This window comes from Erythrolamprus reginae, chromosome 4, assembly GCF_031021105.1.
Source record: "Erythrolamprus reginae isolate rEryReg1 chromosome 4, rEryReg1.hap1, whole genome shotgun sequence".
NCBI lineage: Eukaryota > Metazoa > Chordata > Lepidosauria > Squamata > Dipsadidae > Erythrolamprus > Erythrolamprus reginae.
In genome coordinates, this window is record NC_091953.1 from 60,197,725 (window position 1) to 60,486,082 (window position 288,358).

Below are 288,358 nucleotides of genomic sequence, written 5' to 3' on the forward strand. Positions count from 1 at the left end.
AGATGCAGAGGCAGAGAGAGATAGAGGCAGCGATAGAGATAGAGATAATGATAATACAACAGTAAAAACAACGATTCTGGTGCTAAAGTCCTTTACAATTAACCTCCGAAGAGCTTCTGAAACAAAATGACATGGATGATCATCTTTATGGCATGTTGTTCCAGATAAGGCCTCTGACCTAACTAATAACAATTGCACTAACCTAACAATGGCACCAACTGAGCAAGTGGTAGGACCCCTGAGTTTTTCAAAGCTGATGGATTGGAACTGACCCCTCCCACAGAGCCCAAATCTAATTTCCTATTCCCTCTCTGACTGTCCTTGTTCAGAGTCAGGAATCCATGTTCATGTAAGCCAAATCTTACCTCACTTCTTTACGATATGCTCAAAATCTTCTCAGGTAGCTTTACAAGATTACCTATGCCATGTCTTCGTATTCTGTCCACTCAGTCTCTACTTACAGCAAAGATGATCAATGTTATCCATTAAATGTCTGCTAAACCCACAGTAATGGCAGTAATGGCAAATAATCCAATTTCTTCATCCTTATCTCCAGGGAATATATGAGATTTGACCAGTGTACAACAGAATTACTTTCCAGATCTCTGAGAAAATTCTCAAGATTGAGGCCAAATCCAATATTTGGCCAGCTTTGTGAGTCAGCTCCAAGATGACCTAGATTAGGATCGGAGTTGTCATGAGGACCATGATTTCTCAAGCTACACCAGCTCAGATAGCAGATGTTTAAATCCCTCAGGATGATCAACTTGTATCTATATTAGCCTTACAATGAGACTGCGCAGCTTAGGAGGGGATGCTACTATGGAAGGATGGATATAATAGCCACATCCCCAGTTTGTTCTCATATCTAGTGCTATAGAATGTAACCTTCAGCCAACCATCAGAAGTATATTGGGCTTTTGAATTAGCGAGTCAGCAGCTAAAAAATGCCAGATTTGTCTGCAATAATCTAATCTTATTCACAAAAACATGAGATGCAGACCTAACATGCATCATTAAAGCCTGGCTGGATGATAAATGAGAATTATCCCTCAGTGAGATTTGTCTGAGTAAGTTTTGAGCATTGCATTGGTAGTAATAGTAATAATAATAATAATAATAATAATAATAATTATTATTATTATTATTATTTAACGATCCAAAGTGCAGACTCTGTAAAGAAACAGATGAAACAATCGATCACATACTCAGCTGCTGCAAAAAGATCGCAAAGACTGACTACAAGCATAGACATGATGCTGTGGCACAGATGATCCATTGGAACTTGTGCCGGAACTACCATTTACCAGTAGCAAAGAACTGGTGGGATCATAAGCCCGAAAAAGTGGTCGAAAATGAGCAAGCAAAACTACTGTGGGACTGCCGACTTCAGACTGACCGAATTCTGAAGCATAACACACCAGACATTATGATCATGGAGAAAAAGAAAGTATGGATCATCGACATCGCAATCCCAGGAGACAGCAGAATTGAGGAGAAGCAGCTAGAGAAATTAGTGAAATACGAATATCTAAAAATTGAGCTGCAACGACTCTGGCATAAGCCAGTGAAAGTGGTCCCAGTGGTACTTGGCACGCTGGGCGCAGTACCAAAGGATCTCAGCGGACATTTGAAAACCATCGGAATTGACAAAATCTCCATCTGTCAATTGCAAAAGGCCGTTTTACTGGGATCAGCAAACATAATTCGCCGCTACATCATGCAGTCCTAGGTGCTTGGGAAGTGCCCGACTGGTGATGAAATACAAAATCCAGCATAGTGATCTTGTTTGCTGTGTTGTACTGACATAATAATAATAATAATAATAATAATAATAATAATTTATTAGACTTGTATGCCACCCCTCTCCGAAGACTCGGAGCGGCTAACACAAATCTAATATTAAAAATAGTTATAAAACCCATTATAAAACCGTCATACCATCCAATTAAACCAAACATAAAATGAAACAGCTAAGGGTCAATTATGTCCCCCAAGCCTGGCGGCATAGGTGGGTTTTCAGTAGTTTGCGAATAACCCCAAGTCACAGAAAGTAGAGTAATAATTGTGCATCAAGAAGATATGACAGTTATGAGAAGTGCTATTCTCAAGGTGGAAGAAGCTATTTCCATCATATTCAGGGCATCACATATCAATGACTCAGGTTTTCTAAGAAATAAATATATTTTATGGAGTGTTCAAATGTTAAATGAGAGGAAAAATTGGAAATTACCACTCCACGCATTAAATCTCTCCTCTACTATCTATATATGTCTGAACTGGGCCAAGGTTCTCAACTGAGAATGAACTTTAATTCCTAAGTGCCTTATCCACCAATCATAAAATGCTATTCAGATTCTAAGACAACGACCATCATTTTTTATTAATATGGCGTTTTGTCGATATAAAAATTAAGGGAAAGCTTTTCTGAGAGACTGAAATTAAATTTATCCTGAAAAACTGGCATTCCGAAAGGAAAATGCTGACATGGTGAGAAAGAGATGAGTTTTATTGCATGTTAAATCAATTATACCATGATTCTAAAAAAGTTGAATACCAAACACTTTTTGTCAGATTAAAAAACAACTTTATTTTAAAGTCTGTGTTTTATCCTTTTATTTTACCTTTTTTCTTACAATTTTTGCCATTCCCAGACAATGACTCAAACTGATTAATAATAGTCTGAGAAACTCTTGGTCTCTGCAGTTTGAAAGAAGAGAGCAAACTTGTGAGGTCATGAATAAAACATTTCCAAAGCTAAACTGCTTATTTAAATATGGCAAATGCTTCAAATGAAAGTAAGCATGTTTCTGCTCACTGATTTCAATGAGAGTTAAGGACAGACACTAAAGTGAGAAATGTAATAAAGTAGTTAGATCGAGGAATGCTTAAAAGATTCCAATATGGATGGTTTGTCTGAGATGTATGACTGTTTTTTATATTAAGGGTTTTAAATTGTTTTTAATCATTAGATTTGTACTGTTTTGTTGTTGTGAGCTGCTCCGAGTCTTTGAGAGGGGTGGCATATAAATCTAATAAATAATAATAATAATAAATACGGTAATCCTCAAACAGCCACAAAACTGACTCGGTAACATGGACAGTCATTTTTGGGTGTGTGTGTGTGTCAAAACTATGTCTCTAGCTTGTTCTGAAGATAAATCGGGGTGAAAAATTGTTGCAGAAATTGCTCATCATAAAGTGAGATATCTTTCTCTTCTCCAGGGTTTTCTGTATGAGCAATGATAATGATAATGATAATAATAATAGTAATAATAATAGTAGTAGTAACGATGATAATAATGATAATGATAATAATGATAATAATGATAATAATGATAATAATGATAATAATGATAATAATTAATAATAATAATTATTATTATTAATAATAATAATAAACAATCCAGTCTAAACATCCGTGTGAGCAACCAAAATAATGCTAATATGCTGCCTGATACCTAGGAACTGTGGATAGTTTACAAATTAGACATTATAAATTACAAGTTAAAACATTAAAAATAAAGAAAAATAGAAAAAGTCAAAAATAAAGAGTAAAGATGGCCAAAATGACAAAGCGTGAATGGAACCAAGAAAAGTAATTCATACAATCTAAAGGAGCTTCAGTTACTTTCACCAAAGGCCTGGTATAAGAAGCAAGTCTCCAAGGCCCTTCAAAACATATATTGAATATATGTGGGGTGGGTCACTTGTATCTTGGGGGGACCTCATACCAAGCAGCATGCCAAGTATGTCACAGAGAAGGTGTACTTCTAGTGCCCCGATATATGGCATTGGTTAATCAAAGCTCCTAGAAGCCTGTGCCAACCTTGACACAGATACTAGGGGAGGCAAGCAATCCCTCAAGCAACCAACTCCAATGCAATGCAAGACTTTATAATGACCAGCAGCTTCAATTTCACCTGGAAGCCAACTGCCAACCACGTCTCACAGGACTGGGAAAGGCAGAGCATAACCCACCACTTGAGGATGCAAGGGGCAGCTCAACTATTTGGTAGAATGTAGCAAATGTCCAAAACGGAATTGAGGTACTGTGAAGTCCAGAAAAATTATTCATGGATATAATGATAATGATGATGATAAATGATAATGATGATGATGATGATAATGATGATGATAATGATGATGATGATGATAATAATAATAATAATAATAATAATTTATTAGATTTGTATGTCACCCCTCTCTGCAGACTCAGGGCGGCTCACAACAATAATGTATTCCCATAGAAAAATACTTGTGGATTTTTCTGTCTCAGCTGTCAAAATCATTTTTTCACATCTTGAAAAAAAATACAAGAAACTTTAAGAAATGGACATTTGAGCTTCCCCCCCCCCCATCAAATGGAAATTTAAACATTCTTTGGATAGCAAGATTTCCATTTTTCTGGGAGTTTCCAAACTTACAATGAATAAGAGATTGATCTTCTTTGTTCTTCTGGGGTTCTTGAAAGTGCCAGAACAATTAGCAGAAATTGGTTTTTCCAGTGAAATAAATTCTTCCCAGAGATATTGAACTTCCTTCGTTGGATGTGTTCCAGCAGAGGCTAGTCACTATACATGACACCCTAGTGAGCACTGCAATCAAAACACCAACCCAGCATTCACAAAGTTCATTGAAATAATGAATAATGATGCTTACATACTTCTCAAACAGTTTATTTGTCATTGATACTAACTGTAATATTGAATGTACAGAAGAGTTATGGTACAAAGAAAGCAAATTTCCAGTAGAAGTAATGCAACAGTCCAGCTGCTTTGCATGCTACTCACAATAAATTCTTCTGGACACATTGACCTTGTTATGTGGAAGGGCCTATGCAACTAGAGACTTAGTTGAGTGGGTAAAAATAGCCTGTTCTCTCCCATGGAAGGAAACCATGGGGAAGTTTGGGGAGAATCCCTTCTAAAAGTGACCCATATAACCAGATCAGGAAAAGGTGTGGCAATTCTTGTACACCGTATAAACTGACCATAAATACACCCAGGAAAAGTTGAATTCATGTGGTCTAACATAGTTCTCAAAAGCAGCCCAATTTGCTATTTATATTGTTCACTCATCAAATTTACTATGTTACATCTGAAACATTTCACTTTTATAACTTGGGTCTGCTACTTTTGAAATACCACAAATAACCCACAGTTGCTTGCACATTCTCCTATAACAAAAAAGCAAAGACATTTCAATGTGCCACATAAAACCATGCTTTAACTGTTTACAAAGTAACTAAAACAGTTCATCTCAAAACCTAAAGTAATTAAGCTGGAAGAAAGTTCTCTACAGTATTTAAGAAAAGTGAATTCAGAAAAGGTGTTGTAAAAGAGAAAAATGTCAAATACTTACAAGCATTACCAATATGTTCTATGAAGCTTTTAAAACTTATTTACATACATAAATACAATTAAGTCTCGTGACCACCTTTTTATTGTAAAACAAAATAATTAGTGGATAGTATTGTCCAAGGGGAAATCAACAAAAAGTTGATAGAATGGCAAAATGTTAGAAACAAAGGTTAGATTCTTTTTAAAGCAATTGTAACAAAATTTTCTGGAGACAGTAATGAATACTTTATAGTTATGTGTCATCTGTTGGAAATCAGTTTGGCCTTTTAATAGAAATCTTAATATGCAGAAATAAATAAGAACCATTTGCTCCACTGAATTGTGATGTAGGAAAAATGTTATTTCAACAGCAGTATCAGAGATTTTTTAACCCCAAATATATAGTCATTTGAACTAAGTCTTAGATAAGTATATTTATAATCTGTTATGGAACTTGATAGCCCAGCAGGTTATTATTATTATTTAATCAGTTAGCTCTGCTAAAATCAAATTCATCTCAATAAAGCAATCACTATTTGCTATTAAGCCAGGTACTTCATTGTTTTACAAGATGGTAATATTGTTGAATTTGATGGGGAAAAATTGTCAGACAGAAAAATAAAGCAAATTGCTGTAAAAGGAATAGCTGTTTTTCAGGATCAAAAGGAACTCTGATGCATAACTGATTTGTATAGAACAGTGATGGCGAACCTTTTTTGCCTCGGGCGCCGAAAGAGCGTGTGCGCGTGCTATCACGCATGCGCGAGTGCCCACACCCATAATTCAATGCCTGGGGAAGGCGAAAACAGCTTCCCCCTCTCACTGGAGACCTCTGGAGGCTGGAAAGGGCCTGTTTCCCAACTTCTGGTGGACCCAGTAGGCTCATGTTTTGCCCTCTCCCGGCTCCGAAGGCTTCCCTGGAGTTGGGGGTAGGGTGTAAAAATGCCCTCCCTCATCCCCATGGAGGCCCTCTGAAAGCCAAAAACACCCTCCCACTCTGTGTGAGCCAAAAATCAGCTGGCCGGCACACACATGCACGTTGGAGCTGAGCTGGGGCAACAGCTCGAGTGCCACCAGATATGTCTTTGAGTGCCAACTGTGACATCCGTGCCATAGGTTCGCCATCACTGGTATAGAATATAGAACAGCTGATGCACTCCAAATGTTTTTTACTTTGATGCCCAGCATTTCTGATCAGTATTGAAATCAAGCACATCTTCAAAACACCTCCCTGAAAAAGGCAGTGTTAGAATATGCCTTTCATAGGGCTCCAGATGAGTTTTACTCTAATATATAATCAGCTTTACCAAGTTTGATTCTATGTTTTAGGAAAACAAAGCACTTCAAGTATGGGACCAGTAAGTCTTAAATTAAGTCTATCCAACTATGTTTCATTAAAACAGGAATTTTCCTCTGAGGTGGCCACTTTGACAGATTAAATGTAATCTGCTTTCTTTTAGATATTGCATTTAATCTCCCCAAATGCCAGGTTAGGGATAGGTGCCATATGACATTAGGGAAGATTATTTACCAAAGAGTGCTTCCAAAAAATGCAGTTTATAAGAACCACTGCTCCAAAAGTGGAAACATCATAGAGGTTGCACACTATTTAAAGGCAGATAAAAACACTGGATCATAAACACATCACCTTGCAATTGTTCCTTCTGAATGAGATCCAACAGAAACTCAACAAATTTATTGTCATGTAATGTCTGTATATTTGCAAAGCTCTATCTTTGGGAGTAACTTTGTTTTAGCATTTCTAATTACACAGCAATATTTTGCAGGATAAAATCAAATGTGTTCAACTTCTCATAACATTAAAGTCCAGTGAAGTGTTTCTCCCCCGCCCCCACAATTTCTGAAAATATTTATGAAACTATTACAGTTATTCAAAGAGGATGGGGGTGAAATACAACACATCTGGATGATACCAAGTTTTAAAAAATGTAGACTCTCTGTGCCTCAGGGTGAAGTTCATGCTTGAAATCTTGAATATACACTTTAAAAAAATTCATTGGCATTTATTTGTGGCTAATTGCCTTTCAAATTCTAATACTGACAATGTCATGAGAACAACAGTTTGGAAAAGCAAATCTGGCTTGTTTGAGGTGAGAGGAAGACAATGAATTGGGACATCTTAAATATTAGGTGAAGAGCCCACCAGGGATAATAAAGGATTAATATAATAAAGTAAGAAAAAAGTAATTGTTAGTACTCTACACTTTAATCTAGGGAGTGCTATATGAGTTTACTTCCAGGAAGATATTGAAAGGTATGAAAAGATAATAGTTGAAACATTAGATGTAGTGCTCTCAACTTAAGACCTCCCTACATTACTGCACTGTTTCCTGAATGTTTACGATATACTGTACAAAAAAAGGATTGAACGCATGTAAGAAGAAACCAGCACACCTGCAAAAACTGAGTCATAGCTCACTGGTGAAGCACATACTTTGCATACAGAAGGCTCTTGGTTTAAATCACTGACATTGCCAACTGAAAGGAGGTTTAGTCCCTATTGTGAAAAGCGTCTGATCGTAGAATAGAAAATTGTTATTGATGGCACATCAGGCATCAGCAACAAGCTGTCTATAAGTAGCATGGTATTTTCTAGACCAGTGATGGTGAACCTTTTTTTGCTTGGGTGCCAAAACGGTGTCTGCTTGCATGATAGCAGGTGCATGCCCACACCCATAATGCAATGCCTTCCCCATGCACATGTGCGCACAATTCCACCCCCAGCATTACGTCCCCTGCACATGCAGACCTCACTGAAGCCTCTGGACGTCTGGTAGGCCTGTTGGACTGTTTTTTGCCCTCCGCAGGCTTCAGCAAAGCCTCCGGAGTCTGTTGATGGTAAAAAACAGGCCCAATGAGCCTACCGGAAGTTTGGAAATGAACTTCCAGTAGGCCCATTGGACCATTTTTCACACTTCCCAGGCTTCAGGAAAGCCTCCGGCTTCCCCAGGCTTCAGGAGGCTTTCCTGAAGCCTGGGGAAGGCACAAAATGACCTCCCCCTGCCCCCTGGAAGGCTTAAAATCAGCTAGCCAGTTGGCGCTGACAGAGCTTAATGCTTCTTGTGCCATCAGACATGGCTCTGCGTGCCACTAGTGGCACGCATGCCATAGGTTCGCCATTATGGTTCTAGACCCTCACAAAGTAATTTTTGTTCACGTTAAAGCAATATTTAAAATTGTTGAAAACTTCATGAGAACCCCGTGAAATTATAGCAACATCATGGGAGAGTGCTAAATTTTTTGGCAATGATGCTCAATGCCAGAAATATTGGCTGATTCTGAAGTAGATAATACTGGGCTATGTGAACAACTAGCCTGGTATAAGGCAACTTCCCCGATTCTTGTAAGTTTAGTGCATTCTGAATACATGCAAAGTGCTTACACATGGCCTTTTGCAACTATTCATCTGAACCTGGCTGACATCTATAACACTGCATATGCCAACCAAGCACTTAAAGCTTATTGGCTTCTCCAGAATCATACCCAACTCAAGTTCAGTGCTTTTTATTGTTACATTCTCAGAACACAGAGTGCTAAAATGGATTTAATCCAGTCTGTTTCTGGAAGAAGCTAGTGAATTGTGTTTATTGGGGCTTATTCTCAAGTAAGTATGGAGGGTACTTATTTCTGCATAAATTGGAAGAGAAGTGTGCTATTCATTATTCATGGATGTGCCTAGATACGAATTCTTCTGATAGAAATTGAGAGCATTGGGTGATATTAAGGAGTACAACTGCATTCGAATCCCACATAACCTGCTTAATTTAAAGTGACATCTTGAATGTTTGAGATGTATTAGAAAACAATGGCATTTTAAACAACTACCAAGTTGAGTTACATACTTTATAAAATCCAAATAGAACCAAACAAAAAAGGATACCAAGTTACAGGTGGGATACACAAACATAAAAACAGATGTGAGGCCCACATTCCATAAGAACCAGTTGTCCTTAAAGATTTGTTTCTGGACCATAAGAATCCTAGGAAGGCTGCAAGTCTGAATATTGAAAAGATGTCAAGGTGGGGCTGCTTAGGACTTAGAATAGAATAACAGAGTTGGAAGGGACTTTGGAGGTCTTCTAGGCAAGAAACCCTATACCATTTCAGACAAATGGTTATCCAATCTCTTCTTAAAACCATTATTACTTTATGTATATGCTATGCCTCTATCTACTTATAGAAAGTGGAAGAGTGGGGAGCTTTTCCTAGAGAGAGAAAAAGTATCTTCATTTTTCTTTATATGTTATGAACAGACATTTGTGTGTCCATAAATTATACTTTAGTTCCCATGTGGTGGTGAATTCACCTCTCTGGAGTAGTAGACGAGGTTTCTTGATCTTATTTTACCCATTTGGATTGCTCCCCCTTCCCCCAATGCACTTTAAATATATTCGATTTTTATTAATTTTCCTCTGAAAATCAGAATATCAGAATATTTTGAATATATGAATTTTAGTGGGGACTTTGGGAGTTACTTGGGTGACCTAAAAGAGGTTCAGTAGTCTCAACGTTGCCCACATCTCTCTTTTATAAGGGTGCAAAGTAGCTGAGGATGAATGAGTGAATAAATGCCTGGAATGAAGAATCCCACACAGAAGTTATATTGGTTTGAACTTCAATTATGTAAGATTGCTGGAAAATCCTTTGGATTGTGTGTCATTTGGGGGAGGGACTTGGGTCTTCAAAAAAGTGATTAGGATTCAGCCTTAAATGAATTTTTGAATCACCTAATAGGGCAAGGGAGAAAACTAAGATGTATTGTATTTGGATCATAATGTGGAACTTAGCAGTAATTTAGAATGCTAATATTTAGCTGTGTTGTTTGATTTTCCTCCCCCCCCACTTATGTTGTCTTTAAGAAAGTTGATGGAATATAAATATCATACTGTATTAGAAATTCCAAAATATATACTCTTAGACAAATCTTTGCTTCCAGTGCCCAAATCAGCATCCAAATGCGGCAAATACAACCTAAACTTCTTTCTTATTCAAAGACATTATATTATCACAATATTTTCAAAGAAACCTGGCTTCTCAATTGGACAAAAGTGACTTTGTTTAAATTATTGAATGAGAATGAAATGGAGCTAAATGTAAACAATATTTCTAAATAATTAAAAGTCACATTATCCATAATTATTCCAGCCATTTTATATGTAATAATTTTAAACTTTGGTTGCTACAAAATGTATGTGCTTATTTTCAAAGCATTATTTAAATAAAAGCATCACACACAAAAGATCAATGCAGAGCATAAATATTGAGCAACTCATCATGTACTTTTTCAGTAGTTGAGAAGGACTGCAGTCTGTCACTCCTTTATATTAAAAAAATTAAATTACTTTTCTAGAAAAGAGGCTTTTGTAGATGCACTTAGCTGACAAAGTACAAGAAAAGTAAGCACATTATATAAAAAAAGGATTAAATCTTTCTGCAGATTTTAAGGTGCCAATAAAGAAAGATGATACACAAAGAAGGATGAGTTGCAGCTGAAAAACATAATAAAAATAAAAACAATTCCTGTATTCTTTGGGATATATAACTTGATTAAAAAATTATTTCCAGGATATAAAAACTCTTATTCACAGCATTGCTAAATTAGAAGCATTCACAGTTTCTCTCTGAGAATCGTTGTATACTTCCTTTTAACTTACAGGTCAAACTGATTAAATTATTTAAGATTGTATAAGACTAAATGCCTCAGCACCAGATGTCAAACAAAATACTTTAAATTTCAAAGTCTGAAACTCTGGACACGTATTGAGTATCTATCCTTCTCCATATTTATAGCCAACATGAGTGAACAAAACTGCAATTTTAAAATGTTATTATTTTCTGAAGTTCAGACTTGGAAAAGGTCTATGGGAATGTAATCACTTCACTGAGCAAAATCAATCAGAGAACATCATAGCAATATTTCCAGAAATACTGACTTCAGAACTGATTGTTATTCTGTGTGAAAGATAAACATGGCAGTGCTCTCATTTGTCATATAAAAGCATGGATATTACCAGAATAGACACCTGTATTAATAATTCAATATGGTCGCCACACTGCTTCTTCTAATCTTGCTGTGGTTCCCATATTGGTGGGGGAGTTGCTATGACTGCCTTCAGTGTCCACAACGTCATTTTGGTTTGGAAGGTTGGGATTGAGCAAAGTGGATCCGGTGGAAGCATTAGTGCAAGGAGGCAGAATACGAGGGGGAGACCGATCACCACCAGACATCATGGAGAATTGGTAAGATCCGGCTGATGTTCCATAGTAGAGATGATAGGAAGGAGAGCTGGTCTGAAATGGGCTGCCTTGAGCCTGAGAAGAACCTGGGTAGGGAGGTGGTAGGTAGGTGTGGTATCTGGTGGCGGTGGTCATGGCAGACATGCCAATTCCTATTCCTGAGCTGACTGGGGTTGGAGTATAGGTGAATGCTCCAGGATAGTGCATACGAGGGTCAGAAATGGAAGGAATGGCAGAAAATGGACGATCAATTCCCACCCTTGGATCACTGAATGCTGTTAGGTCAGAAGCACCTGGTTTAGGAGAAAGGATATAAACACAAAACAGATATAAACTGTAAGAAAAATACATGAATTTATTTCATTGAAGATAAATCACTCAGATACACAGGTGGCCCATATGACTTGCAGTCTGATTACCTGCAGTTTTACATATATGTAACTGATAAATGTAGACAAGGCCTCATTATCAGCAATAACATGTTTGTGTATCTGCAGTTTTTGTCCTGTGGTTCTGTTACGAGGATGCTATTTGGAATGGTTTTGGAAATTTTAAGAATGCACAAAAGGGCAAAATATACTTTTCTGCCTGCCTAAAAGTAATTTACTTGAGAGCTCATATTCATAGTTATATGAATAACATATGATAACAGAAAATTAGATTTGACAAATACAAAATAGTGAAACAAAATATTGCCTATTAACAATGAAGCTTTGGTAATGCACTTGAATACTTTTGAAATATATGCCTTAAATAAAAATAAATTAGCCATATCTCTAGGTCCACAGTGTGTTTTAGTATACACAGTATAGAAAATTAAGTATATATGTCTAGTTATTATTGGAGACATGAATAACATTTTACCAATCTTGTAATAGTTGTACTATGAAAATGTTCTGTTTCTAAAATTAATGTTAAAGTCTTTTATGTAACCACTAAAGTCATAAACTTCACATTAGTTCTCTATTCAATAATCCTGCTTAAGATCTAATTAGTGAGAAAGCTGTGACTTTGTTCCTAGAAATATGCTTTAGCTTTGTCCTACTATTCACAAGTCCTGTTTCAAACAGCTGTTAGTTTGCTACAATCATCAATTGGGTTCAATAATAAACATTTTGATTTGATATAAAATCAAATATACAGTGATCCCTCGATTATCGCGAGGGTTCCGTTCCAAGACCCCTCGCGATAATCGATTTTTCGCAATGTAGGGTTGCGGAAGTAAAAACACCATCTGCGCATGCGTGCCCTTTTTCCATGGCCGCGCATGCGCAGATGGTGGAGTTTGCGTGGGCGGCGGGGAAACCCGGATCTTCGTCTGCTCGCTGCTGCTGCGGCCGCCCAGCAGCTGATCTGCTCGGCGGCAGCAGCGAGGAGCCGAATCGGGCTTTCCCCTTTGCGTGGGCGGCAGGGAAACCCGGATCTTCGTCTGCTCGCTGCTGCTGCGGACGCCCAGCAGCTGATCTGCTCGGCGGCAGCAGCGAGGAGCCGAATCGGGCTTTCCCCTTTGCGTGGGCGGCGGGGAAACCCGGATCTTTGTCTGCTCGCTGCTGCTGCGGCCGCCCAGCAGCTGATCTGCTCGGCGGCAGCAGTGAGGAGCTGAATCGGGCTTTCCTCTTTGCGTGGGCGGTGGGGAAACCCGGATCTTTGTCTGCTCGCTGCTGCTGTGGCCGCCCAGCAGCTGATCTGCTCGGCGGCAGCAGTGAGGAGCCGAATCGGGCTTTCCCCTTTGTGTGGGCGGCGGGGAAACCTGGATCTTCGTCTGCTCGCTGCTGCTGCAGCAGCAGCGAGCAGACGAAGATCGGGGTTTCCCCGCCGCCCACGCAAAGGGGAAACCCCGGCTCCTCGCTGATGCCCCCGCTCGCCCACCCGCCCGCCGCCTGCCAGCAAGAGGGGGAGAGATAGAGAAAGAGAGAGAAGGAAAGAAAGAGATGAGAGAGGGAAGAAGAGAGTGTGAGAGAGGAAGAAGCAAGATAGAGAAAGAGAGAGAGAAAGAAAGATGAGAAAGGAAGAGAGTGACGTCATCGGGTGGAAAAATCGCAATATAGCGTTTCGCGAAGAACGAGATCGCGAAAATCGAGGGATCACTGTATTCCATTAGCAGCAAAATAAAAGACCAAGGATGACATGTGATTCTCTTTATAAAATTTTATTTATTTATTTGCCTACAGTTATTCAGATAGAATAACCCCTGGAGATCCTGCTTGGAGAACCTCCATTTATCATGTAAAATGTGGTAAACCCAGAACTCAAAGAGCTAGGGTGGCGCAGCAGGTAGAGTACTGTACTGCAGGCCACTGAAGCTGACTGTAGATCTGAAAGTCAGCGGTTCAAATCTCATCACCGGCTCAAGGTTGACTCAGCCTTCCATCCTTCCGAGGTGGGTAAAATGAGGACCCGGATTGTGGGGGAAATATGCTGGCTCTGTTAAAAAGTGCTATTGCTAACATATTGTAAGCTGCCCTGAGTCTAAGGAGAAGGGCGGCATAAAAATTGAATGAATGAATGAATGAATGAATGAAAGAATAAATAAATAAACAAACTCAGAGTTGGATTTTGAGCTTTAAGTGAAAATAAAGAATGATAAATAGATTATGGAGTGGTAGCAGCAAGAGACAGAACACTGTGATAGACATATATTCAGTGGTAAAATCCTCTAAAGTCTACTACCGGTTCTGTGAATCTGCTACTTGAGGTGTGCCTGCGCAGCACTAAAAAAGGAACATTTGAAGCCTTCCAAGTCTGCAAAAGTAAGTAGAACGTGTGTGTGTGCATGTGCGTGTGCGCGCGAAATCTGCTGTGCCCCATGATTTAGATTAGATAGAAAGCAGGAAATCCTTCTAGCTAATATAAATTGCGCATCACAGCTGATCGTCGGCCAGCTGATTGTTGGAAATACCAGTTCGCCCGAATAGGTAGCATTTTTTACTAGCGGTTTGGAAGAACCAGTCTGAAGCGGTAGCATTTAATTCCTGTATATATTTAGTAAGAAAGTAGCAACCACGAAAAAGTTTTCAATGTTAAGATTTGCAGGTCACGTTTGCTTTGTCGAAACAAAGAAGTGTTTTATTCTGAACAGATGACTATGATGTTTGGGCAGTTATTTAGGAAACTGCTGACTGTTAATGTCCTTCAGTATTCCAAGCAAAGATAGTGTTATTGGGGAGGTGTAGATTGAAATATTTCACCACGGCCCCTGTCACAAAACCACCAACAAGAATTTCTTATTTTTGCTTTTAAGATAATGATAAAAAAGGAAAAAAGAAGCAAAACAAAAATATATACATTGTAGAAAAACTGTTTTAAATTGAAAAAAAATAAAAATTGAAAGACAAAAGTATATTATTTTAGCAGTCTATAGTTATCTAAAGTAATTATTCGAACACATATATTTTCTAATATAATAATCTAATATAACACGTTTTTAACCTTCTCTATTTTCTAAAAATTAATTCCTTATTTCATTATATTCATGTATATGAAGTCTATCTCTGTAAACAATCTACTCAGAGATGGCAAACGCAATCGGGTCTCAATCCAGTGAAAGGGGCCACGCAGTTATCTTTTCAATGCTGCAGTATCAGCCTTTTGGCCCACTAAAAACCTAGCTTCCTGGAACTGCCATTTCTTGATTTCTTTTCATTTAGTATATTTCCATCCTGATGCATTTTGTAAATTGGGCAGTTAATGGGAAGTGTGGTAATATTTCATTAGTAGGAGATGAATCAAGCTTCTCTGACAGTTGGTCACACTGAAAGACAAACAAAGCTGAACTTTTCCACCCACCCACCTTTCACACCAGTAATTCTAATCATGAAATTTAGGAGAAGAGAAGCCAAGCTAGTCCCAAACAAGCACACATTTCTGTTCATTTTGCAGGGATCAACACTGCCAAACTATTTACTAAGTCTGCACTACTATTAATCTTCTTATTGTTCCTATTGCCCATCTCCTCCTACTTACGACTGCATGATTGTAACGTTGTTCTTTGTATCTTTACAATTTATGTTGACTGTTTCCTAATGTGATTTGATTGTTTATACCCTAGGACAGTGATGGCGAACCTTTTTTGGTTCATGTGCCAAAAGGGAGTGTGTGCATGTGCTAGCCTGTGTGCACATGCCCACACCCATTCCCTCCCCCATGCATGGACATCCTTTACTGCCCCTGTGCATGCGCACAATCCCCCCTATGCCCGCATATGTGTACAGGCCTCACTGAAGCCTGGAACGGTGAAAAAACAGCCAAGCGGGTAAACCCAAAGTTTGGAAAAACGGACTTCCAGTTTGCCCACTGTGCTGTTTTTCACACTCCGGAGACTTCAGGGAAGCTTCCTGAAGCCCTGGAGTACAAAAAACAGTACAACAGGCAAACCAGAAGTCCATTTTCTGAACTTCTGGTTTGCCTGTTGGGCTGTTTTTAGCACTACAGGGCTCCAGGAAGCTTCCCTGAAGTCTCTGGAGTGTGAAAAACAACACAACAGGGAAACCAGAAGTCCATTTTGTACTCAGTAGTGCAAAAAACAGCATAAGGGGCAAATGGAAGTCCATTTTTCTGAACTTCCAGTTTACCCATTGAATATTTTTTTTGCACTCTGGGGCTTCAGGGAAGCTTCACTGAAGACTCCAGAGGGCAAAATGACCTTCCCCAAGGGTCAAAACCAGCTTGCTAGTATGTGAATGCATGCTGGAGCTGACATGTGCCCTCCAATATGGCTCTGCTTGCCATCACAGCCCTATGACTATTATTATTATTATTATTATTATTATTATTATTATTATTATTATTATTATTATTATTATTATTATCTATTAGATTTGTATGCCGCCCCTCTCCGTAGACTCGGGGCGGCTAACAACAGTGATAAAGAACAATATGTATTGACAAATCTAATAGTTTAAAATCTAAAATAGCAATTGTACATTTAAAAAAATCTAAAAAAGAAGGAACCCCAATATAAAAAACATACATACAGTCATATCATGCACTAAAACTACATAGGCAGGGGGAGATGTCTCAGTTCCCCCATGCTTGACGACAGAGGTGGATTTTGAGGAGTTTACGAAAGGCAAGGAGGGTAGGGGCAGTTCTAATCTCTGGAGGGAGCTGATTCCATAGGGTCGGAGCTGCCACAGAGAAGGCTCTTCTCCTGGGTCCCGCCAGACGACATTGTTTAGTCGACGGGACCCGGAGAAGGCCAACTCTGTGGGACCTGACCAGTCGCTGGAATTCGTGCGGCAGAAGGCGTTGCCTAAGTGTTGTATCGTATAATTCCTGATGAATGTATCTTTTCTTTTATGTACACTGAGAGAATATGCACCAAAGACAAATTTCTTGTGTGTCAAATCACAGTTGGTCAATTAAGAATTCTATTCTACTCTCTCTATATGCGTATGTGAGAAAGATAAAGAGAAGGGTGGAAAGGGGTCTCTCTCTCTCTCTCTCTCACAAACACACACACACACACACACACACACAAACACACAGAGAGTGGGGGAAATAATTTGTGAACCTCGTTCCTTTGCTCCTTTCATCTGGACTAGATAAATACTGGCTGCTTGGTCAACAGAAAATCACCAAGTTTATAAATTTAGGAACTAAAAGCATTTCGAATAGCTTGTTCCCCATTTGAAATAATGAACTTCAGCTCCCTTCCTCTGCTGATTGAGGAACTCTCACTTCCCCTCCAAGGCCTCCCCCCTCCCACAGACGAAAGATAATGGCCTCTTAAAAGAGAGCTAGGAGACAGGCTCCAGTTAACAGAGACTTTGGCTCCCTTTCCTTGCCAGCTATTACAAGGCATTAAAATAACAATAAAGCAACCTTTCCTCATGGCAAGCCCTCCTCAGACGCAGTGTGGAGTCTGCCTAAAAGGAATGTGTGCCTACAGAAGGGAAAGAGTCAGGAAGGTGGGAGAAAGAGAACAAAAACAGTCTGGCCCGCCACTGGATTAAAAGGGTGCTGCAAATATAGTGTCAGATTCTGAAAGCTTGTCAGCCGGCTAAACAGACCTCTTTGATATCCTTCAACAAGTTTCTCAGAAGGTTTCCGTGACAGCCTATAGTCGTAATTTTGGATGTGCCATATATAATCACCATCTGCCTTTCTGCTAAACAATGCTACTGAACACCTGGAAATGCCTCCCTCGCAGATCAGATTTCAAGTGTAAATGCCAGTTGCAAAGAGGACTGCCACTTCTTCCCTGGGAAGGTTCTCTGTGCTCCTTGCAGTAGCCGCGAGAGGCAGAAATTCAACTGGGGAGGCTGTAATCCAGCAGGGAAATATAGTAATAGACATGTCATGTGCTGAACATCTGATTGCCGCACATATCTATAAATGGAACGTGATGTTAGGAATGCCATTGTTTCGCATCCAGATGCACCTCCCAACAATTGCAACTGTGGCTCTGGGTTGCCTTGTGGAGGGGAAAGGGGAGATGACAATGCTTGAGCCCAGAGGAGAGAAAATGGGGAAGGCAGAATTTATTTTATTTTATTTTATTTTATTTTATTTTATTTTTTTCATTTCATTTCATTTCATTTCATTTCATTTTATTTTTTTATTTTATTTTATTTTATTCTATTCTATTCTATTTTATTTATTATTTTATTTTATTTTATATATTATTTTATTTTATTCTATTCTATTCTATTCTATTTATTATTTTATTTTATTTTATTTTATTTATTATTTTATTTTATTTTATTTTATTTTATTTTGTTTTGTTTTGTTTTGTTTTGTTTTGTTTTGTTTTGTTCTGTTCCGTTCTATTCTATTCTATTTTATTTATTTAATTTATCTATTTTGACAAACAATTATAGGGTGGTAATTTGTACAAAAAAAACATTAGATAAGTAATGATAAAAAATAACAAAAGAAGACAATAGGACAGGGACGGTAGGCACAGTGGTGTGCTTATGCATGCCCCTTACAGACCTCTTAGAAAGGGGGAGAGGTCAATTGTAGATAATCTAAGGTTAAAGATTTTTGGGATTAGGAGTAGAAACCACATTTCAGGCGTTTTAATTCATAAGACGCCCCGAGTTTTCGGAGAGGGGCGGCATACAAATCCAAATAATAAATAAATAAATAAAGAGCAGGGGGAAATGGTAGGCATTTTTAGGGACTGATAAGTGGGTTGAAAGATTACATTGGAGTTCACTGGTATGGATGAAATCTATAAAATAAACCAAGCCTTCAAATTTAGGTAGCAGAGGGCAGGGTGAGGAATGTGAAAACAGCCAGCCTCCAAGCCGTACAGAATTGCTGCATTGGAAATCACAAAATGGAACTTTTGCAATTTGAGCTGAGCAATATCTAAGCTGAAAGAGAATTGGCTGTGGGGTAGACAGGGTCGTGGGAAAATAGTGCCCATGACTGGGATAAATCACTAGGGGAATTTCCCATCATGCTGATGAAATGATGGGGGAAAAAGTCACTGGCAAGCTTATCTATTCTTATTTCGTGCAACAACAATAATTAGCAACTCTTATCCAGGTGTGATTTATTCAAGTTGAAGCCAGTAAAAGTGCTCCAAGTTAGCATCTAATTTTTGGATTTGGGGGAAAACAGATACAGTTTTAGGTCATATTTTCAAAATATTAAAAATTCGAAAGGATTCACAAACATTTAAACGCCATTGTATATTCCACTTTTTATTAATTCAAGGCAGCATTCTTTCCCCACAAGAACCCTTTGTGAGGTAAATTGGACTAAGAGAAAGTTGGGTGAGGTAAATTGGGGTAAGAGAAAGTGATTGGCCCAAAGTTACCCAATCAACTTCTGTTCTTGAGAGATGACTATAATCCCTACCACTAGCCCCAGTGGTGCCAGTACAATATCTTAAACTTGCTGGTTCTTAGTGTTTTAAAAATGGGCCTAAAGAATAGTATTATTCTGCTAATATCACATCTCTAACTGGCTACACTAATGTCTTGGGTCTGAATTCTTTTCTACACTTTAACTTGTTATATATTTATCCCAATCAAAGCACAACATTTTTTTTGTTCTGGAAACTGTCAGAAGAATTGTAATGAAGGGGACAGGAAACCCAACAAATTACAACCAAATTTCTTGAATTATATTATAGATTGACACCGTAATTTATGCAAAAAGCTGCAGCATTTTACTTGTTCAAGAGACAAGATTCTCCAAGCCACTTACTTGTTAGCCGGCTTGAAAGCTCTGCAGAAAGGGAGGTCATCCCACTAGCCCTTCCGGGTGAAATCGGTGTGGCTGGATGAACAGAAGAAGTTGCAATTGATCCCAGGTATTGGTAAGATGGATCATAAGGCCAGGGAGGAGATGGTTGAATTTGCCTTGTATCTGAAATGGGGAAAATAGATGTGAAGAATAGTGAAATACACTTCTTAATCTACCATTAACATTAGAGCATCAATTCATGGTGAATCATCCAGATATGATTTATTGCAGAGTTTTGCAATGATGGTTGTAAATGTATGCCTGCTGGTTGTTGTTTTACATACAGGATACAACAAGGCAGTTCTTTTATAAATACTTTAAATTCCATGAGTAATAGATCACAAAACACCAAAATCATATTGACTGAATGGAACACAATAGCATTTGTTCTCTTAAGGCCTCAGGATGATGTCTCCCTCTCTGAACCTGCCCAATGGTTTATATCAGCAGTAAAGGCCCCTTCAAGGAGAGATGCCCATGGGGGTAAGGGGTAGAAAAAGATTGGGGTAACAAAAAGACATAGACTGCAATGTTGGGGTGCAAACATGACACATGCATCACAGTATACAATTACAAAAAAGTGCAGCTTGCTTGATGACACCACAAAGCACATCTTATTATTTGGGAATCTTCAAGGATGGCCACAGAGAAGTATACTTCTCAAGTACCCTGTGGTTGGAAGGTTGTGATCCACAGGAAAGTTTCTCCTCCTCAACAGTTCCCAGACTCTAGAATGCTTTATCTAGGGACACATGTTTGGCTCCAACTTGCCCAATGTTTAGGCAAATGACAAAAATGTAACCCCTTTTGCCTAGCTTTGAATTAATTATGATAATTACAATGCATTTGAATTTCTTTGGTTTTTCTGCCCTTTACTTTTTGCATTTTATTTTACTTTTGTAAGCCAGCTTGAGTGTTTATATATATACACACACATATATGATTTCATAGATTTTCACGGGTACAGGTATGATGGTCTTGGTATATTCGGGTTTCTTCCCGTGTAGGATTTGGAAATTTCTGGTGACGTTTCGACGAGGTCCCACTCGTCATCTTCAGGCTGGTGTTTCTGTCCTTGTTCTAAGGTGAACACTGCGAGACCTGAGCTGCCTTCCTTCTATAAATACTGGTGGCTGGGTGTGGTTTGATCAAGTAGCCTGCAAGCTCCAACTACTCAGGATATCACGCCTAATCAACAACCATTAACTAATCAGCATACTTCAGTTACATCAACGACCCCAGATGTTACCCCACTGACTCACCAGGAAGTTTCTACACAGCAGGTAATTGCTGAGCCATCAAACCACACCCAGCCACCAGTATTTATAGAAGGAAGGCAGCTCAGGTCTTGCAGTGTTCGCCTTAGAACAAGGACAGAAACACCAGCCTGAAGATGACGAGTGGGACCTTGTCGAAACGTTGCCAGAAATTTCCAAATCCTACACGGGAAGAAACCCGAATATACCAAGACCGTCACACACATATATATGTACACATTTGTAATAAACAGACAAATAAAGATCAGCAGTTTTATTTTAAAACTCTATTTGCAGACATACTGATGGTTTTGAGGAAGGAAGGAAGGAAAGATTACAAGGATCTTACAAAGAAAGATTATGAGGATCTTACAAGGATCTTTACAAAGAAAAAAGCTCTGAGTTATTTTCATGCCTCTTCTGTGGATGTTAACTAAAGATAAAAACTGTGGCTGACGGAAAAACAGTTTGACAATTTATCTAATCAGCTAAAAGAGATTTTCAGAGAAAAGTTGTACAAGATGGGCAAAATTTCCTGTCTCATGTCAAATGAGATTAAATGCTCTATACTTCTGATTCTACAATTCTTTCCCCATTTTGGTATATGTAAGATCACCATTTTCTTGTTTAGGATGGAACGGTGAATCTCCATTTACCCAACTGTTAAATCTAAACTTTAAAAGTTTTCCATCAGAATATACCAGCATGTGGAAAATTCTACAGTCTTTGGCTGTGTTCACACTATGTATTGAAATAAAAAATCAGGCAAGCACATCTGTGTTTAGTATATTAAAAAAAAGTTAGCCAAATGGAGCATTATTAGTTTAAATATTTACAGTAAGTACTTTAAAGCAGTAAATGAATAAAGGTAATACAAAGAGCCAACAATTTCCAATTTCTGAGACCAAAACAGAGTGAAGCCTGGTTCAAATCACCACCATTTTTAGCCATATTAAAAAAATAGGTCTTTACCCATATTGTGTGACATGCAGTCACCAATGACCTGCACTTTACTTGTTATTTAGAAAAGTATTCCATCCTATAAATCCAGAAAGCTGGGAACTATATTTGCAAATCACATAAGTGGAAACAGAACCTATTTGGACAGATATCAAACACTGGACTGTCTCTAGAAGTCTGGCTTGCAGAACATAAAAATTGCAATGACAGCTGAGACACTACTTTGTGCTTCCATTTGTTAGCACTTCTCTACCACTTGAAGTGATGAGACAATGACCGCCTTTTGAGAAAATCAAATCAAAGGGCCCTGACTTGGCTTTGTATTTAGCCTGTTGCATGCAATTGTAACTCCACAAAAACATATCAGTATGCAAAGACATCAAGATTTAACTAAACAAGTTCTTTTTATCTAAAGTCCTTTGTGAGGAGGTGGAGTTCATAATTACTAAAAATATCAAGCGAAGATCAGAATATGAGAAATTAGAACAACTGTGAATGGCACCATATGAAAATAAGATGCTATGCCAGTTTTGTCTTTATGAACACTACTAAACATCACCAGCTGCTAAAGACTTGGTTGACGATCTCAAATCAATATATGAAGTTTTAGGGAAACTTCTGAATTGCTTTCACATGTGACCACCTATACGGTTCTTCCATTGCACTTTACCATTAATCTGCAATGATACATACATAATTTTATACATTTATATAATTAGTTTTAAAACATTCATTTTATATACTATACAACATACTTTGACAGTTTAACACAGAGAATTCTATTAGAATATTTGAACGGTGCAAACTCAGTAGATAAGTGTTAATATGCGTATTACATCAGAAAGTGCAGATCAGATTCTTCGGTAATAGAATTGAAAAAGGTTGAATTCTTTAAGCACTCCTCAAATTCATCTTCTTACCATGAAAGTCCTGATAATTTTCAATTTTCTTTTTCCTCTTAGATTGCCTGCTGCTTTATTTTACTCTTCTCATTAATCTAGGTCAATGATGGCGAACTTATGGCATGGGTGCCATATCTGCTGGCACCCGATCCTTGGCCTAGCTCAGCTCCAACGTGCATGTGTGTGCCAGCCAGCTGATTTTTGGCTTGCATAGGGGCTCTGGGAGGGCATTTTTGTCTTCCAGGAAGCCTCCGGGGGGATGGAGGAGGGCATTTTTACCCTGCCCCTGCTCCGGGGAAGCCTTTGAAACCTGGAGAGGGCAAACACAAGCCTACTGGACCCACCAGAAGTTGGGAAACAGGCCATTTCTGACCTCCAGAGGCCTCTGGGGTGTGGGGAAAGCAGTTTTCACCCTCTCGAGACATTGAATTATGGGTGTGGGCACTTTCACATGCACGATAGCCCACACACATGCTTTTTCAGCACCCAAGTGAAAAGAGGTTCACTATCACTGATCTAGGTTATTTTTCTCCAAAGTTTTTTATTTGCTCCTACTTATTTGGTTTCCCTTGATTTTTTTTTCAAACCATGCCTCTTATCTTTCCAGAAATAAAGCAATTCAGCCAATCTTTGCCACGTTTTTTTCTGATTATGCAATTATGCCAACAACTGCTGAGCAGCTTCATAGCAACAGAAGAAAAGATATCAGTCTTCTTCAACCTGGAAATATTCAGAGGTGTTGGGACTGGTGTGCCTGTGTGCGTATGTCTCTCTCTCTCTCTCTCTTTGTGTGTGTGTGTGCAGGGAGAGAGAGAGAGGGAGGGAGGGAGAGGGGGGAGGGAGGAGCTTCAGAGACAAAGTTATTAACTCTAATTCCAAGATCAGAGATTTTCCTATTCTGCTGACTTCAATAAATGTAGGGCATGTTTCTCCCACAACATTGGTGTTCTTCCCAAAGCTTCATCCAGCACAGCTATAATAATAGGGAATTTAGAAGTTTTAGTCATAATACATGTGAAAGCTACTAGGTTAAGGAAGCCGCTTTACTGAATTATGCAGTTACAATCTGAAATAAATGTTTATATAGGTTCTGATAGCAAAATGAGGTTTCAGTATTTTTTAGACAGAGCTTAAAGGAGCAAAATGAAAAAGATCGTCTTGATTATTCTATTATCACTTTAGATCATTTGCAGCCTATATATAAAATGCTTTTCACTATAACAAGTACTATTCATTTCTGCATTTTATAGTGTGAGAAAGTATATGTAAACAATTATTGGAACAAAACACTTTGGGGTGGGAACCAAACTACAGTAATTCACAAGGTGCTTAGTTAGACTCCTGTATTCATGTTTCATGTGTCCAGTTTCCTGTCAAGCTAGCTATTACATACAAAGCACTATATCATCATTCATGCCCCATCATGATTTACAGCCACAGAAATTTTGTGTTTGCTTTCTTAAACAATAACAACCCGATAACCATAATTAAACAGGGTGTACATTGCATAATATTTAATACTTTCATACAATAAGCTTTGATAATATATTCATGTCTATAAGAGAAAACGTATGTATTGAAGATGGGTGAGATAAGTGCATATAAAAAAAGAAGCTGCACTATTTGTTGCTTCTTAGAAATATAGGGACTTTTTTTTTTAAAAAAATCAGTATTTGCAGCAGAATGGACCTTATCATTGGTGGGAGTGTATCTTCCGAGAAAAATACTTTTTGATATACTGCCCATTGGGTGGCAACAGAGAGCTTCTTGCACACTCTTTTAAGCACCCGGTAATGCTCAATTTGATTCCTCAGAGTTAGTATACTGTAATTATGTTCTGGGGCAATTCTGTACTGCCATAAATTATGTTGATTTATTCTACAATTTGATACCTATTAAATCTTGGGACTGAAGTGGCTTGAGACAGGCTTAAACAACAGCTCTTTATTGTAACAGTGAGTAAGATCCAGCAGAGAGCTTGGCAGACAGCTTCCCCTTTTATAGGGAGCTGTCAGATGGCTCGGCCAATCAACAGTCTGTTTTCCCACTTGAGGAGCAGACCTTGGCGTGAACTATGCAGTCTCAATACTTAACAATATTTTAGTTTCAAGAATACATAATGTGCCAAACAAGACTCATTTGTAGATATCTCTATAACACCTGAGTCCACCATTCTAAGGACACAGAATGCTTAGGGCAGTGATGGCGAATCTTTTTTCCCTTGGGTGCCAAAATAGCATGCGTGTGCACTTTCGCGCATGCGCAAGTGCCCATACCCATAATTCAATGCTTGGGGAGGGCGAACAAAGCTTCCCCCGCCCCCACTCAGAGGCCCTATGGAGGCTAGAAATGGCCTGTTTCCTAACTTCTGGTGGGCCCAGGCTATGTTTTGCCCTCTCCTCCCCAGGCTCCAAAGGCTTCCCTGGAGCCAGGGGAGGGTAAAAATGCCCTCCACCATCCTGTCGGAGGCTCTCTGGAAGCCAAAAACATCTCCCAGAGGCTCTGTGCAAACCAAAAATCAGCTGGCTGACACACACATGTACGTTGGAGCTGAGCTAGGGCAATGGCTCACGTGCCAGCAGATATGGCTCCACGTGCCACCTGTGGCACCTGTGGCATAGGTTCGCCATCACTGGCTTAGGGTATAGGTGGCCGAGAATAGATCTAGATTTTGTAATAATGCATTGTAGCAAATCACAACAAAAATTATCTAACTCCCAATTAATATAAGTTAAAGCAGTGTTTCTCAACCTTGGCAACTTGAAGATATCTGGACTTCAACTCCCAGAATTCCCCAGCCAGCATTTGCTGTCTGGGGAATTCTGGGAGTTGAAGTCCAAATATCTTCAAATTGCCAAGGTTGGGAAACACTGAGTTAAAGTATCTGTAGAATCTGAGATATCTGTAGAAAATGAGTATATGATATTTGTTGTGGTCCGCCAGTGGCCTGCGGATCTGCAGAATCTGGAAAAAACAATCCTGTATATTTTTTATACATCGATAATATTGTGAATCTGGCAGCAGAGTCGGACAGTGAGAGGCTGGGGAGGAACATGGGTCACCCCTGGAGTCTGGAGAAGGCTCGGTGCCAGAGGCAGAGATCCAGCCGGGGCCACCTGGGAGGTCTACGCTGACTCCACAACCTCCAGAGGCTGACATGAGTGAGGCAGAGAAACAGGGGGAGCCTGTTCCCAATGCACGCATGCGCAGAGCTGCCCGAAGGCAAGAACAGTAATGGAAAAAAAGCTAAGACTTGGAGGTGATTGGCCCCTCACACAGGCTATAAAAGTGGAGCAAATGGATGTGCTCATTTCAGGAAGCAACTTTGTTCAATCTGTGTCTCAGCATTTTGGTTCTGACTGCGTACTTTTGTTTGGCTCCTTGCCAATTAGGTCTTTGGCAGTGTGTCAAGAGATAAAGATTGGTGATATCAGCCTTCTTCCGAAAGACTTCTGTTGGACTCATTGACATTGTTTGGGACTCATTGACGTTGTTTGGGAATTATTATGGCTGGAAATGAACATAATTCACAACTGTTAAAATACAAAAAAGGTTTTGGGATTCCATTTGTGCTTTACTATTTATCAGGAAGCCTTGTTCAGAACAGTATGACCCGGAACAGCTGTAATTCAATCCATAGCACACAGAGCAAGGAAAGTATACTGCTCAAAAAAATAAAGGGAACATTCAAATAACACATTCTAGATCTGAATGAATGAAATATTCTCATTGAATACTTCATTCTGTACAAAGTTGAATGTGCATAATAGCATGTGAAATTGATTGTCAATCAGTGTTGCTTCCTAAGTGGACAGTTTGACTTCACAGAAGTTTGATTGACCTTTTAATTACAAAATTTAAGTTTTCATCCAACTTCATCATAACACTCTGTTTGAACATTTATTCCTAAATAAAGTAATGTATTTTAGAAGGAAATGTATTACAAGGAAACTAAGAAATATGCATGAGCTTATACTACTATTCCTGTTAGCAATTGTAGTTGGTTCTGATCATTTTTGGAAGATCTGGTGATGTTTTCGCCTTTAACAGGGGTAGGTGAGGGGGCACAAGTCTAGCTTGAAAAATACCGGTAGATGAAATTTGGAGATGTTATTTTTATATTCCAACCTACAGCCTTTATAACCGGAAGCTACCACCCTTGCAAAGAGAAGCAGTCAGTGAACTCTCAGAATGGCAGCTTGCCATCTTTTGGAACCACAAGGCTACCTTGGAAGATGGTCATAATTGCACAAGCCAATCCAGAGTTCACCAGAGGCCAGATATTGCCATTCTTTTCAACTTGGCGGCATTTAAAGAGGCTGGATATTACAGTGGTAGAATGTGTTGCTGGAATCATTTTTGAGCAGGATGTGAATCACTAGTAAAATTATATGTCAGTAACTGCCAAAATACAAATACCTTTTTGTTATAATAGAGAAACCCACATGCCTGCAAAGCGTAGTAACTAACTTTATTTTTCTTTCTTAATTTTTTTGAATGCCTTTTTGTTTTTATATTAAAAAATATGAATTTACAACTAAAGGCATTATGGGAAGAGACAATACAATACAATAGCCACAAATTAATTTCTCAGATATCCATTACTAACCACCCATTGCAAATCTAGTTTTGTCATTTTAAAACAATTATGATATGACAAATACAATCCATCAAAGAACACAATTTCTTATAATTTTAAAATAAACATTGCAAATAATGTATGAATTAGAAAACTATTTGAAAGATAAATAAGCACAGATTGAATTATGTGGTGGTGATCTATTAAGAATTAAGTTGATAGAGACAAATTCTGAATAAAAGATTCTACATTCATGTTTTTTTCTGGAACTTTTGCTGCTTATTTTTGAGCCAAGGCTAATATTCTTAATTAATATTAGTAAACAAAAAGGAAAAAAAGTATCAACGTGTTATGTGAAAGGCTATTCACTATTTTTTTCCAATTTCTTAATAACCTTCATCCAAATGAATAACTAAATGTTTGGTATACATTACTATTGGAGAGATAATACATACCAATCTGATTATTTGTTTGATATTTGGATATTTATTTGTTTTGTCAAGTACGTATTGATGATATATAAAGATATAACAATGTTTATATACATGATACTAGTAAGACAGAGACATAGGACAGGGGACGGAAGGCACACTGGTGCACTTATGCACGCCCCTTAGTGACCTCTTAGGAATCGGAAGAGGTCAACAATGAATATAGTCTAAGAGGAAAGTTTTGGGGGTTAGGTGATGATACTACAGTCTGGTAGTGAGATCCATGCATCAACTACTCCGTTACTAAAGTTGTATTTCCTGCAGTCGAGTTGGAGGTCTTCTAGTCCAACTCTCTGCTCATGCTCAATAATTTTCATTCTTAACAAGTTGTTGAAATAGATATATAAAAAATCTATAACACAAGGCATTTCAAGCTTGAAGAATGTATTCCGAAAAAATTAGGAAGAGTCTGCAAATAAAGCCAAGAGTTCTGGCTGCATTTAATATGAAAGATTTATAAAATATACTTTATAAAATATAAAATAATATTAACAATATTATTTGTTTCAATACCTTTACATTACTTGAAAAAAGAATAAAGCATGCATGGCAAAAAACACATCCTTACCACCACCCATTTTGTATGTATGTCATAAAAACAGGGTGCATTATATTGTGTGTTTGCCAGTTTGATCTTGCAGGGACAGCACTGTGGGTATCTTATTTTTCCATTAAACAAAACTTGTTTAATGCTTAAATTTCTTTATTATAGTGCACCATTTTCAATTTGTTTGGTTTAATTTTTTATCCTGTCTTTAATATTCAATCAACTTAGGCTTCCCTCTGTTTCCTCAATATCTAAAATCCATTGCTAGATAGGTTTATACAGTACCATGCTTTTGCAAGTATTTGTGGATATGGCATGATAACAAATAACAAATCAGTTATTTTAATTCTACCTCTGTTTTCTAAATATAGGGCTAGATCAACTGTGTGCTTCAAATAATACATTTTAATTAGCCTATCCATCCAGAAAATATCCTTTGAATGTATGCTTTTAAAAGGTCTTCCATCAACCCCAGTTGGCTTATTTGTCTTTCTTTTCTTCATATTTTCCTTCTATACAAACAGCAAAGCATGGCTGAATCCTTGCCTAATGCTGCTTTTTAATGACAGTATCATTTCCTGGTAGCTGGATTACTCAGGACATTTAAAAAGGAGGAGTTTACCAAAAGACAACTTCATCACTATGAACAGCAGGGATATAACATAAATATTGACTTATCTTTGAGAACACCAACATGAGAAACTAGAAAATTGCAGAGGAAATTGTAGAGTTCTGTCACCAGCTGTTTCATTATGAAATTACTTTTACTCAAAGCAGCCGATAAGGGAAAAAAGTGCTTGTATTTTATTCTTTTATTTTTATTTTTTTTAAATACTTTTTTTAAATGAAAAATGCAACAAAGTTCAAAGAAAAAAACATAATGCATAATTTTAGCAATAGTTTCAGATGGATTTGAGATAAGATTTTGCAAATAATTATAAAAAACCTTCCCCTGGGATAACTGAAAATTGAATGAAAATCACCTGGTGTTTTCAGACTTGTCAATTCAGTGATTCCTAATACCTGAAAACAGTTAACTATTTCCAAAAGTGGTTAAAAAAGGAATTATGTAAACTGAGTGTCCTTTTGAAAGTACAGACTATAGTTTGAACAAAATGGCTTTTGCATAGCTGTCTTCAGTTCATCATTTCTTCCTTGGAAGACCTGTTGTTTCCCATATTTCTGTAGATATTCAATCAGGTTCTCTAGCCTTCTGATTTTGTAAAGGTCTAACTTCAATCTTCCAATTCTTCTTGTCAATAGGGAATATCTTCCAAGGAATCTTGGATGTTAACATTCTCACTGGATTGAATTTCAATATTCGTCTACTATGTTTATTTGATCTTCCTTACAGTAGTTGTATCTATTCATCTCTTATAGACTGATTTATGGTCAGAATACCCTGAATCTGGAGAGTTTTTCAAAAACTTCCTTTGTTGCTCAAAATCTGTTACCCTCTTTAATATTTTTACAGATATTATTGTGAATAGTGCACCTTGCCTCTTCTAACAAGTTCTTTTAAAATTCCTTATTCATTTCCTTTGTGAGATCTTTCTCTTTTCACTTTGGCTTCTCTTCTTTTGAACTTTTGCACTCTCCTTTCATCTTGACATTTTACAATTTTTTAAAATTTCATTTCACAATCCCTCTGGTTCCCTGCCATTGAGGTCCAGGACTTCAAAGATATTCCTGATATTTCCCTTTGCAAATGCTGGAGAAATGCTCAAAATCGTATCATGGAAAGTGTTGCCTTTCTCTCTCTCTCTCTTTCCTTTATACTGAATCAGAGTTGTGTTTAACCTTGGGTGGGGGCTTGGGTGGGTGTGGCCCAGGTAGGCATGGCCAGCTTGACATCACTTCTGTTAGGGGCGCCTGTGGTGGCCAGCAAAAGTGGACTTCCAATCTCTGTTTTCAGCTGGGACAGCCTCCTGCAACTCTTTGCCAGTTGAAATGGAGCTCAGGAGAGCCGCATGGAGATTGGGAGCCCATTTTTGCTGGCAGAGGCACTGTGGACCGGTCCAGGGCATCCTCACAGGCCAGATCTAAGCACCCCATGGGCAAGATGTATCCTGTGGGCCTTGAGTTTGACGGCCCCTATCCTAAGTAAACCAGACAGGAAACATGATTAGATGACTAAACCTATTTTATTGTAAGGCTACAGAAGCAGAATCTTCAAGTCTGAAGGCACATATGTCCTGCTGCTCTTTTAACTGCTTGATCCACTAGAGTGGGTCCTTTCTAAGTTTCTTGCTCCAATCGTAGCCATTGGGACAAAGGTGGGTTCCAGTTTTCTTCGCTGCATGTTCGTTCAGATGTGAAACACATGTGTACATTGTGCATGCATGCACAGTGCTAAAAACACAGCATGCAAAGAAGCAAAAAACAAGGTGGCGCAGCCTATGGTGCCACCGAGACAGCCAGTTTGAGCATGGCAGGCCTGGGTTGCTGTCAGTTCCAGCACCCAAGCTGCCAAGTTACTACTAGTTCTATAGAACTGGTCCAAACTGGGAGGAACCTACTTCTGCATTGGGAGCTCCTACCTCTTTTGTATAATTGTTTCCCAGGCAGCATCTTTTCCCCCATTCCCCAGGTTTATTCCCACAATCCATTACATGGATTACCAAGACAATACAAAAAAAAGGAAGAAATATAGAATATTAGATATAAGTTTTCGTAGATTTTAGATATTAGATTATATTAGATATAATTATAATTATGTCTAAATATAAAATTATATTAGATATAATTTTCTACTTTTAAAAATTAATGTGATGTAATAACAAGTCTTTATACAGTATTGTTAGGACCTCTGCAAGAATAATTGTTTTCATTCTATCTTCTTTGTAGCATCCAACCTCTGCTGGTTGTGAATAGAAAGCATGCCACTGGTGCTTTTGTCTCCAATTCCTAAAAGCTGGCAAGTAATTGGCTGATACTTAAATAACATCTTATTGTATCTTGTTTATAAAGAGCTAAATATGCAATATGTAACATACAATTATAGCATGTTACGTAAAACACACAATAACAATATGCAATCTGGGATCTGCAGACAGAAGAAAAACCTAAAATTTATACAAAATAGGAAGAATCAAAGATGTAAAATAATGGCACCCTATATGTTAACTGCAAGGAATCCTGCCGTTGCTGATTCTAAACCCAGAAATTAAGTTAACTTAATTTAAGTTAATACTGTTGCTGCAAAAGTGGTGTTAAAAGTTGTCACTTAGCAATAAGCAGCCTGCTGCATTTTGTACCAATTGCAGTTTACAAATCATATTTAAAAGCCACACCACCTTAAGTCAGTGGAGAATAGATCTTAAATAATCTTAGTCTTAAAGTTGCCAAGGTTGCAAAACACTGGTCTAAAGCAACAAGGACATGAAGGACCATTGCTTCAAATAAAATGCATTTGATGCACCAAACAAAGCTGGACAAAGGCTGCTCTAACCATGACTTCCAGCTGATGGGAGCTGAAGAACATCTCATATTGTAGATCCTATCCTTGGTGGGACTTCCCTCCCTTCTAGGGAGCTGCGAGAGAGAGAGAGACAGATCAATTTTGGACAAACAGCCCTTTTAACTGCATTTTCTCCTATAACTAAAAAGTACACAGTTATAATGCACCTAAGGTTTCAATATCATTGTCAAAGTTACTTAGGTTCTTTAAAAAGACACAAGTGCCTTTAAGCAAGGCCCTAATGCCCTAATGTTTGCTTTTAATTTAGAGCTTTTGTGGTTTTACTGAGGCATTAAAACCATTTAAGAAGTTGTGGAGAAGCCTGGGCCTTTGAAATGACTTTCACAGGAAGCTGAGATTAGTCCATTTTAAATTATATCTCAGATTGCAGGACTCAGGATCTAAACAACAAGCAAACTGTAAGTGGTATGTTGCTATTTTTGTCATAATACTGAGAAATCGCCGAGTCTCCGGAGATGGGCGGCATACAAATCTAACAAATTAAATTAAATTAAATTAAACTCTACAGTATTTTGAAATATCTAATGCAAACATTTTAATTGTAGAACTTATATAGTTTTATTCAACTATTTCCTCTGTATGAGGAGAAAAATTTGAAAACCTGATTCTATTGCATTCCAAAAATTCAAAGCCAGTTTTAGACTAAAATATCACAATATTAAAATCATAAACTATGAAATAAGGCCTGTTTGATAGTTCCTAACAAAGAAGTATCATTACCTAAAATGTTGACAAATAATGACAAATAGGAATAGTATATTATTTCAAAATAATTATCTTTCGACATGGAATGAAATTTAAAAAGACCTATTGCTAAGATGTGAGAAACAACAATTGTCATTGTTGGTTGGAATTTCTGTAGTAAAAATGAATGTTCTGTCTAGAATGATGTCAGACAATGCTATTTTGGCAGTTGATGCATCCTTTAAACAATGGCAAAAAGACATCTAAGTGTCAGGCCGATGCCAGAATGCTTGGAGGTTTTGGCCTGCCACATTATGCTATGTTTTTTTGGAATGTTTCTTGCTGTGGCAACTTGAGCGGTGTGTGGCTGCATGCATGACACATTACTTTTTGGTTCTCAAGGTCAGCATATGACCAGAAGCTGCTGGGAGTTGCAGGATACGCTGGCAGAAGATGTATGGTTCATGTGATGGGCTTGTGGGAGGAGATGCAAGGAAATGAACTCTTACTCGGATGGAGATACCCTCGTAACTTTAGATTCGGGTTTCTCCAGTTGTGCTAACACAGCCCTGTTAATAAATTGGAACTTTGAAGAAGGTGATGCCTTGGACTCTGATTTATTTCTCGGATGTTATTTCGAATGCTGACACTAAGTTTGTATGGTAAGGGGAAAAGCCATGAGTTAAATATAACGAATTATAAAATGTGTTTACAAAAGGAAAGAAGAGGATTGAGTCAGTCATTTTGTCTCAGTTCACAATATCAGGCTCAGGTGATACGTTGGCCAGTTGATCCATTGGATCAGCACATGGTTGATCTGAAGGGGGAAAAAGTGGATCCTGAATTTGAGGAAAATGCTAGGGAGAAAAAAATGGTATTTCAGTATATACTGTGTTCTGTCTGGGTCACTCCAGAAGCCAATACCAACCCAAAAAGAGAAGCCAGACACACTGGTAAAAGGCAAAGGCCGTTTTATAAAATTCAAGAAAAACACAGGTAACAGAAAATGTCCTTACAAACAGGAAAATGCTGTATCTTCAGATATATCCACGAAGGCAAAAGTCCATGCAGCAATACAGAATTCTTGCTGCCAAGCCGAGGCAGTAGATAGCAGACCTACACCTCCCACGGGTCTTCCAAAGCTGCTGGGCCACAAGCCAGGAACAGAGACGCCGAGAAACAAGACAGGATAACACAACTCCACACTGATAACACTTCACATGGCTTCAAGGGCTTGCCTGCCTTTTAAACCCTGCTAAGGAGGACCACACCCAAACCCAGCTGTTCCTAATTCAGTGCTGATAATACTTCTTTAATTGCTCCTTTCTTTGATCTGACCATCTCTGTCGCATGTCAATGACGGCTTGAGCTTCATCACCTAATGACTTCAAACTACTGGCTGGGGAGAGCCCCCCCCCCCCCCGGGGCTCTCATGCTGTTCTCCTTCATCCCATTCCTGACTTTCCTCTCCCCCGTCCGACTGTTCAGCCCCCTCATCTTCGCTGTCATCCTCCTCCGGGCATGGAGCCAGCAGAGACAAAGCCGGTCCCTGAGCAGCCTCAGGCTGAACCACAACATACTGCATCAAAAGTAGATTTACAGATAGGAATCAGTGCATGTACGCTAGCTGCAGGAAAAAAAATGTGAAGAGAATCTGCTGTAGAAGCCTAAAAAAAGTAAAAGATAAAATAAAATAAAACATGAACCCCCCCCCCTTGATTTCTATGATCTCCTAGCAGTGGATCAAAAGATAGAAGGTTCTGGACCTAAGATAATAGAATAGAACTTCCAAATCTGCTATTTGTTTTGGGTTGAAAACAAAACACATTTTTCATTTTGTGCATAACTCTACTATATAATTTTCTTGGCAGCAGCGTAGAAGTAGTTTACTCCTGATTTCTTTCTAATGTTATTTCAACTTTTCTATTTAGTCTACTGCTTTGGGCATCCCCACCAATCTTCTATTCAGGTATTAACTAGATCTTTCTGCAGTCACACAAAATCACTCACGTTTTGCCTCCTGCCTAGTCTAATCTAGTCAGCACTTGGATTTTCTGCAGATTTTTTTGGCTTCTGTCTTTTATTATCAGTAGTTTGAGAATACGTACAGCAAATGAGCAGAATACTGGAAGAGATTCATCAACAGCAAATAAAGTAGCATACATAACTTTTTGGAGAGCTTGCTTATTTACTATTTACAATATAAATTAAGAGAGACCTCCAAGAGCCCATCCAGACTTCATGATGTAAGGGGTTTAGGCTTACCTAAGATCTGTGCAAATAATCCATAACTGACATATACTTAGTTTTGCTATTGCAGAGATTTTTATATTATATTTGATAATAGCAAATCCAGAAATAGTTATCACTTTATAAAGAATACTAGAGTTCTTGCATTTAAATATTTTTATTTATTCGACTTCGACGTCTATGCTGCCCAATCCCGCCCAATTTTAAACTTTTAACCACATAACAACTGCTTTTTTCCTATTTCCATGTTAAAAATACAAGCTAACTAAAAATCGGTTAGTGTCCCATCAGATTAAATCTAAATGAGTGTGTTTCTCCCTCCTTCCTTTCAAACTGCTGACGTACCTCAATCTGTGAATCTTAGGTAATACTTGCTGAGGTACTTGAAGGCAGACTTAGACAATTACCATATTTTATAAGCATTTAAAAGATTTGGGCCTTGAAGCAAAATACTGTTTACTGAAGAATGAATATGCCCTTATGCTTAATACAACCAACTATGTTTGAACACAAATGTTCTGGATACAAGCCACCAGTGGACTCTGGGAAGGGTTTATAGGTATGAGATAGCATCAAACTCCTATCTTTATTTCATTACTTAAAGCTCTTTATTATGCTTTAAAACAAAAACAAAAATGCAAGTTTCAACAGAGAAATATTATTACAAATTTTAAAATATTTACCTATTACAGTATTTAGTCCCTATCATTACATGTGTGTTCCTGGCCATTCTAACAAGATATATTCTATTAAATGTAAATTTAATGTCAGTGTCAGAGTTGTGCCATTTTTTTAATTGCCAAGAATCTAGATTGCTATTTTTGGTTTGGTTGCTGAAATGCAGCTTTTATAATTATTGGAATAGTAAAATTCATGAAATTGCTAAATGGATTTATAAAGCATTATTTCTGAAGGATCCCCCACTCCCAGACAATGCCACTGATGCTTATAGTTTTGTTTTTTTAAGTACTGTATATATGGAAAAACTTAAAATGATCAATGGAAAGGCCTACCTGGCCAGATGCTAGGCAACTATATTATCCATGGATCAAAGAATGGAAGCAGCAACAAGCAAATAAATAAATCTATAGGTATATCTTAAGCTAACCTTTCTCATAATTCAATGAATAATCCACAAATGAGTGGGTCTATTCATAAACCTAATTTTAAAACCATTCTTATAAAACAATTATTCATGTTGACCTCAAACCTTATTATATTAAAGATAAGTGATATGTAAACCCTTCACCATGTTAGTTTAGGGATTGGGGGTGGAGTTTTTCATTTTCCAACAGAAAGTTGGTTTCAAGTCATTTGCAGACAGTTACCAAATACTGTAGTTATTATTTGTTTGTTTGTTTATTTATTTATTTATTCCAATACATAATACACATTGAAGAGAATAGATATGTATTAATATAACTAAAGAAACGAATAGAAGAAAAGATATAAAAGTATAGGTGAACAAATTTGAAAGGAAGAAAAGATAAATGAGATAAGGAGAGACAATTGGACAGTGGACGGAAGGCACACTGGTGCACTTATGCACGCCCCTTACTGACCTCTAAGGAACCTGGAGAGGTCAATCATGGATAGTCTAAGGGAAAAATGTTGGGGGTTAGGGGTTGACACTACTGAGTCAGGTAATGAGTTCCATGCTTCGACAACTCGGTTGCTGAAGTCATATTTTTTACAGTCAAGTTTGGAGCGGTTAATATTAAGTTTAACAAAGGCCACAGCCTTTGTTAAACGTAAACCTCATTCTCAGATATACATGTTCTAAACACTATATTTTAACTAATCCCAACAGTCACCTCTCAACAGTGTCTATTCTTCAAATAAGAGAATGCTGCAGAGTAAGCATTTCCTTCATTTTCTTCTTTATAAGCTTTCCTTTCCCCCCCTTTAATATGTGACAGGTTTGACTTCTTTTTTGGTTTTGTTCTGGAAATGTAGCTAACAAAGCCCTCATTGTTTCAGACAGGTGTGAAACTGAAACTGATTCACAGCCAACAAGCTGGTATCAGAGCCAGCTTTTTAGTTAAAAACATGCACCAGCTATCTAGAAATACCAACGCAGCCAGTCATAGATCCAACAACTTAACACACACATATACACACTGCCACCACCGCCACCAGCACCAATCAAATGATGAGGTGCCAGCCAATCATTGACATCTTCAACAGATTTGTACAGACTGTAAAGATTAGACTCTGGCTGTTTGGGTTAATGGTAGCATCCCCCCCCCTTCTGAAGATGAGTGACTAGGTAAAAAAAACTAGTTGAGACACATTTTTATTGGTCCTATCTTGTCTCATTTAATCTTTTATGAGTCTCTTTCATAAACAGGTATGGCAGAAAGGGTTTAAGGTCTGTTAAAATAACATTCATTCAGGTCTATATTCAAATTTTGGGCTTAGGCCCAACAAGAACTAATTAAACAAAGAAATGAAAAAAAAAATCACTTTATTAAGCTAAAGAGTCAATTTGATGCAGACTAGAAACTGGGAGACTTTGAGTTCTAATCACCCTTAGGCATGAAGCCAGCTAGTGACTTTGGATGATTCACCCTAGGAAGGAGACAATAGCAAAGCTCCTTCAAAAATATTGCCAAGAAAATTGCAGGGCAGTTGCCAGGAGTCAGTACTAACTCAAAAGCACATATACATAAAAAGCTATACAATAAGTAACGGCACATAAAATAACAACAACACTTAGATCACTTCGAAAGGCCAATTCTACATTCTAAACATTGTCTAGCTCAAGTCTAAGTAAGGTAATTGATCACCCTCTGATTCAAAAACATAAACTTGAAAAACAACTCTTGGGGAAATAAGTGATTGGCCTTCCATACCTCTGGGACCACCTGCTGCTGCACGAGTCCCAGCAACCGATTAGGCCCCACATAGTTGGCATTCTCCGGGTCCCGTCGACGAAACAATGCCATCTGGCATGACCCAGGGAAGAGCCTTCTCTGTGGCGGCCCTGGTCCTCTGGAATCAGCTCCTCCCCGGAAATTAGGACTGCCCCCACCCTTCTTGCCTTTCGCAAACTTTTGAAAACTCATCTATGTTGCCAGGCATGGAGGAATTGATATATATATCCTTAGCTGCCTTTGATTTTATGGATGGTGTGTTTAGGCTGTATGACTGTTTTTAATAGGGGTTTTTAAAAGACTGTTTTAACATTGGATTTGTATATGATGTTTTATTGTTGTGAGCCGCTCCGAGTCCTCGGAGAGGGGCGGCATACAAATCTAATAAATTATTATTATTATTATATGTTGCCATTCCCTTTGCTGAAATATGAATGAAACCAATAAAGGAGAATATTTGTAGCTCAGGGTTGAAACGAGGGCTCCTGGGTGCTCTTGGAGCTTGGCTGTTTTCTTGCAAATGTTTCATTACCCATTTCATTACTTGGTTGTTTTCTTGCAGGTGTTTCATTGCAGACATTTCATTACCCAACCTAGGTAACCTTATCAGCACTGATGATGTTACCAAGTTTGGGTAATAAAACATCTGCAAGAAAATGACCAAGCTCAGAGACCAGCAAGGCTTCTAGCATGAATGAAAGTCCCAAATGTGCTTTCTTGTGAAACCATCCAGGAATGTTATGACTCTAAACTAATCCATCCACCACATCAGACATTAACTGAGTGGTCTAATTTGAATTAAATATGTAGATAAGGAGCAGAAAGTGGGGGTGGAGTCTGCCTGGTGGCTGATTAGTAGATACAGGAAAAACACATTATTCTGGATCGTGTGGAGGGTCATAGGACACAGTACAGACTAACAGTACAGACTAACTCCAATGGAAGTGGAAGTGGCTATGGAAGTGGCTCCAATAAATTGAAAACAAAGAAGCTCAAACAGTCTGGTTTGGTACAGCAACCAAGCAGGACCTGTACAGACTCGAGTGGATGGTCAAAACTGCAGAAAGAATAATTGCAACCAGCTCACCTTCCACTAACGACCTCACACCCTAGAGGGGTCTACAGATATCCTTTTTCCTTCAGGATGGTGCAAGAGGGTGCAAGACAATTGGACACAGGGACAGCTTTTACCATCACTCTGCTGAACACCTAATTCTTTCAGTTGACAGAATATAATGAATACTAAGTTCTGCTTAACGTGTGTGTGTATAGAGCGTGGTTGTGGTATTATTTATTCTTTTATTACCTTTCATTTCCCACTTCTACTGGTTGCACATTTTTAGTATTATAATTGTAATAGTAAAAGTCAAGGTCATTATTGCTTATTTTCTCCTTTATTTTGCATTGGAGACAAATTCCTTCGGTATCTAACCACACTTATCTAACCACACTTTCTTGGGTGTCTAACCACAAATAAAGTATTCATTCTTTTCTATGATAAAGTATTCTATGCAACAACAGAATACCTACCGGAAGTCTTTTATTGTTATATATTCTTATATCTGTATTGTGAAGCATTAATTCTTTACAGCTAAGTTCTTTCTTAAAGATAATACCACAAAGATAAAATATATTTTCATTACGTTGCTCAGGAAATATTGTGGGAAATATGTGTACGTGATGCTTTATATACATACGGTTGAGTCCAACAAAATATGACCAGATTCAAAAGAGCACATGGACATTCATTCTCATATGAATCTTCACCCCAATTTTTGGTAACATACTTTCTTATTACTTTCAAGCAATAGGTTGCAGGGAAGGTAGCTCTTCAGAAGATAATATCTTGAAAAGGAAAATTAAATTAAGCATATCATGCACAGGGACTAGTAGTCTAAGCACTGAGATTCAATTTTCCTTCTTTCTTTTCAAGATATAAGTTTTCCAAGTTGCCTTTTTATTTAGTAAGCCTAACTTCAGAACAGAAGGGGGGGGGGGGGGAAAGCAACGAGATAAGGACTTTGTACAAACATGGAAAGAATTAAACATGCACATACACCTCCCAAAGGTTTATTTTCTTTTCTTTAACTCAAAGTTTGAGAGCCTAGTGTCCATAAACTCTGAAAAATTAATCTTTTCTGATAATTCTAGTTCTTATCAAGAGCTTAGAGAAATCATGAAAGTATATCACTGTAGTTTGTAGGTTGTTCTAGGCAAGATGGTTTTCTGAAAAGGTAGTAGTGTCAGGTCTGGTAAATTGTGGCTTCAAGAGTTTCAGTTAATATTCATATACACTCACTTTTCTTCCAAAGTCTTTCAGTTTCAATTTTCAAATCCTGATATCTTGTTACTTATTGCATTTGTTGCTGTTATTAGTTCTTCAACTTAACAGGTAATTTGTTGTCACTTTCTCTAGTGCAGTGACTTTCAACCTTTTTTGAGCCGCGGCACATTTTTTACATTTACGAAACCCTGGGGCACATTGAGCAGGGGGGGGGGCACTAAAAAAAAGTTTGGACAAAAAAATTCTCTCTCTCTTCCTCCCTTTCGCATTATTTCTCTCTCCCTCCCTCTTTCTCTCCCTCTTTCTTTCTCTCTCTCTCCATCCCTCTTTCTTTCTCTTCCTTCCTTCCTCTTTTTTGCTCTCTCTCTCCCTTCCTACCTCCCTCTATGTCTTTCTCTCTCTCTCCTTCCTTCCCTGTTTCTCTCTCTCTCTTGCTTTCTCTATCTCTCTCTTGTTCTCTTTCTCTCTTGCTTTCTCTCTCTCTCTCTCTTTCTTTCTCTCTTCCTTTTTTTCTCTCTCTGAGCTTCGCGGCACACCTGACCATGTCTCGCGGCACACTGGTTGAAAAACACTGCTCTAGTGAAAGAGGTGATTCATGTGTTTCCCAATAGCAGAACAACATGCCCACTGCTGTGTGGTTTGATGACATGAGATTCAAGAATGCAAGTAGCAAGAAAGTGTCATATAAATATGGAGGCATGTAAACAGGTTACAATATCTGAAAAGTGAAAGGAGATATATAGAGAAGTGTGAAGGTGGGTGTACCCATGAGTATATGTGCTTGGTCTGTCTATGTTTTCTCTATCTCTCTATCATCTCTCTAATCTTCTAGAGTTTACAAGCCAAAACAAATATATTCAAACTATTCAGTATATCTAAATATATTAAACCTAATGATAAAAATCGAACAGATATATTTCGACACCAGAACAATGTGAAGCATTCCAAAGGGTTAGCATGCAAACAAATTAACCGGACTACTAATGTGGGCAACCCACTACCCATACCCCATTATCTTCCTCGGAGACCTCAACCTACCACATATTAACTGGACCATAAATGAATGTACCATGGAATCCATCCATTCTAGTATATATAACACTGTCACCTGTCTGAGACTCGACCAACTAGTAACTAACAATACTACACTAGATAACTGTCTGGATCTCATCTTCTGCAACAGCAAAAGTGCAATATATGGCTTACAAATAAAAGAACCATTTTCCAACAGTGACCACAGCATGATAAACTTCAGTCTCAACCTAAGCCACACTAAGATCCACCCAAATAATGTGACACCCAAATTCAATTTCAAAAAAGCGAACTATGAACTAATTGAAGCCCATCTCTCAACATTAAACTGGCAAACTCTATTCTCTGACTGCAACACTAATGATGACCTCTACAACACATTCTTGCTCGAAATGAAAATAATTATCAGACTTCACATACCTCTAACATCTACCACAAACAAGAAAAATATCTCTCTGGTGGAAAAACAAAAAAGGACAAGTAGCCAACTTCAAAAGCCGATATAAAAGCATATGCAATCAAATAAAAGCAGAAAGTCTCAACTACCACACCAAATCTAATTTGAGCCTTCTACAACTTTGTCAACAACAAACTCAAGGACTCTAGACCTATCCCACCTCTCAAAGGACCCAACAACAAAGAATACCACAATGACTCATCCAAAGCTAACCTCCACAACTGATTCTTTGGTTCTGTCTTTATTAACAGTAATGGCTCATCCTCCAATTTAATCAATCGCACCTCAAACTCTCTCAACAACCTAACCCAAATAGATTTCACTGAAGACCATGTTGAAAAAGCATTACGTGACCTTAAACTTCTTATGAGTCGGACCAGACGGTCTATGTGCATACTTCCTAAAAAAGCTCTCTTCTGCTATAGCTGAACCACTAAGCATAATTTTCGAAAAATCCTTCAGAACCAGCACACTTCCCAAGCTATGGTCGAAAGCAATAGCCATCCTGATCTTCAAAAACGGAGACCCCTGTCTTGTTGATACATGATCTAAGTATTGCCCACAAGGTCATATGCTGCAACGTCCTGCCTGTCAACGACTACTTCAGCTTCAACCACAACAACAGAAGAGCACACAACAGATTCAAACTTAATATTAACTGCTCCAAACTTGACTGTAAAAAATACGACTTTAGTAATCGAGTTGTTGAAGCATGGAACTCATTACCAGACTCCGTAGTGTCATCTCCTAACCCACAACATTTTACCCTTAGACTATCCACGGTTGACCTCTCCAGATTCCGAAGAGATCAGTAAGGGGCGTGCATAAGTAAACTAGTGTGCCTTCCATCCCCTGTCCTATTGTTTCTCTTATATCTCCTATATATTTTCTTCTATTCCTATATCCTTTCTCTATTCTTTCATTGATATATTTTATTCCTATATCTTCTCTTCTATTCTTTCTCTGGTATATTTTGCTATGAGTATATCCTCTATAACCTTCATTGCATATTGGAATGAATGAATGAATGAATGAATGAATGAATGAATGAATGAATGAATGAATAAATGAATAAATGAATAAATAGCATGAATAAATAAGCCCTTTTGAAGACACTGAGGCAATATGAAGCACCCATTTCCTCCAGAAGGTCATCTTCTACTTGTCTGCACCTGCTCAGCTGCTTTGTTGGCAGCCCTAGAAATATTGACTCTGCAAGCACTTGCATAGGCAACATAACTAGGCAAAGACTTTGAAGCAGCTGCACTGAGCTCTGCATGAGCTGCAGCTGCCTTAGCCCTTCAAGGAGAACATTATGATTACACCAACACGCTTTGTGAAGTGGAGTGGTCCTTTGAATGCTTTCAATATCTCTAGTACACACACAAACACATTCTCCTTTCTTCCATTATAGGAACTCAACTATATGGTTTCATTGCAATTCCATTAGAACTTTGTTTTAATGTAGTCAGCTGTTTTAAAAGTATTTTCAAGTTTTAAAAATATATATTTTACAACAGATCTTATGACTAATTTGCAATTTAAGTCACAGAATCAGCTTTGTTTTTGAGGCCTGAAGAGCACTGTCAGTCCCAGTCTGTCTCTAACGGTTTTGGAGACAGGCATCAATTATACATCAGCAGATGGTAAACTACCAGTTGACTTGTTGACTTGCTTATTCCTAATGCAGACAGAGATCCACTTGAACAAAAAATATGTGTCACCAAAATCACTCTGGTTTTGGCTTTCGATCCACCTATTTTGAACTTCATTCAACTTTAATGTCAACATGCTCCATTTGGGAATAAACACCATTCCCAATGACAGCTGGAAGGGCTTCACAATACTCATAGCACACTGTATATCATTGTTTTTAAAAAAAATCTTTTATATAGAAAAATCTTTCCAACTGCTTTCATGTACAAGAGATTGTATCGGATTGATTTATCTTTTCTCCATATTTGATTTTTTGTGTCTGTCTCTGCTCCAATTTGTCTTTATCTTCCATTCAGAACGTATACAAAAGCCTCTCTGTCATCAGTACATAGACATATACATGATATAATGATGCCAAAATGCCAAAATGTTCATCATGACATCAAGGTGCAAACACCATTATTTGTATTTTGCAAATATGTACCAGGAAGGGGAACGGTTTCTCTGATACATTTTGTCACTTGCCTCTTCCTCTTTTCTCTATGCAAATACTTATAAGTCTGCATGGGCTGCTACAAACCCTGGATCATGTTTTTTTAAGCAACAGAGATTAGAGAGTAAGAGTTCATACAATACAAAACTACATGTATATGTTAGATGAAGCATATCTACAACTAATTCCTCCCTTCTTTCCTTTTTTCCTTCTTTCTTTCCACCCTCCCTTCCTCCCTGTCAAAGAAACAATATTACTAACAATATCAGTATCTCTAATATTATATCAGGACCACAACAGGTAAGATTCCCTTTCCTTTATAACTCATTAGCCCTGCAGAATCATTTCCAGCAGAATCTCCTATACAGTTTTAGTTAACCAGTAAATCACCAGAAATATTTCTATATGGAGCCAAGATTTGTGCAACCTCTGTGGTGGTGGAGTAAAATCAAGCATATTTTCTGCACAATATGATGTCTAAAACTTTTTGGGATGCACTGAATTCTTTCCAACAACATTAAAAACAGCTACATTTCATATGTGTTTTAAATATTTTATTTTCATTTATTTGTTCAATATATATAGCCTCCTATGTAACACACATGGTGTGTATTGAAATGTGATATGATATCTTTAAATCCCAAAATATATAAATCCTATCCTCTTTTCAAGCTCATGTCATCTAATCATTTCAGTTTTGTTTGGCATTAAAAACTGCAGATTCCATTTGGGAACCAGGGGTATCCCTAAATGTTCCTAACCTGTTTTCTAGATATATACCTGTTCCTTCATTTATATCTTCAACTGTTCTGAAATAGTTATATAAATCTCAAATAAGATGAAATTAGAAATTGAAAAATACTTTTACTAAACCAAAATACCTACTTAGATAAAAGGATGTCACACAAACTACCTACTCGGATAAAAAAATAGCACATGTTATTTCATTTACAAATAATAATTGACTGAATATTCTGTAATTATTTTTCAGTCATCAGTCTTTAATTGGTGAATCAGCATTCATTTAAACATTATTTATCAATCTAGCTAAAAACTAGGAAACAGAGTTTTAATTGCTCTCTAGGCATGAAAGCCTGCTGGGTACTCTCTAAATCCACAATGTCAGACTCAAATGTCAAGTTGGTTGGTCTATTCCTGTTGCAATCAATGAATCAACCTTGATAAAAAAAATCCAAACACTGCAACAGTGGGAAATATGGTAGGGGGAAAATGAAAAATGGGGCTAAATATTTTTTTTTGCTATAGCATGTCTATATTTAACATGCAATCTTGTACGTATCTACCCAAGATGTAAGCGAAATTGAGTCAATGAGAGTTATTTTTGGATAAGTAATGTAAGATTTCTCTGCCCACATTTCTGGAAAAAAATGAAATCCATGTGCCTGAATTCATCTTCCTTTTCTTTATAACTTATACTCTCCAAATAGTATAATTCTCATAGTATTAGTCGGGAACAATAGGAGCTATAATGGAATAGAATACTGTAAAGACTGTGTTTATTCAATATATTGGCTTCAATTCCAACAGATTCTTTGGAAACATCATCTTAAGTGAAACAATGAGCAAATTTGACTTTTTCCATGTTTTCCGTGAACAGCACTTCCAATGGTTTACAAAATGTTCTGGCGATCACTATGAAATGCAGCTACTGGTTGCTTTTAGAAACTAAACAAATTTAAAGTACTACAGAGGCCACAAAGCTCATAAACTGATTTTTTGGGGGGAGGGATTATATCCCATATAACTAAAGATATGCACGCCATTGAATTTGTATTAAGCTAGTGTTTGCTTTTAAGGTAAGGCATTTTTATTTAGTTATTTTTGTTATATTTACAATGGGAGGTAATAGGAGCTCTGTTATCAAACAATGAAGTGTTCTGCCAAGAAGGGGATTATAGTGATTTAAAAAAAACCTATAGAGAGAAACTGGATTTGTCAGTAAAAATGATGAGAGATTTTATATATCAGAATTTTGCAACCTACACTTTTAATCTTCCTAACAACTGACTTATTCATAGCCAGTGATGCTTCAAAAGCCAGTGAAAAAGATTAATAATGTTGGCATAAGATCTCAGTTCTGATATATCCAAACTCTCTTGAGTATGTCTGCAGTCATGTACAGTATAAGAAATACAACATTTTAGGTTATCTTTATACTGCAAGTAACCTCACATGCTTTTTCTAGCTTGGACTGAAGCATCTCTGCACTGAATAATATATTCTATTTATTTCTCCCTCTTTCTCCAAGATTTTTCTACTCTACCATGTCTACCATGATACAGTGACTTTTTTTTAACCTTATATCAGTCATGTGCTGTGGGTTAATAAGTGGGCCAAAGTGACCCTATGGGCTTCCTGCAGGAGTGTAGATTTTTGCAATGTGTTCCAAGGGCGTTGATTAGATCATATTTCTAATCAAGCCTGAAGTCTTCTGATAAATAGGAAAAAATTATAGCCACCTTTGTCTTCACTGGAGTGGGAGTTGAAATGAGTGAACAAAACAAAACAGGTGATTCCCTTCAGAGTAAACTGTGGCAAACTTTGGGTTTGAAAAGAGCAGAGGAAAACTTTCATTTTTTTTCACAGCTGCAACCTAGCAATTTCCTCAAGAAATAAACTATGTCCAATTGAGCAAGTTAGCAAGCAAGCAAAGGAGTAGTGAATAAAATTAACCTTCTTTGTTACATCTGGTATATTGTATGTGTAGATTTTAATCTGGAATGGTTATTTTAGATAACACATTGGTTAAGAAAATAAATTACATGCATTTAAGTTTTTTAAAGAAACAATCTTACTAGGAGGTCTTAGACAAGCCTCCCTCTAACTAAACTCCCATTCTAATATTGTATTTTACACTCACTAATTCTATTCCATAATGCTGTTGTAAGGATTACTAAGAAAACACATATATCAAATGCTTTAAGTACTTAATTCAGCATTATGCTGATCATGTCATATTTGGCTAGCTCTGTGGAGCTGGTTGTTTCCTTTCACAAGCCTTCAGGATGATTTGGGGATAAAAAGTATTTAAAATAATCTTATTTTGCTTAATGTATGGTAAACATCTCATTCTCTCAGTGGTGGGGCTATTTTTATTTGACCAGTTTTACTAACCTTGAAATGTCCTGCTAGGTGGCAAATAAGCACTAATTTCAGACATTCTGATTACAAGATCTGTTGTAGTCTAAATACAATACACGAGTCTTTTAAGATTATTTCCATGTACAAGGAAATATGCACACATTTACTCTTATATGCAATAAATGATTCCACATCCATAGAAAGTAAGCAAATCTGTCCTCTAAAATTGTCTTCCACCTTATAAAGGCATCATGTGGTTTATTTACGTTGTGTGCTTTATTAATATACACAAATTCATCCATTGTTATTCTTTCTTGGGTGGTTTCCTTTATCACATTATGACAGAAAACAATTAGCTAAATTGCTTTTATTGTTTTCCCTGTTTAGGTTGTAAGCTGCATAGAGTTGTTTGGAGTTTGACAGCCACTAAATTGAATGAATGAATGAATGAATGAATGAATGAATGAACGAACAAATGTGTGTTTAGGCAAAACGCATAGATCATACAATAAGAAAATAACTGATTGAGCAGGGACACCATTAGATCCAAAATCCAGGGTTGAGCCCAATTGTTTCCCACTGAAAGTTTGGACAATCCAAATGATAAACCAATGTCAGATAACAGGAGCAGCAAACACAAGGTAACCATCAAATTATAAACTGATGTGAAAAGAATGACATCTAATAAAACTGAGAAATATATCCTTTTTCTCTTATTTCTAAAGATATTTTTATTGTCAAGGAATACTCTCCTGGTCCCATATAGTGTTAGGGGATGGTTTAATGGTTTTTACTTTACATAATAATTAGTGTGTATTTGTGTGTGTGTACGTGAAAGAGAGAGCGATGGAGAGAGAGAGAGAAGTATTCAAAATAAGGTCATAAAGTTCTGAAGCTATATTGGTGTGCTAGGTAAGGAAATTGGATATAAAAGAAATTTTATTTTACCTAGTATTACTAAGATACTAAGATACTTTTAAAAGATACCACACTCATATTTGACCTGTAAAATGACAACTCAGTGATGGGAAAAAATCTTTTTACCCTGATGCCAATAAAGTATTAGAATTCTCTGTAGCTCAGAGAGGTCAAATTCGATTTCATTGAGGGCTGCATGAAGGTTGTGTCTGACCTTGGAGGGCTGGTGTGTGTGTGGCTGAGGTGAGTGTGGTCATAGTGGGTGTGGCTGGGGATGGGCATGGCCCAGGTGTGTGTTTGGCATGGACTCAAGATGCACTTCCCCCCTTCTCTTTCCACAGCACTTTACTATAACAATTTTCCTATCTCTTCTACCAGATATTACTGGGAAACATTTATTGCTTATTCTTCATACTCCACTAAATTTTTTATTTCTAAATTTATACCCTATTTTTTAATAGTAAATTGCTCTTCCAGGAAGAAAAGCTATTTATACTCTTGTATTTTTATTATTAATAATAATAAATAATATAGCATAAATAACATGAGAATACAAGATCTAAGAGCAGAAGTAAATTTCCAGGATGGTAAAGAGAAATGGCTGTCAATTATAGATTGTTGATTGTAGATTAAATGGACCTAGAGCATGTAAAATCTGGCATTAAACTACAGTATCAACATAGGAAGTTGCTTGTTTTCTATGCTGATCAGGCACTTACTTGAGGCCACATAATTTTAATCCAGTCAAATCCGGTCCTCCTGCAGTACTCTGCCGGCCAAAATAGGCTGCGCGAAAGCCCCGCTCAGCCCATTTTTGGCTGGCAGAAGCACCCTGGGCTGGTCCTTTTATATTTCTAGTCCAGCCCCACGGGCCAGATTTAAGCACCCTGTGGACCAGATTCAGCCTGTGGGCCCTCAGTTTGATACCCTTGCTCCAGCTGATACAGTGTAATTGCCTAAGAAGAAAACAGAGTTCCCAGTGAAATACATCCTTCAGATTATATCAGAAGATTTAAGAACAAAAGTGCACGAGCAAGGAGTTTTTTTTCTAATTCAATTTTCCTGAATATGTTTCTTCAGATAAAATGTTCTAAACAGCAACAAGAGACATGGTGTCTTATCCCTCCCCCCCCCTTAGTTCAGGTTTAATAGCTTGTAAATATGTACAAAAATTGTTCTTTATCTTGAAAGCGATGGTTACTATTTGATAGTTAAAAGGTCTGCACAATGTTTGTAATGACAGAAAACAGCTGGAAGGAAACCTTTTTGAGGATTTTATTCTTTACTAACAAATAATAAACAACTTCTGCAATATTATGAATGGAAGTCACTGGACAAAATCCAATGTTTCATGAATGGTGGTCTGTTCAGATCACAGTGTTTTCTCCCTTTCTTTTGCCCATCTACAATTTCTCTTCCCATGAGTTAGAAGTTTTAATATCCCAGACCAAAGTTTGAAGACATTTAGAGGACTGGAAAAGATTTTCCCTGTCTTGTTCCAATGAGGGAAATGGAAAGATTTTGGTGGTTTCCAAGAAGCATGATTTTCCACAAGTATCAGGAGCATGAAGCATAGCTATGAAAATGCCACTTTGATCCTTACTGTGCTCTATTTTCTAAAAGCAACAAATGGAAGTTGAAGGAAGAATTGCAAGGATGCAATCCATTTTTAGGATGTCATACACATTTAGGAGAACAATGTGTATTCAAATTTATTTTAACATGGTTCTATGATTTTATTTCTTTTGTTTTATTTTCATATTTATTACTTTTGTTTACTGTCATAATCAGTGAATCCTCCTGGTAGTTAGCATCATAAAAACATAAAGGATGTTACCAACATGAACATAAAAGTAATAAAGATGTTAGAATATTTTAACCAATCACCCCCAAAACACAGATATCAACAATGTACTGTTTCATAATTTTTCTCTGGAGAGTTCAGTTTTAGCAAGCTGTTAGTTTGTATTATCACAGAAAAGCACTGATTCTGGCTCCAAATTCCCCTAGCCTTTTATAAATGGATATCTCTTCTCCCACAAACAACTTATTGGATGTATCAATTCTATTTGGAGGTGATAGTCTGATTCCTGAAGTTACCTATAAGCCAAATTATGGAAAGCTTTATAGATGAGAATCAACATGATGGACACTTTTAATCATTAATAAATATACAGCTACAGTTGCATATTTATTTACAGTTGCAACTGCAATTGCAGTTTTGAGTGGTCCTTACCGACAGCTTCAAATACACTGCGTTAATCCTCGGAGAGGTGCAGCATACAAATCCAATAAGTAAATAAATAAATAATAGTCTAAATATGGTATTATTTGGGTATGAATAAGTATTGCCAGAAACCAGTGAATCAGCTAAGGCAACTGGTGCATCAGCTAATTAGGGTACCACGGCTTCCTATTGCCTATCCAGCAGTAGTTTTAAGGCTAGGGCAACAGTCCCCATCTTTCTGGCTCCACGGACCAGCAACTGCAGTGGTGGAGGGGGAAAGGTATGGTTTCCCACCCACATTTGCCACTTGCGCAAATGGAGCTTCATGTACTCACCCACTGCTTTACATGGCCTGGTTCCCAATAGGCCGCAGACCAGCCCTGGCCTGTGGAATGGGGATTGGGGACCCCTGGACTAGGGAAATGCACAAGAGGTAAACATGTTCCTTCAGGAGAGGTCCAATGCTGCACAAATTTAAAACCATTATTGACTAATTGTTATTCTGAACATCTAGAAGCGTTGTCTTGTCAACTTATTTTGTTCCATGTAGTTCACAAATCACCCTCCAGGCTTCAAGATCTCCATTACCTCTGGCTCAATCAGAGATAATCTTCAGTAGAGGAAAGATACAGGGATACATGTAGCGAATGGGTGACCTTATACAGTAGTTTCATACAAATATTAAAAAATACAGTATGAAAAAAATGAAATGAATGTTAATGTTACAAATGTGTCTTCCTTCATCGACTAGACTGTCCTGATCAGGAAGAAGCAAGACCATTGCAAAAAATAACATAAAAACCAATTCCCAACTCTTGCAAATAGCACAAAACAGTGTTTCTCAGCCTTAGCAACTTTAAGACGTGTGGACTTTAACTCCCATAATTCCCCAGCCAGTCAAGTACATCTTAAGGTTGTCAAGGTTGAGAAACACTGATCTAGAAGTTAACATAGTTGACATAGGGTAGCAATGCGACAATAGCTGTCTAGTATAGCCAAAGTCAAGTCCAGGGAAGGCATCTTGAGAAAGGAATGCTCATTCTTTCTTCAACATGATCAGAATCACTTTGCCCATTAAAGATTTCCTGAATACAGGCATATTGCCCCAGACAACTGAAGGAGCTGAGGTGTGGTATCAAGGTATCAAATTTCAGGAAACTATCCACAGGCTGAAAAAAGTTTCAGGTAATGTTACAATACATAGAAAGTAAAGGATCCAGGAAATGTGAAAAACTTAATTTGTAAAATTTTCAGAGAAGTCCCCATGGCCTGATGGTCAGCCTTTCCAATTGCTCCCAACAGAAAGCAGACCATGCTGAACAATGTTGCTGTACAATAATTGGATGATGCAATAAGGATGGAGAAGTACTAAAATGCCCTTATTACATTGAGTTGAATCAGATTCTCTTGTCTATCTCCACTGGCAATCCACATATCACTTCTATTGCTTCATCTCTGTGGGGTCCTTAGTAAATCAAGGAATTTCCCAAGATCTTCTGACAAAAGCTGCTTCAGAGCAACATGCCAAATATCTGGGTGGTTTTGTAATTCTAGAGGTCAACAGGCACTTAGTGAGTAAAGTCTACCAGATTGCTAGGAAAATTCTCAAACACCATCTGGAAGGCATCCAGATTCATAAGACATCTAAGGAAGTACTATTTTAATACACAATTTTAACATGAATTGTAATCTTCAGTAAGATCCTTTGGATAAAAGTAAAGCTATAAATACCTTTAAGTAAGTAAATCCACTAATAGCAGTGGCTCATAACCACCCATAAGACATAAGAGAAAGATGAAACCCTAGCAACAAACATAGTTTAAAAAGGGGTGGGGGAGAGTGGTTACTCATGAGAGGAATTAACATAAAATTTATTTTTGGAAAAAGCTAATATTTTAATTAATTGAAATGAAAAATTACATGCCAATGTAATTTTATTGGCAACAGTATCAATGTGGTTTGCCATTACCTTCTTCTGCGTTACTTATGAACATACTAGTCTAGCTTTCCCTGTGGAATTTCCTGTTGGTCTCTCCTCTTGGACTAAACACAAAGTACTAATTAAGTCCAACTGTCCTTAGCTTTCAGAGGTCAGTCAACATTGGTTATACTCTGTCACCACAATATTTTACATTAAAAAGATTAGTTATGAGAAGTCTGGATTAAATGTCACTATACCCTTAAAACACTGGCATTAACACTTTCTACAAGAGCCAAACAGATTTCAAAATATCTATCAGACTATGGTAACAATACTTTTAAAAAAATATTGTATATTATGCTGGCATGGTCCTTCAGTTCATGGGAACTATGATAAAGATGGATGTTTTCAACAAAAATATGATAGTAGAGACCTTGAAAACCTCTCCTAAACAAATCTTTTTGTTTTAGTTAAATGTGTGATTACCCAGCTAGCAATTTAACTTGATTTTAGTTCTCTGTACTTTTTGAGCAGACAAGAAGGGAGGATGCAAATCCTGACAAATCACTGCAGCTATAGCCATTTAACATTTACCAGTATAACCATTTACCGTAATGACTGCAGATCAGTTTTTGGTGGAGGGTTTTTGCAGATATGTGACATTCAAAAGCAATTAGGAAAGATGTCAAAAAATCCTATCAGTATTCTATGCTGTCCAATACAGCAAAAATGTCCCAATGCTGATTTTTATCTAATGATCAGAGGTAGGTTCCTAGTCCCCACAAAGGAGGCCTTTTTGCTTTTCAGTGTGTTCTTTCCCATATTTAAGTTCAATATTAGAAACATTTTGAATTTTTTTTCTTTTTTCCCCTTCTTGGCTCTGGGTATGTTTTTCCTATCGCAGTAAATAAGGTAGAATGTGTATAATTTTAGAAGAGCTGTGTGTGCGTGAGTGTACACTTCATATAGTAAATAATTTATATTTTTGTATGCCTCTGTGTATGTATGTATACTTATGGCATATGTACATAGAAATAAATAGTATATTTTGGATGTTCAGTAATAGTAAGGAAAATTGTATCTTTTTGAGGCAAGGGGAGGCCAGGCACCCTAACCCTAAGCCAAAACCTTGACGTGAGTGACATTAAGTTGGCCATCTTTAAGCCAGTCATATGACCTTTAAGCCATCCCTGGTCACATGATTGTCAAGCCACTCCTGCCTGGTCACATGGCCAGCAAGCCTGACACACAAAATAAGCCAAGGTCACAGTGTGGTAGTAAAATTTTTTGCAGCCCTTCACTGGTTCAATACATATATTTCCCCCCAATGGAAATCTAGGGAGATTGTTGCCTCCATTATTTGTACATGGGAAGATAAAAATCTACACCCTGATGTAAAATAATGTCCCATTGAATTGTAAGAGGGACCATGAGAGAGTGGGATCACATAAGAATTCAGTAAAATATATGTAAAACAATAGGTGAATATCTTGTTTATCTGTTATTGACTATTATTAACTCAATGCAATCTATGATATGAACACTCACCTTCTTATTTAGAAATCTGATCATCTTGTTTTTATAAAAATAATCTTCAAAACATTGAATTAATTAAAAATAACACTGTTGAGCTATTGTATTAAAAGTAAAAACATTAATTTCATTTTATGTAGAAATGGTTGAAACAAATATTAGATTACTCCTGATCTTTCTGAAGTGAAACAGTCTTCTAAAGAGAATTTGGAGCTGGTGATTGGAATTTGAATTTGGAAAATGAAAGACATGATAAAGTTTTCCCTACTTAATGCTCTTTAAGACTGAAAGGACTTTTCTCTAGCAAAAGTAATAGTCTGTTTTTTTCCACCCTTACTTATTACTTTGTGTATGATTTACAATACTGTAAGACTGCAATAAAATGGGATATTCTCCAGGGAGGACGGAGAATCTCATAATAATACACAAATTTAGAAATGGAAGTGGTGGGGGGATAGCTCTTAATAACATTTTGGTCCCAGGGATGACAAATATAAAGTAATCATTTTGTGAAGCAGATATTGTAGGAGGAAGGAGCAGTAGCAGCAGCAAACTTGCTTTGCCTTTTAAACATCCTGGACATTCCCTTGTGTCCATCCCACTGATAGTTCTTTATTTCTGATTTAACTTACTGTGTTGGTAAATGTTACTGCCTTGTTAAAATAAGATCCAACCTAAATCAGCTTCTACACAATACTTTTTCTTTTACAGATGTATGGAACTAAAGATATCTTTGGTCAGCTCTACACTATTAATATGTTGAAGCTGTACCCTATGATTACACATACATGTATCATATAAAACCAGGGGTGGGCTGCTGCCCAGACAGGAGGGAACGCAGTGGAGTAGCGAAAATGGAGCTCCACCCCAGAGCACCCAATTTGCCCTGAAAGAAATTGAAAGAAAATGCAGGCATTCTGCTTAAGCCATGCCCACAGTGTGGTAGTAACAAGTTTTGGTAGCCCTTCACTGTATAAAACCAACAAAAATGATAATCATCTTGAAAGGCCATCCCATATAACCAATTGCATAAAATGACTCCAACAGGCAATAGGCAACAGGATGGGAATGGAGTGGGAAGAAAATTCAGATGCTTACCCTGAATCTGACTTTGAGGCTGAGGATTAAAAGCAGTTGCGTGGTTCAAGGAAGCTCTTGGGTTAGGTGCTGAAGCTGGATGATGTGGGCTAACCCTTATAGCTGTGCGACGCAACTGTTCCAGTTCACTCAGGCGTTCTGAAAAGGACAAACTTCCAGTCTTTGTCTGCTCATCTAGTTTCTGACGATGTCCTATTGAGGAAACAATGTGGGTGGAGAGGGAAAAGGAAAAATTGTCTTATTGACATATACCACCTGAGGCTGTATATAATTATCCATTACAGCACTCAGAAAACCAATGATTGTTCCATATTATATTGATATCAAACAGTCTAACTAAAATCCTACATTTCAATGGAAGTAAAACTAATTTAAGCTGGATTGGAGTAGAAACCTTGATTTTACAGAGAAATGCCTATGTAACTACTAGTTCACATTACACATTATAATATAGTCTAACAATGACTACACATGGATATCGTACTTATCAGGTGATAACAGGCATTTAGCGATTTAAAATTTAATAAATTGTCACCTGAAATATGAGATTTTCATCTTCTATCCTCTCTATTAATTTATTTAGTCTTTGCTAAACATTAAAGAAATAAAGTAATATACTTTATGAAATACTTGTCGGTCATTATTTTTTACTCCATACATTCTGTTTTAAATTTATTTATCACAGTTTATTTATCTTCATCAGGGTAGCTTGGGAAGACTACTACTGTACTTCCAAGAGATTAGTCGCAGACAGTTTTTTTGTGAAGCTCAAGAAAACATCATAGACCTTGCTGATTCTTATGTGAAATAAATTCATTGTATTTTATTATTTTTCCCATTAGAGTTTTAACTAAAATTTAAGACTTCAAACAATCATCTGTAAAAGTTAAGCATATTCCGCAAGTCTGAGTTGCAAAAATCTAAACCTTCATTAGGGCTATACAATTTTTTTACCCAATAGAGCTGTTCTTTCACCCCCCACCCCGCCCCCCACAGGTTTTCAGGGATAAGAAGTTAGCAAAATTGGAAAAAAAATGTGGATTAAAAGCAATGTCTAATAACTGAAATTAAATTTTACAACTTGTGCTAAAGTTCTAAATTTGAGCAATGTATCTCTTCTTTGTTCTACCAGACTCTTCGGCACAGCCTGCCAAAAATAGCATTATAATGAGCTATCAATTATCTCTGGAATGAAAGGAAAGCAGGACATATCTAGAACTGGAAATGAATTTAATATTGCAGCCATTCATTTATACAACTGCCCTACTGCTCTTGTAAAAGAAATCATCAGCCCAGAGACAATCTTTTCTTCTGTTAATTTTCACATGGAAATCATCTTCATTATATACAGCATATCCAGAAAAACAAATTGGAATTTGAACTTCATATAATTGTCTGAATATAAATGTCTTTTTAAACGTACAAGCAGTGTATATAGACTCATAGTTAAAAATAAGAAATAAATTATCTTAGTTAAAAATAAAATAATAAAATAATACAAGGATTATTACCAGTGCTAACTTTTGATAGGCATTCATAATCTGATATTGTTTGGTTTCTATTTCCTAGCCTCCTCTCCCAGTAATGGGCAGCCAAACTTTTTACTACCACACTGTGGGTGTGTCTTATTTTGTGGATGTGGCTTGATGGTCATGTGTTTATGTTGTGAGCTGCCTCAAGTCATTGGAGAGGGGCGGCATACAAATCAAATAAATAAACAAACAAACAAACAAACAAACAAACAAATAAATTTCCACTGATGGAACTGTGTTCCACCCTGTCCTGCCTGCTGCCCACCCCTGCCCTCTCCCCTTCTTTCTGTCTGAGTCATCCATACAACATATGGAGCATACCCAGCATAGAATACATAATAGTTAAGGTAATTTTAAGGTATGAAGCACTTCTAAGTAATGGACTTCTTGACAGCATTTTTCATAAGGGTTCTAGGTCTATAAGTGTAGATGTAGAAATGTGATATATATGTGTTGATAATTTAATGCAAAAATTTGAATAATTCCGTATAATACAAATATGTTGTGATATTTAATAGAAACATATTAATTTGGGAGTTGATGGACCTCTCACAAAAGTGGTGCAGCACCTTGTTGCCTAGAGTAGACTATCCTTTCAGTGCTTACTGAAAGGGTAAAATATTTTAAGGGTAAAATATTGCAAGGGTAAAATATTTTCTTTTAAACAGCAGTCTAGATATAGAAACAATACTATTAAAAAAACTCAAACATATAAAGCAGTGAAGTATCATTTGAACTTAGTTCCTAGTGGCCACATGGACCACTGATGGCAAACTTTTTTTCACTCATGGGCCAAAAGCATGTGCATGCTATTGCATGCCCACACATACCCACACCCATAATTCAATGGCCCCCATGTGCCCTGACCCCTGTACATGCGTATGCAACCCTCCAATGCTGCCCTGATCCTCGTGCATGACACACACACACCGCTGCCCCGTTTCCTGATTTCTGGTGGGCCCAGTAGCCATTTTCTATGCTCTCTCCAGGCTCCAGAGGGTTTCTTGAAGCCTGTGAAAGGTGAAAATGCCCTCTGGAGGCCAAAAACACCCTCCCAGAGCCTCTTTGTGAGCCAAAAACTCAGCTGACTGGTGTGCACCTTCACGCTGGAGCTAAGCTAGGGCAATTGCTCACGTGCCAGCAGATATGGCTCCACATACCACCTGTGGCATGCGTGCCATAAATTTGCTATTATGGACATAGACAATGGCATCTCCCCCACTTTTTTTGCATCTTTTTTTTTGCAGCTAGTTTGCCATAGCCTGATTCCACCTGATTTGGTAGTAAAAATAATGTGAATGCAATTTAAGTCAATTGTGATAATGAAATATTCTGCAATATAGATACATTACAGAACTTTGTCTTTTAATATAACAACCTGAAATCAAATATTGCATTCTAAAGAAGGCTTATTAGACCGCCTATAAAACACATCTATCCTAATCTACTCCCCTCCAAATTAGGTATTCTGAAAAATAAAAACGCTTATTCAGTTTATGAAATCCAAGAAGAATGCCTCATCTAATGTAGTGTTTAAGGTAGTTGAGTGCCACTTTTTCTCAAATTAGCCTACTTTGAGGGTTGCTGTTGTAGGGATTAAATGGAGGGAGATGCCATGTAAGCTACACAGATCTTGGAGAAAAGATGGGCTGTAACATTAAAAAACAAATAGCCATGAATAAGAACTGTTTCAGTAAAATAGTAGTAGTAGATCCTTGGAACAAACTTCCAGCAGACGTGGTTGGTAAATCCACAGTAACTGAATTTAAACATGCCTGGGATAACCATATATCCATTGTAAGATAAAATACAGGAAATAGTATAAGGGCAGACTAGATGGACCATGAGGTCTTTTTCTGCCGTCAGTCTTCTATGTTTCTATGTTTCTATGTTTCTAAAATAAAAGTTGTACATTCACTTAGGTCAAAGTTGTGTTAGTAGGCCTTGGAAACGTCTAAAAACATGTATTTACTTGACAGTTAAACTAATTTCCAAAATATCTCTCTCGCCATATACGTAAAATATTTTACCTAGAGCAAATTTTAAAAGCTAATAAAATTTAAGTACATGTTGTATCACCTTATTCTACTCATTAACTATACAGCTACAAAAATAAAATGAGAGTATAAAAAACAATCTGTTAACAACACTAAAATTCTGTCTGAAGAACATTGTTTCCTTTTCAGCTTCTACCTATCCCGTTCCCAGTGTTCAGAGTGTGGTCACCCTCTCTTTTTGGAGAGCTCCCAAACTCAGTACTACACACATTTAAAAAAAAAAGGGGGGGGGAGCAGACCTGTCTAATTGCATTTTCCTCCTTCTCTTAGAAACCATCCAGTGAAATAAAATTCTAAGCAGACCTACAAGCTTTGCTCGCTATCCAAACTCTAATAATCCATTCTGGACTTCTCCCTGCAGACTATTAGCCAAAATGCTACATATTTTATATCAGCGAAGTACTATATCATCCATAACATCACCGGTTTATTGCCAGTAATAATTTCCACACCACCATTTTCTTTCCCCAAACTTTGAAAAGCTATTTGTTTTATCAACACTAACTTGAACTTCAGAGAACAAGGAGCCAAATTCTTTTCACTAAAGCAGCTGCAGTTTTGTAGCACAAAGAAACCTTACATTTCCCCTCACTCAAAACAACACCCCAGTCACCCACCATTTTGTATGTATTGAGTGGGTGCTCTAGAGCTATCAGATTTTACAGGAACTCAAGCTCAGGAGTTATGAGGAAAGGTGCAGCAAGAGCCACAGCATTGTAAAACAAACACAAAAATACAAAACAGGAGGTGAAGACTTCCTTTACTGCAGTGTCAATACAAAGCAGCTCTTGAAGGTCTTGGAGCAGAAGCTGCTCTCAAACTAGGAAAGAATCCCCACGTAGAAATGCCCATAACAGCAGTCATAACAGTAGGGCTAATATCAACAAGAAAACACAAACCCTTCTGTAATCTGTGTGCACAGGTAAACACATGAAATAAATTCCAGCGTGCAGAATTTTATGGAGGCAGGCCAACTTCCCTGATGTGAAATCCTTCAGTAGATTGCTGACAAACAGCTATTCCTCATCATTTATTTATTTCTTTGATATATTCCCTGCCTTTTTACATTAGGGCCACTGATGTCAATCACTGTGGCAAATGTATGTCCACAGCTTCCCCTAGTAACGTAACAGAAGAACTTTATTTCCAACCTGCCTTTGAGGAGTTAAAACCAGTTACTAACCAAACTGTGTTAAATCAATAGGCACTCTAGTAATGAAAAGATCCTCTATTCCGTTGCTCATGCATGCCCTGAGTCATCAAAACTTTGCTTAACAAATGGGATGGTGGGAAGAAAAGTAGGTATTTCTTTTGCTTGGATGTTTACCCTTACAACATGAACCAAAATAACCTTGTGATAAAACTAGTGACCTTTCATTTCTTTGAAATAAATGTATTTACATTTAAAGTCTAGAGTGGGTTGTTTAAGAAAAAGAATTTTCAGTCTTTTCACTGTTCAAACACTTAATTAGACAAGCAAGACTTCAATTTTATTCATTTCCCCCTGTCTTTAATGGTTCTGTTTATTCTTAAGCAATGTTATACCTCTCCCTGCCTTTTTTCTTTATAGCTGCAAGGAGATATAGTAAGCTACTATATAGAGTTTTTATAGCAGAGTCAGAGGAGTTTCCAAACAGCATACAGGCAGGTTATTCTTCCCCTTATTTTTTTTGGCATCATATGAACAGCGCGGAGGGAGTCAACTAGTATTAATTTTCAACAGTGAAGTGGTAGGGTCAACCCAAGCTGTCAGTAGCAAGATCGAAAAGACAGGGTCAAAGAGCAACAAGAAATAGTCCAGAATGCCATGCATGGGATGAACCATATATTTTCGGTTTTGTCAATACCAAAATATTATTCCTTACTAACTTATCTTAGAAAACCTGGTAAAACTATTTATCTTACGTTCAAAATTGAATATGCAGATGATGATTCATAAAACCTTGTGCAGCTGGCCAACCAAACTAAATTAAAATGACCTTCATCTATAGCTTTACCACCATTTCCATTGAGTTCCCAATCTCACCAATTATGTGCTATGTTTGTTGTTCAAAATGGCAGTTTTGGTAATTTACATTTTACTAACCTCTGCAAAGTTTAAGCTTATACATGTCCCAAATGTATTACATTTTCCCATAAAAATGTATTAATAGACTAGACTAAACTAGACCAGACCAGACCAGAACAGAACAGAACAGAACAGAACAACAGAGATGGAAGGGACTTTATAGCTCCAACATAGCTGAACTATTTGCTGTAGATCCGGAGGTTATTTGGGCTGCTGATTAATCAATGTGGTTTGGACAAGACCTTGAAAAGTGTGCCCTTCCCCTATGAACTGAGCAGATATTTCCTTTATTCACATAAGATGTCTTGCTGAGTTGAAGCTGAGGAGGTAATTTCACCTGAGGAGGTCATCTACAGCACAAAAAAGAATGTGGACATTCTGTTTATATTTTTCCTGTGAAATTTTCATCCTGATTGAAAGACAGGATTTATTGGGGTTTCTTTTATATTGAACTTTGGTTAGGATGAGAGTAATGTCTTGGTTCTAAACTTTCTTAGGATATTAAGTGAAATAATAATTGTGGCAGTGTCAATTTGTTGAATTGTGACCTTTGCTCAGCCACCTGAAATCTGACACAGCATCATGAGTGGAACTTCTTTTCAGGATACAAGGAGTAGGATAACCTGAGCAAATGATGAATGAGTTGCAAACACTCATTCAAGATTAACTGAAGGCACAGTCAGCACATCATGCTATAAAGTTAATAAAGTTGTGCACATGATCTTAGTTTATATAGTAACAGAGACACACAAATCATGCAACTATTAGCCTCTTTTCCTACTTATCTGTAAAAAAGAAGCAACGCGGGATACGTAAGGCCTGCATCATTAACAGAATAAAAGAATGGAATAATAGAGTTGGAAGGGATCTTGGAGGTCTTCTAATCCAATCCCCTGCTCAGGCAGGAAACCCTGTACCAGTGATGGTGAACCTATGGCACACTTGCCACAGTTGGTGCGCAGAGCGCATGTGAGGCCTTGCCCCATGCCAGCTCCAGCATGCATGTGTGCACAGGCCAGCTGATTTTCAGCATTGGGGAAGACCATTTCACCTTCTGGAGGCTTCAGGGAAGCTCCTTGAAGCCCCAGAGTGCAAAAACAGCCCAACAGGCAAACTGGAAGTTCGGAAAAACAGACTTCTGGTTTATTGGTTGGGCTGTTTTATGATTGTTCATTGAAAGAAGTATGCTGTACACTGCAAAAATAGGCTAATTGATAAAAACTCACAGGAAACAACCAAAAAGGAAATAAAGGTCTTAAACCCTACAAACTATTCATTTTATAGATGTTTTAGCTATGTTATCAAATGTGGTTGTACTAAAGTAAAGCCAAGAAAATGGGGTGGATGGATGGATGGATGGATGGATGGAAGAAAGGAAGGAAACCCAAGCATAGTTCTTGACATTCTGTATTCCTTATTATAATTTACTAAATTCCACTGCCTAAAGGTGGGCTTGAACTGGATTTTTGCCATGATTTAGATGTACTGCTATGCTGCACAGATCCAACTTAAATGTATAAAGTTTGAAAACATCTTAAGTACAGCATTCAGGGACAATTTAATTAGGTTTGCTGCAATTTCTCTCTGAAAAACACATCAGATCAACGATAGATGAGCAATTTGGGCCTAGAAAGATTCCTTTTTTTGTCTAGGTTATGTCTTGATCATACTAAATATGGCTTATTGGAAAATGCAAGCACTTTTCCCCTCTAGCGCTCAATTTCTATAGACATGTAATTCTTTCTTATGCCTCTCACAAGGGCTAAAAACAGTAAGAATCTGACGGAAGAAAACTTACAAGATTATGAAAATATATATCTCTTGCTAGCTGAACAGGCTTACATCTTTCTAATCTTCCCTAACCGCTGAAACCCTTACTCACTTACTACTACAATGTTTCTTTGTCTCCAGTTCTTAGCATCCTCACCTATAAAGTTTGGTTTTTTGATTCACTGGCTGCCAGCCAAAGAATTCTAGAAACAAAAGATACTTTTTGTTGTTATTGTTCTAAAGTGCTACAGTAACCTACTCAAAATGGGAGGTGCAGTCTCAGGAAAGGACTTAGAGTATTAGAGGCTAATACACACTATGATATGCATGTGACATTGCAGAAAAAAATGTTTAAAACCAGCTTTCTGAATTTAACTCATACTTTTATTTTAAAAATACATCCATACACACAAATCTAAATAATAAATAAATAATAAATAAATTTATTTTACACTTACATCCATGCCAGACATTATTTTTCATTTTTCTCCTTCATTTCAGCAACATTTTAGTTCACTGACATTGCAAAGAGTCCAGGGAAAGGAAAATATCTGTGCAACTTTCTGTATTTGTCAGTTGGAGTTTCTAGTAACTTTATTTAGTATTTTCAATTAGTATCACCTTGAAAAACATATCAGGGACTTGTGATGAGGAAGAAGGTATTCAAATGAGGAAACATAACTAAAACTTGTTTTAATAATGCAAAGCTTGAATGAAGAAAAGAAAAGCATGGGTCAGTGGTTAAAAATGGGCCATTTTTAAAATTCCACTTTCCTATATATAAGAAAAAAAAATTTCACTCTCCTTTTTGTTATGCTTGTTCTGTTATTTTCATTATCAAAGAAAGTTTTGAAAGAATATAAGTGATGAGAACAAGTTGAAATAAGGGCTTTAGCTTTTAAAGAACGAGGGAAGATGTCCTCGAGAAGAGGACAATATTAATCTAGACATGAAAATATTGTGAATTTTAGTAAATTTTGTCCCCAGCATAGAGTATCTATAAATTAAAACAAACAACATTCTCCCCAATGTATGATGAGCTTGAGATCCCAATGCCAGTTGTTTTTATCTCTGAAACATCTATAAAATTAACATTCAGTTCAGAATCTGTATATACTGTATATCAGAGGTACACACACACACTATAGAACTGGTAGCAAATTTCTGGTGACATTACAGAGCCAGTTCTATCGGTTTCAGTCAGTGGATGCTGCCATTTTGGGTGTGGGAATTTTTTGCAATTTTTTTTCATCTGTGCATTTGCAGAAGCTGAGCTTCCAGCACTGCACATGCACTGCCATCTTGTTTTTGGTTTAATTTTTTTCTGAGTTTTTGGCACTATGCATGCGGCCACGCAGTGTGGAAGGAAGAGAATTGGCGGTGAGATAAATTAGAACCCACCCCTGATATATACATATATGCTACATGTCAGGTTTCTTCCTCATAACAGTTGTTGTACTGAAGTCCAGAATAGTGGATTATGATCAAGAGGTTTAGAATTGTGCTGATTAATACAATCAGTGATACAAAATATATTTTAGTAATTGAGAAGTGCTGTAATTGGAATTAGTGGGAGAAATAGCTAAATAAATCTTGTACATCTGCTAGATTTATTGATTTAGAATGTAATTTTCTTCATAATTTAATCATAGAAAACTATCATAAAATCATAGAATTTTGAGAGAAAAATAGCTCCATAACTTTACTACCATGGAAAATAACATCATTCTGACAATTTCTCCAACTCATTCATCCTGTTTGAATGAATGCAAGTTTTATATGTTTTCAAAATACACTTTCATTGAGGAAAAAGAGTGCCCTGGGAGAGCTTCTAATAATTTTACATAAAAATTATTTTTACATAAAAATATTTTTTATTACCTAAATTAAATTTTGAAACACACTTCAATTTGGCGAGTAAGGAGACAAATACATCTATTTTATAAAGACTTACTATTTTTAAGGTTGTTTATATAAGTTGACATATTTCTCATATATATTCTCAAAATATATTGGGGTTAAATTGCCAGTACAATTGGGCCCAGCAAAGGTATCACTCTATTGTGATACAGACATTATTTTCTCCTAGAACTAATACAGATGTAGAAAATTTCCTATTTTATATCATCAGTATAATTTCATTATTATGTTTATTATTTCTAAGATACTTTTAAAGACACAGCTCGGTTTTGAAATTGTGCACTAACTTAAAGTCACGAATTTCGTTCCTGAGATTTATTATATTTTAAGACAATTCTTTTAAATGATACTAGATGAACTATAACAAAAGAAGACTGTGGGCATTACCAGATAGGTAAGTTCATGTTTCTTTACTTAATGCTATCTAGTTAGATATATACTTTTTCTGAAATGGAAAAAAAAAGGTCTCCTGTTAACATTTTGCCCTTTATCCAAAACATTCAAAACAATGTTCAAAGACTATCAATATACTCGTACTGTCTCAATAACAACTGAATGCAGGAACACTATGCTGTAGATAGAAGGAAGGTGCTCCCAATATGAGCTGCATATATAATCAAAGAAAGGAAAGCTGGAAACCAAGAAGTACACACAGTTTATGTAGATCAGCTTACAGATTCTCAAGATATTCCTTCATATGTAAACTTCTATATTTGTATAGAACGTAGGGATAGGATTGGAGAAAATTTATTGATGCTGAAAGTTTTAAAAATATGATGACCCATAACCTAGTAATAGTGTATACTGCAAACCCAAATGCATATATGCATAGAAACTCATGCTGTGTATGAAAATACATGTGTATGAAAATACATCTAGTTGATTTAAAACTATTAATATAAACAATAAGAGATAATACAGTATGAATCATATCTCTATTTAATTCAGTGAAATCACATGCATTTATTTTAGTGAGTAAAACTTTCAATTTCTGTATAGATTTGATCGATGCTTCTTTTATAGACTTTTCTTTTTCTACTGCAACAAAACTGTGAGATAATTTGGCATAAGGATCAATGGTTGAAAATCACCAGTAAGCAGAATGGTCAAGCAAGGAGCTACACATGGCCTCCTCAGTCCAAGTGCAATATTTTAACTACTACACCCACTGGCTCTTCTGTTCTTAACTGTAATGTTGTCATTTCTATGAGCAATCACTTCTTTACTGTCCTCATTTTGACTTCTCTTAAGCTGTAGTTGCGACCTCTGCCAAATGTGAGGGAGGAGTAAGCAAAGAAAACCACAAACCTCAACTTACAAGAAGATATTTTGATTCAAATATGAACATTCTACACCGAGGTTAATTATTGTCTTGGGTAATAACAAGGGAACATTGCACAGGCTCAGCAATGTATTGACTGGGGGTGGGGTGGGAAGAAGGGGTGTGCGAACACTGTGCTTATGTATTTTCTGGATGCATCCCTTGAGATATTATTTATTATTTACTCATTCTTAATTTGGCAGGCATGACTGAGAAAATCTATACCTCAGCGGAATAAATTCCATCTGTCTCCTTGAAGTGCTGCCTGCCCTCAACAATTACTGTTTTCTTAACTTGCAGGGGAGACAATAAACTGCATATAAAAGCAACTGCATGTTGTCTGGCTCCCTCACCTCTTCCTTCAGTTCTGTTCTATTTGCCTTAAGGGGAGGACTTTAAGGGGGCGGACAAACAGGGCTATTTTGTTTCTAAAATTAAATTTCCTATGCAAAGCTGAAAGCAAAGTGAACAGGAAATGCTGAATAATGTGCATGGTTTATTTTGTCCTACAACTTCAATTTTTTGGACACAGTACAGAGTTTATAGTGAAAAGTTTATCAGATCCCCCCCCCCTATATTCCCATCCCAATATACACTTCCCTTACATTCTTCTCCATAACAGTGACATATTTAGAACCTTGTGACAAGAATGCAACAACCTGCCCTTCCCCCCAGTTGTTGATGACTGCTCTTGGAGACCTATACAAAGTTAGTAAAAACTGCAATATATCAAAGAAGATTATGAACAGTATCCCTAATACTTGTTTTAATAACTTAAATCAACATTAGTTTTTCTCTAGATAGTGTTCCCTCGATTTTTGCGGGTTCGAACTTCGCGAATCGTCTATACTACGGTTTTTCAAAAATATTAATTAAAAAATAATTCGCTGTTTCCCCCCCTATACCATGGTTTTTCCCGCCCAATGACATCATAGGCCAAACTTTCGTCTGCCTTTAAAAAACATTTTTTAAATAAACTTTAATAAATAAACATGGTGAGTAATAATCTAAATGGTTGCTAAGGGAATGGGAAATTGTAATTTAGGGGTTTAAAGTGTTAAGGGAAGGCTTGGGATACTGTTCATAGCCAAAAATAGTGTATTTACTTCCACATCTCTACTTTGCAGAAATTCGACTTTTGCGGGCGGTCTCGGAACGCATCCCTCTCGAAAATCAAGGGAACACTGTATATGACTTTTGGGTATATCTCTCCAAGTGCAGTATTAAAAACATAGCTGCAATTCTTAGCATATAAATGGCTGGTTTTCCAGTCCCTATACACACAAGTGAGTAACAAGAATTTAACTCGCTATGTAGATTAATAATGCAATAGTCCTATTGTCTTCTTTTGTTACTTTTTATCATTACTTATCTAATGTTTTATTTGTACAAATTATCACCCTATAATTGTTTGACAAAATAAATAAAAATAAATAAATAAAATTAAATTAGCAACATACATATCTCTACTCAGAAATATGATCCATTAAATTCATAGATACTTTCTACCAGTTGATTGTATATAGCAATATGTATAGTATTTACTGATTTAAACACATCACTGAACAGAACATAATATTGTACTGTACAGAATTCTGTGAACAAAATCCTCATCCTGTTTCCTCTTCACACAACTCATGATGAGGCTGAGAACTAACTGCATGCCCTGACTTTACTTCCCTCACTCATCAGTACTCTGCCCATAATATGTATGCAGCATGTGTGTATTTAGTATGGAGATTTCTCAAATTATTTAAACTTTTATTATTTTTAGAGCTCTAATCTTTATTTCTGAACTAGACATTCCATGCTCCATTGGCTCATTGTTTCAGAGCAATTTATTTACGATCAAGGGTAGGCAAAAACACGCACACACACAAAACAACCAGTGGGAGCAGGAGTGTTTTCTGATTACCTTCTGATTTCCTCATTGAGTTTGATTGTGAAACATTTGGAATTTTTCCTTCCCTTCCCTTCTGGCAGGTAAATGGCTATTGCTGGGTGTGAGAGGGAGTGAGGGATGGCAAGAATAGCTGGGAAACTATCACAGAACATTGAAAGTGAAGACTGGGTGGCTGCAGCAGTGCATCAGCAGTTAGTAGCACTAAAACAGCCACAATTTCCCGAAATTTAATTCCCTTGGGAATCATGGGTCTTGGATTTTGGACACATTCTGTAAGTTATCCCATTTGAAGTACAGTGATCCCCCGAGTTTCGCGATCTCGATCTTTGCGAAACGCTATATCGTGATTTTTTCACCCGATGACGTCACTCCCTTCCTTTCTCATCTTTCTTTCTCTCTCTCTTTCTCTATCTTGCTTCTTCCTCTCTCACACTCTCTTCCTTCCTCTCTCATCTCTTTCTTTCCTTCTCTCTCTTTCTCTATCTCTCCCCCTCTTGCTCTCGAGCGGCAGGCGGCACCCAGGGAAGGTTCCTTCGGCCGCCCACCAGCTGATCTGCTCGGCAGCGCAGTAGCAGCGAGGAGCCGAAGATGGGGTTTCCCCTTTGCGTGGGCAACGGGGAAACCCCATCTTCGGCTCCTCGCTGCTATTGCGCTGCCGAGCAGATCAGCTGCTGGGCGGCCGAAGGAACCTTCCCTGGGTCTTCAACTCCCAGAGCGGTGGACAAGCGGCGGGCGAACAAGAAAAGCGGCGGCCGGACAAGCGGACAAGCGGCGGACAAGCAGTGGGCGGAAAAGCGGCGGCCGGACAAGTGGCGGCCGGACAAGCGGACAAGCGGCGGACAAGCGGAAAAGCGGCGGACAAGCGGCGGGCGGAAAAGCAGCGGCCGGACAAGCGGACAAGCGGCGGACAAGCTGAAAAGCGGTGGACAAGCGGGCAGGCAGGCGGCTCCTCAGCTGCTGGGTCTTCCCAGGTGCGGAAGTAAAAACACCATCTGCGCATGCGCGGCCATGGAAAAAGGGGCGCGCATGCGCAGATGGTGTTTTTACTTCCGCACCACTACATCCCGAAAAATCGATTATCACAAGGGGTCTTGGAACGGAACCCTCGCGATAATCGGGGGATCACTGTACTTTGGTTAAAAAACTGTTGCCCTATGATGCACTGTTTTTCCCAGTTACAGATCATGACAACCTGAGTTTTAATAGTATAGTGATACTTTGTCTTACGAACTCCTCTTCATATGAACTTTTTGTGATACGAACCCGGTGTTTAAGATTTTTTTGCCTCTTCTTCTGAACTATTTTCAGCTTACGAACCTGAGCCGCTGCCACTGGGATGCCCCGAAGCGCTGGGATTTCCCTGGGAATACCCGCCTCCGAACTTCTATTGCCAGCCAAAGCGCCCCATTCTTGCATTGCTGGGATTTCCCTGAGGCTCCCTTCGCTGGGATTCCCTTCATTTTTGCCAGCGCTGCTTTGAATCCCAGCTACAAACTCCCCCCTTCCAAACTGCATGGGGAAAATGAGCACAGTGGGGGGGGACAAAAACATGAGGCAAAGGCCTATGGAGCTCAAGAGAGGAGAAAGGTGTGGGGGAGATAAGCAGAGTGGGGGGACAAACGGGAGGCAGAGACTCACAGAGCTCAATACAGGCTCTTTTTGCCTTGCTTCGTTGGGACGGCCACCTCTTGCCACCTCTTGCTGTCCCTCCCCCCACTCCATTCGCTTCAGCTTCGTTTGCCCGCCAATTTTTTTTTAAAGCCTTAATGTTTTGGATTTTCCTAATGGGCTTGCACACATATTGGCTTTTCCATTGATTCCTATGGGAAACATTGTTTCATCTTACGAACTTTTCACTTTACAAACCTCGTCCCGGAACCAATTAAGTTTGTAAGACGAGGTATTACTGTATATAAATAGATTGCATGGACAGCCAAAATAACTAGAGAACCCCCTTGATGTTGATATTCTCTTTCACATATTGAGAGGCAAAAAACTGCTAATGGGCAAAAAATAGAGAGACAGGATCAAGAGGTTCATTTCTATCTTCCCTTCACTGTATGAAGCTTGAATAATTGAAGAAAGCACCAGTGTTTTCTGAATACTTACTTCTTGGTTCTCGAGGCCCATCCACTGTTATCTTGATAGCTCTGTGGTATGTGGCTACTTGTGGAGGATTCGTGAAGACCGTGATAGTCAATGTGAAGCTTTTCCCTGGAACAGGAAAGGAAAGTTTCTGTCATTCCTTAATAAGGAATTTCACAAAATATTCTTGATTCAGAATAACTGGCTTGAAATTGAAATGGCTTCTTCCTAACATCATTAGAATTGACTAATGATGTTTTTTAAAATCGTGAGATAACTCTTTCAGATTGGAACAGCATTGCAACAACTAATTTTACCCATCTTTAATTTTAATGCCTTTAAATAAAGGGCTTTCCTGTCTTTCCATCCTGGAATCCTGTATATTTGTCTTTCTTCTTACAACTCACACAAAATATACTATACCTATAAGCCACCTTTTGAGGTCTTCTTGCATGTTTGAAGTCCCAACATGAAATATGGAAGATAACAGGCGAGAGGCAATTGATTTATTCATTGTTTAATTTAATCATTATCAAAAGTTAAGGTAGACTGCTACCTGAGCACTTATTGCAGGTTTGGAGTGATATCTTGAAATTTTAAAATGGTCATAATGATTTTCTCCTAATGCAAATGTATTACATTGCTAGGTAAACAAATTTGACCAGGAAGTAAATTTTTAAGGCTCAAATCTTGCCCTGCAGTTTTGTGTATTATCTCATGATACTTCTATGCCTGCTATTTTATTTGAAAATTAACATCACCATTATCCTTCAGGTCCATAGTTTATCTTAAACAAGACAATCTTTTTCTGCATCATGCCCTAGCAATTAAATATGTCTATGTTTGCATTTTGTTATTCATTGAAAGTGAATCCTAAGTAGTCTGAAAATATCATAACCATTCCAATGCTAGAGATTGAGAAAAGGCTGTTTTTTAAAAATAAGATATATTTTAATTCCCAATAGGCTCAACATTAATTAATATTAATTTGCTAAAAAAATGTCTAGCACCCTTGGCCCCTCCAGAAATTTCACATATTTTCTTATACAATGGTACCTCTACTTAAGAACTCCTCTACTTAAGAACTTTTCTAGATAAGAACCGGGTGTTCAAGATTTTTTTGCCACTTCTTCAGAGCCATTTTCTACTTAAGAACCCAAGCCCAGAATAAATTTCCCAGGAAATTTGGGAGCAGCGTGAAGGCCCGGCCAGTTCCCTGCCATTCCCCCTTTAATCCTGGCCACCGCAGGCTTTTCTGGGCTGCCAGAGGAGCCTTTCGGTGGCGCTTAAGGAGGGTTTGACAGTCCAGAGCGAACGAAGCATTTTCCTTTCTCTGGGCACTTGGACAGGGAATAAACCTCTGCCAGTGCCCAGAGAAAAGAAATGCTCCCTTCAGTCTGGGCAGGTGAGGAGTCACCACAGTGAAGGAAAGGCACCGGCTAAAAAGCGAGCGAGTGAGAGGAGAGGGGAGCCCTTCAGCATGGGAAGGAAGAGGCAGCAGGTAGCAGCAGCAGCAGCCAGTGTATGGGAGGCACATGCTCCTCCTTGCTGCCTCAGAGCCCCTCTTTTTTTTTTTAAGCCTTAAAGTTTTGGATTTTTTTTTATTCCCCTCACCTCACTTTCTTTCTTCGGCAGCGACTGTCCTCCTCCTCTTCTTCTTCCTTCTCCTCCTCCCACCCAAATTCTGAGCTTTTATTTCTTTCCTAATGGGTTTGCACCCATTATTTGCTTTTACATTGATTCCTATGGGAAAAATAGCTTCTACTTACGAAGGTTTCTGCTTAAGAACCTGGTCACGGAACGAATTAAGTTCTTAAGTAGAGGTACTACTGTACTATATAATGAAATGCACTAATGCAATTTATCAGTTTGGGTCTATAATTCAATCCTTATTTGCATGAGTATTATTTATCAGTAACTGAAACTTCAAAAAGTATGCAACACCCCCCAAACCATGTCTTAAAGCATTTATGCAAATACAAAAATTCTCCCCATTCCCTGGCAACCGAAAAGCAGTTTCTCAGTTCCTACTATTCTGCTTTCTCTATAATTTCCTTCAGTTAAACAGGTCATTGCTTGCAAAAATAAAGGAGAGAATGTAAGTTAAACAACAAAACTGTAAATATCATAGAAAATAGATTTCAAGTAATATGGATAATACATATTAGTGGTAATAGCTTAAGATAGCAAAAACAGAGGTGCATAGTTTTCTGTATGCATGATCACCAAGGACTACTTATTAATTACATGGTGGATAAATCACAAGACCAGAAAACTTTACATTTACATGTCAGTTTGATTTTTAAAGACTTTTCTTTATGTCAGAGTCTAAGACCATTTCATTTTTAACTTTGTCTAATTACATATTATGTTTTAATAGAGTTCTACTCAAGATAGGTTATACAACATTGAGCCAATGAATTTCTACCCCACATCGGGGTAGGGGACCTATTTAATAGCTGCTGAAGATCCTTACTGTATTTTGGGAATTCTGCTTCAACTTAAAAAGGTTAAATTGCTAAATGTGGCAAATGCTACAAACTAGACACCTTTTGTTAGTAGAAAAGTATGTTACATAAAAACAGAATTTCTTTTAAAATCCATATAAAATTACCAGAACTTTCAAGTTTAATAGACCACTATATATGCATATAAACAGACCAGACTAGCTTCTGGCTACCAAATTAACTGTGTAGTATGAACATCTATGCCCTCTATCATTTAATTACACTTCCTGATTTCCAGTGTCTATTACCTGGGAGAACTATCTCATTCTGCCTAAAGGCAGGGCTGGTGATGCCAACAGAGAAACTTTTGTGAATTCCTTTAAAAATTCATACAAGCTTATGCAGTGTTCTGAGAGTCTGTAAAAAATATAAGGGCATTGACTTAGATTCTTGTCTAAAGAACCACAGAAATGACCTTGGAGAAAGAATGCAACTGAGGCAGTTAGCAAAACATAAATTAAACCCAGGAAATGAGGAAGATGTTAGAAACTGAAAATGATTGTGCTTTGACGCTCTTTGATCTAAGAAGAAAAAGGCAATACTGTCAGTCTTTTAATATTCTATAACCCAAATCAATGGTGTTGTGCACCAGTTGTGCCCTTGCTTGGATAGTGAGTCCCCGTGCCCTACTCATCTCTTGTTTGGATTATGGCAATGCTACCCTTGAAGAGTATTTGCAAGCTACACACAGTCCTGGGAGTCCCTAGGACTGCACATACAATAACTTTACTGTGTGAGCTGCATTGATTACCAGTTTGCTTCCACATCCAATTCAAGGGGTTGGTTGTTACATTTAAAGCTCTACATGGCATTGAAGCAGGGTATCTGAGGAGTTCTCTCTCTCCAATGGGCCTATCCCAGTGGTGGGTTGCTCCTGGGTCAGCCCAGTCCAGTGAACCAGTAGCAGCAGTGGCAGGAAGCGCTGCCCACCCACCTGGAATAAATGCACATGTACGAACTGGTAGTGATGGGATTTAGAACCCACTACTGGACTAGCCCGCCCCTCTCATGCTACTGGAAGGGGCCTGATATGGATCCCATCTGCTAAGGAATTCAGGAGTGAAATTGGGTGGCTTGCAGGCAGTGCCATTCTAGTTGTCAGCTCATCTCTTACACTAGTCACATGTAGGAATGTATGTACTGTATTTTAGGAGAACGTATTTACCCCAGGAATGAAATGCTGCCTGTGGGTCATCAGAGAGCCAGTTGCAATGGCAGCACAAGGCTCTTCCCACCCACTGAGATGCTTCCATTTGAGTTTTTTACCCTCAGTGCATGCTCAGAATGCTTTGCACACGTGCACAGGGTAAAATAACCCAAATGGCAGCATCTGGATGGGTGGGCAGAGTATCGCGCTCCCTTCGCGGCAGGCTCTCCAACAAGCCACAGGCACGAGCAAACCAGGAACATTTCACCGCTTTTACCCCAATTACTTCATGTGCAACATGAGAATAAAGCCACTGGCTTCACAGTACAGCTGGATAATTGTACACTTGGGGGGGGCGCGAATCCAGTTGTTCTAATATTTTGTTTCCAAATAAAAATGGATGGTCCAGGAAATAACATCTCTATTTTATGCCTTAACCTCTAGATAAGTGGAATACATTTATAAAAGTGTACTCCAATTTATTTCTGAAAATTCTTACATCATTATTTAAGAGAGGGACATTTTGGTCTAGAGCAGTGGTTCTCAACCTTTCTAATGCCACGACCCCTTAATTCAGTTCCTCATGTTGTGGTGACCCCCAACCATAAGCCTAGCACCAATTCTCCCAACAGAGCTTTAAGCTGATTGGCAGGAAGGTCAGAGGGACACCCCCATTGCAAACGCCCAATTGGTCAGATTGTAAGAATATGTCCCAAGGCGCCAGAATAGAAGCTTTAGCTCCTAACACCAGGGGAAATTTGTCTTTTCCCATGGTCCTAGGCGACCCCTGTGAAACAGTCGTTCGACTCCCAAAGGGGTCCTGACCCCCAGATTGAGAACCAGTGGTCTAGAGGTTAAGGCACCAAGCCAGAAACTGGGAGATGACGAGGTTCTAGATCTGCCTTAGGCATGAAAGCCAATTGGGTGATCTTGGGGTTTTTCACTCTCTGTCAGCCCTACTCATTTCACAGAGTTGCGGTTGTAGGGAAAATAGGAGGAAGAAGGAGTATTAGGTATGTTATTTATAAAAAAAACAATAAAGTCAGAATATAAATTAAAAATGAAAATAAATATATGCTAACACATTGATTATACAGCTTTATTTCTGAACATATTTTAATCTAAAGATATTTATTTACTGATATATTTTAACTCAATATACATAGAATTAACTTTGTTTTAGGCTAACAAACGTTTTTTTTAAATAAAAAAGTTGCACTTACAAAAATGCCAATTTCCGTAATTTTTCTTTTATAGAACTACAAAATCAAGAAACGTATTTATTCACAAAATTGAAAGTTTATAAAGAGTTCCAAAGAAAAGTGTTTAGCACTAAGCTAAGAGTTGCTTTTTAAAAGCATGCTTAGAAAGAAAGATTCAACTATGCTTCTTTGATAGAAAGATAAACACACCTGGGCTTTGTTATAGCTGTCAAGGGCTCTCTCTCTCTTTTTTCCCAAAGATTAATTAACCCAGGAACAAAAAAGGAAAAATCCAAGATTTTAACTAGCCCTTATAGAATACAGTATCAGAACACAAGAATCTGCATTACATCATCAGTCTACTTAGGCCAACTTTATTTATTCAATCTCTATAGTCACCCACCTCAACCAAGAGGCTCTGGATCGCTTATAATTCTAAAATTAAAAAAAAATAAAATAAAAATAAAACAATTTAAATTAATAAAATCAATTTAGTTTAAGTTAAACCAAATAAATTACCAAAAAAATTGCAGGTGTCAAAGTGTATCCATTTATCCTTGGCAAAACTAAGACTGAAATTAGGGCATCCTACAGATAAATCATGTAGTGTCACTGACCTAAACATTCTTTCCTTTTGTTACTACAAAAAATCATAAGTTGGGCCCTTCTTCTACTCTCTTTATAAACAACACTACTGAAATGCATCAGGTTTGTTTTGTACTTCTGTATCATTTTCTTTGACAGCCATTTGTGACAAGTATTCTTTTTTAAATAAAACATGAAAATGCTGGGAAGAATGGAGGGAAAAAAATTGGAGATTTAGTTTTTATATTGTCTAGATAAATATTTCTAACCCCAAACAGGCAGTCCTTGAATAACAACCACAACTGAGCCTAAATTTTCTGTTGTTAAGTGAGATAGTTGTTGAATTTCCTCATTTTGTCCTGTTTTAAGCCCTTTCTTGTCACAGTTTAGGTGCATTACTGCAGTTGTTAAGACAGTAACCTGGTTGTTAAGTGACTCTAGATTTCCCATTGGCTTTGCTTGTCAGAAAGTCACAAAAGGTGATCACGTGACCCCGGGACTCTGCAACCATTATAAATATGAGTCAGTTGCCAGTATCTGATTTTTGATCTCATGACCATGGGGATGGTGCACCGATCAAAAGTGTGAAAAAACATCATGTTACCCTTTTCAGTGCTATTGCAACTTTGAAATGTCACAAAGCGAACTGTTGTAAGTCAAGGACTATCTGTATTAGGAAAACTAAGGAAGCATCCAAGAATAAAATAATGTTTAAAAAGCTTTAAGTCAGGAGACTGGATGATATAACTCTGGCAGATTACTAATTAGTTCCTTTGCTGAGAGTAACTTTCATGTATAGTTTCATTTCCACACTGACGCCATTTCACTTCTCAATATCACCCTGTTAGCGGGATGACTCTAGCCTTCTTGAGCTAGAGCTTTTTTCCAGCCACAATTGTTTATATTATCTGGCTGGTTGCTCTATAAATGCTGCTGTTGCCAACCCCATAACAGAGTTTCCTGGAAAATGCAACATGTCCTGAAAATAAGGCCATGATTTTTGGAGTGGGCGTAATACATGTCCTCCCCCGAAAATAAGCCCTAATGAAGGGGTGGGCATGGCCAGCACTCGAGGCAGTCCTTCCCTTCCCCAGTCAGGTAATGGCAGCGGGGGCCCTTAATCAGGACCCGCAGATTAGCTGATTGGGAGCTGCCTCTCTGTTCTATCTCTTCCCAGTGTTCTTGATGCTCACCTGCCTCTCATCCATCCATCCATCCATCCATCCATCCATCCATACATACATACATACATACATACATACATACATACATACATACATACATTCCCCTTGCCTGAAAGCTCCCACCCCACCTGCAAGAGAGCAGCTGCCTGATACCTCTTGGTACATAGTGCCCACCCAGTGGACAACTCCCCCTCTAGCCGGCCAGAGTGCCACTCACCAATTGAGCAGTAAGAAGCCGGTTGGGCCAGCTGCCTGCTGCCAAGTCTTCTGGGAGCAGCCACTCTGGGAGTGCGCTTGCCACTTTATGGTTTCAACTCCCTTTGTCCTTTGCTGCCTCTCTGCCCTGGCTGCCAGAAGACAAGGCAACAGCTCTTCTCTGCTTCCAGCTGGGGTTTACGTCTTGCGACCCAACCCAACCCATCCCCTACCCCACTTCCCACCCCAAAATTTTGCTCCATCATGAGATGCGCATCTTACTGGAGACTGGCAGCTCCATCACATCTCTCAGCCGGTCTGTGCAGGGAAATATCTTGTACAGTTAAGAAAAACTTTTCGTGAGTGCGAGAAGTTGTTAATTGCTCACACTCGTGTGAAGTTTTTCTTTACCGTGCAAGATGTTTCCCTGCACAGACTGGCTGAGAGATATGACAGAGCTGCCAGACTCCAGTAGGATGCTCATCTCATGGTCTACCACACCCTGCCCCATCCCCTGCGCCCCCTAATAAGACCACAGCCATATTTTGGGGGTCAAAAGAAACTAAGATCCTTCTTATTTTCAAGTAAACATGGTAGGAAAATGAGGATAGCATCTATTGGAGAGCTGCTCAGTTCATTTAAGCAAACTCTTCACTTTGAAGTATTGTTTTACTATTTCTAGAATTGCCCAGTTCTTTATATTAGATCAGAATTTTTTCCCTCCAAACTATGAGGTGTACCTCCCTTGCAAAAATGCAGACTGAATCCAAGAGAGATGTGATGACAACCAGTTAGCTAACCCGTATTTTATATCAACCGTGGGTAAAAATGGCTAGCCACAATTAAAATGGATATGTCAACTAAAGAACAATAATTTTATAGGTATATACAGTAGATGTAATGCCTAATTAATAATCACCAAAGTACTTTAGGGTGACACTGGCCAGATCTCTAACCTTCCAGCAACACTTGTTACTTGAAAACAACAGCTGTAAAATTGAAACGCTGCAACAATTTATTGAACAGACTGGCTGGAACATCCTGGGATGCTGATGCTAACACCCTAGGAACAAAAACCTTGGTTTTGGTTGATTCTGCAGTTGAATATTGTGCCAATGTGTGGTTTAACAATGCCCACATTCTAATGATTGATGTCCAACATCACCAGACAATGTGTATCGTCTCTGGCATTGGTTATCAGTATTTACCAATGTCATACCACCCCACATTAGAAGACAGCACACTCTCATTAGGCTAAGGTCAAGGATGCTAAACAACAACACCTTTCCTAATCACCAGGACAATGCACAGTCAATCAAAAGATTGAAATCCCATAGGCCAGCTATTCACTTAACATCTATCTTGTTTAACCCTGAGAATGCCTGGAGATAGGAATGATCCAAGGGGCCTTCTTGTGGCCTGGCCATTAATAAGCCCTTGAACAAACCAACTGGTTTTGGACTTGCCTCGTACTGTCTGGTCGAAATGGAGTAGAATTGGGTGTGAAATTGGAAGAATATTGGAAGAACCGTTGTACCTACCTGAACGGTCTTCTCGATGCCCTGGAAGGAGAGTCCAGCATGGGTTTAGCTCAAGTCTTATTGGTAGGACTGAGTTTCAAATTAACATAAATAAATAATAATTAGGTACCGCCCCCTTGCTGCCCCAAGTACCCAGTTTTAAAAAACGAAAAGATGTAAAGGTAATGAACTTTATTAACAACCATAATAACATAAGAAACAGTATCATCAAACCAAAACTCCCATGGTTCTTCGGGAGGGTATGGACTCTCCTTCCAGGGCATCGAGAAGACCGTTCAGGTAGGTACAACGGTTCTTCTCCCATGCCTCCTGGAAGGAGAGTCCAGCATGGGATATACCCAAGGTCCAAGGTTCAGGGAGGGAGATTGTGAACCATGGGTGGTACCTCCCCGCACACCTTCTGGAGTACTCGTCTGCCAAAAGCAGCTTCAGCTGAAGCGAAGGTGTCCAATTTGTAATGGCGAATAAAAGTTGTGGGTGAACTCCAGGCCGCGGCTCTGCAGATATCTTCAAGGGGAGCTTGTGACGCCCAAGCTGCCGAAGAAGCCGCACTCCTTGTCGAATGAGCCTGTATACCACTCGGTGGAGTCCTTGCGCTCGCCTTGTATGCCTCAACTATACATAGTCTCACCCACTGGCTGATAGTATTAGAAGATACCTTGAGGCCCAGTTTGCTAGCACTAAACGAAACAAACAAAGCCTCAGTCTTGCGTGAACTGCCGGTACGCCTGATGTAAAGCTTCAGTGCTCTGCGTACGTCTATCTTGTGCCATTTAAGTTCTAAAGGGTGAGTACCATGAGCACAAAAATCCGGTAACACCAGCTCTAGAGCCCTGTGAAAGTGAGTGTTAATCTTTGGAAGAAAGGTGGGGTCCAGACGTAAACAAACTCTGTCTGGATAAAATTGACACAAGTCTGATCTGACCGACAGGGCGGACAGTTCGGAAACCCGCCTTGCCGAGGTGACTGCCACCAAAAAAGCCGTCTTAAAGGAAAGGTAACGCAATGGAACAGTTCTCAACGGTTCAAACGGTGGTCCCGTGAGGGCCTGAAGGACCAAGGTCAAGTCCCATGTGGGAAAACGACGAACAGGAGGGGGATGCGTGTTGGTAGCCCCTCTGAGAAAATCCTTAATCCAAGGGTGACTAGTTAAAGGTCCCCCATCGTCCCGCTTTATAATGGTGGCAAGCGCTGCGACCTGACGTTTTAGCGTGTTTGGCGCCAAACCTTTCTCCAAACCCCTCTGCAAGAATTCCAGGACAGGGATGACTGAGGAATCCTGTGGTCGAAGGTTCCTGTCATTGCAGAAGGAATGAAAGGCTGCCCATGTTGCCTGATAAATTCGGACTGTGGAAGGGCGTCGAGCCGCTTGAATAGTCGCGATAACATTCTCGGGAAGGAGACAGCTCCTCAACCTGTCCCCTTCAAATGCCATGCGGTTAAGTGAAACCATTGAGGTTCCGGGTGGTACACGAACCCCTGGCTGAGGCATATCCGGTCGTCCGGTATCCTCCACGGTGGAGAAATGGACAGTTCTCTGAGGTCCGCAAACCACGGTCTCCGAGGCCAATGAGGCGCTAGCAAGATCACCTCCGCCTCCTCCGACAGGATCTTCCTTACCACTGATGGAATGAGTGGAATCGGGGGGAAGGCGTACAGTAGGACCTTTGGCCACTGAAGATGTAGTGCATTGACTCCTTCGGCTCCCGGAGTTGGAAAACGGGAGTAGACCCTCCGGAGTTGGGTATTCTGGGGGGTAGCGAAGAGATCCACCACCGGTTCCCCGAACCGACGCGAGACTTCCTGAAACAGGTCCGGATCGAGCCGCCACTCCGCCGGGTCCAGTTCCTGGCGACTGAGCCAATCCGCCTGCTTGTTGTCCTCCCCCGCGATGTGCTCTGCATGGAGGGAGGAAAGATGAGTCTCCGCCCAGTTGAAGAGAAGGACCGTCTCTTCCATCAACCTGAGAGAGCGCATTCCACCCTGGTGATTTAAATGCGCCCTGGTCGCTACGTTGTCCGTGCGTACAAGGACGTGGTGACCTTCCAGTAAGGTGGCGAAGGCCAGCAAGGCCAAGCGGACAGCTCTCAACTCCAAGAAATTGATGTTTATTGGACATAGCTCCTGGGGGCTCCAGAAGCCCTGAGCCACCTGAGACTGGATGTGAGCCCCCCACCCCAACAGACTGGCGTCTGTGGTGAGGATCGTGTGATGGCATGGTCCGAAGGAAGTGCCCTGCCGCAGTGCTGCAGATCTCCACCAGCGGAGAGAGAGTTGCAACTCGCGTCCCACGACGGTTAGACGGTGTGTATGGCTCAGTCTGCGACGCTGAAACGGGAGCAAGGTCCACTGGAGCAGTCGATAATGGTAACGGGCCCAAGGGACAATGTCCACACAGGATACCAGGGTCCCGAGTACCTTTGACAGGAAAGACAACGGCACCGTTCGGCTCTGCTGAAGGCCGCCTATGAGAGAACAGATGCGGTACTGTCTCTCCGGAGATAGATACACTCTTTGAGAGACCGTATCTATCACCGCACCCAGATGAATGAGTCTGGTGACAGGAGCCAAATGGCTTTTTGGCATGTTGATGGTAAAACCATGACGCTGTAGACAAGACATCGTGGTTCGTAAGTCCTTGTGCGCCCTCTGGCGGGTTGGAGACAGAAGTAAGATGTCGTCCAGATATGCGAGAATCCGTATAGGTCGGGACCGCAGATCGGCCAGTAGTGCATCCAGTACCTTCGTAAAGGTACGGGGGGCCGATGATAGGCCAAAAGGCATGGCCCTGTACTGGTAATGGACGTTGTGTAGACAGAATCGAAGAAATTGTCGATGGTACGGGTGTATGGGAATGTGCAGGTAGGCCTCCTTTAGATCCACTGAAGTAAGCAGGTCCCCTGCCCGAACAGAGGCCAGGATGGAGCGGAGGGAGGCCATCTTGAACCGTCGGTACAGAATATACTGGTTGAGACGTTTGAGGTTCAAGATGAGCCTGCAACCCCCGGAGGCCTTGGGTACAAGGAACACCCTTGAATAGAATCCCGTACTCTTGGAATTGTCCTGAACAGGTTCGATCGCCTGGATTTGTAAAAGGTGGAGAATTTCCTGATCTAACAGAGACCTCCTTTCGAAGTCTCTGGGGACCGGACAGGCAGTAAAATGGTTTGGAGGATCGTGTAGAAACTCGATCTTTAGCCCCTGCGAGATAGTGGCTAAGACCCAAGGGTCTGAGGTGGTAGCTCGCCATCTGTCGCTGAACTTTTGTAGCCTGCCCCCCAAAGGAATGTCGTCCAGGCAGTCACTTGGCACGTCTGGCGTTCCGTTGTTGGTATCCCCGGTATGGGCGTCTCGTCTGGGAGAAACCTCTGCCTCGTTCCTGGGAATACTGTCGGTCATTCCTGTAGGATGTGGAAAAGGCCCCCTGCGAGTAAGGTCTGGTCTGCTGTGAAGGGGCGGACCACGAGTCCCACCGAAAGGACTGCCTACGGGAGTACGGGCCAGCCCTGCGGTCCTGGCGGCGGAAAGATCTTGGGAGGACCTTTCTTTTATCCTTATCCTCTACCAGGACAGGATCTAGGGCCTCCCCGAACAATTTTGTACCCTCAAAGGGAGCCGAAGACAGAGTCCACTTGGACTTGGCATCCGCTTGCCAGTTCCTGAGCCAAAGCAGGCGCCTTGACGCAATGGTGGAAGCCATAGCCCTGGAGGCAAATTTCGCGGCATGCAGGGTGGCATCTGTGGAAAATTCCGCAGTCGCGAGGAGCTTATTCAAGTCCTGCCGCAGTCGAGTCTCTTCAGGAGCCAGTCTCGCCTGAACTTCCTGAATCCACATAATGGACGCCCGACTGAAGAAGGAGGCCGTGGAAGCTGCTCGAAGAGCCCAAGCGGCCATCTGGTGGGTCTTTTTGAGAAGAATTTCCGCTCTCCTTTCATCCGGTTTCAAATTGTCCGCCGTCTCTGAAGGCACAACCGTGCGGGAAACCAAAGTGGCCACCGGCTTGTCCACGGGGGGAAACTGGAGCAGCGTCTCCATGCTGTCATCAAAAGTATAAAACCGGCGTTCCAGGTTAGAAGGCCCTTGCGCCGCCGCCGGATGTTGCCACGGGCGCTTGACATTTTCAAGGAAAATTTCCAATGCAGGAACCTTGTCCGATTCCTTAGCGGGTTCCTTGCATAGAGCAGCCGAGGTGCGTGGCCCGTCTGAAGACTCCACTAATGGCGTTGCTCCTGGTACATCTAAGGCTTGCTTTGCCTTGCGCAATAAAACCCTATACAAGGAGGGTTTAAAAAGTCCCGCCACTGCTGGCGGCTCTGGAACAGTGAATTCATCATCTGACAGGCCGTCACCGTGGTCACTGTCCTCCTCAAAATCAGTGTGGTCAATGGACACAGAACCCAACCCAGTCGGGGGCGGTGGTGCTGACCAAATGTCTCTGGGCTGGATAGGCTGAGAGGGAAAGACATTGGCTCGTTGTGTTGCCGCAGCTATGCCCTGCGTAAATGCATTGGCCACAATGTCCTGTATGGCAGGGGCAAAGGCCTGCCAAGCATCTGCATTGTCTCTAAGCCCCGCTGCCGTGGGGGTGAAGGTAGATGAAGGCACATAACACGGTGTCTGTAACTCCCCCTGAGGCAGTGCCTGGCTATGAGAGGATGAAGGCCTCTCAGGCCTTGCTGCAGTTGATGGCAATGGAGGAAGGACCTGCCTGTCAGGGGACCAGTCCCTCTCAGTTGCGGTGCCCTGGAGACCCATGGAAATAGCTGGAGGAAGAGGCTGGAAAGGGCCTATGGACAGTCCACCTACGATGGGGGGGGACAAGGCCGCCTCCAAACGCTGCTCCAGGGCCTTGATCTTCCTCTCAGCCTCACGAAGAGAGGAGCTTGATTGGGAGGACTTACTCCTAGGCTTGCTGGCCTTATCCTTCCCTTTGACAGGTGTCTGAACTGGCTGGGCCTGCTCCTCCCCACTGGCAAGTTGGTCAGCCATATCTTATTTCGATATGGGGCAGCGTACTCACGATTAATCACAAAACACAAGGCAGCTCAAGACTGTTGACAGTATTACCAAGCACTCACTCGCATGTAAAGACATGCAGGCAGGCTGGACAGCTAAACGGGCTTTGATTGGCTGTTAGCCACCCACGTGACCTTGTCAACTGTCTCTGGGCAGATTTAGAGCCCTGACAACTTGGCCAGCTGCCCAGTTCGCGCCAATTCAACGGCAAAAAAATTTTTTTGCTGCCTGGCATGAAGCCAAAACATACAAAGATGGCGGTTTATGAGGGCTCACAGAACTTTTAGCCTCATAGGGCACCTCGCCAATCTAAAAAGGCGGGAAACAGCAGTTTAAACAGTAATCGAGCCCTTGCGGCTCGCCAAGCCCTCAATCAGCTGTTCGGCGGCTGTAATGGCCGCCGCGACCTCATTCCCGGCCGGGAACCTTCGTTTCGCCGCGATCTGCCTCGTTGCGGCTTGAGAAGCCTCCCTCCGGCTTGAACAGCTGTTCGGCGGCTGCAATGGCCGCCGCGGCTTCAAACTCCGGCGTCTGAGGCTTCCGCCGCCCCCGACAATGGGGAGGGACGGACCCCCCCCATCTGGGGTGAATGGGCTGATTGGACCTTCAGGTCACAATGCTATATAATAAAAAAGCCCAGTTGCTCCTCGGTGGGCAGTACCCGCGAAGAGAAGAGGCCCCAAAAGGAGAAAAGGTGGGGGTGGTGCCCGCGGAGGGCAGAGACCCCATCAGAAGAAGTTGAACCTATATAAAGACAAAGGGAAAAAATTACAAGGTTCAAGAAAAAACAATTTAATTAAATTACATTAATCATACTCAACCTAAAGGGAGAGAAAAAAACTCATGTCCTTAACCTCGACTGAGTTTTTTAAAACTGAGTACTTGGGGCAGCAAGGGGGCGGTACCTAATTATTATTTATTTATGTTAATTTGAAACTCAGTCCTACCAATAAGACTTGAGCTAAACCCATGCTGGACTCTCCTTCCAGGAGGCATGGGAGAAGAAGTGCCGCTACTCTCTATCAGTGTGGATGGAAAGATTCTCCTTGTTGCGATTGTAGGGCTGATATACAAACAATTAAATATATTGTGTAAGGTTGCCCTCTATGTACATTCTCTGGTTCCCTAAAAGATCTGCACGAAGCAACGCCGAAGTGATCGCCTGAAGAGCTGAATCGTATAGACAGCTAGAGGGCCACTGCCATACCACTTTAGAAGTTGTATATATTTATATAGAACATGTATATATATTTACTTCTCTTCTGTCACGTTCTCATGAAAGTGTAAATAATAAATAATAAGCAAAATAGTACAATAGGAAATACTAGACCTGATATGCTGAAAAATTAATATACAGCAGTACCTTTACTTAAGAATGCCTCTACTTCAGAACTTTTCTAGATAAGAACCGGGTGTTCAAGATTTTTTGGCCTCTTCTTAAGAACCATTTTTTACTTAAAAACCCCAGCGGGAAAAAAATTCCCAGGAAATTTGAGAGTGGTATGAAGGCCCAGCCAGTTTCCTGCCATTCCCCCTTTAATCCCGGCCATCTCAGGCTTTTCTGGGCTGCCAGAGGAGCCTTTCGGTGGCGCTTAAGGAGACTTTGGCAGTCCAGAGCAAATGAAGCATTTTTCTTTCTCTGCGCATTTGGAGTGGGAATAAATCTCTGCCAGTGCCCAGAGAAAAGAAACGCTCCCTTCACTCTGGTCAGCGATTGTCCTCGTCTTCTTCTTCTTCCTCCTCCTCCCACCCAAATTTTGAGCTTTTGTTTCTTTCCTAATGGGTTTGCACACATTATTTGCTTTTACATTGATTCCTATGGGAAAAATTGCTTCTACTTACAAACCTTTCTACTTAAGAACCTGGTCATGGAACGAATTAAATTCTTAAGTAGAGGTACCACTGTACTGTAAATTGCATATCAATATAGAAGTGCACTTGCTCAATACTTTCGATACTGAGTTCTTTTTACAGAAATGAAAGTCCTTAGCCCACATACACTTTCAGTTACTTAATGCCTACGACAGAGAAGCTCAGATGCTGGAGAAAGACCTAGAATCTAAGACTGAGCTTGCACAGTAAATTCAGAGTTTTTTAAGTCCAAATGGCTGGGCAGAGAAAATGGCAAAAATTCTCCCATCCTTAATTCTGGTCTCTCAGTTAGAAAATATTATTAATCAGAAGCAGCTATTGTACTTATCAGAGAATTGAATGTGACGACAAAAACATATCCGAAGCCACAGCTAGCACTCTCTGATAGTTAAACGGACTCCAAGAGGACCGATAACAGATGCGTCATCTGTCCTGTTTAATTCTTTCTAACCTCCATCTTATTTTCTCATAGTGCCGTGGAGTATTAACCTTTCAAAATTTACATCATTAAAGGAAATTTAAATCATTAAAACCAGACATTGGTAACTAAGCTGACCACGATTTATTCACAAAGCCCACAAGAATCCTTTAAATCACAGAACTAATACCAACATAATGAACATGGTTGTAAACATTTTATTATTTCCTAAAACTATTTGTACCTGGATGACACACTGTTTAACTGAAAATGGAATTTTTGTATGTTATAAAATAAAATAAAAATTATAATGTTATAAAATAGAATAATATATATATATATTTGTTGTAAGCTGCTCTGAGTCTAAGGAGAACGGCAGCATAAAAATTGAATAAATAAATAAATAAATAGATACATACATACATACATACATGCATATTTATGTGTGTGTGTGTGTCACATGTTTTTGCTGAATTTGACATATATATATATATATGACACACACACACATATATATGAATGTGACACATATATATGTGTGTCACATGTTTTTGCTGAATTTGAAAATTAAGGGAGATTAGGAGAGATCTATTTCGGCCTTGTTCTGGCCTCATCAGGTAGCCATGCCCTCAGTGGGATTTGAACTTGTAGCCTTTGCCTTGTAAGGCAGAGAATTAACCTCTAGGCTACAGGATCTCATATTTTCAGCTTTGTACCTTTGTATACACACACATACAAAATAATCTTTTAAATCTGACAAAGTCTAGGAAACCTGAAAAGGCGTTCATGTTATCTTTCACCTGGCATAGGTTTTTATGGTTCTATGTCCTTCATGATCATTAGGCTGAAAATAAATGTGTACATTTATATAATAACTTTTTCTGTGTGTATGTGCCTGTGCATGTTTAAAACTGTACCCTGTTAAAACATGAGCATTGGTGAATGCGAATTGTGCCCCACAAAACAGTGGAATAGAGAAAGACTGTTAACTGCAGTATATCAACTAGCAAGCTGTATGAAACCAATTTTAAATACTGTAATAGCCTCTTTGGCGAAAAGCCTCATGCTTTTAGAACTTAGCTGGTTCTTTTAAATAAGATTGGCTCTTAGTGGTATGAAGGAAACAGTCCTCAACTAAGTGAAGCTGCTTCTGTAATATAATAATAATATTTTTAAAAAAATAAGGATGAGTGGACGCACTAATTACACTAGAGAAATAATGCAATTCAGCTGGGTAATGTGTATGTAAAGAGCAGTATAGGAATGCAAAAGGATTATGCAGCGTTATTGCCATATAATGTCTATTGTGAAAATGTTACTGAAAGGTGGAAGGTACAGACATGATTCCTGATGCTTCTTTTATTTGCCTACATAGTATTCCCCAATCTGACACCATCCAGCGGGGTCTAGATCAACTTGGCACAGCTGACTTGCTGACTCGTCACAACTAATTCAAAGCAGAATAACTCAAGAGGAGGGACAAGTGAATTGAAGTATGGCTTGCCTGGTTCAGATTTGAACCTTCTTAAGTTAAAAGTCCTAAAGAATGGGATGACTTGCAATTCTATTTGTCCCTGTCTTGAGCTATCTTGAATTGAATTGTCCCTTTGAGAGTTGTCCCATGACAAGGTGGCCATGGTGAGTTATCCCATGGTGAGTTGGCTGTGTCAAGATAGCCACGAGTTGTCCCATTCTGCTCTACATGTTGGAAAAAGCTTTTTCTGAGAATTATTATAGGTCATTTTCACAGGGATTTTTGTTTTCTTTGATGCAGTAAACGTTTTTTCCTCTCTGATCAGCAGGCTGGTGGGAAACTGTGGGAGTTGAAGTCCATCCATTTTAAAGTTGCCATGGTTGAGAAACTGCTGTAGATTGGGTTGATGGACTAGTTTGAGGATGTTTATTTTCTTCCTTATTTACAAATTCCTGACCAACAAAAAGTAGTTGCTGGATTTTAATCTCTGAGTAGTCAAAGTGTACTTTCAGAGGCATTCATAAGTTCCTGTTGCTTTTTATTTATTTATTCATTTGTCCAATACACAAATACATAGAAAGAAAAATAGACATGTGGTAATATATATGAGGGTAAAAATGAACTTAGAGGAGAGGATATATGAAAGGAAGAGAATATATATGATAGGTGAAAGAAAGGAAAGACAATTGGACAAGGGACGAAAGGCACACCAGTGCACTTATGTATGTCCCTCAGTGGCCTCTTAGGAACCTGGAGAGTTTTGTTGGAATGACAAAGCAGCGTCACACCAGGAGCTGTATTCCTCACTAGAGGGATTCTTTTAAAACTCTGCCTGTAAGGTCACACAAGAAAGCCAAAAGATCTTGGCTGAGTGTATAGGGCTGCAGTCTGAAAAGTCCAGGCAACTTATCTTTGGAAGAAGGTTCTGAATGAACCGTTCTTCAGACAGCCTGTCCATACCTAGCCTCTGTATATCTGTCTATTCCCCTCTGTAGTCTCTGTTAGCCTCTCAACTTTTTGATTCTTGTTGATCCTATACTGGAAATAAGCTTATAGGAAAGATGGAGTCGCAGTTTAGTCTTTCTCAAATTTGGACAGGAGGTTTGTATTTCAATGTAAGAAATACTATATGATTTCATAAACAATTTATGCCAATGCATGTGCTCTTTTTAGTAATGCAATAACCTATTTGAACCATGCAATTGTCTCCACTCCGCCTGGGTGCATTTTGGCATGGTGGTGGAATTATACCGAACTCCACAAATTATTTTAATTATTTTTTTTTTTTTAATTTTTTATTACAAATATATACACATTTACATACAATATATGTTTTATATTAATACAAGGCTAAATCAACACGTAACAAATACACGAACAAACAAACATGACAAACAAACAAACAAAAATATTCTTTAAAAAAAAGATCTAATTGCTTATTTAAGTACATTAATAACAATAACTATTCACTTAGCATATTTTATAATATTTGTACTTGTATTCCCTTCAGGAGGTAAGTTTTGAATGATTTTTGATTTTAAATTATTTTCTGGTGAAGCATGTTGTGTCCTCAGCGTATACCATTTTCTCTTGTAGGTTGTCACTGTTTTTTAAATCATTTAATTCTTTCTTATCCGCCTTCTTTTATTCATATTCAATTTCTTTAATGTCATACAGATCTTTTTTTTTTAAAAAGGTTTTTTGTATATATGTCTTTTGTATATATTTTTTTTCTATGTAATGAAAAGGATATAAAGTATTGTTAATTTGATTTTTTCTTTTGAATTTTATTTCTTTTCTTAAACCAGTTATAAAGATGTATCCAGGTTTTATCGTGTTCGGAATCCTCTTTGTTTTTTAATTTAATTGTTAGTGCGTCAAATTCAGCACAATCTAATATTTTTTTAATTATCAAATCGTCTTCAGGTGGTTCGGGTTGCTTCCAATTTTGAGCTATCGTTATTCTAATTGCTGTTAATATATGAATTAATAAGTAGTGTTTGTTTTTTTCAATTTTTTGATCTATAATTCCCAGGAGAAAGGCTTCAGGTTTTTTATTTATCTTCATTTGTAAGATCTCTTCTATCCAATTCTGCATTTTGTTCCAGAATTTTTTTATTTTTGAGCAGGTCCACCAAATGTGGTAATATGTCCCCATTTTTTTGCACCTCCAACATTTTGGGCTTGTTCCTTTATACATTTTGGCTAATGTTGCCGGTGGAAGGTGCCACCTATAATACATTTTGTATATGTTTTCCTTATAAGCTGTAGATTTTGTTAATTTATAGTTCTTGGTCCAAATTGATTCCCACTTATCTAAATTTATGCTATAACCAAAATTTTTGCCCCAACTATGTATACTATTTTTAACGATATGTTCCTCCATTTTATAGTGTAGCATATATTTATATATTTTGGAAATCATTTTTTTTTCTTGGCCTAAAATTATCTTATCTAATTCTATCTCTTTTATTTGTATTTCCTTCCTTTTCCCTTCTTGATATTTTGATTTAATTACGTTATACGCCCACCAGTCGATTTTGATTCCAATTTCTTCTAATTGTTCCCTAGTTTTTAATTCCCCATTTTTTTCTAATGTTTGATAATAATTTAACATTTTGTTTAGTTCTCTTGAGTTTGGATATATCGTCGCCTCTAAGCTTGAGTACCATTTGGGAGTTTGGTGATAGTACATTTTTTTGATTTTTTTCCAAGTTGTGTATAACGAGTTTCTTATTATATGTTGTTTGAAGTAACTATGTGTTTGTTCTTTATTTTCCCACAGGATAGCATGCCACCCTATTCTCATATCGTGTCCTTCCAGTATTAGAAGTCTCTTATTTTCCAATTTAAACCAATCTTTCAACCAATCCATAATTGCTGCAGTATAATATAGTTCGAAATCTGGTAGTGCAAATCCTCCTTGTTTGATATTATCTTGTAGATATTGTATTCTAATTCTAGGTTTTTTTCCGGCCCAGACGAATTTTGTAATCATTCTATTTAGTTTTTGAAAAAAGTCTTTTCTTAATATAATTGGAATCGTCCTAAATAGATATAGAATCTTGGGTAAGATAGACATTTTTATTGTTGAGATTCTACCTATGAGCGAAATAGGCAATTTGTTCCATTTTTCTAATTTCTTTTTTATTTCTTTCATCAAAACCGTGTAATTATCTTCCTTTATTGTGATCGCTTTTGCTGTTAATTTTATTCCCAAATACTTAACTGTTTTTACTATTTGTAAGCCTAATCTGTCTTCTAATATTTTCTTCCCTGTATTTGTTAAATTTTTTGTCAGTATTTTGGTTTTTTGTTTATTAATTTTAAGTCCTGCTACTTTTCCGAATTCAGTAATCTCCTTTAATAAAACTTCCCCTGATTCAATTGGATCTTCTATATTGAATACTAGATCATCGGCAAATGCCTGAATTTTGTATTCTTGTCCTTTCAAATTTAATCCTTTAACATTTTTATTTAACCTTATCTGATTTAATAAGGTTTCTATGGCCAAAATAAATATTAATGGGGAAAGGGGGCATCCTTGCCGTACTCCCTTTTCTATTTTTATATTTTGCGTTAATTGGTCGTTTATTATAACTTTTGCCGATTGTGTAGAGTATATCGTCTTGATTGCTTTTATAAATTTTTCTTTAAATTTCATTTTGGTCAGTTGTTTAATGAAGAAGTTCCAATTCAAATTATCGAATGCTTTTTCCGCATCTAAAAATATTAGTGCCAAATTCTTTCCTGGGTTTACCTCATAGTATTCTAAAATATTTATAATGTTTCTCAAATTATTTTTTATATTTCTGTTTGGTAAAAAGCCGTTCTGGTCCGGATGTATGATTTCATTAATTATCCCTTTAAACCTTTCTGCTAATATTGTTGTAAAGATTTTGTAATCTGAGTTTAGTAATGCAATTGGTCTGTATTGTTTTATTAAATATCTTTGTTCCAAATCTTTTGGTATTAGTGTTATTAAACCTTCCTTCCAGGATTCAGGCATTGCTCCTTTGTCTAACACCTCATTCAACATCTGTAGTAATAATTTTTTGACTGGTTCATATATTTCTTTATAATATTCGGCTGGTATTCCATCTACTCCTGGGGTTTTGTTATTGTTTTGTTTTTTAATTGCTAGCTCTAATTCTGTCATAGTTATAGTTTTATCCATTCTATCAATGTTAGTCTCCGATATTTGGGGTAATTCAATCTCCCACAGGATAGCATGCCACCCTATTCTCATATCGTGTCCTTCCAGTATTTTAATTATTTAACATGCATTGTTTTATGTTGAAATCATACATACTTAGCCTCTTTCATATCAAACTCCTCAAGGCATTTTTTTTCATCTCCTATGAATGACACAGTGAATAAAATATTTTTGATTTCTTGAATAAACATTGATGGCATTATCACGAATTAAACAAAATAGTTTCACTGGTTGTTAGTTTACCAGAATTAGGTTGTTACATTGTGTTCTTAGCTATGTTTTTTAATCTGCAATTGACTAAGAAGCACAAATAAGTTAAATGAAGTGATGCATACATCATGCAGAAATGGTTCAGACACCTCTGCAGTCAAAACACTAATTATTTTATCAGAATGGTTCTATTTTAACTTCAGAAGGACAGCAGACTCTAGCAGAACCTTACTTTTCCCAGCAGATCAGCTTTACAAAATGACTTCATCGAAAAAAGCACACAAAGCATAGATCAAAAGTAGGACTTAAAGAAGCCGACTTCTTAAGCAAACTATATTTTGATTCAGCAAGGTAACTTCAGCTGTTAAAAATTGCTAAGTCGTGCAGTTTTCATGACAATACAAAATAAAAAAAGAGTTGAAAAAGCAGTATGCCAGTTCATTCTTGTAAATCATAGGTAACACAAATCTGCAAGCACAGGTAGATTTACTGTAACTGAGCAATAACTCAGCATTTGGTATGAAATTTGTAGATGGGGCAAAGAGAGCAACCAAAAAACTTTATGATAAGAGCAAAAAAGTTAATTGTCAATGTTTATTTATTGGATGCATTAAGAGCACTCTAAGCCAGTGATGGTGAACCTATGGCACAGGTGTCACAGGTGTCACACGAAGCCATATCTGAGGGCACACCAGGTGTTACCCTATGTCAGCTGCAGTGTGCATGTGTGCACTAGTCAGCTGATTTTTGGCCTTCTTTTCAGCCATTTCCGCTCTCTCCAGGCTTCAGGAAAGCCTCCTGAATCCTGGGGATGGCAAAAAACAGTCTAATGGGCCTACCGGAAGTCCAAAGGCTTCAGTGAGGCCTGTTTGCATGTGTGGGGGGAACCAGGTGGGGGTGGTGCGCATGCAAGGGGCAGTGAGGGGGTTGAGTGTTTATGTGCTGGGGAGAGCATTGCATTATGGGTGTGGGCACACATGCAAACTCTGTCGCGCACACCCGTTTGGCACCCGAGCCATTTATTTTATTTTTGGGGGTAAGTATTGGCTCAAGCATCCTTCCCCCATCACTATTCAATATTCCAATGGATGCATCATGTGCAGGCCACGCCCACCACGGCTCCGCAAAGGCCAAAAAAATCATGTGACATCATGTGATACAATCAAGTTTGACATCTATAATCTATGCAAGAACTAACTAGGTGACACCCTGTTTCTTTCAGCATAGCTGTTTATTGGTGTCTTATAAATTCTGGCTTTGTATACAGTTGTTCCTAATTCTTGATCTTGTTGGTACTGTGTAGTAATTACGGCATATCTCAGTGCACTGGTATAATACTGCTGCTCCATGAACTGCACTGGCTACCAACATGCTTGTGGATGCAATTTAAAGTGCTAGTTGTTGCCTATACACCACTTCAAGTTACAGGACCTAAGTTATTTGCAACACTACCTCTCTCTGATTACTTCACCCATGCAGTAAGCTCTGATCAGTGGGCACGCTCCAATCTTTCATTCATTCTAAGATTTTATTTTTACTTTGAATTAGAATTCCTGCCTTTTCTCTCCAAAACAAATCAAAAATTTTGGATGGCAAGCATAGTTCCCTCTAAGCTGAGCAATGAGCAATCGCTCACTTAAAAATCATCATCAACTCAGAGTTTTCCAAACCTGCCCAGAAGCCAAGAGGGAAAGAGTGAGAGGGAAGGAGAGAGAGAGGAAGAGAGGAAGAGAGAGAAACAGATAGAAAAAAGAGAGGAAGGAAAAGAGAAAGAAAAAGAATGGGAGTAAGGAAGAGAGAAAGAAAATCAAAATCTAGTTTGAAACTAGCTCAACTATTTAAGTGGCATTTTGATATTGATAGAGTTGCCCTATTATGAGCTCACTGTTATAGACACACAGTACAGTATTTTATTTTAAAATTCTCTGAGGCAAAACAGGGTTGTTTGTTTGTTTGTTTGTTTGTTTGTTTGTTTATTATTTCTGTGCCGCCCAGTCCCGAAGGGACTGCCGCTCAGACACTATACTTTTCCGCCCACCCCCCAAAAAAATTAGAGGGAACACTGATGGCAAGTATATAATCTAAGAATCTAATTTTGCCTCAGAGAGGGACAACAAATGGATACATACAGGTGTGTGTGTGGCAATGAACAACTAATGGTACTTCTGCAGCTTCTATTTTCCCTAGCAGGAGAAGCACAGCATATATTCCTTATTAAGGAATACATAGTAACTCACTACTCTTTCAACCAAAATCTGAATTGTTGTGAACAAATATGGAGAAAATCAATAGATGGAATGTCTAAATGAACAGGCATACTGACTGTGTTGCAATGGCATAATTTTATTGTTTAACTCAACACCATAACACATCTTCAAATTTGGAACTATAGATGCATAACACAAATATCCAAAGTTTGACCTATTTTACTGTGAGAAGCATTATCTACTACAGATGCAGACTACTGCTTACAAATGTACAACTGTATCATCCAAATTTCCTGGAATGTTTGACAAACTGAAGATTAAAACTCTGAAATACAGGAGGAAAATTTCATGTACAGAGGGTGATTTCATGTAAACTCATGAAACTTTCTAAAAGCCTTCACACTTTTAATACATTTAGGGCTTGAAAGATTAATATTAGCTATTTTAATTGATTCTGGAAATAGATTGAACTGGCATAATATGGTTGTGAGAGCACATTATACATAAATCATAGGATTTAATTTTTTCAATGACTCAAATATACATTGCTGTGCTATCAAACAATGACAATGTATACTGTATGTAAAGTTTTAAAATCATGTACCAAGAAAATTACTCAATTCTGGAAATGGTCCAATACCTTTTGGCTCTAAACAGATAATAGATATTTAAATTGTGAAATACAGCCAAATACTGAGCACAGTCATGCTTCTGGTGATACACCATTCTAGAATAAAATTCAGCATGTTTTATTCAAACATATTTATGTAATATACAGGATGTGGATTTTTAAAATTTTTATAACATATTTTGAGTATAATCATCCATTTTAATATAGAAGTAAAACATGTTCCTAAAATTCATATTTCTCATCATATTCATTTTACTCACTATTCTTGTGCAACCTATTATATAAGAGGACAGAATGTGTATCTGATTTCCTATGTAACTAAAGAAAAACACTGGGTTCAATATATTTCACTTTCCATAAGGTGACTGAAAATATATTAAAGATACTACACTAAAATCATTTCCACACATGCAAATTCCTTCTTATTGAAAGAAACCATAAATGTATAATATGAGATGTAACAATTGAAGAATATCTATGTTCCGTATTAATCTCAAGCAATTGACCCTTTCTTCCAGATTTATAGTGGGGATATGAACATTTTATTCTCCTTCCCTTAACATGTACTCACAAGCTTCAAAAGCTAAAATCCACAATATTAATTATCTAAAGCCAGGCATAACATTATGCTACAAGGAAACAAAGAGAGAGTTTTCTATCCCAAATAGGCATTTCATTCACATTCTACAACTTTCCTTCATACTGGCATTACTAATCATAATAACCAGGATGTAATATACAGGTAATTAGATAACACAGAGATTATTCTTCATTTTAATTTCACTTATAGGTGCTTGTAATAATTTTAAAGGCGTGATTAATGGGGATGTGAATATATATGTGTGTGTGTGTGTGTGTGTGTGTTTGTGCAAACACGCTAAGTTGTTAACAGTAAATGTGAAACAGACTGTACAACGCAGCAATAAGTAAACTTCACCCCAAGTTACCTTCAGGTAAGATAGGTGGCCTAAAAATTACAAAATTAATTAATTAATAAAAAGTATTGATAGTCAAGGTGACTATTTTGACAAATAAATAATTGGAGGTTATACATACAGTAAATGTAAATAGCACAGTGATTCAGATTAGTAAACAAAGGATGTTTTGTAAGGGTCACAATTTTAGAGAGGGCATACTATGACCTATGAAATGAAATGAAGGGGTTTTCAATTGTTATTAACAATTAATGTTGTGATGTCTACAATGTTCAGGATGGTACAATGCTTGTTTTAAGATGTTTTTGTCTGTTAGTCTCCCAGAGTCCTTCGGGAGTTGGGCGGCATATAAATGAATGAATGAATGAATGAATGAATGAATGAATGAATGAATGAATGAATACTTCCTGTAATTGTTGGTATCTCCTTAAAGAAACCATGCCATTTTCTAGTTTCACAGGATAGTTGGGTGCTCCCAGAAAAATACAGGTTTAAATTAAGGAATTAGCAACCGTGTACAATGATTCCTTTTCATGTGAACCAGCAAAGGGTCTAATTTCTTTAAATATGTACTAAAAGGTGAAGGAGGGGTACCTCTGCCTCCTCCACAGAACATTCTCCCCTTTGGATCTGAATTGCAACATATTCCTACATAAATAGTAAATAACAAAAACAAAAACCTAGAACAGTGATGGCGAACCTAAGGCACGAGTGCCACAAGTGGCACACGGAGCCATATCTGCTGGCACATGAGTCATTGCCCTAGCTCAGCTCCAATGTGCATGTGTGTGCTGGCCAGCTGATTTTTGGCTCACACAAAGGCTCTGGAGGGCATTTTTGGCTTCCAGAGAGCCTCTGGGGGGGATGGGGGAAGGCATTTTTATCCTCCCTGGCTCCAGGGAAGCCTTTGGAGCCTGGGGAGGGCAAAGCATGACCTTACTGGAAGGCCAGAACTTGGGAAACAGGCTGTTTCCAGCCTCCAGATGGCCTCTGGGGGGTGGGGGAAGCTATTTTTGCCCTTCCCAGGCAGTGAATTATGGGTGTGGGCCCTCGCGCATATGCAATAGCGCAGCTTCACTCTCTATCATCACCCAAGGAAAAAAGGGTTCACCATCATTGACTTAGAACAAGGAGATAATTACTGAAAAGTTACTAAAGATGAGAAAATATATGAAAAGTTGAAATGCTAAAACAAGAGATGGTTGGTATGTTTCTGCAAGAATACTCAATGCTTATGGGGGGGAGCGAGAGTGAAAACAGCTGTATTTTAACTTTGTTTCAGCTCACTATGTTGTATTTCTTGAAAAACAAAAGCAAGCTAGATGTGGGTGGACTGGGGTATTCAAGTAATGTATGAGATAAAACAAGATGAGACAGAGTAAAGCATGAATGGATACGGAATGAAAGCAAATTGAATGCAAAACTGAGTGACCAGCACTAAAGACATATTGTGAGTCAAAACATTGACATAAAATGTTGAACTAAGCTTGAATTACAAAACAAATTGTTCAAGGGAGAGTGTGGCTGAGATGAAGGAGAACACAGTGATATTTTGGATGAAGTTGATAAAAAGATTGAGATGAGAAGTGTAAAAAAGCTATATATGGATATGATCAAAACAAGCATGGAAAAGTATGGAAAAGTATGGAAAAGGGCAGTGAATGGTTTTGGTTTAAACTATATGTGTCTAAATTTCTTTTTCTTACTCTTGAAAATAGTATCAGTGGGAGAAAAAAACAATACTGTTAAAACTGCAGGCTTATTCGCAGGTATTTAGCACTCTACTCCATTCACCTAAATTTATTTATTTCTAGATGAGCTATAAAAGATATTTTTAGTTTTCAAAGCTAATCCAACAGAGGTATTTAAACTTTCAAGAATATACATTATTCTGTATGTATACTGCTCAAAAAAATAAAGGGAACACTCAAATAACACATCCTAGATCTGAATGAATGAAATATTCTCATTGAATACTTTGTTCTGTACAAAGTTGAATGTGCACAACAGCATGTGAAATTGAGTGTCAATCAGTGCTGCTTCCTAAGTGGCAGTTTGATTTCACAGACGTTTGATGGACTTGGAGTTAATATTGTATTGTTTAAGTGTTCCCTTTATTTTTTTGAGCAGTGCATATACCTTTGAAAAGGAAATAACATATATTTAAGCTTTCATGAAATTGCTAATGAGACACTTATTAATGAACAGCAAACGTGCAGGGCTGTCATATCACGGGGACACCATATGAAGGGAGGATGCCAGTAGCAAAGTAACCCCCCCCCCCCAATGTTTATAATGGTTGGTGGTTCAATGGGGTGGTTCAATGCACTTTGGCACAGCTAAAATAATTCAAAAAAAAGAAATTATACACGAGGACAGCTTTTATGCCAGCAGTACCCCTAGGTATGCAATTGCTTGCTTTCATTCCCTTGTGTGTAGAAAACAGTTTAAAGCAAATTGAGTAACTCCATTCCATGTTGATATGTAAAAAAGGGAATATTCACAATGTCTAAGAAAAATTCAGGTGAAAGATCTGCTGCATGAAAATTATCACCTTTAAAACTGACTGAAAACAACAACAACAACAGAGAATATCTGATATAAAAATACTACCACAGCAATAAACTAATCATTTTCTATTACAAATCAAGCATAATTGTTTTGGTCACATTTTGGATCATGTACTTAATATGGTTTATTCATATTACCACTTTTTAAGTACTAGCTTTATTTTTAAAGAAGCATCATACGTTTCTACCAGGAGTTAATTTTCAAGTTTTGTGACCTTTGTTGCAGCTACCTGGTCTTGACACTTTAAGCCAATGCAATAAAAGAATACCAGAAACCATGCAGTCTAATGCAAACAACCACACCTTTGGGAAATAGTTCAGAACTGTATGAATAAACAAAAGCATATATTACTCACTCAGTCAAAATTGGTAACGACCATGGAAATTAAACTTTCAAACTGAACAGTAATAATGAACTGTTCCCCAAGATTATCCTTTCTTTATACTTCTGTTGACAAGTACAGTCAATCTTTATTTGAATGCATGCTTTTGTACTTAAGCAATCAGTATAAGAGTTACTGCAATGAATTAGAAAAATATTTTTTTTTATTTTCATCTGAGCAAATCCTATTGGTTGGCATTCTGAAGGTAGCAACTGTACAGACTATGATTTCTAGTTTAACATGCAGAATCAACTATCAAAGCACAGGCCTACTTTTATTAGCGTCTCAAACACTTTACCAGGTCTACATTTAAATCTTCAAAACGTTTTCTAAATACTCTGAATCATAATGAGAATTCCATTTACTGAGAAAGTGCAGCCTTTTATATAACAACTAAATATGTTTAATGACTGATACTTTTATACATTACAGCATCACTCGTGTTTTCAGTAAGTGGATACAATTTTGTCTGCTTTACCTTATTATTATTTGTTAGCCTCACCAAGCTACAGTACCAATTGCAGACATTTCTTTCCAGCAATTATCTCATGAAAGAAGCCAGATTTAAAAGCCCTCTGCTTCTGCATATCAAGGTAAAAAGCAATGAATGCATTTCAGAAAAGAAATATTGGAGGAAAGTGTATCAAAAATGAAACCACTTGGAAAAGTCAGCTATAGAAAATTCAGAGGGCTAATCCCAATGTGATAAAATGAGTTACATAGCAAGAAGCATGAATAGCCTAGCTATCTAGTCTCATAACTTATATTTGTACCTATATTTTTCCTTTTTTTCTTTTGGTCATATATGCAGTTCTGATTTCTCTAGTCTGAGATAAAAATGATGCACTCAACAACAAAATACAGCGGTGCCTCTACCTACAAAGGCCTCTACTTACGAACTTTTCTAGATAAGAATTGGGTATTCAAGATTTTTTGGCCTCTTCTCAAGAGCCATTTTCCACTTACAAATCCGAGCCTCCTAAACTGTAACCGGAAAAGGCAGGAAGAAGCCTCTGTGGGGCCTCTCTAGGAATCTCCTGGGAGGAAACAGGGTCGGAAAAGGTGGGGAGAAGCCTCTGTGGGGCCTCTCTAGGAATCTCCTGAGAGGAAACAGGGCCTTCACCCTCCCTGTGGTTTCCCCAATCGCACACATTATTTGCTTTTACATGGATACCTATGGGAAAAATTGCTTCTTCTTACTAACGTTTCTACCTAAAGAACCTGGTCATGGAACAAATTAAGTTCATAAGTAGAGGTACCACTGTATTTTTCAATTAAGACAGAAAAGTACAGGTAGTCCTCAACAGTTCATTTGGTGACTTATAACCATATTTCACAGTTACAACCATTTGAACATCCCCATGATGATATGAACAAAATTCAGATGCTTGGTAACTTGTTCATATTTGAGATGAATGCAGAGTCCTAGGGTTATGTGATCACCTTTTGCAGCCTTCTGATAAGCAAAATCAATGGGGAAGCCAGATTCACATAACCATGTAACTAATTTAGCAACTGCAATGATTCATTTAAGAACTATGACAAGAAAGGTCATAAAATGGGGCAAAACTCATTTAACAAATGTCTCACTTAACAACATAAATTTGGGGCTCAATTATGGTCATATGCTGAGGACTACCTGTATCTAAAAATTGACTATAAAACTTGGTAACTATACAAATATATCCATGCAGTTTCTTGGCAACATTTTCAGAATTGGTTTGTCACTGCTTTCTTCCTAGTTTGTGTTTAATGTGGCTGGCCCAAATCCCACACACTGATTACTGTATCAAACTGGGTTTCTACCCATCACTGTACATATTGAACATAAAATATTTCTTATTTCAATATTAGTGACTTGATTTTGTCACTGATTTTAGGAGAAAATTGTTCTTAGTATAGGATCAACCAATCAATCAAAATTGATTTTATATTACTAACTATACATTGGGTGGGTTGTATACTTGCTTCTCTGCCACATGGAACCAAAGTGACCTAGTTTATATATAACATTATGTGGTAATGTCTGCATTTGCAATCCAATATAAGAATTGTTATTATAGTTTAGTTGTATGTGTAAACTGGTCCAAGAGAATGTGTAGTGGTTATAAAAAGAAATTCTACTGAATGTTAGAAAAATAGCTTCGTAACAATAAAAAGGTTCAATATTGGAACCAATTACCTCAAGTGGTAGACGTCATTGAATGTGTTCAAGTAGAACCTAGACCAGTGATGGCGAACCTATGACATGGGTGCCACAGGTGGCATGCGGAGCCATATCTGCTGGCACGTGAGCCATTGCCCTAGCTCAGCTTTAATGTGCATGTGTGTGCTGGCCAGCTGATTTTTGCCTCATGCAGAGGCTGTGGGAGGGCATTTTTGGCTTCCAGGGAGCCTCCGAGGAGATGGGGGAGGACATTTTTAACCCTCCCCCGGCTCCAGGGAAGCCTTTGGAACCTGGGGAGGGTGAAACACGAGCCTACTGGACCCACCAGTAGTTGGGAAACAGGCTGTTTCCAGCCTCCAGAGGGCCCCTGGGGGGGCAGGGGAAGCTGTTTTTGCCCTCCCTAGGCATTGAATTATGAGTGTGGGCACTCTCACTTGCACGATAGCATGCGCACATGCTCTTTTTGCACTCAAGGGAAAAAAATGTTCGCCATCACTGACCTAGACAAACATCTGTCACACATACTTTGGATTTGCATGCTGAGAAGTGGAGTTGTCTTAATGCCTAATTGATTCATGTATTGTAACACATTCATACTGTCCCAATTCAATCATGGACATAATTTATAATAATAAAAATATTGTACATAAGAAAAAAAAGCATTAAAAATAAAATTACCACAAGAAAAGGTAGATTATGTTTAAAATGAATCAAATCAATGCCAACTAAGCTATTAATTCCAAATATAAAATAAACAAGAATAACTTAAAAACTACTTTGTAAACTACTCAAATATCACCGTTTTCAAAGCAAATGCAGCCCAATGATTTATCAAAGGTGAACCCTACATTGTTAATTTCATTTCTTTTGTACATATATATACAGACACAAAATAATATAAATAAATGTAACTAATATAAAATACAAGGGTAATAACTGGAAGCTGTCCAATTGGCGAGATTGACTGAAAGAAGTTAATGATTACTAAAATGAGCCCCATTTATTCATTTCCCCCCTAAGTCTGAATCCAGCCTCAAGATTGTGCATTAATCTTGTATGTGTATTTGGACACAGGATCCATAGAATCAATAATAACATATCTAAATCAACATATGTAAGATAAGTTGCCAATCTGCCATTATATATATTTTCATCCTCATATCTTTGGAATGACTCAGATGTATCTATAATAATAAAACAAATTTATTCATTTATTTGTAATTTGGGCAGTTTAAAATCTGAAAAAGATAAAAATATACAAAACCAAAAAGACAAAAAAAGAGAAAAAAAGATCCAATTACTGAGCCCCAATTAAATAATGGGGAAGAAGGTGGTAAATTGAGAAGGGGGGGAGGTTGAATCTGTTATTAAAGTATCAACCACCCATGTGAATCCCCCATCAGAGGCATAAGCCAATGGTCAGAGCCAGGTCTTTAAGCTCTTGCAGAAGGTCAAGCAGGTTGAAGAAGCCAACCTCCCTCCAGAGGAGCAAGATGTTCCAAAGAGCAGGAGTGATATTTTTAGGTATCACCATATTTTAACTGCCAACCTATTATTATGTATTCTGGCTAGTCACCTTTGCCACATAGATACATATTTCAAAATGTGGAAATGATGAATATGCTACATTAATCTGCAATTAGTGTCATGCTGAAATCGTCAAAATTATACTGCAGAGAAATGAGATAATAAAATCAAGTCACTTGTCACTGCAACAAAGGGCTCTGTGAATAGAAGGTCTGGACACTTTTTAAAGCTAATATTTGATTTTAAAATTATAAAAAACTTCTTACCTCTTCCACTTCTACCAACAAATCTTAGATCGTTGAATCTTGCTACTCGATTCTTCATGGCAGCGGTAGCATTTCTGAGTTCTGCAGAGTAGTTTTCATCATTTCCAGCCATAACTGTGACCAAAGTCCCATCAGGGACATCTCCTAAAGCAACCACCTAAAAAAGTAAATGAAAAAAATACTATGTTTTTAAAAAATAATTTGAGTGTATAAACTGATAAAAAATGAAAATGAATTGGAACCACTTTGTACAAACTAAAAATATAGAGATGCAGGAGAATTCAACTAAGCAAAATCAATTTTAGGGCCAAGCAAAATGTGATTTAAACTATGGCTAACACTTCATGAATATTCACAGATACAATGAGTTACGGTAATTTTTATACCAGTTTGATAAATCAGTCAAATAGCTCATTTCATACTTATTAAGTCGTAATTGGTGGGTCTGCACTTCAGACAAAGTCAAAAACAAACAAATCACATAAATGCTTAGTATAGGGTGGGAATCCAGCCACAGATTTCAATGGCACTCTAGACTAAAACTTAATCCATTCTATTTCAAAAATAAATACAGTATGCTAACTTAGCAAAATAGAAAAAGTACAGTAATCCCAAACTGTTATGATTCTGCAATGATAAAAGGGATCTCACACATACACTAATTTCAATGAGACCAACAAGTTGTGTGCAAATGCTGCACATAAATGGTTGGAAAATGTACAAAACCGGCAAGAAAGAAACTATTCAAATTACTCAAGCTGCATCCTGAAAGGACTTGGAGCTACAACCAATATATTATCATTATTGTTTTATGATTCAGTAGATAGTACTGCATACTGGATATACCTCAATAAAGAAGCATCCTTAGAGTACAGTCTCCATTTATATAAATTAATTTAAACAAATTGTTTAAAATAAATAAAAATATATCATTACTATGTAATTACTGAGTTGGGATGACATCTGAAGTACATATAGAATAAAATCCCTGATTTTCAATTCACTTTTTAAAACCAAGTTGAAACCCAAATTCATATAAATGAAAGTGGCTTTGAACATTGACAGATGCAAAGAAGATAACACTACTGTATCTTTTTCCTTTTGTTTCCTGACTAATCAAAGGAACTTACAAATGTTTCCAGGCTAGATCATAAATTAAAATCCGAACTACCACTTCACCACATTCAGACACTCACTTTTCCCCCCATACACTTTTTAATCTCTATATTTGGATCTCTTGAAACAACTGTGCAAATCATTCTGACCCATTTCCAAATTAAATAAAGGCTAGATGCTTACACAATACTATCATTTAATGTTTTGTTTGCTTTTGCCTAAGCATGATATACAGTTGCAACCATCATGGTTTATTGTTGTGAATGAGTCATACTCTAAGACATATCCACCTATCCATGGTTTAAAAATCCTAATTTGACTTTATGAGAATGTTTAGACAGTTGAAAATACATTACCCTGTTCTATAAGGCAATAAGAATAACAACTTTAAAGATTTTTACTATTAACAATATAGTACATGTATCACATTGAAATTGCAGTGAGTTGTCATAAGGAGATTGTCAAACTTGCTTACATAAGATGCTTACTTATGTAATGTGTTAATGAAAAAGGTTTTATCAAATTGTAGCTCTGGTGGCTTCACTCTATATTTCCTCTTGATATGATAGGGAAAGTTTGCACTTTCATTTATGTTTGATTATAAATAGTCTTATGCCTAACTTGCTATAACAATAGTCATCTTATTATTAAACTTACATAACCACTTCCTTTGTAATATATCCTATATGGTATCCAGCCATATGCCCTCCCATGCAGAACTTTAATTTTCACTTTTGTATTTTTTAAATTTCAGAATGTTCTATTATTCCATTGTTACTTTTGAGAGTTTAATTTTACCACAGTTGTACATGGGTATTAAGTGCTAATGGTTTAGTTTATTCACTTTTTTCCATTTCTTTTTTTTTTTGCTGCACTGAATTGCAGTGAACTGAAACTCGTTCAAAATCAATGCAATTTTGTACAACATAAATCAGAACGAAGCCATTGGAAATCACAAAACACCAAGACCTGCAAATAGAAGTGGCAAAGAAATCAAAGATAGCCCCAGTATTAATAGGTATCTTGGGTGCAATCCAAAAACACTTATAGCACTACTTGAACACCATTAGTATTGACAAAATTACTATTAGTCAATGGAATAGCTTGCATCCTGGGACAATACCTTAAATATTATTGAGCACCAACACCTGCCTATTCTTGGGAAACAGTTAATAGGTGGACAAAAATGTCAAATGCAGTCTAAACATCTGGTTGATTATGGGACCAACCATAATTTATTAAATGTAGATGACTCCTACTGATTCAGAGTAGTTTTAGAAATATTTTCTCAATGGAAAGCCACAATCTACTTTTTCACACTTGCCTGCAACTACTCTTTTTGTCTTCCTTTTAAACATATTGGGGATAATAAAATATTCATGAAAAAGTAGACAAATGTTTTAAGTGGAAAATAATGGCAGATAAATTCCAAGACAAATTCAAAATTGTTTAATTGAAATGAGGGAAGCTGTTCAGTAATCAGAATGACCATCCTGATTGGGAGAAATGAGAAGTACTATTTAGGATTGAAGGCTATCTATGGATTTTATAATCCTTTTGTCAGCTGTATCTGAATGTTGTATGTAAACTCAGTCATTCTAAGGTTAAATGTACAGAAGGGGGGTAAATCATGCTATCTACAACTTAATTCATTATCTTTGTTCCATGCTCATATAGTACATTTTAAATATTCAAAATCTTCTTAGTGATCCAAGTATGCAAGAAAATCTGTAAATTGCACAGAGTGGCTGGGAGTCAGACAGCAAATATATTTAATAAATTCATCCTCCTCCTCATTTTGGCCATTGTCTATCCACTGCAGGATAAAAGCCTCTTCTACATGTTACAAACTTGTATGATCCTGTGCTTTTTTTTGCCAATTGGGCCTGCAGTATTAATAAATTATCATTGCTATTATTAGATTTGGAGCTTTTCTGGCTGAAGTTTTTAGACATTTCTAGCATAAATAATTCAAAACAATATGACATTGGGTTTTGCAGCAGTATTCCTCAAGTTACAATGTTTTATTATTTTCAGTGGTGAAAAACAGTTAAACTAAGAAAATTCAGCACAATATTTACAATAAATGGAAAATATTCTAGAAAATATTAATTCTGTGCATGTTTCCTAGTATGTGTGTTGTAGCTCTAAAAAAATCTCAAACGCATTTTTCTGCCCTAAAAGTACTGAGCATATTTGTTAAACTCACCATGTTTATTACATGGTGAAAAATTTCTAGTAAGACCTTAGCAAAAACAAGAAAAGATCTGTAGGCCCAGGAGAATGTGACTGGTAATAAAAGCCTGTAAAAGAGTCAAAGAACACAAACATTTACATTATAAAATAGACTAAACAGATAAGCTAGAACTTCCTGACTGGAGATAGTTAGCATTTGAATTGCTGAGTGTATAAAAATGTTTTTTTTATGCAAACTGGATGGATCAGATGTTTAAAGCAACTGTACTATTAAAGCCTACAAATTGGAATACTGTACAGTATTAAGTTCTCCTTTTAAGAGATTTGAGGCAAAGTAATTTTGTGAGATACTTCATTGTTATCAAATCAAGTAAATAATAAAATTGCCAGAAAACATTTATCATTAATTCTAATTAAAAGCAGAACTAATTGAATATTTGATTTTGAAAGAAAACTTCTACAAATAATAGTTAATTTATTATAGATTGTAAAATGTTTTACAAAATACTGGCAAAAAGCAAACTCCTACTTTTGAAATAATAATTTCACACCATTAATTTCTTCCCTACATTATTCAAATATTTCTGATAAATCCCCATGGACTCAATTTTGGTAAAGGATTTGGTTAGGAGTCTATGAAGGAGTTACTATTAGGAATATTGACAGGTGAAAAATGATTTGATGCTGAATCTTACAGAGCAGCTGGTTGGAGTACAAAAATCCTGAAGAAATGGAATTGAACATTTGCTGGTTTCTTACCTTAGCTACTGCTTTAAAAAAAACCCAAAAACAGGCAGGCGTTCCAGCCAAAATATAGTGATTATTTAGGAGCCGTGCTCAAATTTGAAGATAAAAGAGGAAGCATATTCTGGCGGCTGTAGGGAAGTGAAAAAAAATTGAAGCATAGCCAAAGGTGGTGGTGGGGTGGGGAAGGGAGAGATCCTTGCCTTTTAAGAGCCTCTTGGAAATATTTTTTGAAACATCTGACAACTACTCCGCGGCCTTCTAATTAAGTCGCTCTTTCACGGCGCTACATTTAATCGCTGCTAAGATTACACTGGTGGTATTTTTTTTTTTTTAAAGAAAGAGGAAATAAGCAGTTTTCTGAGACAGTGACTTGCATTCCTTAATGAAGAAACATCCAGGCGTTTCGGTCCAAGATCAGCTGGACTTCCTATACGGTCTAGGCGCAGGACAACAATTGATAGTGATCATAAGATCATTGAAACAGATGCCCATGTGCCGCCTCTATGTTGGTTGAGGCAGGCAGGATTCCCTTGAGTACCATTTGTTGGGGGTCAGGGGAAAGAGTGGGTCTTGCCTTCTCTTTCTGCTCAAGATCCCCATGGACAATTGGTGGGCCACTGTGTGACACAGAATACTGGAATCGATGGGCTTTGGCCTGATTCAGCATGGCTCTTCTTATGTTCTTAAAATGATTCAGTTTTGGCTAGCACCATTCCAATATGGGTTACCAGAGGTAAAATATTCATTTTAACCAACGACATTGTATACTTTCCTTTTATTTTTAGCATTCTTAATGTTCAGTTCCTTCAAATACTATCCCAATACCTATTTTCTTTCCAAGTTTTATTGTTCATATAATACTTCAAGATTTAGATGCTTCTTTCTTCATGATTACTATTTGTTGGGGGTCAAGGGAAAGGGAGGGTCTTGCCTTCTCTTTCTGCTCAAGATCCCCATGGGCAATTGGTGGGCCACTGTGTGACACAAAATGCTGGACTCCATGGGCTTTGGCCTGATTCAGCATGGCTCTTCTTATGTTCTTATAAGTGGGACTCCCAGGGAAAAGGCCAGTCAGCAATTAGCGACGCGGTTGAATCGGTCCTAGCAAGATTGGGCGTGGGAGGGGGGACAGTTTGCACGTGTTGCAATTGTTCGGATCCCGTTCTTAATCCTATACGCTAGCCCGCGATCCTCAAACGGTTCAAGGCATAAGCTGCACGAGCCACCGTCGCGGGAAAGGGGAGGAAGAAAGCAGAAATCATTAACCCACCCAAGACATTGCACAAGAAAAAAAGCACAGGTGGGCTGCTAAGGTGGGACGGTGAGGTGTGGCTCTGAGTGCTAGCGGAGTCCAGCGCAATTCTGCTCCTACACCTGGGCAGGGAGAGAAATCGCGCGCGATCCGGGCGCGATTTTTCTCCCTCCCCAGGTGCAGGAGCAAAATTCGCTGGACTCCGTTAGCACTCAGAGCCACGGGGGCGAGCACTCCTCACCGTCCCACCTATCCAAGTGCATTTAGCAAACCAGACCGGAGTCTTCCTGTGCTAAGAGAAAAGGGTGGAGAAAGGCTCGCGCGAGTGAAGGTAATGTTCCAACTGATTAAAAAAAAAACCTAGCAACAGGTGCGAGCCCATGAAAGGATTGGCGGGAGGTTTTCTAAAGTCAAAGTAGATACCGGATTTGGGCACGTTTCTCATTGTTAGGCTCGCCACTTCCGCTTTTCAAGGAGGAGGCCGAAAAATCATAACACCACCCCCAGCCGCCCCCAGCAACCCGTCCAAAAATGATTTCCGATGGGCTACAAAGTCGTTATTTTGGAAGAAAGCTACGACGCTTTTCTGATATGTATGTATATATATATATATTTCCTTTTAAGAAGTCCCTCTGCCAGATTTGTCCAGGCATGTTGGAGCCTTAACTCATCTGATAAGGTTCTGTTTAACGCTTTGATGGGACATTGATTAGACACGTGTATTAGTAGCCGCTGGCGAGGAGATCGGCTGGAGTTTATGTGAGATCCACGTAGACTTGCAGGTCCAAGCTATGGGTAAACTCTTTTTGAATTGTTAACTCGGGAGGGTCTTCCCCTTTTCGTTCTTGCTTGCACCCAGAAGCTCGTTTATCAATATGGACCAGCTCTCCTCTCCTGACACGATCATTTGTTTCTGAATCCAAGAATGTGCCTGTTGGGTCGCCTCAATTTAAAATTTAGATAACGTCCCACTCGTTGAATCAAAAAAGGGAACAAAGCAAGGTCCCTGCACCGCGGAATTACTAATTGCTTTTAGGGAAGTGCGGCTTCCGCTGCAAGAAGTCTTGGTTTTTAGTTTTAACCAAATTGCAAATACTAGACACCCTACAGCTTTGGGACACAATTCTCAGATATTTTTACAGATGGACAAATTGGAAGGGGAGGCGTTAATTGTTTTGTTCGTTACAAATTCAAGATGCAGAAAAACATGCTCTAGACATGTCCCTTTGGTGGAATTGGATCCTAACATCAATTAAAAGGCTATTAGTTCAAGCACTAATTTTTTTTATTAATGTCATTATGTATATTTTGCTTTCTCTAAGCTGATGTAGCTAAAGCCGTAGGCTGAGTTGTTAAGGAAGTGCCACAATGAAGACAGAGTACAGTACTTTTAAAGTGAACTCTTCTCTTTTACTCGGATTTTTTGAACATGGAGACCTACGGTTTGATATATGAAATAAAAGGAGTTAATACCCCCTGCTTTACCTGTTAACATGTTTAGGAAACTCATTTCATTTAGCTTTTGAAAATTGCTTTGTAAGGAACTTCTAAATTTCCAATTAAGACTCAGAAATTTGAATGCAATAGTCTTTAAAATGATCACAGGAAATCTGATCTGCTTTTAGATCCCACAAGTCTGTCTGAAATTGAGATACACAAAGGGCATGTAGCATGTTACTACTCCATTTGCAGGTATGTCATAGATATTAAGATGAAAGAGCTTAAATATGACAATTAGTTATACATCCCAGTTCTGCTGCTTAACAGAGTTGGAGATACTAGTAATAATTCATTTTGATGTCACTGTCAGCTGGAGAAACGTAGGGAAACTTTTGACTTGGCATGAAATCTTTTGATCTAATCCACCTTCCCTTGAAATATTTTCCAAGATAATTACCTATGTCATAATCTGCTTTCCAAGAACCTCTTGACATTAAATCTTTTGATCTTTCTTGTTGGGCTGGTGCCTGATAGTTGCCCCTGAAGGTAGTGATATAGCAAGAAACCGCACTGCACCTAGAGATTGCTCTTAATATTGTCTGCTTTGGATACAATAGTTATAGTCTCAACATCAAGCTGTTTGGGTTGAATGCATCAAGGTTAGGTAAAACTGGCCACTGGCCAATTGCCATGGTCTCTCCAAGGCCTGCTGACTATTGGAATGCTTGTCATTAATACAAAACTAAATGGTCTTTCCTAGCATCCCTCCTGGCACTTAGGTACTTAGGCAAAAGTGCATCTTCAGAAGTCTACACAGATGGTGTTGACTATGAAGAGCTAAAGTTCAGAGTATATGCTGCCATCTTATATAGTTAAAAAGAAAAATAAGTTTTACAATATACTGGATCAGTCGAGTATAAATTAAAATAAAATCTAGATTTGATGCAGACTATAATGGAACTATATGACATTGCAATACAAAGCCTGTGCATGGAAGTGACCATATTGTGTTGGCAGCATACTCCCAATATAGTTTGAACTTCATATTAAGGTACCTTAAAAACTGGGGATTCTCCTGAAAAAATGCACAAGTTTGTGCTGTAAAATTGCAAAGTTTGTTCCCCATTGGAGGAAGCAGAATTTATTTCACCAAATATTCTTGGAACTGTTTTTCAGGGTGGGAATGCTTGCGCGTTTTGTTAGTAAACCTCATCCATTTCTAAAGCACTTTTCTACATACACGAAAGGGAACGGATTCCTTGGGAACGAGACCCACTGAAAGAAACCAGAAGAGTGGACTCATTCTTCTTGCTACCCTTTCTTGCCCTCTGAAAACCTAGCCCAAATCACAAACGTTTGGCATAGAGTGCGAATGACGAGAAGTCAGTGGCGGCCACTCCGAACAGCAACTTGCACTTTTAAGCTTGCAAAACTAATGACAGCTGTGGGAGTAAGTGCCGTTGTTATCAGTAGATCTGACTTGTGGTTAAGCACTCCTGAATGGCAGGGCTGCAACCCTAAAGTTACGGAGGATACCTCTGGAATCCTCCCTCGGAATTACATCTTCCCGGGTGAATTGGGAGATTGGCTGTCCGTTGCAAAAAGTGACAGAAAAATCGTCTCTCTCTCCCTCCCCCCCGTTACACTCTTTAATATGATCCCGCAATTATCCTTGTGACAATCTTTCTCCCCTCTTCCCAATTCCTTGTCCCCCCCCCCAAATTTCCTACCTTGAAAGCGATGGGCAGGGTCTTGTTGCACCTCCAATGGGTCGGCAGGACGGAGCAGAGGAAGTTGGGGCTGTCGGTGCGGACCAGCTCTCCCGGGTGATCGGCCAAGACATCCACCATGCTGCGGTCTGCGTTTCTCAGCTTCCCCACCAGGGCGCTGCCGCCGTTCTCTTGGTCGACCAGCGGCAGCGCGTCGCTCATCTTGCCCGGGCTCAGAGTGGTGGAGGGCGGCGTGAAGCGGCGGCTGGTGCTGGCATCTACGGGGATACGCATCACAACAAGCCTTTTGAGTGAAAAGGGTCCTCAAGAGGGCTTCGGGTAAAAGCGAGGCGAGCGCAACTCTTCAGCCGGCGGTTCGCGGGAGACCAACATTAAAAAAAAAAAAGGGGGGGGGGGGGAGAGGCTTAGGGTCCCGGTGCAAAGGAAGCGAGGCCACTCCAGGAGCGAATTTGGACCAGCTGGACAGAGCAGGGCAACGCCGGGGCTCCTGGTCCTGCCAGAATTATTAACCCAAGCATTCCAGTTTTTAGGCTGCTCTTCTCTGGAAATCTATGCGCGCTCTTAAAAAATAAAATAAAATAAAAACGGCCTTATAGATTTGGACAAGTTTCTCTGCTCTTCTCCACCCTCCCCCTCGGGAATTTTACCAGTGTTATTAAAATCAAAGGTTCCTTCCGAAAGCCCCCACACTCGAGAAACAGTTTGAAGCTGAGGGAATGTTGGAAGCAACCACCCCCACCACGCAGAAAAAAAATGAGGGAAGGACCTAAACTTTTCAGTAGTTAATTTCCTATTATTATTTTCTTAATTCATAGGCTTCCCCGCCCGCTGCTCCTTATTAAAGGCTGTCTAAGAATTCAGATCAAAACGCATCGGTCTCTGGTCGCAAACGTGGATGGGGGAAAAGAAAAGCGGTTTCCAAAGAAACTGAGGGAGACAGGCTGCAAGAGGACGCGAGCTGAAGTTTTCAAAGGTCAACCGGCATTATATAGTGTACTTCATCAAATATTTACAGCTGATTCTATAGAGAATTTAAACACGACGGAACTCCATTAATGTTCTCCAGCAGCCTCCTTCTCCTCCGCTCCCCCCCACCCTAGCCAGAGCAGCCTTGAACCCGAGTGTGAGGGAGTGAGTAGTTCGCCCCGCGTTGCTCTTAAGCCTTTCTGTCCCGCTTTCGCAACGCTTTGACTGAACGGCTTAGAGAGGCTGCTTGGATTCAAAAGAGTCTTGTACAAGTCCTGAGATGTCAGTGTGCCAACAATCTGAAACGCACCCGGAGGGGAGGGAGAAAGAGAGAGAGGGGAAAAAACACAACCCTTTTTTGTTGGGTTGTGGGTTCTTTCTGTGGTTAAATGTTCGCAGCGATTTTAAGAAGACACGAGTCTTGAAGTCACCCAACACTCTGTTGTGGCCGCCGCGTGAGTCACTGCCAACTGGGGAGGAAAAAAAATAATATCTGAAGTAATATCCCTCCAATTCGCCCACAGGGGCCGGCTTCTCAAGCTATGGTTTAACCGCAAGCAGGTGGAGCTCTGCTTTCGGGACCGCCGCTGGGTTCCCCCCTCATGGTCTCCAGTCCGCCCTTCGCGCGCTCTCCTTTAAACTTTCACCAATGGAGCGTCGTCGTTAAAACTCTGAGGCTTTGAGCGGCCGCAGGTCTCGTTGTTTTCCCTCAGACCGGGGGAGGGGGGCTAAGCGGCGCGCGCGGGGGCCAGTCAAAACAAGGCGCCGTTCCACTGTAAAAAAAAAAAAAAGCAAAACAAGTCCCGTCTCCCCCTCAGAAGTAACGAATAGGCCAAACACTTGGAGCTTGCTCCCGGCGAGAATCCGCGTTCCCACAGCGGAAAAAAGTGTCCGCTTGTTCACCAGATTCCAACGGCAAGCTGCTCCCCGTACAGGCCGGTCTCTCCAGCTGTGTGTGACCTTCTGCGAGGCGCTGTTTGTTTGCTCATGCTGATCTGAAGAAAGCCTGGCTCGCTCGCCCGCCCCCCCCGCCCCCTCCTTTCTCTCCCTCGCGCCTTCTGGCCCTATGAATGGAGATGACTGGAAATGAATTTGCTGTTACAGTAAGGGAGTCCGGAGGAATGTCATTCCCTCAGCTCTTTTGCATAGGGAAGGACGCCACCCAATCAGAGCGCTTTCCGGTACTAATCAGGGCGCGGCTCCAAGCCGCGGGGCTCCTGGAATTGGCTTGTGCGCCGCCGCGAAAGCTACTGTAAAAAATCCCCCAAACAGGGCCTGCGTCTCAATGGGACGCCGCGGTCAGATGGGGGCTTAGACCAAAACGTGTGTGGTGGTGGCGGCGGCTGGCCTTGTGTCAGGGCTGTGGTGAAAGGCAGGCGGGCGGGCGGGCGGGCGGGCGGCAGGGGTGGGATGGAGAAGGGCGCACGCATTCCTCCCCCCCCCCCAGCAACGGTCCTCGAGGGATCAATAAAAGGTCGCGAAAGTAGCACTTATGAGGAGCTCAAGTCATTTGAAGAAACGCGCGTCGCCCAAGGCAGATCCCCCTCAAGAATCAACGGCCGTGCAGAATCTCCTCAGAGGCTCTCTGAGGGGAGCTGCAATTGCCAGAGCTAAGAGAAGAAGGAAGTGCGCCCTGGCTGCGATCAAATGGACAGTTCTTGTATTTATGCCATAGATACGTGTGAAGAAAACTTGCAAGCCCTTCACTCTGCGCATGAGAGCTTCAGGTGGCAAAAAGAGTGAAAAGAAAGGAGAAAGGCCGCTTCCCAAGCCATTTTATTTTGGCTTCATTATCTATATGAAACCCAAGGAAATTAATGTGTGACACTGAGCAGCATGATGTTTGTGGATGTGTGACACTGAGCAGCATGATGTCTGCTGCATTTCTCCCTGCTACGCATCTTCTATAAGTAATAGCAAGCCTTTTAAAAGGGGGAAACTGCACATACTTCCTTTGTACCAGGAGAGCTTAAAAAATGTACCTTCATTTCTACTCATTCCAGGATCTATTGAAAATATAAATTCCTATTTTGCATCTTTTTTTAAAACCAAAGCCTCACGTATCTGGAGATTACAGGCTTATCCTCAAATTTTCCTGACTATGATATAAATATGACCTGTTACTTTTTTAAAAAATGTCATGTCTTGGTGACATGTATCTCATCTTCAGCACACAGCTTGAAACATCTTAAAATTGCACATAGATGGCCACTTTTAAAGTTAACGTTTTCCCCTCTTCCCATGACATATTTTTGACACAGATATAATATAGCATATTTCATCAACAATCTTAACTGCTGATGAAGTCATACTGAGATCTACAGAGTAGCCAGTTTAGACTGCTTTAGTACTTTAATGCAACAGTCTGACAGTCCCATTTGTTCAAATGCTAGGTCACTCCATTCTGTGTTCCTTTGGAGGCATACAAGGTATCTTGCAAAATTTGATGAGAGTCTATAGTCACTGAGACATGTTGTGGCTCAGTTATAAATATAATGTTATTTTCTTAGTTCTTCAGAAAGTCAGGCCTCATTCTGAAAACATTTGGCCCAGGACAGAAAGTGATGTGCTTTCCAGTCCTTTTCCCTTTTCAGAAAATTGAGAACCAAAGTACACAAAAAGAGCTCTTGAGTTGAGCTTAGTTTTAGGAAAAGAAATATCTGGTTTTCCTAGGATATTCTCTCTCCTGTACCTTAAAGCAGGGGTCCCCAACCTTGGCAACTTCCTCAGCTTTGGCTGAGGAATTCTTGGAGTTGAAGTCCACAAGTCTTAAAGTTGCCAGGATGCCTTAAAGTACAGAAGCCCACTACACATTCTAGTTTCCAACTGTGAGTGAAAGATGCAGGACAACAATGTATACAGCACCCTGTGAGGCTGAAAAATGCAAGAAATTTACAAAAATAGCTCAGAATATGAACCCAGGTTTCCCAATAAGCAGGACTATATTCACTCCTTCAAAATTTGTCTTATTTTTCATGTAGCCCAGCAGTTGCACCTTGTTTGATCCTATAGTTTTACAAGTTTACAGTTATTTAAGGCTTTTGTTTCTCTGACAGTTTTTGAAATAAGTAATAATAATTAGAGTGGGGATTTCCAGAGTGGGGAAGAATGACAGTGATAATGCAATAATCATCTTTTTGGTTTGAGTGTCCTAGTTTTTTAGAGGCAGATTGTTTTATTTCTATACTGTAATATGCTAGGGGACACTTTAAAACATTATAGAATCCTTAGATTTCCATTTGTCTATGTCCTGATATCATACATCAGGGAGAATTTATAGCCAATTGAACACAGGATCAAAATTATATTTTTTACCATTCTTTTTAAAAGCACATACAGGAAGAGCTATATTCTACTAATATTCTGATTTCTTCACTGATCAAATTCACTATCATCCCTCAATTTAACCTCCATTTCACAAGAATATGGTTCTCACAACAAATTAAAGGGAAAAGCCTTCAACAATAAAAGTGTACATGGTATCATTTACCTGTTACTCTCCCGTGTCATGGACACATGAGAGACTCTTAACATGTGAATTCAAAATGTATGCTGTCTTGGATGAATCTACTTTAGTTGATGTTGGTCACATGATCTAGATTAATGGGATTCAAGAAGCTGTCTATTTTGATGTCATGTAAAATGATTCTTCAAAACCTGGTATGCAGGAGCTAAATATGGCATGTATATACTATTGTTTATTTAACATTTGATCTCAGTGTATTATATGAAAATGGGCCAGGTTGTTGCGAGAATGACTATACAAAACTCACAGGCACACAATTCTCTAAATGAAGAGTAAGAAAACACAGATTTTCCAAATAGCACTTATACACCACTTTACAGTATTTTACATCCCTTTCTAAGCAGTTTACAGAACCGTCATTTTGCCCCCAACAATTGGGTCCTCATTTTACCCACCTCAGAAGGATGGAAATCTGAGTCAACTTTGAGTCTGGTGAGAGTTGAACTACCAGGTTGCAGTACTGCACTCTAACCACTGTGCCACTGAGGCTTAATAATTGCACAAATGATGTGTGGCTGTTATATGCAGAAAATATCATTAAATCAATTCTGGAATCCTAAATTAGAAAGATCTGGAATTACAGCATGTTAACTGTCTAAAGTATTGTTAGAATTATTAATATTGTAAAGATATGCAATATCATTCTACTCTTTTTGTTTATAGGACTAATGAAGAGAAGTAGCACTATAAGGCCTCTGTATCTAGTTGTTCAAAACAAATAGCAATAGCACTTAGATACCACTTCACAGGGCTTTTCAGTCCTCTCTAAGCAGTTTACAGTGTAATATATTGCCTGCAACAATCTGGGTCCTCATTTTACTGACCTCAGAAGGATGGAAGGCTGAATAAACCTTGAGCTGGTGAGAATTGAACTAATTGAGCAGAATTAGCCAGAAGTAGTGCATTCTAACCACTGCACCACCACTGTGTCTCAACTAAAAGTACACATAGCTACTAATCTCTTGTAAATACTGGAAATTTGGTTGACGGCATTTTCCCATTAAAATAGGGGATACTAAGGAAAAATTACAGAAGCAGACAATATAACACTTTTCCCCCCCAAAAGGCAAGGATTATAGTCTATAGCCCTCACCAATCAATATTATGCTTTAGAATCTGCTGTTGTATAAATGGGCACGCTTACTGTGGATAAACATGTGAAAGGCATTGGGTTGGTAAAGGCAGCACAATTACTTTTGTTCCTCTTTTTTTGTAGAAAATCCTGTTAGATGTGGCAAAGTATCTAAATGATTCATGGTGTATCCATGGTAAGCAATCACTAACCAGTAATGTGACCCTCAGTGGGGGCAGCATTTACCTAAAACAGAAACTATTTCATTTCATAAATGAATGAAGTCATCCAATGAATAATAGCATAATAATCATTTTTACAGACATTAACAAGGAAAGGGAACAAGAGGAAAGTTCTGCAAAATTTGATGGAGTGGGGGGGGGGGAAGGCAGGCATGTTCTGTTGAAACCGATTTCTTGCCACTTTATATTACATCAATCTACAAAGTACTGCAACATTTATTATTATCAATTATTAATTTAAATTTATTGGCTGCTCAACTCTATTGGCTGATGCCTATTACAGCTTATACTATAACGTACTGTATACTTTAGTCCGATCCTGTGGTTCTATTTATGCTGCGATAAACTAACTTTGTTTGGAAACCACCACTAATTTGGATACTCAAAATGTCATCTCTCCTTTCTCATTTGACTACCTTTCCAAAGCAAGTGCACCAGATCCAGGGAAGAGTGAGTCTTCAAAATTAAGTAAAAACTGATTGAAGGCTATTTCAGCCCATTGCAAAAGTTATACAATTTATATTAATACAACCCTACTCTTTTATACTGACATTTCATATTCTGTTTATATCATACAAGATAATGACATACTGGCAATGAGAAATTATAAGAGTTTTTCCTCTTCATTTCTTTTGCACAGGTTCACCTGGTGCACCAATTGCGATCCTATTTGGATCAGGAGGCTCTTCTCACTCATGCCCTTATTACCTCATGGTTAGACTATTGCAATGCACTCTACATGGGGCAACCCCATTTCCTCCCACTTATGACTGTATGACTGTAACTTGTTGCTTGTATCCTTACAATTTTTATTAATATTGTTTCTTCATTGCTTATTTGACCCCTATGACAATCCTTAAGTGTTGCACCCCATGATTCTTGACAAGTCTATCTTTTTCTTTTATGTACACTGAGAGCATATGCACTGTTGTGGTTCAGCCTGAGCCAGATCAAAGACCAGCTGCGTCTCTGCTGGCTCCATGCCCGGAGGAGGCTGAGAGCGGAGAGGAGAGTTGTTTGCAGTCGGACAGTGCAGACGGCAGTCACGAAAGTGACGCTGATGCAAGACCTAGGAGCCCTGGGGAAGGGCTATCTCCAGCAAGTAGCTTTGATTCCCTGGTGTCCCTGGACGCACAAGCTATCATTAGTATGCGGCAGAGACGCATAGCTCAAAGGAGAAATCAACTGCGTAGATATTATCAGCATTGAATGAGGAACACCAGGGGGTTGGGTGTGGTCCTCATTAGCAGGGAAGGGTTTATAAGGCATGAGAACCATTCTGGCAGCGTGGAGTGTTATCAAAGGGGAGTTGGTGTTATTTGCATTTTCTCTCAGCATTTTTGTTCCTGGCTCGTGGCCCAGCAGCCTTGAAGACTGGTGGGAGGTGTGTGTCTGTTAGCTCAACAGCCTTGTCTGGCATTAAGGATCCTGTTTTTCTGTATGAACAATTGCCTTCGTGTATCTATTTGGATTTCCAGTGTTTTCCTGATCTGTAAAGACATTTTCTGTTGGCTGTGCTTGGATTCAACTGGTGTGTCTGGCTTATCTTTTTGGGTTGGTCATAGCTTCCGGAGTGACCCAGACAGAACATGCATCAAAGACAAATTCCTTGTGTGTTCAATCACACTTGGCCAATAAAGAATTCTATTCTATTCTTTAAAAAAAAAGTGTTCAGAGACTACAACTGGTTCAGAATACAGCCACATGAGCTTTTGTGGGTGCACCTAGATGTGTACACCCACGTCACACCAACGCTTCATGAGCTGCTCTGGTTCCCAATCAGTCTCTGGACGCAAAGCCCTACATGGCTTCGAGCCAGAGTATGCTCGGGACCGCCTTTTACTGCATAGTTCCCAGTGACTGATAAGGGCCCACAGTATTGGCCTTCTCCGGGTCCCATCAGGTAAATAGTGTCAGTTGGAGAGGCCATTGGGGAGGGCCTTCTTTGTGGTGGCTCTGGCTCTCTGGAACCAGCAACCTCCAGAGATCTGTACTGCCCCCAGACCTGGCTTTTCCGGCAAGCCTGGGGTGGTTGATCAGATGATGCATCATCTAGATCCGGCCATAAAGAATACGCATGATTTTTTATGGGTTTTTAATTATCTTTTTAAATTGTTCCTTTTAAAGATATTTTAATTCAAATATGTTTGTTCTTTTTGACTGTGAGCCGCCCAGAGTCCTTAGGGAGTTGGGCGGCATACAAATAGAACTAATAAATAAATAAATTTCATGGAAGGCAAAACTAAAGCCCTTTGGGATGGGTAGGTGGGCAATAGATAACCGGAGAAAGGAAAGCTTGCAAACCCTCCTTTCTTTAAATCCCTGGGGGGGGGGGCCACGGAGGAAAGGCGTGCATGGAAGACGGGAAGCTGTTTCCCAAGAGAATAAAGAAGGAACGTTAGTTTAGCAAAGTCCGTTGCATAAATCTGCAACATGGAAGAAACCACAGAAGTCTGGTGTGGGGGCAGGGAGGAGGGAGATGGTCTGATGCAATCTCAAAGAGGAAGCGCCTTTAAAAGAAAGAAAGAGAGGGGGGGGGGGAAAGCTTGTTATTTCTTGGTTTCTCTAGCTGCCCACAGTTGGATTGAGCAATGGGTCCGGAAACCTCAAGCCAAGGCGGCTTTTGAACGCCTCGGAGAGCTTCTCGTCCCGCAGGCACCCGGAGCGGACGCCAGAGGGGGCTCGAAGCCTTTGACCTTCCCTGGCGGAGACAAAGCGGGATGGGCCCTTCAAAGACAATTGAGAGGTGGTCGGGGAGAAGACAATCCCGTCTCTTTGGGGTCTCCCCCCCGAGATCCTTGGCTGCCTACGCCTGGATTTAATGGGTACAAAAGAGGCGATAATCTCAGCAGAGAGAAGACTGAATTTTTACTCCGGTTTTACTCTGGGAGTTCCAGTGCGCGCTCTTTCGCAAAAGCAACCCTCCCGCCTCCGCGTAAACTCTTTACTGTACCTCCACCTCTGCAGCAGTTAAAGCAAGCAGGGCAAGGAGAAAAAAATAAAAATGAAACCGAGGCTGGCTGATTCACCAGGCAGAACCCCCCTTGGCAGGACAAACTAATCCGAGCGATTAGCGGTGGGATCTAATCTCGAGAAGACTCGACTTTTACATTCTCTCGTTTGCGTTGACAACCGCCGCAAAAGAAGAGGAGTTTTGCAGGAACGGCGCCTGGGGGGGAAAAAGCTGTCATCGGATGGAATCAGGCCGTCAGCCTTTAGGGCGGGACCGAGTCTGAAACGGGACGAACCGGAGTTTTTCCTCCCCTGAATAGAAGGGGAAGAACCCAGCCGGAGGCCCCCGGGAGCTCTCCTGAAAGGGAGCGTGGGACTGAAAGCGCGCACGGCAGCCGTGGGTAATGGTTTCCCTTTGGCCGTCGCTAGTGACTTTAGCTCAGAGGTCTTCAAAAACTTGGCAACTTTGAGACTTGTGGACTTCAGCTCCCAGAATTCTCCAGCCAGCAACGCTGGCTCGAGAATTCTGGGAGCTGAAGTGCACAAGTCTTAAAGTTGCCAAGTTTGGGGACCCCTGCAAAGTTTAGCTCAGGAGCCGAATTGCTCATCTTACTCCCTCCAACCGATTTAAGCCATTAAGCACTTCAAAGAAATCGTCCCTGTCCGCCCTAGAATGGCAGGGATTGGTGCCAAGGTCGCCATGCCCTATGGGACATTCAAAAGAAGCCAAGAAGCGCAGTCGCCTCCCCAGGGCGCGTAAAGGCCAGAGGGCAAGCAAGACTGGGCGGATCCCGAGAGGGCTTCCTTCTAGATTCCCCAGAGAATCCGCTATGGTCGCAGAGAATCGGGAGGACTGAAAGCCGCGATGCCCCTGGTTCTCCTTTGCGAATAAGCCAGAATTGTTTCCACTTGTGCCGCGCGAAAAAGCCACAAACCATGTTTACCAAACCACAATGGCTGAGATTCCCCTCTCGTGCTAACCGTGAATCACAATTTACAAACCACAAGTGGTTCACACCACAAGCTAAAGCAGAACCAGTCAATCCCCAATGTGGTTTTTCTCACAATAATCCACTTGGCTCCAGCGTGTGTTTGGCTACAACTCCCATCCTCCTCCCACCCTGGCATAGGTTGTGTAGTCCAACGCATTTGAAGAGCATCTTGGTTTATTCTCTGCGAAGGCCTTGGAAAAAAATCACTTGCATTTCAAGTCCCAAGCCCAAACTCTTTACTTAGACCTTCTTCGTAGTTCTATGAGATAAGGAAGTGAAACAGATCATCCCCCTTAAATTGGGACGCGGGAGGAAGAGTGAGGACAAGGGCTTGGTGGAACATCCTTAGGAAGTTCATGAATGCCAACACGGTTGATAATGGGGATGGTGGGTAACATTTTCGGAGAGGGGCGGCATACAAATCTAATAAATTATTATTATTACTATATTATTATTATTTTAAAAAGGAACCAACTACTTAAGATCGTCCCATCTTTGTAAAATTCGATTTTAGTTGCGGAAATGGTTCCCTTTGAAGTCAGTCAGTCAGTCAGTCAGTCAGTCAGTCAGTCAGTCTGTCTGTCTGTCTGTCTGTCTGTCTGTCTGTCTGTCTGTCTGTCTGTCTGTCTGTCTGTCTACCCATCTACCTAATGTATGTGCCGCCCATCTCCTCAAGGACTCTGGGCTGCTATTTTCTGACCAGTTAGGACACATAGGCTGCGCATTTCTTCCGAGGTCTGACAAAGTACCCAGAGTCACTGAAGCAATGGGCCGCCTTTGTGAAGGAGCGGGAAGCCGACCGGCCCTTGAAAGCAACTCGGGCTCAGAAGGGGCGCTTGCTTCTCAGGGCCCAGGGATGGGTATGTAGTTTCGGGGTGTGTGTGTGTCACTACGTTCCCCTAAAATCAAAGGGAGGCCAGTTGGGACTCAAATGAATCTACCAGGAAAGTCGACAGTTTAACAATTCGGGCCATCGAGCCGTCGGAGCGCCACGGGCTTTCCCGCGAGAGCTCCACCAATCCCAAAATCCCCGAAATTGGATTTCAATGAAATTGAAATTTGGTAGCCTTTCAAAATCACTTTCGCTTTTTCACCGAGCCGTAAATTGCCGCAGCGCATATTGCAGCGTAATTCGCTTCCAATTGATCAAGGAGTTACTGCATCCAAATTAACGCGCCTCGTGTTGGCAAAATGTCTTGTCCTAGCATCCCACTAAATGGCATTTAGACTTATATACCGCTTCATAGTGCTTTGTTTTTTAAATGGGGAGGGTGTGTGTGCCGGGGAGGGACGGAAAGGAAATAGCGGCGAATTTCTTCCCATCTCCGAAGTAATTCGAGAGCATCTTCTAAGGTTTTTTTTTTAGCTTTTAGCTTTTTAACCTTGACGTTGGGCTGATGGCTTTAAAAGGGGGGGGGGCAGATTCTGATAGGCTTGGGAGGGTGGCAAAGCTCAGGCAACTGCTCCTTTATTATCTCGAGTTCCGAGGGTGCTTATATTCCCACTTCCAATTGAATTGTCCCCCGTTTTCCCGGGCAACGCCACTTTTTAGCAAAGCGCGTCTACGTGTTTTTTCCCCTTTCGATTTTCGGGGAGCGGCACATCGCGTGTCTTTCGCGTCCCGGCGTTATTCGGCTCCCTCCCCCAACCCGTCAGCCTCGGTTGGGAAAGGACCTCTCTTCCCTAAACCGAGGCATTGAACCTAAACCAACCCTCCATCCCTTGAAAATTCATATCAAACGAAGCGGGTGCTTTAGCAAGCCAAAAAATAAAAATAAAAACCAGCCATTCCTCAGTTCAAATGCGAAGGCCAACGGTTAGTTAACGTTTCTCAGGTTTTGGGGTTTGACTTTTTTTTTTCCTTCCTGGGTTTCCCCAAAGTCAGATCAAATCCCACCCTCGTCGCCAACTCTGCGTCGAATCACCGAACTTAAGTTTTTCAGGGTTGCCCGTGAAAAAGGAAACCAACATTTGGCCGAGATGAACTGGAAAAAGGGCGAGATCCGGAGGCTTTGGTTGACTCAGGCGCAACTCCAGGGGTGTTTTCCAAGGAGGCGCCTACAAAAAAACCTTCCGGCGCTTCAAAGGCTGAGAAAGTAGCGCCACGAGGGCCAGAAATTCGCCTCGCAAAAACAACGCTTTGGGGAAACGCCGGAAAGGCCGCGTTTGACGAGGCGCGGGCGGGTAAAATCGACAGTGACTTCAATTCAGTTTAATCATTGCGAGGTGCCAGAAGAATGAAAAGGGAAACCGCAAAATCTTTAGGCTAACTAAACCCTGCCCTGGAAGGTGTGTGTGTGTGTGTTAGACTAGATGACCTCCAGGGCCTCCTTTCCGATTCTGCGTCGCCTTTCCCTCTCCAGAGGTCTGAGCTGGGTTGCCCAGACGGAGAAAATCCTTTATAGCAGGGGCGTCCAACCTTGGCAGCTTTAAGCCTGGCGGACTTCAACTCCCAGTACTCCCCAGCCAGCTTTGGACTTCAACTTCCAGCATTCCTGAGCCAATCATGCCAGCTCAGGAATTCTGGGAGTTGAAGTCCGCCAGGCTTAAAGTTGCCAAGGTTGGAGACCCCTGTTTTATAGTCTTTTTTCCCTTAAAATAAAGACTATAACCTTAGGTCAGGGATAGGCAAAATTGGCTCTTCATTGACATGTGGACTTCAACTCCCAGAATTCCCGAACTGGCATGCTTGGCTCAGGAATGCTGGAAGTTGAAGTCCAACAAGTCATAGAAGAGCCAACCTTGCCTACCCCTGCCTTAAGTAAAGAAAAAGCGACGTCATAAACCCTTGGCTCATTCAACAGGAGAGCAAAAAAAAAAGTGGCGGAAGCTCTTGGAGCAGCGAAATATTTATCCTTGACTTCGCGTTTGCACGATATTGACAGCTGTCTTTTAAGGGCAAAGGCGAGGGCTTCGAATCCCTCCGCAGAATGCGTTATTTGGGGGCAAATCCCACTTGAAACGTCGAGACACGCTTTTTTTTTTAGGATTGCAATTTGCGCACCGTGGAGCTTACAAATAGAAGGCTCGCCTTGCAACTTCAGCGGCTTAGCAAGGCGTTAGGAACCATCCGAGATTCGCAGGGGACGTTGTTCCCGTTGACCCGCTCTCTATACAGCAATAGCAATAGGATCTAGACTTATATACCGCTTCATAGCGCTTTTACAGCCCTCTCTAAGCGGTTTACAGAAACAGCATAATGGGGCGTTTGTGGCGACGCGTGGAAACAAACCGGTGCGGAAAAAAACGTATATAGAGCAATCCTATAGAGCAGTGATTTTCAACCTTTTTTGAGCCGCGGCACATTTTTTACATTTACGAAACCCTGGGGCACATTGAGCGGGGGGGGGGGGGGGATAAAAAAAGTGTGGACAAAAAAATTATATCTCTCTCTTCCTCCCCTTCGCTCTATTTCTTTCTCCCTCCCTCTTTCTCTCCCTTCCTTCCTCTTTCTTTCTCTTCCTTCCTCTCTTTTTTGCTCCCTTTCTCCCTCCCTCCCTCTATGTCTTTCTCTCTCTCTCCTTCCCTCTCTCTCTTTCTCTCTCTCTTTCTCTTGTTCTCTTTCTCTCTCTCTTGCTTTCTTTCTCTCTCTCTTATTCTCTTTCTCTCTCGCTTGCTTTCTCTCTCTCTTGCTTTCTTTCTCTCTGAGCTTCGCGGCACACCTGACCATGTCTCGCGGCACACTGGTTGAAAAACACTGCTATAGAGGGCTTTGGATATTTATCTCATTTTTTTAAAAAAAAATCCCACCTGGCATTTGAAAGCAGGGGCTACGGGAAGGACCCTTCCGGCCACCACCTGAACTGTTCCTCCCCCTCGGGATAAAAAATGTAAGGAGTAAAAGGAGTGCGGAGTGAGGACACAGACAGGCAGGTATAGGGAATGAATAAACAAGAAAAAAACTTATTCCGAACACAATGGAATTGATACACTTTCCAAAGCAAAAATAAGAGCAAGCCAGATAAACATTTTTAAAGAAGCAAAGCTAACCAAATTTTTCCCCAATTGCCACTTTTTATTTGTGACTTTTCTAGCATATTCCCCTTTTCTTTGGTTTTTGTTAAAGGCAAGATCAAATTGCAGTTAATTTAAACAAGTGTATTAGGATGGCTTTCTTTCTTTCTTTCTTTCTTTCTTCCTTCCTTCCTTCCTTCCTTTCTTTCTTTCTGTCTTCCTTCCTTCCTTTCTTTCTTTCTTTTTCTTTTTTCCTTCCTTCCTTCCTTCTCTGCCTGTCTCTCTCTCTCTTTCTTTTTCTTTCTTTCTCAGTTAAAATCTCTTTGCTATTACAACATGCTTCTGTCACAGAAGATTACCGGGATGCAAAGCATCTAGCTTTTAGGTAATGTTGTTAAGCCAAACCTTAGGAAATTTGAGAAATCAACAAATGACTTTTAAACCCGGACATATTGTGGGGGGAGAGAAATTGAAACATGGATGTAACTGAAGCCTCTGTTATGGCATGCTGGTACTGTACGGTATGTGCTACATTAGACCGAGTGATTGAATGCCATTAGAAGGCATGTGGTATTGAATAGATTTGGCGGTGATGAGATTTATTTTGGTAGAAGCAACAAACCAATACATCCCCAGTCATGGCTATGAAAACACTAACATCTGTGTATCTATCTGTCCCAATCTGTTCCATCCTGGTAAAACATATTTTCCCTCTCATTTTCAGCCATTGTGGGCCAATAGGATTGTCTGGGAATTATCGGAACATCAGTCTGGTCTGGATATGAGTCTGGGAATGCTAATGGATACTATCCATCCATAGCTTTATTTTGTCAGTCATGTTCATAAGAAGGAAGAAGACATTGTTTTTTCTGAATACTAAAGACAATTGCTCCCCCCCAAAAGTGCAATGATTTTAATGAGACATGCAATAAGGATGATGGTATTTCCATCCTCACCCAATAACTACTGATTGTGAACCCATATGATTGCCCATTTCAACTGTGTCATATTCACTCTAAAATATGACTCAGGATGATGACTGCAGAAAACAAGAGCTTCTATGGCAGGTAAAGTCAGTGTGTAGACTGAAAACAACAATCTTAAGAGAGTATCATTTGGATCAAGGGTCTCCAAACTCGGCCGCTTTAAGTCTTACAAAGCTGGCTGGGGAATTCTGGGAGTTAAAGTCCACAAGTCTTAAAGCGGCTGAGTTGTCCAAAGTCTTTGTCTTGTTTGGGTTCCTGCAGCCTCACTGTATTTATGCAACATTGTCCAAGCAACTGTATAACATTAAACATACAGTAACTATGGTATTCTATTATGATTGCAACCTGACAGTGAAGTCCTCATACTAAGAAAAATGGAGACAGAGAGGAAATCGCTGACACATCTTTAGTTAACAACATACTTCAAATTCAAGTTCAGAAATACGTTGAGTTGGTTCATTGCGATGCTATGGCCCACAGATGTTCCTTAAGTAATAAAAAAAATTGGCCTAATGTGATCAACACACATCCAGTGAGACTCTATATTTGTGATACTTTTCCCATTCAGAATATGAACAGAGTGTATGTTCCCATGCTGTAAAACACAATGATTTCAAAAGAGGCTGTTCTCCCATATAAAGACAAACTAGACCTGATATATGCAGATTACATGTTACGTGCATAATTCAATTAAGCAAACCAGTTTCAGAAAAGTGCAAGATTAAGTGTAAATAGTAAAAATTAGCCAGAGGAGTTAACAATGTTCTCTCTTCCATCAGATTCTTGTTTTAAATCATCCCTTTTAAAAACTTTTAAGTAAATTGATTTATTATAGATTACAGTTAGTTCTTGATTTATGACCAATATTGAGTGGGTTCCGGATTTCTGCCGATTTGCTCAGAGATGCGCTAAAAAAAAAGATGACCAGAGATTCAGCTCGGGGGCATGGCAGGCCTGGGTCACTGCAGGTTCCAGTGACCCAGGCCATCAAATTACTACAGGTTCTATAGAACCGGTCCAAACCAGTAGGAACCCACCTCTGATTTTGTCCTATTTTATGACCTTTCTTGCCACAGTTGTTAAATGAATCATTACAGTTGTTGAGGTATATGGTTGTTAAGTGAATCTGGCTTAACATAGAAACATAGAAGACTGACGGCAGAAAAAGACCTCATGATCCATCTAGTCTGCCCTTATACTATTTTCTGTATTTTATCTTAGGATGGATATATGTTTATCCCAGGCATGTTTAAATTCTGTTTCTGTGGATTTATCAACCACGTCTGCTGGAAGTTTGTTCCAAGGATCTACTACTCTTTCAGTGAAATAATATTTTCTCATGTTGCTTTTGATCTTTCCCCCAACTAACTTCCCTGAAGACTTTATTTATGGCTATTCCAGTGTCCCAGGTTCATGTGATCTCCTTCTACAAATGGATATCACATGACCCTGGGTAACTGGAACCATCATAGATATGGACCAGTTGCCAGGCATGCAAATTTTCATCACACAATCATGGGGATGCCGCAACAATGTTAAGTGTGAAAAATAGTCATTAGTCGCTTTTTTATAAGCTGAGGCCTGCTTATTTATTTATTTATTTATTTATTTATTTATTTATTTATTCATTCATTCATTCATTCATTCATTCATTCATTCATTCATTCATTCATTTATTTATTTATTTATTTATTTATTTATTTATTATTTGGATTTGTATGCCGCCCCTCTCCGAAGACTCGGGGCAGCTCACAACAAGTGCAACAAATCATAAATAATCCAATTAATTAAAAAAATTAAAGATTTAAAAACTCCCATATACTAACAGACACACACACAAGCATACCATGTATAAATTAAACATGCCCAGGGGGAGATGTTTCAATTCCCCCATGCCTGACGGCAAAGGTGGGTTTTAAGGAGTTTACGGAAGGCAGGAAGAGTAGGGGCAGTTCTAATCTCCGGGGGGGAGTTGGTTCCAGAGAGCCGGTGCCGCCACAGAGAAGGCGCTTCCCCTGGGTCCCGCCAACCGACATTGTTTAGTTGATGGGACCCGGAGAAGGCCCACTCTGTGGGACCTAATCGGTCGCTGGGATTCGTGCGGCAGGAGGCGGTCTCGGAGATATTCTGGTCCGATGCCATTACCTGCATTTACTCAGAATATATGACCATTCCTTTACTTGTGACAATTCCTGACCAATGGAATTGAATGAGTAGTGAATGTAATTGCCCTAGTTGACACAGAGTTCTATTTATACAATCTAAAATGTCATATGGTTCTGAAAAAGAGTCATAGTGTTATTTCATGTTCAGAAAGTGAACCACAGGTGGTTTTGTGGTAGTGAGGTGATAGGAGTTTTTTTCACCTGTGGACTGATCCAGATTAATAATTTTGTTGTGGAATGCTAACAGCCCCACACTGCTGATTATGCATCAGTTCTGTGTGGTTTTATACTAGCATGTGCCTTGTTAAAAAGAAGCAAATGCATCTTTTGAATTTTGGCATTACATACATGTAATATGTTTCATTACATGTTTTAAAAGTGACCCAAGCAATGCCATGAAGCGACGTAAAGTTAAAATTTAGCAAAGATATTCAGACTGAGCAATGCTTTGTCTATAGGAGGCCAAAAAGCCCCTTGCAAGATATTTGCTACAACATCAGCTAAACTGCAGATTGGCTAAGAATGTCCGAAATACCTGTTAATGATGAGTCAATACCAATACTCAAGCTGCACAGGAAGAGTTCAAGGTTGGAGTTGCAAGTGAATCTTATTATTTTATTTTCTACTACTTTCTGTTTGCAGCTAAGAATGCAATCCCTTTAGAATTCTTGTTAGGTTTTTAAAATAGCAGTTCACTTTTATTGGTGAATGCAGAAAAGGAACATAATGTGCTGTTTATGAAGATGCTGGTGTGCAGTGGTGTTTACTGTAATGCTCTCTACATGGGGCTACCTTTGAAAAGTGTTCGGAAACTTCAGATCGTGCAGAATGCAGCTGCGAGAGCAATCATGGGCTTCCCCAAATATGCCCATGTTACACCAACACTCCGCAGTCTGCATTGGTTGCCGATCAATTTCCGGTCACAATTCAAAGTGTTGGTTATGACCTATAAAGCCCTTCACGGCATTGGACCAGAATATCTCCGGGACCGCCTTCTGCCGCACGAATCCCAGCGACCGGTTAGGTCCCACAGAATTGGCCTTCTCCGGGTCCCGTCGACTAAACAATGTCATTTGGCGGGACCCAGGAGAAGAGCCTTCTCTGTGGCGGCCCCGACCCTCTGGAACCAGCTCCCCCCAGATATCAGAGTTGCCCCCACCCTCCTTGCCTTTCGCAAGCTCCTTAAAACCCACCTCTGTCGTCAGGCATGGGGGAATTGAAATTTTTTCCCTTCCCCCTAGGCTTGTACAATTTATACATGGTATGCTTGTTTGTATGATTGGTCTCTTAAATTGTGTTTTTTTTAGATTGCTTTTTAATATTGGATTTGTTACATTGTTTTCTTCATTGTTGTTAGCCGCCCCGAGTCTTCGCAGAATTGTTATTTAAAAATTGGAGTAGAACAGAAATCAGTAACTTAATTGATCCTCTCAAAGCATGCTTAGAAATATGGTCTAAATGGCAGAGGAAATGTGGAACTAGGAACTCCAAGCTATCAACGTTATACGTATTGAATACAGCGGAAGATATTAACTTAAGCAGAATTATTAACGTATTAAATAGCAAAGGGATAACGAGAATTGAACAATTATATGAGAAAGATGGAAGAGTTAGCAGAGCTAGATTGGAATGGTGGATTGGTCAACAGAAATGGCTGCAGATTAATGCAATAAGCTCATATCTAAATAAAAGTGAGAATAAAGAAGCTCTTTCACGAGAAGAGAATTGTCTAGAAAAAATAATAAGAGAAAAGATTAATGAGAGTAAAGCACAAGCCGGTAATATATATAGAATGCTATTGCAGGTGGAAGAGGAAGTAACCAAAAGTTTGACAAGATGCTGGCAAAATGACTTACAAATAGATGAAAGTGAAATGAAAGAAATAGTAGAAAATATATATAAGATAATTTTACATAAATGGTACTATACACCAGTACAACTTGCACGCTTCCAGGGGAAAGAGAAGGGTAATTGTTGGCATGGGTGCCAAGAAAAGGGAATCTTTATGCATATGTTCTGGGAATGTGCAGAAATTCAGAAATTCTGGAATGAAGTACAGAATGAGATTAATAAAATGTTAAATATTAACTGGACAATTACAAAAGAAATAGCAATTTTAATCAAACAAAGGAAATTAGGTGAATTTAAGGAAATTAAATCTGCGGCATTGGAAAGTGCTCAAGCGGTGGTGGTATTGGGTTGGAAAGATTCCACGAAATGGACATTACAAAAATGGTACTGGTACATGGTGGACCACATACACTTCGAAATTATGGAAATAAAATTAAATAATTTTGACGAGAACAAATTGGAGAAGCTGATGGTACGATGGAATAAGGTGAAAGAATATATGTTGAATAGAATCTGTGATGCAAATGTGGAAAATAAACTGCGATCACTCTTTCAGTAATACTTAATGCAGGATAGAGCCAGGGAATTATAGATAAACAAATAAAAAAAGTTGAATCCTCTTGTATGGGTGGTGGGGGTGATGGGGGGTGTTGTGTTGTTAGGTGATGGGCACATGCACTGTGCACTGTTATATGTTTGTTGTATGTAACTACCTTCTTTTAAAATTAATAAAAAAAAAATTTTTTAAAAAAAGCAGAGGGGCGGCATACAAATCTAATAAGTAAGCAAGCAAGCAAGCAAGCAAGCAAGCAAGCAAGCAAGCAAGCAAGCAAGCAAGCAAGCAAGCAAGCAAGCAAGCAAGCAAGCAAGCAAGCAAGCAAGCAAGCAAGCAAGCAAGCAAGCAAGCAAGCAAGCAAGCAAGCAAGCAAGCAAGCAAGCAAGCAAGCAAGCAAGCAAGCAAGCAAGCAAGCAAGCAAGCAAGCAAGCAAGCAAGCAAGCAAGCAAGCAAGCAAGCAAGCAAGCAAGTAAATTTTGTTTTAAAATTTCCAGTAGATGCTACAATCTTTTTTCTGAACTATACCGGAACTGATTTTATTTGATAAAGTTATGAATAAATGAATTGTACTGAATTAAAGCAATTGGATTATAGTTACATATCATGAGATTCCTTAGGGAGTAATTTGACTAATTTTACTACACATTTAGAATCATCCATGAAACATTAATGTATGCTAGGTATATTAAGGAGAGTCAGTTTTTTGTGAAGGTTAAAGCATTAGGCTAGAAACCAAGAGATCTGGTTGTAGTTTTGATCATGGTACTAAGATAGCCGGATGACCTCAGGCCACTCTTTGAACCCTAGGAAGAAAGCAGTAGCAGACCACTTCTGAAAAACCTTGTCATAAAAACTGCAGGGACTAGTCCAGTCAGTCAACAGAAGTCAAAAACTGACTCAAATGTGTACAGTATATATGGGTACACACAACTCAAATATGTATATATGGGTACACACAAACACAACGTCACACAGTATACTAAACACAATGGAATGAGCTAAGTTACAATGGGGAGACCCAAAAGACATTGGTTGCCGATCAATTTCCGGTCACAATTCAAAGTGTTGGTTATGACCTATAAAGCCCTTCATGGCATCGGACCAGAATATCTCTGGGACCGCCTTCTGCTGCACGAATCCCAGCGACCGGTTAGGTCCCACAGAATTGGCCTTCTCCAGGTCCCGTCGACTAAACAATGTCATTTGGCAGGACCCAGGAGAAGAAACATCTCCCCCCGGGCATGTACAATTTATGTATGGTATGTTTGTGTGTGTGTCTGTTAGTATATTGGGGTTCTTTTAAACTTTTTCTTTTTAAATATTTAAACTATTTGGATTTGTTATGATTGTTTAGGCCATGTTGTGAGCCGCCCCGAGTTCGCGGAGAGGGGCGGCATACAAATCTGAATAATAAATAAATAAATAATAAATAAAGTTCAACATGGAGAAAATATATCTATGTGATCACTGAGCGTCAGCTCCAACTTAATGGCACATAATCAATCACTCAATCAGCCAGTCAATCAATGTCAAACAAAAATGTGTTACTGATGGAAGAGGAAGAACTGTCTTCAGATAATATGTGCATTGTGTAGAATTTAATTTCCAAAATTTATATGCTACAAGAACACTACAGTAAACCTTTGAAAAGTTCTTTTAAGCTCAGGATAGGAAAATTATTTTGTAGTTCAATGTCTAAGAGGCTTAGTGTACAGTTCATTTATCCAAAGGTTTGAATTTTATATAGGAATCTTAAAGACCTTCAAGCCTGTAAATATGTACAATGCTAAATTCTTTATAGTTAGATATCTACCAGAACAACTTTTTGGAATTTCTAAGCTATTTAAATTCTCCACAAGAGTTTTTAATATTCAGCACTGGTCATCTGATTTATAAATCAATTAAATCAGAAGGATTTGCTTTCATGTTAACTTGAAATGAATGGAACTAGCGTGGCTTGACTCCAAATCTATCCGGCGAGCAGTGATGCAAATTCTGTTTTCAACCTGGTTTCACTTAAATCCACATCAACTCTTTCCTGACTTTGATGCATCTGGAATTGCAATATTCATATCTAATCTTCTTCCCCCATCTGTCAAAACTACAATCTGTCTGCATGAGTGTGAAGGAAGAGATAGAGTCTCCTATGAGTGAGATATCGCATCACCATTTCTAGAAGGAAGTGAAAGACTTTGAAGGAGGCTGAGATGGGTCTTTGTATCTTATCATTTGGTACATTTACTTCCCAAAATTGATAGAAATTTTCTGTTGCCAAATTAAGGGTTACATAATTTCATGTAATACTTCTCTGCATATATACGTACAAACATTATTTACCACACAATGGATATCTAAGAAACACTACCAAATCTCTCAAACCAGCACCAACAAAAAGGCACCACAGCATTATCACCTTTATTATTTGGAAACTAAAGAATACCCCTGCCTAAGCTTTAACTGTGGTTTCTGAAGATCTTGCCAAGTTGCTCTTGAATAATCTATCACAAAAGGAAAATTACTAAGAAGAGTGATATTAACCACTGCCTAAGTTTTAACTTGGTTTCTGAAGATCTTGTCAAGTTGCTCTTGAATAATCTATCACAAAAGGAAAATTACTAAGAAGAGTGATACTAACTGTTTTTAATTATAAAAGCTAAGTGTTTCTTTTCTCCTTAAACATGTGGTATATCCATGGTTTAATTGATTCAGTTGGAATGTAACAAAAATAGCAAAGTGGACTCAATCAAGTGATTGCTCCCTGTGAGACAATTCAAAATATTGCCTTGAATGGTCCAGACAGTTGCTAGCTTTGAATAAACCATCTTCAAATCACATCATATTTTAATATAAAATATCCACCCTTTGGAGCAGTAAGCGCCATGCAAATTTATGAAAGTATGGTACTTCAGGAAAGTTCAGGAAACTCAAGCATAAAATTCTTCCAAATGTCTGAATTCCATCTGTCATTCTTTATGCTGTTCAGTGAATTTCCTCAGAATTTGCACAACAATTATGAAGAAGTAGTATGCATCCTTAAAATAATTATATGCAATACAAACGTTAGGGCATCAGATTTTAGATTAATTCTATAGATTTTAACACACACACACACACAGCAGAAAATCAGGAGAAAAAGAAATAATTGTATGAATTTGATCTGGACATGTTCTGAATATCATTCATATGGAGAGTTAAAATCCACAAATGATTCACTATATTGGGATTTCCTTGCCGTCATTGGTAAACACCATTCATTTCTAGCAAACTGAGGCTGTAAATGAAAACACTATAAATAAGTTCTTTTGATGCTATTGTGTTTTATCTGAGCTATATGTTTAGCTAAGAGAGATAAATTACAAACAGTCCAAATTCATTTAGTTTATTAAGTTGGAGATATGCCGTGAATATTGTTTATAATTTTAGCTGCATTTTAAACTTTTTTGAATTCTATACTGAGCAACACATAATAGTTACCAAATTGAAAACATGCAAACAGTCCTTATGTTTAAAATAAATAGGAATGTGAATTAATTATATACTTGGCATAGTTTTTTACATTCTGTAGTTCACTACAGAATGCAATAAATATCAGTAACAAAGCTGTGACCATACTTGTGCTTTAAAAAATTCATGTCTCTTTTTCTCCACTCTTTGCTATAGCCTGTACAATAAAGTCACTTACATTTTAAGAATTAGAGGGGCTTTTTTTCTAGCTGAAATTCATTTTGTTTACATGGTTTAAAATGTGAATGAAAAGGGTTTCAGAATGTAGTCTGAAAAACAAAAGTCAGAATCACAAATAGAACATCTCAATCGTTTTATGCATTAAGTAAATCATTAATTGCAATTTCAGTTTTGTCTGGATTGTGTCAAAGGGACCATTTGAGATCTAGAATTCTTACATTTACATCCACAATAAATCTATGTGATTTTAAAAAAGGCTATATCAAAATTAAAAATGAACTAGCCTCACTTTCAGAATAATTATTGGCATATATTTATTTATTGAATATATCCAATAATTCAATATATATTTAAATACTTATTAATTTGCATGCAGTAACATTACATTACATGCAGAAATTGCCCTATAAAGGAAACAGGATTTGTTTAAAAAAGAAATCTGTCTCATTGCTTCAGTGATATCTGAAACACCAATCTGATTTTAAGCCTACACATACATATGTATTAATATGTAATTGATGTATGATTTTAATAGCAAACGTATTAGGATGGCAGTGCCACATTCAGTCATAGAAAAACAAATTGGAATGGGATCAGTATAATTTTTTAAAAAAATTCAGAATTACTGTTTAGAATTTTATTTAAAAGCAAACAGAAATGAATGACTCCTGAGTCTTTCTAAGCATTCCAATTACTAATAAATACGAACTATATTTCCTTTAGTAATTCTCTTAAGGGTGAGCTGTCCCTAGATCAAACTATTCCCATTCCCTGTACTAAATAACAGCACAGACAGTTCTGCAGACAACCCCATCTCTTCGGCTAAGAAAATAAACAAGCCTTTACCAAGTATGCCAGGCATAGCTCTGTTTCTCCTCATCAGGTACATGGCCCAGGATAAGGGTGATGACATGACCATCTGCCCCTGGTTCATGGTCAGATTCAATGGGAGAAAAACCAAGAGAGCATCCAGGAACAGCAAAAGACCAGGAAAAACTAAATAAAAGAGCACATGTCTCCTTCTTTTCCTCTTCAATTTTGTTCTACCCAAGAGATTCTTATTTAACACAAGCAAATTGAAAAATGACAAGCACTCATGCTTACTGTGTTGCTTTCCATTGACCAAACTCACAAGAGACTTCGCTTCTTCTTCTTCTTCTTGCCTCAGGCATTTAGACTAGCAATTTTTATTTAGTTACTTAAATGATTTTTTTCCTTACCACCCAATTAAAGTGAAAGAGTTGATGGAGAGACTGTTTACTTTGGCAGGTGGGGAAAAAAAAGGGAAAAATACACTGGAAAAGTTTACCTACTTTTATCTGAGAACTCTCTTTGAATAAGTAAAATCTTACGTTGACAGAAAGTAGGACTATGTTTCTTTTAGCAATAGATTTGCAATTATATAAGCTATGTGGATTATCATGACTGAATGCATAACTCAATTGCTTATTTCAGTTAAACAGAAGATAATTAACGGCAAACATTTAAAACTAATTTAATTTCAGATAGAAAATATTTCATAATGGCTTTGTTTTGTTTTGAAAAAACTTGTAGACTCTGATCCTTCATTAGTTCTGTGAATAAATTGAGACTCTGTACCACAGCATATCTTAAAGTGTAACTTATGCAAAGCAATTATGAGGAATTATGACAGTTCTGGCTTTACATTACAACAGTTCTGGTTTTATATACACACACATGTATAATTTGTTCAACTATAAGTACTTCTATGCTATAACAACATGCAGGAAGTACATCATATATTTGTTTCAAGGAATACAACTGTTCAGTCATTTGAGCATTAATACTAGCTATGCCCCTTAAATATTAAATTCTCCCATATTTCAGTAATAAATACTGCTTTTTATTAACAAAAGTTCTACTCTATATTAATTATTTTTTTCTGAATTTTTTTAAATAATGGCAATGATTCAAAGGTAATAATTAAAAATATTTTATTTTGCTTTGTGGGGGGGCATATCAAAGAAGATTACATTTTACCTCAAGAAACATTTTTTTAAAGAAAAACCTATCAAATGTTATAGAAAAATGGAGACAGTTTACCACTTGTTACATTATCTGATAAAGAAACAGTATTTTACCTTCTTGAAGTTTGTATTTGGCTTTAAAAACAAAACAAAACACCTCTTTCTTCTTATTTTTTCTGAAAATTTTTTAATAATGGCAATGATTCGAAGGTAATAATTAAGAATATTTTATTTTGCTTTGGGGGGACATAATAAATAAATAAATAAATAAATAAATAAATATCAAGAGCGATTACATTTTAACTCAAGAAACATTTTTTTAAAGAAAAACCTATCAAACGTTATAGAAAAATGGAGACAGGTTATCACTTGTTACATTATCTGATAAAGAAACAGTATTTTACCTTCTTGAAGTTTGTATTTGGTTGTTTTTTTTAAAAAAACCACCTCTTTCTTCTTATTGTTTTAGACTAATTCTAAAGAAATATTATTTAGATTCCGAGGGAAGATAAAGGGGAAGAAGCTGGCATGCATTCTATCACACGTTCTTCGCTATCTTGAGAAATATTGCCTAATGCTCTGTTGCAATGTTATTAACTGTAACAAAAAGAGTTATCAAGGCTTTAGGCAAAAGCTTTTGCAACTACACAACAAGATGTTTCCTGGGGTTTTCAGACACTGTTTGAGTGAAGGTACTGTAATAACCCATCTGGTAAAGGCTAGATAAAGTCTTCCTCAAGAGAACAGTCTTATCTTTTTGACGTCTCGGCAGGCCATGTTCTTGAATTTGGAACTTGCCATTTATATTTTTTAATAAGATTTTATACTTTTTCTTTGTTTTATCCCTTCGTTTAGATATATATTGCAGAACATAAAAATGCAGTCAAAAAAGAAGAAAAAACGTCCTCCCTTGTCCAGCACATTAAAAAAACAGGGCATGAAATTGACTTTGAAAAAACTAAATTACTTTCCAAAACAGAACACGTATATAAAAGAATAATCATGGAAGCCATAGAGATAGAAAAACACCCCCTCAGCATGAACAAACGAGATGACACGTCCCGCCTACCAGAAATTTGGAAACCAGCCTTAAACAAAAAAACATATCATAATCATCACCATGTCAATCCTTCAACTAAATGTGATTCCACCAACCAATCAAATCATTAAAACATAGCCACCCAATCTATTTGCTACATTCAAACCAAATCTCCACCACTATTTATAAGGAACAAATGGCAGTTGCAAACAAACTATATTTACAGCAGCACGAAGCTTACACCTTCAGCCTGATGATGGTGAATGTGATTTCACCGAAACGTTGCATAGACACTCAAAATATTACACGGGGAAAAACCCGAACTCAGAACAATCTACATACATATACCCATGAAAATCTACGAAAACATATCTATATATCTATATATCTCTATCTATCTATCTATCTATCTATCTATCTATCTATCTATCTATCTATCTATCTATCTATCTATCTATCTATCTATCTATCTATCTATCCATCCATCCATCCATCCATCCATCCATCCATCCATCCATCTATCTATCTTTCCTATGAAAAAGCTTTGGGAATAATTGTGATTAACCAGATAGCACTGCACAGGCCACAATTATCCAATCTATATTTTCTTTTCATAAAAGAAGCTGTTGGTTAAGAATACAGCAATCCCACTGACAGAAGGTTCTCTGAATATTTTGTTAGAATATTGACAATGTTGCTAATTTTAATGAATAACTATAAACAGATAAGAAATTTAGTATACTATTTCTACTGATATTGATAGACAAGGATCCAAAATTTAAACAATGAACAATCTTTGCTTTATCAAAACTAGCTGAAAACAGAAGAACATGCTTTCATTTATATTTGGTGCCTGATGAAGTTAGCTGCAATGATAAAAATATTGAGGCACCATACCTGCTTATTTGGAAAGTTAACACAACATTTACAAGGTATAACAAGAACTCACAAAATTCATAGCTACCTTTTTGTTTATACAATCTAGTAATTTTCAAACCTTGATACTTTGTTGTTTGTTTGATTGATTGATTGATTTATATGCTGCCCAACTCCCTAAGGACTCTGTTAGATAAATCTTCTGTTTATGTACCCTTTCTATAGTCCCTGCCAATGGTGGAAATAATCAGATAACTTTTATTTTTTATTTGTTATCATAAAAACACGTTTGTTTTTCACAAGTTGAATCAAATCCATCTTGGTTCAACATGAAATATGTAATAGAAAATTGCCTGTTATGAATAAAAAATTAGTATTCCCAACATACGCAATTTCAAAACAGGGCAAAACAACTTTTCTTTCATTCAAAAGCAGTGGCTTTTATATATATAGGTGGCCTTTAACAGCTACAGGCATGGCAGAAATCATAGCAATATAAAAAAATAATAATAAAGCATTTAATTTTGTGTGTTCAAAAACTTGAATGTTAGAGTTTATTCAAAATTGGTTGTAATTGCACATACTTTAATTCCTATATCATTTATTTATTTTATACAGTTTTAGGGGAAAAAACACAAAGATCCCCAAAGAAAATATTTTAAAACAGCAAAAGAAACAATAGGCACACAAAGTCACCTCAAGAAGAGCGGCATACAAATCTAAGAAATAAAATAAATAAAATAAATAAAATAAATAAAATAAATAAAATAAATAAAATAAATAAAATAAATAAAATAAATAAAATAAATAAAATAAATAAAATAAATAAAATAAATAAAATAAATAAAATAAATAAAATAAATAAAATAAATAAAATAAATAAAATAAATAAAATAAATAAAATAAATAAAATAAATAAAATAAATAAAATAAATAAAATAAATAAAATAAATAAAATAAATAAATAAAATAAATAAATAAAATAAATAAAATATAAAGATATTGACAAAATTGAACGGGTCCAAAGACGGGCTACAAGAATGGTGGAAAGTCTTAAGCATAAAACGTATCAGGAAAGACTTAATGAACTCAATCTGTATAGTCTGGAGGACAGAAGGAAAAGGGGGGACATGATCGAAACATTTAAATATATTAAAGGGTTAAATAAGGTCCAGGAGGGAAGTGTTTTTAATAGGAAAGTGAACACAAGAACAGGGGGACACAATCTGAAGTTAGTTGGGGGAAAGATCAAAAGCAACATGAGAAAATATTATTTTACTGAAAGAGTAGTAGATCCTTGGAACAAACTTCCAGCAGATGTGGTAGATAAATCCACAGCAACTGAATTTAAACATGCCTGGGATAAACATATATCCATCCTAAGATAAAATACAGAAAATAGTATAAGGGCACACTAGATGGACCATGAGGTCTTTTTCTGCCGTCAGTCTTCTATGTTTCTATGTTTCTAAAATAAATAAATAAAATAAAATAAAATAAAATAAATAAAATAAAATAAAATAAAATGAATAAAATGAATAAAATGAATAAAATGAATAAAATGAATAAAATGAATAAAATGAATAAAATAAAATAAATAAAATAAATAAAATAAATAAAATAAATAAAATAAATAAAATAAATAAAATAAATAAAATAAATAAAATAAATAAAATAAATAAAATAAATAAAATAAATAAAATAAATAAAATAAATAAAATAAATAAAATAAATAAAATAAATAAAATAAATAAAATAAATAAAATAAATAAAATAAATAAAATAAATAAAATAAATAAAATAAATAAAATAGGGGACATTTGTTCAAAATTGATGCATTAAAAATACACTGTGCTTAAATGGGCACATGGTTACCAGGGTAGGGCCTATTTCAATGAAAGCTAACACTATTTAGGAACTTTTACATTTTCTTAAAAAAATATATATTAAATTATTATCAGCATTTTTTTCCACTGAATGTCTGTTGGTCTTGGATCACAAAAGCAATTGACTGGGGATATGTGGGATGGATAACTCATCAATCAAATGCTACAGATGCTACAGATGTACGTGAAGCTACAAATACCCCCCATTTAGTGATCGCAATTGGGATTGGCAGTTCAATTATTAAGCAAAGCATTTGCAAAATGAAACGGTGACTGTGCTTATGATATTACTTTGGTATTTCTTTTATCATTTAAGTTGTAAATACCAGGATTGGCAGCAAAGTCACTTTTTCATCACGGCTATAACTGCAAAACAGTTCCTGATTGGGGCAGTTGCTAAATGAGGATTACATGGGTCTCTTCCTCCTAAATGCCAGAGAATTAAGACAGCAACAACACTTACCATTGCTCTGACAATGTAAAACCTCTCTGTATTACTGGTATATCAACCAATCTTAAAATTTCTGGTGTCAGTGCTGCCTGCCACTCACAGTTTTCAAAGAAAATATGAGTAATATGAGTCTAAAAATATTTTACGCCAAATATTGACAAAACTTTAAGAGAAAACTCATAATAATTTTAAAATGACAGGATTAAACTTAGACTGAAATTCTGAACGTTTTCCGCATTTCTAGAGGTTAGGATGATTTAGATGGTCCATAAATTTAAGGGTGTTAGATTAACTGCATAGAAATTTCCCGGATCATTTCATTAGGATTGAGGATTCTCTGGCATTACTTAAGACTCTTCGTAAAAGGCTTAAGACTAAATTATGTTGTCAGGCTTGGGCCAATTAGGTCTTGGCCCCTGGCCAATGAATGATTGTGTGATTGTTGTAAGAATGGGTGTGATTTATTTTTCAATCAATTGGGGATTTTAAATAGCCATGTAATTTTATATTAATTGGATTAATTTTATTGTAAATCACTGTTTTTATATGTTGTAAGCCACCCTGAGTCTTCGAAGAGGGGCAGCGTAGAAATCCAATAAGTAAGTAAGTAAGTAAGTAAGTAGGTAGGTAAGTAAGTAAGTAAGTAAGTAAGTAAATAAGTAAGTAGGTAGGTAGGTAGGTAAGTAGGTAGGTAGGTAGGTAGGTAAGTAGGTAGGTAGGTAAGTATTAAGTAGGTAGGTAGGTAGGTAGGTAGGTAGGTAAGTAAGTAGGTAAGTAAGTAAGTAAGTAAGTAGGTAGGTAGGTAGGTAGGTAAGTAAGTAAGTAATTAAGTAAGTAGGTAGGTAGGTAGGTAGGTAAGTAAGTAAGTAGGTAGGTAGGTAGGTAGGTAGGTAAGTAAGTAAGTAAGTAAGTAAGTAGGTAGGTAGGTAGGTAAGTAAGTAAGTAAGTAAATAAATAAGTAAATCAATCAATCAATCAATCAATCAATCAGAGAACAGAGGCATGACTGAAAGAAACTTGTTCTTCTCGTATCACAGTCTTATGCTCTAATTCTAATTGGAACAGTTTGCAGGCCAAGCTCGGGGAAAAGAATTCTTGATATAATACATCCAGCTCAGGCGTGAAATACTCCCAATTCACTCGTGCCTATTGGTTGTTGGCGAGCCGGTCGCGAAGGAAGCATAAGGCTCCACCCACCCATCCAGATGCCGCCATTTTAATTCTTTTAACCTCTGTGCATACACAGAATGCTTTGCACATATGCAGAGGGTAAAATAATAAAAATGGTGGTGTCTGGGCTGGTGGATGGAGCTTCCTGTTCCCTTCACGACCATCTCTCTGACGACAGTTAGGCATGAGCGAGCCAGGAGCATTTCACCCTCGATCCAGCTGTTTGCAGAATAAGGTGCCATGATTTAACTAGAAAGTTCTGAGTGAAAAATATGAGTATGACTACTTCAGCTTCAACCACAACAACACAAGAGCACACAACAGATTTAAACTTAATATTAACCGCTCCAAACTTGACTGTATAAAATATGACTTCAGTAACTGAGTTGCCGAAGTGTGGAACTCATTACCGAACTCCATAGTGTCATCCCCAAACCCCCAACACTTTACCCTTAGATTATCCATGGTTGACCTATCCAGATTCCTAAGAGGTCAGTAAGGGGCGAGTACAAGTACACTAGAGTGCCTTCCGTCCCCTGTCTTATGGCTCTCCTACATCTCCTATACCTTTCTTCTATTCCTATATCTCTTCTTCTATTCTTTCATTGATATGTTCTATTACTATACCTTCTTTTCTATTCTTTCTTAGATATATTTTACTACGAGTATCTCCTCGGTGTTGTGATTCAGCCTGAGGCTGCTCAGGGACCAGCTGTGTCTCTGCTGGCTCCATGCCCAGAGGAGGATGACAGCGCAGAGGAGGGGGCTGAACAGTCGGACGGGGGAGAGGAAAATCAGGAATGGGATGAAGGAGAACAGCATGAGAGCCCCGGGGGGGGGGGGGGCTCTCCCCAGCCAGTAGCTTGGAGTCATTAGGTGATGACGCACAAGCTGTCATTGACATGAGACAGTGACGTTCAGAGCAACGAAAGGAGCAGTTAAAGAGATATTTTCACCATTGAATTAGAAACAGCTGGGTTTGGGTGTGGTCCTCATCAGCAGGGTTTAAAAGGCAGGCAAGGCCTTGAAGCCATGTGGAGTGTTATCAGCTTGGCGTGGCGTTATCCTGTCTTGTTTCTCGGTGTCTCTGTTCCTGACTTGTGGCCCAGCAGCTTTGGAAGATCCGTGGGAGGTGTAGGTCTGCTATCTACAGCCTTGGCTTGGCAGCAACAATTCTGTATTGCTGCATGGACTTTTGGCCTTCGTGAATATATTTATTTATTATTTATTATTTATTTATTTATTACTTAGATTTGTATGCCGCCCCTCTCCGAAGACTCGGGGCGGCTCACAATATGTAAAAAACAAATCATAAGCAATCAGACAATTTAAAATATTTAAATATTTAAAAAACCCCATATGCTAACAGTCACACACACAGACATACCATGCATGAATTAAACGTGCCCAGGGGAGATGTTTCAGTTCCCCCATGCCTGACGGCAAAGGTGGGTTTTAAGGAGTTTACGGAAGGCAGGAAGAGTAGGGGCAGTTCTAATCTCCGGGGGGAGTTGGTTCCAGAGAGTCGGTGCCGCCACAGAGAAGGCTCTTCCCCTGGGGCCCGCCAACCGACATTGTTTAGTTGACGGGACCCGGAGAAGGCCCACTCTGTGGGACCTAATCGGTCGCTGGGATTCGTGCGGCAGGAGACGGTCTCGGAGATATTCTGGTCCGATGCCATGAAGGGCTTTAAAGGTCATAACCAACACTTTGAATTGTGACCGGAAATTGATCGGCAACCAATGCAGACTGCGGAGTGATGGTGAAACATGGGCATACCTGGGTAGGCCCATGACTGCTCTCGCAGCTGCATTTTGCACGATCTGAAGTTTCCGAACACTTTTCAAAGGTAGCCCCATGTAGAGAGCATTACAGTAGTCGAACCTCGAGGTGATGAGGGCATGAGTGACTGTGAGCAATGAGTCCCGGTCCAGATAGGGCCGCAACTGGTGCACCAGGCGAACCTGGGCAAACGCCCCCCTCGCCACAGCTGAGAGATGTTGTTCTAATGTGAGCTGTGGATCGAGGAGGACGCCCAAGTTGCGGACCCTCTCTGAGGGGGTCAATAATTCCCCCCCCAGGGTGATGGACGGACAGATGGGATTGTCCTTGGGAGGCAGAACCCACAGCCACTCCGTCTTATCCGGGTTGAGCTTGAGTCTGTTGACACCCATCCAGGCCCCAACAGCCTCCAGGCACCGGCACATCACTTCCACCGCTTCGTTGACTGGGCATGGGGTGGAGATGTAAAGCTGGGTATCATCCGCATATTGATGATACCTCACCCCATGTCCTTGGATGATCTCGCCCAGCGGTTTCATGTAGATGTTGAATAGCAGGGGGGAGAGGACCGACCCCTGAGGCACCCCACAAGGGAGAAACCTAGGAGTCGACCTCTGGCCCCCCACTAACACCGACTGCGACCGGCCAGAGAGGTAGGAGGAGAACCACTGAAGGACAGTGCCTCCCACTCCCAACCCCTCCAGCCGGTGCAGAAGGATACCATGGTCGATGGTATCGAAAGCCGCTGAGAGGTCAAGGAGCACCAGGACAGAGGATTTTCCTGTTTGTAAGGACATTTTCTGTTACCTGTGTTTTTCTTGAATTTTATAAAACTGCCTTTGCCTTTTACCAGTGTGTCTGGCTTCTCTTTTTGGGTTGGTATTGGCTTCTGGAGTGACCCTGACAGAACACTCTGTAACCTTCATCATGTATTTTACTATGTGTATATTGATATATACCCACTAAAACCCTCATTGTGTATTGGACAAAATAAAATAAAATAAAATAAAATAAATAAATAAATAAATAAATAAGTATTCCTCTTGAATGACAGATTTGCTGACTATTTACGCACTTGACTTTTGACGGAGAAAAGTTTCCCCTCTAAACTTTGTGAGAGATTTGAATGCATGACATGCCTTTGTCTCTCCCATGCCACAGGCCTTCAGTTCAATGCAATCTTCATTGCTTCTTTTCCTACCCCTGTAGCCTGTCCAATAATGTTGAATAGGCTCCAGGGCAGAACCAATATTTTGCACTCTCTTGCAGGGCAAGGTTTCAGTTAGGGAGAAAACTCGACCTTCCCTTCTTTAATAATTCAGCTGGTTGTATTGTGTAGATACTCTTAACTGCTACTTAAAAGTAATTAATTGATTTTCTGACATATCAGTTAAAAATGTATTGCACTGACATGAAGTTGTGATTTGGCCACCGACTGAATGTTTCACACTCAGTTCAGGAGTTGAATATTAACAACTCTAAAAATGTTCACCTCTCAAAGAAAGGAAATGTTAAAGAGGGTTGTTTGTTTATGTGCTCAATTTCTATAGACGCCCAATTTCAACCAAGTGATTCATGATGGGTTACAATTCTAAAATCATAAAACAATTAAAACAATATAAAAACATTAAAATAACCAAAAAATTCCCACAAAATAAATAGATGCAAAACAGTATGATGATTAATCAACTAATAGTAAAGCCAAGTAATAGAGACCTTAGCAATCATGGGCTTTCCCAAAAATGCCCATGTAACACCAACACTCTGCAGTCTGCATTGGTTGCCGATCAGTTTCTGGTCACAATTCAAAGTGTTGGTCATCACCTATAAAGCCCTTCATGGCACCGGACCAGGGTATCTACAAGACTGCCTTCTGCCGCACGAATCCCAGCGACCGGTTAGGTCCCACAGAGTGGGCCTTCTCCGGGTCCTGTCAACAAAACAATGTTGTTTGGTGGGGCCCAAGGAAAAAGCCTTCTCTGTGGCGGCCCCAGCCCTCTGGAACCAACTCCCCCCGGAGATTAGAATTGCCCCCACCCTCCTTGCCTTTCGTAAGCTCCTTAAAACCCACCTCTGCCGTCAGGCATGGGGGAACTGAGATATTCTTTCCCCCTAGGCCTTTACAATTTATGCATGGTATGTTTGTTTGTATGGATGTTTGGTTTTACAATAAGGGTTTTTTAGTTGTTTTAGTATTGGATTTACATGCTGTTTTTATTACTGTTGTTAGCTGCCCTGAGTCTACGGAGAGGGGCGGCATACAAATCCAATAAAAAAATAAATAAATAAATAAACGAACAAACAAACAAACAAACAAACAAACACATTCTGAACCTCAGGCCCAAACACATAGTCAGGTTTTTAAAGCTTTTCAAGAAGTCAATAGGGTTAAAACCATTCTACTCGCTGAGTAATGAATATTATAAGACAGGGGCTACAGCAGAAAAATTCTATCTTCTAGTTCCCACCAGTCCACACTGTTTGGGTGATGGGATCTGCAGGATGCTCTATCTGTTGGATAGGATTGGATGGGTAGAAACTCTTGGAAAATGACGTTTTTGGGTAATCTGGTCCCAACCTAAACCTGGTCCCAACCTATGTAGGGCTTTAAAAGTGACAACCAGCAGTACCTTCAATTACACCTGGAAACATACCCGAAGCTAGTGCACCTCACACAGTAGTCGTGTTATATGTGATGTGTAGCTGGCACAATTTATTATCCATGGAGCTACATATGGCACCAGTTGAAGTTTCCAAATGGTCTTCAATCGTACCTTCATTACAATAATTTAAGTGGAAAGTTACAAGAGCATGGACCTCCCAATCCAGGAATGAGAGCAAAATCTACACACTACTTGTAATAGTGGAAAGGTTCTTCCAGCCATAGCTGCCACCTGCTGTTCAAATAGGGGCTGTGAGTTGTGAATCTAGGAGGACCCCCTCCTCTACATTGCACATCAGATCTGTTAGGGGTAGTGCCATCCCACCCAAACTACAAATGAAAGAACCTTGTCTCTAGAAGTTCCAAATACCCACAGCCATTCTCTTAGTTGGCTGTCCAGCTTGATTTGAGTGTACCACTACCTCTTTAAGAGCTGGTGGGACCATTCTCTTTTACAAGGAGGAATTAACCACCCAGACCCAGATCTCCTGCACAGCTTTAATAACACAGAAAGTGCTGCTCCTTCCTGGGGCCCAATTTAAGAAACATCTTGCAATCAGCAATCTGTGGAGTAAGGCCTCTGGATGCCTCCCAAATATCTCAGATTATCACTGCTACCAATGTTCCCTCTAATTTTTTTTCAGTGTGGGCAGAAAAGTATAGTGTCTGAGCAGCAGTCCCTTTGGGACTGAGCGGCACAGAAGTAAAAAAAATATAAATACATAAATAAATATTTCTCATTTCTCTTTTTTCTCCCCTTTTTTCTTTCATTTTTTCTCTCTCTCTCCCTTCCTCTCCTTCTCTCTCTCCCTCTCTTGTTTTCTCTCTCTCCCTCTCTTTCTCTCTCTTTCTTTCTCTCTTGCTATCTCTCTCTTTCTCTCCCCCTCTTGCTCTCTCTCTTTCTTCCTCACTCTTTCTCTCTTGCTCTGTCTCTTACTCTCAGTCTCCCTTGCTTTCTCTCTCTCTCTTGTTCTCTCTTTCTCTCTCCTTCTTTCTTCTTCTTTTCTCTCTCTTCCTCTCCTTTTCTCTCTCTCTTGCTTTCTTTCTCTCACACTCTCTCTCTCTCTCACTTTCTCCCTCTCTCTTGCTTTATTTCTTTCTCTTTCTCTCCCCTCTTTTCTTTCTCTCTTTCTCTCTCGTACATCCCACTGGCAACAGAGAGAGAAAGAGAGAGAAAGCGGAGGGTGGCTTTCCGGTCCGCAGCTCCCTGGATGAGAGGCCCCGCATGGCCCCAGCGCCGGTCTCTGCCATCGTCTCCGCCCCTATCCGGTTCTCCAGCTAAGAGGCAGCAGCCATATCCATCCCTTTGCCCTCCCCGGCATCCACGGTGACCAGCGCCCAGCCCCACACCGCCTCCGCCTCCCAGTAGCACACCTGCAGGAACGGGTGGTGGGGTGCCAAGAAGGTTCGTGCTTGAAGGCCGCCACGGCGCCGTTGTTGTTGTTGTCACGGCACAAATCCATGCAGTCCCACACTGCTCGCTTCTCTGGCCAGCAAAGCCAGTTGCCCGGGAAAGTGGCGTGCTTTTAAAATGCGCTCTTTTCAAACATGCTGCTTTCCTGGGCAGCCGGCTTTGCTGGCCAGAGAAGCGAGTGATCTGGGACTGCCTGGCTTTGCGCCACTTCAAAAGTTTCTGCATGGGGGTTCTTAATGGTTGTGCGGGCGCGCGCCCGCGCAGCTTAAAGGTAACAGTGACCGCTACCCCAATTCCTTTTCCCTGGATTTTGGCTCATATCAGACCTGGAAACCAGAACAGCCTTTTCTTTGACAATTATATCTTGGATCAAGGTGACTTTATTACTGATCTTGTGTTCATCAGCCACAGCTGACAGCCCAGGATATTGAAAGCCTGATATCTAGGACCTGGTATTATGATTGGAACATGCCACAGAAATAGAGGACCAGCCGCTCGAGGCTGGTCTGTGGTTGTGGTGGGGACAGGCAGCATGAACCACTGCCGGTACCGCAGGGGATTGCTGGGTGATTGCACCTCGCATGATCACCCGTCATACCCTGCGCTTGGTGCAGGGGCATGACGAAGCTTGAGGGTGGGACGGCAAACCGCATATAGAGGCTGGCTCACCCCCCACCCTCTTTCCCCTTTGGCTCATAGGCACAATTGCAGGCACCCGCCCATGGTAGGAATTTTTTGCGGCCACAACGCTCTTACATTTCAGCCATTTTTTGCCTACTCCACACTGGGGGGGGGGATTGGGAAGCAGAATGATTAGGGGGTTCCAGCATGGGTCGTTTCACTAGAACTAGGTCAATTGGATTAAATCCATTTGGACACTAGGGAAGGTGGTTTGGGGCGGGAAAGGGGCTAACAGCAACTGCGTGATCTCCTTTGGAGCACCTTTTGGAAGATGAAGGGCTGCCTCTCTCCAGAAACTCAGGTGCCGACCCGAACAAGGTGAAGGAGGGGGAATGCCCTTGGGGGTCACCCATGCAAGCCTAGAGGTGACATGCCGGGTAGAGCCTTCTCACATGCCTTGTGCGTGTCTAAGAGCAAGGAAGGTCAAGGCCATGGCCAGGGTCAAGGTCAAGGCTTCATTCCGTTGCTCAGCAGGGAGCTTCGTGCGTAGTTGCCCAGTATTTTGAACCTGAATTTCCGTCCCATTTATGTATTTATTAAATTTGTATGCTGCCCCTCTCCGCAGACTCAGGGCGGCTCACAACAGCAACAGAAAACAATATATAATACAAATTCAATAATTAGAAAGCTAAAAACCCATAATTTAAAAAACATGCACACAACATACCATACATAAACAGTATAGGCCTGGGGAAGATATTTCAGTTCCCCCATGCCTGACGGCAGAGGTGGGTTTTAAGGAGTTTGCGGAGGCAAGGAGGGTGGGGGCAGTTCTAATCTCAGGGGGGAGTTGGTTCCAGAGGGTTGGGGCCGCCACAGAGAAGGCTCTTCCCCTGGGACCCGCCAAATGACATTGCTTAGTCGATGGGACCCAGAGAAGGACAACTCTGTGGGACTTAATCGGTCGCTGGGATTCGTGCGGCAGAAGGCGGTCCCGGAGATATTCTGGTCCGATTTATTTCACCTCTACAGGTCCTGATTTAATAAATAAAGCGACCCATTAAATCCCAGCTCTGTGGTCCATGTGTTTACTCTGGCATCCGTCGCAAACAAGATACATGTGATTCTGTCCCCATGAACAACACTTCTCCCATCTCCTATCATATTTTTCCTTACCTGTCATTACCATGAATTTACTGCTGGCTTCTCTCCCTTCAGAGCCTTCCCCCTCCCTTATCCATAGCAATCCATGTCTGAACCTGTGGCTCTCACTTCGCACATATAGTTCAAATAAGGAGGCTCTGCTGCCCATGGTGCTTTTGCCTATCGCTTAGCACCAATGGACAATCAAGAATCCTCTTCAATTTCTGATTACATTTGCTCACTGCTCAGTCAGTCATCTCTCACTGACTGCTAAGCACCTCACTGTTTCAACCAGCAATCATGGCACTCACCTATGAAGGTAGGCTGCTCCACCTGTTGTTACCCAAAATTATCTAACCTCATTGCCTGTAACTGTTTTGATTAGACTACATTGATATTTATTGTGTGTAAATATTTACATTAAGCATAACCAATATTCAGGACACTTTTTCCCCAACAAACACAAAACACAATCTACTATTTAGAGAGACTCATCTCTCTCTGGTGAATTCTCATTGGGTCTTGTTGATATGGAACACATAATGATAGTATGGAAAACTATGAATTTAAAAAAGAGAACATTGAGAACCAAGATTTTGTTCAGAGTCTCTAATTCTATGAAGCTTAGAGTAACAACTGCAAGAGTTCCTCAGAGGTAACATGGAAAGTAGGTATTACATTGCATCTGTTTGGGATGGAGGTGCATATTTAAGGCTACCTTCCAGGATCTTTAGAAGATAAACCAATATTTGTGGAATATTTTATTTCTTGAACTGTACTGTCCTTTGTTCATTGGCCACCTATCATCAAAGACAGCATCTGATTGATTAATTTGATTGTCAATGACAGTTGAGGAAACTTTTGTTTAAATAGTGAATGGCTGCTGCACACCGACCAATTTTCTAGCACTCTTACTATTGCACTTCTGTCTGTGATTTTTTGTTCTTGCTCTCCACAATGAAAACAATGAAGATAGGCTATCAGTTATAGTTATATATACAATTTGGAAAAAGAGGATTTATTACTGAATTTTACATTTTTCCAGGTAATACTGAGAACTACCTCTCAAAGTCTGGAGAACACTATGGGTGACATAAGACTAGTAAATCATAAACTGAGTTCATTAATTGCCTTTAATTATGTTTTGTTTGCTTTGGACTTAACATATTCCGTTATCCATATTCCTCTATTAATTATAGATTTTAAAGTACAAGTTATGGTTTATTATAATATGGGATTGCACTTTGTTAAATAAACAGCATAGTCATTATCACTTATATTGTTGTTATTGCTGTTATTATTTTGTTTTATATCCTTGCATTTGTAAGCTTCCTTTATTGATTGAAGCAGCATAAAAGCATCGGTAATTGACTAATAAATAAAACTAACATGCACAGGACAGAGTTGACTCTGACTAGGTGGCTATATTTGCTTATCAGAAATGATGACAGGTTGGTCATAAGAAGATATGCTTGTAGCTAGCTATCATTATATGTTCTTAGCTATCTGAGAGATGTTCTGTCACTAAAATACTGCTCTCATTCTCACACCTGATTATAATTTAAAATCTTACAATTTACCATTGAAGACATAAATTTAATCCAGAATTCAGGTATCAGATATATTCTAAATATGACAACTGGATCCTAGCCAAACAAGAACTTTTTCCAGAGAAAGAAAAGTGGAGGATGAGAGAGAAAGAAAGCACCTAGTAATTTGCATGAGTTGTTGATAAGCCATGGCAAAAGTCTACATGCTTAACATATTTGTCAGAAAATAAAACTCAGAGGCATTTCTGGCATAATTACTTATTTGGAGGTTTTTTTCCTGCATCTTTGAAATGCTTAAGACTACTTTTTCCTACCAGGAATTCTCTTCTTAATAGCAATTGTAATAATTTATCTCTAGCTTTCTTGAACTATATTAGAGGCAAACAGAGCAAGAAAGAAGTAGGATGAATATAAAATACGTAATAAATCAAGACTATTCACTTGTCCTCCTTTAAAGCTTGGGCTGCTACAAAGCGTTACATTCCAAGATACGTTATCTTGCCCTATTTAAGCGTTAGCATAAGTGTAACTGGAGACTCCTGGCAACTTCAGTAACTGTATATTTTGTGAAGTATTTCGGTTAAAAATAGGAGATGTCCTGAAAAAAGAAGGGCAGCAATGAATAATTCATGTCCTTTGTAGATGAGAGAAAATCTCGAGATTTTGCTGAAGTCATTGATTGATTTTCTGACACAACTATTGAAAAGAGGCAGGAGGACCATTCTTGGAGTGCGATGTCAGATATATGATCCATTGTTAAATGGGATTTTTCATTTTACTTGCTAACACAGTTTCTTTTACATTGATTACAACTGGAAGCACTGCAGAAGCAAACATAAACCAATTTGACAGGCAGCTGTCAGAATCAAAAGTCATCTCATTACTCTCAGTGTGCTTATGTGTTTGCTTGTATGTTTATAGCAGGGGTGAAAAGCTATAAAAAGGATATAACTTACAAGCATTTGCCAATGACATGGTATCTCTTTTAGAAGAACCTTTATGTTATATATCACAACTGGAACTCTGAAATAACTCTTTATTGACTTAATCACAACTGGAATTCTGAAATAACTCTTTATTGACTCAATCACAACTGGAATGCTGAAATAACTCTTTATTGACTTAATCACAACTGGAACTCTGAAATAACTCTTTATTGACTCAATCACAACTGGAACTCTGAAAAAACTCTTTATTGACTTAATCACAACTGGAACTCTGAAATAACTCTTTATTGACTTAATCACAACTGGAACTCTGAAATAACTCTTTATTGACTTAATCACAACTGGAACTCTGAAATAACTCTTTATTGACTTAATCACAACTGGAACTCTGAAATAACTCTTTATTGACTTAATCACAACTGGAACTCTGAAATAACTCTTTATTGACTTAATCACAACTGGAACTCTGAAATAACTCTTTATTGACTTAATCATAACTGGAACTCTGAAATAACTCTTTATTGACTTAATCACAACTGGAATTCTGAGATAAATCTTTATTGACTTAATCATAACTGGAACTCTGAAATAACTCTTTATTGACTTAATCACAACTGGAATCCTGAAATAACTCTTTATTGACTTAATCATAACTGGAACTCTGAAATAACTCTTTATTGACTTAATCACAACTGGAATCCTGAAATAACTCTTTATTGACTTAATCATAACTGGAACTCTGAAATAACTCTTTATTGACTTAATCACAACTGGAATCCTGAAATAAGTCTTTATTGACTTAATCATAACTGGAACTCTGAAATAACTCTTTATTGACTTAATCACAATTGGAACTCTGAAATAGCTCTTTATTGACTTAATCACAACTGGAACTCTGAAATAACTCTTTATTGACTTAATCACAACTGGAATTCTGAAATAACTCTTTATTAACTTAACAAGGAACTACAGAATAGGCACGAATTAGAACTGAACAGCAAAGCAGACACTGGAATAAAAAATGCCTCAGCCGTGCCTGATAGCTCTTATAAATAGCTGTCAGGCGCGGCAGCCAATCCGGTCTCCAGAAATTCCCGCTCCTGGAACTGGCCAATAAAGAGTGAGCCCAGCTTTTTCAAAGAACACAACACTTTAGAGTTTGGGTTAAATTTAATTAAAACAATTGATGAATTTGGTAATGCAGCACGACTAAAAATAAAGTTTCTTTTGAAAAAGAAAATTGTAAAGCAATCTTTTAGGAGTCTCAGAGCTGGTGCCTGGAATCTGCATGTGACCTACAACATATGCTCGGTCCTGTCGATAGTTTGATCTTGAATTGTTCTTATATGAATTTTATTCTTAAATAACAGAGAAGTTCAGTATAACTAGGAAACGGTGCACTGACAGGGCTATGTGATAAGAGGTGTTTCTGATGTTCAACTGATGCACGCAGAAGGAAAGGAAGAAATAATGTTTCATGTGAGCCTATTCACTATAGTCCAATTACTGTTTCTGCCAAGTGGAAAAAATCTGCTCCTACTGCCTATTGAAGTGAAAAGGGTACATTGATTTGAATGAGATAGATATGTATCTATTTTCTGATTTATATCTACTCCATTTGTAGCCATTCCATTTTTTCTTTCTTGCATCTAAACACAGGAACAACTGTTTCCAAACAGAGAGTTGATTTTCAAACAACACATCCAATGAAGCTATTCTATGAAATACTGTCAGTTACGGCTAATCTCTTAACTTCTGCTTTTCAGTAAAACAAAAGACTCCAGTGTTTGTAAATTCATATAATAATAGCAAATGTTTATTACAATTTCATACAAACAAATGTGGACCTTGTTCTTTGCAAAGAAACGTATGTACTCCATACACTATGCAAATCTCAACATTTTATAATATATATCTATAGTGTCATAACACTTAGGTAAATGTATATCCAGCATTCCTGAGCTATACTGTACTACAGTTATCTAGTTCTCGCATGAATATTAAGATAACTACTTTATATAAAATATAAACTGATTTTGCTGCAGTCAAAGCATTCTTGGAATATATTGTAAATTGCCTTATTACTATACTTTAAAAGGAAAAAAACAATAGGAGTAATACAAAACAACAAAAATAAAACATATATGTATCTTGTGTTGTTTTAATATTTGTGTTTTTATCAACATTTTAAATAACTGTTAGAAGTTATTTTAGGTAAAGATTTTTTTGGGTAGCACATTGAACAAAAAAATAAAGAGATTTTCCATCTTAGTTTTGGCTAAAGCACAAAGTCTCTTTTTATACATTTTGACACACCAAATATTTTAGTCTCTGTTTAGATATCAGCCTTTCAACTAGCTATTTTCAGCCTGCTTTTAATCTATGCTTGTTTCTCAATTTTGGATTTTGTATACTGTACCTCTTAAATTCAGGTGGGGTTTTTTTTCATTACAGGCCTCAAGCTGTATTTTTAGAGTGTAGAATTATTTTCTTGTCATTTAATTGTTGGATTCTCTGACTTTAACTGAGATCTGTGCAATTAAACAAGGAAAGTAGTATTTCTTCTAAGATGTTTAACATGTCTTTTTAATGCAAAATAGGAAGGTGTGTTATTGAAGGGAGCCACTACATTAAATCTTTTGATCTAATGGATTACAAATAAATAATTACAATATATTTCTGTAATGTCTCTTGACTTCCTTATCCACATCTGATGCTCATAAGGTTCAAATTTTAGTGTAAAGGCAAGTTTTCGTAAGATCATATTCAAGATTCAAAGGTGAATCTGAAGATGATTTGTTTTGTATGTATCTGAAAATGATTTGTATCTGTATCTGAAGATGATTTGTTTTAAATTAGGTATTTTAAGATCAAACATTAAGAGCAACAAAGCGCAAAGACAGCCATATATTTTTTTTAAACAAGGGATTATACTTTGTTTGTAATGGTCATTTCTTATTCTGGGCAGAGATTGGAATAGAGATCCTATGTTTCCAGGATAAAGTATTTTTTAGTTAATTATGTTGAATGCTCATAAAAAAGTGGGACAAAGCTTAAGATGCTGTCTTGCTATTTTGCTATACAAATAAATCTTTAATTTTTACACAATTCTTCTATACCGTACAATCATGAGGGTGATACTGTACATAGCAATAACAATTCTGTGGTTGCTGTTCGGAGCAATGAAGAAAAGAAATATGCAGGTCATCTTTAACTGAAATCAATGGCAGAATTACTAGAGTTTTGAAAGAAATTGGACTGCATCCAGAAATATGAAGCTCTTGTCCATTAGAATGGGAAACAGAATTATGACTGGCTGGTTACAGTATGGCTTAAGTTATGAAAGCTTATATTAATTCTACATTTGTTACTTTATCTGTATATCCTATCTATGGAAAGATTTTGAATTACTTTAATGGAAGCCAGGCAGTGCTATTGAAATGCGGATATGCTTAAAAGCGTTTGCCTCTTTGAATTTTCAGTCTTGGTTCATCTTCACTCAGAATAAATGTGTGTGTATACACACACAGAGAGAGAGAGAGAGAGAGAGAAAGAGGGAGGGAGGGAGGGAGAGAGAGAGAGAAACTTTGCTTGTTTGTTTATAAATACATGATATTTACCTAGAGTACTTTCTAAGGAGTTCTCTCATTTCCTTAATATGGTCTTTATTAACGCTTATCTTTGCTAAATTTAAACTTTTCTGGAAGAGAAACCAAAAACATGGTTAACTGTTTAAAGAACAAAATACAAACCACATGAAGTAATGGAAATTGTTGGCACAAAATCTAACAGTAGTGCATGGTAGCAAACGTGTCTCCTGTGGCACAGATGTTCATGATTGTAAATGGAAATAGAATATGGACTAATGCAACAGTGCTTAAAGACAGATTTAATATCAGAATGATGTGCTGGCCCCAAGCCCTGCTTGCTTTTCTGAAACAACTGTTTCAAGCACCACAAACCTCAGGAAAATCATTTTAAAATAGAAAAGAATTATTTGTAGATTATTCTGTTGTAGAAAAGGCCCAGCAATTGCTGTGTAAAAAGCTTCATCTATCTCCAAACCTGTGTGTTTGTGTATTGTGTACTTTTGAAACAATTTTCCTCATTTTGATACCATGTGACAAAATGCAAACCAATTTGCAAATGGAGATTGTTGGGATACTGGGTGGGTGGGTGGAATAATTGTGCTTGTTAAGACAATCAAGATGAGTATGTTCAAATTGAAAGGTGGAATATGAAGCACAGATGAACAGTTTATAAGATTCAAAAGAGTATGCTGGGGAAACAAGTCCTTTACGTGTCATAATTTTTGATGCAACTGGGATTTGAATGCCAGGATTGTTTGTGAAGTGGGCATGAGTTCCTTCTTTACTCAGAAAAGAGCAGGTTATACTAAAATGTGATAAACCTTGAGGTGAGAGGAGAGGAATAGGAAAGTGGAAATTGTCTTATATTTTCTTTAAAGACCTATGGTAGACTATGGTAGCAAGAAACATTTAACTTCATCTACATTTGGCACAACATTATTGAGCACATACTAGCATCATTTGCAGAATATAGTGTCTAGTAATCTAGTAGTGCCAAGATAATTTGCTAAGAGAATAAATGGGGAAGGGATGCACAGTCATTACATTCACCACCAGGAAAGAAACTGAACTGGGTGTGTCTATTTTGATGAAAAGAAGGACTAGAAATGACATGACAGTGGTGTGCTGATATCTCAGAGGTTGCCACAGCTTGGAGCGAGACAAACTATTTTCCAGAGTACTTGAGGGTAAGCAATAGGTGAAAACTAATCAAGGAGAGAAACAACCTAGAACTAAGGAGAAATTTCCTGACAGTTAAAACAATTAATTAGTGGAACAACTTGTCTCCAGAAGTTGTAAAAGCTCCAACACTGGAAGTTTTTAAGAAGAGATTAGATAAATATTCATCTGAAATGGTGTAGGGTTTCCTATCTAAGCAGGGGGTTGGACTAGAAGACCTCCAAGGTCCTTTCCAATTTTTATTTATATTTATTGATTGATTGATTTTGTCAAATACGTGTTGGTAGTATACAAAGATATAACAATGTTTATATACATTATATTGGTACTAATAATAGAGAAACATTAGGACAGAAACGGTAGGCACATGGTACACTTATGCACGGCCCTTTCTGACCTCTTAGGAATCAGGTGAGGTCAACAATGGATAGTCTAAGGGTAAAGTTTTTGGGTTTGGGTGATGATACTACAGAGTCAGGAAGTGATTTCCATGCATTAATTACTTGGTTGCTAAAGTTGAGTTTGGAGCGGTTTACTTTGAGTTTGTATCTGTTATGTACCCATGTATTGTTGTGGTTGAAGCTGAAGTAGTCATTGACAGGAAAGACATTATAGCAGATGATATTATGGGCAACAATTAGGTTGTGTTTAAGGTAATGTAGTTCTAAGCTTTCTAAGCCTAGGATTTCGAGTCTGGGTGCGTAGGGTATTCTGTTGTGTGTGTCCTCTTCTCTCCTCTCCTATTCAAACTACTGTACAGCCCATTACAGCTAAGGTAGCATCTATTTAGATATGCCAGACTGACTTGTGCAACAAAAATCTGCAATGATTTTCCAACTGCAGTACCTATGAGGGAGTGAAGTTGGGAATAGTAGCTGTAGCCAGGCAGAAATATCTCCCACCCCATTTCCCCCATAATTCATTCATTCACTCACAACTTTACTCACAATCATCCGGGTCAGGGCCTCAGCTGCTTGTGACAATTGAGCCACACCCTTGTGCTTTCAAGGACATGCTGACATCCAGAGGCAGCCTCATCCCACTTGGGCTCTTAGGTTACAAATGGTAAGACAGAGTGGCAGTAGTATAGGAAGAAAGGTGATAGCAACACATAGGGCTGGAGAAGCAGAGGCAGTGCCTGGAGACTGGCAGCTATTACAGGTTGACTTGGAATTTCGGTTTTTAAGCCAGGGCATCATATGATGACTTGATTTTAATGATGGGCATGAAGCAAGTCACCACAGCTGTTAGGCAAATCACATGATTAAGTAAGTCACATGATCTTTAAGTAAATCCATTCTCATGAATAGAAGTTTTCTGAAGCATCACAAATTGTGGTTACGTGACTGCAGAACCTTGCAACCAGGCATAAATGTAAGCTGGTTGTCAAATGCAATTACAAGATTGTGTATGTGAGCTATGTTAACTTTGAGAACAGGTCAGAAAGAGCTTTATTTAATGGTGAGCAGCATAATTCAATGCCCAGGGAGGGCAAAAACAGCTGCCCTCGCTCCCTAGAGACCCTCTCGAGGCCAGAAACAGCCTGTTTCCCAACTTCTGTTGGGTCCACTATTCTCGTGTTTTGGCCTCCCCAGGTCCCAAAGGCTTCTCTGGAGCTGGAGGAGGGTTAAAAACACCTTCCCCCATCCCCCAAAGACTCTCTGGAAGCCCAAAACACCCTCCCAGAGCATCTGTGCAAGCCAAAAATCAGCTGACCGGCACACATATGCATGTTGGAGCTGAGCTAGGGCAACGGCTCACGTACCAGCAGTTAGGGCTCCGTTTGCCGCCTGTGGCACCTGTGCTATAGCTTCGCAATCGCTGGAATATAGAATACATTGTTGAAGCAAGTGAACCACATTCCATGTTTAATTGAATAGCAGTAGTAATTTTGTCTCGTGGAAAGAAGATTCAGAAAACTGCTAAATGAATGGATGGCTTTGGATTGTTTGTAAGCATCTCCCACAATTCAGATGAAACAATATATTTCATTATGACTTAAATGTAAAGCACCTAATTTATTGGACTTCTGGCTAAAAATTAGGTTTTGGTCTGAGTACTGTTGTCAAATCATATGCAAATCATATGTTCTCACTAATATGTAAAACATAATGCTGAATCAAAATCCAAACACTGTTTACTTCACAAAGTCTTATCATATTTCGCAAAGTGATTTCTTGCAATACCAACAAAATGGAAAGCTTTAAAATATAACAGCAGGTCATCTACATATTCTGAATCGTATTGCCAGTCACATTATGTTCTACAGTTTCTTGCAGAGAGAGAGAGATCCACCACATCTAGCCAATCAAAAGCTTAACATAGGCCACACTAAGCCTACATCACACCACCATTTCACAATGCTTGAAACAGAAACATAAAGCTTTGTTTAAATTTATTAGATTGACACAAGCTTTTACTTTGATCGAATTACCCAATGACTAGATTTTTATCTTTCTATCTTTCTATCTGAAATATAAATAGATGTTCTTGTTTAAAATTATTGTCTGTATCTTGCAAAGCATCTTGACAACTGAAATGATAGAAAGCATGGAAAAAGCCTTAATCCACTGAAGTAACAAATATAATTATTTTATTGATGTAAATGGTTTTTAGATTTAAATTTATCTGTCAGTTTTTAGTTTAAACAAGGCACTGTAATATGCTTTGAGGAATATTCTAACATGGTGATTCTCAAAATGTAGGATATACCTGTAACTCTTTCTTGGGGGATTATGAACAGCTTAGGAATCAGTCAAAACATGTTAAAATACATTAGGCTTGTACAGATAACAGGAACATCATCACGTTCACTGCCATATTAAACCTTAAATATTTAACTAATCTTAAAAATGAGCTTAAATAGCAACCCATGCCAGCAGAAGGACCCCATTCATCTAAGAATTCCATGAGGGCAGGTGATCTAGGAGAAAAGCCCTTTCTGACATGGTTCTCACTCTGTAACATTAAGCTCCTTGAGTTGAGTTCTCTACCCGTCGTCTTGGCCTTTTGTAGGGCCTTAAAACATGATTCTGCCAATCGGCCTGGGTCCTTGATGGAGGCATGCCATACTGGAGGTGATTAATGAAATGAGAGACGATTAGACCTCCATCCTTGTTCTCTTCCTTGCCACCTCTGTTAATTTTAATGTTAATATTTTTAATGTTTTATCTTGTTTTTTACTTTAAACAGACTAAATTGCCTCTAGATTATCTCAGGGCCCGCCTTCTGCTGCATGAATCCCAGCGACCAGTTAGGTCCCATAGAGTGGGTCTTCTCTGGGTCCCGTCAACTAAACAATGCCGCTTGGCAAGACCCAGGGGTAGAGCCTTCTCTGTGGCAGCCCCGGCCCTCTGGAACCAACTCCCCCCAGAGATTAGAATTGCCCCCACCCTCCTTGCCTTTCGTAAGCTACTTAAAACCCACCTCTGCCGCCAGGCATGGGGGAATTAAGATTCCCTTTCCCCCTAGGCCTTTACAATTTTATGCATGGTATGTTTGTATGTATGTTTGGTTTTTTATATTAAGGGTTTTTAAATCATTTTTAGTATTGGATTATTATTGTACGCTGTTTTATGATTGCTGTTAGCCGCCCCGAGTCTTCGGAGAGGGGTGGCATATAAATCCAATAAAGAAATATAAATCCAATAAATAAATAGGTGAGAAGCGTGGCATCTAAATTTAATAAATAAATAAGCAAACAAATAATTGAAACTTGAAGAGTCAAAGGAAGGCTATATGCCCAATATGTTTATTTGTTAGATTTGTATCTCATTTCATTTAGAAGTTCAAGGCAACATATGTAACACAAGCGCTGTTTTTTGACACCTTTATCAACAAGAAAATAGAGCAGATGGGTAACAATGCGCCTTCAAACAAGCACAATTTGCAGTCAGGGGAAGACCCAGCCAAGTAAGCTCTCTTCCCCAAAGTCTGCTCAGTCAACATCTCATAAAATATTTCACAGCACACTGCATACAAAAAAAAATCAAATTCCAAGGACAATTTACAATTTTATCTTTTTACCATTCTAATAGAAGTGCTAAACCATGCCAGTATTAGGCAATATAAGGCATGGTCTAAAACAATATTGAAATACTGTAATTGTTCCAAAACACAAACTATTTTTCATTTTTCCAACCAGGATCTATAAGCAGATACTTTTTAGAGCATAAAACTGTCACCTCACTTTTGTAGGCATCATTATTATCATGAGTTGTGTTGTATTGGGTCATTGGTAATCTATCTTCCTCAGTTACTGCAGCTCTTTTGGTTCTCAAATGAGATTCTCTGTCAAGTTTTGATTCCCAAGTTCCTTCTGAGCTGAAAGACACCATGGACACAGTCTTTGCAATGCAAAGGTTTTTTTTTTTTTAAAAAAATCACTGAGCTGCTCTTCTATCCTTTTTCATCCCAAATACTACCTGAACTATTGAGATGCTATTTTATATAGCAATCTTAAAGAAATAATTGACTTTACATTTAAATTCTGTATTACTAGAATTATTCAGCTACAGTGTAAGACTTATACTCTTATGTACATTTTCATTTTTGGACTTCATAACAACAACAACAACAGAAGTATAATAAATAAATAAATAAATAAATAAATAAATAAATAAAAATAAAATAAAATAAAATAAAATACAATAAAATACAATAAAATAAAAAATAAAATAAAATAAAATAAAATAAATAAAATAAAATAAAATAAAATAAAATAAAATAAAATAAAATAAAATAAAATAAAATAAAATAAAATAAAATAAAATAAAATAAATAAATACTAGGCATAATTATTTCCTTTCTCCAAGGAAGTTCCTTACAGAGGATATGACAAATAGCTAGAGAGATTTAAATGAAAACAAATTGTTTCACAAGAAATTTCTATCCCATTCCAGGACTGTCTGTTAGTTAACCTCTTCCAGGAACTTAAAAAATGTTGTTAGGAAGTGAACTATTTGTGACCTGCTGTTTTAGGACAGTGATATGAGGAAAGTTGTTGTCATTGGACACTTTTATACAGAAGAAAAAATATAGTAGCCATTCAGGGTTACACAAATTAATATTTTGTCATTGTGAAGCACGCAGGACTATGAACCCTGTTCATAGCTTTAGATTTTTCCTTGAAATATTGTCCTCTTTGAAGTATTTCTTTAACATCTTCTGTTTAGAAAATGGATGTTTTGAATGTTTGAAAAGCAATTGTCACAGTGCAATGAAAGTGAGAGGAAAAAGTGCAGGCTACCAAGTCCAATTCTTTATGTGGACATTTAATCCTCTTTCACTAACTTCAAAGGCTGGTTCACATATTCAGTTAGATTTTTTTATGTGAAATTTCCAGTTTATTTTTTTCTTCTTTGTTTCCTTTTATTTAATCTAATTAAATACTGGGTTATTAAAGGGAATGTATTTTCTTCCTTATGAAGTACCCTTTCAATTACAAAGATGGACTAGTTTTGGACAAATGGTTTTATCTCTTTTGTAGCTCTGCTCCACACCAGACAAAGTAGAACAATCTCTCAGAAGTATATTTTTTTGAAGTAAAAATGTAAATCAATGACCCTATCTGCCAAAAATAGAATTATAGAATCTGTTGAAAGAAACACCAAGCTACCTGGCTCTCATTGGACATTCACTTGTATATAGAAATTAGTATGGAGGTGATTTCCCCATATAATGTTAAGAACTTATTTCCCAATTTATTTATTTTTATTTATTTATTTTGTCCAATACAAAATACATAGAAGAGAATAGACATGAGGTAATATATATAAAGAAAATATAAAATAGAAGAGAAGATATATGAAAGGAAGGAAATATATATGATATATGAGATAAAGGAAAGATAATATTTACTGTTTGTTGATTGCCTCTCTAAGTAGTTTTAAGAGACCTTTTATTAAGTATAAATGGAGAGAAAAATGCAGAAAATATTTGCACATGTGCCTTACAGTTTGCTCCCCACCCCCAAAAAATCCATGTTAAATATAACAAGTGCATAGCCACTAATGGATGGCATTCATACATTGATATGGTAAGAAAATTTAATGTAAAGACCAGTTTTTCAGACAATAATAACTTAAATATCATTGTGATTGTCTATGAAAATAGATAGATGAAGTAGACCATCATTTTGATCCAATGGCTGCTGAGGTTACCAGGTCAGGCATGCTTACCAATCGAGTCAAAAATAATTTTGATCAATAACACTGTTCTTGTTTATTTCTTGATTCATTTCCTTTGCAGTGATCATTAGCAGTGCCATCTGGAGAAGCAGAAGAGAAAATTCTATAGGTTCACTCTCTCTCTCCCCCCCCAAAAGAAATGCTTTGCTTCCAAAGAAAAGAAGCACCCACCAACCCTTCCCTTCCTTTCAGGAATTATGTTGAAGGTTGCCAGCTGGGCTTCCAGAAGCAATACTGGTTTCATTAATCCATCTAATAGATGCTTTGTGGCAGTAAACAAACAAGTTACATTTCACTTCTGGAATGGCTCATTAAATCTGTGGTAGGTCTTTGCCATGTGTTAGATGATATCTTTCTCTGCTTGTGACTGTGTACATGATAAAAAGGTAGACAGATGCTTCATGCATACACTTACTGTATCTCTAATCCCAAATTTGAAGCTGCGGCATCACATGTAAGGCCACTTCAAAGCTCTCTGCATATATTTCAAGCAAGTCCATAGACCCCCACAAAACCTGTTAATGTCTGAGAGGAAAGTAATTTTCTCTTCCCCCAAAGTAGAAAATTAGTAAGCTAAAGGCAGTGAAAGGCAGGGCTTTAAAAGCTATATGAGATAGGTACTACCGTGTTTCCCCGAAAATAAGACACTGTCTTATATTAATTTTTGCTCCAAAAGTTGTGCTACGTCTTATTTTCAGGGGCTGCCTTGTATTTCTCAAATAAGACAAATTCACAGGCAGAAAAGCTGACACCCCCAAAGAAAGTGTACCGTACGGCACACTGATTATGGTACGGTACCTGTCAGTATGGCACACACACACACAAACGACGGCACTTATATGGTACAACAGTATACTCCCGCTATTGCAGCTTCCGGCCACCAGAGGAATTACAGTCTACGCACTGTAGTGGAGACTGTAATGGCGGTGAGACAGCAGCAGATTGTTTCTGCTGTACTGGACGGTACAAAGCAATGGAAGGGACCAGCAGGGGACGCCATATTATTATGGTACCGCTATGAACAGCTTTGAATGGTACCGTATGTTTTCCCACCGTACCGTATGTAAACTTGACTATGCCTTATTTTCGGGGGGTGCCTTATATTAGCAAATTCTGCAAATCAAACAAATCAAAGTCTTATTTTTGGGGAAACAGGGTATGTATTCCTACTTTAAGGGAATAAATACACATATACAAATGTGTGTTTTGTTAAAATATTCCAGCTTGAGTATATCACAAGTATTCTTACTTTAAGGCAGTTGTTCTCAATCTCTCTAATGGTGTGACCCCTTAATACAGCTTCTCATAAGTCTAGCACCAATTCCCCCAACAGAGCTTTAAGCTGATTGGCAAGAAGGTCAGAGGGGTTCCCTCATTGTAAACACCTGATTGGTTGGATTGTAAAAATGTGTTCCAAGGCGCCAGAACAGAAGCTTTAATTTCTAACACCACATGCAATTTGTCTTTTCACAGGCAACCCCTGTGAAATGGTCATTCAACCTGCCTCATTCTTGCGCTCAGCTTCCTCTGGCAGCCCCTCTGGCCCAGGATATCCTGGGGGGCATGGTTCATCCTCTTCAGAATCAGGAATGACCTGAGGTGGACAAGCATCACCCACAACAATATCTGCTTTTTTATTTATTGCTCCAGACTTCCAGAAAGCTCACAAGGGCATTGTCTGCTGAGGTAAAGACTACAATTTAACTTTGTGATCGACACCTTTGTTCAAAGAAAAACTTGAAAAACTTGTCAAATGACTAACTTTATGGATCATTTGAAAAAAGAAACCATTCCCATTGTTTGGCCTACGTGTCCTGTATCAGAAGAGAAGGTATGAAAAGCTGGGTGACAAGTACAATGAATTTGTGTAAATCAGCCATTAGTAATCTAATTCTCTTCTGATGGTTTAGACCAGTGTTTCCCAACCTTGGCCACTTGAAGAAATTTGGACTTCAACTCCCAGAATTCCCCAGCCAGTGAATGCTGGCTGGGGAATTCTGGGAGTTGAAGTCCAGATACTTTCAAGTGGCCAAGGTTGGGAAACACTGGTTTAGACAATATGGCTAACATATATGAAGGGCACCAGATTAGGAAGACAGATATATAGAGTTAATATATGGAAATAAGTTTGAAAGATGAAATTTGCTAAGCCACCATTGATAACATGCAGTTGAGTTGAGTTAGCAACTGACAAGCGTTAGTTGTAAAAAGTGGGAATTATAGTTGCAACACATCAGGCGAACACAAGATGAATAGTATTTATCTGTGGCTTTTATCATTTTAAGAGTGGAAATAGAAGCAGGAACATCTGTTGAAAAGGCAAAAATAACCTTTTTAAAAAGACTCTAAAAACCTGCCTTGAAGAAACCCAACATTACATACGGTAAACAAAAATTGGTAGCTAAATAGCTAAAACTGGAATCATGTCAGAGGTGGGTTCCTCCCATTTCGGACTGGTTCTATGGAACTGGGAGTAACTTGGTGGCCTGGATCGCTGGAACCAGCAGTGACCCAGGCTTACCACACCCCCAAACCTGCTCTCTGGCAGTGCCATTGTTTTTTCCCCTTCTGCGCATGTGCAGAAACTGTTTTTTTTTAGCACCGTGCATGTGTACGTGCCCGCGTGGTGTGTCAAGGAGCGAACCGGCAGTGAAGAAAATCTTCTCTCCCCTCCTCCCTCCCCTCCTTCCTTCCTCAACTATTCCCGTATGTTTAAGTTCTCTGAAGCTTTTTTCACTATTTTTGAATTGCTTTAATGAATACTAATTTTCTAATTCAAATATTAGGCTGTTCACCTTATTACAATTTTTAGTAGTCTTTTGCAAATGTTTAGATATTTAATAGATACATCTCCATCTTCCATCTACTAAGGCTCCATGCATTTAGATGATGTGTGCTGCCCATTTTTTCCAGTTAAGCAGTGACTAAACAGTTATTATTAGATATTTAGCTCTCAGATTTATTGCTGCTTTCAATGGATTGTAATACATATTTTGTTTTATGAAACAAGCATTAAAAATGCCCTACCCACAGGCCTGGGTCAAAGGTATCATCTTATTGTGCATTTAAACAACTAAACGTCTATTATATTAATTTTAAGTATTTGCCTTGACTATGCTACTTTATTGAAATGTGATCCTAAACATGCCACTCAATGAAGAAAGGAATTTCAAGAACTATTGTGTATCTTTGCTGTTCATGGGATTGTCCTTAGGTTTTTGCATACACAGAATTTTGAATGGAGTTGGCAGATAAAATCTCAATCCTCTTTCCAAACGTTTTTCTATGAAAAGATTGAATTTATGCAGAATAAAAGTACATTATTATCCCACCTGCATTATATTATCAACTTTAATTAATTAAAAATCACAGCAACATATTCTATAGAATAAATTCTATTTTTATTTATTTAGCACGCCCATTGTTAGTGTGAACGCATTTCACACAAAATGCTTTTCTGAATTCTGACTGCAGTATACTTTTCCAGTTTTAGAAAAGGTATTGGATCATAGGGAGCAATACCAAAATAAAGTTAATGATCATAGATCTTTATGTGTTATTTTTGAAAGGAGCCATTTAAGAGACTGAATCCAATCCATGCTCAATTCAAGAATCTAAATCTTATGTATACCCTAATATAGATTTGTTCTATATTATTGTTCTATCTTATTGCATCTAGTGAAGTGAAGCTAATGTTTTTGCTAGGGAGCTGAATTTTTGAATTGTTCTGAATATTAGGACCTTAATATCTTAACATCCCGCAAAAATCTATGTTTCGCCTCCTGTACCTGAGGCTACAGACAATAGATTGTGCCTTTTTCTGTATGACATCAGTTAGTCCCATGAATCAAAACATCACTAAATTTTGAGTTGGGTCTTATAATGAGAATTTATTTAATGGGGCATCGTCAGCCATTGGATTATTATATAAAATCTGAAGAAAAATCAGCCTTGATATGGGCTTGAAAGAAAATATTATGATATACTGCATATTCAGGAAAAAATAAAAACATTCTGGAAGCCAGGGAAAGAAAATGTCAGTGGTGCACCAGCAAAATCCCTTAAGGTACTAAAGGCTTTTCCGGATGCATTTTTAAGTGCAGATAGAAGTGCATTAATGACTATGTAAAGATGTGGTCAGACGCTGGCCACCAGATCCAAAGCTCAACTGCAGAATTATTGACAGTTATATTGCTTATTGCTGTAGCGGTTAGGAAATGAAATGCTTTTTTCTAATCAAGTAATTGCGTTAAGGAACTACTGGGAACATTTGGTTGTTTTTCTTTAATATCTGAGAAGTCAAGAGTATTTCAATTTTGCAAACTGTCAAAATCATTTTTGTTCACATAGAGTTGGCACCGAAGAAACATATTTTTTCTTCTGCTACTTTCCCCCCGCTGCTAATGAAAACATACACAACATAAAAATACATTTCAGTGAAAAGTTACAGGGCATTTTAGATTTTTTTGAAATGTCAGCAGAATGGTCTCCAACCCAACCAAACTAAAATAATGTATTCTGAGATTAAAACTATAGTTGTAGGCAGTTTCTTCCACTTTTGTGTAGTCAGGATTTTTATGTTCTGTCTAGTCCTTGTCACCAATTTGCTTCCCTCTCCTATTTATTATAATATAAGTATATGCTTATATTACTTATTACATAAGTAATTTGGCAGCAAAGATGTATAATATTCCCTCATCCTCCTATTCTCCACAACAACAACCCCCCTATAAGGGGGATTGGGCTAAGAGAGAGCGACTGACCCAAAGTCACTGCATAAGGCCAAAATATAATGTAATTTTAGAGAAGTTATTTTCCTATTTTGAATTCCTCAGTATCCAAGTGGTGAAGTGGTGAAGTGGTGAAGTGGAGCCCTTCACTCCTCCACTCAAAACAGAATACCCTATGAGACTAGACTTTCAATCCTGGGCCTAGAAAGTTTAGAACTAAGATGCCTTAAACAAGATCTAAGTATTGCCCACAAGATCATATGCTGCAACGTTCTGCCTGTCAGCGACTACCTCACTTTCAACCACAACAACACAAGAGCGCACAACAGATTTAAACTTAATATTAACCGCTCCAAACTTGACTGTAAAAAATATGACTTCAGTAACTGAGTTGTCGAAGCGTGGAACTCATTACTGGACTCCATAGTGTCATCCCCAAACCCCCAACACTTTACCCTTGGATTATCTTACGGTTGACCTATCCAGATTCCTAAGAGGTCAGTAAGGGGCGAGTACAAGTGCACTAGAGTGCCTTCCGTCCCCTGTCCTATTGTTCTCCTACATCTCCTATACCTTTCTTCAATTCCTATATCTCTTCTATTCTTTCATTGATATGTTCTATTACTATATCTTCTTTTCTATTATTTCTTAGATATATTTTACTATGAGTATCTCCTCTATAACCTTCATCATGTATTTTACTAAAACCTCCTCTATAACCTTCATCATGTATTTTACTAAAACCCTCATTGTGTATTGGACAAAATAAATAAATAAAAAATAAAATAAATAATATAAATAAATAGTGCCCTATTAGATCAATTTGCTCATATAATTCAGTGTTGATGACTGAAAAACCTACTGCTAGAGAACTTACTTTCCTATTTTGAATTATGCCTAGATTTAAAATAAGCATCAGGTTGAATCTAAGATGTTATGAGTGAATTTTACCATATTCAGCCAAAGTAAATACTGTTGTCAAAGAACTTGAGTTATTTGTAACATTGCTGATTAAATGGGCTAAATAATTTCAACATTTTTAATCAGTGTTCCCTCTAATTTTTTGGGGGGGTGGGTGGAAAAGTATAGTGTCTGAGCGGCAGTCCCTTCGGGACTGGGCAGCACAGAAATAATAAATAAACAAACAAACAAACAAATAAAAAACCCACCCTGTTTTGCCTCAGAGAATTTCAAAATAAAATACTGTGCTGTGTGTCTATAACAGTGAGCTCATAATAGGGCAACTCTATCAATATCAAAATGCCACTTAAATAGTTGAGCTAGTTTCAAACTAGATTTTGATTTTCTTTCTCTCTTCCTTACTCCCATTCTTTTTCTTTCTCTTTTCATTCCTCTCTTTTTTCTATCTGTTTCTCTCTCTTCCTCTCTCTCTCCTTCCCTCTCACTCTTTCCCTCTCGGCTTCTGGGCAGGTTTGGAAAACTCTGAGTTGATGATGATTTTTAAGTGAGCGATTGCTCACTGCTCAGCTTAGAGGGAACTATGTTTTTAATGTGTCTATTTAGAATCTAGCTTCATATTATTTGTACCAGAACGTTTAGTTATGACAACTTCAAATACCATAATTCGCTCTGAGTCCTCAGAGACGGGCGGCATACAAATCTAATAAATAATAATAATATAATAAAATAATAATAATAATAATAATAATAATAATAATAATAATAATAATTCATTGGCAGTATGCAAACTGGCTGTTTTTTTCTGAAAGTTATAACATTTGTGCTCCAACTCATCTGAAACATCACTAGATTGTAGAACTCTGATTGACAATGAATGGCAGCTACATTGGATTTCAGGTTTCAGTCCTTTTTAGGACTACATTATCTGGGAACATAACCTTGACATTAGAAATACTATACATGTAAAGTAAAAAAAAAGAGCTAACTATTGTCATATAATATTGTCCGGTTGTTTGTTTACTTCCAGATATTGCAAAGCTAGTGCAGTGCCCCCTCCCCCCATTTTCTGATAAAGTGTAAAAAATGATAAACGTCTTATCTTTAAGTTCATATAATGGAATATGAGACTGGGTATCACAATGAAATGGTGACAATATATTCTAAAACCTAAATATTGGAAGAATTGAACTGGCTTGAGTCAACCAATATCACAATCCAATAGATAAATTTTACAATTTTATGGTTATAATAAGTGATAACTGGATCCTATATTTGATTTCAGAAAAATAAATATATTTTTAATTTAAAGAACTTACTAATTAAAGGTAATGCAGTTTTTAAAGCAATGGCATGTTTGATTCAGGCTTATAAGAAAAGTAAAATTTCCTTAATGAGTCGGAGAAAAAGGCTCATCTTTTATATATATATAAAATATTTCTATTGATTTTTGTAGTAGTAATAAAACATTCACACAACAAGTAGCAATGTGCTCAGGGCCCACCACCAAACGTCATTCATACCCCTCCACCAAAATGAGGGTGTATTTTCTATATAACATTTTAACTTAAGAGCAGTATATCTATTTACATATTATAAAGTAATTCTAATTTATTCTTTGTACCTTGGTCTCAAATTCTACTAACCAGATATCCTCTTACCTTGTCCCATCGTCCCACCAATTCCCGCAGATTAGTTTCATCTTGTATGACTTTTATAGGGTTTCTATCACCATATTTTTGGAGTATGTACAACCCTAATGTTTAATATGCTTTTATATTAGTGTACACTATACACACAGGAGAGGCAGATCTGGCAATTTTTGCTCTTGTTTCAAATATTTCATTAAAAAAAAATTCCTAAAAAATAATTGTCTTTTTTAATGTTTATAGTCTTTTGCAAAGAATTTTTGCCGAAATCAATTTTACTGCAGAAAAAAACATGCAACAATTCATAGAAATTTTTTCCCAGTAGACTGTATACTTAATAAATTTCTCACCTCACTGCAAAATTGACAACCTATAATTTTCAAATAATATTTCAGTTTAGAATAGAATAGAATAGAATTCTTCATTGGCCAAGTGTGATTGGATACACAAGGAATTTGTCTTTGGTGCATATGCTCTCAGTGTACATAAAAAAAAAGATACATTTGTCAACATTTCTATGTTAATTGGAAATGAAAGATAATAATTTATAATTTCCCTTTACCCTACTTATACCCTAAGGTATAAGTAATGTCTGTTTTACCTTTGAGAGCAATTTAATTAATTTATTTACATTTACTGGCTGCCCAATTCCAATGGACTGCAAGCTATCAGCTATTTTTTTTTATTTTAATGCTTAAAATGTTACATGTGTGGAAGTTCCAACATCAATTGCAGCTATAATTAAACTGATGTGGGAATGACTAAGGCTAAATTTGCCCTCAGCTCTGATTTATATGAAAGGATATTAAACTTTTAGAGTTCATCCTTTACTACTGTATATGGGATTAATCATGCATTGTTTCAAATTGTCTGGAAAATAGCCATTTAGAGATAGAAAATAGGTGTTTAGAGCAGAGGTCCCCAACCTTTTTTGCACCAGGGACCGGCTTTAAGCTAGACCAGTTTTCCATGGCCCGGTGGGGGGGGGGAGCTAGCTGTCAGCGGCGCCGTAAAAGGGGCGATCAAGAGAGGAATGGGTGAATGAATGGACGGAGGGTGGGAAGGAAGGAAGGAAAGAGGGAAGGGACAGGAACAGAAGAAGGGTGCAAAGGAAGCAAGGAAAGGTGTGAAAGGGGAGAGTAAGAGAGGAAGGAGTGAAAGAAGGGAATGAGGGAGGAAATAAGGGAGGAAGGAAAAGGAAAGCAAGAAATGGAGGGAGGAAAGGAAGGAAGGAAAGAAAGAAAGAAGGGGGGAAGGGACAGGAACAGAGGAAGGAAGCAAGGAAACTTATGAAAGGGGAGAGTAAGGGAAGAAGGTAGGAAGGATAAAGAAAAGAAGAAATAGAGGAAGGGAAGGTAAAAGAGAGAAAGAAAAAGCAAGAAAGAAAGCAAGAAAGAGAAAGAAAGAAGGAAAGAAAGGCAACTTCAAAGAAAGGCTCACTGAGCATCTCTCACTCTCTCTCTCTTTCTATCCCTCTTTCTTTCTTTCTCTTCCTTTCTCTCTCTCCTCTTCCTTTATCTCCCCCCTCTCTCCCCTTTCCCTCTCTCTTTCTCTCTCTCCCTCTCTTGCTATCTCTCCCCCCTTTCCCTCTCTCTTTCTCTCTCTCCCTCTTGCTATCTCTCCCCCCTCTCCCTCTCTCTTTCTCCCTCTCCCTCTCTTTCTCTCTCTCTCCCCCTCTTTCTCTCTCTTCTTCTCACTTTCTCTCTCTTGTTTTCTTTCTGTCTCTTTTGCTTTCTCTCTCTCTCACTCTTTCTTGTTTTCTTTCTCACACTCTTTCTCTCTCTTGTTCTCTCTCTTGCTATCTCTTTCTCCCCCCCTTTCTCTCACTCTCTCTTTCTCACTTTCTCTCTATCTTGCTGTCTGTTGCTATCACTCACTCTCGTTCTCCGTTCTTCTCAGCGGTGACGCGCGCACGCCCTGCCCGCCTCACCTTTGTGAGAGCACTTTCGCCCCGGGCTCTCAGCAAGGGGGTTTGCAGGAGAGGTGGGGCCGGCGAAGGTGATATTCAATGTCGGGGGCGCACAGGCGGTTGCACGCGCTCCCTATCTCCCTGCTAGCCCACTCGGAATATTCAAAATAAGAAAAGCCTTCGCCGGCAAAGGTTTTTCTTATTTTGAATACTCCGAGTGGGCTAGCAGGGAGATAGGGAGCGCGTGCAACCGCCTGTGTGCCCCCGACATTGAAGACCTCCGCTGAGAAAAGCCTTTGCCGGCATTTCCTCTCGGCGTCAAGGAGGCGCAGCGGCGGGCGGAGAGAGGGAAGGGGGGGGCAGCGGCGTCCCTCCTGGCCTTGGCGGGCCGCCCGACCCTCCCCACCTCCTGCAAACGCGGCGGGCGGCGGGGGGAGAGCGAGGAGCCGGTTCCGGCGGGTGCGGGGCTTGGCTGGCTGGCGGGGGGAGTGCCGCTGGTGGTGCGGAAAGGCCGAGGGGGCCCTGGCGCCGCGGACCGGCTGAAAACCCCCAACGGCCCGGTGCCGGTCCGCGGACCGGCGGTTGGGGACCTCTGGTTTAGAGAACATCCTCCCAATCACTTGTTTTTTTTTTACAGTATTAATAGTTTATTGTTGTTGGTTCTAGAGCTTCCAAAAATACAAGTTATATTCAAGAGTGCTGCTAACCAGGCAATAATAAAGCACTTAAAATGGAATAAAACAGATTGTTCTTACAAGCTGAGAATCAGGAATCCCAATGCATTTTCTTGCATGTTGGTATACCACATCAAGGACTTTAATGATTAAATCTATTTCTACCATTGAGTTACTTCTTCCCAACAATAAGCTGCTTTGATGACCTTTTCTATGTTATTTAGAATACAACCACACCAGAACTGATGGGCCGCTTTCAGTGGCCACCCAGCATGATATATATCAGTACGACAGCCAAGATTTTAAAGAGCTTTTTTAGACTAAATAAATGAGAGATGGAGTGTATGGTATTGTCAATCAGCCTGGGAATGCACTTCCATTTTCTAAGTTAACTCATGGTTTCTCTGAATATTAGAAAATTGTGTTCTGGTTATTCATTTGGATATTACAGCTCAAGGGGAAAAAACCAGTCAATATTTTAGGACATTACCTCATTTAAGTCATGAAGTTGATAATGAAAAAACTCATGTACTCAATTTATGTTCTTTTTCTTTTCTTTTCTTTTTTTCCCCTGGCACATGAAAAATACATGGATTGTTAAAAATCATTGCGTGCTATCAATGAACCTAAGTCTGACTGCCCATATATATTTCCATGGAAGCAATCACAGTGAGTTTAATAGGACATTCCTCTGATTCGATATGTATAAAATTGTGCTCTGTTAAGAATCTGCCTTGTTTGAAAATTCAGTTTTTCATTTATTTCATATACCTTTTGAAGTTCTATCTTCTGTATTTATTTAATGGTTTACAGTTGTCTGGTAAAAATATAGCATATTTTTGAAATTATCAAAGGAAAGCCTAAACAAGCATTTCTTGCTAAAATGTCCATATTACATTTATAAATTTGACTTTGTTACATCAGACCCCATACTTTATCATGGTCATATGTGAATTAAATATCATCCATTTTCATCCACATGCCATCAACGTAGGCCACATTTATTTTATGGATGGGGAAATTAGGTTGTGACAAGAACAGTGATCAGTTTAGGATTTTGCTGAAAAAACCTTTGGACAATATGGTTGGAAAATTAAGCATTTATAGTTTGTTTAATTGTAACATGTTTTATTCCCAGTTGGTTCTTTATATGTTTACAACTTCAAATTTTTACTCTGTAATAGTTTGTTCTGGTCCAAAAGTATTTTTCTAAGCTTTATTGGTAAATTAAAATTTAAATCCTGGCTCTTGGTTTTAGTCTAGCATTTTTTCACTACTACATTCTATTAGCCATCAATGAAGTCAAATGTTCTGGGTTAAGGATAGCATATTTCCATTTTCATTTTGAACAGATACTAAATAATGTCATTTTTCACACTAACCACAACGCTATTCCCTTTGTGTAGAAAATATTTTCTTTTATACTGTTTCAAGAATGATAGTTTTGTGTCTGTCGGAATTATTAGGATCAAACCAATATTTAAACACAAGCTTTCCCAACCCCTATTTCCACTCAGAAAAACAAAACAGAATATGATAACAATAGAATGGAAGCCATCCAAAAGATTCATATGAAAGGAGCAAATAGGAATTTTAGAAAGAGATGGTGCTTTTAAAGCAAGGTTAAACTTTCAACTTTCAACTATGAACTTAACTACTGCTCATCAAGATCATCCAAGCAGGAAAAGATAAAAAGGAAAAAAGAAAAACATGAAACAAGGACATATAGGAAAAGGAAATGAAAAGAGCTTTATTAGTCAGTTTCTTCTCCTGCCTGACTCAATTATCAGATTTTGCATTTAAACTTAAGACAGGAGATCAAACAGCAAGAACCACTTTGTACTTTTGCCAGGAGACCATATGATATCTTTCAGTGACTCTCCTGAATGCCAGGATTCAGAATAAGGAGTCATGCTTCTAACTTAGTATGTTTTACATTACACATGGTGTAATTTGTTAACTGAAGAGAAGGGGGAAGGGAAGAAAAGGGAGAAGGCAACGGGAGGGAAAACTCATCAGGGGCGATTTTCATGGAAGAGAGCCAGGATTTATGATGCAATTATCAATTAAGGCAAATCGAGAAAAGGAAAATAAATAAATAAATATTTGTCATAACTTTCCAGATAAAATATAAATAAAGGCAATTCAAAAGGTTACTGTTAATCTACTGTGTTCTGCCTATTATGAAGTTTTTGTTTGAGTTCTCAGTTGAACAGAAATCATAAATGAAAAACCAGGTATAATTGAATGACAGTTAATAATACCAGACTGAATAGCCTGTATTTCATTGATTTTGCTATACAATATCTTAAGAAGCCTTTCGTAAGCTTCTTAAAACCCACCTCTGCCGTCAGGCATGGGGGAACTGAGATATTCTTTCCCCTTAGGCCTTTACAATTTACGCATGATATGTCTGTATGTATGTTTGGTTTTTATAATACGGGGTTGTTTTTTTAGTTATTTTAGTATTAGATTGGATTGTTACATGTTGTTTTTATCATTGTTGTTAGCCGCCCCGAGTCTACGGAGAGGGGCGGCATACAAATCCAATAAATAAATAAATAATAAATAAAATAAACATTTGGCAAATACATTATAAATAATTATAATTATAATTGGAGGTTATGGAGGATAGTTTTTATTTCAATATAAACATGTGATTTTAAAATGACTTTTTTTTGCATTATACTGTAATGTTTTTTATTAATATATGAATTGTAGAGTATGGTAATAGAAAGATGTAAGTCTTCGGAGAGGGGCGGCATACAAATCTAATAAATAAATAAAAGAAAGAAAGAAAGAAAGAAACAAACAAATAAATAAATAAATAAATCCAAATATTTTGATATCATAATAGTCATTTCAACTCCTAAACAGGTTACAAGCATAAAAATACAAAACATTGTATCAAAAGTACCATACTTACAAAATCAACCAAAGCCATAAATATATATCATGTAATAATTTCAATAGTATCACTTTATAGTCACAAAATGTAGCATCATATAAGATTGCAACATATAATTTCATGTCCCAAATACTTCTAGCTGCTCACATTTCTGTTCCTAAATTTTCACTGGAAACCGAGAATTTTCAATGGTCAGGTTTTCATGATATCAAGAGTAATGGAGTCTAAAGCAGTGATGGCAAACCCATGGGATGGGTGTCACAGGTGGTACGCGAAGCCATATCTGCTGGCACACGAGCCATTGCCCTAGCTCAGTTCCAACGTGCACATGTTTGCTGGCCAGCTGATTTTTAGCTTGCATAGAAGCTCTGGGTGGATGTTTTTGGCTTCCAGAGCGCCTCCGGGAGGATGGGGGAGGGTGTTTTTACCATATCCCAGCTACAGGGAAGCCTTTGGAGCCCGGGGAGGGCAAGCCACAAGCCTACTTGGCCCACCAGAAGTTGGGAAACAGGCCATTTCTGGCCTCCAGAAGGCCTCTGGGGGGTAAGAGAAGCTGTTTTCGCCCTCCCAGGCATTGAATTATGGGTGTGGACACTTGTGCATGCATGATAGCATGTGCTCACCCACTTTCGGCACCTCAGGAAAAAAAGATTCGCAGTCACCAGTCTAAATATATTGACCGCTCATCTCTTTGGAACCCATATCGCATCTCGGACATTAACACCCTTGAAAATGTCCAAAGATACTTCACCAGAAGAGCCCTTCACTCCTACACTCGAAATAGAATACCCTATGAGACTAGACTTTCAATCCTGGGCCTAGAAAGTTTAGAACTAAGACGCCTTAAACAAGATCTAGGTATTGCCCACAAGATCATATGCTGCAACGTCCTGCCTGTCGGCGACTACTTCAGCTTCAACCACAACAACACAAGAGCACACAACAGATTTAAACTTAATATTAACCGCTCCAAACTTGACTGTAAAAAATATGACTTCAGTAACTGAGTTGTCGAAGCATGGAACTCATTACCGGACTCCATAGTGTCATCCCCAAACCCCCAACACTTTACCCTTAGATTATCTATGGTTGACCTATCCAGATTCCTAAGAGGTCAATAAGGGGCGAGTACAAGTGCACTAGAGTGCCTTCCGTCCCCTGTCCTATTGCTTTCCTATATCTCCTATACCTTTCTTCTATTCCTATATCTCTTCTTCTATTCTTTCATTGATACGTTCTATTACTTTATCTTCTTTTCTATTATTTCTTAGATATATTTTACTATGAGTATCTCCTCTATAACTTTCATCATGTATTTTACTATTTGTATATAGATATATACCCACTAAAACCCTCATTGTATATTGGACAAAATAAATAAATAAAAATAAAATAAATAAATAAATAAAGCATACAGGAAATAAAATGCTTGTTTCTCAGACCACTCTCTCTAGATTATTAGAAGCAGGAGACTCTCTGGAAACTCATTCTGGAAGCACATGTATTTAAAATGATCCCCCCTTTTAAACTTTTAATGTGTTACAAACAGATTGATAGGTTTGTAAAGAGATGTATGATCTAGATTTTATTTTGCCTACTGATAATTACTATATACTGTAATATTGGGATTTAGCTTTTCTAATTTTTAGCTTTATTGTTGGACATACGTTCTGAATTCCATTTCTTTATATAATTCAAGTGAACAAGTCCAAAACTTGTTACAGGCGTAATTAGAAACCATAGCAGAAGGTTTTTCTTTTTCAGTCAATATTTGATTGTATTTTCAATGGTAAAGAATGCAATGCATGTTTGGACCAAGAGTACAATTTTTAATTTTTATACAAATGATAAATAAATTCACATGATACATTGTAACTTTGAAATTATCCTAGTGTGGAAAATTCACATAATTGTTTAGGGGAGTATTGCAATTCATGGGTTTATATGGACATCAATAACTTGCAAAATAAATTTACATTATCTCAAACAGTGGAATGGCAATATATTAAAACCAGATTTTAAATTTAGTCCTGACACACCAGCAGTATTCGAAACTTCTGAATTCCTGTCAAACTGAAATGTTTGCTGGACAATTCCAAAACTAAAATATTTGGTTTGAAGTAGAAAATTAAAAAGTACTGGCATTAAGGCTGGCATTAGTTATCGGTAGTGACTTTGGAATAAAAAGCTGGAATACATTGCAGCAAAAAATTAATAGTTAAGCATTATTAAGCCTGTTTCCTATGAATTTAAGATTAATTCATCAATATTTTTTCATGCTTGCTGAACATTTCAGATGATTATTAAACAAGTTGGCTATCAACTTTATTATCCCATAAATGTAAAATGATGGAAGGCACCATATAATATTAATACATTTAGGAATATTTGTTCTGTCTGGGTCACTCCGGAAGCTAGGACCAACCCAAAAAGATAAGCCAGACACACCGGTTGAATCCAAACACAGTTTTATAATGGTAAAGAGAAAAGAAGCCAATAGAAAATGTCCTTACAGATCAGGAAAACACTGGAACTCCAAATAGATACACGAAGGCAATTGTTCATACAGAAACACAGGATCCTTAATGCAGACGAGGCTGTTGAGCTAACAGACACACTCCTCCCACCAGTCTTCAAGGCTGCTGGGCCATGAGCCAGGAACAAAAACGCTGAGAGAAAATGCAGATAACACCAACTCCCCTTTGATAACACTCCACGCTGCCAGAATGGTTCTCATGCCTTATAAACCCTTCCCTGCTAATGAGGACCACATCCAACCCCCTGGTGTTTCTCATTCAATGCTGATAATATCTACGCAGTTGATTCCTCCTTTGAGCTATGCGTCTCTGCCGCATACTAATGATAGCTTGTGCGTCATCATCCAGGGACTCCAGAGAATCAAAGCTACTTGCTGGAGAGAGCCCTTCCCCAGGGCTCCCAGGCCTTGCATCACCTTCACTTTCGTGACTGCTGTCTGCACTATCTGACTGCCAAGAACTCTCCTCTCCGCTCTCAGCCTCCCCCGGGCTTGGAGCCAGCAGAGACGCAGCTGGTCTTTGATCTGGCTCAGGCTGAACCACAACAATATTAAACCAAAATAGAATGATAATTGGGGAACTCTATATAATATGGGATTGTCCCACTATTATTCTGTTTTGGTTTAATATTCCTAAATGTATTAATTTAGAGTATTATTAAATTCAATACATATTGTTTTACATTTCAGGAGCAGCTACCTCAGTTCTTTTTCTTATATTTCTGAATCCAAAGAAAATGTATTGCTATAAAACTAGATCCATCCCTTTAAAAAGGGGGTATGAAAAAGACTCATAGCATGGATGGAATTCAGAATAGGCTCCATTGTTGGTTTTCAGACCAAGACACAGCACAATTTCACTAGTCTGTCTGCATTATTCTCAACAGCTTTGGCAATGACTTAGTTTTGGTAAAATGCTTTCAGCTTCTCTACAGCTATTTCCCCCCCAGTTAAATAAAGTGTAGAGGCAGTAATCTATTCACCAGTTATTGGCAGTTTTGGTGAATTTCCTCGGGCTAAGGAAACAGTATTTTAAAATAGATCTTGAAGTACAATTATAAAATTGGCAGTGCTTTTGGGCCATAAAATGATAAAAATGATATCCATACTGTCTTAGATGCATGGATGTCCTGGATGTTACAGTTGTCAAAGTCCTAACTGTGAATCACTAAGAAAATATAAAGAACATTTGTATATCTGTTCTGGAAACCATAACTGCTAAATGATCAAGAAGGAGGCTGCTATCCAAAATAGCATTTTGTTTCAGTCAGATGTTCTCATCTAAGCCAACTCACAGTATTCCAACAGGAATATTTTCCCCTTGACTGGAGGAAATCTAGGCTCCCCTATAGCAAGGATTTCCCTTCTGGCAAACAAATAACAAAAAAGCAAGTAAAGGATGAGATTATTTCATGCCAGAAAACAGACAAATGAATAAAAACTCTCTTTGTTTTACATTCTAATAAAAGTTTAGATTGAAAGTCAAACTAAAAAAAAAATGAAAAATTTGGAATTACCAGCACAATAGACCTCCTTATTTTACAATGTCCATCAGTGGTTCTCAACCTTCCTAATGCCGCGACCATACAGTTCCTCATCTTGTGGTGACCCCAACCATAAAATAATAAAATTATTAGGAAACTCAGGGATGGGTTCTAACTTACCTCATTGCCCATTCGCTTCCGCCTGCGTTGTGTGACTGCGTCTTGTGAGTACGCATGCACTTTGAGCACACAGGCATTAGGACTGCTGAATTTTTAAAAAAAAAATTGCAAAAAAAAGCGCCAAAACCTAGATGGCAACACATACACAGTGCTGGAAATTTGGCTTCTGTATATGCTCAGAAGTTCCCATGGCACAAGGGTGGGTTTTTTTGGCAGTAGTCTATTTGCATGTGAGTAGAGACGGATGTAGGAGTGATGTCTCGATTCCTAAGACCATTTGAAATATGTATTCTTAGGTGACCCCTGTGAAAAGGTTATTCGAAACTCCAAAGGGGTCATGACCCATAGCTTAAGAACAGCTAATGTACATCCTCTCTCTTTTAACTTCTTTCCTCTAGGTTTTCCTTTTCTTTTCCTGCTCCTTTTTCTATTCTGTTTCCTTCTCTCATTCATTTACACCTTTTTTTTTTTTTGCAAAGGAAGCCAATGCTTGGGTTGCCAGAAGAGCTATGATCTATGTATATCAAAGCATCTATTAGATGATGTTCTTCTCTTATCAATTGTACAATTGTATAATAGTGCCTTACAAATTGTACTCTTCAAAACAGAAGAGACAATGATATCTCTGGTGTCTTAGGCACAGGGCATAGCATCTCTTTCAGGGTAGGATAGATCTATTAAAGAATTGCTACTGCACTGTGCTGTTCTGGAAGGTTGCACATGCTCTTAAAACAATTTTTAGGAAAAAAAGCGTACTGTACCATTCAGTGTAAATTATTCTAACAAGAATAAAAACAATCAACCTTTTCATGTTACATTAATATGATAATATTAATCCAAACCTGACTTAATGGTCTGAGTCAAAGCAGATTTAAGTCTTTTGGAGTATATGTTGAATATACATAGCAAATAATATCTTGACTTCACAGTCCGAGATATGGATAAAATTCCTTTATCTTCTTACAAAGATCAAAGCAGAAAAAAATAGGATATTAATAGGATGTTAAATATATGATGGACAATTACAAAGGAAATGGAAGTATTAGTTAAAAGGATCAAGATAGGAGAATTTAGAGAAATAAAAGAAGCAGTGATAGAAAGCGCTCAGGCGGTAATAGTCTTAGGTTGGAAGCATGAGACAAAATGGACAATACAAAACTGGTATCGGTATATGGTGGATCATATTCAATTTGAGATTATGGATAAGAGGATGAATTCGGCCAATGAAACTGATCTGCGGGAAGTGATGGGACGATGGGAAAAGGTAAGAGGATATATGGTCAGTAGAATTCGAGACCAAGCTATAAGGAATCTATTGGAATCACTTTGTAATATGTAAATAGATATATTGCTCTTGAGTTAAAATGGTATATACAAAATATGCCCCCATTTTGGTGGAGGGGTGCAGATGTTGTCTGGTGGCGGGCACTAATCACTGAGCACTTGTTATATGTTGTGTGTGTGTTAAAATCAATAAAAATATTTTTTTTTGGAAAAGCACAAAAAAATGGCAACACAGCCAAATACTCATAAAAGCAGTAGCACCAAAAAGACCAAAATCTATATCATCTCTGTAATAACTCTCAAAGAAAGGTTGAATCAAGCAAGGTTTATTTCGCTAACAGGACAAGGAAGTCAATTCAGTCAAGAAGCAATGGAGTATTGAGAGCTCTATACAATGACAGTTCTCACTATTTATACAATCTAGCCCAGCAACAGGGCAGTTTTACAAAGATACATTTTTAGCGCCAAAAGAAAGCAACTAATCAACATGCAATAAACAAACCTGAACTTTTGACTTTTACCCTGTCTGGGTAGGTCACCCGGGCAAATATCTAACACTCCTCCCCGATTAGTTCGGATGCAGGTCATTCATAGAGACACGTGATGAAGTCCTCCAATCGTCTGGGCTTTCTTGTTTCTCTCTCTGACCTGTGCAGTTCAGTAGGTCGGCTCATCTGCGATTCCCGGAGAGGCTCCAGTCCTGGCCTGTGGAGACCCTCTCTGCGTTGAGTCTGCAGGACCACCGCTGGCCTCCTCTGGACCTGGTTCCCCAGCGGTGGAGCGACGATGAGTCGGTAAGTTCCAATCTATTTCGAATTCTCCGGGTCGCGTTTGGGAATGGGTTTGCCGGGAAAAGTTCCCTGTGGGGCGTGAAGCGTCATAGTCCCTACCCTGCATCTTGTTTTGCCTTTGAACTATAGCTATAGCTATAGAATTCTCCGGGTCGCGTTTGGGAATGGGTTTGCCGGGAAAAGTTCCCTGTGGGGCGTGAAGCGTCATAGTCCCTACCCTGCATCTTGTTTTGCCTTTGAACTATAGCTATAGCTTTGAATTATAACTATAGTACATTTGACCAGGAATTTGCTCCTCCAATGTCTCCAGTATATGGCTGTGAAAAGCCCAGGTCAGACACAGCTAGATCTTTTTTCAGTGAATCACTCCCTTTATATATAAAAAAATAGATTTCAGTTTAGTTTACTTTAGAATAGAAATGTGTGCCTTTGTGGGAGCATGAGTGTTTACCAAGGAAGAGCTAGACAATGACATGGAAAGCATATCGGGCTGACCAGGGAGAGGGATATAGAAATTCGGCCTCTCTGAAGTGCGAAGCTAATGAAGTCAGCATGCATTCTGGTTATTAGTTCCAAAGACAGCTGCTGTTTGCTGACACTCTGCCTCAAAGAGGCACGCAGAAGAAAAGAGGGAGGGAAAAATCCAATCCTTGATAAATCAGCTGAGGAAAGTTCAGAGAGTGGAACCTTTGGTGTAGGGCCAAAAGCTACTTTCAGAGAAGCAGCGAGTTAACTTCTGTGGATAAAAAGGAAATTTGTGCATCAATGGGTCAGCAGTACAGTGTTCCCTCTATTTTCGCGGGTTCAAACTTTGTGAAAGTCTATACCACAGTTTTTCAAAAATATTAATTAAAAAATACTTCGTGGGTTTTTTCCCTATACCACGGTTTTTCCCACCAGATGACGTCATATGTCATCGTCAAACTTTTGTCTGCCTTTAATAAATATGTTTTTAAAATAAACTTTAATAAATAAACATGGTGAGTAATAATGTGAATGGTTGCTAAGGGAATGGGAAATTGTAATTTAGGGGTTTAAAGTGTTAAGGGAAGGCTTGTGATACTGTTCATAGCCAAAAATAGTGTATTTACTTCCGCATCTGTACTTCGCAGAAATTCGACTTTCGCGGGCTGTCTCGGAACGCATCCCCCGCAAAAATTGAGGGAACACTGTATTTAGAATCCAAACTGCTTTTAATGACAGGACCCTTGGAGATCTTTGCTGGCATCTGGTATTTATCTTGTAGCCATCAATTCCATTCATTGTTCGTGGTGCCCAATATATCAATAATACAGAAGACATACAGCTTATATTGCAGAAATATTTGTGAATGTGAATATATTTATGCCTAATTTGGAAAGTGTGAATAGAGTATCAATCTTGGATTTTAAAAAAATCCGCTCCTGTTATATTATTTTTTCAGCCATGCAGCAATTTTTTTTCTCATTTTTGGGAAGTGTTTATGTTTTATGAGGCAAAAATGAAGACTCTGCAACCTTCACCATACAATAAATTAATGTACTGGGAATTATGGTTGGTTCAAGAATATGAAAAACAGAACGGAAATGGCAAAATTCTTGTCAGAGTTTTGCAATTTGGTTAGCATCACCAAAAAAGGGAAAAAATAGAAAAATACGCACAAAAATATATTACATTCCTGAAAATCCAATTTTAAAAGGTTTACTCATAAAGTGAGTGCATACAAAATTGACGATATTAGATGGAATGAACACTAAAATGCATATTAGTATTCATGTGGACTATGTTCCTTTTCCCTTAAATTTAGAAACAAATGTTAAAGCAAACCATAATGAATTGTTCTTTAGGAAAATTAGTAATAGAACAATTGGCAGAGTTTTCTACCCCTATTTATAGCCAGGTAATGAATGCTCTGTGTACTAAGGCCCATGTTTCTGTTCATTCAGGACTAACTTGCTTTATGCAGGGGTGGATCATAATCTTTAAAATTTAAGATGACCTACCATTTCCTGTAATGGCCATAATGTTAGAATTTTCTCATAGGAAGAAACAGAGAAAACAGAGGTAATGAAAGTCCAGTGGGACTAGATTGTGTCCTCAATAAATAAGCAAACATTTTTTTAATGTATGTTCTTTTTCTATAGTTGTTTGGAAGAAATCCATTGAGATTTACCGATATTTAAGGCTGAGATGTCATTTACTCATGCAATCAAGAAGGCTCGCACTCAGTAGTACTAAGAGAGGCAAAGCTTATTCTCTTTGCTTATTGTGTTTGTCACTTCCTGATCATCAGCTCTCTTCATTTCGGCCTGGAATAATTTAGGGAAATAAAGAATGAGGTAAGACCCTTGAGAAAATTGCAGAGCTTTTGATGGGTAAAATAAAACTGGTTGTTTACCAATTGGGCAAAGAATAAAAACATTACTTGTATTTCAATGTGAGCTTCTTTTGAGTATGTGAAATAAGTTGGTGAATGCAATTTCACCACCCATGGACTAGATTCATATACCCCCTGGCTCTTTGTGCCCCAGTGTGTATGTGTGCGTGTGCGTGTGCGTGTGTGTGTGTGTGTGTGTGTGAGAGAGAGACACGTAAAGCTGGATGCTTTTTAAAGGAAGGCTGTGATGTTCCTTGCCTTGAAGGATGCACTTGTCTACTCTCTTGAATAAGTTGTTTTCATATGATGATAATGATGATGATGATGATGATGATTATTATTATTATTATTATTATAGATTTGTATGCCGCCCCTCTCCGAGGACTTGGAGGGGCTCACAACAATAAAACATCATATACAAATCCAATGTTAAAAACAGTTTTAAAAGACCCCTATTAAAAGCAGTCATACAACCCAAACATACCATACATAAAGTCAAGGCAGCTGAGGATTGCCACTAATGATTTTTTTTAATAGATAAGGTACCACTGTAGAGGATGCTAGCTGGTATAGGATCAGAGTATTTGACAGACTGTACCATTTAGTTGGGTGATTTGTATAAAATTATTACTTAGTATATTTCTTTTCTTTCCCTTGTATAGCCAGGCCTGGGGAATTTAATCAGAATTTAAAATAGCCGTCCTGAAATGAAGGGATCTCCCACATCTGATTCAGCAGAAAGTTGGAAGGAGGGAGAAAGATCATGGAAAATTGTCTTATAAAAACATACAACTCAGTCTTCATATCCTGTTGGCTCAACGGAGCCTAGATATGCAATATATCAATGCCAAATTTCAAATATGCTCGTAAGTTAATATACCACTTTCAGAGATGCTTTTATTTAAAGGCAGCTGTTTTAAAATGTTGGGTGTGGGAATAGTAGTCTGGTGTTTTAGAACGGTCTATGAAAAAAAGATGTTTTTCTATTAATCTTAAAAACAGGAGCAATGCAATCCATGTCTACACAATTTTAGCATCCAAACTGTGTGTCATAGTTTAACCGCTGGTACTGTATTTCCCAATAGAAGCAATTGAGGATGCTTACTATATATTTGTTCAAACCAAACAAAATACAAATGAATTTGATATGTAGATTTATATTTGTACATCCTTGCTCTTTGCCCAGTAAATCGCATTGCAGCACCGCCACTTTGGGTGTCGCTTATGCAGGACAGCCTGCATTTTCTTTCAACATCTTTCAGTGCAAATTGGGTGCTCTGGAGTGGAGCTCCATTTTAGCTATCCCACTGTGTTCCCCCCTTTCTGGGCAGCAGCCCACCCCTGGTTCCTCCTGGTTTGGACTGTTTCTATGGAATTGGTAATATATTTTTTTAATTTTATTTATTTATTTTGTCCAATACACAATGAGGGTTTTAGTGGGTATATATATATATACACACACATAGTAAAATACATGATGAAGGTTATAGAGGAAATACTCATAGTAAAATATATCTAAGAAAGAATAGAAAAGAAGATATAGTAATAGAACATATCAATGAAAGAATAGAAGAAGAGATATAGGAATAGAAGAAAGGTATAGGAGATATAGGTGAGCAATAGGACAGGGGATGGAAGGCACTCTAATACAGTAATAGTAATAGTTTGGCAGCCTGGGTTGCTGGAACTGGAAGTGACCTAGGCCTGCCACGCCCCCAAACCAGCTCTCTCGGTGGCACCAGGGCTGATATCAGATAGAATAAGACAACTACCTCAGCTGGGAGTGTTTTTAGATTTTAGTCCTAAAAGACAGAGTTGCACTCAGTCTAATTTGATCTCTTTATACTTATCTGACTGCTCTTGGCACAATAGATGATTCCACCTCATTGTTAACACGGAAGAACATTACAAATGTCAACTTATTTAGTATTACATATAAAGAATAGGTTTCAATTCTGTCCTCTGCTTCAGGCACTAAAACTTTGCTTCTGAGATAGAGTTTGTTTGTTTGTTTGTTTGTTTGTTTGTTTGTTTGTTTATTTGTTTATTTGTTTATTTGTTTATTTGTTTATTTGTTTATTTGTTTATTTGTTTATTTGTTTATTTGTTTATTTGTTTATTTGTTTATTTGTTTATTTGTTTATTTGTTTATTTGTTTATTTGTTTATTTGTTTATTTGTTTATTTGTTTATTTGTTTATTTGTTTATTTGTTTATTTGTTTATTTGTTTATTTGTTTATTTGTTCATTCATTCATTCATTCATTCATTCATTCATTCATTCATTTATTTATTAGATTTGTATGCCACCCCTCTCCATAGATTCGGGGCGGCTCACAACATACCATAAAACAATTCACAACAAATCTAATAAATTTAAAAAATTAAAAACAAAAAAAACCCCCATTATTAAACCAGACATACACACAGACATAAATTGTATAGGCCCAGGGGTGGGGGGAATGCCTCAATTCCCCCATGCCTGACGACAGAGGTGAGTTTTAAGGAGTTTACGGAAGGCGAGGAGGGTGGGGGCAGTTCTAATCTCTGGGGGGAGCTGGTTCCAGAGAGTTGGGGCCGCCACAGAGAAGGCTCTTCCCCTGGGACCTGCCAGATGACATTGTTTAGTTGACGGGACCCGGAGAAGATCCACTCTGTGGGACCTAATCGGTCGCTGGGATTCGTGCGGCAGAAGGCAGTCCCGGAGATCAACCCGGAGAGTTTATTTGTCTCACCATAAAAATAATAATAGGATTGCTTTTTAGAGTTACTGCACTGCACTGGAACATTCCATCAAGGGTGAGGAGCCACTGTCCTAAAGTTCCATGTGCAATACATTATTTTAGTCACAGATATGGCCAGTTGCTCTTCTAGCTTTTAAATAACAGCATACTTGACACAACCCACAAACTCAGTAACTGGCACCTTCAACAGAAAATAGTACATAAAAACAAAATAAGAACATGACAAAATCACACCAAAGACCTAATTCAGGACAATTTTGCAACAATCTCTACTTTAATGTTCCAGGAAGGGAAGGAGTTGGAAATACTGTTCTTCAACCACTGTTACTATGCAACAACTGCTATGTGAAACCAACCTAGAATTAAGGAGAAATTTCCTGACAGTGAGAACAAATAATCAGTGGAATGGCTTGTCTCCAGAAGTTGTGGGTACTCCATCACTAGAGGCTTGTAAGGACAGCCACTTTGTCCATGATAGTATTTTATTTATTTTATTTTATTTATTTATTGGATTTGCATGCCGCCCCTCTCCGTAGACTCGGGGCGGCTAACAACAATGATAAAAACAGCATGTAACAATCCAATCCAATACTAAAATAATTTAAAAAACCCTTATTATAAAAACCCAACATATATACAGACATACCATGCATAAATTGTAAAGGCCTAGGGGGAAAGAATATCTCAGTTCCCCCATGCCTGACGGCAGAGGTGGGTTTAAAGAAGTTTACGAAAGGCGAGGAGGGTGGGGGCAATTCTAATCTCTGGGGGGAGTTGGGAGTATAGGATCTCTGTCAACTTCACATTCTTATTCTTGGTCAGGGGATTGAACTAGGAGACCCCCCCAAGGTCTTCTGTTATTCTGTTTCCTAAAAAATATACTGCTTCTGATTGAGGCATTCTTCTGTAGGTAGACAGCAAGATGATCAGTTATGGGCAGATACATACATAAAGAATCAACATACGTTTCTTCTAAAGCGATTTAAAATAGTGAGTTTATTTTAGATATATGCATTATTTTGGCTGAAATCAGATTGTGAAGCAAAATGGGACAATTCAGAACAGATTTTTGTCTATTCAAGGTAGAAGAAAAGATCTGCATTTGTTCCAAACATAAGCTCTGGTGCTTCTTTGAAATTCCGGTATGCTGCGTAAAAGGACACTATTGTATGAATTTATAATTTCATTCAATGTCACAGTACTGTTAGATCCATAGCCATCAATAAACACATAGAAATAAACCTTATTGACACATCATTTAAAAAAGATAATTAAAAAAAAAACTAAGAAGAAAACAAGAACACCAAAATACATCCTCTCCAGCAGCCAATACTCAGATACAAATCTAATAAATAAATAATAATAATAATAAACGGCAGCCAATACTCAGATACAAATCTAATAAATAAATAAATAAATAAATAATAATAATAATAATAATAATAATAATAATAATAATAATAATAATAATAAACGGGTGAACACCAGACAAACAATCAAGCAGAAAGCAATGTCCTACCAAGTGTATTGGTAGAATAAAATCATATACCCCCACAGAAACTGGCAGGCAAGCTACTGCATATAAATAGGGAACAAATCCCAAACTAATGATATTATCTAAGTTTCAAGCAACCAAGTTTAGAGAGCAGCAAGGGCTCCAGAATCCAACCCTGAGCTACATATTTCTCTTCTATTGGAAATATGTTAATGTAAGCGATGAATAATATTTACATTATAGTCGCTGGTTAGGGGTTTTTTACATCAATTCCTGGTAAATCACAACATTTATAAAATTGTACAATCATTTCTTATGCATCACTGCTTTCCTTATACCATGTTCAATCTAGATGCAAAGGCTACCAGTACTATAAATTTCAATATATCCAAAACAATTGTTAAAGAAACATGCTGTTAAAAAATAAGATTTTAAAGAAGTGAAACTTGAAAAAGATCTTTGGAATTTTACATTCTTCTGGCTCATTCTCAAAATAAATAACTTAATAGTCTTAAAAACAACTATTTTTGAGAATTTCAATTGGAAGACTTTTCTTCAACATTGCATTACCAAATATTCTAATATAAAATCTGCTGTGTAAAAACATGCCTCTGATTAAACCCTTTATATAGACATGAAGATGACCATTTATGGATAGAATAAATAAAAATAGCTTATGTTTCTTTTAAAACAATCTAACATGGTGAATTTCATTAATTATCAAATTATTTTGCCCTTAATTATCTTGCAAAATGCTTATACTTTTACATATATATACTCATATGTACATCCCCTTTGCATCTTGTTGCAAAGATATAAAAAAGCAAAGATACAAAAAGCTAGTTACTATGGAGAAATCATGCCAGAAAATAGACAAGACAATTATCGTCCATGTCTTTTAAAGATTTAGAGCAGGGATCCCTAAGCTTGATAACTTTAAGACTTGTGGACTTCAACTCCCAGAATTCTCCAGCCAGTTATGCAAGCTACGCTTGACTGGAAAATTCTTGGAGATGAAGTCCACAAGTCTTAAAGTTGTCAAGTTTGAAGACCTCTGATTTAGAGGATGTTTGATGCTAAACTATAATAAAATAAACTCTCATTGTACATGCTAAAATTATTAAACTTGAAATAAGAGATCACTTCTGTACCTGAGAAAGATCTAATTTATACATACTAGGATAAGAAGAAAGATTCAATGTATTGTGTGGAGTAATTACACAAATGGGTAGGAGCTATTTCCTTCCTTACAGATATTGTTTCCTGATTTCATCTAAATTTTATGGTCCTTGGGAGATGTCCTTTATTTTTTGTATATTTTTAGAGTATTAAGCCTAAAGATTATTTTAAGTGTCTAGACTACATTTTAACATAACAAAGTGATGAGGTCTGAGAAAGTTCCAGGGTCTGCAATAAAAGTATATTGACTAATGTAACCCTGGGTTGACTAAATGTGGTCCAAATTAATATACACTAACACAAATGTCCAAAATTTAAATGTGGATATGTATATAGAGAGCAAATGTCTGAATCTCAGAGCTGCCAGACAGTTGGCAGTGAGATCATCAGCAGATAATGAGTCAGAATGAGGCAGAGAGTGAGATAATAAAAGACTATCATTATTGAGAATCTTAGCTCATTTTTGTACTGCTCTGCCAACATGATTTTATACTTTCACATAACTCAGTTGTGATTTGCATTTTCATCATGTGAAAATATGAAGGGGAAGAACTACTCATCCTCTGAACATATTATTCATATCTCTCTGTTTAAGTTGTGAAGCAGTGGTAATAATATTCTGTCACTGATTTATGCATAAGTATAAATAGTTTGATTAAGAAGCAGTGGATTTGCTGTACTGGCCTAATTCCTGAGTATTAATCTAAATCCATTACAGAACGGTCAAGAAAATGTACCTCTTTCATAAAGCTACCAAGATATGACAGAAAAGTCTCTTTCCTGCTGTACACTGAACATCCTGATCTTTGCAATCATATATGGTGGCCCTAACTGTTCACATACTGAAAGACGGATGTCATATTTTACTGATATATTTTACTACGAGTATATCCTCTATAACCTTCATTGTGTATTGGACTAAATAAGTAAGTAAGTAAGTAAGTAAGTAAGTAAGTAAGTAAGTAAGTAAGTAAGTAAGTAAGTAAGTAAGTAAATATGGTGATTCTAGGCAAGGCACCACCAATTGTACCATTTCCATTTCTTGCACAGAATTTTATTTATTTATTTATTTATTTATTTATTTATTCATTCATTCATTCATTCATTCATTCATTCATTCATTCATTCATTTATTTATTTATTTATTTATTTATTTATTTATTTATTTATTTATTTATTCCAATACACAATGAGGGTTTTAGTGGGTATATATCTATATACACACAATAAAATACATGATGAAGGTTATAGAGGAGATATTCATAGTAAAATATATGTAAGAAATAATAGAAAAGCAGATAAAGTAATAGAACATATCAATGAAAGAATAGAAGAAGAGATATAGGAATAGAAGAAAGGTATAGGAGATATAGGAGAGCAATAGGACAGAGGACAGAAGGCACTCTAGTGCACTTGTACTCATCTCATTTGGCATTCTGTTCTTCACCATTTCTGTGTTTTTGTTTAACCACAAGTGAATTTGGAGTCCTGTTCAACAGATCAGCAATATATATATTTATTCTTTCAGGAATTGGGAGGATCATCCAGGCATAGATGAAGCATATTTGCCTGGCAAAGTCTACCGGAAGCAGAACTGTCTCTTTTCTGTGCCTGTCTTCTCTTGTGCACCAGGGGGCAGGATTTAGCCATCTGCAGTCTTGGGGTCTCTCCCCCCCCCCCCCAGTCTCACATGCTTGAGTTACCATTTTAGTTTTAAGAAAGGTCCCAGTAGTTTAGAGATTAACTTCTTGCCTATTTAGTTTGGAGTGTATACAGTGAAATTATCTGTGGCTTCACTGGCAGAGCTCATTGTTGTCACTGGGTCTGACTCTCAAATAATAGACAGAGGAGTCTAGTTCTTCTGTATTTTTTGGGACAAAAAAGAGGCTCTCTTAAGGATAATCTGCATGTAACAGCCCCTGAGATTGACTCTGCATCTGTTAAGGTCATTTCTTTGCTGAAACACAGCTGAGCGCCTACCTCACCTTCCAAAAAGAACAAGTAAAGTCTTGATTATTTTAGGCAGTTATTACGCATACGTATTTGCAACCTAAAAGTTGTGCTTCTTTTATTTCTATATGGGTTCATGCTTGTCAGGCAAACTTGTAATATGATCACTTCTGAAAATGTAATCTCTCAGGGAACCTAATGAATTTTATAACAGTCTGTCTCAGTGTGTGTGGTTTATCCTTCTTTGATACAATCCTGTGCCAAAATAAGTAGACAGCTATTGCTAAGAATAATACAGCAAATTCTTGTCTTCCTCAGATGTCCCTTGTGTTAGGTCCTGAAGAAATTCAATACTGGTTTTAGTATGTTTACAATAGTCTACAACTGCTCGCTAACTCACTCGCTCCCTAACAAGGATGATGCAAAGAATAGATGTGGATTGATCCTTCTGTTTCTAATTCATGTCTTTTGAATCATTATTTCAGTTTTAAACTAGGTCATAGATTTTAAAAAAATATTTTCAAAATAAATAATAATAATAATAATAATAATAATAATAATAATAATTTATTAGATTTGTATGCCGTCCCTCTCCGAAGACTCGGGGCAGCTCACAACAATAATAACAAGTGACAAATCCAATATTTTTTAAAAAAACATCTAAAAACCCGTCATTAAAACCATACAACACAGTCATACCATACATAAACTATATAAACCTGGGGATATCTCAATTTCCCCATGCCTGGCGACATAGGTGGGTCTTCAGTAACTTATGAAAGGCAAGGAAGGTGGGGGCAGTTCTAATCTCTGGGGGGAGTTGATTCCAGAGGCCCAGGGCCACCACAGAGAAGGCTCTTCCCCTGGGGCCCGCCAGATGACATTGTTTAGTCAATGGGACCCAGAGAAGACCAACTCTGTGGGACCTTATTGATCGCTGGGATTTGTGCGTCAGAAGATGGTTCCAAAGGTATTCTGGTCGGATGGGGGTTATCTATGATAATTTGATTATTCAGTTCGTATTTGGAGTTCAGATTCTTTTTCCCAATGTGTAGGACAGAGCATTTGCTAGTTGAGATTTGTAGTTGCCATGTGTTAGACCACTCAGAAACAGCGTCAAGGTCTTTTTGGAGAGTAGTTGTGTTATCGGTGGCATTGAAGAGTTTTACATCGTCAGCGAAGAGGATGTAATCGCAAAGGTCCTGGTTCGCTCGTTCATATCAGTCATTAGAGAGCCAGTCATGAAGGAAGCATGAGGCTCCGCCCACCTGCCCGGACACTGCCATTTGGATTCTTTTACCTTCTCTGCATGCGCAAAGCATTCTGTGCATGTGCAGAAGGTAAAAGAACCCAAATGGCAGAATGTGGGCAGGTGGGGTGGAACCTCATGCTCCCTTTGCGACCGTCTCTCTGACCACAAGCAAACCGGGAACATTTCACCCCTGCCCTAACACCATCAAACAGCAACATCTGCCTTTCCCAGGTTCTTGGGAAGAATTAAATAGGTGGATAACAATGCCAAATCCAGTCTAAACATCTGTCTGACTCTGCGACCAACCATAATAATGATAATTCAATGTATGACATTCCCATTACACAGCAACAAACAATTTAGCAATGAACTTTCCCTCACATCATTTTGGAATTTGATGCCTGGTCTATCTGGAAGGGTAACACATTAAGTGAAATTAGTCACACACGATGTAAAAATAGATTATAGGCATCTATTTTATTATTGTTCTATATATTGGAAAGAAATAACTGGAAGCAAATTCCCATTAAGCATCTATGTAACAGCGTATGAGTGTCTACTTTTTACCCATACAAATATACAAGACTATAAGTTTATTCCTCTTGTTGTTAAAAAAAACCCCCACTGTAATGTGTTAAAGGCTGTCCCCAGAGAATTTTAAGTGATTCGTGGCTTCTTGCTTGCATTCCTGTAGATACCTGAATACGATAGGAACTTTGCTCCTGATACCTGGTATATTTTTTGTTGTGTATTCTGAAGTCTCTTGCTGATATCTTTCCTCTTTCACTTGCCTTTGATAATTTGCTTTTTTCTCACTGTGATGACAGCTCACTGTTACCACCATCATGTGGCAGATAAACAGAAAGGCTTGCAAAAATCCTCCCCCAAGAGATGATGTGTGTATTTTGGCAGCATTTTGCGCCAAACATTATTCAACTCTTTGGAAATCTTTCAGAAATTATTTATTCAGAAAGATTTTAACGGTCTTTTAAGAGCAGCAGCTTGTCTGTAGTCCTGGAAATGCCATTAGAAGTCTGTGTGACTCAATTTATGACTCAAAACAACTGACCATTTCATCCTTCAAAGCACATTTTTATTTCTATCCCTTGGTCAAAGAAAAATCCAAGCAAACTGGCTTCTGCTCCTCAGAAGAATTATTAGACTACAGTAGTCCCTCGCTATATCGCGCTTCACCTACTGCGGCTTCACTTCATCGCGGGTTTTCAAGAAATATTAATGAGAAAAATCATTCGCGGATCTTCGCTGGTTCGCGGGTTTCTGAGGAAGTCGATCGGCAGATTTAAACAGCCCGCGGAACTCGATCGGCAGGTTTTTCAAAAAAAATATATCTAAAATTGTAAATACTGTATTTAAATACTGTATCTAAAATAAACACTGTGTGGGAAGGGTTTATAAACACTTAAAACAATGAAAACTTACCAAACAATTACAATATAAATACTTAAATAAGTACTATCAGTCGATAAATTCCCCATCGCGGATTTCACCTATCGCGACCGGGTCTGGAACGTAACACCAGCGATAGGTGAGGTCTTACTGTACCTCTGCTACATTTAAATACTCAGTATGTATTTGCTTTTGCATGTTACACCATATGGTTTTTTTGTTACTGACAAACACTTCCTGGGAAGATTGATTTGAGAAAGGAGGATATTTTGCATAATTGCTACCATACCACAAAGAGCAAAGTTAGGGGGAAAGGAGAGAAAGCTAAATATGTTGAATGTGCTTACATGCATTTGCTGGATCTTAGCATAAAAGAATTTGAAGATAAGATATTTACATGTAGGGATGATATACACTGCTCAAAAATAAATAAATAAAAGGAACACTTAAACAACAGAATATAACTCCAAGTAGTCAATGAGACTATTTCATTCATTCAGATCTAGGATGTGTTATTTGAGTGTTCCCTTTATTATTATTTTTTGAGTAGTATATTTATTCACATAAGGCCCATATAGATAATGTCTATTTGCTATTTGTTTATTCAATTTATATCCTACTTTTCTATCCAAATGCTAAGGCAGCTAATACTTGTAAAGCCACCAATGACAACATACTTTGAAAATTTTTTTTAAACGGGCTTAGGAATTAAATCTTTAAAGCCAGATGAAAGAGATTGTTCAGGATAAATGAAAACCAAGCCTACAAAATGTAGATGATTGGGGAGGCTTAATGTTCATTTTTATTCTGAACAGGAAAACATGTTTTAGAAGCATTTCCATACCAATTACATACCAATGCTGGCACCAAATTTGCTTACAGGCTTGGTACTTGGACCAGCGAGAGGTTCAATTTGAATAGTGGACAAGGAAGGCCAACATATTTGGAAATTTCCAATTCCCTTCCACCTTTCCTGCCTCACCTTTCATGTTACTCAATTAATCAATCAGACTGCTTCTTTTTCATAAGGCATAAAGGGAGGGGGAAAAACAGGAACATGATGTTCCTTCACTACAGACCGAAAATCATAAACTGGAAAATAAAGGTTGCAAAATAAATAAATAAGTAAAAATAAAGTCAAACACAGTTTGTAGCAACCAATGGTGTCCAAGCAACTATCCTGGTAACGGTATACTGTATGGAAATGGTTTGCCATTATCTGCTTTAGTCCCACTTGAGCCCTTTAGTCCAGTAATGGGAAGCCAAACCTTTTACTGCCACACTGTGGGTGTGGCTTATTTTGTGGGTGCGGCTTGCTGGTCATGTGACTGGGTAGAAGTAGCTTGCTGGCCATGTGACCAGGTGGGAGTGGCTTGAACAATCATCATTGTTCAAGTTAATTGTTAAGTCCTCGACTTATAATCTCGCCAGTGTCGCTCTCTGGGATGACAATTTAAAGGTTATGACCTTTAAAGCCCTTCATGGCATCGGACCAGAATATCTCCGAGACCGCCTTCTGCTGCACGAATCCCAGCGACCGATTAGGTCCCACAGAGTGGGCCTCCTCCGGGTCCCGTCAACTAAACAATGTCGGTTGGCGGGCCCCAGGGGGAGAGCCTTCTCTGTGGCGGCACTGACTCTCTGGAACCAACTCCCCCTGGAGATCAGAACTGCCCCTACTCTTCCTGCCTTCCGTAAACTTCTCAAAACCCACCTTTGCCGTCAGGCATGGGGAAACTGAACATCTCCCCCTGGGCCCGCTGAATTTATGCATGGTATGCTTGTGTGTGTGTATGTTAGTATAGGGGTTTTTTAAAACTTTTAATATTTTAATTAATTGGATTATGTATTGGATTGTTTTTTCACTTGTTGTGAGCCGCCCCGAGTCTTCGGAGAGGGGCAGCATACAAATCCAAATAATAAATAAATAAATAAATAAATAAATAAATTTGCTTTGCGTTTCCCGCGGTCTCCTTCCTGGGTCGCCCCCTGCCTCAGGCTGGGTACCTAGGTGAATGGGTGCCGATTAGCTGTTGAGAAAAGAGGTTGGAGGAAATAGGTCTCCCTGCCACTTTCCGAGGAGGAGGAAGAGGATGGGAGGGGGGGATAGTCAGTTGGAGCTGGGCACACAGCTTCATTTCCGCCGGTGGAACTGTATTCCACCCAACACTGCCTGCTGCCCAACCCTGCTTTAGTCCCACTACAGCCAACTCTTATCCAAGTACTAAGCCCGATCCTTTTGGTTTCTCTACTAATCAGCCAAGCGCTGCTGCTACTTACTAAGAAGCAATGAAGAAAAATGAAGAAGCAAGTTCCAATCCTTTCTTCATTCGGTTTTGGAATAGCATGTCTGTGAGAAAATTGTGGGCAATTCTGCACTGCTTGGCTAAGCTGTTTGTCTCCTGTGCACTTCCCTTCTGTTTCTTAGCCAACTCCAGAAATTCTAGTCCAGATTGCAGTGGGTTGGCAGTAGGGCTAGGCTGGTGCTTTAGCCACCACAAAACTCGATTGGTCATTCCTCTGCTTTCGCCTTTTTGTCCATACAAGGAAGATACGCTTTGCAAACTAGCCACTGGGTGGACTGGTCTATCAATATCTGCCTTTTTCCTTTTAAGTGTTCTTGCCTCCTCACTAGTCCTGGCCTTTTCCTTTTCTTGCCCTGATGCATGCCTACAATGACTCCTTCACTCCTCCTTCCCACATTGGCAACCTTCAGTCTCGAAAGACTATGGCAGTGATGACGAACCTTTTTCCCCTCGGGTGCCAAAGGCATGTGCACACACACTAGTGCACCTGCACGAGTACCTATACCCATAATTCAATGCCTGGGGAGAGTGTAAATTGCCCCCTGGAGACCCTCTGAAAGCCAGAGACAGCCTGTTTCCCAACTTCTGGTGGGCCCAGTAGGCCCATTTTTCAACCTCCCCATGCTCCAGAGAGTTCCCTGGAGAAAAACGCCCCCCCATCCCCCTGGATGCCCTCCAGAAGCCAAAAAATTATTTTATTTATTAAATTTGTATGCCGCCCCTCTCCGTAGACTCGGGGCGGTTCACAACAGTAATAGAAGGAACAATGTACAATACAAATCTAATAATTAAAACTAAAAACCCATAATTTAAAAAACGTGCACACAACATACCATACATAAACAATATAGGCCTGGGGAAGTTATCTCAGTTCCCCCATGCCTGACGGCAGAGGTGGGTTTTAAGGAGTTTACGAAAGGCAAGGAGGGTGGGGGCAGTTCTAATCTCAGGGGGGAGCTGGTTCCAGAGGGTCAGGGCCGCCACTGAGAAGGCTCTTCCCCTAGGACCCGCCAAATGACATTGTTTAGTCGACGGGACCCGGAGAAGGTCCACTCTGTGGGACCTAACTGGTCGCTGGGATTCATGCGGCAGGAGGCGGTCCCAGAGATATTCTGGTCCAATGCCATGAAGGGCTTTATAGGTCCATAGATCAATGGAAATTGATCGGCAACCAATGCAAACTGCGGAGTGTTGGTGTAGCATGGGCATATCTTGGGAAGCCCATGATTGCTCTCGCAGCTGCATTCTGCATGATCTGAAGTTTCGGAACACTGTTCAAAGGTAGCCCCATATAGAGAGCATTACAGTAGTTGAATCTTGAGGTGATGAGGGCATGAGTGACTGTGAGCAGTGAGTCCCGATCCAGATAGGGCTGCAACTGGTGCACCAGGTGAACCTGGGCAAACGTCCCCCTCACCACAGCTGAAAGATGGTTCTCTAATGTGAGCTGTGGATCGAGGAGGACGCCCAAGTTGCGTACCCTCTCTGAGGTGGTCAATAATCCTCCCCAGGGTTATGGATGGACAGATGGGATTGTCCTTGGGAGTCAGAACCGACAGCCACTCCGTCTTATCCGGGTTGAATTTGAGCTCTCCTAGAACCTCCATGAGAGCTGAAAATCAGATGGCCGATGCGCACATGTGTGCTGGAGCTGAGCTAGGGCAACAGCTCGCGTGCCAATAGATATGGCTTCGCATGCCACTATTCGTGTGCCATAGGTTCGCCATCACTGGACTATGGTATCATGCTCTGGAAAGCATTCCTAAAACAGCATCTTGTGGGGCTAAAAAGGCCAATCAAAGAATGGCAATCCCTTCCACACTGACGGCAGATCCATTCTGCCCCCAGATTGCGCTGATTCCAGGACTGCCTCTTTGTCTCAACCTGCCAAACAAGTGTCTCCTTGAAATGGAGAATGCCATGCTGCGTCTTTAGCCTCCAAGCTGAATGATCAGAGATCAAGGTTTCCCTTCTCATATTGATTCTAAACAGGTCTCTTTTTGGTATTATGATGTTATAAAGGCCGATAACCAAATCAATAGAGAACAGGTTGTTCTTTTGTTCTTCTGTAGGAAAATGGAAACACCGATCATTTGTTTCTTCATAGAAACCAAATAGCAATGTTATTATATTGACACTTAAAGATGTTTTTAAAACAGAAAGAGGAGGGGAGTGGGAAATTAAAGGGAACTTTCTTCAACCAATCTGGGCAAACACAAAAAGGGTTTCCTCTTGGAGACCTTTTGAAAAAAGTGCAGGTTTTTATGGTTGAGGATAGTTCAGTGTCTTCTTGGGCCCTTGTATCAAGTGCAACACCGGAAGGCTTAGCTCAGAAGATAGCAGTTTTGAATTTAAGTTGGAAAACAAGAGTGCATTTATTTATTTATTTATTTATTTATTTATTTATTTATTTATTTATTTATTTATTTACTTACTTACTTACTTACTTACTTACTTACTTACTTACTTACTTACTTACTTACTTACTTACTTACTTACTTACTTACTTACTTACTTACTTACTTACTTGATTTGTATGCCACCCCTCTCCGTAGACTCAGACCATTTGCAATGGCCTTAGAGTGGGTGGAGAACATCCATCATCCATTTCTGTAGTCAGGAAATACTGAATGGCCCTTACTGGTGATGGGCCAAAAAGAAAGGCCAGATCTGCCTTGTACCTCAAACCTGAATGTGCCTTTCACATTTGGATGAATTAATTATTAAAAACTAAGTAGCACTTCAATATCTAAGTATAAAACAGTTCATTTTAAGTTTTCCTGAGAACTCATCTTTTGACAGATTATGTGAGCTAATGGAAGATTCTGTCATGTATAAATTCTCATTTAATCCTGTATTAGTTTATAAATGCCCGTGTACTTATCAAATGCAAAAGGAAGAAACCCATAGAATCAGGGATTGGTATTTGTTTATTAATTCATTCTACTTTTTAACTTAAAAGTGAACCCTGTACAGAATACTCCCATGTAACCTGAAAATATGATGCTTACACAAAATAATTTTCCATCGGGAATCAGGCCAAAGAAAAGTTGTATGTCGAAACATTGTAACAGTTAGTGTATAATCTCATACACCTCAAATATCATTGTATTTCTCTCTTTGAAGATGAAGGAAGAATTCAGATTAGATGGTGGTGGGGGAATAAGAACAGAAATCCCCACCAATGTTTAGGCCTGAATCTTACAAAAGCCAAGGAACCCAGCATTGGAAAGTCTTAAAAAAGAAATATATTGTGCACATGGAATGAATTAGGAGAGCCTGCCAACTCTAACTGCAGCCTTCTTATTTTCAACTTGAATAAGTTGAGAATTTACACTTATTTATTTATTTATTTATTTATTTATTTATTTATTTATTTATTTATTTATTTATTTATTTATTTATTTATTTATTTATTTATTTATTTATTTATTTATTTATTTATTTATTTATTATTTAGATTTGTATGCCGCCCCTCTCCGCAGACTCGGGGCAGCTCACAACAAAGTGAAAACAATTTACAACAAATCTAAATTACTGTTTAAAAATATTTAAAAACCCCATTTTCTAAACACACATACATACAAACATACCATTCATAAATTGTATATGCCCAGGGGAGATGTCTCAGTTCCCCCATGCCTGACGACAAAGGTGGGTCTTAAGGAGCTTACAAAAGGCAAGGAGAGTAGGGGCAGTTTTAATCTCCGGGGGGAGTTGGTTCCAGAGGGCCGGGTCCGCCACAGAGAAGGCTCTTCCCCTGGGGCCCGCCAACCAACATTGTTTACTTGACGGGACCTGGAAAAGGCCCACTCTGTGGGACCTAATCGGTCGCTGGGATTCCTGCGGCAGCAGGCGGTCTCGGAGATATTCTGGTCCAGTGCTATGAAGGGCTTTAAAGGTCATAACCAACACTTTGAATTGTGACCAGAAGTTGATCGGCAACCAATGCAGACTGTGGAGTGTTGGTGTGACATGGGCATACCTAGGTAGGCCCATGACTGCTCTCGCAGCTGCATTCTGCACGATCTGAAGTTTCCGAACATTTTTCAAAGGTAGCCCCATGTAGAGAGCGTTACAGTAGTCGAACCTCGAGGTGATGAGGGCATGAGTGACTGTGAGCAGTGAGTTCCTTCTCATTTCCAACGATAGAAAAACCAGTCAACTCAGCCAGAAAGGAGATGGAGAAGATACAACTATCTCTCTGCACTCACTTCCTTCTTGCTAGTCTATCAGTGATAGGGCATTGTAAAGGTTGAAGTGTTCCCAGGCCTAGACACTAAATGGGGGAAGGGTTTGCATGTTTTCATTGCAAAGTGGTACTTTGCATCCAGGACAGTTCATTACAACATCACTAGTTCCACAGAATTATAGAGAGCTGGAAGGAAATAACGTGCCTTTTAACCTGTTAGCACTGCTAAATGATTTAATCAAAGTATCAAGAACATGAGTACCATTTCCAGCTACTACTAATAGAGCTGATACTTTCCCTAAAGGCCGCGCTGCTTTCAGTGGAAAAGAAATGTAAATAGTCTGACTGTAATTTCCCCAACTGCCAGTTAGATCACAATTAGGAAACTGTATGGAAATCGTACAGTTCTTCCTTATTGTTTTTTTTACCAGATTTTCCATCTGCTTTATCCCCAGCACACAAATGTTGTCTGCTTGGAACAGGAACTATGGATGAAACAGAAGCAAAGGAACATTGAGATGAATTTTAAGAATATTTGCTAACCCAGCAGTCTATAGAGCAATCTCCACGGGGACATGGTGGGAAGCCCCAGTGGCTGACTCATTTAAAACTAGACAGGATAACACAATTGAGAACACACAGTAGGAAAGTATCCTGCTTGGCAGAAACGGCTTGGATGACTACATGTAATTTTTGTACTGAATTTCCACAAGACTATGAAAATATGAGGAGATGAAAACACTAGACTTCCAGATTTTTTTGGGGAAAAAAATAGTTCCTGACAATTCTGGCAAAAAGCCACTCAGAGAAAACATCCAGGTCTTTCCTCCCTTGCTTTATCTACAAACTAAGAAAAACATACATTTTGGGACTGCTTTGTCATCAGATCAGTTGCATCAATCTTTTCCAAATTACAGTCTCTGCTTTGATGCAAACTTAATTTATGCAAGCTGTTCAAATTCACTGCAGTTCTTTCCCATATGTAAAATGGGAATGGTGATATTTTATTTCCATTTTATTGATATTTCTTTGACTTCCTCAGAATACAGTTATTGTATGCTATAGCAAAAACATTACCCATTTCAAAGCCAGTCATTTACAATGCCTGAAAGTGTTAGATGACTAAACAGCCTTCCAAGACTTTTGACAAATGCAAACTTTCCAGGGACATTCAGGAGTATCTATTTTCTTACTTTCCATTACTATTGCCATTTTTTAAGGGTAGGGGAGTAGAAGTCATTTCTCCAGTCAGGCGCCTGTCTAAGTGAATCTCCAGAAAGATTTTCCTGGTCATTATGAAGCTGCCATCTATATTGATGGCCATCTGTATTGATGGGCAGGGTGCCTGTCATGTCAGACTGTTTATAAACTCTCTCCCGTATGGGAATACCTGGGTGAAAAAACTCCCATCAGCAGCACAGAGTTGCCACCAATTTGCAAGAGAGTGTCAACCTCATGATTTCTGTTGTGGTTAGCTCCTGCCCCAAGGACTGTGAATGTGGGGGAGACATCCACATGCTGCAGGCCTTTTTTGCCCCCCAGTGGAATCTGCTGATGAAGGCTCTTCTGACCAAGAAGACATGAGTGACAGGGAGGAGGAGAGTGTGGCAGACAGCTCAGAAGGAGATCAATTATCTAGCTCCTCCTTGGATTCAGAACAAGAGTTAATGATACAGCCACACATGCGGAGAGCGATGCATAGGCAAAAACAACTGAGAGATTATTATCAAAGAAAATGAGGCCACCTGTGGTTGGGTGGGGCTGTGGTAATTAGTGAGGCTGCTATAAAGAGCAGCCTGTGGGTTTGGCCATTATGGAGGATTATCTGATCGTTGTGTTTCGTGACTGCTTTACTGACTTTGACCTTTTGTGTGCTGATTTTTCCCCTCTTTGAAACTAAACCAGGGAAAAGTGTGTTTCACTTTGTGAAAGAAGAAGGACTTTGAATTGCCTCACAGCTGCAAGCTAAGTATCACAGGACTGATAAGGGACTTGTACAAATTACCAGTTTGTTTGGAGACGAGTGCTCTTTGCTATACCAAAAGAGGGCTTGGTTTAAGTGAATTTTCCTTATAAAGAACATTGTTTTGAATTTTCAAACATGTGTGTGTCTGAAATTTGTACCTGTGAATTTTTGGGAGGAGTCTACCAGAGAGCCCGACAGAACAATCTCCAAAAAACGTATCCGCTTGGGAACCATACAATCTCTAGATAGAACTGAAACTGAAGTCTGATTCAAGGCAGGTCAGATTCAAAGCATTGTGCCCATATCAGATTAGTAGGGCTCCCTCAATATGTGTGGTTTCAACAGTGAATATTTCTACAGTATTTACTTTCAGTGTGATGCAGTGGCTCAGATGATTGATTCAACAGGGGAATCCAGGTTGAAGTCCACCTTTAATCATTGAGCCACTTGAGGCAGTAACTGTCTGAAAAAGTCGAGTCTATCTCACAAGGTAGACTAATTTAGAGTAATTTAATGTATGAATGGCCTTGGGAAAAGAAGGGAAGAGATGCTGTTTAGGAAACACACAGACAAGAGAGGCAGGGACCCATAGTCTCTTAACAGTCAGGAATTTTTTTTTAATGAAAGATGCAACCTAAAGGATCATGGCATTTCCAGGACTACAGACAAGCTGCTGCTCTTAAAAGACCGTTAAAATCTTTCTGAATAGCCAGGGGTTCTATCTTGAAACAGAAATCAATCCGATCCCCCATATGTTTCCAGGACTTCTTGAATTATTTCCTCTTTCCTAAAGCCTCATGACCTACTACTGTCTTTACATTACTTGAGCCAGGTAACCTATTTAACCAATTCCAAGAAGAAATTGGTTACTTCTCCGGAACTTGCATCAAAAGTACTGCTCAAGAATAGAAAGCAATAAACAGTGTACCTTGGTTACTTTGGTTAACAAGCACTAATGATATCATTAAGTTACATTGCACATGGCAGGGAAGTTTAGTCTGCTAAATCCTATTCTAGTGTGGACTTGACCACAGAGATTATTCCTTTATAATTGATGGTGTTGATCCGAGTAGGTTTGGATACCAAGATAAAATTTCAGGATGTAAGGACATCAAACACGAACATGAATAATAAAAAAGACCACTGGTCAGTGAGATTATAATTGTGGAGCAGATGTATAGCTTCTGCTAAGAAAGCAACCATGTGGATTTTGGTAACAGGCAATTTTCTGTGGTTTTAATGTTTTCCCTAAAGAATTTAAAGAGCATCCAATGGAAATGTGATGTTAATATTTTTAAATTATACCGAATTACATGAATGAGATCTAATTTGGTTTCATGAAAGTTCTTATTTTAAAAATAAATATATTAAAATGAGGAAATTCAGGAAGATATGAAATTATCTAGAATAAGGGTATATTTAACAATCGGCATTTCAGAGAAGAACTGTTAGAAGTGTTTAAGATTATTACGACAACAATGTCCACTTTGTGCATCAGCTATAATGAAAAAGGTTCATCTAGATTTCAATAAACTAAATTTTTTAAAAAACAGCTTACATTATGTTCTGTCTGGGTCACTCCAGAAGCCAAGACCAACCCAAAAAGATAAGCCAGACACACTGTTAAAAGGCAAAGGCAGTTTATAAAATTCAAGAAAAACACAGGTAACAGAAAATGTCCTTACAAACAGGGAAACGCTGGAACTTCCAATATATCCACGAAGGCAAAACTCCATGCAGCAATACAGGATTCTTGCTGCCAAGACGAGGCTGCAGATAGCAGACCTACACCTCCCACGGGTCTTCCAAACTGCTGGGCCACAAGCCAGGAACAGAGACGCCGAGAACAAAGCAGGTCACCGCAATTTCAACTGATAACACTCCACATGGCTTCAAGGGCTTGCCTGCCTTTTAAACCCTGCTAAAGAGGACCACACCCAAGCCCAGCTGTTCCTAATTCAGTGCTGATAATACTTCTTTAATTGCTCCTTTCTTTGATCTGAACGTCTCTGTCGCAGGTCAATGACGGCTTGTGCTTCATCACCTAATGACTCCAAACTACTGGCTGGGGAGAGCCCCCCCCCCCAGGGCTCTCATGCTGTTCTCCTTCGTCCCATTCCTGACTGTCCTCTCCCCCGTCCAACTGCTCAGCCCCCTCCTCTTCGCTGTCATCCTCCTCCGGGCATGGAGCCAGCAGAGACACAGCTGGTCCCTGAGCAGCCTCAGGCTGAACCACAACACATTAAAATCTTATCCTAGATTTCTTTTGGAATTTGTTTCTGCACTAGTCGAGTGAAGAAATTTTTTTTATTATTGGTTAACACAAGCATTCATAACAAAAAATTAAATAGATCAAAAGAATTTACTCAGACCCTTATACTCTGTGGACCTGGCCCATCTTTTTTTAAAAAAATGTAAATAACTGCAGTTATTTTGTAGACAATGAGGCGAAAAAGAATCTATACCTATTTCAAGGGTTTCCTTTCCAACAGCAAACTCTACAATTAGGTGGAAGAAGATAGTTACTTCATGCAACAGATATTGATGAAAAAATCCATAGAGCCTTTCCCGCATGATTTAAGCCTTCGGATTTTGCGCAGGACGATATCCCCTTGCAATCGCAGAAGAAAGACTCGAGTGCCAGCAAAACCAACTTTGGCATTCTGAATGGGAATCATGCCATCTTGTTCCTGAAGCAAAACATCACAGGCAGGCTTTGCTCTGATCCCCGACAACAGCTTTGTGGAACTTAATCTAGGGTTCTCACTGGTCTGGCTTTAACAGGAGATTTGATTGTGAAAGTCTCACAGACAACAAGATTCCCAGTCCTACTGTGTGTTCTGTCGGGCTCTCTGGTAGAATCCTCCCCAAAATTCACAGGTACAAATTTCAGACACACACACGTTTGAAAATTCAAAACAATATTCTTTATAATGAAAATTCACTTAAACCAAGCCCTCTTTTGGTATAGCAAAGAGCACTCGTCTCCAAACAAACTGGTAATTTGTACAAGTCCCTTATCAGTTCTGTGATACTTAGCTTGCAGCTGTGAGGCAATTCACAGTCCTTCTTCTTTCACAAAGTGACACACACTTTGCTCTGGTTTAGTTTCAAAGAGGGGAAAAATCAGCACACAAAAAGTCAAAGTCAGTAAAGCAGTCACGAAACACAACGATCAGATAATCCTCCACAATGGCCAAACCCACAGGCTGCTATTTATAGCAGCCTCACTAATTACCACAGCCCCACCCAACCACAGGTGGCCTCATTTTCTTTGATAATAATCTCTCAGTTGTTGTTGCCTATGCATCACTCTCCACATGCGTGGCTGTATCATTAACTCTTGTTCTGAATCCAAGGAGGAGCTAAATAATTGATCTCCTTCTGAGCTGTCTGCCCCACTCTCCTCCTCCCTGTCACTCATGTCTTCTTGGTCAGAGGAGCCTTCATCAGCAGATTCCACCGGGGGCAAAACAGGCCTGCACATCTCCCCCACATCCACAGTCCTTGGGGCAGGAGCAGGGCCAGAGCTAACCACAACATTGTGCGCAGAGGAATCTACTATTATTGAATTACAGTATTAAAGGGGAAAAATGTTTGGACTAGTCCTTGACTTATAACTGTTCATTCACTGACCAAAGTTACAGTGGCGCTGAAAAAAGTGACTTATGACCATTTTTCACACTTACAATCACTTCTGCATCCTTATGCTCACATGATCAACATTCAGACACTTGGCAAATGGCATGCATTTAAGACAGTTGTGGTGTCCCGAGGTCATGTGATCACCATTTGCAACCTTCTGACAAGAAAGTCAATGATTCTCTTACTAACTTAACTGCACTGATTCACTTACCAATTATGGCAAGAAAAATCGTAGAATGGGGTAAACCTCACTGAACAACAGTCGGCTTAACAACATAAATGTTGGGCTCAAGTGTGGTCTTAAGTAGAAATAACAAAAACTTGCTCTCTTCTGCAAAATACTATATCACATAATAATTGTCATTATTAAGTAAAAAAAAAAAAAGCACAAATAAAATCCTAGGCATAATTTAACTATTTTTCATATATATTTGGAGCATATTTGGACTTGTTCTCAGTGTGTTAACAAACTAGCAAGTCTATTAAAGGTAATCTTAGCTTGAAGTACATATAACTAGTCACAAAAGAGATCAGAACCAATTATTTCTGAAACAGAATGGATGTTTGCTAGCAGCTGGCTTGTAATATGAGAAATATTACAGCCTTCCTTTTATATGTTCTTCTACCAGTTAAAGAGCAGGTTATTGGATGTCCTCTGGCAGGTGCTGATGGATTAAAGTGGTCATTGATAAAGTCCAAAATTTAAATTAGAGGTTTTTGTGTGCACAGCTAGAATGAAAATGATCTGTAGGCTTAATTCCTCCAATTTAATATGAGGTTTGAAAGCATTGGTTTATTTCTCACTTATGCATATTTGCAAAACTGTGCTATAAGCCAGGAATATTTTAGATGAATATTTTAGCCAGGAATAAGGAATATTTTAGATGAACAGCATACAATTTATAGAAATTTGAATATATTTGCTTCTTGAGTACCGATAAGATTTGATAAATATATACTGTAGATTAATATACATTGCTGCAAATACTACTATATATATTTTAAAAATGGATCCAAATGTCTTGAAAGTATAGTCAGAAGTTTTAAATTTTTAAAAGATTATTATAGAATTGAATTATTTTCTTACAGTTTTACAGAAAGTAATTTTTAAATAAAAAACTACGGTAGTTATTGTGGTATAGATGCCAAAAACAAATATATTCATATTCAGAAATAAATACTACAAAATTCTACTTTTACAGGCAATTTAAGCCTAAATCTTCCCAGAGTCCAAGTAACTGAATTTATCCCTAAGAAATGGGGAAATGTATTAATTCAATTCAAACCGAGTCTCTAAAAGAGTGTAAATCATCCTCAAAGTGGACAATTCTGAATTAATTCAGGGAATTGAAAAGATTTTGTCTATGCATATGTCTATCTCTCCAATCTGTTCCAGTATCTGAATCAGATTTGCTTAAGTTTCCACATTAGTTTGAAAGTTGGAATCAAACTGAATTGAGAATTCTAGTCAGGTCAGTTTTATCCACATGCCCCTATCATCTTGGCCTTTTCTCTATGAAGTGGTTCTCAACGTTTCTAATGCTGCGACCCCTTAATACATTTCCTCATGTTGTGGTGAACCCAACTATAAATCTAGTGCCAATTCTCCCAACAAAGCTGATTGGCAGAAAAGTCAGAGGGACACTCCCACTATAAACGCCTGATTGGTCAGATTGTAAAAATATATTCCAAGACGCCAGAATAAAAGCTTTAGTTCCTAACACCATGGGAAATTTGTCTTTTCCCATGGTCTTAGGCAACCTCTGTGAAATGGCCCTTCAACCCCCAAAGGGGTCCTGACCCCTAGGTTGAGAATCACTGGTTTATGCTAAGGCAAGAGTTTTCCTAAATGGAAACTCAGGACTAGAGCAGCCACTACACTACCAATAGAAATCTCACAGAATTACAAAACTATTTAAGAAAGAGAGATTTCAGCTCACTTTTGATGGATACCTATGTCATAATACCTATGATATGATATGCCATGATATACCATGATATCTATGGCATGATATGAAATTATAGTATTCAGGTGAGAAAAGTTGGATAAATTCCAATATAATAACCAAAGTGCTGTTGTGGTTAGCTCTGGCCCAGCTCCTGCCCCAAGTAATGTGCAGGTGGAGGTGGGGAAAACATCCACATGCTGCAGGCCTGTTTTGCTCCCGATGGAATCTGCCGACGAAGCCTCCTCTGACCAAGGAAGCGTGAGTGACAGGGAAGAGGGGAGTTTGGCAGACAGCCCAGGAGGAGATCAATCATCTGTATCATGCCTGGATTCTGAACAAGAATTAATGACACATCCACGCATGCGTAGAGTGATGCATAGGAGACAACAACTGAAGGATTATTACAAGAGAAAATGAGACCACCTGTGGTTGGGTGGGGCTGCTATAATTAGTGCTACAGATAAAAGTGCAGCCTGGTGTTTTAACCTCATGGCAGTTTATCTGATTCATTGTTTCGTCAAGATTGTGGTTTTTGTGCTGTTCAAGATTGTGTGTGGACTCTCTGGACTTCAGAATTGGACTCAATTTCCCACTTATTGGGTGAGCAATTAGATTGCATTTCACCTGTGCCTTGTGTGTACCAGAAAATCCCTTTGACATTTAAAAAGGGAGCTGTTTCTGTTTTTCTGTTTATAAAAACTTTTGGGTTTTCCTTTTATCTTCTGGTGTGTGTCTTCCTGGACTAATTACCCTGTAATTACAGGCAGTTGAAACACGCCGGCAGAACAAGTGCCAAGTCTAGTTTTCACATAATGATTTACAAAGTACATATCTTTGAGATGCCATACCAAAACAACATAAAATCCACTATGGCATAGTACAAATAAGTGAAACCCATCTAGTAAGTTGTGCTAAATTAGGTGTTGGAGAGCTAGGACAATACCTTTAATAATATATGTTCTTATCCTTGCACAACTTTTGTCATGGTGTTAGCTTGACACACTTAGCAATTAACCAAGCTGTGAGATATGCAAAAAATTTCAATCTAGTTTGTAGCAGCTGCTTCTTCTTTTTTTTTTCAAAATATATTTCAAAGTAACCCGTACATACATCCCTCCCTACTTCCTATCTGTTGAAGAAGAAAGTTTTTACTTTACCTGTAAGTACATCTGGGCACAATTGCTCAGAAAACGATTTTCCAGCATTGAAATTCTGGTAACTACTGAGAATGTTCACATTCAGACTCTGTTTCAACTGATTAAAAAAAAACCCTGCTGTAACATACATTTGAAAAATATCCCCATTTAATGTTCAGATTGTTGATAAGGATGTATTGTATTAGTCACAATTGTGGATCCACTTAATTGTATCAATCTTTACCATGAGGAAAGAAATGTGCCCATAATTCTTGTAGCCATTCTCTCTTTTAGATACCCAGTATAGAAACATAGAAGACTAACGGCAGAAAAAGACCTCTTGGTCCATCTAGTCTGCCCTTATACTATTTCCTGTATTTTATTTTACAATGGATATATGTTTATCCCAGGCATGATTAAATTCAGTTACTGTGGATTTACCAACCACGTCTGCTGGAAGTTTGTTCCAAGGATCTACTACTCTTCCAGTGAAATAATATTTTCTCACGTTGCTTTTGATCTTTCCCCCAACTAACTTCAGATTGTGTCCCCTTGTTCTTGTGTTCACTTTCCTATTAAAAACACTTCCCTCCTGAACCTTATTTAACCTAACATAGTTAAATGTTTCGATCATGTCCTCCCTTTTCCTTCTGTCCTCCAGACTATACAGATTGAGTTCATTAAGTCTTTCCTGATACGTTTTATGCTTAAGACCTTCCACCATTCTTGCAGCCCGTCTTTGGACCCGTTCAATTTTGTCAATATCTTTTTGTAGGTGAGGTCTCCGGAACTGAACACAGTATTCCAAATGTGGTCTCACCAGCGCTCTATATAAGGGGATGACAATCTCCCTCTTCCTGCTTGTTATACCTCTAGCTATGCAGCCAAGCATCCTATTTGCTTTTCCTACTGCCCGACCACACTGCTCACCCATTTTGAGACTGTCAGAAATCACTACCCCTAAATTCTTCTCTTCTGAAGTTTTTGCTAACACAGAACTGCCAATGCAATGCACATGTATGCATCCATATATCCCAAACTAATCATAAAATATATTTTATTATGTTTTTTGTCTCCTTCAATTATTGAAATGTTTATCCAATTTGCTCTTCAAAGACAAAATTTAGTGAAAATGCTAAGAAATTTTTGGGAAAGGTCGGCATTGACCACGCTAGTTGGTTTGATAGGATCTACAATTTGAAAATAATTAGAGGACTCAAAAAAAACTGTTCTGGAGCAAGCCACCTGACAAAAAGCACATTTCTTAATCTGTATTATCTAAATTGCTTCCAGCAGCCAAAAAGCAAAACACCGAACTGTGATACCAACCAGTGTCAAACATCAAGGAGCTTATTCAGTTTGAAAGTAACTGTTGGAAACGTTTGTTAAACATCCCCTCTCATTTTTAGAAGTTGCACGGCATATACAGTATCTTTTTTTCCGGCTGAAAGCATTGTAAAACTGGCAGTAATTTATTCCATTTTAGAGTAGTGTTCTAATTAATAAGCTAAGTAATGCTCAAGTCTCTGCAGGGGAAAAAAGTATAGTTTCCCCGTTTTCTAAAATAAGCTGTAAGAATGTGAGTTCTTAGAAGAAGAACTCAAATGGAAATGTCACAGATCTGATGGCAGCCAATAACTAATGAGCCATGAAAAAATATTTTTTGGAGAATAAAAACAAAAACATAATTTTGATGAATCTGATAGAACTATGACCCATCTTATTTATAACACAGGTTTTTTGTTGAGGGTTTTATTTCAATTCTGTCAGTTTCAAAATGTATAGTGGCAGCATATCTCTTTTTTGCAGTACAAATACAAGCAGGCCAGTACTTTTTGAAGAAACACAGGTCTGGGCTCTTTCAACAGAGCACTAAAGCTGCCTATCTAAGTAATCTGCAGAAGACCTAACGACCTATTTGGAAGTGATGGACCAGCAAAGACCATCTGTCCAGAAATAACACTAGATAGCAGTGCCTCATAATTGGAGTGGAAAGGAAATATCTTAGTAGACCAAGATAGTGATGGTAAACCTTTTTTTGGCTTGGGTGGCAAAAGGGTGCACTCGTGTGTGATACCACGCACATGTCCAAACCATAATACCACACCCTCCCTCCGCGCATGTGCACAACTCCCCTGTTGCCCTGCATATGTGCACATCCAGGGGTGGGCAGGAGGCAGGATGGGGTGGAACGCAGTTCCACCTGCAGAAATGAAGATGCGTGCATAGCTCCAGCTGATCGGCAGCTGTCACTTCCTGGATTACTGGTCTGGGTTTGGCTTTCCTTTTTCCCCCTACTGCTGCTCCTGCTGCATCTGTGCTCCTTGCTTTTTTCCTCTTTCCTCCTTCCTGGCTTCGGACAAGCTTCCTTCTCTCCTGCCCAGCTCCCCTCCAGCCTTACGCGTCCACCTCCCGCCTGAGCTGCAAGCAGAATTCGTGAGTGGAAGCGGTGCTGACAGAATTTATACTTCTGGCAGCACCTGTTCGCCTAGCTACCCAGCTTGAGGCAGGGGGGGAACCAGGAAGGAGAGCATGGGAAACACGAAGCAAATTGTCACCCCAGTGAGCGACACTGGTATGGTTGTAAGTCGAGGACTTAGCAGTTCACTTGAACAATGATGATCATTCACGCCATTCCTACCTGATCACATGGCCAGCAAGCCACTCTTATCCAGTCGCATGACCATTAAGCCACACCCACAAAATAAGCCACACCCACAGTGTGGCAGTAAAATTTTTGGCTTCCCATTACTGTGCACAACCCCCACCCGCTTCCCCCTGCACATGTGCACAGGTCTCACTGAAGACTCTGGACTTCCAGTAGGCCCATTGGACTCTTTTTCACTCTTTCCAGGCTTCAGAAAAGCCTCCTGAACCCCAGGGAGAGCAAAAAACAGCTAAACAGGGCCAATTTTTTTGTCCTCCCCAGGCTTCAGGAAAGCCTCCTGAAGCCTGGGAGAGAATTGTCAAAAGTCACTTCAGGAAAAGCCTCCTGAAGCCTGGGGAGAGTGAAAAATGGCCCAATGGGCCAACCTGAAGTTTGGAGATGAACTTCTAGTTGGGGCATTGGGCTGTTTTTTTTCTGCTATCCCCAGGCTTTAGGGGGCTTTCCTGAAGCCTGGGAAGAATGAAAATGGCCAAAAAGAATTCTGAAAATCAGCTGGCTAGTGCGTACATGTGTGCTGGAGCTGACATAGGGAATAGCTTGCGTGCCTTCAGATATGGCTCCGTGTGCCACCTGTGTACCATCCATGGTACACAGATGAAATGTGAATTGTCAAATGTAGAAGCACTCTAGATCAGTGATGGAGGAACCTTGCCTTAGCTCAGCTCCAATGTGCATGTGTGTGCTGGCCAGCTGATTTTTGGCTCACACAGAGGCTCTGGGAGGATGTTTTTCACTTCCAGAGAGCCTCTGGGGAAAGGAGGAGGGGGCAAGGGCATTTTTAACCTCCCTCTGGCTCCAGGGAAGCCTTTGGAGCCTGGAGAGGGCAAAACACGAGCCTACCGAGCCCACCAGAAGTTGGAAAAGAGACCATTTCCCACCTCCAGAGGGCCTCTGGGGGGTGGGAGAAGCTGTCTTTGCCCTCCCCAGGCATTGAATTTGGGTGTGGGCACTCACATATGCGCGATAGCTTGTTCGGCACCCGAGGAAAAAAAGGTTTGCCATCACTGCCCTAGATTATATCCAAAGCAACAACTGTGTTGGGAGAAGGAAAATAAAATGTTTAAAATTGGTACACTGCTGATTTTTAAGCTACCTGAACCATGAACTGGGAAGAGGGCAACAGTACAGTCATGAAAAAATGAAATATCACTAGTACATATCTCTGTCAAAATGAAAGAATGTGAGGTAAGGACATGTAAAATGTTAGATACATTAATAACACTGATAGCCTTTCTTTTGTCTCCTTGTTCTGTAGCTCACTGACCCAAGTAGGACGATTGTCAAAAGTCACTTCAAGAAAATCATAAATCTATAAAGCCCTTCATGGCACCAGATCAGATTTCCTCAGGGACCGCTTTCTGCGGCACGAATCCCAGCGACCAGTTAGGTCCCACAGAGTGGGTCTTCTCCGGGTCCCGTCAACTAAACAATGCCGCTTGGCGGGACCCAGGGGAAGAGCCTTCTCTGTGGCGGCTCAGGCCCTCTGGAACCAACTCCCCCCAGAGATTAGAATTGCCCCCACCCTCCTTGCCTTTTGTAAGCTACTTAAAACCCACCTCTGCCGCCAGGCATGGGGGAATTAAGATTCCTTTTCCCCCAGGGCCTTTACAATTGTATGCATGGTGTGTTTGTATGTATGTTTGGTTTTTTATATTAAGGGGTTTTTAATTTGCTTTTAGTATTGGATTATTATTGTACACTGTTTACGATTGCTGTTAGCCGCCCCGGGTTTTCGGAGAGGGGGGCATATAAATCCAATAAATAAATAAAATAAATAAATAATAAATCATGCTGCTTTTTTCTTATTTCTTCATTTCTTATATTCCTGGTTAAATTACATCTAGTCCTCATCTTACAACCATTCAAGGTTATGGTGACACTGAAAGAATGGTACTTATGACAAGCTCTCATATTTCAGGCCATTGCAACATCTCTGTAATCTTGTAATCCAAGTGCTCAGTGTTCAGTTTGCAAATGTGACATCATAATAAATTGCAGTCACATAAGTATGTTTTCTAATGTCCCCTGCTTCCTACAAGCAAAGTCAATGGGAAAGGCAGCAGGAAGTCAAAAGTCACAGTCATGTGAGATCCTTGATTACGAATGGCAACAGGGACGGTCAGGATTGCGGTCGCTAAGCAGCATGGTCCCAGTTGCCATAACCTGAGTACTACCTGTCTGTAATATAAAGCAACTCTGATTATGTCTGCCAGCAAAGAAGCAAGCCAGATCAACTTTCTGATATAGCTTTTTTATGATCCTGTATTTTATTATCTTCTTCACTGTGCCTTCATGCCCCCTCTTTTTCTGACCATTAAATGTATGGATGTGATTGAATACATTGACTGTTTTTTAACATAATGGGATTTTAGTTTACAGTTTTAACTATTAGATTTGTACATATTGTTTTGTATTGCATGTTGTGCGCCACCCCAGGTCTTCGGAGTCTAATAAATACAAGTCTAATTAATAATAATAATAATAATAATAATAATAATAATAATAATAATACTCAGCTGCTGCAAAAAGATTGCACAGACTGACTACAAGCATAAACATGGTGCTGTGGCACAGATGATCCACCGGAACTTGTGCCGGAACTACCATTTACCAGTGGCAAAGAACTGGTGGGATCATAAGCCCGAAAAAGTGGTTGAAAATGAGCAAGCAAAACTACTGTGGGACTTCCGACTTCAGACTGACCGAATTCTGAAGCATAACACACCAGACATTGTGATCATGGAGAAAAAGAAAGTATGGATCATCGACATCGCAATCCCAGGAGACAGCAGAATTGAGGAGAAGCAGCTAGAGAAATTAGGGAAATACGAAGATCTAAAAATCGAGCTGCAACGACTCTGGTATAAGCCAGTGAAAGTGGTCCCAGTGGTACTTGGCACGCTGGGCACAGTACCAAAAGATCTCAGCGGACATTTGAAAACCATCGGAATTGACAAAATCTCCTGGGATCGGTAAACATAATTCGCCGCTACATCACGCAGTCCTAGGTGCTTGGAAAGCGCCCGACTGGTGATGAAATACAAAATCCAGCATAGTGATCTTGTTTGCTGTGTTGTACTGACATAATAATAATAATAATAATAATAATAATAATAATAATAATAATAATAATAATTTGGGAGCTGATATAGATTCTGTTGCCTCATTAAGAGGTTGGATCTTCTACCCCAAATAGTGTCTTCTAAACCTTGCCTTTCCAAAATGAGAAGAAAAAGTATGTTACTTACTTATTGTGTTGTTTAAATCTTGTGTCTACTGGCACACCACAGAAGGGACAACCCTCTTCTCACATTGCATGCCCCATTTAAGAGGCACTTATATGTAGAATGATTTAATTTTATAGTTATAAATCTTTGCATCAAAATGCATCAAGTACCAAATTTGACCCAGTTTTGAAGCAGTCGAGTACCAAGGTACTATTGTAATACGGTGTAACATGCAGATGGGCTCGCATGTAGGAAAAAACATATTGTCATTTGTATTGTTTTGGCTAACCTAGTGTCAAATTGTGGCTATTGGAATTTATACCATGGTTTATGGCTTCCTGTATTGCACAGAAATAGCAACTATAATTTATTCAATAACCTATGGTTAAAACATACACAATTTAATAGAATCATAGAGTAGTTCTATTTTGCTACCGTAGTTTTCTAACTAAGTTCTCTTTAAGACATGCTAAAAAAATCCATCTTGTATCTGAACATATTCTAAATATACTCAAAAAAGAACAGTAAAAACAATTATTAAAAGCAGAGTCAGCCCAAATTTTAAAGTCATTTATTCAAAGAGCAGCAAAAAAATAGTGAAAACTTTGAGCAATGGGGCTACCTTTGAAAAGTGTTCGGAAACTTCAGATCGTGCAGAATGCAGTTGCGAGAGCAGTCATGGGCTTCCCTAGGTATGCCCATGTTACACCAACACTCCGCAGTCTGCATTGGTTGCCGATCAGTTTCCAGTCACAATTCAAAGTGTTGGTTATGACCTATAAAGCCCTTCATGGCATCGGACCAGAATATCTCCGGGACCGCCTTCTGCCGCATGAATCCCAGTGACCAGTTAGGTCCCACAGAGTGGGTCTTCTCTGGGTCCCATCGACTAAACAATGTCATTTGGCAGGACCCAGGGGAAGAGCATTCTCTGTGGCGGCCCGACCCTCTGGAACCAGTTCCCCCCAGACATCAGAATTGCCCCAATCCTCCTTGCCTTTTGTAAGCTCCTTAAAACCCACCTCTGTCGTCAGGCATGGTGGAATTGAGATATCCCTTTTCCCCCAGGCCTATACAAGTTATGGTATAGTTGTGTGTATGTTTGGTTTTTAATAAGGATTTCTTAGTTATTTTAATATTAGATTTATCACATGCTGTTTTATTATTGTTGTTAGCCGCCCTGAGTCTACGGAGAGGGGCGGCATACAAATCAAATCAAATCAAATCAAATCAAATCAAATAAACAAACAAACAAACAAACAAACAAACAAACAAACAAACAAACAAATAAAAAGAATCTTTTGGATGGTGGAGCCTGTTCCATGATCATTATTGTATCAATAAGGAGTTACAATACTGAGGTAATTGAGGAGTTACAATGCTGAGATACTTTGTTCAGTCTCTTTGTGCTGCAGTCAGTGGTATAAATCCTTCTGATTTGATCTTGGCAAAGAGATGTAGGTCAGTGAAGGGCTTCTAGACGCTGGCGCTTCTGTTGCTCGCGTGTGTGTGCCAGGGGTGGACTGCTGCCTGGGGGGGGGGAACAGTGGGGTAGAGAAAATGGAGCTCCACCCCAGAGCACCCAATTTGCACTGAAAGTTGTTGAAAGAAAATGCAGGGTGTCCTGCATGAGCCAAGCCCACAGTGTGGTAGTAAAACTTTTGGTTGCTCTTCACTGGCATGTGCATGTCCGGTGTGTGTGCAAGTATGCCAGTGCAAGATTCAGCTTCTGCACATGCTCAGGAAGCAAAATCTCACACGAAGATACTCACGCGAGGATTTTGCCAATTTTCGGCGATTTCTTTGCTTCCACGCATGCGCGGTAGTAAAAAAACCACCAAAAATCGGCAAAATCTCTCTTGCACATGAAATTTTATTTCCTGTGCATGCGCAGAAGCCGAATCTCACACCGGTGCATGGATGCACATCTCCATTTTTTCAACCGGGACTGTGTACCGGACTTTCCATGCAGAAGCCCACTACTGGTGTAGGTAATATTAGGATCTGCTAAGCTACTGAAGTTTGCAGTTGATACAACAGTGATCGGACTCATTCGAGACAATGATGAATCCGCATACAGATGGGAAGTTGAACAACTATCCTTGTGGGGTGACCAGAACAATCTAGAACTGAACACACTCAAAACCGTAGAAATGGTGGTAGACTTTAAGAGAAACCCTTCCACCCTTCCACCTCTCACAATACTAGACAACACAGTATCAACAGTAGAGACCTTCAAATTTCTAGGTTCTATCATATCTCAATACCTAAAATGATCACCTAACACCAAAAACATCATCAAAAAAGCACAACAAAGAATGTTCTTTCTGCGCCAGCTCAGGAAGCTCAAACTGCCCAAGGAGCTGCTGATACAGTTCTACAGAGGAATCATTGAGTCTGTCATCTGCACCTCTATAACTGTCTGGTTTGGTGCTGCAACCCAACAGGACCGACACAGACTTCAGAGGACAATCAGAACTGCAGAAAAAACAATTGCTGCCAACCTGCCTTCCATTGAGGACCTGTATACTGCACGAGTCAAAAAGAGGGTGGGGAAAATATTTACTGACCCCTCACATCCTGGACACAAATTGTGTCAACTCCTACCCTCAAAACGTCGCTACAGAGCACTGCACACCAAGACAATTAGACACAAGAACAGTTTTTTTCTGAACGCCATCACTCTACTAAACAAATAATTCCCTCAACACTGTCAGACTTTCTACTAAATCTGCACTTCTATTCTACTAGTTTTTCTCATCATTCCTTTCATCCATTTCCTCCCATGTTGACTGTATGACTGTAACTTGTTGCTTATATCCTAAGATTTTTATTAATATTGCTTCTTCATTGCTTATTTGACCCCTATGACAATCATTAAGTGTTGTACCACATGATTCTTGACAAATGTATATTTTATTTTATGTACGCTGAGAGCATATGCACCAAGACAAATTCCTTGTGTGTCCAATCACACTTGGCCAATAAAAATTCTATTCTATTCTATTCTATTCTATTCTATTCCTGTCCATGTGATTTGAGCTTCCCAAGCAGGGAAACTAATGTAAGGTTGCTTATGCATATGAAAAAAGGAGTTGTTCATGGAAAGAAAAGCTGGATAAATATAACTTTTTAAAGATATAGTAGACTCAAATTATTCTTCATACTGAGATGAAAGGAAACAAATTAATGCAAAACCTTCCTGTGTTTTGCAGAACAGCCGTTCAAAGTACACATTAATTTTCTTATTTAATCATATCAACTGCTATCGTTCTTTATGCATCCCCTCCCAATCCCAACAGAAACAGAGGCTCTAAAGAAAGGAAGGATAATCCCCTGTTTCTATATAATAACAACACTGGCAGGTTTCAGGAGGTGAAGGCAATGAGAGGATGAGAATCTAAAAGACATTATTGCGTTGTTGACCAATATACATTTCATTTTAGAAGAATGGAAGGCAAAACTAGGTCTGGAGGAGTGGATTTGCAAAATGCTGGTCTTTTTGAAATGACACGTGAAGAGCAACTGATCGATGAGTCAAAAATGTAGGTTATGAACATGATGGATGAGAGCATAACTGAAAAAAGTGTTGCAGAACTTAGCAGCATGAAATAGCAGGCTAAAAACATGAAACAGGAAAGAACCAGTGACAATGAAGCACATTTTCATCAGTATTTGTAGGGACGGAACTTCTGCAAAAGCTGCCGAGGCCTGTTATCAGCTCAGCTCAGAAGGCTGCGGTTTTCTCACTCTTACAAGCTCGCTCTAACTGACACTTGTTTTTCACTCAACAGGATGCTTGACTCTAAGGTGTCTGCTGCTTCCCTAAAACTTTGCTCCCCCCCCCCAAGAAAAAGGCAGTGCAGCTCCATCTTACACGCAACTCTCAATTGACTCTTGATTGCAAAAAACCCAAAAAGTTTCATGCTGAGCAGCAAACAAATTTAAAGTGCAAACAAATTGCCCATTCGTTCATTTATTAAGAGGAGAGGAGAGGGAAAATATATTTGCAGTTTTCTTTTAATAAGGAATGTACAAAAATTATCATTAGTCTAAAATAGAGAAACATAATTGTGTCTTCTTGGGTTTTGTGCACAGAGATAGATCTCCCCAGTCATGCAGCCATCCTGTGTAGGATTTTATTTGGAAGAATCTGGGTTTGCACTGTCAGAATGGGATCCAGTTTAGATATTCAGAGGTGGGTTTGTAATGCAATGCTTCTGCCCATGCGCAGAACCTTCTGTGCTTGCACAGAGCATTTTTGATGATGTCTGGGTGGGTAGGCGGAGGCTGGGGCTGCTGCCACTACCAGTTCACCCAAACTGGGGCAAATTGGTAGCAACCGACCACTGATTCAGAGTCATGATACTTTCAAGTGCAAGCAATCTATTTTCCAATGTACAAATAAACATTTATGTATGAATAAAAGGTCTCCCCTTTAAACCACTGAGTACTGTAATGTGAACTCAGACATCAAGAATCAAGCTTGTACAGAATTCTGTTTCTTGGTCTTATTAATTTGGCTCTGGTAATTTTTTTGACAAAACAGCAGAGGCTGGTTTTTGTAGGTCCCAAAAACTGCAAAGCAAGCTACTAATTTAAAATTGAGTCAAACTAAAGCTGTACTTTTGCACTTAATCTATGGTAATCTTACACAAAGCAAATAAATTATGCAAGTCATATCACATATTTCAAATAGTTGGAAATAAAGCCAAGTTGATTCAGTTTTAATTCAATGTGTAGAAGGTGACCATATCTGGTATACCTACGTCTCTTAATATGCACACAATTGACAGAAATTAAGTTGGCATGTTTTAAAATGAAAGACTTAACTCAGAGAAGCAAACAAGAGTCTCCATGAGATTATGAGTGGAATAGGAAGAAGATATGCTTTTGCTACATGTTTATGAACACACTCATTTTCAGAAGAATCACTCCAAAAACAGATGGTGTCTTTCATTTGAAGAAGTGCGGTTGCAGACTAATATATTATCAAATATACAGTGTAGTATTGATAAGAAAAATATGAGATAATGAGTAAAAAATACTATGATGGGCAGAGGATATGATAAAAATCCCCAAATAGCCCAGTTCTAGGCAGTAGTCAAGAATCTTCTTAATTTCAAATCAATCCTACTTGTTATTTTTCCATCTTGCTATATGTGGTACATGCTATCTGGAAATGTAGCTATTTTCAAAAGAAAAGCTATATTTGAACAAGTCAAGATTTGAATTCTAATCACTGTCAAATCAGTAAGAAACTATGTTCAGAAGCAGATTGTGTGTGTGTGTGTGTGTGAAATCATACTTTCATAAGGTACAATAAAAGGCATAATATGAATTCTGTATAAAGGTATGCCGCATGTGCCACCTTGAGCTCTTGAATATAAGGTAAGAAATAATTCTAATTCATGAACAATCCTTAAAATGTACTTGCCTCTAACCACATCTCTAGCAACACTAAACATTCCCAAACCATGTGTAAATCTCTAGAACACTGTAACAATAATCAGTAGTCAACATAGCATACACCAAAAACAAGAATGGGCACCAGAGATTAGTGCTTTTTTTCACAACAGAAAGAGGAAAACCTCCAGTATCTCTGGTTTTAAAATTGTATACTTTGCAGACAAACCATTTGAAGCATGAATCGGTTGTGTTTCCTAATCCCACCAGTATAAATGGTTGATGAATTTGTTTGTTTGTTCTCTGAAGTTGAAACAGCAAAGTGAAAGTGTCTGAAATAAGAAAAGCATAGAATATCTTCTTTTAAATTGATTTCAGACTAGGGGTAGTCCCTGGAAATACGGGTTCAAAAGCTGTTGGACACAGGTAAGAAAAGCTCTATGACAAGGTGATTTTGTTGGCAAGAAGGAAACAGAGGGATTCAGTGGAAAAAAGAAAGAAAGAAAGAAAGAAAGAAAGAAGACAAATGTAATATGGGTGTTATAAAAAGACTTCAAGTCAGCAGGCTGCCAGGAACATGATCAGCACTTTATACAAGGGAATTTGAATTTAATAGCTTATGCCAAAAAGGGGCGGGAGGAAACCAACACAAGATTAAGGGGAAAAGGGTGGTAAATTTTATTAACAAAGGCAATTAGGTAATGTAGAGTGTTTATGTTCCTCTTTTCAACCTCATGCAGGTGTGTGCAGTAAAACAGTCATAAGCTTTGTGCCTTTTAGAAGAATAAACAAAACAGCTTTTGAAATCAACATTTTTCCCCCTAGCCTGCTCATTATCATGTCCTCCCTTAGGGATCATTCAGAGACCACAGAAATAGGTACAGTATTATTGATATACATAAGAAGGTACTACTTAAAGTGGCCTGCTAAGTGGTTGAGCAATCATAAATGGTCACAAAATGCCAAATTAGACAGAGATAGACAATTTTTAGCAAAATCTTTAAGGTGGACTTTCTCTTTTTAAAGTAATAAAGCAATAAAACAAAACAGTCAGGCAATTCTCCAAACTTACTCAGAATTTAGAAATAAGCAAACAAGCCTTTAACTGCAGCCAAGATATGACCACAGAATATAGGAAGCTACCAGTTCCCATTTACTGTGTGTTAGCGAGAGGTAGGGAATGCTGCCTTTCAGATATATTTATTGATTTATATATTTTATTTAGGTAATTTGTGTGATCACCCATCATATCTACATAAGATCTAACTAGCTTTTGAACTTTAGCTTCCATGGCCATGACCGGTGGCCTTATTATCTTTCGAACAGCCTCTGATGGAAGTTGTAATTCAACAGAGAACATCAGATTGTTCTGCCTTTATCAACTGGCAGAAACTGTTCCGAATCTCCAAAAATCATTTCCATATCTCAATCAACCAGAGATTTAAATGTAGATTCTTTGCATGTAGCACAAGATCTATCATATATATGATTTCTTCACCAAAAGAAGACACTGGAAATAGGATCCACCATTTAATAACTCTATGGCTGCAATATTTTGAACTGCAGAACATCAAGTAACACCTGATTCTAATAGAATTATTATCCCCAAGATTAATGGAGAGATAGGTATAAATTTATGTTTCAGACAGGCATGCTATTTCATGAAATGGATAGATCACTTTATCCAAAATTTTCCACTGGTTTGCCTCCATACAAATTTGTGTCTGACTTCTCTTCTTGCTCTGTTCAAATATTAAACCTAGCCACATTATTGTTTAGTTCAGTTTGGTTTTCTGTGTTGTTTGAACTGTTATGATTTATTTGATTTCTATCCTGCCTTATTACTTTATAAATTACTTGAGGCAGCAAACATAGCTAATACTCCTTCCTTCTCTTAAAAAAAGGAAGAATAGCCATAATAACTGTGTGAGTTGGGTTGGACTGAAAGAGAATGAGTGGCCCAAAGTCACCACTGGACCTCATGCCTAAAATGGGATTAGAACTCACATTTCTTGATTTCTAGATCAGCAGCCTAACCTTTTCACCATGAAAAATCAAGGTGTTTTAGTTTATGACATCACTAGGTTATAGATACTCTTCTAGCTATTGGAAAAACATTACTCAATGTTCAGGCATGAATCTGAAAAAGATGACATGAGAAAATCAAGCTGCAAGAAAGTCTGTTGACTGACAGTATTGTGTTGAAAGAATTTTCAGTTTATGATGTGTGACATTCAGTTAATAAAAGAAAACTTGAAACTTGAAAGCAGAAATGTACTGTATTAGGAATAAATGAACTTAATGGGCATCACAATGTGCTATTAAAGTATAGATAAACCATTCAGGTCGTATAAAGGAATAGAGTGTAATGACAGTAAAACAGGTATTTCTAAATAAGTTCTAAATAAGCTCTAGCTAAGTATAATGTGAAAGATCATCACATCCAATGAGCCTCAGTATTATGCAAATGAATGCAACAATTACAAATACAATACTATAAGACACTCAGAAATTCTATAGCAAATGGCAACAGGTGCTAAATGTGATATCTAGAAAGTATATCATCAGAATGAATAAATCATTGAGAAAATGGAGGAACATGAAATCAGAGAAAATTTGGCTCGGACCTAATAAAACATAGTAATACAATTAATAGAGTTTTTAAAAGATAATTCTTTGTTGATTACCAACATTACTTGGATAATCCGAATGAAATAAATATATAAAATAAATATGAAATAAATGGGAAAACACTAGAGAAATACAATGTTGGAATTTTCAGTATTACTTTGTGGCCATCTAGCCATCATCCAGATTTTTTTTCCAATTGAGAATAGAATATGCAGAATATTTGTCCTTGCATGTTGTAGTATATCTTTACTTTCCAACAAAATAAAGGTAGGTTGTGTTTTAATTTGGATCCCATTCAGTGTTTATTGGTGTTGTGTTCGTTTAAATAAAGGAAGAAATTCACTGATTGGTTAAGACCCGGCTAAATGTAAGTTGCCGCCAAAGTTAAACGGTTGACAGTTAGAAAAGCCCGCGCTTAAGAAAAGGTATAAATAGGGCAATGGGTTAGCCGTTGTCTTTGTTGGGAATTGCATTGCTAGAGAATGCTTGCTCGTTGTGTTTCATTGAATAAACGTATTATGGTTCAACTGAAGTCTCCGGTGCAGTGATTTAACAGTGGCGACGAGGTCGAACTCCCGCCAAGCAACCATGAATTCGGTCATGGCTCCACCACCACCTTTCTTCAATTCAGACTCGGAATCCTGGACATCATACATGTCCAAATTTAGAATTTTTCTACAAGCAAGCAACCTGCAAGTCGCAGATGATGACAGGAAACGGGCTATTTTCCTAAGCTATTGCGGACCAGCAATTTACAGCTTAGCCTCCACTCTCATTGACCCAGATACCTTGGAAACCGTCGCATGGTCAACCCTTCAAGCCAGGCTTGCCGCTCACTTTCAACCCACAACTCCTGTTCGAGTATACCGCCACCAATTCGCTCAAATGCGACAGTTAGAAAAGCCCGCGCTTAAGAAAAGGTATAAATAGGACAACGGGTTAGCTGTTGTCCTTGTTGGGAATTGCATTGCTAGAGAACGCTTGCTCATTGTGTTTCATTGAATAAACGTGTTATGGTTCAACTGAAGTCTCCGGTGCAGTAATTTAACAATTGGGTAGATGGGTGGCTCTAAGAATTCATTAAATAAATAAACAAACAAAAATGCTTCTGTGTAGAGTTCCATCATCATGGTCATTTATATTCTTTGCAACAGGGGTCTCCAGCCTTGGCATCTTTAAGACTTGTGGACTTCAACTCCCAGAATTCCTCAGCCAGCAAAGCTGGGTGAGGAATTCTGGGAGTTGAAGTCCACAAGTCTTAAAGATGCCAAGGCTGGAGACCCTTGCTTTACAAGGATGCTGTATCTCAGCAATGCAGGAAACCCAACTTCTTTCAAGCATCTATAGTATTTCTATCATCCCCAGCCAGTAATGGGCAGCCAAAAATTTTATTGTCACACTGGGTGTGGCTTATTTTGTGGGTGTGGCTTAATGGTCATGTGACTGGGCAAGTGTGGCTTGCCGTCCATATGATCAGGTGGGAATGGCTTGAACGATCATCATAGTTCAAGTGAACTGTTAAGTCCTCGACTTACAACCTTACCAGTGTCGCTCACTGGGGTGACAATTTGCTTTGCGTTTCCCGTGCTCTCCTTCCTAGGTCGCCCCACCTGCCTCAGGCTGGGTAGCTAGGTGAACGGGTGCTGCCAGAAGCATAAATGCTGCCAGCGCCGCTTCCACCCACGACTTCTGCTTGCACCTCAGGTGGGAGGTGGCTGCGTGAGGCTGGAGTGGAGTCAGGCAGGAAAGAGAGAAGCTCATACAAGGCCAGGAAGGAGGAAAGAGGAAAAAAGTAAGGAGCTCAGACGCAGCAGCAGCAGCAGCAGGGGAAAAAAGGAGACCTGAGCCGAGACCAGTAATCCAGGAAGTGACAGCTGCCGATCAGATGGATCTGCGCACAGATCTTCATTTCCTCCAGTGGAACTGTGTTCCACCCCATCCTGCCTGCTGCCCACCCCTTTCCCCAGCTAAGGGATAGCCGAAGCTTTAGTACAAAAAACCTGGACTACATTAGCCTGCCTACTTTGCTTGTAAAGAACTTAAGCAAAGCATTTACTCATCATACTCCCCCCCCCAATACCAAATGATTAGTATTAGTAATCATTTAGCATTAGTAGCCAGTGCATGGCCCATCTAAGGGTAAAAACATAATACCTTCTGCACTGCTTTTAATTTTTTAATGAGTGATCATTGTGCATCATTACAAATAATCCTTTCAGGCAGACTGGTACTTTCAGATGTTTCTTAAATATCCACTCTAAGCAACACTCACTATCCAAGCTGAGGAGACAATTACACTGTAAATAAAATTTGGAGCAGTTAGATTCATCACCATATTTTAATGAAAGGAAAGTACTGTTAATGGAACAGGTCACAATGCCAGCTCTGTTTGCACGAATGGATGTAAATTATACATGGATCTAAAGTGTAATCAAGACATACAATGTAATATATTTATCATTATATATAAGGGTCGTATTTTTGCGCCTTATGGCATTTATGCTTCCAACTTTAAAATATGCTGCAACAAGTGGGTAATTCTTTTTTTTTTTTTTAAAAGTGGGTATATGTTTTTACTTTCCACTACCATCCAAAGACCAAAACAAAAAGTTGCTTATGTTTTACAAGTAAAGCCGACTAAAATTATGAAAATATTAGTTAAAGCTACTGATCTTTGTCATATAAGCATTTTAGGACCAATATACCTATACTTAAAGTTATCAAGACAGTGTTCGAATTTGAGGGGAAATTCAAATATAAATCAATATTATTCTTTGCTTTGAGACCAATGGGATTTTTAAAAATCTGCATCTCCAGTTTCGACGAAACAAACAATTATGTTTCGGATAAATTTCATTTCATTTCATTTCATTTTATTGGATTTGTATGCCGCCCCTCTCCGTAGACTCGGGGCGGCTAACAACAGTGGTAAAAACAACATGCAACAATCCAATACTAAAGAAGCTAAAAACCCTTATTTTAAAACCAATCATACATACAAACGTACTATACATAAATTGTAGAAGCCTAGGGGGGAAGAATATCTTAATTCCCCCATGCCTGACGACAGAGGTGGGTTTTAAGAAGCTTACGAAAGGCAAGAAGGGTGGGGGCTATTCTAATCTCTGGGGGGAGTTGGTTCCAGAGGGTCGGGGCCACCACAGAGAAGGCTCTTCCCCTGGGTCCCGCCAAACGACATTGTTTAGTTGACGGGACCCAGAGAAGGCCCACTCTGTGGGACCTAACTGGTCGCTGGGATTCGTGCGGCAGAAGGCTGTCCCGGAGATAACCTGGTCCGGTGCCATGAACGGCTTTCTAGGTCATAACCAACACTTTGAATTGTGACCGGAAACTGATCGGCAACCAATGCAGACTGCGGAGTGTTGGTGTGACATGGGCATACCTGGGGAAGCCCATGATTGCTCTCGCAGCTGCATTCTGCCCGATCTGAAGTTTCCGAACACTTTTCAAAGGTAGCCCCATGTAGAGAGCGTTACAGTAGTCGAGCTATTGCACATCATGAAATTCCCTTTCATGATGTGCAATAGTCACTATAAGCAGAACAAAGGATACCTTCTCAATATATTTAGTATTTGCAGATGTTTTTCTGCCTTAGGAGATATTTTGTATCATGCAGATATTATTAACTTAATTTCCTTTGTAGAATATTGATCATTCCCATGAGTAAAAAGATTTCTCTAAAACCTGTCTGGTGATAGGCTGGAGGGAGAATACAATTGGACAAATTTGTATTTGCCCATCAAATTTGATATCATTTTCAACTCCAATTATAAATCTCTTAACAGAGCAGGTCAGAAGTACAGTATCTGTAAGTGTCTTGCTAGTAATTTCAAGCAAAGCAGAATGAAAAAAGGTAGACATTTGTAGTAGAGGGTTACTCAAAGACAACCTAAGGACATCAATCACAGTGTAAATATGCAGCTTAGGATCTTTATATGTTCCAGGAGGATGAGTTCCATGGCTTGCAATACTGTACTCTGTCTTACTTTCCATGTAAGGATTCTATGTATGTAATAATGCCAAATAGCTCAGTCAATTTTTGAAGATGTAAGTGTATACTGTGTCAGGCAAAAGAAAAACATTTGTATTGTTTTTGTAATGGGGAAAATACAAAAAAAAATGTCCCATTTAAAAGTGTCCACCCTGATTTAGAGTACAGTTTCAATATGCTCTTCAATATCTTAATGCAATATCTAATGCAGTACTCAATTTGTGTATATTTGCTATAGATGCTCAGAAGCTCAGTGAAGGTAAATAAAGCTTCTGGAGGATCACAGCTCCTGAAGAAAGCAAAAGTCAACTAAAATTGACTAAAATCGAGGGGAAAGAGTATCCAAGGTATCTGGATTCGGATCTAAGATTGGAAATAACATAAATTGCCTACTGCAGCAATTTTCAACCTTTTTTGAGCCGCGGCACATTTTTTACATTTACAAAATCCTGGGGCACATCACCAACCAAAATGACACAAAATGACACTCTAAGATACTCTCCTCTCTTTTTCCATCCCTGACTCCTCCCCCCTTGTGTGTGTGTGTGTGTGTGTGTGTGTGTACACACTCTTGAACCATTTCCAAAAACAGGTGAGGGCTGGTTTTTTTTTCTCTCTTATTCTTTTGGTGCTTTATATCATATGCTTTAAATCAAGAGTCACTTCTCTTTCTCTTTTGTTTCTCTCTCTTTCCTCTCATTCTCTGCCTCAATAATTTTCTCATTTCTCTTTTTTTCTCCCCTTTTTGCTTTCATTTCTCTCTCTCTCTCTCTCTCTCCCTTCCTCTCCTTTTCTCTCTCTCTTGCTTTCTCTCTCTCTCTCTTTCTTTCTTTCTCTCTCCCCTCTCTCTTTCTCTCTCTCTCTCTTTCTTTCTCTCTCTCTCTTTCTCTCTCTTTCTCTCTCTCTTGCTCTCTCTCTTGCTCTCTCTCTCTTGCTCTCTCTTTCTCTCTCTCTTTCTCTCTCTCTCTTGCTCTCTCTTTCTCTCTCTCTTGCTCTCTCTCTCTTGCTCTCTCTTTCTCTCTCTCTTGCTCTCTCTCTCTTGCTCTCTCTTTCTCTCTCTCTTGCTCTCTCTCTCTTGCTCTCTCTTTCTCTTTCTCTCTCTCTTTCTCTCTCTCTTTCTCTCTCTCTCTCTTTCTCTCTCTCTCTTTCTCTCTCTCGCTCTCTCTCTTGCTCTCTCTCTCTTTCTCTCTCTTTCTCTCTCTCTTGCTCTCTCTCTCTTTCTCTCTCTCTTGCTCTCTCTTTCTCTCTCTCTTGCTCTCTCTTTCTCTCTCTCTTTCTCTCTCTCTCTTGCTCTCTCTTTCTCTCTCGTACACCACGCTAGCAACAGCGGCATTGGGCAATAGCAGTGGGGCGGAGGCAGGGTGGTCAGCTGCGAGCGGGAGCTCCAGGGTGGAGGCACCAATGGTGGTGGCTGGATGTGTTGCTGGACGCCGTAAGTTGTGAGACCGGAACCTGAGCTTCCTTCTTCGCGGCACACCTGACCATGTCTTGCGGCACAGTGGTTGAAAAACACTGTCCTACTGTTCATAAAGTGTTATCTAAATCAATTTTGTAGTGGTGTTTGTTTAATAAATCCTATTATTGAATTTACGGTATATAAAAATCTAAATCTATTCATCTCCCCTGAACCCCTGGTGCTCAGAATTGTATGATTTCAATCAAAATGAGTCAGAGGACATCAGTTTGCTGATATCTAGTTTAAGTAATAGAAAAGGATCTGTTTTTAAAAGCAGTAAAATGATAAATATATCATCTCAGCAAATGCAGGCTTTTCCTGAATGTCATTTTATCTCTTAAGGGGGAAAAACTTTTTTACTTTTAGAATATTAACAATAGGAGATCAGGAACTAGCAATATTTTTTGGATCCTGAGGACAAGCCTAAGTGAAGATTTGATTTTCCTTTCTGGAATATAAGAAGACCAGCATTTAAGCAGATCTAACCAATTTTATAGGTCTTGTGGAAATCTTATTAAATTATATGTAAGACTGTCAACATCTTGCGAGATTTTCATAATATTTCATAACATTTCTATGCAAAATCTCAAGAGAATTCATCTTACCATTATGTGATTTTTAGCAAATAAAATTATGCAATTTTATTTTGGAGATTGATGGCCTCAGAGGCATTAAGGCTTAAGAAAGAAGATTTTGTGCTTGAATGACCAAATTAACTCATTGTTTTATTTTTGGTTTTTCATCCAGTTTCAGTAACTCTTTTCCGGGTTTTGTCTGCTTTAAACAACCACTGTTTTTCGTATATGCTAGTCTTTTCATGAGGTTCACTTGTGGATTTACTTTCTCTAATATTCAGTTCATTTCCTGGAATGGGGCGGGTACAAGGCTTAACTGTCCTCTGGACACAACAGTCAGTCAGATGTTTAATGTCATAAAAGAGGAATAATATGGCTTGTAACAATTTTATTGTTCAATAATCAACAACCTAGTACTTCCAAAGAAAGCAAAATAAATAGTGGCTTTTTTTTGTTTGAGAGCTTTGATAAAGCACTTACTGTCTTACAGGCTTCCAGAATTTTCTGAGATGTGCCATTTAGTTCCTAAGATTCATTCTGATGTTTCTAACATGAGTTCAACAGCATTTCTGAATTTTCAGATTTTATATCAATTAGGGACAGAAATTTACAAAGACGAACTCAAATAAACATTTCGGACAATAATAAAATTATACATACCAAGACTTTTGCAAAGATGCATGCATAAAACTACTGATGTACAGTTAAAGTGTTCAACAATGGTAGTCATTGCAATACTCCTAGTAACTGTTCTAGAACTATCTGGACATCTGTCAGTTAAGAACAGGAAAACAGTTTTTTCTTGAAACTGGTATGGAAACAGGAGAAGAGTTATTAAGTCAACCAGTGTTCCCTCTAATTTTTTTTTGGGGGGGGGCTGAAAAGTATAGTGTCTGAGCGGCAGTCTCTTCGGGACTGGGCGGCACAGAAATATTAAATAAATAAATAAACAAACAAACAAACAAACAAACAAACAAATTAAAAACCCACCCTGTTTTGCCTCAGAGAATTTCAAAATAAAATACTGTACTGTGTGTCTATAACAGTGAGCTCATAATAGGGCAACTCTATCAATATCAAAATGCCACTTAAATAGTTGAGCTAGTTTCAAACTAGATTTTGATTTTCTTTCTCTCTTCCTTACTCCCATTCTTTTTCTTTCTGTTTTCCTTCCTCTCTTTTTTCTATCTGTTTCTCTCTCTTCCTCTCTCTCTCCTTCCCTCTCCCTCTTTCCCTCTTGGCTTCTGGACAGGTTTGGAAAACTCTGAGTTGATGATGATTTTTAAGTGAGCGATTGCTCACTGCTCAGCTTAGAGGGAACTATGAAGTCAACTCACCACATTGTAGAGAGCAGTGGTTCTCAACCTTTCTAATGCTGCAACCCCTTAATACAATTCCTCATGTTGTGGTGACCCCCGACCATAGGTCTAGCTCCAATTCTCCCAACAGAGTTTTAAGCTGATTGGCAGGAAGGTCAGAGGGACACCCCCACTATAAACATCTAATATTCCAAGGCACCAGAACAGAAGTTGTATGTCTGGTTTTATAATAAGGGTTTTTAGTTGTTTTAGTATTCGGCGCCCCGAGTCTGCGGAGAGGGGCGGCATACAAATCCAATAAAAAAATAAATGAATGAATGAATGAATGAATGAATGAACGAACGAACGAACGAACGAACGAACGAACGAACGAACGAACAAACAAACAAACAAACAAACAAACAAACAAACTTTTAGTTCCTAACACCATGGGAAATTTATCTTTTCCCATGATCTTAGGCAACCCCTGTGAAATGGTCATTCGACTCTCAAAGTGGTCCCAACTGCCAGGTTGAGAACCACTGGTATAGAGGATAGCACAAACGCAGAAAAGATATTGTTTTTTATTCCATTAGGAATGTTAAATCTACTTTCCAGCAATGAAAATGGCAAAATGTTCTAACAGTCAAGAGTAAACCTGGCCATAGTATTTTTGCCAACCATTTCAAGTAGGAGAATGGCCTCCCAATCAGATGTTCTCTGATCAGTGGTGGGTTTTACTTTTCATTATGGATCAGTGTCAAAGGTTCTGGCTTCGATTTGGACCAAGCTCTGTCAGGATTCAGCATTTTGGCAGTTTGCTAATATTGCTAGAAATCTGTGTGTATGCCAAACCGCTATGAGATACAAAATCGTCTTGCAGGATCATGGAGACTAAAGGATTACAAATTTCAGTAATATTTCACATATCAAAGCTTATTCCACATCAAGAAAACCAAAGCAGTTGGAGGCAATTTGATCTTAGAAGATGCTAAAGACAAAGATGGAATTGTCGGTCCCAGTCTGGGCATTCTTATTCACCAACACACACTCCACATTATAAAGTCCGATAAACTGGAACAGATCTATCACTATTCCAATAAATCAAAGAAGATGCAGGAAAGATCCAGCTAACAATCCCACAAGTTTGTTGAGTGAAGTTAACAAATGTATTCTAGTCACTTCTATGGGAAAAAACACTTTACATATAATGCAAGATATCAAGGATTTTGTACAGGTTTGAGGAATTATCTTCCCATTTGTACATTCTATATTTTTATTACCACAAAACAAAATGGAACCAAATTGGTCAAGCTTAAAAACCTAATAGTTATACAATATATTTAATTTGATAGTGCCAGGGTATCTATATGTAAGCATTGTAATTTTCAGCAAAAAATTTGATATGGTACTTTTCTTATTTGTGATTCTACCTATCACCACACTCAGGGAAAGTTTTAGGCTGAAGAAATATTCTAATTATAGGAAGAGTAGAATGGGAACACAACTGACCTTTTAAAAGGAAAAAGGATATGGCTACATCTTCAGCTCTGTATTTCTAGGATTTTCAAGAGAATTGAGAAAGTTATATTAAGGTACTTAGGAGAAATTCTATGTGGCTAATTACACATGAGTCACCTCTGGTAACAACAGGATTGGGAAGGTCTTTGCAATGTGTGCTGTGGGGATTTTGGAGGACATTGAACACCACTACTGACTCAATATTCTGTAGACAAATGTTGCCATGAGTGGGCTGAATACTGCATACTTAGAAAACTCACTGAGTGACTCACATTTATAGGAATGAATTTCTAGAATGGACTTCAGCATGTGTAAGAAGAAAAATTACCATTTTATTTTATCTGAACTTTTAGAATATGATAATGTTATTGCTTTGATTAAACATGCAAGAAAAAAAACATATAAGAAAAAATCCAATATCTTTAACATCATATAATGTCATTTGTTCTCCATAGAATTCTTAAATCTAGGAGTAATGACCATCTTTGAAATGTTAAGAGTTTGTAGGTAGTTGTAGGTATTCTTGCAAAATGGCTGCCAGGAGGATTTTTAAAATATTCATTAAATGGGACTTATGGAAGACTCGTGGACTAAGAAACTAATAACTGAGAAGATTCCCTGCTATCTGTTTTAAGTCTTCAAAATGATCACTAAATTCAGTGTGCTTTTTGGTCATCCAAATATAGCAGTTAGATTGCAACCACTATAATTTTTATTTTCCAAGTGTGCCCCTGATGTGATGGCTGTATATGTCCTGTAAGAATTTTTACAGAAATAAAGGTATTAGAGATTGGCACTTTGCTTTATTGTATATCAATTTTTCAGCTTTTTTAGGAGTTTAAATTGACAAGGAGCTTATATCTGTGACTATATGCATTCTTCTCCTAACATTGTTTAGTTTAGTTTATTGGATTTATATGCCGCCCCTCTCCGAAAACTCGGGTAACAAATGAAAGGGCAACAGTTGTTCCCATCCACGTAACTATAGACCAGTTAACCGAACATTAATACAGAAAAGTTATGGTTATTAAGAAGTTAGTTTGAGAATATTTAGAAAGAATACATTTACACAGAAGGAGCCCATCTGAGTTTATCAAAACAAACTCATCTTTTTTGATAGTTGACTATAGAGATAGAGTGTGGTGCAACAGTATCACCCCCTTGCCCAAAAAAATAAATCTAATCAGAATTGTCAAACATTCTGCAATTCCAATTATTACAGGAATCCTATAATTTAAGATGGATATAACACAGCCATAATATTTTCATTAGAAAAAGAAGTATTCTGAGCCACAAGTTCTCTTCAATCTATACTTATAATAAGTAAAAGTCAAAATGTTACTGGTACTTAAAAAATATAACTGTTGGTCTGTAACTAGTAAACTTATACACCTTCTATACATGCTTATTTAAAAGCCCTGCCACAATTACTGAAGTCTGTTTCCAGGTAAATATGTCTAAAAGTGCAGCTTTAACTAATCTCTGGGCACATGCCTTTTTAAGAATATAGTGAAGCTTTAATGATAGGATGATGTTCTATTAACTGTTGTTACTATGTTATGTTGCTAAGGTATTGTTAGTTCTGTTACTTTTACTTTCAGTACTGTATTTATAGTATTTCAGTACTCTTTCTGCTGGGGAGCAAAGCTTCTTCTTTTGCAGGAAAATACAGCAGCTAACTTCTATCTGTTTTCTCTTTTTGCTTTTCCACCTAACTTTGTCGTTATGTAGTCTATCTGTAAACAGTTGTGTAATTTCTCTTCCATTGAATTCAAGGTTCCAAATATGGACTTCCCCATTCCCCATAATTAAAAAAGTATCTTGGTTTAACAACTGCTGCATCATGTACTTCCAGGTCATCTATTGAATAGTTCATAGACAAAATAAACATTTATAACCCATATGATCATAAATAATCTGGTCACAGTTTTGCAAACCTTAACACTTGTAAATTCTATTAATGAGAAAGAACTACGTAATAGGGTCCCCTGGTTTATAACAATGTATTTTTCTAAAACGTTCTAAATATTTTTTTCTAAAAGGAACTAAAAGTCCCTGATAATGGCATTAATCAAAATAGGAAGAAGTCATCAAACTTTAAAACTGCAATATGTACTGAATGGACTACAGTAATCCCTCGCTACTTCGCGGTTCATCTTTCGCGGATTCGCTACTTCATGGGTTTTTTCAAAGGGGGCTTAAATCCATTAAAATTTTTAAATCCATTATAAATTCATAAAATTCTTCTACAGTACTGTACTCTATTAAAGAAAATGATATCGCATGTACTTCCAGCTGAAGAACATTATAGAATGACTGTTTAATGCAAAGGGTGGGTTTTAAAAGTCCAACTACTCATTAAATACATAAAAAAATATCTTTCCTCTACTTCACGGAAATTCATTTTTCACGGATGGTCTTGGAACGCATCCCCCATGAAAAACGAGGGATCACTGTATATGTAAACTTCTTTGGACTCAATGGAAGTTTACTTTAAATGTAAGTTAGATATTAACCTTAGATTTCTAGAAATTTATAGATGTGAGTTAGTACCTGTAACAGAATTGCCAAATGCATCATTATATGTGTGCAGATACATACATATATACACAAAGTTCTGAGTAGTCTAGGCTTCCAAAAAATTGCAAAAAAGGTTCAGCAGAATCTGTTCATTACCTAGTAGTAGAAGGGAGAACCTGGTGTGGTGTGATAGAAAATGGGTCATATCCTTTGTGGTGTACCACACTCAATTAATATGGCAAGCTTTGTGATCCTGTCAGTTCTCACTGAGGGTGGAACCAAAGTTTGTTTTCCCACTCCTCTTTTTTTTCCAAATTTTCAGAGGGTATTGCACTACAAAAGAATAATGGATTTCCGTCCAAAAGGACTGCATGGTCTGATAAAGTAAAATCTACAACAGAAAACAACTTGTTTTTTTCCCACCCATTAAGCTATAATTTCACTTACGAAAGAAAGTGTAATAAATTTTGGCGGGAAAAATAACCTAACTATTTTGGACATTCTTAATGACCGGCCTGTATAAACACTATTGAGAAATGGGGGTGAGAACAATTTGACCAAGGGAATGATTATTTTTCTTGCATTGTAACCTAGGTATTTGTCAGGTCAACTCATTCAGAATCGTCCCAAGATCAGTGAAAGAAGGAAGCAGACTCACAGAAAGAGAAACCTTTTAAAGATCTTCGTCTCTCATATAATGAAGCTTTATATTAATAGGCAAAACCAGTTTGTCAGGAATTGTTTTTATTGTGTTGTGAGCCGCCCCGAGTCTACAGAGAGGGGCGGCATACAAATCTAATAAATAAATTTACAAAACATTATCTATTGAAAATGTCACTTCAATTAAAGTTTGCCCTTGATCCACATGCTAAATAGGAAAGAATTTATAGCTCTGGTTCTGGAATTAAGATCAGCTCAATCCCCATATGCAGCTGATTGAATCGGCTTTTTCATTAGAGGCAGGATGAGTTAATCCTTCTAATTAAAATGAAATTAATTTTTTAACCCAAATCTAATGTCCTTCATGTTTCACATTGCGCATATGTTACCAATTTATCCTCTCAAATTACTTGGCAAGTGAAAACTAGTAAAGCTGTGACTAAGGAACTAGAGATATACTTAAGTTTACTATAATAAAATATAGAGAAGGCTCAAGTTGGTTGAGAAAAAATACATCCTAGTAGAGAGTTACAGTTCTAGTCATATTCTTTCAAGAACCCTTTCCATGTATTTCCTCATTTATGGGCCTCACTGTTAGATCTCTAGAGACTCTATATTGCCATGTCAACTAAAGAAGTACAGTTTCCATCTTCATTACATTCTATAAAAATAAAATTTCCGCAATAAACCATTCCCTTTCTGTAGACAAAAAATAAAAACTAAAGCCAACTGTATACAGGAAGATGCTTGTTGTTTTACTAGTACTGCTTCCTTTCCTTGTTAGCCATTCAGGGGATATGAGTCGGGGAAGATTTAGGGATTTCTCACTCAATTTTTGTCTTGTTCTTACTAAGAGACATTCCCTACTGCCTCAAAATATGTGACTCATATGATTCATAGTGATTCAAATCAACTAAACTCTCTGCTAATACCAGTAAAAGTTTGCCTGAAACTTTTATAATTGAGCACAAAGGCATGCTTTTCTTCATTCTGGGTCTCAATCTATTCTTGAAACAGCAATAAGGTGGCTTATTGTGAGAAAAATGTGATCCCCCCCCCTTCTTCATTAAAATGCTTATTAATACCAGTAAGTTACTCATATAGATACATACAAATAGAGGATTCTGGAATATTTTTCTTTCCAGGCAACATCTCATGAACAAAGCAAGCATATATTAATTTGTTTTTAAATCTTGTTTTAGTCCTTATCCATTACATGGCTTGGAGACAAGTTAAATCCTGATCAAACACCACTAAGGAAAATTTAAGTTTCCTAAAAGAATATTTCCAGAGCATTTCTGCTTCAGAGTTTAAGCCAGTTTTCTCCAGTCTGTAATCATCCAGATGTGTTGTGCAATTCCTTCTATCAGAGACAGCAGCAGTAGTGTTGTCTGAGAGTTTGGGCACTACAGTCCCACATATCTAGGAAAAATCTTTTAAATCAGTTAAGTCCTGCACCTTTCTCTATGCTTGTCTACATCTCCTTCTTTATGGATCTAAACTACATAAAGTATTTCCGTGGGCTATGCCTTCCTGGAGACTTCTTGCTAAAAGAATAACTGATTAGCCTGATGATAGATTATATTAATTCAAAAGTAAGTCTGGGAATTTAATTCTAGATCACCCACACAGTAATGGGGTTTTGCAAGCTTCTCCCAGTTTGGACCGATGCATTAAGTGGAAAAAATAGCATATACAACCAGCCTGACACTCAGTCTTACTCTTTGCTCAGGGTTATATTTGTGTTTATCAACAATACTTAAAATAAGTCTATTTTGGCAATTTTAATGGCAGCTGTTCCAAACCCAGTCTCTGCCAGAACTCTAAACACTCCTCTCTTGCTTTTGTTCTTCTGCTATTGCATGCAGTTTCTATGATTTATATAAAAGCCACATTTAAAAAACAGGATAGTGATGACTTTGTGCTGGAAACTTCAACAACTGAAACAAATTCTTCAATAAGGTTTCTCAATAGGAGCAGCAAGATGTTAAACCATTTACATTTCAGATTGTGTTAAAATCCAAAAAGACAGTCATGGAAAAATGCACTTCTAAGAGCTTCTGAAAAGTGCAAACATGCATTTTCTTAAAGATGTATGAGTCAAAAGTATATTTAAAAGTTTGAGTGACACTTACCTCGAACGAAGCACTGCTGGTAAGAAGGAAATGACTCAAATATGCTGTTTGAAGCCATGGTTTCCTCTTAAAAAACTTATTCTCTCTTTTATAACAGTCTGGTATATGATTTCCTTCACCTTAGGAAGGGAGAAATCAAGAATGGCCATTATAAGCAACTTCTTGTCTGTCAATACACTTTGCATCTTTTTGTCTGCAAAGCACATAAATTCAGTTTCTCTCACACAAACTCTGAAAGTGTTTTGTAAGAAAAAAAGAGTCAGAGAAAGAAAGGGAGAAAGAAATAGCAGATCACTTGTGGTTTCATGATGCTTACCACTCTATGAAACTCTTGTGGTTTGCAGTCAAAATGATTCGCCCTGCCTGCTGACCAATATCCCGGACCCACTGTTGTGTGACTGCCTCTGTACCCAACTTGTGGTTCTGTGGTTGTTTATGAGGCCCAAAGAAGTGTTTCACACAACCAATATTGCAAATTTAACTGTTCCCCTTTCCAGAGCCTGCTGCAATTGGTCTTTGAAAATCACATGGTTTCAATGATGTCAACCTAACACAGGCACACACACAATATTCTGAGCTACACACTTCCCACACCACCTGCCCTCCCTTAGATTCAGAGGAGACAGAAAGAGACTGCCTGACTCACAGCGCTAGCTCCACAAATGTTCTTTGCTGATTAAGGGCAACTCTGCCTTGTTGTTGCCTGTGGTTTCTGGAAGTACTAGTTATTTTCATAGATATTTTATTGCTGCTTATTCAATAGTAATTTAAGCCTTGCTATTAGTCTTTTGCTGAAAGAGGATGTTTAGGGCATCCTCTAACCTGAGGATCACTTTTCGAAAAAACTAAGCAGGTGAAGAAGAGGGTTTTTTTCTCCACAACACAAAATGAAAAAGAAGATAAAGTAGATTGTTCAAGTGTACCTTTATTAAAAAAAGTTTAAAAACAAATGAATCTTTCAACAAATGAAACAGCAGTACTGTAATCATATATGTACATATATCTTTGGGCACTTGTTCAGTGGCAAATAAATACATTGTTTATTTTAATCGATCTCGCTACACTGCGCTTTTTATTTGACCCAATCAAATTTGAAGTGAACCCTCTACAACCTGGCAGAATTTATTTTAATCTTATTCATAAGATACTGATCAAAGAATTTGGTTTTCTAATACAAATCTTTCTTGTGGTAGTTTATGCCACTCTCTGTGGTTTGAGCACCAATTACAAACAGTAAAGAATAAAAGGCACCATTAAAAAACAAAAAAGTGATTATCGTGCCTTCTTTTAACTTATTTAGTCATTATTCTGTGACTGTATATGAGTATATGAACTAGTAGAATGGATGAGCCATGGGTGGGAGCAGGAGCCCCCTCTGCTGGGTGTGCAAAGAGAAATAGGTGGGGCCCCAGCTACAACCTTCGGCTTGATATGAATGAAAGAGGGATGAATGAATTAAGTATGGATGACTGATGGGGTCTGCTGGAAGGGAGGGAGACTGGTGGAACTGGGGAGGGGATCTCGGGAGAGTATGAGGGTTGGAGCATGATGGTCTTGATGGGGAGAGGCAGGTACGATGGGAGCTGAGGGGTGGGCTGCTCATGAGGAACCAGGGCTTGCTACCTGACAGCAATTTTTTGTTTTGGTCCCTCCCATAGAGCTGGTGACAGGGAATGTCAGGGCCCTGGTCTCAGGCTGCTGTTGCTGAATGCCAGGTCTATAGTCAGCAAGGTCCATCTGGTCCAGAACTTGCTCCTGGAAGAGGAGGCAGACCTGGCATGTATAACTGAGATAGGACTAGGCCATGAGGGGAGTGTTTCCCTCTTGGAGATGTGTCCAGATGGTTTTCAGGTGCTGCATCAGCAGTGACTCCGGGGAAGGGGTGGAGTAGTGGCGATTGTTGTCCGGAAGACTCTTAGTCTTTGCAGGATCCCTAGATTGTCAGGTGTGAGTATCTCCTCTTGAAGTTGGACCCAGGGGTTCAGGTGGGCTTGTTGCTAATTCAACTGCCTCCCAGCTGCATTGCATCAGCCTTGTCTGCACTGATTTGAGGTGGTAGCTGAGTTGGCAGTGGAGTTCCCAAGACTCATGGTCCTGGGGGACTTTAGTCTACTGCCACTCAGTGAATCCTCGGGGGTGGCACAGGAGTTCATGGCTTCCATGACAACCATGGGCCTGGCTCAAGTAATTCAGGGTTCAACTCATGAGGGGGGACAATGCTCGACTTAGTGTTTCCCTTGGGGCAGTGAAAACATGATCTGATGTTAATGGGTATAGACATCTTTTCCTTGTCATGGTCAGATAATTTCCTGCTGAGTCTGGACTTCAAGACGCCAATCCTTCACCACACCAATTAAATGGTTCCCCCCAGGTGTCTAATGGACCCAGAAAGATTCCAGAGGGAGCTTGGGGAGATACCTGACTCCCTTGTCCACAAGGCAGGAACAAGGCAGCATCAGGGGCCCACTACTGGATTGCACCTTTGTGACCTCTCCGAGGTGATGGATCCCAGAAGGCTCCTTGGTTTACTGAGGAGCTCTGGGAGATGAAACACCAGAAGAGAAGCTGGAATGAAGCTGGAGAGCCAGTAAATCCGAATCTGACTGAACACTGTTAAGAACCTATATAAGAACTTATCTAGCGACAATACAGGTGGCAAAATGTTCACATTTTTCAGCTCTTATTGTGTCTGCAGATTCTTGTCTGGATGCCCTGTTTAGGGTGACCCGCTGTCTTCTTAATGTGCAAAGAGAGGAGGATCCTTTACAGGGCATAGCTGAGGAATTTGTTCATTTTCTGATGGATAAAATTGCTCAGATCCAAGTGGACCTGGATTCCAATTGGGCAATGTCAACCGAGATGACTAGGGCAAATCTTAGTCCTGTTGTGTGGGACGAGTTTGATCCTGTGACTCCTGATAAAGTGGACAAGGTTGTTGGAGCAATGAGTGCCTCCACTTGCTTAATGGACCCGTGCCCCACCCGTGCCCCTTCTGGCTAGTTTCAGCCTGTTAGTCAATGCCTCCTTGAGTGAGGGGTCCTTTCTGCAACCACTAAAGGAAGCAGTTGTGAGGCCCCTCCTCAAGACGTCTTCCCTGGATCCAGCCTTATTGAACAACTATGGTCCAGTCTCCAACCTGCCCTTTTTGGGTAAGGTTGTGGAGAAAGAGGCAATGCCTCAACTCCTGTGGTCCTTGGAAGAAGTAGATTACTAGACTCATTTCAATCTGGCTTCAGACCCAGATACAGCAAGGGAACCACTTTAGTCATGCTGGCCAGCATGACACATGCACATTGGAGCTGAGCTAAGGCAATGGCTTGCCTGCCAGCAGATATAGCTCCACGTGCCACCTGTACAGGAGTGGGCTACCAATCCCAGCCCCACTGGAATGCGCTGGGAGCATGTACATGCGTGTGTGTGATTCAGTTTCTGCGCATGCGCGGAAGCCAAATCTCACATGAAGATGCACGTATGTTGCTGCCGGTTGCTTGAAACCTCCCACGGCCCTGCCAGGCCCCTCTGCCAGCCCCTGCGGCCCCGCTACTCCCATCTGCCAGCCCCCACCACCCCACCAGACCCTGACTGTCCCTGTGGCCCTGCCACACCCCACCACCATCCCCCATGGCCCCCCACGCCCCACCGCCAGCCCCCACGGCCCCGCCAGGCCATGCCAATTGCCCTCACTCCTCTTGCCACTCAGTCTGCCATGCCGTTCGCCCTCACTCCCCCACACCGCTCGCCTTGCCATGCCCCTTGCTTCTGCTTACCTGGATCACCTCCTGCAGGGGCTGCGGCACAGGGAGCAGGCATCTCTCCTGCGACCTGGGATATCAAAGAGGAGGTCACGCATTTCCTTCCTGGGTTTTTAAAGAGAAGTAAATTCAGATATTTCTATTGTTAAGGGCAGTTCTGGTAAAATGAGTTTTTTTTTTCAAATGAAAATAGGGATGTGTTTACCAAGAACGCTAGAAAGGGACTGAAGCATGATGGCACAGTTATGAAAAATAGCAAAGAGCCAAGAGAAATTTAGATAGCTATAGCACTTTAAATACAAATGAAAGCAAAGAACAATATCTAAAATCTGGATGGAAAGGAGGTAGCACAGGATGAATGATATATACCAGAATAAATTGGATAAATAATTAGAAAAATTTGATTAATTTGACTAAGAATTTGGCATTTGATATTGTATTGTATTATATTTTAATTTGAGATATGTAAATTGGAATCTCTGTAAGGTGTGAAAAATAATAAAAAATTTATACACCCCCCCAAAAATGAGCAGTCCGCTTTTGCGGCCGACCTCAACTGCTGTTCTAGGCATGGCAGTGAGATTTGGTTGCTGCGCATGTGCAGCAGCCAAAATCTCTTTCCGGCAGCAAAAAATGCCAGGTCTTTTGCTTCTGCACATGCTCAGCAGCAAAAAACCCGGTAATTTTTACTGGAATCGAGCTGGTTGCATGCGTATGGTGCGTGCACGCCAGGTGGCAATGGAGTGAACCTACGCACTCCATTGCCATCACCGGAACAGCATTCCTGCCGTTCCAGTTTGAGGCCCACCCCTGTACCTGTGGCACCCGTGCCATAGGTTCGCCAGCACTGCCCTATAATCTTTCTTATTGGAGTTTCTGGTTGTGTGTTCAGAAAAGACATCAGCTTATCAAGAAGATGCAGTCATTGATATGTTCCTCAAAGCTACTTCACTAAATGCCTTTATCTAGTGCTGAGCTCACACTATTTCCAGCCCATATTTTGTTATGCTTAATATTTTCTTTGCTTGAGCTTCTGCTGCTTAAAAACCATGGCCTGGTTTGGTTTCAAGGAAATACAATAGCAGTATTGAAAGTTCCTCATTTGATTGGCAGGAGATTTCATAGCCTCTATGACTGGGATGGCGAACCTATGGTGCATGTGCCAGAGGTGGCATGCAGAGCCACCTGCATGTGGTCACATGCGCCATTGACAGTTTCTCTTCTGGTTTCCAATGGGTGCGTACAAACCAGCCAGTTGATCTTTAAGCGTGCCGGAGCAAGTGCATGAATAAACACTTGGTCTTCGGGTTTATGATGCTCTAGCATGTGCAAAGACCAGCTTGCCGGTGCGCATGTGCATGCTGGAAACCAGAAGAGAAGATGGCCAACATATGCATGCACAATGGCCAGATAGTCTTTGGGTTTCTAATGATCCAATATGCTGAAAAGTTTTGCCAGAACTGCTCTATGACAATCAAGTACCTGTATTATTTTAGGTGGCTTAACATATGGTGCACATTTTAATTCATATTTTTCTTTTCTGTTCAAGGAAAAAGAAAATGGCAAGTGATATTTGTATATATGTATATATGTATGCAAGTATGACTGTATATATGTATATGTGTTTGTGTGTGTATGTGTGTGTAAAAACACAAATATAATTTCTCCATTAATAGATCAGTATAATTATGGGTATTTTAGATCTAATTCAGAGTATCGCTCCTATAAACTATAGATCTCAGTATTTGCTTGATAATAACCTCTTGGAGATTTTCCTGATGTTATGTCTACAAAATATTGCAATTAGGGATTCACTCTTTCATAGAATTGCAACTATTTTCTTTTTTTAGAAGTGAAGTGTTGTGGCTTGTGCAAATTTAAATCTGCCACAGAAACATAGAAGTCTGACGGCAGAAAAAGACCTCATGCTCCATCTAGTCTGCCCTTATACTATTTTCGGTATTTTATCTTAGGATGGATATATGTTTATCTCAGGCATGTTTAAATTCAGTTATTGTGGATTTACAAACCACATCTGCTGGCAGTTTGTTCCAAGGATCTACTACTCTTTCAGTAAAATAATATTTTCTCATGTTGCTTTTGATCTTTCCCCCAACTAACTTCAGATTGTGTCCCCTTGTTCTTGTGTTCACTTTCCTATTAAAAACACTTCCCTCCTGAACCTTATTTAACCCTTTAACATATTTAAATGTTTCGATCATGTCCCCCTTTTTCCTTCTGTCCTCCAGACTATACAGATTGAGTTCATTAAGCCTTTCCTGATATGTTTTATGCTTAAGACCTTCCACCATTCTTGTAGCACGTCTTTGGACCCGTTCAATTTTGTCAATATCTTTTTGTAGGTGAGGTCTCCAGAACTGAACACAGTATTCCAAATGTGGTCTCACTAGCACTGTATATAGCGGGATCATAATCTCTCTCTTCCTGCTTGTTATACCTCTAGCTATGCAGCCAAGCATCCTACTTGCTTTCCCTACCGCCTGACTGCACTGTTCACCCATTTTGAGACTGTCAGAAATCACTACCCCTAAATCCTTTTCTTCTGAAGTTTTTGCTAACAGCCCAGCTCATGAATAGTAAATATCAGTGATAGATTTTTAGATCCCTCTCTCTGTCATGCTAGAATCACTGAATGCTCATGAATGAGGAGGCAGATCTGAATGGTATTTTTTTAAAATAAGTAATCCTGAACAATAAATGAAGCTCAGCACAATTTTTAACAACAACGACAACAAAAAAACCCTACTTGGGTTGTAGTAATAACAGACATTGTATACATAATGTCATAACAACAACGACAACAAAAAAACTCTACTTGGGTTTTAGTAATAACAGACATGGTATACATAATTTTGAAGAATTAACTTGCAAATGTGTTTCATTATTAATGGCAGTGAAATTTTTGCTAATCTCTATTATTGGCAGGAGAGGTCAACTCCTGGCCCATGTGCTGCATACTGTTCACCACCTCCCACATTTTGTGGTCTCCAGGGCTAAAACTGAACTTCCATGGAAGCATATAGAATTTTGGTGCTGTGACTTATTCACAAACGAATACTCAAAATAACTTTCCAAAATTATTTTTAGCAAATGTTACTGCAAGTGCCAGTCCTATTTCCTCAATAACGTTCTACTGCCCCAGGGAGAAAAGGAAGGAAGGAGTTACAACTCCTGACAAAACCTTAGTTGCCTGTCCATGTTCTAATGCAAACACTGTACCATGTTTTTGTTGGAAGAGACAATTCTAAATGAGAATATTATTGGAAACATTTTTAGTTGGAGGCTATGAAATATATCTTTTTCCATCACTTTCACAGATGTACATTTCTAATTCAACATCCCATTTTGTTTCTTTTTTTCCTCCCATTATAATACCTAATCCATAGTTCAAATGTGACTAATATGACAATCTTTCGTATGTCCCTAACCGATGGAGCCATCTCTATTTTCAATTATTTAAAGTTTAGGCTGTAGAAATAACTTAAATCCCAGACCAAATAATTTCAAGATTTTGCAGGTGTTCATATGTCTTTAAAAGTGTTTATACCACCACAGACCTTATTTCGCTAAAGACATTCCCAATTATTGCACTTAGTAAGTTTGACAACTTCAGCTTTGAAGAAACAGGTTTGTTCATTGGTTTTTCCCCCCCATTATGAGTCAACATTAGTAGGAGGAGCAGCTGCTACCAATATACTGTTACAGAGACCTGGTGAGCAGAATAAATGGAATGAGGAATTGATTTATTACTCCCCAAACTATAAATCTGAATATTCATCATTCTAAAAGTTCCTGTCATTTCTCATACATTAGACAGAATTCCAAAACCTGCTTTATATATACTCAAGCTTTGGCACACCCCAAGGACTGTATAATAATAATAATAACAATAATAATAATAATAATAATAATAATAATAATAATAATAATAATAATAATAATGGCGGCACAAGAATAGGCCATTAGAACAAATGCTGTCAAATCCAGAATTGAAAAATCAACAGACGATCCAAAGTGCAGACTCAAAGATCTAAAAATCGAGCTGCAACGACTCTGGCCAGTGAAAGTGGTCCCAGTGGTACTTGGCACGCTGGGTGCAGTACCAAAGGATCTCAGCAGACATTTGAAAACCTTCGGAATTGACAAAATCTCCATCTGTCAATTGCAAAAGGCTGCTTTACTGGGATCGGCAAACATAATTCACCGCTACATCATGCAATCCTAGGTGCTTGGGAAGCGCCCGACTGGTGATGAAATATGAAATACAGCATAGTGATCTCATTTGCGGTGTTGTACTGACATAATAATAATAATAATAATAATAATAATAATAATAATAATAATAATAATAATAATAATATTGAATGGCAGAATCCAACTCCATTCTTATTCATGGCTTGGAAATATCCAGAAGAGATTATGGTGATGATGATAATGATCCTTCAAATTAATAAGTCTGCTCATTTATCCAATGCAGTAATGAACATAGAAATAACACATGTTTATTTTTTATAAAATAAAAAATATTAACAACAAAAATTGAGTGGTTGATGCATGGAACTCATTAACAGACTCTGTAGTGTCATCTCCTAAGCCCCAAATTTTACCCTTAGACTGTCCACTGTTTCTCACACAGATTACCAAGAGGTCAGTAAGGGGCGTGCATAAGTGCACCAGTGTGCCTTGTACAAACAAACAAACAAACAAACAAACAAACAAACAAACAAACAAACAAATGTACACTGAGTGCATATGTCCAATCACACTTGGCCAATAAAGAATTCTATTCTATACTATTCTATTAAAGAAATTAAGGTATTTCTTAATTGTTTTAATTTTGTGGCATGCCAGCCAGAGCCATATTTTATGAGACGGGTGGCTATATAAATTTTGATTTTCTTAAAATGCATTAAATAACCTTCCAACTTTATAAAGAAATATATAATTAGCAATATGAAGTTTAAAGTTAACAAAACTAAGGAGAATCATTGATCAAATAAATAAAATAACATGCAGCAGGATCCTTCCCAATCCTATCAGTCTATAACTGAATATACGTTGAAATGGAGACATTTCTACTGTAATGCTTTTCAACTTAGTCATCTGCCAAAGTATAACTATACTACGTGCAGAGCAACAGTTGAGCTGCTTTTATCATCTTCATACTCCTGGAGATGATGCAAGCCATTCTTGAATTTTTTTGACATGTCTCATGCAATTTTTCCCATGATCTGTCAAGTCCTTGACTGATAATGTGCATAAATAATGAGAAAAAAACCCCTTAAGCAAAGAGTTTTTTAAAACAAAGTCTCAAGATTCTAACAGTTTCACATATGTATAAAAGGTTTGCTGAACAAGATCCAGATTTATCTAATCTAGTATTAATTTCTATGGAAATTCTCAGTCATTGTCCCAAAGGGTGCTGTTTTTTCAAAAGGCAGTTGGACTTTCTTTGTCTTTCCTTGAAGACGTTTTGCTTCTCATTCAAGAAGCTTCTGGCAGTTCTCAGTTCAGTCAGAACTGAAGAAGCTTCTTGGATGAGAAGCAAAACATCTTCAAGAAAAAAAATTAAAGTCCAGTTGCCTTTTGAAAAAAGCATCTTTGGGAGAGTCCAGTATTAAATTTCCATCTATAGGAAGACTGCAAGTAGGACACAATCAAAGCAGCTAACCACCACCTCTGTGCTTCAGAGTAGTGATGGGCGAACCTACCGGTGTTCGGGTTCGGCAAGTTTGGATGAACTTTACGCAAAATTCGGCCGAACCCGAACCAAACCCGAACTCGAACCCAAACGGGGAATCTCTCCCACGAAGAGATTCCGGGGGTGAAGCTTTGACATCACCGGCAGGTTGCTAAGGATGCCAAGGTGATCACTTCCTGGATTCCATGGAATCCAGGAAGTGATCACCTTGGCGTCCTTAGCAACCTGCCGGTGACGTCAAAGCTCCGAATGCCAAACACGACCCCAAACTTTGCCTGAAGTTTGAAAAAATTCCGGGGTCGTGTTTGGCATTTGGAGCTTTGACGTCACCAGCAGGTTGCTAAGGACGCCAAGGTGATCACTTGGCATCCTTAGCAACCTGCCGGTGACATCAAAGCTCCGAATGCCAAACACAACCCCGCACTTTGCCTGAAGTTTGAAAAAATTTCGGGTTCGGGTTTGGCATATCGAGCACCACAAAATTCGGTACGGACCCGAATTGTGCGGGTTCGGTTCACCCATCACTACTTCAGATCAATTAGGTTTCAGAAGAATATAACCTCCAACATCAAAAATGATCAAAATGGATACCTATTGATAGTCTTATCTCATGTTTATTTTTACGTGAAAGGACCGCCCTTTGCTTGCAGCGCCACTGCGGCATCCTTTTTTGTAAAAATAACAATGTTTATTTTTATGTGAAGACCTCCCTTTGAAGGAGCTGGGGAATCCATCCCATGAAGAGATTCCGGGGGCGGAGCTTTGACATCACCGGCAGGTTGCTAAGGACGTCAAGGTGATCACTTCCTGGATTCCATGCCGGTGATGTCAAAGCTCCGAATGCCAAACACGACCTCAAACTTTGCTCGAAGTTTGAAAAAATTCCGGGTTCGGGTTTGGCATATTGAACACCGCAAAATTCGGTATGGACCCGAATTGTGCGGGTTCGGTTCGCCCATCACTACTTCAGAGCAATTAGGTTTCAGAAGAATATAACCTCCAACATCAAAAATGATCAAAATGGATACCTATTGATAGTCTCATCTCATATGAATTAATTTAGACCACCTTACCATTAAGCTGATCAAGGCATCTGCTTCAGGGAGGCAATCTGTTGATCCTTTTCCTGTCATAAGAGAGGAAATTGCATACATATTGTTCTGTCTGGGTTCCCCCAGACCTCAACACCAACTGGAAAAAACAGCCAGACACTCTGGTAAAAGCCAAAAGTATTTTATAACTGGAAAAAATAAGCACAGAGGAAAACCTGTTCTTCCCAACAGACAGGATATAATACGGTACAGCAGGGTCCTGATGTCCAGACAATACAGCAAGCTTCTTGCTGGCAACCCCCCCCCCAAGGTTTCAATAGTCAAAGGCACAAACCAGGATTCCAAGACGCCAAAGTTCACAGTCAGGTCCCACGACTCTCAAAGATAAAACTCCACAAGCCAGGAAGGGTGGGTCTGCCTTTTAGCCTTTCCCAAGAGCACCACACCCAAACCCAGCTGTTGCCACTTTAATGCTGAAAGTATTTAGCCAATTGATTCTGTCTCTGAGTAGCTCTTCGTTGTCGCAGATCAATTATGGCTTGTGCACTTTCCTCTAAGGAATCCAGGCTGCTTGCTGGGGAGAGCTCCCCCTGGTGGGACTCTGGCTGTCCTCCCTCTTCTTCAGCCTGGGATTCCTCCTCCTCGTCTGTCTGCACCTCCTGTTCCTCAGCCTCTCCCTCTGAGCTGGAAACCGACAGAAGGTCAGCCGTTCCCGGAGGGGCCTCAGACGGAACCACAACACATATGTACCTCCCTTTCCTTCAAACTAGCTTGCTGTCTTCCTGTATATGGCACTGAGTCTATTCCTTTGTTTCACAATGCCTTTGGCCCCACAGTCCATGTTAATATGGCTATAGCTTAGAATGTTAAGATAATTGCCAAAGCAATGTGAAATGAACCACAATAAAAGGAAAATCCTTCTTGCTATATTGTTATCTTTAGTAACGGTCTTCAGGGCATCTGAGCTTTACCCCCAGCAATGTGTTTTGTAGCATCGAGGTATCTTTAATCAATGCTGTGAGAGGCACTTTTCCTCATTTGAATTGCTCTATATTGCCTCAAAGTCTCCTCCACACCTCCATTAACTAGACAAGTTAAGAGTGTGCATTACAGAGAGAAAGAAGCATCCCTTGATAGCATCTAGTCATTTATTGGAACCTGTAGCACAGGCTTCTTTAAAAACATGCAGTATACAAGCTCAACTATTGGAGCTGCTGGAAAAGGCCATCTGAACAGGCAAATTTAAAAAGTAAGAGGTCATGAAGCAACTTGTAAGTGTTGATTTACTCAAAATGTTTATCAGAATGAAATGCGTCTGACAGCTTTGTGCAGGGTTAATCTTCAAGGACCAACATTATAATAGCAATTTTTAAAAAAGAAAAGATAAAGTGCAGTACAGTCATTTTTAAATTGTTGTTTACAACTTTTATGGCTCCTAGAATCACTATAGTCAGATGGACAATCTGTAAGTAATTTAGATAAATACATTAATAAATATTTACAAAAATATGATGCTGACTTCAGTAGACGTAATTCCATATAACAAAGGGGGAAGAAAACAAATTCCATATAAGCGTATACATAATTGAAACCTAAAGTCAAACTGAGTAATACAAATTGTGGTTATGTTATATCTTCTTTCTTTCTCTGGTTGTTAATGTATTTGTTTAGAAATCTATTGATGCTGAAAATCATTTCCCCACTATTATTGTAGAAATAATGAATTTTTTAAAGCTGGATTCATTAGCTGGAAATGAACTTCAGTAATTATGTCTTGATAACACTAAATGTAAGACCATGTGGATTAAAAATGTAATAGTTTACTTTCATGTAATAATTCTGTATTCCAAGAAGTATATTAAGTTCAAAAGTTATGCCAGCCTAAGTAAGTGAAAAAAGTGAAAAGAAAACAATAGAATAGGATAAGGCAAGGCAATTTCTCAGGTATTCTGGTACTGAATAATCAGAATTAGTAATAGTCCTTCTTTTCAAGACAGGTTCATTGGATTAGATCATTTTTTTTGAAGATATCCTTTTCCAGCTAAATAGAATGTGAATCATAATTTAATGTTTTCTGTAGAATCAGGTTGTGGAAGGTTTTTAATGATTTAAATAAACAAATTCCATGTTAATTTTTTCTAGGTATGGAAGATAAAGAGTATTCAATTTGCTAATATTTGTATTTGTATTTGTAATGCAAATACTATCACATCAGTAGATCTTGAATTTGATGGGTAAAGACCTATGCCTCTCTGTAGAGGGGGGGGCAAAATGAAGGGGGACCACCAGGAAGGTAGAAGGGAGTTGCATCTCTCCTCCCTAACCTGGAAAGCTGGAGATGCATCTCCCCTCCCCAAACTGGAAAACCCCTAGACAGCAGCACAGAGCAGCGGCACAAACATGGTGCCACAGAGCTGAAAGAAGATCAGAAAAACTAAAACTTAGCAGGAGGGAAAAGTGAGTGGTTTGCGATCTGGGCTAAAAAGGATTGCTTGCTTTTTAAGAATAACCCCCAAAAATATGAAGGGCAAGAAATATAAAAGTCAAAGTGGGACAAGCATATTAAAAAATTTGAAGAAAATGTTCTGAAATTGTTATGCCGGGCTTCACGTTACAAGCTCTAATTAAGTCAGAAATGTAAATTCAAACACACATTATTATAATGTAAACAGAAATGCAGTTTATCCAAAATAAAGCTGTGCACACACACTTTAAACTGAGCAAATTAGCTCACACACAGATAACAGTCTTTGAAAGCTGTGAAACTAAATCAAGGCAAAGTGTGTTTCACTTTGTGAAAGAAGAAGGACTGTGAATTGCCTTAAAGCTACAAGCTAAGTATCACAGAACTGATAAGGCATTTGTACAAATTACCAGTTTGTTTGGAGACAAGTGCTCTTTGCTATACCAAAAGAGGGCTTAGGTTAAGTGAATTTTCATTATAAAGAACATTGTTTTGAATTTTCAAACGTGTGTGTGTCTGAAATTTGTACCTGTGAATTTTGGGGAGGAGTCTACCAGAGAGCCTGACAGAACAGATGTAGCTACATGCCACTCCAAAGTGTGGAAGCTCATGTCTAACATTTTTTGACATCCCAGAAATTTAAGAATTTATTTGTGGTCTAAAATTCATTTCTTCTGCATTTCACTTCTCATACAGTTAAAGTATGTCTTAAATGATTATCCTAATGTGTAAAACAGGACTGCATTCAGAGTTTATTAAACAACAGCTTGCAGGTTTTAAAAAGGGAACCATTGCATTAAGATAAAGGAAAATTGGGAATGTGTCAGCATAGTCTTTGTATTCATAGAAACATAGAAACATAGAAGACTGACGGCAGAAAAAGACCTCATGGTCCATCTAGTCTGCCCTTTTACTATTTCCTGTATTTTATCTTACAATGGATATATGTTTATCCCAGGCATGTTTAAATTCGGTTACTGTGGATTTACCAACCACGTCTGCTGGAAGTGTGTTCCAAGGATCTACTACTCTTTCAGTAAAATAATATTTTCTCATGTTGCCTTTGATCTTTCCCCCAACTAACTTCAGATTGTGTCCCCTTGTTCTTGTGTTCACTTTCCTGTTAAAAACACTTCCCTCCTGAACCCTATTTAACCCTTTAACATATTTAAATGTTTCGATCATGTCCCCCCTTTTCCTTCTGTCTTCCAGACTATACAGATTGAGTTCATTAAGTCTTTCCTGATACGTTTTATACTTAAGACCTTCCACCATTCTTGTAGCCCGTCTTTGTACCCGTTCAATTTTGTCAATATCTTTTTGTAGGTGAGGTCTCCAGAACTGAACACAGTACTCCAAATGTGGTCTCACCAGCGCTCTATATAAGGGGATCACAATCTCCCTCTTCCTGCTTGTTATACCTCTAGCTATACAGCCAAGCATCCTACTTGCCTTTCCTACCGCCCGACCACACTGCTCACCCATTTTGAGACTGTCAGAAATCACTACCCCTAAATCCTTCTCTTCTGAAGTTTTTGCTAACACAGAACTGCCAATGCAATACTCAGATTTAGGATTCCTTTCCCCCAAGTGCATTATTTTACATTTGGAAACATTAAACTGCAGTTTCCATTGCTTTGACCATTTATCTAGTAACGCTAAATCATTTACCATATTACAGACCCCTCCAGGAATATCAACCCTATTGCACACTTTAGAGTCATCGGCAAATAGGCAAACCTTCCCTACCAAACCTTCCCCTATGTCACTCACAAACATATTAAAAAGAATAGGACCCAGAACAGACCCTTGTGGCACACCGCTTGTAACCTGTCTCTGCTCAGAATACTCGCCATTAACAATAACTCTCTGATGTCTATGCTTCAGCCAGCTTGAAATCCACTGAACTATCCAGGGATTAAGTCCAATCTTCACTAATTTATCTATCAGCTCTTTATGTGGAACCGTATCAAAGGCTTTGCTGAAGTCCAGATAGGCAATATCCACGGCACCACCTTGATCCAACACCTTTGTGACATAGTCAAAGAACTCAATGAGATTAGTCTGACACGATTTGCCTTCAGTAAAGCCATGCTGATTTGGGTCCAATAAGTTATTGTTTTTTAGATGCTGATTTATCCTCTTTTTGAGTAGAGTCTCCATCATTTTAACTACAACTGATGTCAAGCTAACTGGCCTGTAGTTACCAGCTTCTTCTCTACTGCCCTTCTTGTGGATAGGCACAACACTGGCCATTCTCCAATCCTCAGGAACAACTCCTGTTAACAGGGATTGGTTAAACAAATCAGTCAGGGGGGTAGCAATGACAGATCTGAGTTCTTTAAGAACTCTGGGGTGGATGCCATCTGGACCCATTGCCTTATTTATCTTTAATCTTTCAAGTTCTTCTAAGACATCGGCTTCTAAGATCACTGGAGCTGAATCCGTACAGCTGGAAGCAATGCTATATCCCTCTATAGTATTATTTTGTAAGGTGTCTTTTGAGAAAACTGAACAGAAGTAGCCATTGAAATGGTCAGAGATCTCCTTACTCCCATCAATGCATGTATTATTCCCAGTACTAAGCTTTGTGATGCTGCAGTTTTTCTTCTTCCTATCACTAATATATCTGAAGAAGGTTTTATCCCCCTTCTTTACAGATTTTGCTATTTCTTCCTCTTTTGAGGCTTTAGCAGCATATATTATCTGTTTCGCCTCCTTCTGTCTCATTTTATACACCTCTCTATCAGCTATACTTCCAGACTCTTTATACCTGCTATAGGCAGCCTTTTTTTCATTGACTATAGCCCTTACATCATTGCTAAACCATAGCGGTGTCTTCTTCCTTTTACATTTAGTTACTTGCTTTACATAAAGTCTTGTGGCTTTTAAGATGGCCTTTTTTAATACAGTCCACTGGGTGCTCGCTCCTGCCATTTTATCCCTCCCCTTTAATTCATTATTTAAATATTCCCCCATTGCATTAAAATTTGTTTTTCTGAAATCCAATACTTTGGTTGCAGTATAGGATTGCTCACAATCAGTTTTTACATCAAACCACAAACATAGATGGTCACTGCAACCTAAATTTTCTCCCACCTTGACCTCTGAAACCCGATTCCCATTTGTAAAAACTAAATCTAGAATATTCTCCCCTCTAGTTGGTGTCTTAACTAGCTGTGCCATAGCTGCTCCTGTAAAGGCCTCTACTATATTCTTACTTTTGCATGTAAGGGCACTGGGGATATTCCAGTCAACATCAGGCATGTTGAAATCACCCATAACCACAATATCTCCCTTTACTGCCATTAGGGTAATCTCATCCACCATCTTGTTGTCATGTTCCTCAGATTGCCCTGAAGGCCTATAGATCACCCCAATTCTAATGACAAATTCAATCCACAAAACCAAATGTTATAGTTTCAGTTGTCGTGTCTGGCCTGGGACAGTGAGAATTGAATAAACTATTTGGCCCACTAGCAGTAAAAATAAACAGGGTCTGAATCAGTGGAAATAAAATCACAACCAACCAACGGTAGTAGATGAACTCTGCTTTCTCTGTCTCAATCACTGGGCTAGCCAAAGGCTGTAGTTGGCAGAAGGGCAGCCTTTGAAAATGAATGACTGGCTCTGCTAGTAATTATTCCCAGGCTTGCTGATGGCTTCTTTCCATTCAGGATGAAGATCACTCTAATTTTTTTTAAAAAAGAAATTGTCTGTAGACTGAATGTTCTGCAGCATCTTGTGCGTGACTTTGTTTAGGCTAAAATGGGAATTCAGCCACAAAGAACATTTGCCAATGAAAATATAATGCTTTTATGTCTTGCCCGGGCATTCTGGGTCAACCTTCCCGATTATAGATAGCTTGTTTTAGAAATAAAGATGAGAATAGTTGGTGATGTGTTTGGTCTTTGTTTTTTGCTTTGCTACATCTATATGGAAATATTTCCATTGCAAGAAATTACTGATTTGTATAAACTAACGGAATAAACTTTGAATATATGGTGTATGGTAAGAGAATAAAAATTGTAGTTCAAAAAAACTGGAAGAACATTCAATAGTTCACTAAACCAGTTATAATTTTCTAATAAAATATTCATGCGCTCATCACTCATGCCCTCATCACCTTGAGGTTCGATTACTGCAATGCTCACTACATGGGGCTACCTTTGAAAAGTGTTAAGTGTTTTATCCTTTGGCTTCGTCCTCAGCAACATGTGTAATAGGGACTTGCCTCTGGAATGGTAATGGTAATTCTTTTAAAACTGTAACATATATTAACCTTCATAAATTTCAACATGAAAGACAACAAGCAGCTTCTTTAATGTATACATTCACATCCTGTGGCATCAATGGAGTGGTTTGTTTTCTCCTTCATTTGACTTTAAACAGTAAAGTTTGAGATACACAATCCATTCTCTTTCTATTGATATCAGTTCAGTGCTGTAAATTTCTTTATGTTATAATTAAGTGCATGTCCGTGTAATTATATTTTTCTGTCTATTTTCTGCCCGTACAGCTACTTCTTTGTATACATTTTCAAAGGCTTGAGCAAAAAATCTCAATATGAAAATAAACTCTTACTTAGTTTGGGCTCTTGTTTTCAAATAAAATGTAAATATTGTATTATATGGTATTGTTATATTATACTGTAAAAGTGATCATTGGTTTCTGAACTGAAAATATAAAACTGAATAAGTAGGATATTGTTCTGTTTCATATATTAGGACATATGAGCAATCTGGAAAATAGTATTGTTTGGGGGGCAAACACTAAATAATGTAAAAATCATCTATAGCTTTTATATAAAGTGATAAAAATAGTTTTGGGTAATTCAGGTTTTCAAATTCAGATTTCTTTATTCAAGCCCTAAGAGCAGATACAGACAAGATATTGAATAAAAGAAGCATTGCCTCTGTCTATATGTACTGTATATATTGCATAAGAGAAAAAAGTATAATGGAATTTGAAAATAATTAAGAGCATAGTTACTAAAATAAATTATTATTATTATTATTATTATCATCATCATCATCATCATCATCATCATCATTATCATTATTTAGATTTTTATGCTGCCCTTCTCCGAGGACTCCAAATAAAATACTATTTTAAGATATTCCAGTAGTTTTAGTTGTTTCTTATGTTGTTCAATTTATAAATGACAATTGTTTTTACAGATGTCCAATATTTATGTGTAGTGGCTTGCAGATTCAGTTCATCCACACGATCTAAAATATGCATTTAAGCATATTTTATGTCTATCTATCTAAACATGCTTATTTCTTAGCAGGTATGAAATAGGCAAAAGTTGTCTTTATTCTGTGTCTTCTACCACATTACAAAGCAATAGGCAGATATTTGGGGCATTGAATTTGATAAATCTAGTTTAACAGACAAAGATGGTGTAGAAATATCTTTCCAATAATTTTTAGGTTCTTCAACTTGTTTACATTTTGTTACACACACACACCAGTATCAGGTAACACTGGTTTAAAATATTGCAAAGCTCTCCTGTTGGAATGAAATTATTCCACTTTCTTAACTTTCAAGTGGAATGATGGTTTGATAGTCTGGCAGCTTCAGACAGTTATAAATGGTCTTCTTTTTTTACATTTACATTTTTGACCCCTTGCTCAATTTATTCAAAGTAATGCAGTTGGAAAGGGTCCTGGAGATCTTCTAGTCCAATCCCCTGCTCAATGTTTATGAAAAATAAGAATTTGAAGGTACCTTGGAGGTCTTGTAGTCTATCCCCCCTGCTCAATTAGAGCAGCCTACCTTGTAGAGTTCCACCCAAGGATGCAATACTTAGAAGGCAATCGAATCAATAATTTCTTTATGTTCTGAGCAGCCAATCAAAACACGCCTCCTATGTTTGTCACCAATCTCCATGCCAAGTAACTCCCTGTTTTTTCACCAGCCAATCAAAATGTGGCTCCTATATTTTTCACCAGCCAATCCTATATTTTTCATCAGTTTTGCTGTCACAGGTGTGACATCTATGTAATATAGGTATATAAAAAAGGCTGTGATTGAATGCAATGCCATGTGAAAATTTCAAAGCAATAGACGAAGAACTTCCGGAGATTTGATATCCCAAACAAATGTACATTTATATTTTTATTAATATAGATTGAACCTGTATCAATCAAATGAGGCTTGGTGGCTTCCAAGATATGCAATACAATAACAGTTACAACATCCACTATAAACATGTCAACATAATGGACAGAAAATAAAAAATAAATTAAAAATATTAACATGGTAAATAAAAAAGGAGTTCTACAAGATACTGGAAAGCCCATTGCCTTGGACGGGAAATGAACACTCGGACACCAAGCTGGGTAAAATGGGTCACTTTATTAAATATTAACTAAAAGACCTGCAGGGGTCACTAAAAGGGGACGGAGTTTCCTGAATACAAACATGCTTGGGCAACTTAATGGGGGAACTCCATGCCGGGTCAGGGTGAGGCATTCCCCGCCTATACCCATCCCGAAAGCCACACCTAGCATGTGGGAGGGCTCACCCTGCATGACCCGGAACCGGAAATGACGTGGGTGATCCCTAAGGCCACCCCCTTCACACCGCTACATCCCTGGAGGAAGCATGAGTTGTGTGACAGGGGTACCAATCATCTTACAATAGATGCCCAAAGGAGAACACACAGTTGCTACTGATACCCTTTCCGCCCCGTTTTTGCCATATAGTGACCAAGTATATATACATCCAATTGTTGAGTCAAAACCTATTTACATACAGATGCACCTCATAACCACAAATCCTTTTCCTCATCCAGGATGGAATAGGCGAAAAAAAAAACCCATAGCAAATGCTATAAGATTGCAAAAAATTCCTACTCGCCCCCAACCAGGCGACCTATAAAACACCCTGGATTGAGTGGAGGGTGGGTGGGTGTCCACTCTGTGGCAAGCTCAGGGGGCAAGGGAAGCCGGGGGGTGAGAGCCAGCCCTGATAAAGGGCGCATTCACAGCCCCCGGCCTCCCAGAATGCCCGAGCGGCCACTGGGTCATCAGGGGCATTCCCACACTACTGCGGGGAACACCCCCAGCTGATAGGCAGTACCGAGTTGGTTCCCGCCATCAGCAACTGTCAGCTGGGCGTTAAATCGCACAGTCTCTCATTAAAAAGGGTAGGACTCTGACTGTGTTGCTGCAATTGGCATTGTCCCTTTTTCATATCAACTCTACCTTCCCTTATGCCACTGTGAGGGGATATTATATTTGTCCAGGATTGCAGGAGTTTGAGTAGGACTCTGATTGGACGAATTCTTTGCAGGCATCTGAAATCACCTGGAGAGAAAGCAGAGACATTCGCATTATGCTTAGATTTTGTCAACATTCCAGGATTAGCAGGATCAATTCCATCCTGGATCAGGTCTAAGCACCATTACATCTAAGTCCTGTTTTTACTAGACAGAAAAATAATTTATACTTCCCACAGTGTTTTACTAAAATATGATATTTATTTTTTCACTTTTATCCTTAAAATTATCTGAGAATAAAATCCTGACGAATAGAAGAAGAATGCTAAAATTCAGGGTACAAAAAAATTATAGGCTTTGAAACCTAGTTTTCCTCAATTTCTAACAATAAACCTACATTAAGGCACCTTGGAGATTTGTCAAAATTGTGCAGTATCCTTCTCAATTATATGACTGAATCTTATTAATGAAGTCCCTCATTAAACCAGAATGCGAGCCTGCTGCCAAAGAGTTTAATCTGTCAGAGCAAATGAAGTAGTCAGAGACAGCATGTTATTAATGTGGAGAATATAGGTAGATTTTTTTAAAATCACAGACCCATATATGCAACCTTTGTTTTAAAAAATGGATCCCTCTGAGGGATATTACTGAGACAGACATATTTCTTACCAAATAAAGGATTTAGATGGTACTTCATTAAACAATCTTAACTAGAGCACATTTTTTCTCTCTCACTGAACCTGCTAATTTCTTTCGCTACTACCCCTTTCCTACAGAAAGAATTGGATGGGTTTATTCAACACAAAGTTTGACTAAGAAGAAATGACTGAGATACTGCCCAAACCTCTAGGGTTTTGTTCCTCTTTCCAATTTTTAAGAAGAAAAAAGGTAGCGGCAAATGTGTAAGATTATACTGTCCACATCAAGATTTAACAGATTAGTTATGGGACATTTTTTGAACCAATTCCAGCGCTTCTCCAGGAGGATAATTATAATTTAGAGAAGGTGTGGGTAACCATGCACTAGTTGACATCCTCACTTCTTCCTTACAGAAATTAACAACTAAATTAATTTAATCATGTTATGATTTGAACAAGAAGGGATAGGTCATTAAACATAGCTACTCAGAAGAATTTATATAATAAAACGAATCAATTTTGGCTTGAGAAAGAGTTCATTTGATTTTAAAAAGTTAAACTTAGAAGCTGTTCTGTCGGGCTCTCTGGTAGAATACTCCCAGAAATTCACAGGTACAAATTTCAGACACACACACGTTTGAAAATTCAAAACAATGTTCTTTATAATGAAAACTCACTTAAACTAAGCCCTCTTTGGGTATAGCAAAGAGCACTCGTCTCCAAACAAACTGGTAGTTTATAGAAGTCCCTTATCAGTCCTGTGATACTTAGCTTGCAGCTGTGAGGTAATTCAAAGTCCTTCTTCTTTCACAAAGTGAAACACACTTTGCTCTGGTTTAGCTTCAAAGCGGGGAAAAATCAGCACACAAAAAGCCAAAGTCAGTAAAGCAGTCATGAAACACAACGATAAGATAATCCTCCACAATGGCCAAACCCACAGGATGCTATTTATAGCAGCCTCACTAATGACCACAGCCCCACCCAACCACAGGTGGCCTCATTTTCTTTGATAATAATCTCTCAGTTGTTGTTGCCTATGCATCGCTCTCCCCATGCGTGGCTGTATCATTAACTCTTGTTCTGAATCCAAGGAGGAGCTAGATAATTGATCTCCTTCTGAGCTGTCTGCCACACTCTCCTCCTCCCTGTCACTCATGTCTTCTTGGTCAGAGGAGCCTTCATCATCAGATTCCACTGGGGGGCAAAACAGGCCTGCAGCATGTGGATGTCTCCCCCACATTCACAGTCCTTGGGGCAGGAGCTGGGCCAGAGCTAACCACAACAGAAGCTATACAAGCTAACAACTCTATATTTATCCCATAATGCTAATTTTTTCCCTTTTGTTCAATCGTATCCAATTCTCTGAGATTTCCTAGAGAAGTCCCTGCAGAGTTGACAGATTTTTTTCAGAAGCGGTTTGTCATTTCCTCCTTTCTAGGGTAAAGAGAGAGAGAAAGTGACTGGCTTGAGGTCAATCAGCTAGCTTTGTGCTGGATCATAGTCTCCTGGTTTATAGCCTTGACCTGATGCTTTCTTTTTAGAAAAGTAGTTTCATTAGCTTTCATTGGATTGAAAAATATTGTAGCACAAGGAAAGAATTTCTTTCTTGAAAATAAATATCCTATCAAGCGCTAGGGAAATCAGGAGGTCCAGGCAGTTCAAATGGATAAAATGATTTATTGGACGACTGTAGAGATTCCCAGTCATCCAGGTCATGGTTGTCCCAGTGGTGTGCTGTCAGGAGGCAACTGAACTTTCTTGTTTTTTCTTTGAAGACATTTCACTTCTCATCCAAAAAATTTCTTCAGTGGGGAATGGAAGGATTTATATTTCTTGCAGACATCAACACCCTTGAAAATGTCCAGAGATATTTCACCAGAAGAGCCCTTCACTCCTCCACTCGAAACAGAATATCCTACGAAAATAGACTAACAATCCTGGGTCTAGAAAGCCTAGAACTACGGCGCCTAAAACACGATTTGAGTATTGCCCACAAGATCATATGCTGCAATCTCCTACCGGTCAATGACTACTTCAGCTTCAACCGCAACAACACAAGAGCACGCAACAGATTCAAACTTAATACGAACCGCTCCAAGCTTGACTGTAAAAAATATGATTTCAACAATCGAGTTATCAAAGCATGGAACTCATTGCCAGACTCAATTGTGTCAACCCCTAACCCCCAACATTTCTCCCTTAGACTCTCCACGATTGACCTCTCCAAGTTCCTAAGAGGCCAGTAAGGGGCGTACATAAGTACACTGGTGTGCCTTTCGTCCCCTGTCCAATTGTCTTTCCTTTCTCTCACTTATCATATATATTTTCTTTCTTTCATATATCCTCTCCTCTAAGTTCACTTTACCCCTCATATATATTACTACATGTCTATTTTTCTTCCTATGTATTTGTGTATTGGACAAATGAATAAATAAATAAATAAAATAAATAAATGTGCATCCTTTTTGAGGGTTGTTGAAGCACCTGGAGGTATATTTGTGTCCTCAGATCACCTGAGCTTCTGGTTCCTGTAGTCTTCATTTTTTCTGAAAATACGTTCATACTCACACCCAATCGACAGGTTCATCCCAAATTGCTAAAAGTCTGTAGAGATTCTCAGTCACCCAATCTTTCTTGTTTCTTTTTTCTTTGAAGATGATAGATGAGGAGCAAAATGTCTTCAAAGAAAAAACAAGAAAGTCCAGTTGCCTCCTTTGGGATTTTTGGAAGCTTAAACTCTCTACAACTGGAATCCTCAACCCCCTGGCTGTGGTCCACTACCAGGTCATGGCCTATTTGCAGTCAAATTCCCCTCTCCCCACCACATCTGGGTCACTAAGCCGCAAAGGTTGGGGACCGTTGCTCTACATGAATCTGAACTACTAAAAGTCAAAGGAAATTTGTGGCAAGTAAGGGTAGAAGGAATTCAAGATAAGCTGGATTTAGATGTCTTGCGAGCACGAAGGGACTCATGATGATAACATGTTTGACTCTTCCTCAGGCTCTGCCTGATTATCTCCTATGTCCTTTTTCTACTCATGTTAAAGGAATGTGTGAAGTGCACAGACTAACCGTATTGCTCCATTAACAAAGAGTGCTTACAATCCTTACAACAGAAATGCTTCTTTATGCTGTGGTTAGCTCTGGCCCAGCTCCTGCCCCAAGGACTGCGGATGTGGGGGAGACATCCACATGCTGCAGGCCTGTTTTGCCCTCGGTGGAATCTGATGATGAAGGCTCCTCTGACCAAGAAGACATGAGTGACAGGGAGGAGGAAAGTGTGGCAGACAGCTCAGAAGGAGATCAATTATCTAGCTCCTCCTTGGATTCAGAACAAGAGTTAATGATACAACCACGCATGCGGAGAGCGATGCATAGGCAACAACAACTGAGAGATTATTATCAAAGAAAATGAGGCCACCTGTGGTTGAGTGAGGCTGCTATAAATAGCAGCTTGTGGGTTTGACCATTGTGGAGGATTATCTGATCATTGTGTTTCGTGACTGCTTTACTGACTTTGAACTTTGTGTGCTGATTTTTCCCCGCTTTGAAACTAAACCAGAGCAAAGTGTGTTTCACTTTGTGACAGAAGAAGGACTGTGAATTGCCTCACAGCTGCAAGCTAAGTATCACAGAACTGATAAGGGACTTTTACAAATTACCAGTTTGTTTGGAGACAAGTGCTTCTTTGCTATACCAAAAGAGGGCTTAGTTTAAGTGAATTTTCATTATAAAGAACATTGTTTTGAATTTTCAAACGTGTGTGTGTCTGAAATTTGTACCTGTGAATTTTTGGGAGAAGTCTACCCGAGAGCCCGACAGAACACTTTATTCTTAAGGATAAATACAAAAATTTTAACACCATTGGAAGATGTTCATAAATACAGTTCTGCTAGGCTAGGAGAATGACCTTTCTTGCATGAAATTTGTGGGGATCTAGATTCACTCATTAATATGTCAGTTAGAATTTGTTCATTTGTACACAATGGAAGCAGCAGAGGTACCTAGACTCATTCTGTGAGCCGGCTGACATGTGGAAGTGTGTGGAGGATCATCTATACCGGCATCTATGTTTGATCCTGCATCTAGGTTTGTAAATAAAAAACGTAAGGAAAACATTCTGATATAAATCTTGAATAATAGTTAAGAACAAACTATTTAACTAAGTTCGTGGGGTTGGGCCTTCTCCTCCTCTTCCTCTTTTACTGTTTTGGGCATTGAAGGAGATACAAAGTTCTGCGTTGTCTCTCCATCTTCTGGATCTTGACCTTTGAAAGTTTTTGTTTATTGCTCAACAATAATTACTAGTAATTATTTTTTTCTTTGAAGGACCCTGCAATCGCTTGCTTCAGTGTGCGGTCAGGGTGACCAATTGGACTCTGAGCATTTACTGGCCACCTGCCTTCCTGATGCCTATGTGGTGTTCACAGCAGACAATTACTCATTGCATGACAAGAGAGAACTAATAAATAAATATTAGCTACTAATCATTCTATATACATATGCAAATAATCCATAATGAGCCGGGGTGGTGCAGCAGGTAGAGTGCTGTACTGCAGGCCACTGAAGCTGACTTGTAGATCTGAAGGTCAGCAGTTCAGATCTCATCACCGGTTCAAGGTTGACTCAGCCTTCCATCCTTCCGAGGTGGGTAAAACGAGGATCTGGATTATGGGGGCAATAGCCTTGCTCTGTGAAAAAAGTGCTATTGCTAACATGTTGTAAGCCGCCCTGAGTCTAAGGAGAAGTGCGGCATAAAAATCGAATAAATAAATAGGAAATTGGTTGTGCTAGATGAAAATGTAATCTGTAGTCTCAATAAATTTTAGATTATTGAGCCTATGTTTCCTGTACAATAGTTTTTTTACCAGTTCCCTACATGTGTTCCGATTTCCCCCCCAGAAAGAAACTCGTTATCCATTATCATAATAAATGACAACAGAATATGATAATTTTACCTTCTCCTTGTCATTTGCTTCTTTTTTTCTATAACTATGACTGAGGCTCTTTTGTTGTGCTCATAGTTAATAAGTGAGTCAATAGCCCACAAGCATTCTGGATGGAACCAGCTCTGATCAGCAATATTTTATAATCACCTGTCCCAAAATATTTCCTGTATGAACGTTCAGATTATATCCATTTGTATGAATTGTGGTAAGTTTGGCTTTACTTCATAGTCTGCAGAATCACAAGTGTGTTGTATTAAATTCAACTTGACTGATTGCAGACTGGCTCAAGGATGATCCAGCCTAACTGGTTTCTGTACAATCACCCTTGTGTGCTAAAATCAACATGGTTACAAATACAACATTTCAACATTCATAATAAAAGTTGATTGCCTGTTGGATTTTGGTGGAATCAATTCACCAATGAAAAAATGAATCACACTGGAACAACTGTAACATCTAATACGTTGATTTGAATGTATGATCAACCTTAGAAGAACATTCTGTATTTTTGGCAAGTGCTAGTGGCTTGTTTTCAGACCTGGACAATACAATGAGGTAGACCAATCTTAGTCACTCCTAGATAAGTCTTTTAAACTAACTTTCTATACTACTAGTTTGGAACAACCTATTTCTGCCAGCATTTTTGTTGTTTTGCTTTCTGAAACAGTAGCAACAAAACACTAAATTAGAACTATTATATGACAAGACCATTCTTTCACAAATGAGATTGCTTGCTAATAATTATTAATGCTCATCTTGTTAAATATTGGGTGCCCTTGCTGGCCATAGCTGGGCAAATTTTTGGAACATAATGAAAGAAAAGTACAATTCTTGCAATCTTTCCCTCTTGGTAATATCTATGAATACATAAATACAGTGATTCCTCGATTTTTGCGGGTTCAAACTTCACGAAATGGCTATACCACGATTTTTCAAAAAATATTAATTAAAAAATACTCCACGGTTTTTTTTCTATACCACGGTTTTCCCCACCCGATGATGTCATACGTCATCACCAAGAGTTACTTCTCTCTCTCTTTCTCTTTCTTTCCTGTCATTCTCTGCTTCAATCATTTTCTCATTTCTCTTTTTTTCTCCCCTTTTTTCTATCATTCTCTCTCTCTACCTTCCACTCTCCCCCTCTTGCTCTCTTTCTCTTTCTCCCTCTCTCTCTCCCTCTCTGTGAGAACGCCTGCCCTCTCCTGCAGCCCCCTCGCTGATAGCTGGGACGAAAGCGCTCTCAGCTAAGGGACTGTGAGAGGGACGGGGCGGGCATTCTCAAAGCACTCAGAGCGGCTAGCGGCCGAATGAGGAGGATGAGAAGCCGTAGCTGCCAGAGCTGCTGCAGGAGGACCCGTGTCCCAAGAAAACCAGTGAGGGGAGAATCGGGCGGGTGGGGGGTAGCGTCGAGGGGGCCGGAGGCGCTGGGGGGGGGCAGGGGAGGCCGACATTCAAAACAATCTTTGCCGGCCTCCGCACTTTCATCGCTCCCCGCCCCCAACTTCAAGCCCGGCTCCTTGCACTGCCTTGAAAAAGGGTGCGTGGGGGTAGTTTTTGGCTGTCCATAGCCAAAAATGGTGTTTTTACTTCCGTACCGCTACTTCGCGGAAATTTGACTTTCGCGGGCGGTCTTGGAACGCAACCCCCACGAAAATCAAGGGAACACTGTACATGGTGTTCAGGCATTCCAACTTTGTGATTCCTAAACTATTGTATATTTCCACACAAGCAGCTGCATGTACTATTTTTTTCTATATAATTAGTAAATAAATATAGAAAAACTTGAGTTATGGGGGAGAGTGTTTTCTAACCTATGGTTGGATGAGCATGGTTTTCATAATACTGTAGTTGATAAACAACATTTTTACGAGCTAGAAAAACTAAAACTAATCTAAAAGCCATCTAAATCTAAAAGTTTGCAAGATGGAGAATCATTTGTTTACAGATCATCAATGGCTAAACCTAATCAAATAATAATCTTCCTGTGACAAGTGCTTTAGAAAAAATAATCATTTATTGTATTGTAAGCCACTGAATTTTATGGTTTATTCTTATATGGAGTGGAGACAACTTTAAAGAGCTGTTTTAGGAGCTCCAATTTGACCATATTCCCAAAACTATTCCCTCCATGTATTATCCCTGAACATTTTCTTCTGCTTGATTTCAAATAATGTTCTTACAGCTACATGAGTATGATATTTATATTGGTTATATTAAGCACATATGTTTATAGTACTGTGGCTTGACTTTCAGGATTGCAGCGAACAGCCCACAAAATGACATGGAAGTTCTTCTGAAAGAGAAAATAATTTATAAGTGTCAAAAATGAGCTGGTAGTTGTTCCATTTTTCTGGAGACAACAATGCTATATAAGGTTTATCAGAAGGAAACATATTCAGACTGGCCTACAGACATATTGGTCTTTGCCAGGACAAGTTCAGAAGAAAATGATTGTGATAGCCTCCAATTCTAGATAGAAAATATCGATGATAGAAAATATTGATGATAGACCCCAAACTCATTATTTGTCAGGAAACTAAAAATGAAATGCTAAAATTTATGGTTAAGCCAGGTACCCATGATTAACCCATGTTGGTTATGACCTTTAAAGCCCTTCATGGCACTGGACCAGAATATCTCCGAGACCGCCTTCTGTCGCACGAATCCCAGCGACCGATTAGGTCCCACAGAGTGGGCCTCCTCCGGGTCCCGTCAACTAAACAATGTCGGTTGGCGGGCCCCAGGGGGAGAGCCTTCTCTGTGGCGGCACCGACTCTCTGGAACCAACTCCCCCCGGAGATCAGAACTGCCCCTACTCTTCCTGCCTTCCGTAAACTCCTCAAAACCCACCTTTGCCGTCAGGCATGGGGAAACTAAACATCTTCCCCTGGGCACGTTGAATTTATATATGGTATGCTTGTGTGTGTGTATGTTAGTATAGGGGTTTTTCTTAAATTTATAATATTTTAATTAAATTGGATTATGTATTGGATTGTCTTTTCACTTGTTGTGAGCCGCCCCGAGTTTTCGGAGAGGGGCGGCATACAAATCCAAATAATAAATAAATAAATAAATAATAAATAAACCCAAGATGAAAATTAAGCACCGAATTCATTGCATTAAGCAATAAATATCCAGCTTTACAGTACGCAGTTGTTCCAACCCTAGAGGCAAAGGAAGCCAAAATTGTTTCAGGAGAACCTATAGCCATACCTTATACCAGTGTTTCCCAACCTTGGCCACTTGAAGATATTTGGACTTCAACTCCCAGAATTCCCCAGCCAGCATTTGCTGGCTGGGGAATTCTGGGAGTTGAAGTCCAAATATCTTCAAGTGGCCAAGGTTGGGAAACACTGCCTTATACCTTAAAAACAGTTCATGCATAGGTTGCTGTTTTTTACCTGCTTATGAATGGCTTTTGTAAAGCCATTCATAGCTGCAATTGTTCTCATTTTCAGACGTCTTACTGATACTCATTCTAGATTTTGCAACCACATGATCCATAGCATGGATAATAAAGGCTCAGATATTTTGCAATTCTCCATAAAATTCTTTGTATTCAAATGCAAATTAGAGTGGAATGGGCCTCAACAGGAAACAAGCTCATACTATATTGATAAAGAGACCAATGCAATAGATGCTTAGCACTCTATGAAGGGCTACCCAAAATTTTACTACCACACTGTGGGTGTGACTTATGCAGCACACCCTGCATTTTCTTTCAACATCTTTCAGTGCAAATTGGGTGCCCTGGAGTGGAGCTCCATTTTCGCTACCCCACTGCGTTCCCCCCTGCCCAGACAATAGCCTACCCCTGATAGCATTCCAATCAGTCCTGTCCTATCCTTTCCTATCTATCTCATTGTCACTTACTCCCTCTCTCCACAACTTTCACAAACTAAAAGGACACAAAAGCAAGTGTCACTGAGGGCAAAATGAAGCAGCATTGCAATTTTGTGACACTAGTAACATCCTGTTTTACACATATCATGTCAATGAACATATGAAAAGGGCCAATCTTGTATAATGTGACATGGAGTTGCAATGCTACTTGCTTCATTGTGATGAAGATATAAAGCTCCCATGGACACTCATGGGAGTGGATAACCTCTACAGCAGCTTTCCAGGATTCGGAACTCTTTGGAGAACTGACAAAATCCACGCAGCCTGCATGGCAAATGGTCAGTGCAGTTTGGAAAAGAAATGGAAACAGGTGCAGCAGGAAAACAAAGTCATAGAATATGTGCATGTGCATATGTGGATAGAAAATGAATATGTATAGAAGTTGTTGTGAGCCGCCCTGAGTCTTCGGAGAGGGGTGGCATACAAATCTAATAAATAAATAAGTAAATAAACAAATAAATAAATAAATAAACAATAAAATAAAATAAAATAAAATAAAATAAAATAAAATAAAATAAAATAAAATAAAATAAAATAAAATAAAATAAAATAAAATAAAATAAAATAAAATAAAATAAAATAAAATAAAATAAAATAAAATAAAATAAAATAAAATAAAATAAAATAAAATAAAATAAAATAAAATAAAATAAAATAAAATAAAATAAAATAAAATAAAATAAAATAAAATAAAATAAAATAAAATAAAATAAAATAAAATAAAATAAAATAAAATAAAATAAAATAAAATAAAATAAAATAAAATAAAATAAAATAAAATAAAATAAAATAAAATAATAAAATAAAATAAAATAAAATAAAATAAATAAAATAAAATAAAATAAAATAAATAAAATAAAATAAACAAACAATACTGACTGAATTGGAGGAAAATGGCAAATTAAAGGTGATAGACCCAGATGACAAAATAGGTAGTAAAGGAGGCAGCATTAGGATAGTAATATATACCTAGGAAAAAAAAGAAGTTATATATATATTATTTGTGTAGATATGGATATATATGTGTGTGTGTCACATGTTTTTGCTGAATTTGAAAATTAAGGGAGACCAGGATAGCTCTATTTCGGTCTTATTTTGGCCTCATCAGCTAGCCACATCCTCACTGGGACTTGAACTTGCAACCTTTGCCTTGTAAGGCAGATAATTAACCTCTAGGCTACAGTATCCAATCCCTTCAGCTCTGTACCAGGGAAGGGTTACATGTTTTTTGTGTCGAATTATATATATATATATATATATATATATATATATATATATATATATATATACACACACACACACACACACACACACACACACATACACACACACACACCCTTTTTAAACACACACACACACATTTATTTATAATTAAATAATAACTGATAATTAAATGAAGTAGGGATATATGTTACCAGTCTGTTAACCCTAGGATGAATTATAATCAGAATCATTGAGGTAAGGGATAAAAGGGCGGAAGACAAAGTAGAGAAGGGAAGGGAGGGGAGGAGATAAGTAGGACGGGAGGAAAAGAAGATAGGCCCTGGGGCCTATCTAGAAATCTCCTGGGAGGAAACGGGGCCGGAAAAGGTGGGGAGAAGCCTCTGTGGTGCCTTTCTAGGAATCTCCTGGGAGGAAACAGGGCCTCCACCCTCCCTGTGGTTTCCCCAATCACAAACATTATTTGCTTTTACACTGATTCCTATGGGGAAAATTGCTTCTTCTTACAAACTTTTCTATTAAGAACCTTGTCACGGACCGAATTAAATTCATAATTAGAGGTACCACTGTAATATGCAAAATTAGGATATTGTTTATGATATATTGGATAGAAATGTATAACTATGTATATCATGATATTATTTATGGTATATGTATGGATGAATATGGAGACTGTGGAGAAAAATAAAAACCTTTAAAAAAAAGCCAACACTCATCTCTTCATGCAATTCTAATTTAGAGCCTCAGGGGACTAAATTTGTCAGCAGTGCCTGGTTTTCCTGCTAATCAAAATCATTGTCAAAACAATAAAAATAATAAAATAATTAATTTCTTGCTTATCATATTGTACATATGACAGCAGCTCAGTTTTCAGGTTACGAGTTTTCAGAGCACATTACAAGACCTTCCAGTGGGTTTCATTAGTCAGTTATTTATTTCCTTATTACAGTGTTCCCTCGATTTTCACGGGTTCGAACTTCGCGGAAAGTCTATACCACGGTTTTTCAAAAATATTAATTAAAAAATACTTTGCGGGTTTTTTCCCTATACCACGGTTTTTCCCACCCGATCATGTCATATGTCATCGCCAAACTTTCGTCTGCCTTTAATAAATATTTTTTTAATAAACTTTAATAAATAAACATGGTGAGTAATAATCTGAATGGTTGCTAAGGGAATGGAAAATTGCAATTTAAGGGTTTAAAGTGTTAAGGGAAGGCTTGTGATACTGTTCATAGACAAAAATAGTGTATTTACTTCCGCATCTCTACTTCGCGGAAATTCAACTTTCGCGGGCGGTCTTGGAACGCTTCCCCCGCGGAAATCAAGGGAACACTGTATATTTAATTCTTACCTTTCCAGATAATATGGGTGTTTTTGCCTATTTTTCCTCAGACCACAACCATATAGTGGATTGAGAAATGTTGACTTTCCCAAACTCAGTGAGTTCCACGGTTGCAGAAGGAATTGAACCTGTTTTTTTTAAATTCACCTGATGTGAGAGGAGGCATAGCGCCTCCTTTTCCTGAACTTAGATCAAGCAGCTAACATGAAACTTATTTTAGGGGAAGGCTAATTAATTTTAATCAAGGTCAAATAGTCTGATAATCTGCAGGAAGCTGTATGATAAAACATTCTGAAAATTTACTTACTGTCAACTGAGCATTTTTAAAGTAGTACTGTACTTAGATATGTTCAAGATAATTCACTTTATCTGTCTGTGTGTACTTTAGCAATAGTAGACTTGGGATTAATCATCATTCACTTTCCCCCGTTTTTCGACTATCATATGTCCATTAATCCCACTGGGCTCATACCAGTGTAAAAACTCAACTGGCAGTATGTATCATTTGTACATTTGTATTAGATTTATTCTAGCATAACTAACTGCATATCTTTGTATTAAAAGATGGAAACAGTGAAGAGTATAGTGTAATAAGCCTTTGGGAAATTACAGTATTGCACTTCAGAGACTGAAGTAATTTCGAAACTTGAGTTGTTCAAAGTGGGGATAGGAAATATTGGGGGATTCTTATCAGTTAACTTTTAATAAACTACTAAGTTTTTCAAAATAAATCCAGGCATCTAACACCAGGCACTAACAACACTGGTTTTATTGGTAAATGACACAATATCTGGCTAAAAATTAAAGGGGTGGACAATGCGCTGCATAAAACTGTTGCCTGAATCATTAGCTGAAAATATGTCTTGAAAATAAATCATTCTAGATTCTTGCCGTTCTTTACTAATACTCAAGAAAACACCCTTGGGAAATGTAGATGGAAACATTTGGAAGATATCTAATTAGGAAAGTAATTATCATCCTGTACTCTGGCTTGGCCAGGTCTCACTTGAAGTATTGTGTTCAGTTTCACACATCCCAGTAAAAGAAAAAATATATATATTAAAAAAGTGGAACCAGTCTGGAGAGTCTGGTGATTCCAAGTCAAATCCAGTGAGAAACAATTGAAAGGAATCTTAAGTATCTTTAACTTGCAGAAGAAAAGATTGAGAGGGGACATTTTATTTTATTTATTCATTTGTCCAATACGTACATAAATACATAGGAAGAAAATAGGCATGTGATAATATAAAAAGAGGGTGAAGATGAACTTAGAGGAGAGGATATATGAAAGGAAGAGAATATATATGATAGGTGAAAGAAAGGAAAGACAATTGGACAGGGGACGAAAGGCACACCAGTGCACTTATGTACTCCCCTTACTGGCCTCTTAGGAACCTGGAGAGGTCAATCGTGGAGAGTCTAAGGGAGAAATGTTGGGGGTTAGGGGTTGACACAATTGAGTCTGGCAGTGAGTTCCAAGCTTCGATAACTCGATTGTTGAAATCATATTTTTTACAGTCAAGTTTGGCGCGGTTCGTATTAAGTTTGAATCTGTTGCATGCTCTTGTGTTATTGCGGTTGAAGCTGAAGTAGTCATTGACTGGTAAGACATTGCAGCATATGATCTTGTGGGCAATGCTCAGATCGTGTTTTAGGCGTCGTAGTTCTAGGCTTTCTAGGCCTAGGATTGTTAGTCTATTTTCGTATGATATTCTGTTTCGAGTGGAGGAGTGAAGGGCTCTTCTGGTGAAATATCTTTGGACATTTTCAAGGGTGTTGATGTCTGAGATGTGGTATGGGTTCCAGACAGATGAGCAGTAGTCTAGGATAGGTCTGGCAAAGGTTTTGTAGGCTCTTGTGAGTAGGGTGAGGTTGCCTGAGCAGAAGCTGCATAGGATCAGGTTAACAACTCTAGAGGCTTTTTGAAGCTGATTTCAAATTTTTGAAAGGCTGTAATATTGGGAATTCAGAATGATTCTCCCTTGTGAGTCATGGTGAAGCAGTGATTAGAAAGCAGTCTTGAAGACTGACTCTGCTGACTGCTAGTAGTTCTAATGGGCTGAAGGTTGACTCAGCCTTCCATCCCTTTTGAGGGCAATATACTGACTTTGTAAACCATTTAGAGAGGATTGTAAAGCACTGTAAAGCAGTAGATAAGTCTAAGTACTTCTGTTATTGTTTCGGAGTATAAGACAAGAACTAATGAGACAAAATTTCAAGGATGTAAATACAGATTAGGCAATAGAAAGACTTTCTTGACAGTAAGAACTGTCAGACAATGAAATAGGATAACCTTACTGCACTGACTAGTTTATTTATTTCACTGGAGATTTCAGGCAGAGGCTGGTAACCGCTTAATAGATTTTTCCTATGCATTTGTCATCAGAAGCAATTGTAGACCATGTAGACATAATATTCTTGCAAGTGATTCCTCTCAGTCTCAACAACCCCCCATTTCTTCCTTGGACCATAACTTTCAGGTGGAGAGGTGAATTAATTTTTTTGAGAAAAGTGCATATTTTCCACTTTTGGGTCAATGAGAAAAGTGGATGGGGCTGTGATGTATAAATAGGCAGAGTTGGAATTTTCTGAGTCTTTTAGTCAAAATGTTTGGCTTCAAAAAAAGGCATTTTTGAAATTACTTTATACTTTATACTTTTCATTACTATGGCCAGAAATCATGCTGCTGAACTATGGATAGGATGGGCTGCAAAGACTTGAAGACTTGGGTTGAGAGTCACCAGTTCCTGACCTTAGAACTAGTTTTAGTGATAAGCAGTGGGATGGGGTGGCATTACTTACCTGTTACTTCCTCAATTATCCAGTAATGCTGTAGCTATCGGAATTTGCATGGTCTTTGTTCTCGGTGTCCATATGGAGGTCACAAGATTGGGGAAAGTTACTTTAATCAATACCTTCTCTGGTTGCAAACATAGTGATCTAGTTTTAACACAGGATGTCTTGGCACTTTGGTCTAGATTTACATAATTTATAGCATATTCTTATCAACTCTTTGAAGTTTTAGGATTGGCTTTATCATGTATCTCAGCTTAAATAAAAACATCCTTGGGGAGAAAGTCTTCATGTAGTTTTGTATTGTTGCCTGTAACTTGTGAGATAAAGGGCACTGCATCCTATTATTTTTCTCTTTATACAGGTTACTGTCAATCTTCTGCATTTCAAAGATACATACATACATACATACATACATACATACATACATACATACATGTTGCAGACAATGATGACAGCAGACAACTTTGAGAGAAGAGTGCATTTTGTTTAAGCCAAATAATATTTCTAAATAGCAGCAGCTCAAGCAGAAGTCTAAAGTGCAATGCAAGATAGAATGACAATTAACATTCCTAACCATGTTGACTTTGATGTAAGTCACACTAAATATGATTCTGTATATTCTAATATATATGTGCAAACATTCAACTTTTCAACTTTTCTTCTACAAATCAGAAAATGATTATTAAAGAAATACCTTTTTATTGCAGCTTATTTATTACTTGTAAAAAAAAGCCTGAAATTTTGAGGGTTCAAATACATAAAGTAATACAAGGAATTTTAAAGACTAATATTCAGCTGAAACTAGAGCTTTACTTAATGGTACTAATGGATGAACAGATAGAAAGGACTTATAGATTTTTTTTTTAACATGATCAGCACAAGAAGATAATTATATGCACAAAGATGGAAAGAATCTCAAATATACAGTTGGAGGGATGGTTGATGAAGTTGACAATTGTTGCCAAAATGGCAAAACTGACCTGTTTAATTAGAGAAAAGATAATAACTACATTTGTTAGAAACTGGAAAGTTTTTGTGGAATTTTTGTTGAAAATTTATAATTTATGGGTTTGATGATTAGAAAGTATGTAAATTTAGAAACGCTAAAATCTGAATGCTATAACTACTGTAAAGATCAGAAGTAATTTCTTTCTATTTTGTCTTTTATTTCCTTTATTGTTGTAGTTGGGAGCCACCTAGAGTTAACCTATGTAAGATGAGAAGCCCTAAAAGTCTTTTAATAAATAAATAAATATTTAATAAATAATTTTTCATCTTGCTGGTCTAAGATTTAGGATTGATTAAGTCTACAAAAACCCCAACTGTTGCATGTATAAGGACATTGCATGCATTCAATGAGAGAACTGCATTAATATCAAAGCACACAAATATCTAAGCCATACTTATACTGTATGTCGCTAACTTCCTTTATTGCACACAGTATTACTTTAAAGATATATTAACTTATCCTAGAATATTAATCTCATACATAGCTAGATCATTTAACAGCATCAAAATGACAGCAGCCTTGTGCTAGGCCTACTTCATTAAGTTAAGTATTAGTGTTTCTGGAGTTGATTAATTTATAATGAAAAATGAGAAACAGGCCAAATTAATGAGCTGAACTTTAAACTTTGATTTGAAAGCGGTACCCTTTCTGTGTTCAGCGGTGACTATGACACTTTGAAACATAAGGAAAAAGATAGGAGTTTACAATCTAACATTGGACAGTGAAGGGGAAAATGGGTTTGTGTTAAGAGAGAGAAGAGAGAATAGGCAAGAAAAACAAAGAATGGATTTGTTTTATGCATATTTCTTGTCTAAAAGGTGATTTTTGTGGACTTTGTTTTTCCTTGAAAACATTTCACTTCTCGTCCAAGAAGCTTCCCCAGTTCTGAAAAAAAAAGGCACCTTTAGGACAACCATGACTTGGATGACTGAGACTCTCTATAGACAGGCACATTACTTGTTATGAATTATCCTTTTATAGAAATTATATGAGATTATTAAATGATTTAGGATAAATCACTATCTCTTAATTGTGGTTAGCTCTGGCCCAGCTCCTGCCCCAATGACTGTGGATGTGGGGAAGACATCCACATGCTGCAGGCCTGTTTTGCCCCCGGTGGAATCTGATGATGAAGGCTCCTCTGACCAAGAAGACATGAGTGACAGGGAGGAGGAGAGTGTGGCAGACAGCTCAGAAGGAGATCAATTATCTAGCTCCTCCTTGGATTCAGAACAAGAGTTAATGATACAGCCACGCATGGGGAGAGCGATGCATAGGCAACAACAACTGAGAGATTATTATCAACGAAAATGAGGCCACCTGTGGTTGGGTGGGGCTGTGGTCATTAGTGAGGCTGCTATAAATAGCAGCCTGTGGGTTTGGCCATTGTGGAGGATTATCTGATCGTTATGTTTCATGACTGCTTTCCTGACTTTGACTTTTTGTGTGCTGATTTTTCCCTGCTTTGAACCTAAACCAGAGCAAAGTGTGTTTCACTTTGTGAAAGAAGGACTTTGAATTGCCTCACAGCTTCAAGCTAAGTATCACAGGACTGATAAGGGACTTGTATAAATTACCAGTTTGTTTGGAGACGAGTGCTCTTTGCTATAACAAAAGAGGGCTTAGTTTAAGTGAATTTTCATTATAAAGAACATTGTTTTGAATTTTCAAACGTGTGTGTGTCTGAAATTTGTACCTCTGAATTTTTGGGAGGATTCTACCAGAGAGCCCGACAGAACAATAAAGTTGATGCTCTTAGGATAAAATAAATATCTTCTCATGTGCCACTTTGTTTCTTTGTTAGAAAATCCTTGGAATTGAATTTAAAAACATGAATGAAAACATTGCAACAAAGCATCAGAAAATATATAGAAGACAAAAATTATTCCAAGAAGATAACAGATTATTAAATCTGTTATGAACATGACAGAGCAGAATTGCCCAGTGTTGTTCCATAAGACGAGGCAAGAAAAAATTTACTAAGTTATAAGGAAGTAAATTATAGTGGAACATTATGGTGGGAGCGGGGATCTTAATTGTAAAGGCTGTTTAAAAATGGTATAGGCTGCTTCTGGAAATAATAGACTTTCTGCTCTGGAGGTCTCCAAAAAGAATCTGTGTGGCCACTGTCAGAGGTGCTGGAATAGCGAATTTTTGCACTGGGCAGAAGTTTACCTTCCTACATTCATCACTACTATCTACAAGTTATGTCAATGATGTACACATTGTTCTAAGTCTCATCAAATAACTCATCCAGGTCCTTTTCCAATGTGTTCAGTGGACATTAACAAATACTCACAATTTAAACACAGCATTTTCTGATTTTGTTTAAAAAAAAAAGTGAACATTTCATGATGTCAAGTCTGGATTATGTGGCGGATGAGATAAAATGGCAAAATCCAACTTGCTTTTTGTGTGGCTCATATTAAGCCTAGTGTCTTGCAAATTTGTATTGTAACAAATTTTCCTTCTTGCACTTCAGAAATTTGCTTAATTTTGGTGAATTCCACTTGGACACACTGATCTGGAATTAAAAATTCAATCATGGTACATTGTTTAACATGCACTGAAGAGTATTTGTTACAGACTTTAAGTTCACAAACAATAACAGCAATAGCAATCTGTTCTCATAGTAACTTTCAGCCAGTTGCCATATTTTTGGAGTATAAGACGCACTGGAATATAAGACGCACCTTAGTTTTGGGGGAGGAAAACAAGGAAAAAAGGCCTTTGTTTCCCAGTAATTTGCCAAACAGCAAACAGCACAGAAGATATACACTGTTTGCTGTGTATTTCTGTGCATGTGTACCTGACCCATAGAAACAGCAAAGAATTGGAGAAATGTACATTATGGCAGTATATTAATCCAGAAAGTTTTATTAAATGTAATCACACTAACTCCTCCCAATTATTTAAATTGATCTACTCCAAACATGACTAAGTAAGGATTTAACTCAGCTGTCTTATCTTAATACTAATACTTAATACTAAAACAGGACATCTCAGATTATACTTTTACAACACTTTAAAATTGATGTGGCTTTCTGGAAGTATTCTCTGCTATCTAAAAGAAGATACAATAGCACTGGGCTTCTTCAGATCAAGCATTTATTTTTAAAAACTTCTTCATTTTGTTAAGCTGTCTAGAACAATAATAAAGCAGTCTTTAAAAATAAGTCTAATAATTTGAATATTCTATAGACATTTATGGTTATTGACTTACCTCCTTGCAGCAAAAAGCAAACACCCAATTTCAGCCTTTGCCTCTCCCTGCAGCAATTTGCCTCTGTGCAGCTTTAGTTTCACTTTCATTTTAACAGGTGGGCTTGCTGGCAACTTCAATCAATCAGCTGAGTGTTGGGAGGCAGATAATCAGTGGTTTGTGTTAGTGACCTCTGCTGCTGTTTGCTGCAAGGAGGTAAATTGTTGGCAGGCAGAGGGCAAAGAGTGGGGGTGGCTGGGTGCAGCTACATTATTGAGGAGTATCTATATACATTCATAGTTATTCTCTTCTCAGATATATGTTTCCTTTCCCTGTTGTCTTATTAGCTATATGTACATGAAGAACCTACTAATAATTAGGTTCTTCCTAAGCAACACCAGGAATGTTCATAATTGCAGAGGTCCTCTAACACAAGTTTCTTCAGAATAGCACAGTTACGCGTATAGAAGAAGCATGTAATAAAAAGAGCAGGAATGACACAGGTCTCAGATGTATATACATACAATTAAATTAAAATAAAAATCACCATTGATCCCAAACTAACATTCAAAATCCATAGATATTGTAACTTTACTTGGTCAACTAGAGTTTTAGAAAATAATTGTAAGCATAGTGGACAGTCAGGTTGGTATCTAAACAAATAATTCACAGGATTATAGAAGCATGAGATTAATTAAGCAGACATACAGAAAACTTTACAGTTTCTCATTTTACTTGAAATGTGTTTTGGATTTCTTTACACTTCCTGATGTGTCTTTTTCATGTGTCAAAAATATTTTATTGAACATTTTAAAAATGTAGCTTTTTATTATTAATATAGAATAAAAGCTTTTACATATTTTGAAATTCTATGTTGTTTCTCTATCACTACACATTTAATAGCAATAGCACTTAGACTTATATACCATTTCATAGTGCTTTACAGCCCTCTCTAAGCGGTTTACAGAGTGAAATATCACCCCAAACAATCTGGGTCGTCATTTTACCAACCTCAGAAGGATGGAAAGTTGAGTCAACCTTGAGCCTGCTGAGATTTGATTTGCCATCTTTAATTCAGTCAAGCCTATTGCCTAGAAAAATATAAAGCTCATATTTAGAAACAATATTTTTTAGTAAAAGTATGAATAACCTAACCCTGCATTTTACAATATGCTTTGTTTGTTGTTTGAGTTCAAGGAACAAACTGAACAAGAGAACACACACACTCATACACACACACACACACACACACAGAGAGAGAGAGAGAGAGAGAGAGAGAGAGAGAGAGAGAGAGAGAGAGAACGCCAGTTGAGACCTCATGGTATTACAAATCTCTCACTTTCTCTGTTAAGGCTTGGGGCTGACAAAGTATTCAGTTACTCTTGTTTGATGTTTTTCTACAATGTCCCATGCCAGTAGGAGACTTTGCTTTTCCTAGTATTTTCAACTGGTAAAAGACATCTTGCCCTTCACATTTAATTATGCTAATCAGTTCCAGGCTACTTGTATTCATCTCAGTTCGAGCTCTGCCTTTCATATTTATGCCTGAACAATTCCTGTTAACATACAGTAAGGATTGAACTGCCCTCACCATTACTCCAGCTGTTGCATTGTTCAATTTATCTATTTAAAGATCAGCTAAAGTTCAGTCATAAGAATAAGTTGAAAATGGAGCACCTTAAAAGCAAACAATGAACAATGGAAGATAATTTAATTTGATTGCTACAATTTATAATTCTCAGAGGACAGCTGTCTTTGGATTGCCCAACATTTACAGTGCAATTTTAGCTCAGATATATCACATAAATATGAGTACAAATATGTATACATTGTAGAAGGTTTAATTAGAATGTGTTGTGCAAAAACAAATCTGTCTACATGTGCATTTTATAGAGAAAATTGTGTACAAAATTAATGCAGTTCTTCTGCAGGATTTTTAGTTAGAAAAATCCTTGGATTTGAAATTGGATAAAACTGACTACTGGAAAGACTGATTCGTTTGTCTTACAAGCAACAGAAAACAGACTGTCGGGTGGTTTTCTCCAAACCACATAATGTACAGTATTTTCCTAAGGAACAGCAAAAGTGTTTGGGAATATTGAGCTATCTTCTACTTTGTATATGTTTAAATGACCCCTTATTTTAAATGATTTAAAAATTGGTATCAACAACAAAATATACTGCTCAAAAAAAATAAAGGGAGCACTAAAATAACACATCCTAGATCTGAATGAATGAAATGTTCTCATTGAATACTTTGTTCTGTACAAAGTTGAATGTGCACAACAGCATGTGAAATTGATTGTCAATCAGTGTTCCTTCCTAAGTGGACAGTTTGAATTCACAGAAGTTTGATTTACTTGGAGTTATATTGTGTTGTTTAAGTGTTCCCTTTAATTTTTTGAGCAGAGTACACCCCACATATCTTCAATCAGTTAAATTAAAAATAATAAAGGAACATGCCTTACTTCAAGAAAACTAGAAAAATTACAGTATTTTCTCATTATTCATAAGTATTTTAAATCTCATTGCAAAATCTGAAGTTGAATTTTTCATATTAGATAGGGTACATTAAGTTTTCATTTTTAGTATTCATTTATTGGAGAATTTATTCCAGTTAATTTTTGTCCTTGCAAGAGTTCTAGCACTTTCCATAAAGGCTTGCCTTTCTTTCTCTGATGCCTCCAGGAATGCTCATGGAACAGGTGATGTTTCTGCATTTGATAGTTGTATTACACTTTATGGGATTCCTTTGGGGCAAAACTGCCAGACTTGTTCCAAACCGAATTTGTGGCAGATTCCCTTTGTATCCCCCCATTTATATTTTATGTGTTTTCTTCATCAGCTCAAGATAGCATATATGCAGCAATGAGCTACAAGCCAGAACACTAAATTGCACTTGCTGCCATGGCTCGTAAGTTCTTGCAGAACCAGCGCGATTTTGCTGCTGCATCTGTGGAGGTAGCAAAATTGCGCCAGTGTTTCGGCGAGGTTTTACCTGCGGCTCCATGCACGATTTTGCTACCTCTACAGGTGCAGCAGCAAAATTGCTCTGGTCCCACAAGAACTTATGAGCTGTGGCGGCGAGCACAATTTAGCGTTCCAGCTCGTAGCCCACCGCTGCATATACAGTGTTCCCTCAATTTTTACGGGGGATGTATTCCAAGACTGCCCACGAAAGTCGAATTTCCGCGAAGTAGAGATGCGGAAGTAAATACACTATTTTTGGCTATGAACAGTATCACAAGCCTTCCCGTAACACTTTAAACCCCTAAATTGCAATTTCCCATTCCCTTAGCAACCATTTAGATTATTACTCACCATGTTTATTTATTAAAGTTTATTAAAAAAAATATTTATTAAAGGCAGATGAAAGTTTGGCAATGACATATGACATCATCAGGCAGGAAAAACCGTAGTATAGGGAAAAAACCCGTGAAGTATTTTTTAATTAATATTTTTGAAAAACCATGGTATAGACTTTTCTCATTGAATACTTTGTTCTGTACAAAGTTGAATGTGCAGAACAGCATGTGAAATTGATTGTCAATCAATGTTGCTTCCTAAGTGGACAGTTTGATTTCACAGAAGTTTGATTAATTTGGAGTTATATTGTGTTGTTTAAGTGTTCCCTTTATTTTTTTGAGCACTGTACATTCACAACAGTGTTGATAGATGTTGGATCAACAACATTATAAGCTCAGAAGCATCTGATGATCATCCACCTTTGTGGCCAAACTTCTTTCTTTTGGCCTTAATTCAGCACCTTAATCACTATATCATATTGGATATTGTTTATATTTCTTGTATTACCTTTCTGTTTAGCAATGTATAATAGTTGATCAAACCCAGAAATTCACATTTAGGCAATAATCCTAAGTATGTTTATTAGGAAATAGGTTTTACTGAATTCAGCGAATTTTTACTTTTCCTTAGTCAACATGCTTATTTAATTAGTCTTCCAATGTAATAACTGCATTTGAGATGTTCATGCTCAGCTGTGTTACTGATATTTGACTAACCATTGAAAGTAATATCCCTTTAGTATGATTTGTTGCAGAAGCTATAGTCTTACGAGCTTATGCGTGCCATAAAATGTCCAGATCTCAAAGAAATAATGATGATTAAATTATGGATAAGGATCATCAATCAGCCAGTATATTAATTCAAATTTGATTGGATTCAGCTGTGACAATTTTTTTCTGGCTCAGACCATTTATGATTCAGTGCTGATACTTGTCCTGAGGTGGCTGCATTTTTAAAGATTTTGTGGAAGCTGTGCAGTTTTAGTTATGAGGATCCCAGTATAGCCTATTATTTCAGAATGACCTCATAGTTTATTGACAGCATCTGATAAATACTGAAGGATACTCAGTTTTCAATTCTTTCTTGGACAATCCCATTTAAGCAAATGTTTGATATAAATGTTTTAAATGAAATATTGTAAACAAATGCTTAAGATAGTCTTATAAAGAACCAGAACAGAATTACCCCATTGTTAATGGCTATCTTAATTCATATCAGTAGCTAAAAATAAGGGAATGCACCGAACACCATCACATCTAGTGTTTAAATAGGCTGCCGTATATTCAACTTGGCTTATAGGCATTCTTGTCTCTTTCCATATGTATAACATGTAATGGGATTGGAGGGAAAGGTCTAAGGTCACCATATCAGACTAAGGCCAAATTAAATTAAATCAAATGTCTTTTTTACGCTCCATTTATTTCTTTCCTTCTCCATTTCTGCTTTTTCAGTATGGTCCTATATTTAGCCTGCATAATTTTATTTATTTATTTATTTATTTATTTTATTTTATTTTATTTTATTTTATTATTAGATTTGTATGCCGCCCCTCTCTGTAGACTCGGGGCGGCTCACAGCAACAATAAAACAATGTAAAACAAATCTAATAATTTAAAAAACACTAAAAAACCCATTATTAAAAGCAAACATACACACAAACATACCATGTATAAATTGTATAGGCCCGGGGGGGATGTCTCAATTCCCCCATGCCTGACAGCAGAGGTGGGTTTTAAAAAGTTTACGAAAGGCAAAGAGGGTGGGGGCAGTTCTAATCTTCGGGGGGAGTTGGTTCCAGAGGATTGGGGCCACTACAGAGAAGGCTCTTCCCCTGTGTCCCACCAAACGACATTGTTTAGTTGACGGGACCCGGAGAAGGCCAACTCTGTGGGACCTAACCGGTAGCTGAGATTCGTGCGGCAGAAGGTGGTCCCGGAGATATTCTGGCCCGATGCCGTGAAGAGCTTTATAGGTCATAACCAACACTTTGAATCCAACTTTGGGCCTTGGTTTTTAAAAAATGGGCTTTCAACAATGCAGAAAAGTTGCAATAGAGCCTGCCTTTTAGGTCTGCTTGACTTTTTTTAAATTAGTCTATGTGTGAAATCCCTTGAAGATAAGAATTTAGTTTTCTTTTTTCTCTTTTTTTAAAAAAGAATTTGTTCTTAGGTTGATACAGGTTTTAATTTATGGGAAATTCTTACATTTGTTTTGTCCAAGACCAAACTCTTGGCCTAATGCAAGTGAGGTCCTTTTGATCTTGTTCCACAAACATGAAGTTTTAAAAAATATCAGTGCTTCAGACTGTTTTAATCATTTCAAGATAACATGACAAATCAATTGTCTTCAGCTAACAGTCTTCTGCTTTGAAGTTCTCAATATGAACAAATTAGGTTGAAAAGAAATTGATTCATAGTCACAGGAGTTCAAGGAGATTTTCTGAAGGAGGCATTTCAGTTCTAGGCCTGTTTTATCAAGCTAATCTGTTTAGCATCTAAATGCCCTTTTGAATATGCCACAATTCTCAATACGTTATTTACCTCAAGATTTCTATCTATTTTCACAAACATATTTTTCCAGTATAAACCAATTTTGAGGGTTTTTTTTTCTGATTTTACATGACATCAAATGAACAGATGAAGGCACATATCATGTATTCGTTTTAAATAAATGTGATTATATTCAAAATTCTAGAATGGATTGCAGAAAATATAATATGAAACTAAATGCGGCAGATCTCGGTGTGGGTAGAGGTCAGCAAATTCTTTCTTTTGATTAAGCTGAGTGCCAGAAGTTCTCCCTCTTTTAAGGTTCAGTTATCCTTTACATTCCTGTACCAAATCCGTATACTGAGCTTAACTTACTGGAACAAGTTTAAAGTAACAAAATCGAAACCATTCAAGTTTAATGTACTGTTTTTGGCATTGACTTAATGGCAAGGAAGAATTCTTCTTCCTGTATTTAATTTAATCCATGTGTTGCATTGCATGTGCTAGGAGAGCTGGGTTTTAATTAGAGCTGTTAGCAACCCATTTGCATTGCAGGAGGTGGAACAATCTTTTTTATTTTCAAAGTAAGATAAGTATTGCAGGACATTTCTTTCAGATAGGTAGCTATCTATCATCTATAAGAGCTTGAACAATTTTTAAATATATATATATATATTTTTGTTTTCTTAGATTTTCACGGGTATATGTATGTAGATTGTTCTGAGTTCGGGTTTTGCGCCGTGTAATATTTTGAGTGTCTATGCGATGTTTCGGTGAAATCACATTCACCATCATAAGGCTGAAGTTATAAGCTTCGTGCTTCTGTAAATATAGTTCATATATATATATGTCACTTTTTTCCCTTTTTTTTTTTGCTGAATTTGAAAATTAAGGGAGACTAGGATAGATCTATTTTGGCCTTATTTTGGCCTCATCAGCTAGCCATACCCACTGGGACTTTAACCTGCAACCTTTGCCTTGTAAGGCAGAGAATTAACCTCTAGGCTACAGTATCCAATCCCTTCAGCTCTGCACCAGGGAAGGGTTACATATTTTTGTGTTGAATCACCCTGGTGTGTTGAAGGAACATCACAGCTCCTTTTTTGCCTCTTGGCCCAACCCAGGGTCATTTCCAAGGCAGTTAATTTTTTTTAACTGATAGCCGATAATTCTATCTATATGTGTCCCTTTTTTTTTTTTTTTTGCTGAATTTGAAAATTAAGGGAGACTAGGATAGATCTATTTCGGCCTTATTTTGGCCTCATCGGCTATTGATTCTACTTCTAAACTGAATCGTTCCCAATGATGACAGTGCTGGACAGTACCTCCTAGACACTTTGGCAAGATATCTGTAGATGTCTTCCAGCTTCCTTCCACTCTGAAGCTGCCGATGTTCTTTCTGGGCAAATAGCCACTGCTGTGATGTTAATTTAGATAGGCTGCAGCTGGGTTGAGTGGGCGTTTCAGGCAGGCCACCTCTGCTCTTGGTAAAGGAACTTCCTGGTTCCTATTAATTGCAGATAACTGTTTTCTAGAATGGGTGTGTAACTTAATATCTAAAAAGCAAGAGACCAGACAAGAGTCAGGCATTAATCACCAACACTGGCTAGTTCAGGGAGATGCAGTTCCCATCATTTTCCCTAAAATCATATGAGAAGTAGTGATTTCCCATGAAGCTGACATGTGGGTGTGAGAAATTATTAGGCTTGAAGCTGAATTCCTGTGAAAGATGGAAATTCATATTGATGTGGACTTTCTCAAGGGAGTTATTCATGGAAACACTTTCATATTTTGTTATTTAAATGTTCAGCCAATATATCAAAAAAAGCTGGTAGTTGGCATTTGGGTATTTTCCTGCTTCAAGAAAGACTAGGAAACTTCTTGAATGAGAGAGAAAGTTCATCTACATCAGGGGTGTCAAACTCATGACCACACGTTGTTGTTATATTATGTATTACAACTTTTCTCCCTTGGCTAAAATGGGGGTGGGGCTGGCCAGCACTTGATGCATCCGTCCCATGGCCCACGAATTTGACATCCCCCTCATCATCACACTCTTCTGGACAAAGAGCTCTAAAATTGTTCCCGAAAGTCACTTTCCCAGCTTAGAAGTCACAGCCATGAATGCTTCTACCACTGACATCATTTTGGCCTTTATTTTCTGTATCCTTTCTATTTCCTCTTTCAGACCTTGGTACTTCTCTTGCTTCTTATACTCCTTGAAGTTGCTGTCTCTTAACAGTGCAACAATATAGCCAAGAAGGCTTCAAGAGTTGTAAACTTAATCCTACGTAGCTTCTGCTCTGGCAATCTCACACTACTTACCAGAGCTTACAAAACTTTTGCCAGACCCATCCTCGAATACAGCTCATCTGTTTGGAACCCATATCGCATCTCAGACATTAACACCCTTGAAAATGTCCAAAGATACTTCGCCAGAAGAGCCCTTCACTCCTCCACTCGAAATAGAATACTCTATGAGACTAGACTTTCAATCCTGGGCCTAGAAAGTTTAGAACTAAGACGCCTTAAACAAGACCTAAGTATTGCCCACAAGATCATATGCTGCAATGTCCTGCCTGTCGGCGACTACTTCAGCTTCAACCACAACAACACAAGAGCACACAACCGATTTAAACTTAATATTAACTGTTCCAAACTTGACTGTAAAAAATATGACTTCAGTAACCGAGTTTCGAAGCGTGGAACTCATTACCGGACTCCATAGTGTCATCCCCAAACCCCCAACACTTTACCCTTAGATTATCTACGGTTGACCTATCCAGATTCCTAAGAGGTCAGTAAGGGGCGAGTACAAGTGCACTAGAGTGCCTTCCGTCCCCTGTCCTATTGCTCTCCTATATCTCCTATCCCTTTCTTCTATTCCTATATCTCTTCTTCTATTCTTTCATTGATATGTTCTATTACTATATCTTCTTTTCTATTATTTCTTAGATATATTTTACTATGAGTATCTCCTCTATAACCTTCATCATGTATTTTACTATGTATATACAGTATACCCACTAAAACCCTCATTGTGTATTGGACTAACTAACTAACTAACTAGCTAACTAAATACTTCTATCACCATTGCTGCCTTTGTTTACTATCATAATGACTAGTTGATTGGCAGTCCCTGCCTATCTGTCTGGATCTGGAAGTCCCACAGGACTTAGCACTCTTATTTTCCACAACCTCTATGGAAACTCCCACTTAGACTTGAGAGAATTTAGTCCATACCTTGTATAGATGTTAACACTCTAATCACATTTCTGGCTCCTTGTGCTCAGGATATCATGAGGTGCTAAATAATGGGTGCCATTGGAGTCATACCTCAAACAAGTGTGAAATACATGAAGTACTTCAACTGTCTTCAGTTCTATAATTTTCTCTCATTTGCTTTTCTTAGTCGATATTTAAAAATATTAATAACATGTTATCAATAAACAGAACACACGTTTTTCTAGAATGACCAGGCTAAAGGTTTATGAAAGTTTCAGAAAGTGTGGTCATTATGTACCAGGAAGACAGAGGTGTTAGCCTTTTGAATTGAAGAATGCATCTGGTGACCTGTTGGGGTGCATTTCCCTCTTCCTCCAATGATCTTCAAGAATTTCTTAAAGGGAAAGAAATTAACCTTGCCTCTTCTGCTATCTTACTAACCCATGTTAAGGACATTCCCTACAAAGAGTCGGGGGTAAGGAATATGCATCCTTAAGAGATATGCCCGGTTGGCAGCTTAAACCGCCGTCTGAAATTGCCCCCGGAGCCAGGGGTGTGGAGCTCCAAACTTCTGGTTTCCGGCGAAACCAGAAGTTCAGCTTTTGGCAGCGCACCAAGGTGACGTGCTGCATGCTGGGTCTAAGGGGAGGTCCTGGATCGCCCTATTTAAGGATGGTCCAAGCAGGACCACCTCCTTGCCCCTGCTGGATCCCGAAGCGAACACCTGCCCGCCCTCCGCTATCAACAGTGTGTCTGAATGAGGTCGCTTCAGGGCCAAATAGGAATTTTTTGCAGCTTCCCCTTTAGGCCATTTTTTTCACCTATTCCACACTGATGGTACGGATGGAATGGTTACGGGGGTGTCACCATGTATAGTGTTCCCTCGATTTTCGCAGGGGTTACGTTCCAAGACCTCCCGCGAAAGTCGATTTTCCGTGAAGTAGCGGTGCGGAAGTAAAAACACCATCTGTGCATGCGCACCCTTTTTCCAAGGCCGCGCAAGGGCTTGAAGTTGGGGGCGGGGAGCGACGAAAGTGCGGAGGCCGGCAAAGATTGTTTTCAATGTCGGCTGCCCCCGCCCCCCAGCACCTCCGGCCCCCTCGCCGCTACCGCTCGCCCACCCAATCCACCCCTCTCACCGGCTTTCTTGGGACACGGGACCTCCTGCAGCAGCGCTGGCGGCTACGGCTTCTCATCCTCCTCATTCGGCCGGTAGCCACTCTGAGCGCTTTGAGAATGCCTGGCTCGCCCCTCTCACAGTCCCTTAGCTGAGAGCGCTTTCGTCCCAGCTATCAGCGAGGGGGCTGCAGGATAGGCGGGGCAGGCGTTCTCACAGAGAGGGAGACAGAGAGGGAGAAAGAGAGAGAGAGCAAGAGGGGGGAGAGTGGAAGGTAGAGAGAGAAAAAAATGATAGAAAAAGGGAGAAAAAAAGAGAAATGAGAAAATGATTGAAGCAGAGAATGACAGGAAAGAGAGAGAAAGAGAGAGAGAAGTTACTCTTGGTGATGACATATGACGTCATCGGGTGGGAAAAACCGTGGTATAGAAAAAAACCCGCGGAGTATTTTTTAATTAATATTTTTTGAAAAACCGTGGTATAGCCGGTTCGCGAAGTTTGAACCCACGAAAATCGAGGGAACACTGTAGATATTAATTAGGCTTCCCTCTGGTCACTGGGGTTGGCAGGGTAGGAGCGGAAATGGGCTGTAGGAGCAACCGCACATGCTCCTTTGGGCAGCTTTTAAAAAGATGATGGACTGCCTCTCTCCATGAACAATAGGTTATTACAACTTCGGGATTGGAGAGAGGATGCCCATGGGACTCACCGGATCCAATTTCCCTTGGGGATTGGAGGGTGAGCTCCTCCCACATGCCAAGGGGCGTGGCTTGGATCCAGGTGAATGTGGCTACCTTCACCTGGTTCAGCAAGGAGTTTTTGCCCAATGTTGCCCAGGAAGGTTTTGGCAGGAATTTTCACCCTGTTAGTTTTTGGCCTCTGCAGGTCCTTTGTTTATAGTTGAATTTAAATATTTAAATTTACATATTTAAAGTTACGTTATTTAAATTTATGTTAATTTAATAAAATGACCCTATATTTAGCCCATACACTGTCTCAGCGTCTTTACTCCGCTTGTGGGGCAAATATTTCCATGCCATTTGTTGTATTGTGCACCTGTACATGCACAACCTTATTCACAGCCACACTAATGTGCATTGTTCCATTTGAATCGGCAGAAACGTATGTCAGCATAATTTACACTCCCCGACAGCCAGGCTCTAATTTGCTTCTCTGACAAGGTTTAAGAATGTTCCTGTGGGACAGTTTAATTGCGGCAGTTAGTGAGTTTCTCTGGCGTCATTTCCCCTCCCAGAGTTACTCGTTAGCAGGAAAAACTACCACCAATCACTTTCCTTAAGTAAGGTCTGATGGGATAGACTTTTGGCAAAGTATGTGAGTGGTGCCAGGAATGGAGGGCCGTGCTACTTTCAACATGCCTGAGTTACAAGGGGTGTGCATAAGTGCACCAGAGTGCCTTCCGTCCCCCGTCCTAATAGAAACATAGAAACATAGAAGACTGACGGCAGAAAAAGACCTCATGGTCCATCTAGTCTGCCCTTATACTATTTCCTGTATTTTATCTTACGATGGATATATGTTTATCCCAGGCATGTTTAAATTCAGTTACTGTGGATTTACCAACCACGTCTGCTGGAAGTTTGTTCCAAGGATCTACTACTCTTTCAGTGAAATAATATTTTCTCACGTTGCTTTTGATCTTTCTCCCAACTAACTTCAGATTGTGTCCCCTTGTTCTTGTTGTAATAGATGCAATACACGGTTCCGATGAAATTCTCTTTATTCGCTATAGGCATTTAACAAGCGGCTGTAACTCTTTCTCTCAGCCGCACTTTCACTAACAGAAAACGTGTAAGACCGGGAGCCGCGCTATTTATATGAACTCGCCCAGCAACAGCGGCGGCTGACAGCTCCTCGATATTGGCGCCAGAATACAACAGCCAATCAGCAACAGGTAAACATTTACAGTACTTCTACTTAGTTCTGCTTAACAACAAGTGTCAGAAACAATTCCTAATATTATTATCTAATATATAACACCCCTCCCCCTTCTGGTTAGTTGTTTACAATGCTTTATTCGGACAAATAGGTAATGTACTCATTTAACCGCGCAGGTCTTCTGGGTGTTCTGTCGGAACGGCGAGGCTCCTGGAAGACTTGCGAATCAACGGAAGAGGAAGGTTCTTCCTGTCCAGAGGAATATGAATCTCCACGGCTGGCATGCTGTACTGAAGGGGCAGCGCTGGAGAGGGCAGTATGTCCAGGTAAGTCCCAGTCTATCTGTTCGGTTTCTGCCCGATTCCTGCTCAGCCTGTTATAACTCCCTGCAGGGAGTGAATGAGTAGAGATCCCATTATTATCGTTCCCCTGTTGTGGAATACTGGGTGTTTCTTGCCTGCCCCTAATGTGGTCAATATGTCGTTTCCAGAGACGACCATCTAATAAAGTAATTTTGTAGGTCTTTGGGCCAGATTTGTCACTTACTGTGCCATGTTCCCATTGCTGTCCCCTGTCAAAATTTTTGACAAACACGTGCTGCCCAATGTACACTTCTCTTTCTGGCATAGACATAGTAACACTTTTATGTTGTACAAAAGAGGGGTGCAGTCTGTCCAGAGGGGACCTCAATCTCCGTCCCATCAATAGCTCAGCTGGACTCTTGTTGGTAGAAACACTAGGGGTAATGTGTTGAGCCAGAAGGAAGGTGTCCAGCCTCTCTTGTATTTCCCCTGGGGCAGACCTTTTAATGGCCTCTTTGGCCACTCGGACATACCTTTCGGCCATGCCATTAGCCCACGCTGCGTGGACTGATGTTAAGGCGTGTCTGACCCCCAAGTGTGCTAGGAATTCCCCGAATTGT

At 38.6% G+C, this 288,358-nt stretch overlaps 1 protein-coding gene and 1 long non-coding RNA gene across 2 annotated transcripts; both read right to left on the reverse strand.

Moving 5' to 3' along the window:
* Positions 1-4,663: 4,663 nt before the first annotated feature.
* Positions 4,664-236,295, reverse strand: RUNX1 (RUNX family transcription factor 1). The gene is made up of 7 exons (XM_070750387.1): positions 236,120-236,295; positions 109,941-110,197; positions 101,460-101,616; positions 69,230-69,334; positions 54,550-54,741; positions 19,764-19,925; positions 4,664-11,893 (listed from the first exon to the last, which is right to left on the reverse strand). Exons 1-7 carry the CDS (start codon positions 236,175-236,177, stop codon positions 11,400-11,402), a joined length of 1,425 nt encoding a protein of 474 aa, XP_070606488.1. The 5' UTR covers positions 236,178-236,295; the 3' UTR covers positions 4,664-11,399.
* Positions 236,296-274,650: 38,355 nt separating this feature from the next.
* LOC139167312 (uncharacterized) lies at positions 274,651-282,617 on the reverse strand. The gene is made up of 3 exons (XR_011559100.1): positions 282,521-282,617; positions 276,412-276,491; positions 274,651-274,722 (listed from the first exon to the last, which is right to left on the reverse strand). It is a non-coding gene; the product is annotated as an uncharacterized lncRNA (long non-coding RNA).
* Between the last annotated feature and the right edge of the window lie 5,741 nt (positions 282,618-288,358).

Coding starts and splice junctions, on each gene's coding strand:
- RUNX1 (XM_070750387.1), bottom strand. CDS start 236,177: ATGGCTTCAAACAGCATATTTGAGTCATTTCCTTCTTACCAGCAGTGC. Junction 69,335..101,459: donor TGTTGGTAGAAGTGGAAGAG/GTAAGAAGTTTT, acceptor TTCCTGTTCCAG/GGAAAAGCTTCACATTGACT. Junction 54,742..69,229: donor TGGGCCTCGAGAACCAAGAA/GTAAGTATTCAG, acceptor TTTCCTCAATAG/GACATCGTCAGAAACTAGAT.